General features: G+C 51.1%; 7 protein-coding genes and 1 long non-coding RNA gene across 15 annotated transcripts; 3 read left to right on the forward strand and 5 right to left on the reverse strand.

Moving 5' to 3' along the window:
- The first annotated feature begins 8273 nt into the window (after window positions 1-8273).
- On the forward strand, window positions 8274-104888 carry SPEN (spen family transcriptional repressor). 3 transcript variants are annotated; one of them, XM_032863505.1, is made up of 16 exons: window positions 8274-8679; window positions 37488-37808; window positions 40896-41372; window positions 60463-60564; window positions 73733-73893; window positions 75631-75831; window positions 79312-79463; window positions 83203-83328; window positions 84450-84563; window positions 85364-85477; window positions 86414-86514; window positions 93301-101497; window positions 101904-102413; window positions 102578-102772; window positions 103071-103229; window positions 103701-104888. In XM_032863505.1, the coding sequence occupies exons 1-16, from the start codon at window positions 8597-8599 to the stop codon at window positions 103830-103832; spliced, it is 11145 nt and encodes a 3714-aa protein (XP_032719396.1). In that variant the 5' UTR covers window positions 8274-8596; the 3' UTR covers window positions 103833-104888. The 3 variants fall into 3 exon arrangements, with proteins under 3 accessions (XP_032719396.1, XP_032719398.1, XP_032719397.1); XM_032863507.1 differs by lacking the exon at window positions 75631-75831; XM_032863506.1 differs by lacking the exon at window positions 60463-60564.
- Window positions 104889-106063: 1175 nt separating this feature from the next.
- Window positions 106064-136411, reverse strand: ZBTB17 (zinc finger and BTB domain containing 17). Of its 2 annotated transcripts, XM_032863509.1 has the most exons (16): window positions 136287-136411; window positions 134248-134334; window positions 112117-112323; window positions 110848-111036; window positions 110071-110211; window positions 109613-109738; window positions 109013-109245; window positions 108794-108936; window positions 108389-108689; window positions 108041-108128; window positions 107806-107922; window positions 107604-107724; window positions 107251-107381; window positions 106732-106941; window positions 106551-106640; window positions 106064-106450 (listed from the first exon to the last, which is right to left on the reverse strand). In XM_032863509.1, the coding sequence occupies exons 3-16, from the start codon at window positions 112319-112321 to the stop codon at window positions 106167-106169; spliced, it is 2379 nt and encodes a 792-aa protein (XP_032719400.1). In that variant the 5' UTR covers window positions 112322-112323; window positions 134248-134334; window positions 136287-136411; the 3' UTR covers window positions 106064-106166. The 2 variants fall into 2 exon arrangements, with proteins under 2 accessions (XP_032719400.1, XP_032719399.1); XM_032863508.1 differs by lacking the exon at window positions 134248-134334.
- Window positions 136412-141365: 4954 nt separating this feature from the next.
- On the reverse strand, window positions 141366-156661 carry LOC116871096. Its single transcript, XR_004383335.1, has 3 exons — window positions 154727-156661; window positions 151581-151582; window positions 141366-141378 (listed from the first exon to the last, which is right to left on the reverse strand). It is a non-coding gene; the product is annotated as an uncharacterized LOC116871096 (long non-coding RNA).
- Window positions 147058-149122, forward strand: SRARP (steroid receptor associated and regulated protein). The gene is given in 3 exon segments (XM_032863510.1): window positions 147058-147179; window positions 148309-148544; window positions 148546-149122. Coding segments are annotated over 3 exon segments (462 nt in total). The 5' UTR covers window positions 147058-147145; the 3' UTR covers window positions 148738-149122.
- Window positions 156662-157773: 1112 nt separating the features above from the next.
- HSPB7 (heat shock protein family B (small) member 7) lies at window positions 157774-160374 on the reverse strand. Its single transcript, XM_032863511.1, has 3 exons — window positions 160071-160374; window positions 159428-159561; window positions 157774-158220 (listed from the first exon to the last, which is right to left on the reverse strand). The coding sequence occupies exons 1-3, from the start codon at window positions 160276-160278 to the stop codon at window positions 158041-158043; spliced, it is 522 nt and encodes a 173-aa protein (XP_032719402.1). The 5' UTR covers window positions 160279-160374; the 3' UTR covers window positions 157774-158040.
- A 4425-nt stretch (window positions 160375-164799) lies between these two features.
- CLCNKA (chloride voltage-gated channel Ka) lies at window positions 164800-177040 on the forward strand. 3 transcript variants are annotated; one of them, XM_032863513.1, is made up of 20 exons: window positions 164800-164887; window positions 165473-165579; window positions 166300-166428; window positions 167215-167343; window positions 167944-168083; window positions 168354-168431; window positions 168521-168599; window positions 169035-169160; window positions 169473-169557; window positions 169669-169770; window positions 170406-170490; window positions 170754-170927; window positions 171385-171454; window positions 171624-171734; window positions 172015-172228; window positions 173117-173250; window positions 174955-175043; window positions 175196-175276; window positions 175988-176074; window positions 176619-177040. In XM_032863513.1, the coding sequence occupies exons 2-20, from the start codon at window positions 165480-165482 to the stop codon at window positions 176664-176666; spliced, it is 2061 nt and encodes a 686-aa protein (XP_032719404.1). In that variant the 5' UTR covers window positions 164800-164887; window positions 165473-165479; the 3' UTR covers window positions 176667-177040. The 3 variants fall into 3 exon arrangements, with proteins under 3 accessions (XP_032719404.1, XP_032719403.1, XP_032719405.1); XM_032863512.1 differs by having other exon boundaries at window positions 164828-164887; window positions 165427-165579; XM_032863514.1 differs by having other exon boundaries at window positions 164828-164887; window positions 165434-165579.
- Window positions 177041-177510: 470 nt separating this feature from the next.
- On the reverse strand, window positions 177511-194124 carry FAM131C (family with sequence similarity 131 member C). Its single transcript, XM_032863515.1, has 7 exons — window positions 194009-194124; window positions 183206-183321; window positions 182162-182197; window positions 181816-181909; window positions 179574-179756; window positions 179205-179315; window positions 177511-178397 (listed from the first exon to the last, which is right to left on the reverse strand). Exons 1-7 carry the CDS (start codon window positions 194028-194030, stop codon window positions 178114-178116), a joined length of 846 nt encoding a protein of 281 aa, XP_032719406.1. The 5' UTR covers window positions 194031-194124; the 3' UTR covers window positions 177511-178113.
- A 33193-nt stretch (window positions 194125-227317) lies between these two features.
- Window positions 227318-253842, reverse strand: EPHA2 (EPH receptor A2). Of its 3 annotated transcripts, XM_032863516.1 has the most exons (17): window positions 253700-253754; window positions 249155-249222; window positions 247139-247808; window positions 238895-239050; window positions 238444-238776; window positions 237854-237969; window positions 236839-236992; window positions 236276-236375; window positions 235705-235760; window positions 235320-235445; window positions 235033-235218; window positions 234763-234824; window positions 234447-234656; window positions 234125-234274; window positions 233256-233449; window positions 232502-232657; window positions 227318-228278 (listed from the first exon to the last, which is right to left on the reverse strand). In XM_032863516.1, the coding sequence occupies exons 3-17, from the start codon at window positions 247797-247799 to the stop codon at window positions 228173-228175; spliced, it is 2766 nt and encodes a 921-aa protein (XP_032719407.1). In that variant the 5' UTR covers window positions 247800-247808; window positions 249155-249222; window positions 253700-253754; the 3' UTR covers window positions 227318-228172. The 3 variants fall into 3 exon arrangements, with proteins under 3 accessions (XP_032719407.1, XP_032719409.1, XP_032719408.1); XM_032863518.1 differs by lacking the exon at window positions 249155-249222 and having other exon boundaries at window positions 228167-228278; window positions 253700-253842; XM_032863517.1 differs by lacking the exon at window positions 227318-228278 and having other exon boundaries at window positions 232498-232657; window positions 253700-253839.
- Window positions 253843-280710: the final 26868 nt, after the last annotated feature.

Here is a 280710-nt window from a genome sequence, read left to right on the forward strand (position 1 = left end):
CTTGACATTTTATGGTCGCGACCCGCGTTTTGGCTCTGAAGTTGTTGGACAGTGCTAACTTGCCCGCAGGTGCGAGTACACCTTTGACCACGCAGAGTCTGAGGTCAGGTCGGGTCAAGGCTCTGGGCGGAGCCACGCAGTGGGTCCTAAGGAAGGGAGATCTTTCTTCCTGGTGGGAATTTTGAGTTGGTGCCAGATTTATATTAGGAACTCTTAGTATATGAAAAGCTGTCTAGAGGCTGTTGAAGCACTAGCCAGCAATAGAATTCTCCTCCTGCTAACAAGACTGTAATTTGAAGCTTGGAAACGACCAAATCAACTGTCCCTTGAATTGCTAGAATTTTGGTTATAGATTCTGTTCTAAAAAATTATGGTTAATGAGTGTCTTCAGAGTCAAAATCCCTAACGTAAGGATAACACCACTAAATAAGAGGAAGAACATTTTGTGTTTGTTATGTTTTATAATTTAAAAAATTTTTTTTAAAGTAAATGCACCCGGAATGGGGCTTGAACTCACAACTCCCAACCAAGATCAAGGGTCGCAGGCTCTTACCCACTGAGCCAGCCGGGCACACCAGATTTTTTTTTTTAAGCTGTACATTTATTTGTATGTTTTAAAATTTTAAATAGGCATAAAAACAAAGTTCTTATGTGCAGTCTAATAATGAGAATCTCTGGAAACTGATGTTGAGGGGTACGATATATTTAAACCGAAAACTGTGAAAGACAACAGTTTCTCTGTTTGAAGTCACTTTTTTTTTTTTAAGATTTTATTTATTTATTTGTCAGAGAGAGCACAAGCAGGTAGAGAGGCAAGCAGAGGCAGAGAAAGAAGGAGGCTCCCGCCTGAGCAAGGAGCCCAATGCAGGACTGCATCCCAGGACCCTGGGATCATGACCTGAGCCGAAGGCAGATGCTTAACCAACTGAGCCACCCAGGCATCCCTGAAGACACTTTTCTGAGTGAATTTTTTTTTTTTTTAAGATTTATTTACTTATTTATTTATTTGACAGAGAGAGAGAGAGAGAGCACAAGTAGGCAGAGAGGCAGGCAGAGAGAGGGGGAAGCAGGCTCACCGCCGAGCAGAGAACCCGATGCAGGGCTCGATCCCAGGACCCTGAGATCATGACCCGAGCCGAAGGCAGAGGCTTAACCCACTGAGCCACCCAGGTGCCCCCTGAGTGAATTTTTTAAATGAAAGGTTTATGCTTGTGTGTGTGTGTGTTTAAATTATCTGGTATTGTGGGGGAAACACAGACCCCTTTTATTAGTTCATCTCACCATGCCCCTTCACCAGCTAACAGTATTCAGTGAAAACTTTAGTTATGACACTTAATGGTTCTGTTTTCTTAGAGAAATCATTTTAAGTTAATCTAGCACCCTCAAAGACAGTTATACTGAGGCATTGTTTTTGTGTTTTTTGTTTTAGCCAGAGTATCATCCAAATAAAAGCGTAAGCGATGGTTCTCATGACTTCTGTAGTATATGGCCTGAAAAAATTCAATGAGCTCCTCTATCAAAATACTGAAATGTAACTTTTTGAAGCTTTAAAAATAATTCCATCATTAATTTAGAAAGGCATCAGTCCTATGTAGTCTTTAAATAGTGTGGTTTTAATTTAAGTCAAAATGTTTCAAGTGTCTAATTATGGAATACTATAGAAAATTATCAATTATTACCATCCTGGAGATTATTGAGGCAGTGATGTGATTTAAAGAGCCATTTTTATTAGATAGCAATAATTGAGTTAAGATGGATACAGTTTTAAAAACATTTCAAAAGTACATAAATAATTTTTTTTTTTTAACTTTCTATTTCAAACTAGAGCCATGGAGCTTAAGACCCTAAGTCTGAAAATTTCAAGACCTATGTAACAAGTTACTAAACACATTTTATTTGGTATTAATGTTTTTGAGATTGTGTCAACTGTACTTTGACAGTGTCTCCGAATTAATCAATAGCTTTATTATATTCTGCTTACTTCCTGATGTTCAAAAGTTACAATCTACATGGGGTGTTCCGTTAATGTATATTGCTTCTAGTGAAGAGATTAAGTTTTTTCTTACATGAGGATTAACAATAGAGGTTTAAAAGGTTGAATGAAATATCCGAATTAACATAGCGAATAATACTTTGTTCACATGGGAATCTCTTTTTTTTTTTTAATCTGTGTTTTATTTTTATTTATTTTTTTTTAAGATTTTATTTATTTATTTGACAGAGATCACAGGTAGGCAGAGAGGCAGGCAGAGAGAGAGAGAGAGAGGAGGAAGCAGGCTCCCCGCTGAGCAGAGAGCCCGATGTGGGGCTCGATCCCAGGACCCTGGGATCACGACCTGAGCCGAAGGCAGAGGCCTTAACCCACTGAGCCACCCAGGCACCCCACACATGGGATCTCTTAACATAAATATATGTTGATTTAGTATAGTCCAGCACCAACATTTCAGAGAAACCTTGAAAGTAACCCAGATGCTGACTTCCAAAAGTCATTTTATTATAACTTTTTCTAATTATAAAAATGATATATGTTAACCAAAGAAAATATAGATGGAAATTTTTTAGAAAATATAGATGAATAAAAACTTGAAAAAAATTTTAAATTTCAGGGGAGGTGGGTAGGGGGTTAGGTGATGGGCACTCAATAATGTATAGAATTGTTGAATCGCTATATTGTACACCTGAAACTACCACTGTATGTTAACTTTACTAGAATTAAAATTTAAAAAAGAAAAAAATTAAATTCTACCACATAGGTACAGCTGTGATTAAGGTATTTGCAAATATCCTTCCAATCCATTTTTTCCCCATGCCCTAAACATTAATTTGTAATTCTGAATACTAGATACATTATCAGTATTTCCTCATAGAGGGGAAAAGTTAAGCAACTTTCCAAGGAAATGGTAAAAACATAAGAATTGATTTTAAAAAATGTATCAGCCATTACATTCATTTCTGGAATTCAAAAAACAATGTGGGGTAATTTAGCTTACATAGACTGTTGAATAGTAAAATAGATCATGAAATGTTAGCTTGCTGAAGTATGATTTAGAGGACTAGCTGGCTGATGTTCAATTGATATAAGTTATAATTTATGTAATTCCACCAGACTCTGCCTTCTATATCAAAATAGATCTGTTAATGGACTAGTCTTTCTTGCATCCTCAAAACTAACAACATGTCAAACACTCTTTGAGAATAATATAGCAGTGTTGTCTTTTATTTTCTACTGTTAAAAAAATAAACTGATTATAAAAATAGAATTTGTATTGTCAAATTGTCAAGTAGGCTTTGATCATTTTAGAGCTAGTTAATGTATTTTTATATGATGCCTTTAGGAACAGGTGCTTATATTTTAAGTATATGTTTTGTCATGAAATAGTTTAATTTTAATAGCTTGGGACTAGATTTGTAACCAAATTCTTGTTAAATATCTGGTAACGATTCTTTCTGTTTAAATGTTGATATTAATTTATCTACTCTATTGGCTAGGTTAGCATTCAAAGTCCGAATTTGAGGCTCAAATGCTTTTCCCATTGGGCTTCCGTAACGCATGACTGAACTCTTTGAGCACATCTAGCATGCTAAATACAGGAGCTCCTCACAGTGTGAAAGTAAGACCTGATTAAAAACACATCTATTTTAATTCCCCTTTGCAAATGGCTCTGCTTTTAATGTTACCTTTCTGAATTATCATTAAGACTCAAATGAGGAAATTCACTTCACCATCCATTTATCAGAAGAAAGGAGAGATCACACCCTACTTTTGATCTTTTTCAATGAGCATCAATTATTTATTGTTAAAATAAATTTAAAAATCAGAATAACAGAGTGGGTTGCCTTGCTATTGAAAACATACCAAGATAAATGCTGCTGAAGAAATTCTGTCTTTGTAAATATTTGTACCAAAGACAGAAATAGAGAAAAGCTTTCCCAGTGTTTTCTGATACATTGCCAATAAAAATGAAAGGCATTGAAAAAAATCAAATACTTGATTTGGGGCTATGCATAGGGCGTGTACTTGTCAGTTTTGCTGTTATTAAGAGTTTTGCAAAAACAAACGGAATGTTTGCATACTTAATATGCAATCACTGCATTTTGATTTGACTATAGGACCTATGTAGCCTATAAAACCCTGAAAATTGATAATGATATGTTCTTAATTTCAGCTGATGCTTACTTTTGATATTAATGAGAAATTAGTGGCCAACTTAATAGTATTCGTGATATTTATGGTATGTTACTTCCAAATCCTTTTACATATATCATCTTCTTTGATACTTCTAGGAAACTTTTTTGATAGAGAAAACATATTTCGTTTTGTAGATAATGATATTGAGACCTTGAGGATTTAATTGATTTGTCTAGGTCATATAGCCAGTGACAAAACTGGAACTGGAATTTCTAACTCTCAACCCAGTAACCCAGGGGTATTCCATTATACATACTGTCTATTGTTTGTATCATCAGTATTATTTTTGTTTTGTTTTTATTTTTTATTTTTTTAGTATAACACAGAGTTCATGCCAAGTAGTGTTTGTTATGCTAAAAGAATCAGTAAGGAACATGGACAGTATTTTTATTTTATTTTTTATTTTTTTTTAAAGATTTATTTATTTATTTATTTGAAACAGAGAGAGAGAGAGAGAGAGAGATCACAAGTATGCAGAGAGGCAGGCATAGAGAGAGAGGAGAAAGCAAGCTCCCCGCTGAGCAGAGAGCCCAATGCGGGCCTCGATCCCAGGACCCTGAGATCATGACCTGAGCTGAAGGCAGAGGCTTAACCCACTGAGCCACCCAGGCGCCCTGGACAGTATTTTTAACCTGCAACTATTAAGTTTAATAAAGATGGATAGAATTCCTACCTGAATTGCTCATTTGAACCCAGCATCTATATGTGAGCTATTTTTCCTTTAAATGAATCTGTTCAATTGAAGTTAGTGTCATATTTTTTTTCTTTTGGCATCAGAGGGGCACGTTAGATAATTGAAATTTGTTTTACTTTTTAAATTTATTTAGGCTGATGTCTGTTGACATTTTATAAACTGAGAATTCTCTTGAGAAATATATATCGGATTTTTAAGAAACCAAGAAACTAAAATGAATACTTTCGTTGCTATTTTTGGTGCCAAACAGGTAGTTTGACAATACTGCAAGTGAATCTGAGTATAAAGGTTAGTTTGATGAGATTTTGTTAGGCTTTATATTAAAGAGAGACTGTTTCTCAGTTGTTTGGTAGATCTCTGGCTCAATGAGATGATATTCTTAATTTGATATTTGCCTCTAATCTTTTTGACATTCTGTGATCTCTTTGGTCTTTGGGAGAACTTTAACTCAACTTTGCTTAATAATTTATGTGTTGGTAATCTTCTACCAGGTTTCTCCTCCACTACTTCCCAAAGATGGGGGACTTGAAGGTATTTGTGTAGTATTTGTAAATAACTTTGCCCATTTTAAATTAATTTACAAAAATTAAGTACTTATTCTGCTTTTTACATGGAAAAACAGCACTGCTGTAACAAGACTTTTAGGCTAACTGAAAAGAACTAGTTCAAAAATTTTTTAGTTGGTAAGGATGTTGCTTTAACTTTCACTTAATGTACCTTCATTCTTGTGCCATGGAGAAAGTATTAGAAAAAATATCTTAATTGCTTCTTATTTTGTTCTGGTTTATCCTTTTATTGTTCTGTGGGAGTCCTAGATGGATACCAAATACTGCATTCAATAATTACTCTAATTAGTGTTTTTTCTAATGATTTTGCTTCTAAAAGGCTACCCCCCCTTTTTTTTTTCAGTCCTTGAATTTTTTCCTCAGACTGATTTTAACTGAAGTCTGCATGCAAGGTGAGATATGCCCTTTACTTCTGTAACTGCAAGACACTATTTTGTGAATCCTCTTGTCAGTTCCCCTCTTAGTGCAATTGAGATGAATCTCTTCTGTTCTTCATGGTGACACTTTGGTCTTTCCAAGAGGTTTCAGCTAATACAGAGCCTATCAAGTTTTAAATGAGGAGTTTACATCCTATTTTAAAATGTGTTTCAAATTGTGGTTGCTTATATTGAAATTCATGCTTCATGGAAAAATGCATGTCAGTTCAATGTTAACTGCAGCCGTGCATGCAGAGCTATATAGTTCAGGGGCGCTTGGGTAGCTCAGTGGGTTAGGTGGCTGTCTTCAGCTCAGGTAATGATCCCAGGACCCTGGGACTGAGCCCGGGATCAGGCTCCCTGCTTAGCCGGGAGTCTGCTTCTCCCTCTCCCTCTGCCTGCAGCTCCCCCTGCTTGTGCTCTCTCTCCTTGTCAAATAAATAAATGAATAATCTTAAACAACAACAACTATATATATATAGTTCATGAGTTTAGGTTAATGTGTGCTGGCTTGACACTCCTTAAGTGATAGTGGCAGGACAAAGAAATGGCCACATGTAAATGGCTGGTCCTACATCTGTGGTTTGTTTGCTTTTACTGAGGAATCCATTTCATAATATTTTCAAGAACACAAATTTCCATTTCATTTAATGACTGATTTGCATGAAGACGAGGACAGCCTCTGGGGTGGCACTAAATACCTTAAGTAAATTATCAATGAATGCCACTATTGTAGTGGGGCTTTTCTGTTTCTAGCTTTTCTCTACCTCTTCTGACTCTTACTGAAGTTAAATCGGTTTAATTACCTGGCTCAGAATCTAGAATTTTTAGAAATAATTTGTCAAAATTCCAAAAATCATTTCAAATGGAGGGTAAGCTTAGCCCCTCAGCTAGCTCATCTTTTACTGAAATCGTTGCAACTGTGTTAGACTGGGGGGGCTTGCTTAGCCTTGTCAATGGAAGAAAGAGTATCTCAACTGGTCAGGTTTATTAAATATAGCATGGACTATTTCTCTTTTTAAGATTTTATTTATTTGGGATAGAGAGAGTACAAGCTAGGGGACAGAGGGAGAGGGAGAAGCAAGCTCCCCACTGAGCAGGGAGCCAGCTGCTGGGCTGGACCCAGCGATCATGACTTGAGTAGAAGGCAGATGCCTAATGGGCTGAGCCACCCAGGCGCCCCTATAGTATGGACTATTAGACCAAATACAAGAAAAGTTGATGTGACTCTCAGCCAGACACAATAATTGAGAAGCTTATGTCACATTATATGGTAAACAACAAAGAAAAAAACTCCTTGGAGCATTACTGTCTGTGGAACAAAAGAAACTACTGTGCACAGGTGACTCCAGGTATTAGTGACACTGATCATGGTGACCATATTTTCCAATTCATAATATAGTCTAGTGATAAATCGGCTGTATTTAAGGAGACCGTGAATAAGACCAAATATTTAAAACCTGGTACTTGAAGTACCGCACCTTTGATATTTTATTTCTGCAGATAAAAAATGGAAAATTGAGTTGCTGACTGTTCTAAACGATTCCATTTTTCTGGACTCAATACAGTTTGTCTTAATTTTGTCGGTTTTCTCTGGGGGTTCTGTAAACTGGCCTTTATATAAAAGTTCAGCTATGGTCTTTAAAAGGTCGCTAGGCCTGGAAAGGCCAGAGGTCTGATCCGTTCCTATGCTTAAATATTAAATTACAGTAAGTTCTCTATATAAATCCTTTTTACAATATTAGACACGTAGCCGTCTCCTTTCAGTTCTATTCCTGGTATACCATAACGTATCTTGCAAAACATTTCGCAAGATCCTATATAAAATAGTTGCTTAACGTTACGGCAAATTATTCTTGAGAGGGATGGGCTTCTGATCCCGTCACTGCTTCGCCTGGCGGTGAGAAGGGCGGCCTTGTTCTGACACTTTCCCAAGCAGGCGGGGATCCTGGTGCCCGGAAACGGCCAGCTCCTGGCCGAAGGGTGAGTAAGGTCAGGAGTCCTGGCTTCTCCGGGGAGAGGCACCGGCAGCCGCTCTGACACGCAGCGCTATCAAAACCAACTCCCTTTCTCTCTTTTGTTCCTCTAGGCCGGCGCCTGGGAGCCCTGCTTGAGGGGCTGGAGACCGTCCCCGTCTCTAGAAGCTCAGCGCCCCAGGTCTGACCGAGCGCCCGCCCCGCGGCCCACTCCCTGTGTGCCTGCGCGCCTGCGCATCAGGTTCGGGCGCGCGAGCGTTCCTTTCAAGCCCCGCGTTCCTCCCTCCCCCGCGCGCCTGCGCGCCGGCTGGGAGGAACTCGGCGTTTCGGCCTCGGCGGGCGGGCGGGCGGACGCGCGCGTGCCCGCGGCGAGGGAGGCGGGCCGCGCGCACCGGTGGGAAGCGTCCGGCTGCCACAGCGCCAGCTCCGTCGTAGTCGCTGCCGCCCGGGTCCCGCTCGCCCCTCCTCCCCGCTCCCCCGCCCGCCGCCGCCCGGGCGCATGCGCCGCCGGAGCGCGAGGGTCGGCTTCGGGTGTGTGGTGGCGGCAGAGCGGAGCTGCGAGGCCCGAGAGTCAGAACCTGGGGGAGAGGGATGGTCTCTGCACGGGGGGGAGCCGGAGGAGCCGCCGCCGCTGCCGACGCCACCGCCGCAGCCGCCGCCGCCGCCGCCTCGGCGCCCGCCTCCCGGCGCTGACGGGCTCGTACGAAGCCGGCGAGGGAGAACCCGCACCAGCGGTCGCCGGCACACCGCCCAGCATGGTCCGGGAAACGAGGCACCTCTGGGTGGGCAACTTACCGGAGAACGTGCGGGAAGAGAAGATCATCGAGCATTTCAAACGGTGAGTGACACGCGGCCCGGGGCCGCGCTCTCCCCTCGGGCGCTGCTGCCCGCCCGGCCCGTTGCCGGCCCCTCCCCGTGCGCGGAACTGCTGAGGGGACCCGGGCCAGACCCACGGACGGGTGCGGGGGGCGCGCGGTTGTCTGGCCGCCGCTCGGCCCGCGTCGCGGCGTTGGGCCTCGGGCCTCGGCGGAGCGGTCCGGCTGCCGCCCTCTCCCGCCCCAGCGAGGAGGAGGCTGTCGCTCGGCCTCCGCGGAACCGGCGCCGGGAGGGCGCCCGCAAGCCGGCGGGGCGGGAGTAGGGTCGCGTCCTTGCGCACCGCCGCCCCGGACCCCCGTCCCGGCGCGGCCAACTCCGGAGTCCCGCCGCAAGTCCCGCTCCTCGCCCTGCCGACGCTTGGAAATGTCTAGCGGGGAGAGGGGTTTGTGCGACATGAGAGGCTTCACCCAGACACACGGCTCGGTAGGTGGTGTGGGAGCAGCTCGGAACCCGGGCAACTACGAGGTTCTGGGCACCGCTCCCGAACGGCTTACAGACCTAGAAACTACAGGGAAATGGCAAGCTCACATTTCTCCTGTGTTTTTTTTTTTTTTTTTTTAATTATTTTTTTCGGGGTTGGCTAGCGAGTATGATGTCTGAAAATAAGTTGGTGCGCCTGTTTCGGCTCTTTTCGCCTTCCAGTCCGCCTCAGCCCTCTGGGGTCCCTGGGTGAGGACGGTGGTGAGGACCGAGGGCTTTCAGGGGAAGCCCCACGGCGGGTAGGACGGTGCCCAGCGGGCGCCGGAGCCTTAGAGCCTCGGGATCGCTACCTCCGCGGCCGCGCGGGGTTAGCGCTGAGGGGCCGCCTTGGAAAGAACGGCGATTCCCTCCCGCCCAGAGTTCTTGAACCGGTCGTTGGAAGAATGCGCGTCTTTTAAGATCAGGAGATGTAGTTTTTTTAAACTTTGAAGAATATTTTTTTTCGGTGAGATGTTGGGATCACTGTTTTGGTACCTCTGCTACGGTAGCATTCAAGCGCCTGCTTTCTTTGTGGAACGTTTGCGTACCCTGACGGGTAGAGTCCTCGGTGTAACATACTGAAAGTGACGATGTGCTTAAGCTTGGTGCAGAATGAGGCGGACTGTAGCAGATCCGTGCTCGTCCTCGAAAATTACCGTTCCTTGCGATATTCCAGACCCGGAACGATCTTCAGTTCGGTTTACTCCTAATTCCTCTTACTATCTAGTGAGTGGAGGAAATTATGGAGCGCCCTTATTAGTGAGTCACCATGGGAAAAACAGATTGCGTCGCTTGCTCCTGAGCAGCTTGGATAGGGAAATGGAAGCAGAGGCAGCAGAGCTGGATCCACTCCGTCTTTTTAAATGGAGGATCATTGATTCTGTTGGTGGTTGCTGTTACTGGGGTATTAAATCTTCACCGCTGGAGCGCGCGTCTGCGCGTGTCCGCGTGTGAAAAGGAGCCGGCAATAGTGAGGCCATTCATAACCTGCTCAGGCTGTCCTCGGCAGGGCTGGGGGAGGCGCGCTTCCAGGGACTCTCCCGGTGTTTACTACGTTGTGCTGAAAAACCAGGCAGGGGCAGGCAGGGAGCAAAAACTCACCTCTACCCCGCTGGTAAAGGGGAGCGAGACCCTGGGCTCAGTGGGGAAGCAGATGGGAACTTTTCCCTCCCTGGCGCGGCTCCACCCTTTACCTCCACCCACCGCCCCACTGTCTTCAGGGCTTTGGTGGGAAAGTCCTCTAGGTGCAGATTATCGGAGTGGAAAAGCCACTTTAGGTGTGCTCACTTTTAACTCCTGTGGACTTTCTCTGTAGGTCTCTGGGAAATTCGGCTGTACCGACGTGCAAACACGTGCATTGCAGCATTCACGTTGCTCCTCAGTGTTCTGTGGCCAGACGTGTCATTTCGCATTATGCACATTCCAGAGACATTGCATACCTCTTGCAGGGAGTTTGACTCCTCTCAAGATGAGGGGAGAGGGAATGCGGAGAGGAGATCGTCCGTGGGAGTTTTGGGAGATTTTTAAGTGGATGGTGCTGCGGTCCGGCTTGTGTGAATGACTTTCTAAAATGGCGGCCAGGACCCACTGTATGTGGGAATCAGCCGAGCAGCTCTCAGAATGCACAGAGGGAGGAGGGGGCGGAGGATGCGAGCTGCCTTCGAAAGCGGAGGTCTGGAGGAACGTTACTGTATTAAACAGGGCTTAGCGGGCACACTGCGTTTAAAGGGGTATCTCACCTATGGCAGAGCACAAGCAGATGCTACCAAAAGCAGATTCTGTTAGAACTAAGCAGACCGTGTGTCCATGACACTCCTTTATGTTAAAAGCGATTTTTTAAAAAATTAGGACAAACGTCCTTAGCTCTCTGAAAAGGCAGTGCATTCTTATGGGTTTAAAGAGTGTGAGGGGTTTACAGAGAAAAATCTCCCCTTCACCCCTGACCTCGGGATTCCCAGTTCCCATCCCCCACATCCCACCCAATCCACGGGACAGGTAATCTCTATTTATGGTTTCTTGTTTATTCTTACATATGTATAAGAAATGTTTTTGCTTTTCCAGCTGTGGAGTTAAATGGACCCTGTCTGGAGGAATTCAAAGCCTTTTATCCCTGTTGTAGAAAATGTTTTGTAAAATGTGTGATTGCTACAGGGGAAAACGAAATTTCAGTAATTTAAGTGAAAGGGATAAAAAGGTAGTTGTACCAGAATGATAGCTGTGTAAGAAAATATAAGGATATACACTTCTAGTGTTTTCTAGAACTCAAGATGAGAGAAACCCTCTAATACCTTTTACCAGCTTTCACCCTTTTCCCTTGCTAATTACAACATTAACTAATAACTGTTTTACAGGATTAAGAGGTGTAAATTGGGAATATGTTACATAAAACGTTTTCAGAATTATTCTTGTAACACTGATTAGGCTATTGTAGTAAGTGTTTGGGGTTTTGTTTTTGTTGTTTTTTTAAAGATTAAACCAGTTTTGGAAGCAGGGCAGCTTAGAGGGCACTTTTGTGTGTGTTTGGGGGAGGGGTCAGAACCAAATCTTTTATGTGTTATTTACAGTGTATTATTTTTATTATTTACAATGGTCAGTATTTTTGGTGGAAAATAGATTGAGGGAAGGATGCTGATAATGGCTTTTTTCCCGTTCGTACTAAAGAAAGACCCAGTCTTTAAAATACAATCAGAGCATTTTCAAAATTTGGCTTTATCTTCTTGCAATAGAATATATTTGTTGTGTTCATTTTCTTTACAGTTTTTTAATATGCCGCTGAAAAAAATTAAATGAGGACTATTTCTGAATCAGATTTTAGTTAACAAAGATCTGTTGCAGGGACTGAATTTGCACAATAGAGAAAGTCCTTTCCTTTGTATGTTAGCTGGGTTGAAGGGGGAAGGGAGGAGTTAAACAACAATTGGTTGCTGTCTTTTAGTTGTAAGAGAGAGAGGTGTGTGCAAAGATGATTCCCTGAATTAGAATGAGCGAACGAATAGAGCCCTTTAAAGAATATAAAATTCTCTATCTTATTTGCCTATTTTAAGTAAATCACATTTTCAGGTTCTTCCCGTCCATCCCCAGTTTTAGAGAAGACGTTAAAGATTGTGCAGAGGTAGAGCAAGGTAGCAGCTTATGTAAAAATTTTGTCAAAGAATGAGACCCATTTAAAAATGTATTTTTGGCTTTGCTAATTTTAAATATTACAATGGTTTTCTGAGTTAAAATAGCTGGAATACGTGTTACATGTATTTGGATATCTTTACTTTGGGGACACAGTAAAAATATAGTGGAAGAATTTCCTTGTCTTTAGTATTCTATAACTAGAGGTATTTTTAGACTTCAAACAAATTTGACTCACCCTAGCCTTACATCATTGCTACATCGTTTCTTTTTTAGAGCCCAGCCAGTTTCTATGTAGAAACAGCTCTGGTTTTGAATGTTAGAATTTTGATATTTTTGTGACGGGCTTTTGTACAGTTAAAAAATAAAATTCAGTTACCGTGATAAATAGCATTAAAAATTAATACAGAATGCTTGAAATGTTGTATTTTATTTCCTAAGGAGGATGCCTCTGGCAGATTGGGGGAAAATAGGGCTCAGTGCCAGGAAGATTGGTGATGTTTGACTTGTGGAGGGCACCCTTTTCAAACTGCCTTTCTTGTAGATTCTTGATTGCTCAGGCATTGTATTGTTTGGTAAGCTTATGAAGAGATTTCAGGCTTGATTTATGAGGCACTTCTAATCCTGTGAACATTCATGCTTGGGGAAGATTTATATAGAAGTTCTGAAGATAGTGGTAATGTAAAAGTTTTTCCAGATAGTCTTTTAAGTCTTACTTTCTCCTTACTTTGAAATTTTGCTTAAATTAAAAAAAAAAAAACAAAAACCAAAAACGTTTGAGGGGCGCCTGGGTGGCTCAGTCGTTAAGCGTTGGCCTTTGGCTCAGGTCATGATCCTGGGGTCCTGGGATCGAGCCCTATATCGGGCCCCCTGCTCAGCGGGAAACCTGCTTCTCCCTCTCCCACTCCCCCTGCCTGTGTTCCCTCTCTCTCTATGTCTCTGTCATATAAATAAATAAAATCTTTTTTTATTTTTAAAGATTTTATTTATTTATATGACAGAGATCACAAGAAGGCAGAGAGGCTGGCAGAGAGAGAGGGGGAAGCAGGCTCCCTACTGAGCAGAGAGCCCAATGCGGGGCTTGATTCCAGGACCCTGGGACCGTGACCTGAGCCGAAGGCAGAGGCTTTGAACCCACTGAGCCACCCAGGTGCCCCTAAATAAATAAAATCTTAAAATAAAAATAAAAAAATCTTTGAAATAGTTTCTGAGAACTAGCATATACAATTGGAGATGACATATTTCTGTTTTTACTTATAAGAATCTGTGGTGTTTGAGCTGTAGTTAACTAGTCCACATTATTTAGAGTAAGCATTGTGGTCTGCAGACACCTTTAGTATATATCGTTATTAAAATTGGGCTCCTGAATTTCCTTATTGGATGCTTTGTAATAAATGTTCAAGCCCTTGAAACACACCTATATTAGCCTGCTGTACAAGGAGACAAAATAAAGTAATACTTTTCTATAGTTAAATTTCTAAACTTTACTGCTATCTTTATTTATTATTTCTATTATTTGCCTTAGAGCTACTCATGTTTTGAGTGAAAATAGCATACTCTGGGGGTGCCCAGGTGGCTCAGTTTTTAAGAGTCTGCTTTCATCTCAGGTCATGATCCTGGGGTTCTGGTATCGAGCCCTGCATTGGGCTCTCTGCTCTGTGAGAAGCCTCCTTCTCCTTCCCACTCCCCCTGCTTGTGTTTCCTATCTTTCTGTGTCAAATAAAATCTTTAAAAAAGAAAAGAAAGGAAAATAGCATACTCTGTTGTGAAAACCAGTTAGGATGTTTAATTGTTTTATTAGAAACTATATAATTTTTGTATTCTACCTGTTTTCGCTGTGCGGAAATACGCTTTTCTGTGAAGAGATGTTCTCAGTACAATTGTACAGTATTACAATATTGAGGACACCCCCCCCCCCCACGTGCGTCTTTATCTGCCAGGTTGAAAATTGTAAACATCTGAAACCCACAAAGAAATGTCTCTGTAAAATGCTAACTAAATTTAGTGAATTCTTGGATTTAATTACTTAGGAGTTCATTTTGAATATAGAGATAAACTGAAATTTAACATAAAGGTTTTTATTATGTAAGGAACCACTCCAGTTCTTACAGTTAAGGAGTATTTGGGGGAAAATTCAAATGGGAAACACAGTTGTTTGTCCTATTACTTGTTTTGGTGTTAGATTTTTTAGTCCAGCATACCAAACTTCTAGAGTAATATATGTCTTTTTTTTTTTTTTTAAGATTTTATTTATATATTTGACAGGCAGAGATCACCAGCAGGCAGAGAGGCGGCAGAGAGAGAGAGGAGGAAGCAGCTCCCTGCTGAGCAGAGAGCAGGATGCGGGGTTTGATCCCAGGACCCTGGGATCATGACCTGAGCCGAAGGCAGAGGTTTTAACCCACTGAGCCACCCAGGCGCCCTGTAATATATGTCTTTGTTAAGTGCAGACTTTGGCTTACTTGAGAATTTTGACAAATGGAATGGCAGTTTTTTGAGTGTACCTTATATAGACTTTGATGGTTACGTTCCTATCATGTTTACACGCAGTATATGAACTTCTGTGTGTAATGCATTTGTAGTTTTATGTATATATAATATATATAACACATAATACATATATATATCCACACATTTATGGATTCTTAAAATTGATTTTTTTAAACCTTCACCTCATTTTATTCCTTTCATTCAAAAACTAGGACATTTGTGTTCCTCTTAAACATTTTGTATTTCAGGGGCACCTGGGTGGCTCAGACGGTTAGGCCTCAGACTCTTGGTTTCGGCTCAGGATTGTGAGATTGAGCCCCTACCTTCAGCTCTCTGCTCAGCGGAGTCTGCCTGAGATTCTTTCCCTCTGTCCCTATCCCTGAGCACACACAGCATGCACACGCTTTCGCTCTCTCTCAGATAAGTAAATCTTTTAAAAATTTTTTGTATTTTACAAAATGACATCTGGCATGCAGTGATTCGTGTCATCACTAAGTTGGTAGGTGGTAAATTTTTTTGTCTCAGGTGTTAATTTTTAAAAAATTACGCTGTTACACTGTAGTAAAGGCTCTCTTGTATTCAGGATTTCTTAAAAATCACCTTGGGTTTTTTTGCTTTGTTTTGTTTTTTAGTTTTTTAGGATTTTATTTATTTGAGAGAGTACATGCACATGAGGTTGGGGGGTGGAGGGCAGAGGGACAGGGTGAGGGACAAGCAGACTCCCCACTGAGCACAGAGCCTAAGGAGTGGCTCCTTGCAGGACTTGGTCCCAGGACCCCAAGATCATGACAGCAGAAGTCAGAGGCTTGGTGGACTGAGCCACCCAGGCACCCTGCAGAGGATTCTAACTTCCTCATTTCCATGTTTGTAAATAAAAATTGCTCATCACAACTTAGAAACTAAAGTAGCTATTAGACTTGCTGCTAGATACTTTAATGTATTAATAAAGATACATATGTATTACTGTTTTATAGTTTAAAAATTATACTTTGGAGAATTTTGGACACATATAAAAAGAGAAAAATAGTAAGTGAATCCTGTGTACCCAGCAGTTAGCCCAAACAACTATCAATTGTGGCCTGTCTTGATTTATGAAGAAAATTAAAGCAAAGGAGGGGATAGAGAGTCATGGGGGTGGGAGGAATGAGTAAGGCCTCTTTGAAAAGATGGTATTGTGGGGCACCTATGTAGCTCAGACAGTTAAAGCAGCTGCCTTTGGCTCAGGTCATGATTCCAGGGCTTTAGGATTGAGCCCCACATTGGGCTCCCTGCTCAGCGGAGGGCCCGGTTCTCCCTTTCTCTCTGCCTGCTGCTCTTCCTACTTGTTCTCTCTCTCTCTCTGTCAAATAAATAGATAAATAGAAAAAATTTTTTTAAAGATTTTATTTATTTATTTGACAGAGAGAAACAGTGAGAGAGGGAACACAAGCAGGGGGAGTGGGAGAGGGAGAAGCAGGCTTCCCACCGAGCTGGTAGCCCCATGTGGGACTCTATCCCAGGACCCTGGGATCATGACCCAAGCCGAAGGCAGATGCTTAAAGACTGAGCCACCCAAGCGCCCCAATAAATAAAATCTTAAAAAAAAAAAACAAAAACCCAAACACTAACTCTCCTTAGTTTAAAAAAATAAAAGGGAAGATAAAATGGCATTTGATATACCAGAATGAGTGTCTGACCATGTTTAGATCCACTTCTTTCTTACCAGTAATATTTTTCTCATTTAAAATTTATTTTGGAATATAGTTCATGAATGGTACAAAGAATTCCCACATTCCCTTCATCACATTCCTCAGTTGTTAGCACTTTGTGACATTTGCTCCGTTACTCTCTCTTGTCTTTTTGTGGCATGATACCCTGTTACCCTTAAAGTCTCTAGTATATACCTCCCAAAACAAGGACACTCTTGCATTGCACCTCATTGTTTTCCCAGCCAGGAAGTCAGTATTGGTGCCATACTACTGCCCAGTCCATAGACCCCATTCACCAGATACCAGCCATCCCCACAGTGTTCCATTTTCCGTCCAGGAGCTTAGCCATGTGTTGCTGTTGGTGGCTGTGTCTCATCGTTCTGAATACTTTCTCAGTCTTACCCTAATTCTCATGTGCCTGATAGTCTTAGAAAGCACAGGTCTTTTGGGGAACCTGGGTGGCTCAGTCAGTTAAGCATCTGCATTCAGCGTGGGTCATGATCCCAGGGTCCTGGGTTTGAGCCCAGTGTTGGGCTCCCTGCTCAGTGGGGAGTCTGCTTCTCCCTCTGCCCTTCCCCCTGCTCATGCTTGCTCCCTCGCGCGCACTCTCTCTCTCAACTGAATAAATAAAATCTTAAAAAGGATAGGCCTTTCCTTCTGCAGGATAAACCCTCCAGTTGAGTCTGTCCAGTATTACCTCATGACCAGATCAGAGCATGCATCTTGGCAAGAATACCACAGAAATGATTCTTTGCTCTTCTCAGAGTAGCATATAAGGAGGCAAACAGTATGGATCTGTGCCACCACTGGTGATACTAGTTTAACTGCTCACCTAGTCAAGTTAATATCTTTACTATTTTTCCCTTTGTATTTGATTAGCATTTTATGGGGAGATATCTTAATATTATAGTCTTTTCCTTTTATCAAGCCTACAGTCACCAGCCTTAACAGTGATAACTCTTGCCGGTAAATATAGTGCTGTGATTCCTTCTATACTTAGTTTCCTGTAGGTAGGAGCTTTCTGTGTATGTGTATAATACTTACGATTTCTACTTTTTTCAGTGAGTTTTGGTCCAGGGCTTATTCGATACCCAAATTGTTCTAGGTTTGGCCAGTTGGAGCGCTTTCAAACTGGGTGTTGTGTCCTTTTGATATCTCTCCATCACTATTGAAGCATTTCTTTATTTCAGGCATAACAAAGGCTTATCATGTACTTTTCTTGTCCTATAATCAGTCATTTCTCCAAGAAATTCTAGTTCCTTTTAGTGTAGGATGGTATTTAGAAACCAACACCTGGATGCTCAGTGTAGCTAAGTAAATGTGTGTCATGTGGGTACTTAACTATGATATATATATATATATTTACATATATATATATATATATATATATATATATACATACACACATTATCTGTATCTCTGTGTCCCATTTTTTAAAAAGTTCACTTATGTTCCAATACCTGAAGATTTTTTCTAACCTCTCCAGTTTTGAAAATATGTATATTTTTAAAGATTTTATTCATTTATTTGACAGAGAGAAAGACTACGAGATAGGGAACACAAGAGAGAGAGAAGCAGGCTTCCTGCTGAGCAGGGAGCCTGATGGGGGGGCTTGATCCTAGGACTCTGTGATCATGACCTGAGCTGAAGGCAGATGCTTAACGACTGAGCCACCCAGGTGCCCCATAATCTCTGCATATTTATATTCGTAAATTTTTTCTTAGTGAGAAACCTGACTGCTGCTATTCTCACTATATTTGCCCAGTCAGTTCTGTTTGCCCAGTCAGTTCTCTTCTTAGTGTAGCTAATGTCTAAACCACTCTACTTCCCCCACCTCTGTCACCCTGCTGCCTCTGTTTCTCATTCCCTTCCTCTCAACTACTTTCTTTGGAAACCAACATTTGAGGGTGAGGAACAGGAAAGGAAGATGGGACTGGAAGTGACTTGCATTTTTTGCCCTCAATATTTTCCTCTCCTAGGAGATAGTTTAATGGATGAGTACATTCACCTGTCTCTGGTTTAAAGCAGATACGGAGGGTGCCTGGGTGGCTCAGTTGGTTGAGTGTCTGGCTTCAGCTCAGGTCATGATCCTAGGATCTTGGATTGAGTCCCACGTCAGGCTCCCTGCTAAGCGGGGGGCCTGCTTCTCCCTCTGCCTGTGGCTCCCCCTACTTGTGCCCTCTCACTGTCAAAGAAATAAAAATGAAAACAAAACAAAATCAGACACAGAGCTACCTGACTCTTAATATCGTAGTTTTGGTTCTAAGCCACCACTGACTTGGTGACATGAGTATAATCACTGGATCTGTCTGAGCTTTATTATATGCTGAGTCACACAGAAGAGGAGATAGTGAGGAAGAAGTTTGTTTCTTAGGAATAGTATTAGGAATCATCATTCCTTCGTTTATTTGGTTGTTAGTCACTCACTTTGGTATCTCAGCAAAATTTTATCTTTGCCCTACCTTCCCCCAAACCTTACTGACCTTAACTTTAAAAAAAAAAAAAAAGAGTTATAATTGATGTATACTTGAAACTAATAATGTTATATAACATAATTTGATATTTGTATATATTTCATTATGGCCACCATGTAAGTCTAGTTAACACCTGTCACTATACATCGTTACAAAAATGTTTTTCTTGTTCTTTTATTATTTTATTTTATTTTTTAAAGATTTTATTTATTTATTTGACAGAGAGAGAGAGAGATCACAAGCAGGCAGAGGGAGAGGGGGAAGCAGGCTCCCCGCTGAGCAGAGAGCCCAACGCAGGCCTCTATCCCAGGACCCTGAGACCATGACCTGAGCTGAAGGCAGAGGCTTAACCTGCTGAGCCACGCGGGCGCCCTTATTATTTATTAAAAAAAAAAAAAAAAAAGATTTTATCTATTAGAGAGCATGAGTGGGGGGAGGTGCAGAGGGAGAGGGAGAAGCAGACTCCCCGCTGAAGAGGGAGCCTGACGTGGGGCTTGATCCTGGGATGCTGGGACCATGACCTGTGCTGAAGGTAGACATTTAACTGACTTAGCCACCTGGGTGCCCCCCATTTTTTTTTTTCTTGTGAGGACTTTTTTTTTTTTTTAAAGATTTAATTTATTTGAGAGAGAGCAGGAGCAGGGGGGAGAGGGAGAAGCAAACTCCCTGACGAGCAGGGAGGCTGACTCAGGGCTCGATCCCAGTGCCCTGGGATCATAACCTGAACCTAACCCCACTGTGCCAGTTGGACATCCCAAGATTTAATTTTTTAAGTAATCTCTACATGCAGTCTAGGGCTTGAACTTAGAACCCCAAGATCAAGAGTCTCATGTTCCACCTACTGAGCCAGCCAGATGCCCCTGTGTTGAGGACTTTTAAGACTTACTTTCTTAGCAACTTTCAAATAAGCAATATAGTATTGATAACTAGTCACTATGTGGCACATTACATACCTGTGACTGGTGTCTAACTAGAAGTTTGTACCTTTTGACCCCCTTTCTTTCACTCATTTCACCCTTCTAATCACTGCCCCCCCATCTTTTCTCTGTAGCTGTGAGCTTATGGTTTTTGTTGTTGTTTTTAAGATTTTACACAGAATGAGATCATATGATACTTGTCTTTCTCTGGCTTCATTTAGTATAATGCTCTCAAGGTCCATCCATGTTGTCTCAAATAGCAAGACTTCTTTTTTTATGGCTGTTTAGTACTCCATTGTGTATATAAACATCTTCTTCACCTGTTCTTCAGTCCCTGGACAGTTAGGTTGTTTCCATGTCTTGGCTGTTGGAAATTATACTGCAGTGAACATGGGATGCACATTATCTTCTCTTGTTAGTGTTTTCACTTTCTCTGGATAAATATCCAGAAGTGAATTGCTGGATCATATGGTAATTCTATTTTTAAAAGTTTTGAGGAATCTCCATACTGTTTTCCAAAGTGGCTGCACTCAAAACTTTCTTTTTCTCTTCCCTCTGTATACTCTTGGTCCCTATCCAACAGGTTCCTTAATGAGTTAAGACCCTTATTCTTGGGGCGCCTGGGTGGCTCAGTGGGTTAAAGCCTCTGCCTTCGGCTCAGGTCATGATCCCAGGGTGCTGGGATCGAGCCCCATGTCAGGCTCTCTGCTCAGCAGGGAGCCTGCTTCCCTTCCTCTCTCTCTGCCTGTGTCTCTGCCTACTTGTGATCTTTCTCTCTCTGTGTCAAATAAATAAATAAATAATCTTAAAAAAAAAAAAAAGACCCTTATTCTTTAGCACAAGCCCTGGAATGCTGGAGTTTGTACAGTTTGTATTATTTTGAAGTAGATTCCAGACATTTTATCCATAAATATTTCAGTATTTATGTCTAGAAGATATATTCCTATTTCATATATCCAGTCAGTATTCAAGTTTGTAATTGATTGTGTGTGTGTTTTTTAGGAATGTTTTTTTAAAAACTCGGGCTCTATTTAAGGTACACCAATTATAATTGGTGATATGTAATTCTTTAAAAATTTTATTGAAAAACTTAAAAAAAAAAAAGTTGGGGAGGACACCTGGCTGGCTTTGGTAGAGCATGAGACTGATACTGGGGTTGTGAGTTTAAGCCCTAGTAAATTAAAAAAAAAATTATTGAGGTTTAATTTGCATTCAATAAAATGTACTTATTTTAAGTGTGAAGTTCGTTGAATTTTGAGAAATGTAGGCATCTTGTAACCACCACCACCACCACCACCACCCTAGTCGAGATACTACAGTTTGTTTATTTACTTATTGATGAACATTTTGGCTATTGAAGTCTCTTAATCTGTAGGTTTTAATCTCCCTCTCTCCTTACAACTTAATTTGTTGCAAACCAGGTTGATTGTTCTATAGAGTTTCTCACTGTGTGAATTTTGCTGGTAACATTCTTGTCCGCGGGGCATTTGGGTAGCTCAGTCAGTCAGGTATCTGACTATTTGGCCTCAGGTCATGATCTTAGGGCCATGAGATAAGAGCCCCAAGTTGGGCTCCAGGCTGGGTATGGAGCCTGCTTGGCATTCTCTCTCTCCTTCTGCCCCTCCCTATGCTCTCTCTTAAAAAAAAAAAAAAAGAAAAAAGAAAAAATTCTTTTTCTCTATGATGTATGTTAATATCACCTTTTGTCCTCTGATTTTTTTTTTTTTTTCTTAAGATTTTATTTATTTATTTGGCAGGGCAAGAGAGCACAATCCGGGGCAACGGTAGAGGGAGATGGAGAAGCAGGCTCCCTGCTGAGCAGGGAGTCCCTACGACTAGGGGCTGATCTCAGGACTCTGGGATCATGACCCAAGCCAAAGGCAGATGCCTATCCATCTGAGCCACCCAGGCGCCCCTGAGTGGAACCATGTTAAAGTATTTTGGTAATTGTATTTCAGTATAATTGCTTTTCTTTGTAATCTTGTTCATTTTATTTTATTAATATTATTCTGAGGAAGGGTTTATCGGTTTCACTAGACTGTCAGTCCAGGGCACGAAAAAGTTAAGAACCATTGGTTTAAACAAACCATTAGGTTAAGAACAGAATAGTAGCAGCATATTTATGTACTAATTTTAGCTTTGACGTAGAAAGGTTGAGGTGAGGGGCACCTGGGTGGCTCAGTCAGTTAAGTGTCTGCCTTCTGCTCTGGTCATGATCCAGGGTCCTGGGATTGAGGACCCCATACAGGCTGCCTGCTTAGCAGGGAGCCTGCTTCTCCCTCTCCAGCTCCCCTGTGCTTGTGTTCCCTCTCTTGCTATCTCTTTGTCATAAATAAATAAAATCTTTAAAAAGAAAAAAAAAAAAACGTTGAGGTGAAAAAGTTAAACTCACCAAAAGACTTGGACTGGAAAATAAAACAAAGATAGTGGTAGGTGAATAGCTTGAGACCTGCCCCTCTTTTTTACTCATTGTACTCTTAGTGGTTAGAACTGCTTTTTTTTTTTCCCCCATGGGTTTTTTGTTGTTTTTAAGTTTTTGCATTTTCTTCCTCTTACTCCTAGTCTTATCCTAGAAATCGTGGAGTCTTTATATTTCTAATGTTGCTCCTTTTAGTCAGCTTGAATTCTTTCAATGACGGGAATTTCAGGCACATCCGTAATTAGAATTAAACTCCATAATAAGTACTGACTTCTGTTTTTTTTTAAAGTAGGCTCCACACCCAGTGCAGGGCTTCAGCTCATGAGCTGAGCTGAAATCAGTTGGACACTTAACCCACTGAGTCACCCAGGTGCCTCTGTAGGCTTTAATCAGAAGAAACAAGATTTGCGAAAATCTCGTTTATAGAGAGCTCTTAAAATTCAGTTAGTTATGTGATGCTATACGTCAAATAAGATGCTCTAACTCTACATAACACATTTATTACCTAAAGTGGGTACATGTAATTCCTCCCAGAAACCAAGTGGGTTGTGTTATAAGATTCCTAGGGTCTTTCCAGTTTAAGAAATCCTTGTTATAGCTGTCATTCGTAAGATGACCTAGAGGTCACTGGAATGCTATAAATTTTTTAAAAGTATGTATTAATGTTCATTTGGATTATAAGAGAATTTAGTATCTAGAAATACTGTTGTAGCCATCATACAAAACATAGTGTATCACTTTGAAATGAATCATTCTGCTAACCAGCTTTGTTCTTCAGTCAAAAGTAGCCTTTCTGGGTCAAGACTTAAGTGGTATTTGTAAAGTTTTAAATAATTTAACAGCATGTTGCAGTTAATTAAAAAAAAAAGATTTTATTTATTTGACAGAGATCACAAGTAGGCAGAGAGGCAGGCAGAGAGAGAGGGGGAAGCAGGCTCCCTGCTCAGCAGAGAGCCATGATGCGAGATCATGACCTGAGTGGAAGGCAGAGGCTTAACCCACTGAGCCACCCAGGCGCTCCATGTTGCAGTTAATTAAAAAAAAAAAAATGGTGTATATGTTTTGTTACATGTAAAGTGTGTAAGGCTGTACTCTAATTTTTCTTACACTGACTCCTCTATTTTTCTTGTGAAGTAACCCTTTCCACAGGGGTTTTTGACACAGATTATCCTTTTTAGCATATATTTGCTTTGTCATTCTAAAAGTAGATGTATAAAAGGAACTTTCATCACAGCTTTGGGTCTCACAGGGTTATGACATTTGATTTCCTTTGTGTTGATCTTACAGGAAATTTTGTTTTAAAAATGTTCTGTGTGTTTTTTTTGAATGTTTTATTTTTCCTAAAAAAAAGCTTTTTAGTTATAGAGATTATAACTAATATAATTAAAATGTTGACTGGGGAAGTTTGCATATTTAATAAAATGATTGGCTTAGAAACTAGCGACTTTTTTTTTTTTTTTTTTTTTTAAGATTTTATTCATTTGACAGGGAGATGGACACAAGCAGGGGAAGTGGCAGGCAGAGAAGGGAGAAGCAGGTTCCTGGCTGAGCGACCGGGTACCCCAATGACTTCTTTAAAAATTTTATTTATTTATTTATTTATTTTTAAAAGATTTTATTTATTTATTTGACAGAGATCACAAATAGGCAGAGAGACAGGCGGAGAGAGAGGAGCAAGCAGGCTGCCTGCCGAGCAGAGAGCTGGATGCGGGGCTTGATCCCAGGACCCTGAGATCATGACCTGAGCTGAAGGCAGAGGCTTAACCCAGTGAGCCACCCAGGAGCCCCGTGACTTTTTTTTTTTTTTTTTTTTTTTTTTTTAAAAGAGTTTGTACTTTTTAGAGCAAGTGAGCTTGAGCAGGGGGAGGGGCAGAGGGATAAGCAGACTCTTGTGCTGAGCACAGAGACCCCTACAGGGCTTGATCCCACAACCCTCATACCAGGACCTGAGCTGAAATCAAGAGTCTCACATTTAACTGACTGAACCACCCAGGTGCCCTGTAACTTATTTTTTAATTGGATGGGGTAAATTCCATGCCAAGGTTCTTTATGGGGAAGCACTTTTACTTAAAAGTTTATAAAACACTGGGGACGCCTGCCTGGCTCAGTTGGTTGAGCGGTTGCCTTCCGCTCTGGTCGTGATCCCAGCGTCATGGGATCGAGTCCCGCATCGGGCTCCTTGCTCCGCAGGGAGCCTGCTTCTCCCTCTGCCACTCTGTCTGCCTGTGCTCACTCTCTCTCTCTCTCTCTAACAAATAAATAAATAAAATCTTAAAAAAAAAAAAGTTTATAAAACACTGGAATTCAGTAAAAAAAAAAAAAAATCCAAAGACCTTTTAAGATTGAGGAGTGATAACTCATTTCCTAAATCTAGGAGTAGAGGTAGTCTTCAAAGATTTTACAAAAAAAACTCACAGTGGAATATGAAAAGAATATGTAATTTATGTACATTACAAAAAGATGGGATCATGTTTTTGTCTTCTATTTTAGCAACTATATGGTATGAAATAAGGATAAAAGTCAGTAGTCAAGGGAAGTATTAGAAGTATTTGTAAGTTTTCCAAAGTCGTTATTTAAATTATCATTTTACTAAGAAGTTAAAAGTTTAAAAATGAATTTCTTGGGGTGCCTGGTTAGCTCAGTCGGTTAAGGATCTGCCTTTGGCTCAGGTCATGATTTTAGGGTCCTGGGATGGGGGCGCCCGTCAGGCTCTCTGCACAGCTGGGAGTCTCCTCCTGCTTCTCACTCTGCCCTTCCCTTCCCTCTCTTTCGCTCATTCTTTCTCTCTCAGATAAATAAAATCTTAAAAATGAATTTCTTCTCAGTAGTTGTAAATAATAGTTCTGGTAAACCAGGTAGGAATCATGTTTTCAAAGAGCCCTTTGTATTCATACTAGGGACTCTTGATGTGGATTTTTGCTCTTACTTGTTCTCTAGGCTTCTGTTACTTCCACTTTGTTCTCTCCAGTCTTCCCTTTTTTTGATCAGCTTGCCTTGCTCCTCTTTTCTCCATCTGTTTTATTTATTGTCATTACTCTAAGAAATGGATAATCATCACTTGCATTCTACTGACAATTAATTTTACTTGAACTTCTCCCAGAAAAGTACTATGTAAATCAGACACATTTATGAAGTTAATGAATTATTGTGAGAACAAATGTCCAAGTGTTAACTTAGTAGTCCTCATATTCCTGTACTATATATTTGATTTTTCCAGTAGAGTCCTCTCTCCCGTTCTCTAGAGGAGTACTTTATGAATTATTTCTAAGATTGGCTAAAATACCCAGTCTTCCTATTTGATCTCACCAGTAGGATCTAAAGATTATAGAATCTTTGCCATTTTTTTTCCTCATAATTGAATAATCTTTCAGAGGTTTACATGTCAGCTGAGCACTATCCTTTTGTTAAAAAATAATGAAAAAAAGGGGCGCCTGGGTGGCTCAGTGGTTAAAGCCTCTGCCTTCGGCTCAGGTCATGATCTCAGGGTCCTGGGATTGAGTCCCGTATCGGGCTCTCTGCTCAGCAGGTAGCCTGCCTCCTCCTCCTGTCTCTCTCTGCCTGCCTCTCTGCCTACTTGTGATCTGTCAAATTTAAAAAAAAAAAAAAAAATGAAAAAAAAATTTTTTTTTTAAGATTTTATTTATTTTTTTGACAGATGGAGATCACAAGTAGACAGAGAGGCAGGCAGAGAGAGAGGAAGGGAAACAGGCTCTGCGCTGAGCAGAGAGCCCGATGCAGTGCTCGATCCCAGGACCCTGGGATCATGACCCGAGCCGAAGGCAGAGGCTCCAACCCACTGAGCCACCCAGGTGCCCCTGAAAAAAAATTTTTTTAAAGTAAATTCTATGCCCAACATGGCTTGAACTCACCACCCTGAAATCAAGAGTCACATGCTCTACTGACTGAGCCAGCCAGGCACCCCTCAAATTAATTTTACTTAGTAAATAGTTTCTCATTAGATTGGTATAAAATAATGGATATGTTTGTATATAATATATATATATATATATTTTTTTTCTTTCCACTGAGGTAATGATGCCTATAATAGTTTGAAGAATTTTCATTTGAGGCTTTACTGAAAACATTGCTTTTCTTAAGAATTAGTCATCAAGGGGCGCCTGGGTGTCTCAGTGGGTTAAGCCTCTGCCTTCGGCTCAGGTCATGGTCTCGGGGTCCTGGGATCAAGCCCCGCATCGGGCTCTCTGCTCAGCGGGGAGCCTGCTTCCCTTCCTCTCTCTCTCTGCCTGCCTGTCTGCGTACTTGTGATCTCTCTCTGTCAAATAAATAAATAAAATCTTTAAAAAAAATTAGTCATCAAATTTTCATGTACAGGATTCTAGGCATTCACCATAGATTCAGTAAACAGATGAATTTAGTTTTGTTGGTTGAATTAAGCTTGTCGTCAGTCTTCAAGTTTTCTTAAACCCTCTGAAGTAGAGCCAGAACCAGTAAGTAGCTTTTCATGTAAAAAAGTCATCTATTATGTTCATAGCAGCATTATTCACCATAGCCAAAAGATGGAAGCAGCCAGTATTGTGACCCGTGAGGGAATAAACAGAGTGTGCTAATTGGGTTTGTGGCAAACAGATTTCACGCGGCGGAATATTACTCAGCCTTAAAAAGGGGAGGAAATTCTGATTCCTGCTGCATCGTGGAGGAACCTTGAAGAAACTGTGCTCACTGAGGGAATTTGACATTTCTGTGGATTCTCTGTATGCATGCCTATTAAATTTGCTTTTTTCCTGTTTAAAAAAAATATGCTGGGGTTCCTGAGTGGCCTAGTCAATTACATATCCAACTCTCCATCTCAGCTTCGGTCTTGATCTCTGGGTCCTGGGTTCAAGCCCTGCACTGGGCTCCAGACTGAGTGGGGAGCCTACTCTAAAAGCCAAAACTAAACAAAGTTATGCTAAGTGAAATAAGTCAGGTCCCAAAAGGCTAAGTATTGTGTTATTCTACCTGTAGCAGGTACCTAGAGCAGTCAAATTCACATAGGCAGAAAGCGGAATGGTTATCCCGTTACACCGCACAAGCAGTGTTGCAGTAAGCAGTGTTTGTGTACTCTTTGCAGACGTCTGCAATTGCACATGTGTGATCAATCCCTGTGAGTGGAATTTCTAGGGATGTGTACTTAATTCTTAATCAGTACTATCAAATTGTCTTCCTAAAAGGTTTTTCTGATTTGTGTACTTCTTCAGAGAATTTATGAAAGTGTCTGTTATGTTAGACTAGTACCTAGGTATTATTAAAATTTTGGGTTTTGTGTTATCTTACCCTCTTTAAAATTTAGATTTCTTGGGGCACCTGGGTGGCTCAGTTGGTTAAGCGGCTGCCTTTGGCTCAGGTCATGATCCCAGCATTCTGGGATCAAGTCCCACATCCCACATTGGGCTTCTTGCTTGGCAGGGAACCTGCTTCTCCCTTTGCCTCTGCCTGCCTGTGCTCACTCTCTATATCTGACCAAAAAAAAAAAAAAAAAAAAGAATAAATAAAATTTAGATTTTAAAAAATTTTGAGTAAAATTGAACAGCGTTTTTGAGTGTATTTTTTTTGTTTACTATTTATGTGTATTTTATTCATTTTTAAGATTTTGTTTTTAAGTAATCTCTATGCCCAGTGTGGAGCACAAACCCACAACCCTGAGATCAAGAGTTACATGCTCCAATGACTGAGCCAACCAGGTACCCTCTGTGTGTATGTGCACATTTTAATTAATTAATTTTAAGAAAGATTTTATTTGAGAGAGAGAGAGAGAGCATGGGAGCAAGTGGGAGGAGGGGCAGAGGGAAAGGGAGAAGCAGACTCACCATTGACTGGGGCGCCTGATGGGGGGGCTCCATGCTAGAACCCTGGGATCCTGACCTGAGCCAGTCACCCACTTAACTGACTGAGCCACCCAGGCACCCCAGTATCTGCATATTTTAAAAGAATTTCAGATATTTTACCTGTTTTTGTTTGGACCTGTGTTTCCCTTGATTTGTCAGCATTGTTTGTATATTTTGGAAAACATTTATTTCTTGTGTGTTACAGCTATTTTTCCCCATTTATCTTTTGACTGTTTTGTTATTTAGGGGCTATAATTTTTCTGTGGTTTGTGTGGTCTCTTTCTTTTCTTTTTTTTTTTTTTTTGGAGATCACACAGTCGTTCAGATTACAATTATATTGAATTTGCAGAAGGATTCTACAGTAAAACATTTAAATAAATAACATAGTGGGTCACTAGGGTGTCTGAGTCGGTTAAGCGCAGGTCATGATCTCAGAGTCCTGGGATCAAGCCCCCACAATGGGCTGTCTGCTCAGCGGGGAGCCTGCTTCTGCCTCTCACTCTTCCTCTGCGTGCTCTAGCTCTCTAGCTCTCTCTCTCAAATAAACAAAATTAAAAAAAAAAAATCACATAGCACATAGTAGACTTAGTAGGATGCTTAGTAGGTATATATATACATGGACATTCCAGAAACAAATAACAAAAAATGGAATTCATGTGGTCCTTTTCTTTATGATTTAGAGGTTTTACCTCCTGTGTTGGGTCTTTCCTAGACCCAAGATTATATAACAAATGAATAATTTTTATTTATTTTTTTTGGCAGAGAGAGAACACAAATCGTGAGACTATTACAAATCATTCCTCCTTTCATCTTTTTCCACTCCTCCCCCTGTCCTTCGAAGTAGAGAAACATCTCTCAGAATATTAGCTTTTTCTCCAGTGAGGCTGGGGATTTGTGGTTGACTGCCTTTTGCTGGCTTTAGGGATCCTTAGTCTGTCTTTTGCCATCTTTAGTGATTATTTGTACTTAGGCAAAAAGATAATGTGATTAAAGGTGGAATATATTAATTATTTTAAAATGTTTATAAATCTACTTTATATATAGATTTATTTCATGGTAGATTTCCGGAAAGAATTCTGTATCATCATGAAATGGAAATGGCAGATTTTGGCTGGCACCAGTAATGGAATGGGGTACTTACCTTCCCAGTCAGGCCCACTTGACATAGAAAATGTCTTCCAGGTATGCCCAGTTACGGGAACCAGAGCATATGGTTGATTTATATTGAGATAACATAGATCTTTTTAAAAATTTAATTTCAGTTAGTTAACATATAGTGTATTATTAGCTTCAGAGGTAGAGTTCAGTGGTTCATCAGTTGCATGTAAGACCCAGAGCTCATTACATCAGTGCCCTCCTTACTACCTATCACCCAACTACCCCGTCCCCTACCCATGGCCCCTCCAGCAACTCTCAGTTGTGTTTCCTATACTTGAGAATCTCTTATGAAAAAAAAAAGTCTCTTATAGTTTGTCTCCCCCTCTGATTTTGTTTCATTTTATTTTTCCCTCCTTTTCCCTATGATCCTGTTTTGTTTCTTAAATTCCACATATGAGTGAAGTCGTATGATAATTATCTTTCTGCAGTTGACTTATTTCACTTAGCATAATACCTTCTTAGAGGTCACAGATCTTTGTGAGTAAAGGAGATAACAAAATCTTTTGTAGTAGAGGACAGTGACAGGCATTATCTTAGTCTTTGTTTTTTAAAAAAATATTTAACTAATCTCTACACCAAATGTGGGTCTCAAACTCATAATCCTGAGATCAAGTTTTATGTTTTAAAGACTGAGCCAGCCAGGCGCCCCTGTATCTTTTTTTTTTTTCTCTTTTCTCCTCCCCCCTCCCCTCTCCCCTCCCCACCCCTTCCTTCCCTCTCCCCTTTCCCTCCCCTCTTCCCTCTCCCCTTCCCTCCCCTTCCCTTCCCTCACCTCCCTTCCCTTCCCTTTCTTTTAAATAAAAATTTTATTTGTTTACTTGTCAGAGAAGAGAGTGCTAGCATAAGCAGGGGGAGAGGCAGGCAGAGGGAGAAGCAGGCTCCCCACTGAGAGGAGCCAGATGCCAAACTCCATCCCAGGACCCTGGGATTGTGACCTGAGCTGAAGGCAGACACATAACCGACTGAGCCATCCAGGTGTCCCATATCTTTTTCTTTTAATAAGTTTTATTGGGATTTAATCTACATGGCATAAAACTCATCCCTTTAAAGTGTACAGTCCAGTACAGCCACCTGGCTGGCTCATTTGGTAGAGCGTGTAACTCTTAATCTCAGGACCATGAGTTCGGGGGGTGTGTGTGTGTGTGTGTGTGTGTGTGTGTGTGTATCATTATTTATTTATTTATCCATTTATTTCTTTATTTAATTTATTTGAGAGAGTGAGAGGGGGTGGGGTAGAGGGAGAGGAAGAGAGAATCCCAAGCAGATTCTGCATCGAGTGTGGAGCCTGACACACGGCTTGATCTCATAACTCTGAGATGACGACCCAAGCAGAACTGGAGAGTCTGGCTCAACTGACTGTGTCACCTGGGCACCCCTGGGCAGCTCTAATTTAAACACTGTTATAACATATGAAGCTGCTAAGGATTCTGCCTTTTAGTCTGCCTGTAGTACTTCTAGTCGCTGGTGTAGGATGTAAAATAAAGGTCTGTCACAAGAGGGGAAACCAGCCTTTTCTTCTAAATATAAGATCAAATGGGTTGGGGCGCCTGGGTGGCTCAGTGGGTTAAAACCTCTGTGTCCGTCTCAGGTCATGATCCCAGGGTCCTGGGATCGAGCCCCACATCGGGCTCTCTGCTTTGTGGGGAGCCCGTTTCCTCCTCTCTCTCTGCCTACTTGTGATCTCTGTCAAATATATAATAAATAAGATCTTAAAAAAAAAAAGATCAAATGGATTGATTTATATATTAGTAATTCCCTCATGAAAAGTTACTACTATGAAAAGATAAGTGTTGATGTTACTGCATTATTTCAAGTAGTTTGGTAGTTGTAATGGATATACTTATGACTAACTGACTTTGAAAGAGGAGAGATTTTGAATCTTTTTATAATGTAAAGAACAAACACAAACATTTCTTGTCTTTAATATTTATCTCTTAGGCCTTTTTATCCCTTAAGACATGTTCATTTGCTCTTCACTTCTTTCTCTTCGTGCTTATTGGTTATTTACTTTTGAATAAGGGGCATCTTGGCCATTATGGGATGGAAGGGTGGGAGAGTGGGTGATAATTTGATAAAAAATGCAATTTTTGGAAGGTGATATATTGGGTTTTACAGAGTAGATGTGTAGGTTAATTGCATGCCCCTTCAAAAAGACTGATATTCTCCCTGTGTACAATCCTCTATTTCTTACCTAGAATAGTGGGACAACATTGAAGCTTTAGAAGGGATCTCTTTACTTGGAAATAGAGCAGCAGTAGTGTTAGTAATCATAAAAGACTCAGATGAGATATTTTGCCTCTAGAAGTTAACGGGGCATAGAAGGGGTTAGATGTAGAATTTGAGTGTATTGTCTAAGCAGAGTGGATCTATTGTTTCAAAAATGACTTGGGGGGTGCCTGGGTGGCTCAGTGGGTTGAGCCTCTGCCTTCAGCTCAGGTCATGATCTCAGGGTCCTGGGATCGAGTCCCACATCGGGCTCTCTGCTCATCGGAGAGCCTGCTTCCCTTCCTCTCTCTCTGCCTGCCTCTCTGACTACTTGTGATTTCTCTCTCTGTGTGTCAAATAAATAAATAAAATCTTAAAAAAAAAATGACTTGGGGATTGGCGCCTGGGTGACTCAGTAGGTTAAGCATCCGACTCTTGATTTTTTTTTTTTTTTTAAAGATTTTATTTATTTATTTGACAGAGATCACAAGTAGGCAGAGAGGCAGGCAGGGAGAGAGGAGGAAGCAGGCTCCCTGCAGAGCAGAGAGCCCGATGTGGGGCTCGATCCCAGGACCCTGGGATCATGACCTGAGCGGAAGGCAGAGGCTTTAACCCACTGAGCCACCCAGGTGCCCCCCCCCACTCTTGATTTTGCCTCAGGTCATGATCTCAGGGTTGAGAGGCTGAGCTCCATGCTGGGCATGGAGCCTGCTTAAGATTCTCTCCCTCCCCCCCCCCCCGCCCCGGCTCAGTGCCTCATCCCCCCTCCCTTCCTCTAAAAACATAATCCCAGGGTCCTGGGATCGAGCCCCACATCGGGCTCTCTGCTCTGCAGGGAGGGTGCTGCCTCCTCTCTCCCTGCCTGCCTCTCTCCCCCCCCCCCGCCCCATCCTCTCTCTCTCCCCCTCTCTTTAAAAAAAAAAATGACTTGGGGAGGATTGTTTTCTGTAGTAGGGGCCTTTTTGTGAAAAGCAAATATTGTATGTGGCTATTTTTTACTATTGCTTATTAGTAGGGTCAGTTGCAAAAACTAGGATTAAAAGTAATCTTTGCATTTTTATTGAAAACCCAGCCAATAATGGTTGAGTGTAGTGCCTTCTGGAAAGAAAGGTATTGAGAGGTACGTTTGTATTGAGGGGTATGTCTTTAGCTTTATGTAATGGTGTTGCTTTGGAAATTATAGAGTATGTTTCTTGTGGAGTTGATAAAAACAGTTTAGGTCTACTCTTCACCTATCAGGAATCTAAATTGTAATTAAATTCCCTGAGACTAGGGAATCTTTGCTTTGTTCCTTGATATGCATCAGGTGCCTAGAACAGTTCTTGTTAAAAACCATATAATTAATAATTCAATTAGGATCAGAACGCTAGTCCAGAACTCATGCATTTCCTCTACTATGTCAACATTGCTTTCCAATGGGAACTCTGAGGCCATTAATTCACCGAAATTATATTCTTCAGGGAACGGCTAACGACTGTCAGTACTTATTATATAAATTGTCCATTAGGGTTTTTTTTTTTTTTTTTTTAAGTAATCTTTACACCCAACATGGGGCTCAAACCCACAACCTCAAAGTCACAAGCTCCACCAAATGAACCAGCCAGGTGCCCCTAAATTGTCTATTGTTGAAAGGAGACCAAACATTTCACCAAACCTGGCATTATTTTGGGTAATTTTTTAAATAGTTTTTTTTAATAATAAAATTTTATTATAATAAATAATAAAATTTTTTAATAATAAAATAATACTTATTTTAAGTAGGCTCCACACCCAACATGAGGCTTGAACTCAGGACCCTGAGATTAAGAGTTGAATACAGCACTGACTGAACCAGCCAGGCACCCTTATCTTGGATAATTTTTAAAATGACTCTTCAAAACTTACCCCCCCCAAAAAAAAACTTACAATACAGTGTATGTTGATCAGTTTAGTATTTTTTAATGTTGAACATTTTGACCAAATAGAAACCAGTTTAGTATTGTTTTTTGACTGTTGTTTTTGAAGACAAACCTATTAAATAGTTACATACTGTAGTTTGTAGCAGTTGAACAGTTTCTTAGCTTATGTTCTCATTTATTTTAACTTGAGGCTCTCTTAATTCTTGAGAAATTATAAATGCAATAACTTAATCATATAACTAGTGACCATGTAATTTTAGAAACTGATGTTTTCTGTGTATTACTGGAAAATATTCCATAAGTTCTCTGAAAACCTGTATCTAAGGCTCGATATTGTTGAAAAGGAAATATTACCTAATTGTGGTTTGATTCTTTTTTAACTACTAAATTTCAGATAAATGTTTAATCTTGAATACTTGAAGGATACTTGAAAACTGTCGGAAATGTGTTGTTTTGGAAGGAGTAGACAAAATCAGGACATCACCTTTACCAACTGAGTTTTCATGGATATGAAGAGTTAGCCACTGCTTTTTTTTTTTTTTTTTCCTAAATTTATTTATTTTAGAGAGTGAGCACAAATGCATCCAGGCATGGGAAGGGGCAGGAGATGGAGAGACTTTCAAGCAGACTCCCCGCTGAGCGCTGAGGCTCACTCGGGGCTTGATTTCACGACCCTGAGATCATGACCTGAGCTGAAATCGAGAGCCAGGTGCTTAACTGACTGAGCCACCCAAGCGCCCTTCTTTTTTTTTTTTTTAATAGAAAAACCTTTGCAACCTTCCATTTAGTGAGAAACTTTGTAGGTGTAGGTGTGGTAAAATATGCATAATATAACATTTATTTTAACCGTTTTGGGGCATACAATTCAGTGGTGTTAAGTACGTTCGTGGTGTTACATATAATCACCACTATCTATTTCTAGAATTTTTTCATCCCATACAGAAATTCTGTACCCATTAAACAGTAACTCCCCATTTCCCTCTTGTCTCTGCTTCTCCTAACTTCTGTTCTACTTTGTCTCTATGAATTTGCCTATTCTAGATACCTCCTATAAGTGGAATCATAAACGAATTGTCCTTCTGTGTCTGGCTTATTTCATTTAGGGTGATGTTTTATTTTTTATTTTTTAAATTTTATATATGTATATATATGTTTTAAAGGATTTTATTTATTTATTTGACAGAGGTCACAAGTAGGCAGATGGGGAAGCAGGCTTCCTGCTGAGCAGAGAGCCCAGTGCGGGGCTCCATCCCAGGACCTTGGGATCATGACCTGAGCTGAAGGCAGAGGCCTTAACCCACTGAGCCACCCAGGTGCCCCCATTTTTAATTTTTTTAAAAGATTTTATTTATTTGGCAGAGAGAGACAGCGAGAAAGGGAACACAATCCAGGGGGAGTGGGAGAGAGAGAAGCAGGCTTCCCGCTGAGCAGGGCTTGATCCCAGGACTTTGGGATCATGACCTGAGCCTAAGGCAGACGCTTAATGACTGAGCCACCCAGGTGCCCCTAGGGTGATGTTTTAATTTTTATCCCTGTTGTGGCTTGTATCAGAACTTTGTTTCTTTTTATGTCTTTTTTTTTTTCCAAAGATTTTTTATTTATTAATTTGACAGAGATCACAAGTAGGCAGAGAGAGAGAGAGGAGGAAGCAGGCTTCCCGCCGAGCAGAGAGCCTGATGTGGGAGCTCCATCCCAGTACCCTGAGATCATGACCTGAGTCAAAGGCAGAGGCTTTAACCCACTGAGCCACCCAGGCGCCCCTCTTTTTATGTCTTAATGTACTATCCCATTATAAGTATATTTTGCATTTTGTTTATTCATTCATTGGTAGACACTTGGGTTGCTTCCATCTTTGGGCTGTTACAAATAATGCTGCAGTGAACGTTGGTGTACACATAGCTATTTGAACCCCAGTTAAGGAGTGGAATTGCTGGGTCATATGGTAATTGTATGCTTAACTTACTGAGAAAAATGCCAAACTTTTCCACAGTGGCTGCACGATTTTATAGTTCTATTAGATCTGCCCTAGATTTCAAATTTTTCTGTGTTCTTGTCAACACTTGTTTTATTCCTTTTTTTTTTCCTGCCTTAAATAGTCATCCTAATGGGTGTGAAGTGGTATCTCATTGTGGTTTTAATTCGCATTTCCCTAATGACTATTAATTTTGAGCGTATTTTTCTGGGTTTATCTGCCATCTGTATATCTTCTTTGTTGAAGTGTTTTGCCTTTTTAAAAAAATTGGTTGAATTATAAAAGTTTTTGTACTCTAGATACAAGTCCTTTGTCAGATACACTGGAAGGTATTTAATGTTTGTAGGGAAAGAAAAGAACTATTCCAATTTCTCACAATTTTTTTTTTCCAAATTAGCTCCTTTCATTAATTCAGTATCAACAAATAATTTTATTACTTCTAGTTCAGTTGCCTGATGAAACAATTTTAGGATTAGGTTTCCCTTGTGAGAGGTATAACTTAAATCATACTGGAGGATGTAAAGAGAAGAGTTCTGCTTTCTGATAATGTCAGCTCCAGGAGAAGTGTAAAATTATGATTTTGGATTGTCAGCAAATAAGAATGCTATATTTAAAATTGCTGTGCTTGCCTTTCTAAAATGCCAGATTATAAGTACATAAAGCATAGTTAACTCCTAATGAAATTCATAGAATTTTCATGACTTTTAAAATTCTGAATCATTATATTTCTTACACATATCTTCCAAATATAAAAGGTGCCCTAAAATTTTTCTTTACAGACATCTCAAGCATTTTTTTTTTTTTTGGGGGAATAAAAATGGGAACATATGGTCTATCAAAAGATTTTCTCAAATTCATTAATTTATATGAAGAACAGTTTTAAGTATACCAAAATTATAAGTTTTAGTAGTTTTAACCTCCTGAAAAAAATTAAATAGCAGAAAACTGCATTAAAAAATTAGAATGTTGGGACACCTGGGTGGCTCAGTTGGTAAAGTGTCAACCTTTGACTCAGGTCATGATATCTGTGTCTTGGGATCAAGTCCCACGTCAGGCTCCCTGCTTAGTGGGGAGCCTGAGTCTCCCTCTTTCTCTGCCTGCTGCTCCCCCTGCTTGTGTGCTTGCATTCTCTCTGTCAAATAAATAAATTAAATCTTAAAAAAAAAAATCTGACTCTCACTTGATGGGCACCTGGGTGGCTCAGTCAGTTAAGTGTCTGACTTCAGCTCGGGTCATGATCTCAGGGTCCTGGGATTCAGCCCTGTGGTGGGCTCCGTGCTCAGCAGGGAGTCTTTTCTCTGCCCCTCACCTTGTGCTTTCTCTCTCTTGGATAAATAAATAAAGTCTTTAAAAAAAATTAAGACTGTCACTTCAAATGGATTACTTTCAAGTAAAGATTGTGAAATCATCTCATTTTTTCAGAAAGCTCATTTTCCCTTAATGATTTAAAAATGAAATCTGTAAAGTAGCTGTTTTTAGTTTAGATGTTTCTTTACTTTTTAATTTTAATTTTTAAAAAAGATTTATTTATTTGACACAGAGACACAGCGAGAGAGGAAACAAGCAGGGGGAGTGGGAGAGGGAGAAGCCGGCTTCCTGCTGAGCAGGGAGCTGGATGCGGGGCTCAGTCCCCTTAGGACCCTGAGATCATGACCTTAGCTGAAGGCAGACACTTAAGGACTGAGCCACCAGGCCCTCCCGATGAACAAACATCTTGAAAGATTTCTAAGTAACATTAAACCATCTTAGGTTTAGTAACCTTTTTTAGAATGTAAAAATTCATAAAACAGAGATTCATTTCAGCTAAGTGTTCTTAAAAGGTGAAAAATAATTTAGTGAATATATTTAAGAAGTGAGAGTAATGGTTAAAACATTTGTAAGTTTTGGGGAACCTGGCTGACTCGGTTGGTAGAGCATGCGACTAGATCTCAGGCCTCATGAGTTCAAGCCCCACATTGGGTGTAGAGCTTGCTTTTAAAAAACCTTTGTAAATTTTTGCCCCAAGAAAAATGTGTAAAAGCCATCTTGTGTACTTTGCAACGCCTCCTACATACGCAGTTAATGTAAATTGTCTAAAAATAAGAATTTCACAGACTATTCTTGGAAAATTATTGTTATGCAACAATAATGTTTTGTTTTTTCCAGATATGGCCGCGTGGAAAGTGTCAAAATTCTCCCCAAGAGGGGATCTGAAGGAGGAGTGGCCGCCTTTGTGGATTTTGTGGACATTAAAAGTGCACAGAAGGCTCACAACTCAGTCAACAAAATGGGAGATAGAGACCTACGCACGGATTATAATGAACCAGGCACCATTCCGAGTGCTGCTCGGGGATTGGATGATACAGTTTCCATAGCATCTCGTAGTAGAGAGGTTTCTGGGTTCAGAGGAGGTGGTGGAGGGCCTGCTTATGGCCCTCCACCATCACTTCATGCACGAGAAGGACGTTATGAGCGGAGACTTGATGGGTAAGTTCCAAGGTTTCTGTAGGCAGGTATTTTGTATTTGATATGGTGAGAAACAGAAACTCATATTTAGGGGCCCCAGATGGATTTAAAGTTTTGGGCATTCTCAATGTTTCCTATTTTGGGTTGGAAACGGAAGTGATTTCTATCCCAGTGGCTGGTATCTTGTGGAATCGTAGAGGATATTTCCTGCAGCTGGTTGGATATCTACTCCTGAGATGTAAAATGGTGGAAGATTTTGTATGGCAGTATCATTTTTGGAGTTACCTATCTTCTAGAATTAACTATTCCTTCTGTTGGATAATCTGAAGGCCTTCCTTGGATATATCTCTGCTATCTGATGGAGCTATTTGGCTACAGATTTTGTGGTTGTACTATATGGAATATTTCTGGAATATTAGAGCCTACAGATTCTTTTAGAAGTTGATATCTGCTTCTCAATTTTCACTACACAAAGTGTACAAACAAATTGGATTGTCACAAAAAACCTAGCAGACCATAATGATTCAACCGCCTGGATTCTACAAACAATACTTTCTTTAATCTGGAAATCTGTACTTGGATGAAGAAGAGTGAAGGCAATGTTTGATTTTTTTCCATTTTGGATCTACACATTTTCCATGTTGGAATTATACTCCTTGATGGAATGGGGGAAATTTGAGATGATGAATGTTTCTAAATCCTGGAATATAGCCATTCTTTTCTAATTGCTGGAATGTATGGGATGTCATGCAGTCAAGATTCCATTAGCCCAGGGGAAGAGGATTACTATTTTGTTTCTTAAGCAAGTTGCTGTCCAATTAAAGGTACTTTAGCCTTGAACACATGGTGACGATCAGTTGTGGATACAGCAATCAAAATTGACTGTGTGGATGGCTACAAAGGTGAACTAATGGGGAGCAACTGTTCTTCCTCATTTGGTGGAATCGTAGAGGAGGTTTCCTCTTCTGTCAGCTGCCTGATTCCTACTTAGGGCTGGAAATTTTTTTGAATGTGGATGAATTTATAATTGTCTACTATCTCAAGAAAGAAGTCTGGGGGTTTGAGAGTTACAGTTTGTCTGGGACTACTTGCTTCCGGTGGAATTATTTTATCTGGTCACTAAGATTTTTTTTTTCCTTGTGGTTCATCTAAATATCATTTGACACCCTTGCCCATTAAGAAGGTGGATTACCCCCATAAGAGGGGCCAAAATTGGGGAAGTTATGTTCACAATTCTCTCCCTAGATTTAATTGGGATTATAGGTCGTGTTTCCACACTTGGAAAAGGTTGGTATGTCCTGACCTGTGTATATTAGCCCCTCTCCTAACCCAAGTCAAACTCTCTTCTTTTTTTCCCCCACTAACTCTAGAAGTGTTTAGTACTAATAGATGAATCAAAGAATAGCTATTAGATTTCAGCTCTGCTAGCTCTTGTGCCTGCCTTCTGTATCTTCCTAATAGATAAGAACTTTGCATATTTCTAAAATACCAGCTGTAGCAGTAATTCTCCTAGAACTATTGCCTATTGCTTATTATATCATTAATAACAGCTTTTACCAATTAACATTTGATAGGGTGCTAATTGAATTATTTGTGAAATTTTCTCTTAAGTCTCAAAGGAAACCCTCTTGTTTGTTAGACATTGAAATATCTGTCCAAATGCCAGAAATGTAGCACATTTAAAAAGGAAAAAGTTATTTAATACTTTAAATAGGAAAGATACTACTGAATTTTTTTGCCATGCAGTTGCTTCACATCATAGCAGCAAAAAGCAAGTATAGCCTAGGAAGGTATGGTTGCTACTAAGTGAAAGAAAGGGTGGGTGAAAATGAAGGTTAGTGGAGAGATTTTGGATTTATGAATCTACTGGGGACATAGTTGTAAGATTTTTGCCAGATATTCTTCACTGGAGAGATTCTAGTTCTGTGTCTTTGATGATTTCTTAATCTTTTGATAGAAGATCAGATCCAAGGATAATGTTGAGAAGAAACTCAGTCTCAACTTGAGATTGAAGCAATGAAGTGGTCTTTTAGGAACTCAGGAAATGAGTTCTGGTTTCCTACAAAAGTAGAAAATGTTAAGATTTCTGTGTAGGATTAGCATTGGTTTTCATTATCAACACATAAGTGCATGTGTAATTGAACATGCAGCAATCCTTTATAACGGTAGGTTGGCAAATAGTCATGTCCTATAGAAACATTTTTTTAGGTTAATCCATTGCTAATAGCAACCTTCAAATATCTTACAGTTTCCAAAGTTGGCTAATTTCATCAGAGGCAATTTGAGCTTAGCTATGACTAAGAACATATTTCCTATAAACATTAAGCACAGACATTAACAAGTGGGATCATGGAATAGTTGTTTTAAAAAATTATGTGGAATTTGATAGCACCAGTAGATGAAATAATCTTTATTCTTTAGTTAAATTTACCATAGAATAAATAGCATGTGTCAGTCCAGTATTTTGATAAGCTTTTCTTTTAAGATTCCATTTCTGTTATTAAATGTGATTGTTTGGGCACAGCAGTTTACATAATCTGATAGTTTTTATAATTACCCAAGAAGTCGAAAGTTAATGAGAAAAAATTAAAATTTTTTTCTGGACTTCTTTGAAAATGCCCTCTTACTGCTGGGACATACATTGCAATAGGGCTTTCATGTCTGTGTTAAAATGTATCATGGAAATTTTGCCTAAAATAAATTTGCCAAGTAAGTAAAAGTTTGGTATATATTTTAATCAGATGGAAGTATAGAAAACTTTTTTATTAAAATGACAGTCTCTTCTTGTTCCATTAAACTGCAAATGAAAAGGAGATATATTTCTGCATATAAGCCAGAAAATCCCTAATAAAAAGAGCATCTGATTTGCAGAACACTAGTCATGAAAGCCCAATATACACAATGATTGCTCAGCTGTGAAAATAATTTTTGGAGTCAAGTAAAATGTTAAGCTTGGTAGTGTTTGCTTACTAAGTAGGTTAATGCTGTTTAGAAAATGACAGTTGCAAAGACAGACAATGCTGAAATGAATGTTTGCATGACTTGCTTTTAGTTTTGCTTGCCCTTTTCTGATTGATTAAATATTTTTCCCCCCCCTCCTAAATGCAGGGCTTCAGATAACAGGGAGCGTGCTTATGAACATAGTGCCTATGGACACCATGAACGGGGGACGGGAGGATTTGATCGGACAAGACATTACGATCAGGATTACTATAGAGATCCTCGCGAGCGGACTTTACAACATGGGCTCTATTATACTTCTCGGAGTCGAAGTCCAAACCGTTTTGATGCTCATGACCCCCGATACGAACCTAGGGCTCGGGAGCAGTTTACACTGCCCAGTGTGGTACACAGGGATATCTACAGGGATGATATTACCCGGGAGGTACGAGGCAGAAGGCCAGAGCGGAATTACCAGCACAGCAGGAGTCGGTCACCACATTCATCCCAGTCTAGAAATCAGTCTCCTCAGAGGCTGGCTAGCCAAGCGTCTAGACCTACAAGGTCCCCTAGCGGCAGCGGCTCTAGGAGTAGATCCTCCAGTAGTGATTCAATCAGCAGCAGCAGTAGTACCAGCAGTGACAGGTAGGTTAACAGCCTTTTGTTATCACAGACGAGCTGTTGAATAAAATGTCACAAATTCTCAACAATCAGTGGTAATGATTTGTAGCATAGTAATATTTTTTAAAGTAAGTAATCTTGGATCGTGTATATGAGAAGCTGTGATTAGTGGGTGGCCATGGAATTCACCATTCTGTCAAGTACCTGAAATAGTGATTTGCAAATGCTCTTTTTTGCTCCAGATGCTCAATATTCGTATGGCCAAAAGAGGTAGAAAAACGGTAACCTTAGCTGAATGAAGTAAATCCTGTGCTGCTGAAAATATTTCTCTTTAAAGTTTTTAATTTCTTGGATGTATAATGCTAACTTCTATTATTTTGGTTGAAAATTCATAAAAGCCTTTTGTTTAAAGATGTATTGGTGAAATAGACTGTTGACACCTCTATTATCAATGACTAAATCAACTTTTGGGTACATTTTAACTAATTTTAATATCAAGGTGAAAGCCAATTTATAATCTCAAGTAGAAAAGCTTTCTTTAAATGCAGGTTGTAACTTAGCTGTTCATTAAGGTTGAGTGAGGTAATTTTATTAGTTGGAAATTTTTTTACAAAGGAATTTTATTCTAAAGGTAAAAATAATAATTTGAAGGTAATTTAACAGGAAACTGCTTAGAAGTTTATCACAGATCTATGTAGATAGTACAGCTTACTCCTTTTATAACCTTGGACAAGTTACTTAAGCTGCCTATGCCTCAGCTTTCTCATCTTCTGTGAGAATCAGGCTTTAAAATTATTGTGAAGATTAAACAAAAAAAATGTATTTAAGTGCTTAGCTCGATATCCATATATATTAAATGCTGCCTTTAGTAATTATTAGCTATTATTACTGCTTCAGTTGTTGAAGCATTTGAATGGTCTTGAACCATTCCTTGTTTCCATCTACTGTTACTGATCCTGTTTATGCCAAATATCCTAGTTTTCTATTTGAATGCTGTATATTTTAAATTTATAGGATACAAAATTTTTTGACTGACTAAAATGCCCAGATTAATTATTCTTCTTCCAGTATTGCCTGCTTCGAATTAATTTGAGACACGTAAATGATCATGTACTTGGGGAAAATCATGTACTGGCTCCAGTGTTGCAGCTCTGTGACACGGGTGAAAACTCAACCTCTCCTGATTTTATTTGCTACATTGTCAGGTTAAGCAATTGACAAGATTCATTTGAACTCTATAATAAGCTGATTATGAAGTCTTGTTATGTCCTACTTTCTCCTACATAGAATTAAGGTACTCAGGTTTTAGTCCTTTTTCTCTAAACCTACCTCATTAAAGGGATACAGTAGCATTCCACTGTGTCAAAACTTAATGAAAAGCCAGCCAATTGTGGAAGTGTTGAAGTTGGAGAAATATGATACAGGGCCTTCAGGAAGGCATTATACTTTGGTGGGAGTGATAGTGATTTGGGATCTGGCCCTTAGCATTGTAGGCTCACAAACTTGAACCCAGAGGCCATCTGATGAATTTGATGGAGCTAATCCCTGTTTATGCCATCTAAAGGAAGGGTTATACGCTTCTGAATATTTACAGTCAGAAAGATAACGCCACAAAGGCAGGATAAGCTTAGAAAATGTACACGGGGACTAAATTACAATTTTTTTAAAAAAGATTTTATTTATTTGTTTGACAGAGATCACAAGTAGGCAGAGAGGCAGGCAGAGAGAGAGGGAGAAGAAGCAGGCTCCCCGCTGAGCAGAAAGCCCGATGTGGGGCTCAGTCATGACCTGAGCTGAAGACAGAGGCTTTAACCCACTGAGCCACCCAGGCGCCCCTAAATTACAATTGTTAAAGATATTTCCTCTTCTGTCAGCTACCTGATTCATGTTTAGGGCTGGAAGCTTTTACGATTTAGGGCTATAAAGGCTGTTACGGAGCACCTCGTCGACAAGAAGAGCTGAGTTTTAGGCTAGGCAGGGAACACTGTAGGTTGAAGGAACAACCTGGAGGATACAGATGGAAGAATGTTCTGTGAACAGCACGTAATTTAGAATGACTTAACGATGATAATGATTTGGGGTTTAGTTCTTTATGCAAAGATGAGTGGTTGAAAGATTTTGGGAAGGGAGATAGTTTGTTGAGATCTGTGCTTTAGATTTAGAAAGGCATCTGGTGACTTAGAGTAGGAAAGACAGAGGTTGTGGTGAGGAGGCTATTTCAGTAGTTCGGAGAAGGAAGTCTTGGACTCTGAGAATGCCTAACTTGGGGCAAGTGGGAGAGACATTGTGTCAATAATGAGATTATGTTGATTGTGAGAAACAGTGAACTTTCTGGAAATGGGACTGAATGAGGCCTTTCAGTGCTATCCTTTAAGAACAAGACCAGGTCTTCCTTTGTGCACACCGTAGAGCTTAGCATACCGTCTTTCTCAAAGTACATGTTCAGTAAATAGTTGAAATACTTAGATACAGTTCTTAGTTAACATAGTGGATAAAGTAGAATTAATGTAAATAGCTGAAAGATTTGTCATTATGTATGATCCAAGCAAGTCTGAGAAAAAAAATCTTTTGATGTGCATAGAATACCCATTCAGCCTCCCTTTTATCAGATGTCCTTTTTAACTTTACTATTATGCTGACATCAGAGTGTAATATTTTGAGATGTTTTATAGATTCAGAATGTTGAATTTCCTTTTGGGGAAATAAGTTCTTTTTTGTAATCTTTAAAACCTTATGACTGTGAAACCAGACCTTCCAAGTTCTTTAAAAATGTTTCAAATTAACGTCTTATAGTAGATGAAATATAGCTTGGTTCTAGCGATAGAAACAAGCTTGTATTCTGTCTGCAGGACTGACTGACGGGGAAGTTAATCACCCTCCATCCCCCTTAATTGTTGGAGCTTTGGTGAACAGATTCCTAGCAGTGCGTTTCCAATGAGTAAACGTGGGATTCATAACAGTCTGGTTGTGAACTCTTTATAAATGACACACCTACAGTTTCTGCATAACTATTCTCAGTATTTAACTGGTGAGAACTGGAACTTAATGGTATAAGCTTTCCTCTGTGCAGCTCTGTGGTGCTGTCTGTCTCTTTCTCTGTTGTGGTTTAGGGAGTCACTTTGCCTTTCAACAGAAAATTTTAAATGTATGTATTCCACAAAAGTATTTCTTTTAAAAGTCCTGATTGAGGGGCTCCTGGGTGATTCGGTTGTTAAGCCTCTGCCTTAGGCTCAGGTCATGATCCCAGGCTTCTGGAAACGAGCCCCTCATTGGGTTCCCTGCTCTGCAGAGAGCCTGCTTCTCCCTCTCCCACTCCCCCTGCTTGTGTTCCCTCTTTCCCTGTCTCTCCCCCAGCTCCCGTGTCAAATAAATAAATAAATAAACAAATAAATCTTTAAAAAAAAAAAGCCAGATTGAAGTTGAACATACTTTATTTCTATAGTTTCCTATCATTGGGTTTCTTTTTCCTGTCATGTTAGTGAATTTTCAAGGAATTGAAGAATTTATTGAATTTAGTTCATAAACTTTCCTGGTATCTTTTTTTTTTTTTTTAAAGATTTTATTTATTTATTTGACAGAAATCACAAGTAGGCAGAGAGGCAGGCAAAGAGAAAGGGGGAAGCAGGCTGCCCACTAAGCAGAGAGCCCGATGCAGGGCTGGATCCCAGGACCCTGAGATCATGACCTGAGCCGAAGGCAGACACCCAACCCACTGAACCACCCAGGAAACCCCCCCCCCTTTTTAAAAGATTTTATTTATTTATCTGACAGCGAGAGAGGGGACACAAGCAGGGGAGTGGGAGAGTGAGAAGCAGGCTTCCCACTGAGCAGGGACCCCGTTGCGGGGCCCCAATCCCAGGACCCTGGGATCATGACCTGAGCCCAAGGTGGACACTCAACGACTGAGCCACCCAGGTGCCCCAACTTTCCTGATATCTTGAAATAGTTTTTGTGCTTTGTTGCCCAGTGTTTTACTTTGATCGAACCCAAAGATGATTGGGCTGGTTTAGGGTCCCTGAACTTGAATGGGGAAAATTACATCTTTTCACTAGTAATCTGTAACTGAAATTAAGTATCGCTTCGCATTATGAAAGTAGGCAACAAAAAAAACAGTGGTATTGACAGTATATGGGTTACTTTGTCACCAGTATAAATCCGTAGGTAATTTATTATAGTTGCAGATATCTTAAAATGCGGTGTGTAGTCATCATTACTGAGACTACTGGGAATTACGTAGTTACTAAACTCAGTGTTAAGTATTATAAGTTAATGTTAATGAAAACATTATAACACAACATTTTAAATATTTTAATAACGGTCAATATAATTGGTTTCCATTTTTATTCCTGTTTATTTTACTTGATGCATTTAGAAACCTTATTCTGAAAAGTGCAGAGTCTTCACCAGATTGCTGAAAAGATATCCTGGCAGTTAGTCCTTGATTCTGCATGCTTTAAGAGGTTTACTGAATGAATGGGGAAGAAAATGGATGAAAGGGTAAAGGGAGAGAGTTGAGATTTGGATAATCCTAAACCTGTTCCTATTCCTTTCCCTCTTATTCAGTAGATTACTTCTCTAAATCTCTTTTTAGTCTAAATTTAACTTTTGAATTTATATTCAGCTATCTGTTTAACAAATACTGTGTTTTTGTGTGCACGAAATTTATGGAGTAAGATAGGTTGTATGGAGCCCCAAGAATAGAACTAATTTATTTATTTTTAATATTTTTTTAAAGTTTATTATTATTTTTGTAATCTCTACATCCAGTGTGGGGCTTGAACTCTTGACCTTGAGATTAAGAGTCAAATGCTCTTCTGACTGAGCCATCCAGGCACCCCAAGAATAGATTAGTTTAGATTAAACATTTGCAATGGCTGAGCCAAAGCAGAAAACTACATATATGTCTAATTAAGAGCTAACATGTATTTATATTAATCTGGGTGTCTGTGGCTTGTGCATCTTTCCTGCTTTCCAGAAGCAGCCTCATCTGTCTTGAAAGCTTTTTGGGCTAGGGTCAGACTTTTCCTTTTTGTTCTTCTGAACCCTGCTGGTTTGTCTGTCTAAATATGGTAACTACAGAGTTTTATTCTCACAAAAATAGGTCTTTAGGTGGAAACAAAATGAATGTAGTAATAAGCAAAGATAATTACATGAGAATAACGTTAGTGAGTGATATTTCATTGTCTCATTGTGTCTCTTGGTAAACCATATGGCATTAAATCATGCTTAGTTACCTGTTTGAATAAATCAGAATTTTTTTTTTCTTTTTCTTTTTTTTTAGACCGAGAGCACATGTGAGCGTGGTGGTGGGGGCAGAGGGAGAAGGAGATAGAATCTCAAGCAGACTCCCCGCTAAGTATGGAGCCTAATGTGGCTCTCAATCTCACAACCCTAAAATTCTGACCTGAAATTAAGAGTTGGACACTTAACCAACTTGAGCCACCCAGGCGCCCTGAATCAGAATTTATTAGAACAAGCTTTCTACATACAAATTTTTTTAAATTGGAATAATTGATTTAGAAAATACTTGATGATGGGGCGCCTGGGTGGCTCAGTGGGTTAAAGCCTCTGCCTTTGGCTCAGGTCATGATCCCAGGCTTCTGGGATCAAGTCCCGCATGGGGCTCTCTGCTCAGCGGGGAGCCTGCTTCCTCCTCTCTCTCTGCCTGCTTCTCTGCCTACTTGTGATCTCTGTCAAATAAATAAATAAAATCTTAAGAAAAAAAAAAACTTGATGAAATTTCATTTTTTTTTTTTTAAGATTTTATTTATTTGACAGACAGAGATCACAAGTAGGCAGAGAGGCAGTCAGAAAGGAGGAAGCAGGCTCCCTGCAGAGCAGAGAGCCCGATGTGGGGCTCAATCCCAGGACCCTGGGATCTTGACCTGAGCCCAAGGCAGAGGCTTTAACCCACCGAGCCACCCAGGCGCCCCAAAGCACGTGGAACTTTGAGCAATCAGACTTTTCAACACTGATGCTCTGTTAAGATGTGGTGTGGTTTCTGCTAAAGCCCCTCTCTTGTTTAATGTCGCAGCTTTGCCGTTGGAATAATTTACTTTTTTTTTAAATTTACATCTTATTGAAGAGGAAATGAAAAATACTTTTTTTTTTTTTTTTTGAGCAAGAGACAGACAGACTGAGCAAGAGAGAAGATGAGTGGAGGAGGGAGGATCAGAGAGAAAGGGAGAAGCAGGCTCCCTGCTGAGCAGGGAGCCACATGTGGGGCTTGATCCCAGGATGCCAGGATCATGATCCCTGTGGAAGGCAGATGCTTAACTGACTGAGCCACCCAAGCGCCCTGAAAAACACTTCTTATTGCTTATATTATTTGTAGAACTTGTTTGTATGTTTCTTTTATACATTTTTAGTAAATTATATCAAAGTTGACCATAACCCTACTCATTTTTTAATGATAGACCATTTAAGATTATTTTATCTGAATTATATATATATATTTATTTATTTATTTATTTATTTAAAAGATTTTATTTATTTATTTGACAGAGATCACAAGTAGGCAGAGAGGCAGGCGGAGAGAGAGAGGAGGAAGCAGGCTCTCTGTGGAACAGAGAGCCTGATGTGGGGCTCAATCCCAGGACCCTGAGATCATGACCTGAGCTGAAGGCAGAGGCTTTAACCCCCTGAGCCACCCAGGCGCCCCTATCTGAATTATATTTAAACAGTAATTAGCAGTATAAAACAGATTCTGGATTTTTACAACAACATATAGTTAAAAGGAATGTAATGAGCATTTTTTTTTTTTTCTGTAAAGACCTGTTCTGCTAGTCATTTTGTGACCAATCAAGACATTATAGTTTCTGAGAGGGGGAATTTTTTTCAAATACCCTTTGTCTGTGATTTCAAGAGGAGGTTTGCAGTTACTTATTTAAGGAGAGAGAACTTTCAGGTTCATGTAGAAAATTTTCGATGCAACCCTCTCTGGTCCCCCCCTTCTTTGGGAGCTTTGTATTCATTAAATTTTGCTTTACTATCACTAAGTTTAAAAAAAAAAAATTTTCGAAAATTGTTGTCATCTTGCAGGTTTGTGAAAGATGGATGAGGCCGATCAGGTGAGAGGGAAGCCATTGGGATTGGTGGTGGTATGTGTATCAAAGTGACCGTGTACCTTCCATTTCTCTTATTTTACAAATATGCTTATATAGAATATTGATATGGAAAAGGAAGGAACACTCATTTTATTACCTGACTATACAGTTTGCTATGATATGTATAATGCTCAGAAACTGTCAGATTTGGAAGTAGTTTCAATACTATGTATGAAGTAAAAGTCCTTTTTTTTTTTTTTTAAGATTTTTTTTTTTTTTTTTTTTTAAGATTTGTTTGCAGAGTCAGAGAACATGATCAGAGGGAGAGGCAGATGGAGAAGCAGACTCCCCATTGAGCAGGGAGTCTAACCTGGGGCTCCATCCCTGGACTGTGGGATCATGACCTGAGCTGAAGGCAGACACTTAACCACTGGGCCACTCAGGCTCTCCTAAGGATTTTATTTTTTAGTAACCTCTGTGCCCAACATGGGGCTCTGACTCATGACCCTGACATCAAGAGTGGCATGCTCCACTGACTGAGCCAGCCTGGTGCCCCAAAAGTCAATTTTTTTGTGTTAAAGGAATTAATAATTAGCAGTTTTTTGGTGATTGTTAAAATGTTTAATTATAAAAACACATTTGAGTTTTTAATCCTCAAGTGATCTCTTATCTATAATAACATAGGCAAATAATTTTCAGTATTTAGTTGGAAATAAAATTTGTTTTTGTTGCTCTGTGATTCTTTTTTTTTTTTTTTTTCCTCTAATTTAGGATTTTGAGGTGCCTGTGTGGCTCAGGAGGTTGGGCCTCTGCCTTTGGCTCGGGGCATGATCCCAGGATCCTGGGATCCAGCCCCGCATCGGGCTCTATGCTCGGCGGGGAGCCTGCTTCCTCCTCTCCCTCTGCCTGCCTCTCTGCCTACTTGTGATGTCAGTCAAATAAATAAATAAATAAATCTTTTGGGGGGAAAAAAAAATTTAGGATTTTATTTATTTATTTGACAGAGAGAGACACAGCAAGAGAGGGAATACAAGCAGGCTCAGCAGGGAGGGCTCCATGACCTGAGCCTGAGGCAGTTGCTTAACGACTGAGTCGTGCACTATGAGTTCTTATTCTCAGATATATTTAGGGACGCAAAAATAGTTTGTATTCCTTTTTTTAACAGAAGGAAGTCACTACCACTAAAAGTAATGACTTTTAATCTCAGGAGAAAAATTGATACAACGAATCAAACAATATTTGGGAAATTGGTGTTTAGGAACCAAGACTTTTCTCCCAGATGTTGTTTGTAGTTGCGTAGGTTGAAGTGATTATAGAAATTAAGTTGGTTTTCTGCATAATACCAGCCTTTCTCCTGTTTGCTAGTGTTTATACCTGTCAGTTTGAGATGAATCATTTAAGTTGAGAAGAGATTTTTTTTGTTCTTGAGTGTGTAAAGAGAAGATACCTATGCACAGAAACCGTTGAAACAAATTATGCTAACTAACATGAAAAATAGACGATTAGATGTTTATTGATTTGGGGATAATGATGAAGTGTATGTTTTGGGAGCATCCAGAGGACTTTGAAGGAGAGCAGTAAAGGTTTATTTAAGCCTTTAAGAAGCCAAAGTCAAAGATAACAAATATTCTTAGGAAGGATGTTTGTTTATATTTTGTCCCTTTTGTATAAAATGAAAATATTTGCATGCTTATTTTAAGCCTAAGTAAAATAACCATTTTAATGCATTTTAAATAGCTGATTTATTTCTGGGTTTCACAACCATTCTTTGCCTGTTTTATTATTTTGTACTTCTGCCTCATTTTTACTTTTTTAGACAGCTCAAATTATCTTAGACTTAAAAAAAAAAGATTTATTTATTTGACTGGGAGAGAGAGAGTACAAGCAGGGGGAGAAACAGGCTCCCCGCTGAGCAGGGAGCCTGATGTGGGGCTCGATCCCAGGATCCTGAGATCACGACCTGAGCTGAAGGCAGAGGCTTTAACCCACTGAGCCACCCAAATGCCACTTAAATAAAGTTTTTATCTTGAGATTTGCAGCTCTTAATTTGTGAGGAAATTAAAACCATCTAATAGTTTTATTGACTTTATGACTCTTCTCCTTGAAATACTGGTATCTAAGTTCTCTTTTTTTTATAGAAAATTTATATTTTCTTTATTTTATGCAGTACAGTTGACAGGTATTGAAGTTCTTTAAAAAGCTACCTGCTTGGAGGGAGAAGGGGAAAAAACGAGAACAGCAAGCTTATTAGTGTGTCTGCAATCCTGGAGAAAACTGTTAGATTTAAAATAAAGTCTCCCCATATTTTTATTTTAAAGATTTTATTTATTATTAAATAAATAATATTTAATTTTATTTAAAATAGAGAGGGAGCACAGGCAGGCAGAGTGGTAGGCAGAGGCAGAGAGAGAAGCAGGCTCCCTGCTGAGCAAGGAACCGGACGACGTGGGACTCCGATCCCAGGAGCCCAGGATCCTGACCTGAGCCGAAGGCATCGGCTTAACCAACTGAGCCACCCAGGTGTCCCAAAGTCTCCCCATATTTTGAGTAGCTCCCTTAATTACCATTACTTTCCAGAAGAGTGAGCATTTGTTCATTCCCTCTTAAATCAGTTTGGGGGCTCTTGAGCAGCATGGAATAAATGTTCCGCAGTCTGTGCTTTGGAGAGTGCTCCCCAGTGAGAGAGAGAGAGAGAGAGAGTGTGTGTGTGTGTGTGTGTGTGTGGTTATGTATGTATATCTCTATATGTGTGTATTAGTAGTAGTATCGTTTTCCATTCCCACCATCAATTGAAGAGCCTACATTTTTGAAGTTTATTTTGGGGGCAATAAGCTATACACAATCTTCTGTCTTTGGGAGTCCTATTAGCTAGCCAAGCCTTTTTAATGCTAAGTATGGAAAATGGAGGTGTTTGCTTTGTGACTGCCCTGATGGGCTTAACTTCCATTGTGGAGCTCTATAAACAGATTGATTTCCTTTCTGGTTCTTTTCTTTTTGTGGGGTACCAGCATTTCAGTAAGGCTCTCGTAGGTAATAGGTGGTATCAGCATTAGAGTTCTGTATGGAATAGGAAGTTTTGGAAACAAGTGCTAGGCTGATCCGTATTTGCTCTGTACGGAGAATCCGGCTTTCACTTGAGATCCCCTGCTGCGAGGGAAAGGAGAACAAGGTAGACTTAACGCTGAGAGCAAATGAGGAGAGCTCATTGTGTGCCGCCGGGGCAGTCAGTGTGTCTGAATATTGCGGGGAAAGCTAAGAACTGCTTGTTTGTGAGTCAAACCAGCCTAAACTGGAATCATCCAGTTTGAGTTGGCCGCTTGCCACCTCCCAGAGGCTTCCTTATTTTGCCAGAGTTTCTGCCCAGCCCTCAGCCCCGGGGTGGGGTGGTGACCGGGCAGGCGTCTGTGCTGGGACCGGGCAGGCAGTGGGGAGGGGCAGGACGTGAAAGTGGCTGCTGGTTAACCCCGGTTCATTCCTAGGCGGAGGCATTTCAGATAGAGTAAGGAGTTTTAAAAGCTGGTGTGAACTCTGCGCAATTTCCAGTGCATTTTTACTCTGTTACTCCCTTGCTTTCCCTGTAACTTTGATTTTTATCCTTTAAAAGCCAAGGCTTAAAAAAACAGCGTCTGCCATACTGTTGCTCCGGTACATAATAACATGATTTGCACATGGTGAAAAAGAATTTATTACCAAAAATTTGGGGTGCCTTGATGGCTCTGTCACTTGAGTCTCAGATTCTTCATTTTGGCTCGTCGTGATCTCGGAGGGTGGTGAGATCAAGTCCCATGTCAGGCTCCACCCTCTGCCCAGAGTCCGCCAGAGATGCTCGCTCTCTGCTCCTGTTCTCCCTCCTTCCCTTCCCCACTCTCTTTCTCTCAAATAAGTTAAAATGTAACTAATTTACAGAGTTCCCAGGAATTACGCTTTTAGTTAAGTTCGTCTTTTTGAAATGACAAACTGTCCCTCCTTTACCCGTTTTCATTCTTTCCATTTGGGTTGTGCTGAGGTTTGTTTTGGTTTGATTGTTAGATGGAAGAAATGAAAATAGATTTGGGGATAAGCTTGTGACTCCGTGTCTTGTGAATTTTAATGTGAAGTAAATTTTTTTTGAAGTGAATTTTTTAAATGTTGCTTTCCAATTAACAAAAAGTAATTCAGATTAAAATCCTAAACAACAAATTTTAAAATTAAAAGAACTGTGCTGAATTTTAACTTGGAGGCAAACTCTAAAAAAAATATTACGCTTAAATTGCCAATTGTTAGTGTCATGGCTACTTTGTGCATATAAAAAACCTCTTAGCTTTCTTCTTTGAGAAATAAGGGAATTAAGTGATTAAACATGGCCTAATTCCTCTTCAGAGAACACCCAAAAGTCACTAAGCCACAAATTAAAGCCTCAAATAAAAGAGTACATTTATTTTTGTCTTTCTGGATGCCAGGGCTGTATAGAAAATGGAAATTTCCATAACCTTGCTTATGTTTCAGGTTTTTGGAATGAGATTGAAACCTCTTTTACTTATGGTAGAAGTTTATTCAGAGCAGTTCTGGTGTTCTTCTCTTTTATCTTGTGTGAGGTATTTAATTTGGAGGTCATTCTCAGAAACCCTGATATAATTTCAACCTGTCCTGAATGAGGGATCGTCCATCACAGATATAAAGGAAAATGTGGTAATCGTATTTTTAAGTTAAAATCTTATTTTAAACATTACCACTTTCTGAAATTCAGAATTAGCCGAGATTTTATTATAGGTACCTTCCCCTAATTTTTTTTTAATCTGTGTCTTAGAGTATAAACTAAATGATTGTCCTTACTTGAGAAGGATAGTTTTGTGATTGCTTCTCTTATGAAAATATAGAGCACTCTCTGGTGATTTGTTTACTTAAGTCATGTGGTCATTTATTAAATTATATGCTACTGGAGTTTACTGTTGCTAGAAGTTGTATGAAGTGACCTCTATAGAACATCTTCCTAAACACACTTTGTTGAATAGATGAATTTCCTCTTTCCGGGTAGACAGAATATTAAGTGAAATTTATCTGTATTTTAAAGAGTTATTTGAGGGAGTACACACATGTGAGCAGGGTAAGGGGCAGAGGAGGAGAGAGACTCTGAAGCAGACTGGGCACTGAACTCGGAGCCTTATGTGGGGCATGGTCCTATGACCCCGAGATCATGATCTGAGTCAAAACCGAGAGTTGGACACTCAACCGAATGGGCCACCTAAGTGCCCCTAAGTGAAATACATTTTAAGATTAACTTTGCTGAATAGAGTTAGTTTCTCCTAAGAAGCTGAGTCATACTCTAAAATTTTTTCTTGGTATAGATGAGGAGATTAGAAGAACTATATGCTACCATGTGGGTAGCAAAATATGTTCATAGAATCAGGTGGGAAGAATGTGTGTGTATATATATATATACATACACACACCTCAATAAAATAGGGTTGGACATTTTTAGAATTTGGCTTAGTTAATAACCATTGAGTTTTTCTTAATGTCACTAAATTAAAAACTTTTTAAAAAACACTTGTGTGAATTGTTGGTAAAATACTGAACAAGGGGTGGTGGGTATTTTTTTGTTTCAAATCATTAGCAAAGATAGTTTTTGAAGTGTAAAGTGGTAGGTACCATAGAGCTAAGGTCCACTTTTTCTGTTAATTCTGTACTTCCCTCCCTCCCTCCCTCTTTCTTTCTTTCTTTCTTTCTTTCTTTCTTTCTTTCTTCTTTCTCCCTCCCTCCCTCTCTCAAGATTTTAATTACTTTTTTGAGAGAGAGAGAGAAGCCAAGCAGGGGGAGAAGGAGAAGCAGACTCTGGCTCAGTTGGGTAAGTGTCTGAATTTGGTTTTGCCTCAGGTCATGATACCAAGGTGTGAGATCAGGCCCATCAGGGCTCTGAGCTCAGCAAGGCATCTGCTTGAGATTCCTTCTCTCTCTGCTCCTCCTACTTGTGCTCTCCCGCCCTCCCTCTCTCTCTCAAATAAGTCTTTAAAAGAAGAAACAACAAAAAACACAAACCCTCTGTAATCTGTCATAAATGACATTTCTTTTTAAGGATTCTCATGGCTTTAACATGGTCTCCCCCCCCCCCAAAGGTTTTTGTTTTTGTTAAAGATTTTATTTGAAATCGAGAGAATAAGTAGTGGGGAGGGCGGGGGAGACAGAGAGAAGCAGATTTCTGGCTGAGCAGGAATCCCAGTGTGGAACTTGATCCCAGAACCCTGGATCATGAGCTGAGCCGAAAGCAGAGGCTTAAATGACTGAGCCACCCAGGTGCCTCTTAATATAGTCTCTTACTTACCAGGTGATAATGTCTGTTCTTGAGGAGCTTTTTGGTTCCATAGCCAGGTTGCTCAGTACTGTCTACAGGCCACATGTGGCTATTGAGCACTTGAAATTTCGCTAGTCTTTACACCAGTACTAATCATTGCTATACAGTGGACAGACCTCAAAAACATGCTAAATGAAAGAAACCAGTACAGAAGGCCACATACTATATGATTCTATTTATATGAAATATTGCGATAAGGTGAATTTGTACAGACACAAAGTAGTTTGTTGATTGCCTAGGAATGGGGGTGGAAAAGAATGGGGAGTGATGGCTAATAGGTATGAGGTTTCTTTTTGGGGTGATGCAGATGTACTAAAGTTGTATTATGATGATTGTATAACTCCATAAGTATACTAAAAATCATTAATAGTATACTTTTAAATGAGTCATTTTCCTGGTGTGAAAAGTATATCTCAATAGAGCTATTAAAAATACACATTGAATTTTGAAGATGTAGCAGAAAAAGTATTAATAATTTTTATGTTGACTGCATGTTAATATTTTGGGTGTATTACATTAAATATATTATTAAAATTCGCCTGTTTCTTTTTACTTTTTAAAAGTGTGACTGCTTAAAGTTTCAAATTTCTGGTTTGTGTTAAACTTCTATTGGATAGCACTGTTCTAGAATCGAGCTCTATTAAGGTTCTAATGTCGTGAAGTCATTTGTGCATCTGTTTAATGCTTTTCATTTTTTTAAAGAGGAACAATATTCTTTTAATTTTAATTCCAAGACCCTTATATTCTCTTTGCAGTTATGGATTAATAGAAAAGTTTCTTGGGACTTGTGAGCCTAAGATACAGACTGAACTACTTTCAGATTCCATCTTCAGCAAATTTTGTTTTGGTTAGGCTGAAGTGCATATTTATTTCTAGGGTGGCCAAGGGAATATTTCAGCTTTTGAAAAACTTAAATACCTAAGCCTCCAATTAGTTTAATTCCCCAAGAAGAAAATTAAATCATTTTAACCAGAGTAATTTTTTAATGATTAAAAAAAATCCTTAAGTGAAAGTAAGTTTTAAGTGATGTTTAATACTTTTGGTAGAGGTTTGAAATGTGTGTGTATATGTACAGTGGAATTCTGATGTTGGAATTAGAATAAGACTAATGCACATAGTGTTGCTTCTAGACATGATTTATGTAACCAAAACTGTGTTTTTTTTTGTTTTTGTTTTTTAAATTTTAGTTAACATACAGTGTTGGTTTCTGGAGTAGAATTCTATGTTGAGTTTTGTGATTCTTTGAATGTCATTTTTGGTGGTAGAGGGAAGAGCAGACTAGCCTAGCCCTGTCCTGAATGTGCTTTGTCATGGTGGTGAGAGCCATTTGGACTGTAGCTTTGAGTTTGTTTCCACTGGAAGAGAGTGCAGTTGTTGTTTAAGCAGGACTTGAGGCTGGAGTTTGTCGTAGTGAGTAATTTGAAGTCATTTATAAATAAATAAACAAGTGTACCAAGTAATAGATGGCTTTAGGCTTCCTGCTGGGGGATTAGGTGCCCTTCTAACCTCTTGGGTCTGGAACTACCTTAACAGAGAGCTCAGAAGTTGGAAATAGCAGACTTCTTTTTTATTCTGGCTAGGAAGGAGATGTAATTAGCACCAAAGTTCAGTTGAAAGAAGGCAGAACTCAAAGTTCAAGTTTACTTGTGGGTTTGGTAAAGGTTTCAGCAGTTGTACATAACCACTTGGAGTAAAAAAGAACCATGGTTTCACTTGATTTGTAAGCTTTTTTGGTTTATGTGTTCTGAAACATTTTGGTTATTCAAACAGGAAGTACATCTGATTTTATAAACTGTGTGAGGTTAAGGGAATGAGAAAATCCCACTGTATTATAATTGACGGTTTAGGTTTCCTGTCAGTTTGTCCCTTGAATAAGACATCCCATGGATGTTCTAATGCTTTGCTGCCATACAGAATTTCTTGTTCCTTAGGCATACATGTTAAATCTGCTTACAACTTTCACGGATAATGTGTGTTTGATGCTTTTTGCTTTGAGTTACTTGAGCAGCAGTTTTTCTGACTCTTAAGGTTTTGCCAAGAATATAACAACTCCATGAACCCAGGCTCTTTGAAATTTTAGCCAAAAGTAATTCTAAGGCAAGGTGTTTCAGACACAGTGACAATACGTAGACAAGTTTTTTACTTTACCCATTATGAAATATTAACTAGGGAATTTCAGGGCCTTGTAACACACCTGATTCTTAGTAATAGTTTATTTGTTTATTCATTTGTTTTTAAAAGAAAATTTTTTGAATTTTTTTTTTTAGAACTTCTTTTTTTTTTTTTTAAAGATTTTATTTATTTATTTTGACAGACAGAGATCACAAGTAGGCAGAGAGGCAGAGAGAGAGAGAGGAGGAAGCAGGCTCCCTGCTGAGCAGAGAGCCCGATGCGGGGCTCGATCTATCATGACCCGAGCCGAAGGCAGAGGCTTTAACCCACTGAGCCACCCAGGCGGCCCTTTTTTTTTTAGAACTTTTTAAAAAGATTTATTTGTGGGCGAGAGAGAATGTGCACAAGCAGGGGGAGCAGCAGGTAGAGGGAGAAGCAGACTCCCCATTGAGCAAGCAGCCCAGTGCTGACTCAGAATGTGGGATCATGACCTGAGCTGAAGGCAGATGCCCAACCAAGCCACCCAGGCGTCCCTGAATGTTGTTGTTGTTGTTTTTAATTTCAAAGTAATTCCTACACCCAACTTGGGACTTGAACTTACAACCCTGAGGTCAAGAGTCACATGCTTCACTGACTGAGCCAGCTAGGTGCCCCCTTAGTAATAGTTTAATAAGAGCACAGCCTCTTTGAATTTTTGCTTTTATTAAAACAATAACTTTTGAAACCTTCAAATATATATTTAAAGATTTTATTTATTTATTTGAAAGAAAGAGCATGAGCCAGGGGAGGGACAAAGGAAGAGGGAGAAGACTCCCTACTGAGCAGAAGCCCCATAAGGGGCTTAGTCCCAGGACCGCAGGATCATGACCTGAGCCAAAGGCAGAAGCCTAACTGACTGAGCCACCCAGGATTCCCTCAAATTATATTTTTAATGCCAAATTTTTAAATTATGGCAAAATATACATAGCGTAAAAGTTGCCATTTTAACCTTTTTTTGGGGGGGGGGTAAAGATTTTATTATTTGAGAGAGAGCAAGAGAGAGCATGAGCAGGGGGAGGGGCAGATGGAGGAGAGGCAAACTTCCCGCTGAGCAGGGAATCCAGTGATGGGCTCGATCCCAGGACCCACCCAGGCGCCCCTGTTCTCACCATTTTTAAGTGTACAGTTCAGGGGCACTAAGTACATTTACTTTGTTGTACAGTCATCGCCACCAACCATCTCCAGAGCTTTTTCTTCTCAGACTGAAACTCTGTACTCATTAAAACATAGGGGTACCTGGGTGGCTTAGTGGGTTAATAAGCCTCTGCCTCTTGATCTCAATGCAGGTCTTGATCTCAGAGTGGTGAGTTTGAGCCCTGTGTGTACGCCCAGTGTGGAGCCTACTTAAAAACAGAACAAACAAAACAAGCAAAACTTCCCCCAGCCCCCTGGTAACTACTGTTTTATTGTCTCTACAGAATTTGACTATTCAAGGTACCACATATAAATGAAATCATGTAGTACCAGCCCTTTTGCATCTGGCTTAAACTTTATTTAACATGTTTTCAAAGGTTCGTCCATGTTGTAGCATATGACAGAATTTCCTTCCTTTATAAGACTGAATAATAGTTCTTTTTGGGGGGGGGGACTTTAATTATCCAGCACACATCCTATAGATGAACTGTTTCCATGTTCCTTTTACTTAACCCCATCCAAAGATAGTAAATAATAAACTTAAAGAAACATGAATTGAAGCTGTAATTGCATCCTAGAGAGTTACTAGTGTTTAATCTTTTGTGAGACAGCTAACCACATACAGCATGTTTAAGCTCAATGCAGTATTTTTTGCCAAACTCTTTTAAAGTAGTCTTTAATGATTTTGTTTTTCCCTCACTTTTGTAAACTCTTGAATTTCAGAAGAGGAAGATAGATAAAACCAATTATTTTAATTATTGTGGTTGAATTTGCTACCACTTTAGTGACCATGAACACTAAACCTAATTAGTATTAATCTTACCTACCTGTAAAGTGGACGTGGGGGAGGGGGCCTGGGTGGCTCCATTGGTTAAGTATCAACGCTTTTTTTTTTTTTTTTTTTAAGATTTTATTTATTTATGACAGATAGCAAGATTGGGAACACAGTGGGACGCCTGGGTGGCTCAGTTGGTTGGACGACAGCCTTCGGCTCAGGTCATGGTCCCGGAGTCCCGCATCAGGCACCCAGCTCCACGGGGAGTCTGCTTCTCCCTCTGAGCTCCTCGCTCATGCTCTCTCTCACTGTCTCTCTCTCTCTCAAATAAATAAATTAAAAAAAAAAAAAAGATTGGGAACACAAGCACGGGGGAGCTGAAGAGGGAGAAGCAAGCTCCCCACTGAACAGGTCATGATCTCAGGGTCATGGGATCCAGCCCTGCGTTGGGCTCCATGCTCAGTGCAGAGTTTGCTTGAAACTGTTTACCCCCTCCCCCCCATCCCACTTGCTCACGCACATGTGCACTCTTTCTCTCTAAAATAAATGAATAAATCTTTTAAAAAAGTGAACCCAGTAGTTGTCTAAGCTTTAGACATGCTTGATATTTATAAACATTCATAGTTAAAGACTAGATGGAAACTAGAACTCAGGAAAAGTTCACTTCTGAGCTGTATGCTTTCTACTAAACTTAGGAATCCTTGGGGAATAAATTATTAATTATGTCAGCAGTAAAAGCTGATTCCAGTGAAAAGCAAAATTACTCCTGGTGGAATACAGTTCTCTTTCCCCTCCATTTGTCTAATAAAATCTATTAACCAAAATAAAATTGAAGTTAAAATATTGGTTCCATAATAAAAAAATAAAATTCCACTCTTTAATGTATCAATTGTTTCTCTGAATAAGGATCCCAAATTTAAAGAATTTAGACAACTTTTCATTACCTTAGGCTCTAAAGAGCTTAATTTACCATTTATACACTAGAACTGTTAGTGTTTTCCCCATATCTTTTGCAATAGTTGCAGAATCACCAGTTAGAGCTAATTCCTTTCTCTGAAATAATTTCTGAGGAACTTTACCTGGATAAGCCCAGTTGTGAGACCCTTTGATTTACCAGAGCCTTATTGACAGAAAGCAGTAGGAATCCTGTTTCATTGACTGGTTGGGAATCTTTTTCTAAGGTGCAAAGAGAAGAACTATTCACTTTGTATTTTACTTTGTAAGTCCCGTGTGTGCGTGTGGCAAAATAACATAGAAATTACCATTTTAACCTTTAAAAAAAAAAAAAAAAAAGTAATCTCTCAGGGCACTTGGGTGGCTCAGTGGGTTAAGCCTCTGCCTGTGCCTCGGGTCATGATCCCAGGGTCCCTGGATTGAGCCCCACATCGGGCTCTCTGCTCCCCGGGGAGCCTGCTTCCTGCTCTCTCTCTCTGCCTGCTTGTGATCTGTGTCTGTCACATAAATAAAATCTTTTAAAAAAAGTAATCTCTCTCCAGCATGGATCCTGAACTTACCCCGAGTTCAAGACTCAGTTCCTCTACTGACTCAGCCAGCTAGATGCCCTCCCCCTTTTAACTATTTTTAAGTGTATATAGTTCAGTGGCTTTAAGTACATTTACATTGTTGTACAACCATTACCACCGTCCACCTCCATAACCTTTTTAATTTTTTCCAAACTAGAACTCAGTATCCATTCAAGGATTTCTCATTCTCCTTCCCCCAGCCCCTGGCCACCACCACTCTACTTTCTGTCTGTATGAATTTGACTGCTCAGTATCTTATGTAAGTGGAATCATAAAATATTTGTCCTTTTGTGACTGGCTTATTTCATTTAGCATAATGTCCTCAAGGTTCATTCAAGTTGTAATATCAGTTACCTTTTTTTTTTTTAAAGATTTTATTTATTTATTTGACAGACAGAGATTACAAATAGGCAGAGAGGCAGGCAGAGAGAGGGGAGGAAGCAGGCTCCCTGCTGAGCAGAGAGCCCGATGTGGGGCTCAATCCCAGGACCCTGAGATCATGACCTGAGCCGAAGGCAGAGGCTTAACCCACTGAGCCACCCAGGTGCCCCTCAGTTACCTTTTTTTAAAGGTTGAATAAGGCTCAATTTTATGTTGATCATACTTTTTTTATCCAGTTGTCTTATCCCTGGACTCTTGGGTTGCTTCCACCTTTTGGCTGTTAAGCATACTATAAATGTGGGTGTACAAATACCTATTGGAATCCCTGTTTTCAATTATCTTTTTTTTTTTTTTAAGATTTTTATTTGTTTATTTATTTGTCAGAAAGAGAGAGCGTGAGCGTGCAAGCAAACACAGGCAGAGTGGCAGGCAGAGGCAGAGAGAGAAGCATGCTCCCTGCTGAGCAAGGAGCTGGATGCGGGACTCGATCCCAGGACCCTGGTATCATAACCTGAGCTGAAGGCAGTGGGTTAAGTGACTGAGCCACCCAGACATCCCAATTCTCTTTAAGTCAATTAATTTTTAAGGAATTTTACATGTAATTCCTTCCACTGCCAATCATGTTAGTTCCTCCAAAGTCAAAAAATCATAATCTTCAAATTAGCCCCTCCCTTCTAAGTAACCTAAAGATTAAGCATCCTTAAAGATTTTATTTTATTTTTTTAAATATTTTATTTATTTATTTGACAGACATAGATCACAAGTAGGCAGAGAGGCTGGCAGAGAGAGAGAGAGAGAGAGAGAGAGAGAGAGAGGAGGAAGCAGGCTCCCGGCTGAGCAGAGAGCCCAATGCGGGGCTTGATCCCAGGACCCTGGAATCATGACCTGAGTCGAAGGCAGAGGCTTTAACCCACTGAGCCACCCAGGCGCCCCCAAAGATTTTATTTTTAAGTAATCTTTATATCCCACATGGGGCTTGAACTCACCCCAAAATCAGATTTGCATGTTCCACTGACTGAGGCAGCCAGGTGCCCCCAGAATAGTCCTTTTAAAAAGAACTTTTATTTGGTCCACAGTTGTCACTGTCACTCCACAATTCTTTTGGTTGGGTTTCTTTGATCTCCACTTGAATATAGACAACTTCAAAAATTCCCCGCCGTAATCTTTGGGATCCAATTCCTTTACGTTAGGGCGCTAGAAGTCAAATTGTAGGGAGTACATTGATTGCTATTTTGGCAAATGATATAAAATTATTATTGCTTAATTGTTTCTAATATTGAAAGGTCTTGTTACTTCCATTCTCCTCCCTGAGTCTGGCAGAAAATTTTATAGGTCCTTTGGTCAGCACTGCAATAAACTTGGCTGCCTGTTTTCAGTTCTTTTGGTTATAAACCCAGAAGTAGAATTGCTGAATAATATGGTAATTCAGGTTTTTTTGTGGAACTGCCATACTGTTTTTTATAATGTCTACCATTTTATTTTGCTAGCAGCGGTGCATAAGGGTTCTGATTTCTTTTCATACTTGTCAATGTTCTTTATATTGTTTCTCTATAATAGCCATTATGATGAGTGTGAAATAGATCTCATAGTGGTTTTGATTTGAATTTCCCTAATGAGTAGTCATGTTGAGCATCATTTCATGTGCTCTTTGGCCATTTGTAATCTTCCTTGGAGAAATGTCTGTTCAAGTTCATAGGTGCCCATTTTTGCATCTGGTTTAAATTTGTTTTTTGTTTTTTGTTTTTTGGGGTGTTTTTTTTTGCTGTTATTATGTTGTCATTTTTTTTTTAAAGATTATTTATTTATTTATTTATTTGACAGAGAGAGAGAGAGAGATCACAAGTAGGCAGAGAGGCAGGCAGAGGGAGAAGGAGAAGCAGGCTCCCCGCTGAGCAGAGAGCCCGATGCAGGGCTCGATCCCAGGACCCTGAGATCATGACCAGAGCCGAAGGCAGAGGCTCAACCCACTGAGCCACCCAGGCGCCCCTTTATTTATTTTTTTTTAAGATTTTATTTTTTGAGAGAACAAGAGAGAGTATGAGTAAGGGTAGGGGCAGAGGGAGAAGCAGACTTCCCACTAAGCAGGGAGCCTGACGTGGAGCTCAATCTTGAGACTTCGGGATTATGACTTGACCTGAAGGCAGACACTTAAGCAACTGAGCCACCCAGGCACCTCTGTATTGTCATTTTTCTTTCTTTCTTTCTTTCTTTTTTTTTTTTTTAAGATTCTGTTTATTTATTTGACACAGATCACAAGCAGGCAGAGAAGCAGGCAGAGAGAGAGGAGGAAGCAGGCTCCCTGCTGAGCGGAGAGCCCGATGCGGGGGCTTGATCCAAGGACCCTGGGATCCATGACCTGAGCCGAAGGCAGATCCTTTAACCCACTGAGTCACCCAGGCGCCCCATCATTTTTCTTTTCTTTTTTTCTTTTAATTATTTATTTGACAGACAGAGATCACAAGTAGGTAGAGAGGCAGGCAGAGAGAGAGAGGAGGAAGCAGGCTCCCCGCTGAGCAGACAGCCCGATGCGGGGCTCAATCCCAGGACCCTGGGACCATGACCCGAGCCAAAGGCAGAGGCTTTAACTCACTGAGCCACCCAGGTGCCCCCATTTTTCTTTTTTAAAGATTATTTGAGAGAGAGTGTGAGAGAGAGTGAGCCCACAAAAGGAGGGAGGGTCAGAAGAAGAAATAGACTCCTGGCTGTGCAAGGAGCCCAGTGCAGGGCTCGGACCCAGGAAGGACCCTGGGATTGTGACCTGAGCCGAAGGCAGATGCTTAACCACCTGAGCCACCCAGGCATCCAATATAAAGTAATATATTAATATGAAGGAAGAGCTGTCGCTTTAAAGGATCCCACATTTGAATTGGATCTTAAAATTAGCAAATTGCTTTTGAAAAAGAAGGGAAAGCAGTCAGATAATGTAGGCAGGGTTTTTCAACCTTGGCACTGTTCACAGATAATCCTTTTTCCTGGGGCTCTCCTGTGCTCTGTAGGATGTCTAACAGCATCCCTGGCCTCTCTTCACTAGGTGGAAGTAAGTCACCCCCACCCACAGTTACGACAACCGGAAGTGTCCCGTGGTGGAGGGCAAATATAATAGGATGCATGAAATGCAAGACGTGTTTTTGTTTTTACAGATACCCATGATTTTTCATTCAGGTTATTAGTGTAAAGTTCTGAAACCTTAGAACAGCCACTAGTGTTCTTGCATAATTAATGAAACATTAAAGAAGAAAGAAATAAGCTTGCAGTTTGCACCAAAGTAATATTTTATCAGAAATTTTCATTTTATTCTTAGATACTGAGTTTAGTTAATACCTTCATTTTACTGAACTTGGTGTACTTTCCTAAGTATTAATTTCAATAATTTTCACTATTCAAGTCTGTAATTTCTTATAGGCACATCATATCGGTTCTCTGTTTGCAGAGGTGAATTCATTATTGGCTTTTCAGGATGGTGGTAAATGAGTAGTGACAGTACATAGTGAAGGGATAGGAGATAGACATTGTAATAGAAGTGAGAAGTCAGAGAATGTTGTGAGGTGGGGTGGGGATGTCCAGCTACAGGGAAAGTTAACATTGGAGCTAATTCTCAGAGACAGGGCAGGCAAGGAGGGACAGAAAGGTGTCTTCTATAGAAATGGGTATGGGCAAGAGCTCTTTACCTGCGTGCTATATGCTAGGCAAAGTGCTTTAGCATTTTATAATCACTAACCTATTAAATCTTTGCCACATCCCTCCCAAGTATTATCACCATTTACATTACAAGAAAATTAAGGAATAGGAAGTAATTTAACCCAGGACTTATATCTAAAAAAGATGTCCATGATTAGAAACTGATCTATTGCTCTTTAAAAAAAAGTTATTTTTAAGTAATCTCTACATCCAACATGGGTCTCAGACTCACAGCCCTGAGATCAGGAGTCCGAGGTTTTACTGCTAGCCAGGCACCCCCTGATATATTGCTATTATATGGATAGATCGTTAGTGGGTGGTGGGTGGAGTAAGAAGGTCAAGACAAAGGAATGAGAAGGAGTAGGTAGAAAATTAGTTTGGGGCCAAGTTGTTAAGGGTCTTCTCTCTCTTGTGGAAGAGTGTGGACTTTTACCCTGCATGCATTTGAGCTGTCAGAAATGAGTGGTTAGAGGTAGGTAGTGGCTCATAGACCCCTAGTGTTGGCGGGACCTTTAAACGTCATGAGATCTGGTAATTCACTAGAGAAATTAAAGTTGAGAGAGACAAAATTAGGTTTCTTATTCTAGACCACACAACTGAGTATTTCCTTCCTCATTTTCTTATAAAAAACAGTTATAGTACAGAGGTTAATTCATAGGTTACATTAGAAGTGGTATAGAATTGAAAATGGAAGTGGGATCTTACCAGATTGTCTATTTAACTAATGGGGTTTTTTGCTTTCTGGGCTTAGGATCCCTTTATCTTATTAAATTATAAGCTTTAGTTTATTGTAAGTAATACCTGTAGACACTTGCCATATTAGAAGTTAAGACTTTTAATTTGAGATATTTGTTTATTCTTCTGATACGACTCAGTAATTTGTGTTTTGTGTTTTCTTTTTAAGATTTATTTATTAGTAAAAAAAAATTTAAAGATTTTATTTATTTATCAGAGAACATGCGTGAGCTTGAGCAGGGGAGGACGGGGATGGGGGTTGGAGAGCAGACTCCCCACTGAGCAGGTAGCCCAATGTAGGAGTCAATCCCAGGACTCTGGGATCATGACCTGAGCCAAAGGCAGATGCTTAATTGACTGAGCTGCCCAGGATCCCCGTCCTTCAGCAATTTGAGTTAAAATTATTTTATTTTTTTTAGATTATTTATTTGAGAGGGAGAGGGTGCACCAGGGGCAGAGGGAGAGACTCTCAAGCGGACTCTGCTGAGCGTGGAGCCAGATGTGGGACTTGATCTCACAGCCCTGAAATGATGACCTTAGTGGGGACCAAAAGTCAGACACTTAACTGACTGAGCTACCCAGGTGCCCTGAGTAGAAAATCAATTAAAAAAAGATTTGGGACACCTGGATGGCTCAGTCTGTTAGGTGTCCAGCTCTCTATCTCAGCTCAGGTCTTGATCTCAGGGCTATTAGTTCAGGCCTTGCTTTGGAGCCTATTCAAAAAAAAAAAAATTAGGGCGCCTGGGTGGCTCAATTGGTTAAGCAACTGCCTTCAGCTCAGGTCTTGATCCTGGAGTCCTGGGATTGACTTCTGCATCAGGCACTCAGCTCCGTGGGGAGTCTGCTTTTTCCTCTCACCTTCTCCCCTCTCATGCTCTTTCTCTCAAATAAATAAACGAAATCTTTTTTAAAAAAATCAGCTTTTTAAATTGGGCAGTGCCAAACCAGAAATTTTTAGGAGTGCTCTTGAGAGAGAGAGAGAGAGCAAGAGCGTGCCAGGGGAGGTGCACAGAGAGGGAGAATTGCAAGCAGACTCTATGCTGCTAAGTGCGGAATTGCGCACAGGACTCGATTCCACGACCCTAAGATCACAGCCTGAGCCAAAATCAAGAGTCAGACTCTCAACTGACTGAGCCACCCAGGTGCCTCCAGGTTTCCTTTCTTAACTTGAGGCATGTATAGGCTTGATTTTTGGTTTGCTTACATAGCCTTCTCAGGTATTAGAACCACCTCAGTCTAATGGCCTCCTTGTTTAATTTAACAGCTCTCCTCCCCTGCCCCCCTACCTTTGGTCATCCTCATACAAAAGAGAGTAACCAGAAATTTGGTATTAGTGCCACTCTCACTAAAACTCATGGGTTGTGATGTCAAGTCTGTGAAAGAATTGTTTTTGCTGTTCATTTTGTTCATCTTCTTTCTGTTCCTCCAAGCACAGCAGGACCATCTGATGTGCTGCTGATGGCTACAAACACCAATTTAAGACCCTTGAAACGAGGTAGCCCACTAGGGAGACGATAGTAATGACTGTCAGTTGCATAATGCCGAGACCGCAGTATGCTCCTTAGGACCCCCTGTGAACCAAGCCAGTTGAAGTCAAGTAAATAAAGGACGTACCTGAAGGGGCGTCAGCCTGTTTTAGTGAGGTGGCCTGTTTGTTAATTTCTTACATGTGCTGTGCTACCAGAGCTGTTGATCCAGGTACAGCAGGAAGTATTTGCAGTGATAACACTGTTCAGCCAGTAAGTAATCTAAAGCAGTTCTGGGGGCGTCTGGGGGGCTCAGTTGGTTAAGCTTCTGCCTTTGGCTCAGGTCATGATCCCAGGGTGCCAGGATCAAGCCCTGTGTCCGGCTCCCTGCTCAGCAGGGAGTCTGCTTCTCCCTCTGCTTCTCTGCCCACTCAGGCGCTTGTATATATGTGCTCTCTTGCTCTCAAATAGATAAATAAAATCTTTTTTAAAAAAGGGGGGTGGGGGAAGCAATTCTCTTATCTAAAACTACCCTAGCAAGAAATTGTAGGGAATTCTGTTGTGCAGCTGAGGCCTTAGCAATAGATTAAGTGACAGTTGTCAGAGTTAAGGAACATTGTTTTCCTGTGCATTAACAGAGAGAAAAGCAAAAGGCAAGAAAAGGCAAAAGGAATAAAGGTTTCATATTGGAGGTGAAGATCTTCATCCCTGATTTTGGGGGAGCTGTTTACCTCAACATGATGTCTGCTTCTGGGGAGGAACCAATTTTAGATTTTCAGCTGGTATGATACAACTTTTTTAAAACCAAAAATAGATGAGTGGCATTGTGTTATGTATGTATTTTTGCTAATCTCTTTAAAGTCTGGTTTAATTAGATAGCTAGATTCTCATAACTGCTCCTATATTCAGACTGTCACTGTAATGTGTGTGTGTGTGTGTGTTACGTGTGTGAAGAACCGGCCTCACACAGATACATAACTGAAATGAGGACCTCACAGACCCCCTGAAAGGACTTTGGGAGCACCCAGGTCCCTGAAGCCACATTTAGAGAACTCCTGCACAAAAAAGAGGGTTATCTTGAAAATTGGGACCTGTAAGAAATTGGATAGAGAGGAATTAATACCTGGTGTGGTGATAAATTCCATTTAAGAAATTACATGATTTTCCCCCGATTTAATGGAAATATGAAGACAGTGGGGCATGTTTTGAGTTGCCAAAGCCTGATGGAAAAATCTGCATTTTGCATCTTTTTTCTCTCTTCACTCAAGCTTATATAAGATGTAGAGAGAAAATTATTAGCTACCTGAAGAGAGGTGGTTGGAAAATTGTCGCTTGAGATTGTATCTGCTTTTTTTAAGATAATTTTAAATAATAAGCCTCTAATATTTTAAGGAAAACATACTTCTATCAGTTTCTGTGGCTGACAAACCCAGTTTTCAATGAGATCAGTTGTGCAAAGCTTTATGAAGAGATTATATCTGCTTTTAACAAATGGGCCCTCTTAACTTTTAATTGCAAGTTTCCTAGTTGGTCTAATTGTTCCTTTATCCTTTTATGTCATATTTTTTGTTTCTCAACTTGGTTGAGATGCTTTTCAGTCTTTCAGCTTTAAAAAACAAATATTCATCATAATCAAATGTTTACAGGGATACAGGTGTTAATGTCTATTATTGGATGCTACTCTTGTGTGAACAAATTTAGCCCTGAGTCATCTTATAAATAGTATGCCCGGTGCCTTGACATTTTCAGTGTGAGGAGTCAAATGCTCACTGTAGTTCTGTGTATAAAATGGCTGTAGGAACAGGGGTAGTTGATTATTTGACACTATAATTTGGGATGAGAGAATCCTGGCATCCTAATTTCTGTTCTCTTATTCAAAATTATTATGTAGAATTTCCTGAGCTACCACCCTTGGCGGGAGGGCCTTGTTCCTTGACCTGGCGGCCTGGGCTCTTGTAGACCATGGCAACGGTAGACCTGGAGGTGGGGAGTCTAGAGCTGTAGGTGCCTTTCCCTGTGGCCAGAGGAATGGTTCACTGATTCAGACACTTGCACTGGGAGGGGAGCTGGTCCAGTTGTGGGGTCCAGGGCATTAGGGTCCCAGCGGGGCTCAGGGAGGTGGGCTTCCCCCCAGGCTGTGGCTGCCGTGCAGAAGACAGGGAGCCCCTGCCACAGGTTCTCACCGGGCACTGACCAGTATCCTCCATGTAGTTCTGTTGGGAGGCCACCTGGTCTCCTGTACTCCTCATTGCTCAGACAATTGCATGGCAAGCTCAGGTGCCCTTTCGTACAGCTGTATGTGTATTCCTTTTTTAAATTTTTTAAAAGATTTATTAGAGAAAGAGAGTGTGAGTGGGAGGAGGGACAGAGAGAATCTTCAAGCAGACTGCCCATGGAGCCCGATGTAGGGCTTGATCTCATGACCATGAGATCATGACCTGAGCCAAAATCAAGAGTTGGATGCTTAACGGACTGAGCCACCCAGGCACGCCTATGTTTATTCCTTTTTATCTGCTTGCTAATAAATTGCCTTTTGTAACTTCTGCACTTTATTTTCCCTTTTATTAGTAAAATGTGGTTCCTATAAAATAAAGCTATTTACCATAAAAAAAGAATTGTTAAGTAACTAGTTGCTTATTATATTTTTCCATTATGGGAATTTCTATAAGATCTGCCTCTTAGGGGCGCCTGGGTGGCTCAGTGGGTTAAGCCTCTGCCTTTGGCTTGGGTCATGGTCTCAGGGTCCTGGGATTGAGCCCCACATAGGACTCTTTTCTCAGCAGGAGCCTGCTTCCCCTCTCCCTCTACCTGCCTCTCTGCCTGCTTGTGATCTCTTTCTGTCGAATAAATAAAATCTTCAAAAAAAAAAAAAAAAGATCTGCCTCTTAGTTTTCTTAGTAATCTTTTTTTAAAAATATTTATTTTTTTAAAAGATTTTATTTATTTATTTGACAGACAGAGATCACAAGTAGGCAGAGAGGCAGGCAGAGAGAGAGGAGGAAGCAGGCTCCTTGCTGAGCAGAGAGCCGGACGTGGGGCTCGATCCCAGGACCCTGGGATCATGACCTGAGCTGAAGGCAGAGGCTTTAACCCACTGAGCCACCCAGGTGCCCCTAATCTTTTTTTTTTTTTTTTAAAGATTGTATTTATTTCAGAGAGAGAGCATGAATGGGGGGAACCCAGCTCAGGGCTTGATCCTAGGACCCTTTGTTGCGTGCTTGCTCTCTCTGAAATAAATAAAATCTTGAAAAAACGTATTTTTTTCCCAAGATTTTATTTATTTGACAGAGAGAGAGATCACAAGTACGCAAAGTGGCAGGCAGATGGCGGGGGGAGAAGCAGGCTCCCGGCTGAGCAAAGAGCCCAATGCAGAGCTCAATCCCAGGACCCTGAGACCATCACCTGAGCTGAAGGCAGAGGCTTAACCCACTGAGCCACCCAAGCGCCCCTTAAAAACATTTTTAAAAATGTGGTTTTTTTCCGCAAGTTCTTTACCATTTATAACTTTTTTTTTTTTTAAAGACTTTATTTATTTATTTGACAGAGAGAGATCACAAGTAGGCAGAGAGGCAGGCAGAGAGAGAGAGAGGAAGGGGAAGCAGGCTCCCCGCTGAGCAGACAGCCTGATGCGGGGCTCGATCCCAGGACCCTGAGACCATGACCTGAGCCGATGGCAGAGGCTTAACCCACTGAGCCACCCAGGCGCCCCAACCATTTATAACTTTTAATTCATGTTAAAAATGCAATATTGATGAGACCAGGTAAATTTAAAGTTCACCTTCTTGAAACTGTTATTCGATAGACCATCATTACTACTACTTTAAGAGAATTTAGATTGGAATAGATTCTGATTAATTACTTTTGGCTTTCAGGAAACAACTATATACTGTATATCTTATCCCCCCCCCGCCCAAGAATTTATTTTCAGGGAGAGAACACGCACAAGAGAGGGGAGAGAGAGAGAATCTTATTAAGCAGGCTCTACTCCCAGTGGGGAGCCCGATGCTGTGGGGCTTGATCCCACGACCCCAAGATCATGACCTGAGCCACAATCAGCAGCTGGACTCTTAACCGACGAGGCCACCCGGGCACCCCCGTATCATATGCTTTGATGAACTGTTGTGATTCTTCAGTTTCAACCAAATTTTGAAAAAAGGAATTTTTTTTTTTTTAAAGATTTTATTTACTTATTTGACAGAGATCACAAGTAGGCAGAGAGGCAGACAGAGAGAGAGGAGGAAGCAGGCTCCCTGTGGAACAGAGAGCCCGATGTGGGGCTCGATCCCAGTACCCTGAGATCATGACCTGAGCCAAAGGCAGAGGCTTTAACCCACTGAGCCACTCAGGTGCCCCGAAAAAAGGAATTTTTAAAAATTAAAAGTCACATGGCTCTTCTGGGCACTTGGGCTTTCTGTTAGTTTAATAGGACTGAAAAGTATTTGGGGATCTGGATTTAGGCCCCCATTTTGATTTATGATCTTTAAATCTAGTATATCTGATATACTGTACTGGGAAATGCACATTGCAGTTAGGTTAGCATATGGAAATGTGAACTCAGAAGTTGAGTTATTTTATCATTTTGTAATTCATTTTTAAAACCTTTCCCCCTTTGGGGTGCCTGGGTGGCTCAGTTAAACTTTGGACTCTTGATTTTGGCTTGGGTCATGATCTCAGGGTAGTAAATCGAGCCTCATGTGGGGCTGTGTGTGTGCTCAGTGTAGAGTGTGCTTGTCCCTCTCCCTTCCCTCTCTGCCCCCCAACCCCGCAATATAAATAAATAAAAAAATAAAAAATCTTATTATTGTGGTAGTAGGGAATTCACCAAGAGTGCAGTACCATTTATAACAAATTTAATTTGTTAACTTTTTTTTTTTTTTAAGATTTTATTTATTAGAGGGAGAGTGAGCGCACAAGCTGGGGGATGTACAGAGGGAGAAGCAGACTCACTGCTGAGTGGGAACCTGACTCAAGGCTTGATTCTAGGACCCTGAGGTCTCGACCTGAACCCAAGTCAGAGGCTTAACAAATGGAGCCATCCAGGCACCACAAAATCACTGTTACTATTGATTGGTCTCCATCTCCGTGTTTTGTTTTGTTTTGTTTCTTAAGATTATTTACTTGAGAAAGAGTGGGGTGTGGGGGGGGGTGTGAGCACATGAGAGGGAGGAGAGAAGCAACTCTTCGCTGAGCAGGGAGCCCAATGGAGTGCTCATTCCCGGGACTTCCAGGATCATGACCTGAGCCAAAGGCCGTTGCTTAGCCACCCAGGTGCCCCTCACCTTTTTCACTTTCATGACACACACTTGATATGGAACTTGGTGTTAGTTGCCTCACTGATTCTTTCAGTAGCAGAAATTGTGCTCTTGCCCATATTTACTTTACCCATTGCTGCTAAGGAAGTTTGGTATTTATAATATTGGCAGTATTAGAGTAGTTTCCTTAATGGTTTTTTTGTGAGTCATTGGAATTAAGTTGATAGTCCTATAACATATTCTATACTGTAATCATATGGTGGCTTTGCCAGTAATCTTGTATTACTTGGAGGACTTAATACATATAACAAGCATTTTCCCCCTTCTGTGCTAAACATAGTTAATTTTATTAAACCCTTAATTCGAATGAACATAGTATCCTGTTCACCTAGTGCTGGTAACACTCCCTTTACTTGAGTGATATAGAAAAAAAAAATATTAAAGAGAAAACCAATGCCTAAGCATGTGTGTAGGATGCCTTGCAGTGACAATCTGTCGTCCTATCTGAAGGCTTCTATCCCAAGTTGTATTTTGTAACTCACATATGACCTTTTGGATCTTACTAGCATAGGTTTATTTCTCTATGTTTCAAGCTTCAGAGAACTCTGATAACCTTGTGACATTTTCATCTTTTGCCCTAGCATGTGAGAGCTCAATAAAAATGCTGTGTAAATTCTTAGTTACAATACCCTGTTTTCTTACAGTATTTTTTAAAAAGCAGTGGCAAATTTGCCTTAATTTGTTGAGTTGGATTTATTTATCTGGCTGTCTTAGAGATTATCTTGGCTATGAGAGCTGTTGTTTTAGCTCAAATGACAAAAACTGTCAGGTCTTCCCTCTATAATGTATCCTTAAAGTGGATTAAACCTCCTCCTCTCACAGCAGGGAGGGGACAGTGTGAAGCAAAATTTCAGAAACCTGTAAATAAATGACAGACCCTGTAAATAGCTTTTTATTAATATATTTGAGAATGGATAACAGAACAAAACCATGGCAGTCCTTGCACATCTGGTACTAAAAAGAGACTTTCCTATTATTCATGTAGTTCTTAGGCATAATAAACTTGTTTAAATATATCTCTCTCTTATGTGAACAGGTATAATAATTTCTTGTCTTTCAACCGTCTCCCCCTTCAAGGATTCTATCAAACTGAAGAGTAATAAATTCTCAATTTCATTGACTCATTTCCCACACTGCTCACAGAGAAAAGAGCCTAAATCAGCAACACTTGAGTCACTTACATAATATTTCTTCATTAGTCCTCAAATACTTAAAAGTTAAAATTACGTAGGAAATTATTTTGGATATTTTTGTTTTCCTCAAAATTGACACATCCCTGAGATGATTGTGGCAGTGGCAGCAGCAGTTGTAGTAAGAGTAACAGAGCAATGCCACTTCATTTCCTGATGGCTGTCATACTCCAAACTCCTCAAACCTGTGGGTTATTTTATTTAGTTCATGACCCTGCAAGATAGGTGCTTTTATTATTTCCATTTAATAGCTGTGGAAATTGAGGCTTAGCAAGAGGCTTAAGTCACTTGTCCGAGGATACGTGCTGTACATCTAAGTCAAAATTGGAATTGAGGTCTCTGAATCCAAAACCATTATTACCATTATTCTTTTATTATTACTGTTCAGTGACTTGCATTTATTAGTCCTACTTGATTTGGAAAAAGTTGTTCCCATTTTGCAAAGAATGAAACATTTTCTTTAGGGGGCGTGTAGTGCACTTTTGCTCCCTTAGGCTGATGTTTTCTCTGTTGGAGGGCGGGAGTGTGAAGCAGATGTGGAGAGGGGAGGGCAGCCAGAAATCCCAGAAATGTAGATGATTGCTTTTAATTTTTTCTACTTGTTGATTTTAAGAAGTTTTACATGCTGCTCATCCTCTGTTTTGTCCTCGTTTGTGCTTCTGCAGCACTGATTCCAGCAGCAGTTCAAGTGGTGACTCTCCTGCCCGATCGGTTCAGTCAACAGCCGTCCCGGCACCCACTTCCCAGCTGCTTTCATCCCTGGAAAAAGAGGAGCCCCGTAAAAGTTTCGGGATCAAAGTTCAGAATCTTCCAGTACGCTCTACAGGTAACAATTTGTACCGCTGTAGTTTGCTGTCTGCTACAACTGGGGGGAATGTGAGACTGAGCACCTTAAGTTCTATGCTGGGGTAAGCTTCCTTCTTGTGGCTCATTAATATCTAATGCCATGTGAGAAAAAGCAAGCAATGATGGTAACTTTATGACGGTGGCATGTTACTTGTACTTACTGTGTACACACATATATATGCATATATATTATTATACACATTGTACATACATATACAAAGACTGTATGGTGCATGTTCTGTAAAGAAAGCATGGTTATTTTTTTAAATATACACTGTCTAGGTTAAATATTTTGATATTAGGGGAAATTTTGATACGATGAAATTGTAGAAATACTATTTTCAATTACATTTATTATATTGTCCTGGAGTCCTATGTTCTGTGAGAAAACTTTGAACATTAAACTATGATAGGAAACCTGCTTCGAAATACTAACATTTTAAATGAGGAAAATCATGAATAATGGAAAAGTCTGGTTAAAAGCTCTACTGAAGTCTTTTTTACTCTTAATATTTTTAATTGACAATTATATGTCTACATACTGTACTGTCATTTTTTACATTAGGCATATTGAGTATGTAAACAACTGTTAGTAGATGGTCAGACCAGCAGAGACCAAACTTAGTACTTTTTAGCTAAGTGCATTTTAGTGACAACTTAAATTATTCATTAAAGCAGCCTCTAAAACCTATATAACCAGGTTTGTGAATAGAGTTGTTGAGGCACAAATGTTGGTGAACTTTTGATTTAGAATACTTAGTTGCTTAGGAGTGGATGGAAGTAAAATTTGCTTGTCTTTCTGTACAATTTTAATTTTTATAATGAAAGAAATTAACAGAAGACCCCTCTAGATGGTATGATTCATCTATAGAAAACCTTAGAGTTGTTAGCATGTTAAATGCTGCTTGCCACACAATTTTATCATTGATACGATGCTTGGAAAGCTAGAAATACAGCTTTCTTTCTCATGTCTTTAAAGTTTTATGTGTGTATGTATGTATGTATACGTGTATATAAAATTTTTATTTTGGAAGTTTTTGTTTTTGTTTTTTAAAGATTTTATTTATTTGTCAGAGAGAGAGAGGGAGAGAGCGCAAGCACAGGCAGACAGAATGGCAGGCAGAGGCAGAGGGAGAAACAGGCAGGCTCCCTGACAAGCAAGGAGCCCGATGTGGGACTCGATCCCAGGACGCTGGGATCATGACCTGAGCTGAAGGCAGCTGCTTAACCAACTGAGCCACCCAGGCGTCCTTATTTTGGAAGTTTTAAACCTAGCCAAAAGTAGTAATAGCAAAGTGAATGCCCCTTACTCCATACCCCAGATTTTAAAATAGTCACTGTCTTCCACACTTGGCTTTATCTAATGTTTCTACTTTTCTTCCTTCCTGTTTTTGTTGTGTGTGTTTTTTAAAAAGTGAATTACATTGTTTCATATCAAGTTCTTCGTTGTCTGTAGTAGGAGGGTGGTTTTTCCGCATAGCCACAATGTCATTCTTACCTAACAAATAACCAGTGATGTTTTCTGATACTCAGTTTATTTTCGCAATTGTACAGGAGGCTCTAAAATGTGATTTTAGGGTTATTTTATTTGAAAGAGAAATGTTTTAATGCTAACAAAATTTAGGTCAAAAATCAAGCTAAAGATGTCATAGCTTGCTTACTGAGTTGTAACTAAATTAGAAAAATAAGCACCTTGTTTTTTTGGGGGGGGATTTAGATACAAGCCTTAAAGATGGCCTTTTCCATGAATTTAAGAAATTTGGAAAGGTGACTTCAGTGCAGATCCATGGAGCTTCAGAAGAGAGGTATGGTCTGGTATTCTTTCGGCAGCAAGAGGACCAAGAAAAAGCACTGACTGCATCAAAAGGAAAACTTTTCTTTGGCATGCAGATTGAAGTAACAGCATGGATAGGGCCAGGTAAGAGAAAGGAGGCTAATTTTTAGTGTAATTTGTATTTCATCTTGTGAAAAGGCAGCATCTTATCCTGAATCTGGATGCTTTATTTACTGACACATTTCCAGTGACTTCTGTCTTAAAGACTGGGTACATTTGTTCAAGTTAATAAAATTATGTTTTGGTTAGGGAGGGTGAAGATCGTTCTGTTCCTGTGATGGAGAAATGCTGACTTTGAAGAGTCTGAAAGACAGTTTTAGCCCTTTGTTGAGTCCTGCCTTCCCAAAAGGATTGAGTTGATTGAGATAAGGATATTGTTCTTAGGAGAATGACATCAGAATTACCTTGAATTAGAAAACAGACGACTTGTTACACGGATTTGAGGAGCTAGTTAGACCAGTTTTATTTCTGTTATGCCCAGCACAAATTGGATCTGTTGTTCTAGTTTCCATGACCTTCCATGACCTTGAGAGATGGTGACAAAGAAAATCAGGGCTAGGTCTTAGGAGTGTGACCCATTGAGAGTTTCAAGGGGACATTTTTATTAGTTTGAACCTACCTATAAGACCTGTTGTAAGGTAGGGAAGTCTTCTGAGGCATGGCCTGGGTCAGTGTTTCTCCTGTTTGAGAACCACCTGTGGTGCTTGTTTAAAACTCACGCTCTTTCCCCCATCCCTGCTCAATGGTTCAGAATTCACATACTCAAGTCTGGGAACCCTTGACTTAAGGCAACATTGTGAGTAAATTTGTGGAGGAGTAAACAGAAATGTTTAAGTTATGTAGTCACATTATGTAACTGAGACCAATTTTTAAGACTAAGTGTTTGAGGGGCACTTGGCTGGCTCAGTCCATGGAGCGTGTGGCCCTTGATCTCAGGGATGTGAGTTCAAGCCACATGTTGGGTGTAGAACTACTTTTAAAAAGAAAGATTTTGAGTGGAATTTATAAGGTAAACATAGCTCATTCTCTTGGAATATTCATTTATTTGGCAATTAAGAGGGAAAAAATAGAATTTCCCTGAAAAGAATGTGTAAATGTTATTTGTATATATTAAAATAAGCACAGAGTTGTTAGAGGGAAGACTGCAAAATGTGCATCATTTTATAATAAACACAGGAATTCAAAGGGATTATAGGTTATGCCCTCACATTCTCTCCTTTGCCAAGTTTGAGATGTACTAACCTAAGTTATACTGAGCTGAGCACGACTCAGGAATTCTTAACACATTTAGGACAGGTCACAGTTGGCCTGAGGAATATTATTTAGAATGTCATATAATCTCTGTAGAAAGTTTTTAGAGCCATATATAATTATTAAGTAACGGGGCCCTAATTCAGGAGCATTATAATAGACTGCCCTCAGATCTCCAAGTCATGGGGCTAGCTTGACGTTTTTATTGTAAAAATGCATTTTACCTAATTAGCACCCAGGATGTAAATTGGGCTTTTAGCTTGTGCCATTGAAGATTTTGAGAAGTTTGGTTGGGTCAGGCATAGGAAAAATCAAAGGTACTTTTCCCAGATGGGAAAGCATGAAACACTTGTTGAGTGGGATATTTGAAAGCAGTTGAATAGAGTATGGAGACATGGGTGGAATTATGTTGTTGGATGGTTAAGAGAAATATTTTGTATTGAAGCATATGGAGCTGATTACTTCCTGAGGCCAAGGACCTCTTAGAGTTAAAAAGATCTAAATCCAAGAAGCCAACTTTGCAGATAGACCCTTGGTGTCTTCCTAAGGTTGTGCTCTCTCGGTCCTCTGCAGAGCATTACAGTCCTATAAACATGAAAAGAATTTTTTAAATGATATGTAGGCATTAAGACTTAAACTGATTATGATTACATATGGAAAGTGCACTTTTAAAAGAATCTTTGCTAAAATAAAATAAAAGAATCTTTGCTAAACTGAATTTCTGGTTTTGAAATGTTTACTGAGCTATTTGATAGAAATATGGATATAAATGATTGCAAATTATGCTTTATCCTTCTTATTCTGCCTTTTGGAATGTAAATCTCCAGATGTGTCTGAATTATTTTGTCTTTTCATTATTTTTCCTCCCCTGTTGAATGAAATATTCCTAAATATGTGCCCTTTGTTAGATAGTTTCAAGAAAAGCTAATTAATCTTGAAATGAGATCTCTCCCTAGGGGATATGATGGGATAAAGACAGGTACATGCGCTTTTGCAGTTTCCGGTCCACCGGACTTAGTGAAAGTACATAGTCCTTGATGAGGCCAGAAGGGTTAAGCTGAGCTATCATTAGAGCCGTGAAACTGGAATCAGGAGTGAGGTGTGTTCTGAGTTCACTCAGCAGCTCAGATCTTGAATCTTTTTAATGTCAGTGTTGTAGTTGACATCAGTAATATTCAGTACATGACCCTAAACACTTCCAGGCAGGCTGATTAGCTTTTTTGGATGGCTTTGTTTTACATTAAAAAAAGAGAGAACACGTGTTCTGTGGGCTGTATGAATGTTCTGCCCTGGGTGAAGTTTAGAAATGGAGCTTCAGAGAAAGGCTATGCTTGAATAAGACATTGAACCAGGGCTTTTGATCATAAGAAATAGAAACCTTAAGAGTCACTGAGTCTCTTCTTGTTTGTCATTGGGAACCTTGCGGTGGCAGGTTTCTAAGTGCTGCTTCAGTCCGTTTTCATACAGTTACTATTCTTGTACCTAACAATTGCTACATTTAGGCACTTGGGCTGTGTTAATTAATTAGTATGACAAATGTAAAATGCTAAATATTTTCTAAAATGTTGAAAAGTAATGAAGCTGGGCTGTTTTCAGTTGAGGTTTGTTTTTTTTTTTAAGATTTATTTTATTTATTCAGAGGGAGAGAGACAGAGACTTAGGCTCCCCGCTTAGCCTGTGGGACTCGATGTGGGGACTCAATCCCAGGACTCTGGGATCGTGACTTGAGCGGAAGGCAGACGCCCAATCATCTGAGCCACCCAGGCGTCCTTCAGTTGAGTTTTATGTGTGTTTCAGATTGTAGTTTTATACTTCCCATTGACAGCCTGCTGCATAATTTTTGGAACCTAAGATTAGGCTTAAGTAATTACTATTTTTGCTGGAATTTAAAATCTATTTCTGTGTCAGTGATTATTTTTAAAACAAATCAACTTGCAGACTGAAATTCAGTCTACTTTTCTGTTTTAAAGATCAAAGAAAGTGTTACGTCTCCCTAAGTTTTGTTGACAAGTTTCTTTAGCCTTCGGAGTTAGCAAAAGGCAGCTCTTTCTGAAGGTATATAATTTTTCAGATTGTATGGTAGTCAAGCCCAGTATTTCAGAGACGTAGCTTCTTAAGTGTAGATTTTCCCATGATATATAAATACTCATTAAAACACTTTGTCTTGGGGCACCTGGCTGGCTCAGTCAGTAGGGCATGCAACTCTTGATCTTCTGATTGTGCGTTTGAGCCTTACATTGGGTGTAGAGATTACTTGAAAAACAAACAAACAAAACTCTTCTCTTTTTACTCTGCCGCCATCCCACTTAACAGAAACGGAAAGTGAAAATGAATTTCGTCCTTTGGATGAAAGGATAGATGAATTTCACCCCAAAGCAACAAGAACCCTCTTCATTGGCAACCTTGAAAAAACCACTACTTACCATGACCTTCGCAACATCTTCCAGCGCTTTGGAGAAATTGTGGTATGTTGCTTTTTACACTAAAAACAGTTTTAGATCTTTGTCATAAAACATAAAGCAGAGTACAGAGTGTATTTGGAAAGATGATATTTAGATGGTGTAGTGAATATGTTTCTCATTTGCTCTATGTGTTTTTTACTCCTGCTAAAAGATGACCCAGCAAAACTATTTTGTGTGTGTATGTAAAACTGTGTAATAGATATTTGTCTTTATTTTGTTTACATGCATATTTTTCTGTCCATTTTTCTTATTTTTCTTTGTCCATGGGGTGCTGTTCAGTGCCATCTCTAGTCCTGTGGGTTGGAAGGAAAATAAGAGAAAATGTGTTTGTAAGAAAAAAACAGAAGCTTAGTGTGTGAGTATTGTGTTCTCACAGTGCACATCAGACTACCTTGGGGATTACTGGAACGTGGATGTCATGCCGGAAGCTCAGTTCTATTTTGAAATTTTAATTAGAATCACTTTTTATATTATGCAAGTCATTGTTAAAATTAGGAATTTGGAGGGTTTTTCTGTTCCTCATGACTCAAATCCTCGTGACTCAAGTTTTGAGTCACTTTCTAATGAAGATAGTTTGGTTACAGCTTTGTACCCTTGGGATACATATACTATTTTGTTTTGTGTTTGAAAAAGTAGGAAAATTATTTCTGTCTCCCCTAGACTTTTTCTGTATTAATAACAGCAAAGAAATTGCTGTGTAATTTTGGACTTTGGAGAGTAAAAAATGTTCTGGGTAGAGAAAACATTTGTTAATCTTTCAGGGGTGTGTGCGCGCGTGCGCATGTGTGCTGCCCGCATTCATCCTATCCACCCAGCTATCCGGCCTTATTTACACACTGATGTTGTAAGCAAAAATCTTACTTTTGTTTAGTGGTATAATCTGGAGAATAAAACACTTGTGCTTGTAGCTGATGTAAACCTCATCTTAGGGGGAGAGTAGGGGCGAGAGAGAAGTGGTTGGTAGAAAGTCAAAAAACAGAATTCTGTAAATATTCTGTACAGAATTCTGTAAATATATATTTAGAGAAACAGCAAAACATACATTTTCCTTTCTTTTTCAGTTTAAGTTCTTTTATCATATACTCTAATTCGAGCTATACTGCCTGCTGAGATGAGTGACCTGGAGTTCACCTGCCTGTGTGGGCTCCAGCTTTTTCTGTCTTTAGACAGTGATCTAGTATTTAATTTGCTGATTGGGGGGCGCCTGGGTGGCTCAGTCATTAAGCGGCTGCCTTCGACTGAGGTCATGATCCTCAGGGTCCTGGGATCAAGCCCTGCTTTGGGCTCCCTGCTCTGCGGGAAGTCTGCTTCTCCCTCTCCCACTCCCCCTGCTTCTGTTCTCTCTGTCGCTCTCTCTCTGTCAAATAAATAAATAAAATCTTAAAAAAAAATTTTCCTGATTGGCATTTATGAGTCAGTTCATAATTGGGTTTTGGTTTTGGTTTTGTTTTTTTTTTTAAGATTTTATTTATTTATTTGACAGAGATCACAAGTAGGCAGGGAGGCAGGCAGAAAGAGAGAGGAAGGGAAGCAAGCTCCCTCCTGAGCAGGGAGCCCGATGCAGGTCTCCATCCAAGGACCCTGGGATCATGATCTTAGCTGAAGGCAGAGGCTTTAACCCACTGCTGAGCCACCCAGGCGCCCTGAGTCAGTTCATAATTGATAAAAACTTTCAGACCTGCTTTGGAGTGTGGCTGCTACTTTGTATTTTGGGGCAGTATAAGAAGTTGTATTTGGACACAGATAAATTTTCATTGACAGGGTTGCTGAAAATGGAGTGATTATTGTGTTTTAAGAGCCATGCTTCTCAATAAGGTGGCCACGTCAGCATTCTGTTTGAAAACCACATCTCGTCATGTTTGCAGTTGCTCACGAGAGTAGCTATTTTAATGACACACAGACTTTGGGGAAATGGTCTGCTGCTTATCGATAACAGATTATGCTACAGCTAGAAGAACCTATGTGGTGATTCAACCCACCAGTATTCGTTGGAGACCATTTCTCTTAAATGGAGTTAATCCTGGGTTTTTATTTTCTACATTATGGTGAAAATCAGCTTCTGCTTACCATTACTTAAGTAGAACTATTTTGAATATAAATTACTGCTTTAAAAAAAAAAAGATTTTATTTGTTTATTTGACAGAGAGAGAGAGACAGCAAGAGAGGGAACACAAGCAGGGGGAGTGGGAGAGGGAGAAACCAGTTCCCCGCTGAGCAGGGAGCCCCATGTGGGGTTTGATCCCAGGACTCTGGGATCATGACCTGAGCCGAAGGCAGATGCTTTAACACCTGAGCCACTCAGGTGCCCCTAAATTACTGATTTTTTTTTTTTTTTTAAAGACTCCTCTAACAGCTCTTTAAATGCATTATTCATTTTGTTCTATTTCAGCTTTTGATTATTGGCTTATGACCCCTAAAAGGCTTAGATCATCGCAATACTTTAGATTGTGATTTACGGAATACTTTAGATAGTCACCATATGGGTCATTATTGTTCTTAAGTATAAGTTTTGCCTCTCTGGACCACTTTCATGTTGTAAGTAAGCCAAATTTTTATACCACCTTGTCTGTGTAGGCAGGACCAGAGCCATCAGATGTCAGTACAGGTTTCAAGCATTCTAAAGAGATGGGGCTAGGGGCACCTGGCTGGCTCATTGAAAAAGCATGGGGCTCTTGATCTTAGGGTTGTGAGTTTGAGCCCCATGTTGAGAATAGAGATCACTTAAAAATAAACAAACTTAAATAAAGAGATGGGGTTATGCCTTTATAGAGTGCTTCTTTAATCTAGGGATGGTGTTCAGTAACATCTTCACAAAATAGTTCAGGTATTTATGTATTGATTGATTTTGGATGTGAGAGGTCCTTGCCATACATATCAGTCACCAGGCTTGGGATGCTTAGATACACTGGTGGGATGAGTCTTCTAATTTAGGATTGCGAATTTTAATCACTTTTTGAAAACTTGATTTCTTTACCATTCTTACTCTTCTCAGGTATTATATTTTAAATGGCCTGCCCCTAGTAAGTATTTTAGATTATTGCAGAAGGGAATTACAGTTGACCCTTGAATAGCATGGGTTTTAACTGCTTGGATCCACTTATATGTGGACTTTTTTCCTTATGATTTTCTTAATAACGTTCTCTTCAGCTTACTTTAAGAGTACAGTAATCATATATACAAAATATGTGTTAATTGTGTTATCTGCAAGGCATCTGGTCAACAGTAGGCCGCGAGTAGTTAAGTTTTGGGGGAGTCAGTAGTTGTAGGTGGATTTTCAGCTGCCTTGGGGGTTGGCACCTAGGTATCCCCCACAACACCCCACTACCCCATTGTTGTTTAAGGGTCAACTTATATTTCTTAGGTTTTTATTAAATAGGCTGCCTTTTCTTTATTACTCTTCTCTGTGTTTTCCAGTTTTAGTATATGTACTGGTAAGTCAAGCACAAATTTTTCTTTATTCATAAATGTCTCCTGACACAGGTACTGTGGATTTTAAATTTAGAGTTTGCAGTTTCTCTTCTGCAAAGAGCTTCACATAGGAAGGTTTTCATGTTGTGACTAAAGAATGCTATGCGTGTAGTCTTGGCTATTCACAGTTGCTTTACGATGTATAGTTTTAACTAAGAAAATGATTTTGGGGAATATGACTGTTTGGAGAAATATGCACTTCATCTGGGTTTGGGTTATTCTGATTTTTTTCTGTTGGCATGTCACTAAGAGTGGTGCTTATTGGCTTTTTCAGGATATTGATATTAAGAAAGTAAATGGAGTTCCTCAGTATGCGTTCTTGCAATACTGTGATATTGCCAGCGTTTGTAAGGCTATTAAGAAGATGGATGGGGAGTACCTTGGAAATAATCGCCTCAAGGTAAAGGACTTTGCATAAGTTATTATGCTGTTAGGATTTATGATTTAGAGGTTTTTTGTTTGTATGATTATTTAAAATTGCAGTATAGCTAGATAACCATAAAGGTGATACATTGCTTTGCATCCTCATCATCTTATACTGTAAACTGAATTAGGCGCATCTGGGTGGCTCAGTGGTTGGGCATCTACCTTTGGCTCGGGTCGTGATCTTGGTGTCCTGGCATTGAGCCCCACATTGGGGCTCCCTGCTCAGTGGGGAACCTGCTTCTCCCTCTGCCACTCCCCCTGCTTGTGTTCCCCTCTCTCGCTGTGTCTCTTTCTGTCAAATAAATGAAATCTTTAAAAAATAAAAATAAACTGAAAATTAATACTTGCTGGGGTGCCTGCCTGGCTCAGTCTATAGAGCATGTGACTCTTGTTTGATTTCAGGATTGTAAATTCAGGTCCCATGATGGGTGTTAGAGATTACTTAAAAAATAGAATCTTGGGGCACCTGAGTGGCACAGTAGGTTTTGAGTGTCTGACTCCTGGTTTCTGCTCAGGTCATGATCTCACGGTTGTGAGATCCAGCCCCAAGTAGGGCTCTGTTAGCATGGAGTCTGCTTGAGACTCCCTCTCCTCCTGCCCCCTGGCCCCAAAGAAATAAATAAATCTTTTTTTAAAAAAATTATTTATTTATTTGAGAGAGAGAGAGAGAGCGAGCACAAGCTGGGGGCACGGAGAGGGAGAAGCAGGCTCCCCGCTGAGCAGGAATCCAGATAGGAGGCTCCATTCCTGGACCCTGGGATCATGACGTGAGCTGAAGGCAGATGCTTAACTGACTGAGCCACCCAGGTGCCCCATAAATAAATAAATCTTTAAAAAAAAAAAATAAATAAAATTGGGGGTGGGTGGGCAGAAAGCCAAGTGCCTGGAGTCCATAAATTAAAATCTGGTGAATTAATGCTTGCTCAGCCTGGCAGAATTAGTTTTATATAAATTTCTATTTTGATTTTAACCAGATGGTTGCCCTTTGGGATGATCGTCTATAAGATTCCTACAGAAGGCAGGTTTTTTTTCTTAGAGTTCTGTAGTTGAATAATTGGTGATTTTACTAATAGAAATTTCACTTCTCCTATCCAGCTGGGTTTTGGAAAAAGCATGCCTACAAACTGTGTGTGGTTAGACGGGCTTTCTTCAAACGTGTCGGATCAGTATTTAACACGACATTTCTGCCGATATGGGCCTGTGGTAAAGGTAGGTGGGAGGTTTTGGTATTGGTGTCTGACTCCCTGTTCTCGGTATTCTGTCAGCCCAAAGTTTTAGTGTTGACATTTTCTTTTCTTTAGTAACTCATAACTTGTCATAGAAGGACAACTGTATCTATTAGCTTAACATGAGGAAGGATTTTGGAAAACTATTTTTAACTGGCCAAGATGATTAATTTTTGATACTAATTTGCATAATACTGGTAAATAGAATGTTTCTTAGGGGTTTTTATAATTTTATCCCATTAAAATTAGTCTAATTCACACTAATAAGTAATTAGACTTCATTTGAAAAAAAAACGAAGATGACTTTAAAGGGGCAGTCATACAACAGAATACACACATCTAACTGCTGTTGGTAATGTACGTACCTGCGCCCAGCAGGAGGGTCTCTGGACCCCATTCCAGTACGTGAAAGGAGAGCTTTGAACTCCTTGGGAGCAGATTCACACTGTGGTGGGCATGGCTCATAATGTCATCATGTCATAATTTCTTTCGGTGTAGCTTTCGTTGTTCAGAGAAACGCACCGTAAAGACGGCTAGCGTAAATAAAACATCCAGCTTTAAGTTAAGAATTCTACTTATAACCAGAAATCACTGAAATTTATTATTTATTTTATTTTATAAATGTATTATTATAATTTATTCTTCTAGAATAAACAATATATAAATATGTTTTTTCTTGGCAGTGTCCTTGAGACTTAAGATTTTCTTGGGATTGACACTGAGTCTAGTGGATGAGGCTCTTACTTGCTTTTTGTTTTGCCTTTTTTTTTTTGTTTTTTATAGGTGGTGTTTGACCGCTTAAAAGGCATGGCTCTGGTTCTCTACAATGAAATTGAATATGCACAAGCAGCTGTAAAAGAGACCAAGGGGCGGAAGATTGGTGGGAATAAAATTAAGGTGTGCAGAGTGACTTTCAGCAGCATCACACTGAGATCCCACCCTCTTACTAATGCATTGTGTAGTTGCCCGGCAGGGCCAGGGGTTTACAGGATATGCACTGTATGTCCTATTTTTAAAGGGACTATTACTATTTGTATACTTGGCTCCTTGAGGGCACAGGGTCATTAGCCACAGCATTTTCCCTGAAAATCATGTCATTCAAGCACATGTGCTTCTTTACACCTCAGGTTCTTGGTGCAGGCTGGCCCACATTCACCCGTGGGTATCTGCACACCCGGGAGCTCGAAGTGTCACTCATTCCAGCTTCTTGAATGATCCTTTCTTCCTCTCCTCTTCTCCTCTCCTAAAGAGTGGGTAACCACTGAGCAGTCGATCTTTTGTCTGCTGTTTTGTTTAAAAACCTCTGTTCACGATAACTGGAAGGAGTTTATGCACTTAATACCTATAATGGTTAAATTGGAACGAGTCTTTTGAAATGAGGTCTTCATAGAGGATGGGTACTGTGGGCTTAAGTGACTAAGGCCCAGCTATGAGGGAAGTTTAAATGTTCCTCCGTATTTCACTTTATGTTCTAACCATGGTTCCAGCAAATTTGCAACACAGATTCCTGGGTTTAGTCAATCTCGGTATTTGGCAACCTAGAATCCCCACACGTATTGTTTCAGTTTTCCATTTTGCCTTTTCCAGTCCTTCAGTATGGGTTCTGGAGGTTAAAATTATAATTCTTTATCGAGAATTCTGTTGAATTTGAGAGAGATTTCACATTAACAAAATACGGTTTCAGTTAGAACTCTTTCACTTGGTTGAGACAGATTGTTCTTACTTGAAGTTTATCCACAGGGCTATGTTGGGAAGGATTTTCACATCCAATAATGCTTTCCATCTTGAAAACCTGAAACTTGAATCAAACACCTGCTGTTCTTTCTTTTTAAGGTGGATTTTGCAAATCGAGAAAGTCAGCTGGCATTTTATCACTGTATGGAAAAATCTGGTCAAGATATCAGAGACTTTTATGAAATGTTAGCAGAAAGAAGGTATGTATTTTTTTTTCCAAGTAAGAAGGTATGTGTTTTAAACCTATCATCATAGCTTGAATTTTAAAATTTCAAATACATCAAATTTAGATGGGATTAACTTTTATTTTTCACCCCCCCCTTTTTAAAGATTTTATTTATTTATTTGACAGAGACACAGCTAGAGAGGCAACACAAGCAGGGGAAGTGAGAGAGACAGAAGCAGGCTTCCACTGAGCAGGGAACCCGATGTGGGGCTCAATCCCAGGACTCTGGGATCATGACCTAAGTTGAAAGCAGACGCTAAACGACTGAGCCACCCAGGCACCCCTCACCCCTTTTATCTACACTTACCCCCCAAATCTTTCCTTTTATCCCCTCATACAGAAACACAGGTTTATTTTTATGAATCCAGTTTTCATGTGGCTCGTGGGATTTAGGTTAAGCTAAATACATTTCTCACTCAATGCTGCTAGAATTTGAAAGAGTTACTGTTTTGCTAGATTCTAACTTTATGTACAAATCATCCTGCTTAACAGTTTTAAATTAAATATGATAACATGTTGAAGGGCACTGCAAACTGTTAAGTGCCTTATATATTTAGTAATGACAGCATTCAGATTATAACTGCATGTACTCAGACTGTTAGTCAGAAAATAATTGAGGGGCCTCTGGGTGGCTCATTCGGTTGAGTGCCTGACTCTTGATCTTTGTTTGGGTCTTGATCTCAGTTAGGGTTGTGACTTCGGGCCCCGCATTAGGCTCCACACTAGGCATGGACCCTTCCTTAAAAAAAATTTTTTTTTTTTAATTAAAAAAATTTTTAATTTTGAAAAGATTATCGGGAGCTTTCTTTGTTTTAAATTTGAATCTTCTGTGGGGGGTGCCTGGGTAGCTCAGCTGCTTTCGGCTCAGGTCATGATCCCAGTGTCCTGGGATCGAGCCCCACGGCAGGCTCCTTGCTCAGCAGAGAGCCTGCTTCTCTCTCTCCCACTCCCCTTGCTTGTGTTCCCTCTCTCGCTATCTCTCTGTCAAATAAATAAATAAAATCTTAAAAAAAATTTTTAAATCTTCTAAATAATTTATGAATAAGTAAGCCAGGGCATATATAAATTGGTAACTTTAGCCATGTAAAAAATAAACCTTATTTCCTCTTGTTAATTTTTTTTGGGGGTCATGGTAATATTTGATTTTTTCTTTTCCTGCTTGTAGGAAACATTGCAGTTCTGAATCATGTTAGATCTTATAGTTTGAACCAGGCTATCTCTATTAGCTTAAAACTGTCCCCAAACTGGTAGTTGACTCTTTTCTGGACTGAATATGTTAAAACACCCTAACTGTGTGTCATCAAGTGCTTCAATAGCCAATCACATTTGAAAATGGAAGCTATAATCCACATGGTCAAGCTGTTTGTCTAGGCATGCCTCTGTGATTAAGTCTTCTGGAATGTCACCACTGGGTCTCCACCACTGTACATGTGTGTTAAAAGACTGTGTGTGAAAAATGCCTTTAGACACTCTAGTTTAAGTATGAAAGGGGGGTCTACAGGAAGTATTTGTCAGATCCTGATCAGTTGCCAGAAACCTGTAGAATTACTGCCTGTTCTTTGCACTTTATTTCTGTTTTAGTCATATATATATATATATATTTTTTTTTTGAGTCCTTTCCTTGTGGAATATTGTACGACAGGCATTGAATACTGGGAAAGTTTTTTTTTTTTAATTTATTTTTAAAGATTTTATTTTTAACTAATTTCTATACCCGAATGTGGAAGTGAGCTTAGAACCCCCCAGACCAGGAATTGCATGCTCTACCAACTGAGCCAGTCAGGTGGCCCTGAGGAGGGTTTTTTTGTGTTGTTTTTTTTTTTAATTGTTTTTGCTTTGTTTGGTCTTTTATGATTTTGTTTAGTTATCTGACAGAGAGAGAAAGCACTAGCAGCAGAAGTGGTGGGCAGAGGGAGAGGGAGAAGTGGGTTCTCTGCCGATCAGAGAGTCGGATGTGGGGCTCAATCCCAGGACCCTGGCATCATGACCTGAGCTGAAGGCAGATACTTAACTGAGCCACACAGGCGCCCTCCCATATACTTACTATGTTCAGAAAGTTTCCTTTTATTCCTCCTTTGATGAGGGTTTTTTCTCTTTTTTTTAAATCATGAAAGGGTCCTGGATTATCAGTTAAAATTACGTTTTTTCTTTATTAATATGGTGGATAATGTTGATTGAATTTTGTATTTGAACCACTCTTGCATTCTTCTTTTAAAAAATATTTAATATATATATTATGTATATAATATATATATTTTAAAAATATTTAATAATGCAATAATTTAATGAAAGTTTTTAAGTGGGTTATGAAGCAGTAGGTATAGTATGAGCCAATTTTATAAAACAAAAGCACATGTAGGCACATACATGCAAAGAAAAAAGACTGAAAAGATTTGTATACACGTACACACACAGAATACATACATGTTTATACACACAGAAATTTATGTATAGCAGCATTTGTATCTGTTTCAGGGTGTTTAGATTATTAGTGATTTTTTTTTTAAAGATTTTATTTATTTATTTGAGAGAGACAGAGAGTGAGAGCATGAGAGGGGAGAAGGTCAGAGGGAGAAGCAGACTCCCATGGACCTGGGAGCCCGATGCAGGACTCATCCCAGAACTCTGGGATCATGACCCAAGCCAAAGGCTTAACCAGCTGAGCCACCCAGGTACATTAGTGATTTTTTTTTTTTTAATTCTTATTAACATGTATTATTTGTTTCAGGGGTACAGGTCTGTGACTCATCAGTCTTACACAATACACAGTGCTCACCACAACACATACCCTGGAGAGGTTTTTAATTTTTTTAATTTTAATTTTTATTAAAGATTTTATTTATCCACTTGAGAGAGAGAGATAGTGAGAGAGAGCACAGGCAGGGAGGAGAGGGAGAAGCAGGCTCCCCACCAAGCAGGGAGCCCGATATGGGGCTCGATCCTTGGACCCTGGGACCACAACTGGAGCTGAGCTGAAGGCAGACGCCCAACCGACTGAGCCACCCAGGCACCCCTGGGGAGGTTTTTTAAAATGAAAAATGTACCCCACAGTCAAATTCCCAAAAGCTTGAACTACTAAGGATTTGATAGTTTTTTGCTAGTAGAGAAATCCACAGCCCTCTAGCCAGAAAGTCAGTTTTGACAGAAGGCTTTCCTGTGCCAGCTTATGTATGTGTGTGTGAGAGGGGGCGCATGTGCGTATGTTGGAGAATATGTGGGTCTGTAGACAGAGGAAAACATTTTCCATCCTGGCTCCCCAAGTAGCAGTTTGAAGTCATTGTTAACATTTTAAGTGCTGGGGCACCTGGGTGGCTCAGTCATTAAGCGGCTGCCTTTAGCTCAGGTCATGATCCCAGGGTCCTGGGATCGAGCCCCGCATCAGGCTCCCTGCTCAGAGGGAAGCCTGCTTCTCCCTCTGCCCACTCCCCCTGCTTATGTTCCCTATCTCATTGTCTCTCTGTCTGTCAAATAAATAAATAAAATCTTTAAAAAAAAAACAAAAAAAACAAAAACCTTCCATTTAAAACAAAACAAAACATTTTAAGTGCTTATAGGAATCCTTTCCCTTAAGCTAGTGGAAAGTTTGTTGGTGTTCTAGTGGCACCTAAGACATAAAACATCCATTAGAATCTTCTGTGCATACATTAAGTATTTTCCAAAGACTAGTGTCTTGGAAGGGTTGGATAATGCTGTGTGGGTGTTCATTTTTTTATATTAACACTTAAATTCACTCATTTTACTGATGATCTGCCTCTGGCTTTGTTCTTTGGTTCTTACCTGTGGTTACTTATCCCTGTTGAGTGGAGTTTATCTCCTAATGTAGGAAGCAGGCAGATGTGGGACTTAACTCTCAGTTTTGCCCCATTTCATTTCAGATGGCAGTGCTCACAGAATGCATTCCTTGCAGTAGAACTTGAGGAACTTTGCCCTTTCTGTAGAGTGGAAGGAAGTCATCCCACTGAATAGTTAATGCAGGAATGAAAAAAATGCTTCCCCTCTAATGATAGCTTAGCTCAAGAATACAGGACCAGGGACGCCTGGGTGGCTCAGTTGGTTAAGCAGCTGCCTTCGGCTCAGGTCATGATCCCAGCGTCCTGGGATCGAGTCCCACATCGGGCTCCTTGCTCATCAGGGAGCCTGCTTCTCCCTCTGCCTCTGCCTGCCATTCTGTCTGCCTGTGCTCGCTCTCTCTCCCTCTCTCTCTCTCTGACAAATAAATAAATAAAATCTTTAAAAAAAAAAAAAAAGAAAAAAGAAAAAAAAAAAAGAATACAGGACCAGTTTACATAGGGCACTGCAGTTTAAAAGCATCTTTTCATTTATTCCCTCAAATACTTTGTCAGAGAGGTAGGGCGGTGACTCTTCTCCTGCGTTACTTTTGGTGGGAACTGAAGATCGAGGACTTCCCTGATAAGGTCACAGGCTAAGACATTGGGCTGGAGATAAGCCCAGTGCTCCTACCTGCTAGTGCATTGAGCTTTACACCCTACCAAAATGATTCTCAAGATGAATTTACAGGATCCGATCCTATTATGCTTTAGGTGAATTTTCCACCTACTTAGGGGAGTTGGGATATCGTCATGTGAACAGAGTTCTCTCAAAACCTGGCTTTTCCAGGTTCTTTGGAGACCCTTTTTGTCCACGGTACAAGTGTGCAGTTGTACTCTCCTGCTTGACTTGCATTCTTTGCCTCATTTCTTTAGGTGGTCGGGGGCCCAGCAAAATATGTCAAAATCAATTGTTTACATGTATGCCTTTGATTTATGTAACTTCGTATTTTTGGACATAGTTTTATTTAGTTTGATTAATCTAAAACATACTTGAGATTGTTTTTATAGTATGATTTGAAGCCTACTGTTAACGTGGGCAGTGAGCCAGTGACTGTTCTAGGTGTCTCAGTCACTTTATAGCATACAGTGTGTTTACCTTTATGTATGAAAAGGTGCTTCCTTGGAGTTTGAATTTACGTTGGTGATGAATTAAATTAGCTGAATTCCATGCCTTATAACATTTGTTTTAAGGTAGCTGGTCATTATTTAGGCAAAGAATCTGATTCCTCTGAAACTTCAGAAAGATCATCTTGAATCCAGTTAAACAAAATGATATAGATACACCCTAATATGTTCTCTTTGGACTGAGAAATTCTGTGTAAGTTCATGGAATAATGTATTATTGGTGCTCCCAGTGTGTGAATGTTCTCTTAGATGCTTCATCTAAGAGAACATTCTTGGAGAGTGGGCTAGCACACCACCCAGGAGTAGTAGCTTTGACATATTTTTCTAAGGTTCATTTTTTCAACAGATACTTCAGTGCCTCCTATGAGCCAAACACTGTTACAGGAAGACCCCCAAAAAGCTAATACCTTTAGGGGCTTAAATTCTAGATTTTTTTATGTTTCAGTAAGCCACTAGTGGCAGTACTGCATAGAATGTATGACTTGCTTGAGGGAACAGAAATGGAGGGTGAGGGCGCCTGGATGGCTCAGTGGGTTAAGCCTTTGCCTTTGGCTCCGGTCGTGATCTCAGGGTCCTTAGATCGAGTCCCGCATTAGGCTCTCTGCCAGCTTATGATCTCTGTCTGTCAAATAAATACATAAAATCTTAAAAAAAAAAAAAAAAAAAAGAAATGGAGGGTGAACAAGAGTGAAAGAATTGATCTCTGTTATGGGTGAATTTTATTTTATCTGTCATACATGTTCTTGTGTGTACATTTAATCCTATCTTGAATGCCCCCAGAAAGGTCACTGTAAAAGAAAACTATGGTGAATTCCTTTATAGTTGAGGAATCCTCTCACAAAGCTTGTGTTCAGTTGGTGGCTTGGGGAAAAGTAACATTCCTGAAGGTCAAGTATGTGCCTCACGTTATGTCAGGAAAGTTCTTAAAACTGGTATCTTATTTAATCCTCTTAAGAGCCTTAGGAGGAAAGGTTACCACTGTTCTATAAGTGAGGAGACTGGCCTGCCCCGTTTTGTTTTGTTTTGTTTTTTAATTGCGAATTGAGAGAATGCGTTCTTATCAGCATCCTGTGGGTCACGTAGGTAGGATTTCAGTTAAATCATCCTCTTTACTTCCCAGTAATGCATTTGTTTTCCCAAGTTGTGGTAAGAATATCTTTTGATAGAAAAGTAGTTATGAAAGACGTAGAAATGTGGGGATGTGGTATTGTTTACTAGTGCTCAGTAGGAGTCATCACACCTCAACCAAAGGAATGAAAAGGGCTGAAGTGCTGTCCAGTAGAAACATAATGCAGACTAAATTTGTGGTTTTAAATTTCCTAGTCGACACAGTAAAAAAATGAAAAAAGAAAAGGTAAAATTAATTTTATTCAACTCAGTATTTCTAAAGTAATAATATTTCAACATATATTCAATCTAAATAAATTACTGGAGTCTTTGTCTGTCTTTCTTTCTTTCTTTTTAACTAAATCTACCAAGTCCAGTGTGTATTCTGTATTCACATCTCATATTTCAAGTTCTCAATAGCCATGCGTGGATTTTGGCTACAGATGGTATTGGATGGTCCATGTCTAACTAATGAGTAAACAATGGCAAAGATTTTTCTTTTTTTTTTAAGATTTTATTTATTTGAGAGAGTGAGGGGGCTGGGAGAGTGGCAGAGGGAGAGTTGGGGAAGCAGACTCTCTGCTGAGCAGGGAGCCCCATGTGCTCGATCCCAGGACTCTATAATCTCGTGTGTGTGATTTAATGTGTCAGTGACAAGAAAACAAAAGAACTAATACATTCTTTTTCATATTTGGTAGAGAGGAACGAAGGGGATCTTACGACTATAGCCAAGATCGTACATATTATGAGAATGTTCGTACTCCAGGCGCATATCCTGAGGATTCCAGACGGGACTATCCAGCCCGAGGGCGAGAATTTTATTCAGAATGGGAAACTTACCAAGGAGACTACTATGAATCACGATACTATGACGATCCCCGCGAGTACAGGGATTACAGAAGTGATCCTTACGAACAAGATATTCGGGAGTACAGTTACCGGCAAAGGGAACGAGAGCGAGAACGCGAAAGGTTTGAGTCTGACCGGGACAGAGACCACGAGAGGAGGCCGATTGAGCGCAGCCAGAGCCCAGTGCACTTGCGGCGCCCACAGAGTCCTGGGGCGTCCCCCTCGCAGTCGGAGCGGTTGCCAAGTGATTCCGAAAGGAGGATTTACAGCCGATCCTCCGACCGGAGTGGGAGCTGTAGCTCACTTTCTCCTCCAAGATACGATAAACTTGACAAATCTCGCTTGGAACGCTATAGTAAAAATGAGAAGACAGATAAAGAAAGGACTTTTGATCCTGAGAGAGTGGAAAGAGAGAGGCGCTTAATAAGGAAGGAAAAAGTGGAAAAGGACAAAACCGAAAAGCAGAAACGAAAAGGTAAAATTCATTCCCCTAGTTCTCAGTCTTCAGAGACAGACCAAGAAAATGAGAGAGAACAGAGTCCTGAAAAATCAAGGAGTTCTAATAAACTGAGCAGAGAGAAAGCTGACAAAGAAGGAATAGCAAAAAACCGCCTGGAGCTCATGCCCTGTGTGGTTTTGACTCGAGTGAAAGAGAAAGAGGGGAAAGTCATTGACCATGCTCCTTTGGAAAAGCTGAAGGCCAAGCTTGATAATGACACTGCTAAGTCTTCTGCCCTAGATCAGAAACTCCAGGTCTGTCAGACGGAGCCTGCTAAGTCTGACGTGTCCAAACTGGAATCTGTTCGAATGAAAGTGCCAAAGGAAAAGGGACTGTCAAGCCACATAGAGGTGGTAGATAAGGAAGGTAGGCTTAAGCCCAGGAAGCACCTAAAACCAGAGCAGACTGCCGACGGGGTCAGCGCTGCAGATTTGGAAAAACTGGAAGCAAGGAAGAGGCGTTTCGCAGATTCCAATCTGAAAGCAGAAAGGCAAAAACCAGAAGTCAAGAAAAGTAGTCCAGAGGCGGAAGACGCTCGGGTACTTTTAAAAAAGCAGCCTGACCTACCATCTAGAGATGTCATTCTGCTGAGGGAAGGAGAATCAGAAAGAAAGCCTGTGAGGAAAGAAATTCTTAAACGAGAATCTAAAAAAATCAAACTAGACAGACTTACTGCTGTTCCCAGCCCCAAAGACTGTCAGGAGCTTGCCAGTGTTTCTGCTGGGACTGGCTCGAGGCCCACCTCAGACCTGCAAGCGAGGCTGGGAGAACTGGTATGCGAATCTGTGGAAAATCAAGAAATCCAGTCAAAAAAACCCATTTCCTCAAAACCACAACTCAAACAGCTGCAGTTACTAGATGATCAGGGACCAGAGAGAGAAGATATTAGGAAAAACTATTGCAGTCTTCGCGACGAGACACATGAGTGCAAATCAGGCCAAGAGAAACCACAGTCAGTAAATACTGAAGAAAAAATTGGCATTGATATTGATCACACGCAGAGTTACCGAAAACAAATGGAGCAGAGTCGTAGAAAACAGCAGATGGAAATGGAAATTGCCAAGTCTGAGAAGTTCGGCAGTCCTAAAAAAGATGTAGATGAATATGAAAGACGGAGTCTGGTTCACGAGGTGGGCAAACCCCCCCAAGATGTCACGGATGACTCTCCTCCCAGCAAAAAGAAAAGGATGGACCACGTTGATTTTGATATCTGCACCAAGAGAGAGAGGAATTACAGGAGTTCACGCCAAATCAGTGAAGACTCCGAAAGGACTGGCGGCTCTCCCAGTATCCGGCATGGTTCCTTCCATGAGGAGGATGACCCTGTGGGCTCCCCGAGGCTCATGTCAGTAAAAGGGTCTCCTAAAGTAGATGAAAAAGGTCTCCCCTATTCTAACATAACAGTCAGAGAAGAGTCCTTAAAGTTTAATCCTTACGATTCTAGCAGGAGAGAACAGATGGCAGACATGGCCAAAATAAAGTTCTCTGTCTTGAGTTCTGAAGATGAACTAAATCGGTGGGATTCTCAAATGAAACAGGATGCCAGCAGATTGGACGTGAGTTTCCCAAACAGCATAATTAAGAGAGACAGCCTTCGGAAGAGGAGTGTACGTGACTTGGAACCTGGTGAGGTGCCTTCTGATTCCGATGACGATGGCGAGCACAAGCCCCACTCCCCCAGAGCCTCTGCTTTATATGAGAGCTCTCGGCTGTCTTTTTTATTGAGGGACAGAGAAGATAAACTGCGTGAGCGAGATGAAAGACTCTCCAGCTCTTTAGAAAGGAACAAATTTTACTCTTTTGCGCTGGATAAGACCATCACACCAGACACCAAGGCTTTGCTCGAGAGAGCTAAATCACTGTCTTCATCTCGAGAAGAAAATTGGTCTTTTCTTGATTGGGACTCCCGTTTTGCTAATTTTCGAAACAACAAAGATAAAGAAAAGGTTGACTCTGCCCCGAGACCTATTCCGTCCTGGTACATGAAAAAGAAAAAAATTCGGACTGATTCGGAAGGAAAAATGGATGACAAAAAAGATGATCATAAAGAAGAAGAACAGGAAAGACAAGAATTATTTGCATCTCGTTTTTTACACAGCTCTATCTTCGAACAAGATTCTAAGCGACTGCAGCATCTAGAGAGAAAAGATGAAGACTCAGACTTCATTTCTGGTAGGTTGTATGGGCGGCAGACATCCGATGGCGCAAACAGCACAGCCGATTTGATTCAAGAGCCCGTAGTTCTTTTCCATAGCAGATTTATGGAACTCACACGAATGCAACAGAAAGAAAAGGAAAAGGACCAAAAACCCAAAGAGGTTGAGAAACAGGAAGATACCGAGGATCATCCTGAGACCCCAGAGTCGGCTTCTGAGAGTAAAGAGTCAGAACTGAAGACTCCCCCTCCAACTGGGCCTCCTGCCGTCACAGCTGCAGCTCCAGAGTCAGCCTCGTCCTCACTGGAGAAGACGACAGCCAGTGAAAAAGCGGGGGAGGTGCCGCTGGCGACAGACGAGAAACCCAGGGAGCTGGCCTCCACCTCAGAAGAAGCAAAGCCCGTGTCTGAGCAGGCGGCCACCGCTGTGCAGCAAACTGAACAGGCCGACCCGCCCTCAGGAGTGGACACCAGGAAAGACGCTGCTGGGCCTCCCTCGGCTGCGGAAGAGGGCTCATCCGCCGACCCGCTGCCTTACCTGGACACCAAGCCTCCGACTCCCGGGGCCTCGTTTTCCCCGGCGGAGGTCACCGCAGATCCGCAACCTGACAGTGCCCAGCCGCCTTCGAAACCGACCCAGAAGCCTGAGGACGCCGATGAGCCAAAAGTGGAAAAGCCAAACTCCGCTGCTGACGTTGAGCCTAACGCAAATCAGAAAGCTGAAGTCGTCCCTGAGGTTCAGCCTCAAGCTTCTGAAGACATTGAGGTTGAGCCTCCGGTGGCTACAAAAGATAAAAAGCCAAACAAAAGCAAGCGTTCCAAGACCCCCGTCCAGGCCGCCGCAGCAAGTACCGTGGAGAAGCCGGTCACCCGGAAGAGCGAGCGCATAGACCGGGAGAAACTTAAGCGGTCCAGTTCTCCTCGGGGAGAAGCCCAGAAGCTTCTAGAGTTGAAGATGGAGGCAGAGAAGATTACCAGGACTGCCTCTAAAAACTCAGCCGCAGATGCGGAACACCCTGAGCCGAGTCTGCCCCTCAGCCGGACAAGGCGCCGGAACGTGAGGAGTGTCTATGCGACCATGGCTGACCACGAGAGCCGCTCTCCTGTCAAGGAGCCTGCGGAGCAGCCACGCGTGACCAGGAAGAGACTGGAGCGAGAGCTGCAGGAGGCCGCGGCGGTCCCCACCACCCCGAGGAGGGGGAGGCCTCCCAAAACACGCCGCCGTGCTGAAGAAGAAGAGGAGACTGAGGTGAAAGAACCAGTTGAGACCGTCAGACCAGCCGAGGGATGGAGGTCCCCACGAGCCCAAAAGGCAGGAGCTTCTGGCGGCCCCCAAGGCAAAAGGGGGAAAAATGAGCCAAAAGTAGATGCTGAACGTCTGGAAGCCGCAGCTGAGGTGAGTCCCCAAGTAAACGTGAAAGAAAACACAAAAGCCAAAGCTGATAAAGAAGAAGCAGGAAGTGAACAAAAACGTGACAAAAAGGAACTTAGCACAGACAAAAATGCACCAGAAGCCCCTTCAGTTGAAGTGGTGGAGAAAAAAACAGCGCCTGAAAAAAACTCCAAGTCCAAGAGAGGAAGATCTCGAAACTCCAGGTCGGCAGCGGACAAGGCTGCAAATCTGAAAAACGTGGACGCCAGCGTGCGTCCGAGTGCGGCGGCAGGCCCCGGGGGGCTGGCGGTGGACAAGGAAGCGGAGGTGGCGGCCGGCCCCGCCGAGAAGAGCGAGAGTCCGCAGAAGGAAGGGAGCTCGTCATCCCCGCTGAGCAGTGGTCCAGCCCCTCCGGACACGGCAGCGGAGGAGAAGGAAGGGGTGTCGGCCTCCGCGCCTTCCCCGGAAGCCAACCAGTTAGCCAAGCAGATGGAGCTGGAGCAGGCTGTGGAGAACATCGCGAAGCTCACCGAAAGCGCCACCGCGGCCTTCAAGGCGGCGGCCGCGGATGCGCCAGAGGGCCTCTCCACCGAGGACGGGGACAAGCCGGCACACCAGGCGAGTGAGACGGAACTGGCTGCAGCCATTGGCTCCATCATCAATGACATCTCTGGGGAGGCAGAGAGCTTCCCAACAGCTGCACCTTACCCTGCAGAATCCCAGACAGATCTGCAGCCCCGCTCGCAGGCGCCACAGCCCCCTGGCGAAGGAATGGAGCCCGAGACCAATGAGGCCGTGTCTGGCCTCTTGGAGACCGAAGCTGCTACAGAATCTTCTGGGCCACCAGCCAGTGCCCCTGACCCCTCAGCAGGCCCAGCAGATACCAAGGAAGCTGGGGGGAATAGTGGCGAAACCTCCCAGCCAGTGCCAGAAGCCAGAGGACCAAAAGAAGCAGAAGTCCCTCTTGCTCGGAAAGAGAAAGGGCGCCAGAAGACAAGTCGATCACGTCGCAAACGGAATACAAATAAGAAAACGGGGGGCACCGCAGAGACCCAGGTCGCCCAACCTGACCAAGTACAAAGCAAGAGTCCTGCTACAGCTGAGGGGACGGCGGCGCCAGCCCCAGAAACTCCACAGGAAGAGCAGCAGAGAGAAAAGCCCCAGTCTGCCCCGCCCGAGTCCTGTGCTTCCGACCCAAGCAAGACTCCGTCCATCGAGAATCTGTCCCAAGAGAGCAGCGCTGAAGCGGAGACGCCCACCAGAGCGCCCGCGCCTCCCGCCCTTCCCCCTCCCTCCCAGCCCGCACCAGTGGAGGAGGAGCCGCAAGCCAGATTCAAGGTGCATTCCATCATTGAAAGTGACCCCGTGACCCCACCCAGTGACTCAAGCACACCCACCCCCACGGTCCCTTTGGTAACTGCAGCAAAGCTCCCACCTCCTGTTGCCTCTGGGGGCGTGCCACACCCGAGTCCCCCTCCTAAGGTCACGGAGTGGATCACCAGGCAGGAGGAGCCTCGGGCTCAGTCCACCTCATCTCCAGCTCTTCCCCCAGACACAAAAGCTTCTGACATTGACACCAGCTCCAGTACGCTGAGGAAGATCCTCATGGACCCCAAATATGTCTCCGCCACTGGCATCACTTCCACGAGTGTCACAACTGCCATTGCGGAGCCTGTCAGCGCTGCCCCTTGCCTGCACGAGGTGCCACCCCCGCCTCCAGTTGAGCCTAAAAAGCCACTTGTAGAAGAAAAACCAGCAGCTCCAGTACCCAACACCTCTGACACGCAGGCCCCAGAGGTTCCAGTAGCGGCTGAAAAGGAAAAGGTGACTCCAGTCATCGCTCCCAAAATCACTTCTGTGATTAGCCGGATGCCTGTGAGCATTGATCTGGAGAACTCGCAAAAGATAACTCTGGCAAAACCAGCTCCGCAAACCCTGACCGGCCTGGTGAGTGCTCTGACGGGCCTGGTGAACGTCTCCTTGGTCCCAGTGAACGCCCTGACCGGCCCCGTGAATGCCCTGAAGGGCCCCGTGAAGGGCTCGGTGGCCACGCTGAAGGGTTTGGTGAACACTCCTGCGGGTCCCGTGAACGTCCTCAAGGGGCCAGTGAATGTTCTGACGGGGCCGGTGAACGTTCTCACCGCTCCGGTGAACGCCGCTGTGGGCGCGGTGAATGCAGCCGCGGGCACGGTCAGTGCCACTGTGGGCCCCGTGAACGCCACCGCCGGTGCCATGAATGCAGGCGCCGTGACCGTCACAGCGGGGGCAGTGACCGCTGCATCTGGCAGTGCGACCGCCACTACAACAGGCACAGTGACGGTGGCAGGTGCAGTGATCACGCCGTCGGCAAAGTGCAAACCCAGAGCCAGCACTAATGAGAACAGTCGGTTTCACCCGGGGTCTATGTCCGTGATCGACGACCGCCCGGCAGACACGGGCTCTGGTGCCGGGCTGCGTGTGAACACGTCTGAAGGGGTCGTGCTCCTGAGCTACTCGGGGCAGAAGACTGAAGGCCCTCAGCGGATAAGCGCCAAGATCAGCCAGATCCCCCCAGCCAGTGCCATGGACATCGAATTCCAGCAGTCCGTGTCCAAGTCCCAGGTCAAGCCTGATTCTGTCACCCCATCGCAGCCTTCGCCCAAAGGCCCCCAGGCTCCTTCGGGCTATGCCAATGTGGCCACTCACTCTACTCTGGTACTGACGGCCCAGACGTATAACGCATCTCCTGTGATTTCATCCGTGAAGGCGGACCGTCCGTCCTTGGAGAAGCCCGAGCCCATTCACCTCTCTGTGTCCACACCTGTCACCCAGGGTGGCACAGTGAAGGTTCTCACCCAGGGCATAAACACGCCCCCAGTGCTGGTTCACAACCAGCTGGTCCTCACCCCAAGCATAGTCACCACTAATAAAAAGCTTGCTGACCCTGTCACCCTCAAAATAGAGACCAAGGTCCTCCAGCCGGCGAATCTGGGGTCCGCCCTCAATCCCCACCACCCTCCTGCTCTGCCCAGCAAACTGCCTGCAGAAGTGAACCACGTCGCCTCGGGGCCCAGTACCCCGACGGATCGAACGGTCACCCACTTGGCAGCCACAAAGCCAGATGCGCACTCTCCTCGGCCCAGCGGGCCGGCGCCGGCCCCGTTCCCGAGAACGTGCCACCCCAGCAGCACCGCGTCTGCTGCGCTCTCCACGAACGCCACGGTCATGCTGGCTGCGGGCATTCCCGTGCCTCAGTTCATCTCCAGCATACACCCGGAGCAGTCTGTCATCATGCCGCCCCACAGCATCACCCAGACTGTGTCCCTGAGCCACCTGTCCCAGGGCGAGGTGAGAATGAACACTCCCGCGCTCCCCAGCATCACGTACAGCATCCGGCCGGAGACCCTTCACTCTCCGCGGGCCCCTCTGCAGCCCCAGCAGATAGAGGTCAGGGCCCCGCAGCGCGCGGGCACACCCCAGCCGGCCGCAGCCGGTGTGCCGGCCCTGGCCCCCCAGCACCCTCCCGAGGAGGAAGTGCATTACCACCTCCCTGTCGCTCGAGCTGCGGCCCCCGTGCAGTCCGAGGTGCTGGTCATGCAGTCTGAGTACCGCCTGCACCCCTACACCGTGCCCCGGGACGTGAGGATCATGGTGCATCCGCACGTGACGGCGGTCAGCGAGCAGCCTCGGGCGGCCGACGGGGCGGTGAAGGTGCCACCGGCCAGCAAGGTCCCACAGCAGCCCGGGAAGGACGCCGCCAAGACGGCGGAAGCCAAGGCGGCCCCGGCCCCGGCCCCCGCCCCCCACGGGGAGGCCCGCATCCTCACGGTCACCCCCAGCAACCAGCTGCAGGGGCTGCCTCTGACCCCGCCTGTGGTGGTGACCCACGGCGTGCAGATCGTGCACTCCAGTGGGGAGCTGTTCCAGGAGTACAGATACGGAGACATCCGCACCTACCACGGCCCTGCTCAGCTCACGCACACTCAGTTTCCTGCCGCCGCCTCCATCGGTCTGCCTCCTCGGACCAAGGCTCCCGCTCAGGTAAGTGCCACACAGCAGCCGTCCTCCCTGTGGCGGTTGAGTTGCCGGCACCATCCCAGACACGTGTTGCCCTTTCTGTGAGTTTAAAGAGGCGCTTCTGAAACTGCAGGGTTCGGGAATCCGATCACCGTGCAGAGGACGGAGGCCCGGGAAGGCGCTCTCTGAGGGATCTCGTGGTGCTCGTGGTGGTGGGGGGGTTGCCTCTTGTGTGCAGGGATGTGGGGGGGAGAGGGTGGGTGACTTCTTCCTGGAACCCTCAATACTGAGTGCCCGAGAGGATCACTGCGTGGGCCTGACTTCGGGGATGCCTTCAGCTGACCCTGCCCAAGAGCCCACGGCTGGGGGCCGGGGGGCCGGAGTGTAACACGCTCTCCACTCCGTTCCCTTCTCCCCTGCCGAACTCCAGGGCCCAGCTCCTGAAGGTGAGCCCTTGCAGCCCACTCCGCCTGCACAGTCCGCACAGCCTGCCCAGCCCGTGCAGTCCACACAGCCTGCCCAGCCCACGCAGCCTTGCCAGCCCACCCCGCTCAGCCAGCCGGGCCAGCCACCAAGCGGCAAGATGCCTCCGGTCTCCCAGGAGGCGAAGGGGACCCAGACAGGGGTAGACCAGCCTCGCCTCCCAACCGTACCCGCGAGCAGGCCAGCCGAGCCGCATGTGCAGGTTCAGAGGGCGCAGGCAGAAACGAGCCAGACCTCCTACCCCTCCCCCGTGTCCGTCTCCATGAAGCCTGACCTCCCGGCCCCTCTCCCTGCTCAGGCTGCCCCAAAGCAGCCGTTGTTTGTCCCCACAACCTCAAGCCCCAGCACCCCTCCAGGACTGGCTCTGCCACACACCGAAGCCCAGCCCGCTCCCAAACCGGATTCTGCTCCACACCTGACTTCCCAGAGGCCTGTGGATATGGTCCAGCTTCTGAAGGTAAGTCCGGGCAGGGGGCCTCCCGCTCCCCTCCCAGCTTTGTGCCGTGTTGAGTGTTGTCCTGAGGACCCCACTTAGACTAGTCGGCTGCCGCCTGGGGCCATGTCCAGCATGGCTCTGCTCTGTAGCCATGAGCTTACTTCTGCGTGTCTCCCCGAGAGCAGAAGTACCCCATCGTGTGGCAGGGCCTCCTGGCCCTCAAGAACGACACGGCTGCCGTGCAGCTGCACTTCGTCTCTGGCAACAACGTGCTGGCCCATCGGTCTCTGCCCCTCTCTGAAGGCGGCCCCCCGCTGAGGATCGCCCAGAGGATGCGGCTGGAGGCCTCGCAGCTGGAAGGGGTTGCCCGAAGGATGACGGTGAGCTTCGGGGCCCAGGCGAGCACCGGCCGTGCCCTGGAGGGAGGATGTGGCTCGCCCCCACCTGCCCGTCTCCCTGGCTTGCCCACCCAGCATGTTCTGTCTCCCGCCGGCATGTCAAATGCCTCTAGGCTCAGAAACTTTTCTCAGGCAACAAATAGGGAGACTTTAAGGTCACCCCAGTGGGGTGGGGGCTTTTGTGGACTCCGCAGCTGAACCCCGAGGTTGGACAGGCCTCTGCATGGGGCTGCTGTCTTGAGGGGAGGCCGCTGACGACTGACGACTGCTGATGCCACAGGTGGAGACGGATTACTGTCTGCTGCTGGCTCTGCCCTGTGGCCGTGACCAAGAGGATGTCGTGAGCCAGACCGAGTCCCTCAAGGCGGCCTTCATCACCTATCTGCAGGCCAAGCAGGCGGCAGGGATCATCAACGTCCCCAACCCTGGCTCCAATCAGGTCAGCCGAGTGTCCTCCCCTGCGGCGCACACGTGGGGGCCGGTCTCGGCTAGTCAGGCCGTCTAATCGGGTGGGCTGGGCTACTGGTGCCAACTCAGAGGCTGCCAGAGGTTTCTTAGAGGTGGGCAGGAGGGCATTTTGGAGAGCGAACTCGAGTGTAGAGGTGGGGCCTCTGTGGCCCATCCCGGATCTAACCCCGGGACAGCGGAGACACAGCTGAGACCGCAGCGGTGTTTAGCTCTGTACTGAGGAGCCAGGTTCCCAGGAGAGTTGGGACAGTAGTTTGCGGACAGCTAGGCTCCTCTGGGTGGACAGAGTCCTGCGGGCACGAGCTGAGAGGGAAGCCGACTCACCCAGGCTCTGTGTGTTGCGCCCCTTCAGGGCCCCCAGTTGGAAATGCTGAAGAATGGTAATGGGGTGGCTGAGGTGGAGACAGGGGATCCCACTCTTCTCTCTCGTCCCCCTCTCCAGCCTGCCTACGTGCTGCAGATCTTCCCACCCTGCGAGTTCTCGGAGAGCCACCTGTCCCGTCTGGCCCCCGACCTCCTTGCCAGCATCTCCAACATTTCTCCCCATCTTATGATTGTCATCGCCTCCGTGTGAGCCACTGAATGGCCGCCACTTGGTGTATTTCCCTGAGGCTCTGCAGCAAAAAGTAAACCCAGGACCCCCCAGTCGCGTGGAGGAAGCAGCTGCCGAAGGGGACACCCTCCACTGCCAGCCGCCAGCCTCGCCCTCGAGCCCGCTCCCCCCCAGGCTCCGGGGGACAAACCCCTCTGGGCAGTGGTGCTGCTACCTGTGTGTTTACATGACATTAGCCCGAGGACAGACCACCAACCGATGGACTCTGCAGACACCTTGGGGCTGGGTTTCTCTCTCCTCTTTTGGGAGAAAAGGAACTGGGCAGTGGAATTAATTTTTTGTTGTTTTTGTTTTTAAGAAACAAAACAGAACTGCCTTTGCACTAAATTAGTGACTTGGACTTTTGCACAGTGAAGACAGGCTGTGACACTCTGGATGTCTTGGTGTACCTGAAACACACATCGAGGACTCGAGCGCAGGACGTCAGGCTTCTGCTGAAACACTGGGGTCAAGGAACATTTCATTGGGTTGTTTTGTCCCCACCCTGCCCTTCCCCGTGCTCATTTGGATGTGTCACCTTTCTTAATTCTCCTGCCACCATCTTTGATTCACCCGGATGTACAGTTTACAATCGCAAAAGAGCAAACAGAAGGATTTTCTTTCCTGGTGGGATATGCAGAACTTGGGATGTGTGTATATATAAATATATAATATATATAAATATATATAATACTGACTTAAAAAATCAAATTCCCCTGACATACATTTTTTTTAATCTGTGCCAAAAATGTGTTTTCAGAGAAAAATCTTATTTTCATACTCAGACTTTGTATTGTCACTCATTTGTATAAGTGCGCTTCGTTACAGCACGGGCCCTGCCCCCGCGATTTGGAAGTGTCACACACACAAAAAAGACTGTACAAAAAAGACTGGCTTCCCCTCTTCCTGTTACCTTGACCTCTTCTCTCCCCCCCCCCCAACTTCCTAACACTTATTAATTTATGAAACTGGTTTTCTCAGCGCAGTTTTGTTTTGTGTGTCCATTGGATTACAAACTTTATTAAAAAATACAAAACACGTTGTGTGGATGTGATTGTCACTTGACTGGGACGACCAAGGGTCCTTTGCTTACAGGAACAGCTGGCCCTCATCCCACTTCTCTTTCCCTCCCCAAGTCTGTCCATGGGACCTGCTCCCTTCCTGCCACTTAATCCTCCCCAAGCGTCGTGTTCTCTCGTACAAGAGGTTTCTGCCACAGACTGAACTTACTTATTCTCGGGTAACGTGGAAGGCACTTCAGAGTTGGGGTGGGGGAGGAACCACCTGCCAGGCAGACTCCGAAACCTCACAGGCAAACTTTGGTGTCTTGCCTCTTTGCCCCTTCCTCGTGCGGGTCTGGAGCGGGGCTGGCCTGGGCAGCAGCAGAGGCACAGCTAGGCCCAGTGCTGGGGGGTGGAGGGGGGTAGGGGGGGCAGGGACCACAGAGTTGATGGTCTCACTTGAGATAATCACGGGGCTCTCTGAGGGATTACAGCTGCTCAGAGCAAACCGGAGGGGCAGAGACCGCATCCGCTCTCCCTGCCGAGGGTTAAGGATGAGCTGTTCCACGGCCCCTGCTGGCTGTGCCCCCACCTCCCCCATCAAAGCTCCTGGCCATGCGTTTCTGACCCTCAGCCTGGTCGTAGACTCCCATCGATTGAGGGCAAATCAATGTTCCCAGGAGAGTGGGGCACGGGCTTGGCCTTGATCCTGTGAAGTGAGTGTGAAGCCCTCCTGCTTCCCCAAGCCCAACAGAACTGGGCCCGTGGCCTGGCGGGCCTGGCTCTCTGCCTACCTTGCTCTGGCTGAACGGGCTTCTGAGCTGGGCTCTCTGGGGTGCCTGGATCCCGGTAAGCCAACCCCACTGGGTCACAGCAGGGTCACAGCTGTGCTCCGTGGCGGAGAGGGGAGCTCAGGTCCTGAAGCTGAACAGGTGAGAAGCCCAAGGAGGAGACCGGATGAGGGGACGGGGTGCGTGGAGCCACAGTCTCTCCGGCCCCAGCGTGCTGCCCAGACCCCGACTCAGGACAACGAAGCCAGTTCTTTTTCCAGACGGGTCCAGAGTCACCAGTCCCGTTCTGTGGGAGGTACAGCCTGGCTTGGCCGGGAAACAGGTCGGTGCCGGCCAGTCCCTGGGTGGAGCAGCCCTTCCGTGGCATTGGCCACAGCTCTGCCAGCTTCCCCCACACCCCCACAGGGAGCTCTAGGCGGCATTAGAAAATAATCAAATTTATTCTCTCTAGGGAACGGGGCCACCCCTCTCAGATCCAGGGTGCCATCCATCCTTAAATAACAGTCACAAGGAGGGACGCCTGCTCACTCAGCAGGTGGCGGACATTCAGGGGCTGTGGGGGGCGTCTCTGCCAGAGCGGGCTGGCCATCGGCCCCATCCCGAGGGCGGAAGACCAGCTCCCCAGCCTGCAGCACCTGCCCGGCCGGCCACGCGCTGCCCGGCCCGTACTGCTGGTAGAAGTCCGCGTCCGTCTGGAACATGACCAGTGCCTGGGCCGTGTGGATCCGCACGTGCTGGGCCAGGCTGTTTGCATCCAGGAACTTGTCCCCACAAGAGTCACAGGCATAAAGGATGTGAGTGTTGGGGTCTGTGGGAGGTAGAGGCCATGGTCAGGCTGGGGAGAGACCTCGGGGTGGCGGGCGGGGGGGGGGGGCACCAGTTTTCAGGCCCCAGGCGGCCCCTCTCACCTTCCTCCTGTACTTGCTTCACAGCTTTGCTAATCTCGGCCTTAAGGACTTCCGTCTCATCGGCGGTCACCGCAGCCCCCACTGGTACCACTGCGGGCAAAGTCCATGGGGCCTCAGGCACCTGCCCCATCATGGGAGGCACGCTGCTCGGGACCACCCCCCAGCGGCCCGCGGCCCGCACCTGTGAGCTGAGTGACGGCCGTTGCCGCCAGTGCCTCAGTGGCCAGCGTGACCATGTCATCCACGGTGACCACACTGACCTCACCCCCCTCCTCGGGCTCCAGGATTTTGATGCCCGCCTTGCCCTGGTGCACGGTCTTCACGTGGGAACGCAGGTTGTCCACTCGGTTGAAGCCACGCCCACACTTGTCACACAGGTAAGGCTTCTCTCCTGGGGGGGAAGGCAAGGTTCTCGCCTGCCGTTGGGGGGGGGGGAGGACCTCAGTGGCCTCCAGCTCCCCCAGAGCCCTGTCTCTTCCAGCAGCAAGTGCTCTGGGGCGGCCACCGGGACTGCCCAGGAGCCTCCAGTGGCCACCGCGCCTTCTGGAAACCAGGAAAATGGGGTCCTCATTGAAACTGAACCTCCCAGGCCCCCTGCAGCAAGGACTGACACCCAAGGCTGGGCCCTGGAGGGACCTCCCTTCCCCCCAGACCGCCCCCAAGAACAAGGACCAGGTAAGGCGGGCGGCCGCGAGCTCACCGGTGTGGATGATGATGTGCTTAGACAGGTCCCCCACGTTCACGAAGGCCTTGCTGCACACGCTGCACTTGTGAGGGCGAATGTTGTCGTGATGGCGAATGTGATTGGCCAACTGGCTGGACTGGACAAATCTGCGGGGCGGCAGAGGGAGGGGCTGGCACCAAACTGCCGGAGTCTGGCAGGGAGGGTTGGGGCTGGGGGCCGGGGAGCTGGGCTGGGGCCTCCCGCCTCCTCTTCTAGATCGGGGCGAACCCAGGGAGCTAGGCCTGGGCCGGGGCAGCACTTGGCCCCCGGTCCCATCCAAGCTCTGCGGGGGGGAACCCGGCGGGGCCTGGGGCGGGGCAGGACGGGACCTCTTGCCGCAGCGCTCGCAGACGTAGGGCTTCTCCCCGGTGTGCTGGCGCACGTGCGCGATCAGGGAGCTGGCCTGGGTGAAGGCCTTGCCGCACATCACGCACTGGCACGGCTTCTCGCCTGGGGACGGGCGGCAGGAGAGGCCGTCGGCACCCACGCCTCCCCGCGCGCCCTGCCCCCGCCCCGGGGCCGCTCACCCACCCGTGTGGATGCGGACGTGCCGCTGCAGGGCGCCGGGGTCGGCGAACTGCCGCTGGCAGTGGACGCACACGTATGGCTTCTCCCCGCTGTGGATCCGCAGGTGCCGCTTCAGGTTCCCTGTGGGAGACGCGGGTAGGGCCCGCCTGAGGCACTGCGGAGGGGCGGGAGGGGGCGGGAGGGGGCGGGAGGGGCGGGGCGGGGCGCGGGGGGGCGGGGCGCGGGGGGCCGGCCCTACCTGAGGTGGTGAACTGCTTCCCACACTCCCGGCACTTGAGGGGCCCGTCGGCGATGTGGATCTTCAGGTGAGCCTTCAGATTCCCCACCTGCGCCCAGGCGGGGGTCAGAGGGGCCGCCCCGCGGCGTGGAGCGTGGAGACCTCCATCGCCCCCCACCCCACGCCAGCGGCGAAGCGGCGAGACCGGCCCATACTCCAGGGCCCTCGCCCCGCCTCCACCCGGGCGTCCCTGGCACTGCAGCCCTGGGACTCGACCCTCCCACCCCCCCGCCCCCCTCCCCCTCCCCCTCCGCCCCCACCCCCACGTCTCCCCCACCGGCGCCGCCCCGCCCCCGAGGGCGCGCACACCTGGTTGAACTTCTTGTCGCAGTGCGGGCACTTGTGCTCCTTGTCGGTGTCGTGCGTCTCCAGGTGGCGCATCTTGGACGTGGGGTCGGAGAAGGAGCGGCCGCAGTAGTCGCACTGGTAGGGCTTCTCGCCGCTGTGCACCAGCTGGTGGCGCTTCAGGTTGCCCGACGTGGTGAAGAGCTTGCCGCAGTCCTCGCAGCGGTAGCGCGCCTCGCCCGAGTGCCGCTTCTTGTGCAGGTTCAGCAGGCTGATGAGCCGGTAGCTCTTGCCGCACTCCTCGCAGCCGTACGGCTTCAGCGGGCTGCGGGGCACAGGGCCACAGGGAGGGGAGCGTCGCGGGGCTTGGGGGGCCGGGGCGGGGGGAGGGGGGAGGGGGCGGGGGGGGGGGGGGGGGGCGCGGCGCACCTGTGGGTCTTCTCGTGGGCCTTGCAGGCGGCCGGGTCCGAGAAGGCCTTGCTGCACTCCCGGCACGAGAAGGGCTTCTCGCCCGTGTGGATGCGGATGTGCCGCTTGAAGTTGCCGGTGTGCGTGAACTCCTTCCCGCAGTCCTGCGGGGGGCGGGGGCGTCAGGGACCCGCAGTGGGCGGCGGAGGAGGGGGGCCGCGGGCGCAGGGGGGGCCGCACCTCACACTTGTGGATGACGGAGCCGTAGGCCTTGGACTCCGTGCGGTCGCCGTAGGTGCCGGAGCGCAGGCCCCGGGCTTCGGGGCCCAGCTCGTGGCCCGAGTCCGTGCTGGCCGACTCCTCGCTCTCCTCGGGTGCCTCCCCCTTCTCCAGCGGCGGCCCCTCTTCCTTGACCTCGGCCGCACCCTCCTCCTCCCGCTCTTCTCCTTTCCTGGCCGGCTCCACCTCCATTTCTGCCTCGAGAAGGGCAGACACTGAGGCCTTGGGAGGGCGAGAGCCGGCCTCCACAGGTGGTGCCCTCAGAGCCAGCAAGAGGCAGGGGTCTGGTCTCTGCAGCCCTCTGACCGTGGGCGGCTGCTGGGTCCCATCTGCAGACAAGCCTGCTGGGCACTGGCCTGGGAGAGGGCTGTGGGCTGCTCAGAGGGGGCCTGTGTCCCCAGGGCTAGCAGAAGCACGGCCGGGTACATCCCTGAGAACCAGAGGCCAGACTTGGGCCCAAAGCTAAAGCGGGACTCACCGTGGGATCCGCTAGAGGGGTCTGGGGGGGGACCCAGGGGGACAGGTGAGTGCCAGCTACTGGGCCGGCCGGGGGCAGGGTACCTTGCTCAGAGCTCTCTGACAACACAGCCTCCGCCTCTGCAGCTGCCATGCTACTCGTCGGGTCGGGCTTGGGCTCCACGGGGGGCGGCTCCCGGGGGGCGTCAGCCTTCTCCGTCTGCTCGGCCCCTGGGTGTGGCATGGGAACACCGGAGGCGGGATTAGGGCCCGCCATCCAGGGGCTGGAAGGCTATCCTGGACCAGGTCCCCAGCAGTGGCTGAGGCCTGGGATGGGGGCCCAGCACACCCCAACTCGGGCTGCTTATGCCTCTGCTCTGGCTGGAGCAGGCACCCCGGTGCGAACAGGTCACTCTGGGTGACGAGAGCTCAAAGGGAACAGTGGTCAGTGCCACCTGCCTCCCGACCCCAGGAGCCCCCCGAGCAAGCTGCTCGCTGCACCAGGGCCCGGGCTGCAGGGAGGGGATGGGACGGATGGCCGGTCCCTAGGTGCCACAGCTCACCACTGGCCGTGGTCTCGGCCTGGCCACCACGCTCCTCCTTGGGCTCCCTGCCCAGGCCCGTGGGGGGACCGCTGCCGGCGGGGTCCAGCTCGCTCAGCATGGGGGCAGCTGCCTTCTCCTCTTTGGTTCTCTTGTCTCCTCCTAGAGATGGAACAGGACAGACCTGCCGTTTCCCATCACATGCCCACCACCTGGAGGGGTGAGGTGGCCCCACACTTGCTCGCTCTTCCAGATCCTCCCTGGGGATGCTGCTATAGAGTGGTTTGCCCGTCTGTTCCCGGAGCACCTGCTCCACACACCAGGCTGCCAGCCAGGCCCAGGATCACCAGGCCTAGCTGCCACTCCCGTGGGGCTCCCACGCTGGTCAGGGGCATACCTCACATGCAAAACAATGCCACTCATCAGAGTCAACACTTAGGAGGGGAGCGGGGTCCTCTGCAAAGGGTGCCATGAGAATCTGGCCATACCCAGTGTCAGGAGGAAGGGCAGGAGAGGGGAGCGGCTGCTGGAGGGGTGAACCCCGTGTGCAGAGGCCTGGGCCAGGCACACCCCCCAGCTCTGCGGGGCAGCAGAGCACAAAGCAAGCAAGCAGGTAAAAGGTGGGGAAGGGAGAGGCAGACGGGCCCCTCTGAAGGCCTTCCCGAGACTCTTACTAGCAGCCCACGGGGCAAGCAAGGCCAGGTAAGGAAACTGAAGCCCAGAGAGAGGAAACGGAGAGTCAGAGGCAACAGCCCACCCAAAGCCGCCTGCTCAGGAACAGCCTGCCAATCCTCTTACCTTCCGTGGCCGAGGCCACCGCGCTCTCCCCGGGGCTGGCATCTGGCTCCGCAAGGGACTTGAGGGCATGGCAGGCTGTGATGATGTCCTGCATCTGCAGGAAGCTGGCCACGGCCAGCACATCGTCCACGTTCTCGGCGCTCAGGCTCAGCTTGGCCGTGTACATGAACTCCAGCACCTGACCCAGGCCTGCCAAGGACACAGACGGCCATCACGGACCTGCCTCAAGACCTGGCACTGGCAGCCGGCCCAGCCACCCCAGACGGGGATCTGTGGAAAGCAGAGTGGCAGGCCAGCAGCGCCCCCGCCAATCTGGGGCCCAGACCACAGGCTCTGAAGTACCCCCACAGAGGGCAGAGGGGGTGACAGCCACCCTGCATGGAGGACAGCAGGTGTGAATGCTCACTTAACAGAGGACGGGTATGAACGCCCACTCTCCACAGAGACAGTGTGAATGCCCGCCCTGCACAGAGACAGACAGTGTGAACGCCCGCTGTGCACAGAGACAGTGTGAACGGAGGACTGAGAGTATAAACACCCTCCCCGCAGAGGACAGTGGTGTGAACGCATCGCCCCTTCCCTGAGGATACTCTCTACCGCTCAGCCACCACACCCCCCACCGGAGGACACTCCAACAAGAGGGTGTCAGCACTGGCTCTCACGAGGGCTGTCACAACTATCTGACCTCCAAGCTAGTCACGGACCCCTCTGGGTCTCAGTTTCCGTATCTGTAAACTGGGGGAACACCACCTCGCCCTAACCTTCTCATGGCAGGTCCTGCCATGCCGGGTGAGGAGCCAAATCCAAGACCAGTTCTCCCTCTCAATCCCCAGGTCTTCCTGACACCCCTCCGAGCTACAGCCATGGCCATCCCCATCATGGTCAGCACGGGGGTAGGGGTGCAGGACGGACTCGACCATGGGAAGGGGTCAGGGGCTGGGAAGAGCACACCTGTTCTCTGTCCCTCCTAATGAGCCTATCCTGGGTACACTCCAGCCCAGAGCTTACCGAGAGTCCTTCCTGTCAGTTCTCCTCTTACCACCCAGGTCCCCGTCAAAACAGGCCCCTCGAAGGTGGAAGGAACTCTGTGCCCACACTCTCATGGCCTGGGTCCCCTATGGGAGGCCTGGTGCAGCCCACAGCTCGAAGATGCCCTCCCGCACAGGAGGGCAGGGGCCGCATCGGGAATGTCAGGAGGGCCGTGCATGGCACAGACCCGGCCACAGCCTCCGAGCCTCCGCAAGCGTGGCCCTGGACCCCACGGGGTACCTGCCGCGTTACTGATGTCCAGGTGTACCACGTCCTTCTGGTCCACGAAGAGCATCTTGAAGTACTCGCTGCAGGCCGCCAGAACTGCCTTATGGGCTTTGAAGTCAACACCGTCCACCACAAAAGTGCAGTCACACAACAGTCCCAGCTGCCGCTGCTGGTTCAGCTGCTCCAAGACGTGCTGGCTGTGCTGGGGAAAATCCATGGCTGCGGAAAGCCGGAGGGCCTTCGTGTTAGCACAGAGAGAGGACGCCAGCCCGCCCCGTGGGCAACCCCCGAACTCCCGGGTGAGAAACGCAACGGAGAATGGGAGAAGGAAAACCATGGAAGGTTGATCACGCCAGACTCCCTCTGCAAGCCAAGGCTGATCAGCGGCTCCAAGATCCCTGGGTTTACTGGCCAGCAAAGTTCCAAAAACCAAAAGCACTGAGGGACCAACACAAAACAGCTGACTTTGTGTCTTGCCACGTTAACAACATTAGAAAGCCGAAAAACACACACAAAACCCTCATGACAGCGAGTGTTAAAAAAGAAAAGACAAGGGGCGCCTGGGTGGCTCAGTGTGCTGGAGCCTCTGCCTTCGGCTCAGGTCATGATCCCAGCGTCCTGGGATTGAGCCCTGCATGGGTCTCTCTGCTCAGCGGGAAACCTGCTTCCCCCTCTCTCTCTGCCTGCCTCTCTGCCTACTTGTGATCTCTATCTGATGGATAAATAAAATCTTTAAAAAAAAAAAAAGAAAGAAAAGAAAAGACGTGGTCAGTTTAACATCGTTTACAAAAAGAATGCATGACATAATCTTAGGAGGACAGATCTTTCAACTTGATACGTTTGGTTTGATGTAAACCTTTCTATTTTGGTTTTTTCCTCATTCTGTCAAGCACAGGTGAGATGTGTGTCTGGGAAGACAGAGGTTCCCTCTCCCAGCATTTCAGGAATTGGCCCTCTCCTGCGGCACCCACAGGGCTCTGGCTCCTGCCCTTGGGGGCAGAGATCTCTCTCTCTCTCTCTCACTCATAGGTTCAGGGAACTGCATGACGCTGGGGCGTCCTGTGCCTCCAGCAACCTCTCCAGGCTGTCCCGGGAGGAAGAGTGAACTCTGGCCCCTGACCCTGAGAGCCATCGGGCTGGCTGGTTTCGCTGTCAAAGGCCTCACATAATGCCTGGAAATCCTACAACTGTCTCAAGTGAAAATGCTCAGAAAAATTCCATGGCCCGGTGCCAAATAATCACGAACCACCACAAGCCATGACTAAATAAGTATCTAAAACAGTTCTCTCCTCCCCAGCACCACACCAGAGTACGGCTCGGACCAGCATTTTACAGGGAAAACAGCAGGCCCTCGGTTCAAGAAAGACCCAGTTTCAAAGTCAAAGCCAACCCCCACTCCCGGGATGGCGCTGCACAGACCCCCGCCCGGGGCTGGGAGGCCTGGGTCTGCTCAGAGCTGCCCCAGGCTGCTTCTGGGCATGTGGGAATGACACTCTGGGGTTCCCGGGCCCCAGGTTTCTGCAGCCCCTCACGGGCTCCCGCTGTTCTGTGACATCAGCCTCCTTGCAGGAGCCGCGACCACGCACGGCGGTCTGGCTGTGATGAGCCGCGAGGAAAGCGACGCCTGCCTCCCCTGCCAGGGGGGCTTCGGTGGCACGGATCGCCGCAAAGCCCACCTACCCCGTGGTGTCTGGAAACTTTTCAAGCAGGACTAGGTATTTGCTGAGTCAGGGGAGGTCACCGGGCAGGCAGGCAGGCAAAGCTCTAGGCAGGGAGTGGGGCGGAGGGGTGACAACGGGCTGTGTGCCACATGCCGGCCTCTGTCTGAGCCATGAGTTCAGAGCAGCCGTTGCTGGAGACCCAGAAACGGCCATTCCCTCCCTCCAGCAGCCCCACGCTCAGCCTTCAATCCCACCCTGCACACACAGGCTCCCAAGGCTTCTTGGTTCTCCGCTCCATCCCTGCTCCTCTGGGGGAGCCGAGAGGAGGAGCAGCAGGGACCAGACCCGGAGCAGCCAGCGTCTGCTGAGCTGCCCGCCCTGGAGTCAGGCCGGCCGGAGCCAAGGCCGCCACCGACACACGACCCCCCAGGAAGGCATCCTTCTGGGTCTTCAGTCCCTGGAACAAGCAAGTTCCTGTTGTGACCTGAAGGAACGAACGTGAGAATTCTGGCTGCTCTATGCCCAAGCCAGTAAAAACAAAAACAGAGATGTTTCTGGAGAACATGGAAAAAAACCAATGTCCAGTCCCTGGGTTCAAACCCCCAGGCCGGGTCACTCAGGCCTGGGTTCCAAAGGCAGTACACACTGGGCAAGGGGTACACGGAATGACAGTAGGGGGCAAAGAGAGGCCAGGCCAGCTCACCCCCAGATCTGCCTTCTCACCAGGGCTGCGGGGGAAGATGTGAGCGCGTGTACACCCGGGCAGCCCCCGAGTCCCTGTCACTGGCCACTCCCTATGTCCCCGAAAGCCCAGGTGCAGAAACCCCTTCCAAATGCAAGAAGGGGAGAACCACCAGCACCGGAGGGCCAGATGCTCCCTCAGCTTCGGAGCAAGCCCCCTCGGCTCTTGGCAGTGCCCCGGCTCCTTCACCTTCCCCAGCAGCCAACCCGAAAAGAAGGGGGAGGAAGCGTCACCCAGGTGGAGAAACAATCAGGGAGCGTCGCCCCAACAACCGCACCCCTCCCCCTCCAAGGTAAAGTTGGTCCAGGCCCTCGGGCGGGGAAGGCAGAGCCCTCCAGCTGGAAGGCGATCTGACTTGCTGTGAAGGGAATCCTGAGACGAGACAAGACCCCAGAGTGGACGGGGGCTGCCAGGAGCCCTCGAGCTGCCACGGGAAGGGCACAGAGCCGGCTCTCCTGCGGCTGGATGCGGAGGGGAGCTCTCGTTTCAGAGACCTTGGAGGGGCCAGGAAAGGTCCTGGGAGAGTGTGGCTGGTGGCCGGGTACCCCTATACCCCACCCCAGGACAGCAGCACGTACCCGCAGGGAATGTTTTCCACCCAACGCTAACCACGTTCTTGTGATGTGAGCTGTGGCCTGGACGTGGGTGTGGGGAGCGGGGCCCCCCCAAGGCTGCCTCCAAAGCTGTTCCAATGGAGAAACACTTCTAAGGTGCATCTGGTCTGACAAAATCAAAGAAAGAAAAGGAAGCAAGGGGTGCCTGGGTGGCTCAGTGGGTTAAGCATCTGCCTTTGGCTCAGGTCATGGTCCCAGGGTCCTGGGATCAAGCCCCGCACTGAGCTCCCCGCTCAGAAGCAAGTCTGCTTCTCCCTCTGCCTCCGTGATCTCTCTTGCTTTCACTCTCTCTCAAATAAATAAATAAAATCTTTTAGAAAATAAAAATAAAAAAGAAAAGGAAGGGAGAAAACGGGAGAGAGGGGGAGACAGGAAGCAGCGGAAGACCGGGAAAGAGAGGGAACAGAACGACGAGGAAGGAAGGAAGGAAGGAAGGAAGGAGGGAAGGAAAAGGCTGCAAACGCAGAGGAGCCTTAAACACAGGCCCCGGGCCCCGTCCCGGCCGTGGAGGCTCCCCGAGTGTTCACAGGGTCCCCCCCCCACAGGCGGTCAGCAGCACTGGGGATGTCATAACCCCCTAATTGGCAGATGGAGCTCAGAGGCCCCCCCAGCTGCCTCCTGCGCTCACCTCCGCCAGCTGGCCGCCCACTAGAAAGCTCCAGCAGCTCTTTTCTCCCTAAGGCAAAGGAGTGAGCAGGTGAGGGGCCCCCTGGCATGGTCCTCCTGTCAGAGGGGCCGCGCTAGAACCGGGCAGTGCCCCACCGCCAGAGCTAGGTGAAACACTAGAAGATCTAGAAGATCTAGAAGATCACAGCAATCCTCCCACCGTCTCCTGTTTCCTTCTCCACTCCACAGTCAAAGGAACCTCTGGCGATCTGGCCAAGCTCAGAGGCGCTCGGGAGGAGGCGAAGGCACCTGCCTGGACCACACAGCTAGATGTGGGGGCCCGCGGGTGCCGGGAGCTGCCCACCCGTCAGTGCACTCACCCAGGGGCCGCTGGAGCACAGTAGGATGGACAGCCCCGCCACCTAACGTCTGATCAAGCGCGGCTCTCCCAGCCCCGCCCCTGCTGCGCAGGGCCTTCACTCGAGTGAAACTGGGGGGGGTCCCCTCTGCCTTACTTTGTCCTGCTTTAAGGGTGATCAATGTGGCCTTAAAGCTACTCTAAGATGGACCCTAACTACAGAAAATGCAAACAGAACGAGACCACGGAGCCCACCAAGCCCAAAGCCCTCAGGTTAGATGCAGAAAACTAAGCCCCAAACTGGCACATGACTTGTCCATTCCGGAAACGGCCCCACCTTCCGGAAACTCTCCACTGCACTCCTCACTCCTGCCCTGTGACACTTCCCGTGACGCCGCCGGCTGCTCAGTGCTGATCCCTGACGAAGGGGGCAGACATCCGGCGTCAGAGCTGTCCGGCCGGACACACAGCCCTGGCCTGCCTCACAAGGAATCCGTCTAGGAACGGAAAGGCGAGGGACCTGGGGAAGCCTGCAGTGTGAACTAAGCAACGCGGACACGGACGGCCGCCGCCGCCAAGTCCCCCCATCCCGCACACCTGCTCGGAGATCCCGGCTGGAGCTGGGCGGCTCTGACCGACCAGAGCCAAGGACTCAGTGCCAGCTCCAGGCCTGGCCCTTAAGAGGGCTGCAGACTCTGTGCGGCTCTCCTGCAACCCAGCCACCCCACTGCAGGGATGCCCAGGCTCTCCTGTCGGGGCCCCGGAGGAGACGCCACAGGCACGGGCCACATGATGAACTCAGAGGCCCTACTGGACAGTGGCGTGCGAGGCGCTTTCCTGGACCTTCCAGCCCAGCTACTAGCTGAATGCTGTCATACGAGTGACCCCAACACCTCGTGGGACAAAAGAAACTGCCCAGTCAACCCACAAAATTGGGAGAATAAACTGCTGGTGGTTTAAGTCACGGAGTTTTGAGAAGGTTGCTCACAGTGAGAGAATGAATACGGATGGTAAAGTTGTAAAGGAAAGGCGATGAGTAACAAAACGTCCAGGACGATGGTTCTGTATAGATGCGAGACAGGGAGGCGGGGGAGGGGGGTGAAGGAGAGGAGGGGGGAGGAGGGGTCCTCCGAGACATTGGGAGTGCTCTATTTCTTGTCTTGGATACACCTAGATTTATTATTTATAATTTACTTATTATTTAAATTAAATTTTAAAATAATAAATATTCATAATAAATTAATAATAAATATTTATTATTTAAATTAAATTTAAATTAAACATATACATTTCATATACTTTTGTAGGGCAACATGCTTCAAAAGCTGACGAAAGCTGACAAAATTTTGAATAAGAAAAAGTGAGGAACAGGTGCCAACCTCAACCTTGCCGAGACAGGGCTGTGCACAAGCACGCTCGCCACCGCTCGCATTGGGGCTGCGCTGGGGCCCAGGCCTCACGTTTCAGGGTCACTGAGTCGGGGGCAGGGGCGCTGGCCTGGGGAAACACACCCCGTCTCATTCATGCTTCAGTTCCAGAACATCTGCAAGCACACGATGACATGAGGAAGGGCTCCCTTTAGGTGGTGAAATCCCAGACCCCACGGCCCCGCTCCCAGTAACGATGAAATGGCATTTACTGGAGTCTCTTCAACACGGGGCACGCACAGCACCACGGATCACCTAAAATCTAAGAACAGGGGTACTCTGCTGTCAGGTTCTGCTCTGAGCGCAGAGGCGGCAGAGCCCCTGGGGTCAGGCTGGGGAGGACCCGGGCCGCAGCTGGGCCGCCCTCCCACATCAGCAGTGGATCGCCAGCAAAGCCCCTCCTCCAGCAAAATGGGGCCAGTAGGACCGCCTCCCAGGTGTGGCGCAGGCTTCGGTTAGCTACTGTAAGCACAGAGCCTGTACTGAGCCTGACGCGTTAAACGTTCCTCAAACTACTGTTACCAGGAAGCAGAGATGCAAATTATAGTTTTATTTTTAGGCCGCAGACCGTATCAGATGGTTTCTACATATCCTTTCCTGCTGGGTACCTTGGGTAACTATTTAGTGACTTGACCTTGTTAAGACGTTGTAATCATAACCCATTATTCTTTCTAAAAGCAATCTGGAAAAATCCCAGAGCCCAATTAACGTTAAGAGAGGGAGGGAGGGAAAGCAGGGGTGCTGGGCAAGAACCATTCGGAGCAATTTTCTCTGTCGGGGAAGCACTTTATATCGAACAACTGTTCTGTTAAACCCCAAGGGCGCTCCCGGGGGAAGGCCGGAGCGCCTGCCCAGAGCACTCAGTGGGTCCGCAGAGCATGGCTCCATCTCAGAGTCAAAGGGGCATCTGTCGAACATGAAAGATTATCCAGGTTATTAGCAAGCACTACATGGCATTTAGGGTTTCCAAACTGCCACACAGAGGGAAGCCATTAAGCCAGAAAACAACCAGCCTAGCACAAGGAGCTGCTGATTTGACAAACACAGGAAGTCCCTGGCTCCCCGAACACCGCTGCACCCAGCTGCAGGCCTGGGCATGACACTGCCGCCTCATGTCCAGGGGCAGGGGACCGGGATCACCACTCTGCTTCCAGATACCTGGCATTCCAGATTTTCTGGAAACACAGGTGGTTCCCATCTCCAGCTTAGCACACACAAACTCAGGCCAAGCAAATGGAAGTGTGGTTAAGCCTGGCAACCGTGACACCTACCAGCCCAACCCACCATCCACCCAGTGTGACACCCTCTCCCTTGTCAGGGCAACACCGCAGAGGCAAGTACCAACAACCAGCCCTTCTGGCACTGTTCTTGTTGCCCAGCAAATACAGCTTTTATATTAAGCTCGTGGTTCTCAAACTTTTTTTTTTTTTTAAGATTTTATTTATTTATTTGACAGAGGGAGCACAAGCAGAAGGAGTGGGAGAGGGAGAAGCAGGCTTCCCGCCAAGCGGGGAGCCCAATGCAGGGCTCGATCTCAGGTTCCTGGGACCATGACCTGAGCTGAAGGCAGACGCTTAATGACTACGCCACCCAGGAGCCCCTGTTTCTCAAACTTCTAACATCACTTTCCCCTTTAGGGTAAATACACAAACTCACTCAGCCCTTCCCAACAGCCCCAGATTCTGATACTTGATCCTCTACTGGGTAATGGCTCCACTCTGAAAATCACTGCTACCTTCCACATAACCCCACCAGCCAAGATTCAGCTGTATTTTCTGTGAAGCTTGTATTACCAAAAAAATACGGATTTTTAAACACCTAAAAATGTACCTAAATATAAAACTAGGGATGCTTGGGTGGCTCAGTTGGCTGAGTGACTGCCTTTGGCTCAGGTCAGACCCCAAGGTCCTGAGATAGAGTCCAGCATCAGACTCTACTGATTGGGGAGCCTTCTTCTTCCTCTGCCTGCTGCTCCCCCTGCCAGTGTGTGCTCTCTAACAAAAAAATAAAATCTTTAAAACTAATAATAAATAAGTATAAAATTAAATTGTTTTTTTAAAAGATTTTATTTATTTGACACAGACAGACATAGCGAGAGAGGGAACACAAGCAGAGGGAGTGGGAGAGGGAGAAGCAGGCTCCCCACCGAGCAGGGAGCCCGATGCAGGGCCATCCCAGGACCCTGGGATCAAGACCTGAGCCAAAGACAGACGCCCAATGACTGAGCCACACAGGAGCCCCTGAAATTAAATTGTAATACTGCCTTTGCTTTTCAAATTATACAACTACCATGACCTCTAACAGGTAACCACACTTCTGAAGAAGGAATGGCCATCCCCTTCCCTGACACCCGATGAACCCCCACTGCTCCAGGAATGGGGCTGAGTGGGAAGGCTGGCCGGTCCTGAGGAAAGGGCGGCCCCCTCTCCCCGCGCCAGTTCAGAACCCATTATGCCAGGACTTGCTATGGGGACGCTTAATGCTTAACAGAGGGTAGATTAAGGGCCTTGCTTCCACAAAGACAAACTCAGAATATGTGGGACTTGGTGGCATCTGCTCCGTCTCCCAGCATCCCGCCCTCCACCCCAGTGCTCCCTGACCTGGCCTGAAAGGAGGCTCATATGTTGCCCCGCCTCCCCTATCAGGTTCAATAAACTCACTGCTGGGGCGGGACTGGACTGCTTACTAACTGGCTCCTCACGGTCCCTGACAGCACCTACCCCAGAACCTTGCTCTCACAGGGCTGTAAATCAAGTCCAGGAACAGGCCTGGCCTTTCTGAGTGCAACTAATTCAAGGTCAAATATTCTGCGGATCTTCATGAAATAATCATTGTACTTTGAGTGCTTGTTAACTGAGAAACTAATGGGCAAGACCACCATGAAAGAAAGCATTTCCATTCCACTAATCACAACGGCATCTATCCGTAACTTGAGAAGTAACGAGAATGAGAAATGTCCTCCAATATACAGAAGGTCTGTGGGGTCAGACAGCTGGGCAGGGACTCCTAATCACCACCGTCCCCTCTCAGGGTCGGTGGGCCCTAAATCAGGAAAAAGACATACGGAAAAGGCAAAAGCACTTCACAAACGCTGAATGAGCGTCTCCCCTGTGCTGGTTGCAGGTCTAACTAGAGCTACAAGCGTCATGGGGAAGACAGGTCATAAGTATAATACATAAGCTCACAGACTAGGCGCTGTGAAGAACGTGAAACAAAGTGTGGAGACAAGAGGCAGAGGCTATTTAATATTTCAGAAAACAGTCAAGGAAGGCCTCTCAGAGCAGGTGACACTGAAGCAAGGACCTGAGTGAAGAGCAAGCCATACCACCGTAAGCCCAGGGGCCACTGCAGGCACAGAGAAGAGCAAATACAAAGGCCCTGGGGCAGGTGTGACCTTGACAAAGGGGCTGGCCTGCCTGGAGAGGAGGAAGCCAGCAGGAGAATGAGAAAAGTCAGCACCAGAGGCTGAGATCTGCCCAGGTCTTAGAGGCAAGGCAGGCTCTGGAGTTTTCCAAGTATGCTGCGGTGCCCCGGCAGACTGGGTGCAGAGGAGCGATGACAAGCAGGCAGGAGGGGGCAGAGGGACACTGGGGGAGGGGCAGAAGATGGAGGCCCCGTGCTGGGGTGGCAGTGGTCAGACCGGGAAGCTGCTCGGGAGAACCAACAGTCAGCTGATCAAGCGGAGGCCTGCCATGAGAAAAGGAGTCAAGGACAACACTAAATCGTTCGCCTGAGAAACCGGCTGAGCACAGGTGCCAGTCGCTCAAGTGAGGAATGATGGCGGGCGAAGGGAGGGCAGGGCACGCAAGAGTCCTGTGGGGCCAACCCAGCTGGTGGGTAGGGCTGGTGGATAAGGTCACAGGATGGACCAGGGTCCCCACGGGAGCAAACACTGGACACAGAAGAGGAAACAAGGGCACCCAGGGGCTCGGTCGGTGATTTCGGCTCAGGTCATGAGACTGAGCCCCACGTCGGGCTCCGCAATGAGCGTGGAGCCTGTTTAAGATTCTCTCTCTCCATCTTCCCTAACTCCTCCCCGGCCTCTAAAAAAAAGAAAAAAGAAAGAAAGAAAACAAAGAAGAGGAGGAAACACCAAAAGACTCAGATCCAAGGACACGCATGTGAATCGGGGCTCCAGTCTTAGCCGAGCGGCCTCAGGCAAGCTTCTCCGAGTTCGACAGGAAACCACCACACACACCGGAACCGGGAGGACTGAAACAGCAGGAAGTACTGCACGAATCCTGCAGAAGTGGAATCACACACTACTTCTCTACCAGAAGTCCGACTGACACACAGGCAATCAAAAAGGGAAAAAAATGAACTAAAACAAACCAGGTTATCCTAAGTGCACCCCCTTTACTCGTGAATCCATGGCCCCTCTTCACAGCAGGTGGAGAAAAAAGGAGGAAGCCACAGTCTGGTCCAAAGCGACCACAGCCCTCGGACTTTGTTCCCATCTGGCTTCAAACGTCTGCTGTGAGGCCTTTGTTACTGTGTCACTCAGGGCAGAAAGCCTGGGGAGAGTCGCCCACTCAAGTTAAATATGGCTAGATTCGGGGGGCGCAGCTGCACATCTGGTGGGCTACAAGACGGAGTAGCGGACACAGACTCCCAATCCACTGCGGAGCGCTGCCTGGGGCTGGTGCCCTGCTGGGAGCCCCAGCTCCCCCAGGAACAAGGCCAGCCCTGCCTAAGTGTCCCCCCCAGGACCTGCCACTGGGGAGCAAGTCCCAGATGCTGTCAGCACCTTCTGATGACTTCTGAAGGGGTGCCACTCCCAGGAAGATAGGGCACCTAGCCGCATCTAACAAGACGCATGAACAAAGGTGAGAAGGATGTTCAGATGGAGGATAGCATAAGCCTCGGGGGTGCCTGAGAGAAAATGGTGTGTGAGCGTGGAGACCAGGCGGAGGGAGGACAGCACACCTCAGCATGGAGAAAGAGTGGAACACGCGGGGAGACACGGGGCGGAGCCAGGCACGCAGGGCCACGCCCACAACGCCAGGACCCAGGGCTCACCTCCCCCCATTACCCCACCCCACACACCGCACGCATTCTGGGAGCCTGGCCAGGGACTTGGGCAGGAGAGGGCCATGGTTAGGCTCACATTTCAGGAAAGTCACTCTGGCTACATCAGTATGGAGAACAGACTGGAAGGGGAAGGATCAGAAGCAGAAAAAGTAAGTTAGAAAGTCCCACGGTGCTGGACCCTTGGGATGTGAAAATGGGACAATGTCACCACCAGCCGGCACCGGGAAGGTTTAGCTGGTGGCTCCGGATATGCCACACGCTCACACGACCCGTTGAGAGCAGCTACGCTAACGGCCCAACAACTAAATATGATAATATCCTTTGAAAATTCTAAGTACCTCTTCTTGGAGTGGCTCAAAGTCCCTTAACAACGTAGAGTACCCGACTGTTCCTAGGGGAAGCTGGGCCATGCGGTTTGTCCGAAACCATAAATCCAAGCCATGAAATCCTAGCTCATAAACAAACAAAAAGTCCATATCTCTGGACATACAAGAGATGGGGGGGCTGGAGGGGGGCTCAGAGAAGCAGGGCAAGCATAGGACGGAGCTCTACTTTTCACGCATATCATTTCTGCATTTTATTTTACCACTTATAAATGTTAGCTATTCAAGAAACCAAGTGAAAAAAAAGGAAGGGAAGAAAGAGAGAAAGAAACTGTCCCCAAAGTCAGAGCTTCTTCATTTCTATTTATTATAAAACCTTGAAGACATTTTCTACAAGACCTGATGACTCAAAACTTCTCAACAGGAAAAAATTTCTCAGAAGGGAAATGGAAAATTATGGTAATTTGCACAAAGAATGTGTCACCAGAGAAATGTTCATGAGCAGAAATTCCTTACGGGGACAAAACTGAAAATCCCCTAGACGAGCAGCTGGCAGCCTCCGCCAGCCCCAGCCGAGCCGCTCGGATACTGTGAGCGATGAGGCACGTGTGTGAGCGTGAGCACATGCGCGCACGTGCGCGCGCGCACACACACGTACAGTTCTGCATGCAGCCCCAGGGAGCTGGCAAGATCCTGGACCCAGTTACCTCTCCTGCCTTGGCATCAAACCAAAGCCAGTCGAGCACCTTGCACAAGAGGATGTAACCCTCTGCACCTCACTTTCTCCGCTGTAAAATGGGGGTGATGACACCCGTTCCCACTGCATAAAGCAGCCATGGCCACCATCACTCCTGCTTGTCGCACATGAAGCCACACTAGGGATACCGGTGAGCCGCAGACAATAGGGGAACCGAACAATAGGGGAACCGAACGCTGGAACCCCTGCCCTTTTAAAAATGGGCGGTGAAATCTTATCAGGCCCCCAGGACAAATGAAGTTTTAGCCTAAAAGCAGACTAGGCAAAGGCCTGCCGATGGCAATGCTGACTCCACTCACTGGTAACCGAAACACAAGACAGAGGCACTCAGCCTGGAGGGCAAAAGCCTCCTGCTTCCTACAAGGTTGAGGACCCGCTGTTTGGAGGTGAATGTATCTGGACTTCAAGGCAGCACATGCGTTTCACGTGGCTGACTTTGACTGGCCTTGCTTCCTTCCCAGGATGGGTGACTGCTAAGTTCCCTCCCTTCCAGGGAAGATATAGTAAGTGTTAAATAAATGATTTCATTAACAAGATCGCCAGATTGCAAATGCGCGCATCTGAAGTAAAACAGATACCATGTGCCTGACGATAAAAAATGAGACATTCACCCAGCACAGATTTTCTTTGAAAACTTTCCCTGTACTGGAAACCTTGAAAAGGAACGACACAGGACGTGTATCTATACGGACGGAGGATGTACACAGCAGAAGCCAACATGAAATTGTATACGGACTACCCCGATAGGATTAAACTGAAAAATATTTAGTGAGACTTGACTGGGGAAAACTAAATGAGTGCAAGGGTATTTTGGAGGAGTGTTTGGGGGTATCGCACCAACTCACGTTAGGTCTGGGTAAAGAGCAGTCAGGGACTCAATATCTCAACTTCCCAGCATCTTTAAAAACTGCTGGGCTCCTCAACTCCAGCGGCGGCAGTGCGGCTCTAGAACTCTGGACAGGAGCCCTGGGAGTTAAGATTAAGGAAGCTCAGGGCCCCGGCTTGTCCTTGCCCTTGAGTGAACAGTGCTGGCCGGCCTCCAGCCCCTCACATCCCCTCCACCTGCAACAGCGGTGAATCAGCAAAGAAGCCGGAAGCCTCTGAACGGACCACTTGCCTCCCAGGCGGGTTTTCAGCGAGTGACTTTGAAGTGAGAGCTTCTGAGGGAAACTTGAAACGCACCCCCAACTACTGCCTGGTTCCCGGTTCCCAGTCCGAACGCAGGGAGCCTGAGAGAGAGACAGAAACAGAGACAGAGACAGAAAGAGGGACAGATGGATACACAGAGGTATAGTGGGCTAGATACAGAAAGAGTGCGTGCATGGCATGACTGTAAGGCATGCAGACCAGCCCCCAGGGGCAGCTTGGTGGGGCCTCAGGGAGAAAGGTGCGGAACCTGAGCTTAATTCTTAGTATGAAATGCTGGTCAGAAATCTAAATGGGGCGCCTGGGTGGCTCAGTGGGTTAAAGCCTCTGCCTTCCGCTCAGGTCATGATCCCAGGGTCCTGGGATCCAGCCCGCATCGGGCTCTCTGCTCAGCGGGGAACCTGCTTCCCCCTCTCTCTCTGCCTGCCTCTCTGCCTACTTGTGATCTCTCTCTGTGTGTCAAATAAATAAAAAAAAATCTTAAAAAAAAAAAAAAGAAATCTAAATGTTCTTCCTCTCTTCCCCCTTCCCTCCCTCCCTCCCTTCCTTCCTTTCCTTAAGTAATTTCTACACCCAACACTGGGCTCACCCAACCCCGCGATCAGGAATCACTCACTCCCCCCGACTGAGCCAGCCAGGTGCCCCTCCTTGCTCTGTTTCATTCATATTACCCTCATCGTCCCACCTTCCCAAAAGTAAATACAAATTTGGCGTGAATATTTATAGCCTATGTTGTAAATAAGGGCTAGTGGTCTGGCTATACAAAAGGCTCCTCGCACAAACAACAATGAAAAGAGATGTCCCCAGAAGAGCTTGTACTGGGAGGCACCTGGCTGGCTCAGTCAGTGGAGCACGTGACTCCTGATCTTGGGGTTGTGCGTTTGAGCCCCATGTTGTGGGTAGGGAACACTTAAAAAAAAAAAAACCAAAAAAAAAAAAAAAAAGAAGAAGCTTGTACACAAAAGTTCGTGACAGCGTTACTCGTAATAAGCAAAGGTGGAAAGAACCCAAACGTCCATGTACTGACGAATGGGTAAATAAAATGTGATCTGTCCGTGCAAGGGGATTCTGGGCCATAAAAAAGTAATGACACACGCTACAACACTAATGAGCCTTGAAAACACTGTGCTAAATGAAGCCAGCCAAAAGACCACATGTTACATGATCCCATTTACATGAAATGCTCAGAACACACAAATCCGTAAGGACAGAAAGCAACTGTCGAGGGCTGACAGAGACAGAGGAGTGGGGAGTGAAGGCAGATGGGTGGTGGGTTTCTTTTTGAGATAATGACAATGTCTTGAAAATAGTGGTGAGAACTGCACAACTCTGGGAATATGCCGCAAGCCATTTAACTGTACACTTTAAATGGGTGACTTGTGCACAACATGAATATCTCTACAAAGCTGTTACAAACAATTAGTAAGAAAAAAAATCTCCCAACAGCAAAATGAGTCAAAGAAATGAAGAGGCAGTTCATAAAAGAAATACCAGTGGTCAATATATTCTGTATGGGAAAAACATGTTCAGCCTGACTAATAAAGAAATATAAAGTGGGGCCTGGGTGGCTCAGTGGGTTAAGCCTCTGCCTTTGGCTCAGGTCATGATCTCAGGGTCCTGGATTCGAGGCCCGCATCGGGCTCTCTGCTCAGCAGGGAGCCTGCTCCCCACCCCACCCCCGCCTTTCTGCCTACTCGTGATCTCTTTCTCTCTGTCGAATAAATAAAATCTTAAAAAAAAGAAAAAAAAAAAAAAAAGAAGTACAAGATACCACTTCCAGGATCAAACTGGCAAAAATCTAAAAGATAGTTTCCACCCCGGGCCAGTGCGTGTTCATGAAATGGTACCTCTGTCTCGATGGCAGCCTGCCCACATGATGCAAAGTTTGAATTCATTCGTTCACTGGGTAAAAGCTAATGCTTGGGTGTTGGTAACTGATCCGAGAGCCCACAGTGCAGATGCTATGGTTTCCCAATCTGATGGGGATTTCACCTGGCTGGAAGGAAACTGTGAGTCCTGGGAAAGGACTGTGGGTAGGGCTGTGGGGCTGTGTGGCTGCGCCCAAAGAAAACACAGCCTTGCTAATACATAAGTGCCACCCTGTGAAGCAGCTGGGAGGTTACAGAAATCATAGGCTCTTTGTTTCCAAAGGGGTAACTGGAATGGCTGCAGGGGCTGCTTGCAAAGGGTTCCAGGCTACAGGCTACTTCATCGATCCCAGCAGTGATCCTGTGGAAAGGCTCCCCAACAGCCCCCACCAGGCAGATAAGCCAATCAAGCTTAGAGGGGTTGTCAGCCGACCTAGGTAGCACTGACACACCCAGATTCAAGGCCATGTCCAGATACTCTAAAAGATAAGAACTTTCCACTTCAAAAAAAGACAAAAATTTCCATAGAAAAATAGAGGGACATGGAATACTAGGCTCTATAGATCCTTAGCTTGTCCCAAAAGGGCAAATTCTCTGTCATTAATTGGCACTTACCCACACCCTCTCCTTATACTAATAAGGTTACAACACATCTTATAAAAGCCCTAAGTGGACATCACTAAGTCTTCATTCAAATCTGTTGCCAGATGAAACACAAAATTAAGACTCAGAAACATCTTGATTTTCTGGAGGCAGGGCACATCAGGTACCCAAGCCAAGTCTCAGAGCACACATCTGCAAATGCTGAAGAGGACTTGTGAGACAGCTTTTAAAATGCACCAAAGAACTGGCAAGTCAGTAAGGAACACTGAGGGGTCAAACAAAGGCAAGCAAGGCTGGAGTATGGAGAGCAAGTGGAGCTTTGAGGGTGGGCGTCAAAGCCATCTGCAGAACGGAGCAAGCAGGGGTTCCCTCTCCCTCCCAAGGGCAGAGGTCTCATGGGAGCGCCCTCCAGAATAAAGCTGGGGCCACAGAGAGTTACAAGTCAGCGGAAAAAAAAAAAAAAAAAAACTGCGCAGAAAACTGCCTATATCAAATCTTGGCATCAAGTGGGAGGAGGGTAAAATCCCTAGATGGCCCCCAAACAGATGAGAGCCCAAACTCACACATCATAAAAGATACGCTTCAGGCAGATAAAAAGTGATGTCAGAATGAAAGTATTAAATGCAAAAAGGAATGAGATCTAGTCAGTAAAAAATGAGTAAATCTAAACAATACTGAACTAATGATGTCTTCTAAAATTTTAAAAGGAACTAAAATACCCACCTACAGAATAAAAGGAAGGAGTGATGGGAATTAAAGTGTGCTAAGATCCTTAACTGTTTGAGAGGAGGGTGTGAGAGACTAAAGTTAGACTTTGGTAAGTTATATAAACTCAGAGATATACCATGCTCATGGAAGGTTCAATATCATAAAAATGTCAATTCTATCCAAATTGATGTGGAATAAGTTCAAAGCAATGCTAATAAAAGACTGCAACAATTTTTTATGGAATTTGACAAGCACAATCTAAAGTGAAGATGGGGTGCCCAGGTGGCTCAGTCCTTAAGCTTCCGCCTTCGGCTCATGTCATGATCCCAGGGTCCTGAGATCGAGCCCCACATCAGACTCCCTGCTCGGCAGGAGGTCTGCTTCTCCCTCTCCCACTCCCCCTGCTTGTGTTCCCCCTCTTGCTGTGTCTCTCTCTGTCAAATAAATAAAATCTTAAAAAAAAATAAAATAAAATAAAGATGGAAGAGCAATGGGACAAGACCTTACCAGATGCCAAGAAACTGTTACATAAAAATTTAATGATTAAGTCAGTGTGATATCAGGACAGAGATAGAGAACAAATGGTAAAGAGCTCAGGAAAAGATCCACACATTTGTGGACACTCACTATATTATAATGGTTACTGGGGACATACACAGATCTACAAGAAAGGGATGCATTTTTTTCAATAAATAGTACTAGGACAATTTGGTACACTTACTAAAAAAAAAGAATCAGCTCCTTACCTCATAATACACACAAAAATAATCTTAAATGGGCTGAAAACCTTAATGTAAAACACAAAATCATAAAATGTTTGGAAGACAATACTTAGGGGATTATCTTTATAAACTTGAAGTAGAGAGGAAGTTCTTTAAAAGGAATGTAAAGCGCTAACCATAAAAGAAAAACAGCGATGAACCTTAAAATTAAGAATTTGTTAAAAAACAAACAAACAAACAAAAACCTCCAGTGAAAAGACTAGCCATAAACTGGAAGCAGGGAGTTAAAGCACATATAACTAATGAAGGACTCGTATACAAAATAAAAACCAAAAACAAACGAGAAGTCTATATACAAGAAAAAGACAACCGGAAAGGAAACTGAGCAAAAGATTTAAGCAGCTGTTTCACAGAAGCTGAAACCTGAGTGACCAATAAGTATATGAAAAGATGCTTAGCCCACTAATAATCATGAAAATGCAAATCAAAACCACATGAGATATCACTCCCAACAGATTGCTAAAAATTTTCAAGTCAAGTAAAACCAGAGTTGGGAGGATGTGAAACAAGCAGAATTGTCAGTTGAACTGTGAACTGGGGAAAGCACTCTGGAAACAGTCAGGCATTATCTGGGTTAGCTGAAGCTCCCATGCGCTGCGATGCAGCCCCACTCCTGGGTCCACACCCTGCAGACGTGGCACATGCGTTCCAGAAACGTCCACAACACCACTGTCTCAGCAAATACTGAAAACAATCTAAACGTCCGTCAGCAAGAGAAAGGACAAATAAATTCTCTTGCAATGGAACATATCCATCTGAGAAAGCCAAGTGCAACTATGGGCACCATGGATTACCCTCCAGAACACACGCTAAGCCAACAACATAAGACACCAAAAAACAATGCCATGATGTTAAGTTCAACGGTGCACACAATGAGACAACACATTGTTTGGGAATACAAACACACACAGTCAAACTTTACAGAAAGGCAAGTCAGTGATAAAAGCAAAACTCCGATGACCTGGGGGTGAGACCGACCAGGATCAGGGAGGGGGCATCCAAAGCTAATGGTAACATTCTTATTTGTAAACTGACTGCTGGGCACATGGGTTTCCTTGTATCTTTATTCTTTATACTGTGCATGTTCCTTTGTATCTACTCAATATTTAACAACTTACAAAACTAAACAATGTTCTTTCTGACTTGAAACAATGTTTGGAAGCATGAACTTGGGCAGCGGAGTTACAGTGAACCAAGGAAGTCCGTGACTGGGCCCCCGGCCGCCCTGGGACTACCAGAACGAGAAGGGCTTCACCCACCAGGCTTCGGAGCCGGTGGAGACACAGCTTCCCGCTGGGCGGCAGCGCCTCCCCTTCGGGACAGGAAGGTGGCCTCTTGGTTGAACAGTTCCAGCATGGGAAGTGGTGTGGGTGGGGTGGGGGGAACGGGCGCCACTGCCAGGGCTCTTAGGATAAAAAGCTCGGTGCTTTTCTTTCGTTTTTGGTTTTGTTTTTTTCCAGTTTTACTGAGAAATAATTGACACACATCACTGTGTCCGCTGAAGGTGAACTTGGATGGTTTAAATTCCCATTTGCTGTGAAATGACGACCGCGACAGGTTCAGGCCACTTCTCATAGGGACACAAGAAAGGAAAAGAAAACATATTTTTTGTGATGAGGGCTCGCAGCATTTACTCTCTCGACAACCCTCCTAGATGTCCCGCAGTGTCAGCTATCCTCACCAAGTCCTCTGGCAGATTTCTGATGCTACAACAAAACCCACCACATCTGCTTTCTAGCCAGTTCCACCCTCAGCTGGAACTCCACCTCCGAGCTCTGCCTGCAGCCGGCTGTGTAGACAGGAGTGAGCAACTCTCCACTCTAACCAGACCTTTGGCTTTCTTCCTTTGAAGCTCAAGGCTTCAGTCTCCAGTTCCCCACAAGTAGGCTTGACTCCCGGAGCCCAAGCCCCAGTTTCCTGTAGAAGCTGTGGTGATGACATGAGGGAGGTCTACTGTAACTAGCCCTTGGACTTGAGGTCAAGCTGCTGCTGGCCCCAGCACCTCTGAGAGGGCCAGGCCCCCGAGCTGACGCTCAACACACACGCCTGCAGACAACCCAGAAACCCCTCAGTGCTGAAAGGCTTCCTCTTTGACCTTTATTATTTTAGTCATCTAGAAACTGTGACCGGCAAAAGGAGATAATGGTCTCCAAGACAACATGCTTTGGGCACACAATATATTTGGAGTTTTTCATTTTCTCTGGGGTTGGATCCCTCCCTTTCGTGGTGCCACCCTGCCGAGACACGGTGTCTGGGAGTCTGGGTCCCTTCTTGCCACCACCCGGGCACCACCCTTTGAGGAATTCCGGGAAAGACTGAGCCTCCTAGTCTTTTACGCAGCAAACTGGCCGCACCCCGAAGCCCCGCCCACAGCCGCTGCCCTCGGCTCCGCCCATGCAACCTAATCAAACCATGTGACTCCTTAAAAATGGTCTTCCCAGGACAACACAGGGACAGACGGATGGACAGAAGAGCTCTGGGAGGACCCGCGGATACTACTAACAGCTATCTGGGAGGGGAACTGCGTCACGCACAGAAGCCATGCGTTGTTTTTTTTTAAAGATTCATTTATTTACACTAGAGAGAGAGAGAGGATGAGTTGGGGGGCGGGGAGGGGGGCAAAGGAACAGGGAGAGAGAATCTCAAGCAGACTCTGCACTGAGCGCTGGGCCTGACGGGCTTGAATCCACGACCCTGAGATCATGACTTGAGTGGAAACCAAGAGTCAGACATTTAACCAGTGGTGCCACCCGGATGCCCCTCCACGCTGCATTCTTCAGAACCTCCTGATTTGTGCACCTTGCACATATCCCTCTACCAAACATTCTTTTTCTTCCTCTGCACACTTTGTTGCTTGACCCTCTCAAGGGTCCTTTTCTCCTAACACATAATACCAGTCACCAATGATGGTGTCAAGGGCTCCAATAAGCACTTTTTTAAAAAGATTTTATTTATTTATTTGACAGACAGAGATCACAAGTAGGCAGAGAGGCAGGCGGAGAGAGAGGAAGGGAAGCAGGCTCCCCGCCGAGCAGAGAGCCCGATGTGGGGCTCAATCCCAGGACCCTGGGATCATGAACTGAGCCAAAGGCAGAGGCTTTAACCCACTGAGCCACCCAGGCGCCCCTCCAATAAGCATTTTACATCCATCACCTCTTCCATAATTCCGGCCAGTAAAGTTATGGGTGAGGTCATCCATATCCCCACTTTGCAGCTGGGAAAACTGAGGCTTGGAGGCCGAGTATTTTCCCCAAAGGAACACATCTGGTAAGTGTAAGAACTAGTCCGAGCCCAGGGATGCCTGACTTAGAAGTACTGCAGGGTTCCAGCTGGGGGCGATCTGATCCCAGGCGATGTATGGCAGTGTCTGGAGATATGTTCCACTGCCTGAGTGGTGGGTGGGTGGGTATTACGGGCATCTCTGGGTGGAGGCGAGGGATGCCACAGCCATCCTGGAGTGCACAGGACGGCCCATAACAAAGATTTATGCCGCCCCAAAGATCAATAATGTCAAGGCTAAGAAACCATGCTCTACTGGAAAAACACAGAAAAACCATCTCCCGACGTAAACGCTCATCATCAGGTCACACAGCTTACCAAGTTTATGTCCACACTCCCACCAGGTACGAGATCCACCATCAGACACCAGATCACCCATCCTCTCTTCTGGCGATAGCACGCCAACCGCACATCACACCGGAGCTCTGGTCAGCCCAACTGCCAGTCCCCCTTCAGCCTAGCAAGGCTGAGCACCCGCCCTCTGACAACATTTACTGAGCACCAGCTACGTCCCGGGAAATGAGGTACACAGTGGGGCTACCAGAAGAAATGATCCCCTGTCTCTGCCTGCGAGATGCTGGTGGGCCAACAGGGAGACAAAGGAACCCATGATTATAATGCGAGATCCGAATGCACTGGGAGATGAGGGCAGGGTGCTAAGAAATCAACAGAGGAGGAGCTCCGAACTTAGCAGTGGCGGGTGGCCAGGCAGCACCCAGAGAAGGCTTTCCAGAAGCATTCGAGCTTGGGAATTAAACAGGCAGAGGCAATCCTTCCCTTCCCAAAGGGCCCTTCACCAGACCTTTCAGAGCACGCTCTCTGAGAGTCCACAGATGGACACCTTTCATTGGAGAGCTTGGTAGAACTCACAGAGCAGTCGCTGATCCCCTCTGCGCCATCTGGATAATTCCTGCCTTCAGGGAGGCCACAACCCGGTTTCCCTATGGGTGCGGGCCTTCGTGGACTGCAGCCCTCACTGGCCTCCCTGGCTTCGAACCACCCCGCAACCTGCAGCAGGAGGTAACTCCCCTTTACATGGCAAACCCTGTGAAGTACACTCTTCATCTCTCATGATCCTCTATACAGTCCTGTGAGCTAAATGCTGTTGGCCCTATCAGACAGATGAGGAAATGGAGGCACAACAGTAAAGTAACTGGCCCTCAGAGAGTCATGACACGGGCAGGGAGGGATTTGCACCCGACACCAGAGTCCTCCCTGTCTCTGAGGAGACCCATATGGGTGTCAGTCCGAACATGCTGTTCACTCTTAATCTTCCGGGCTTCGGCAGGGCCTTCCAGCATCAGTCATGCTTCTCCTTTGTGTCTCCCCCGCGGTGCTCCTTGCACTAGACTGTGATCATCCACACGGCTAAGAGCTCCCTGCTCCCAGCATCAAGTCTTACATCCCTAGCACTTACCACAGAAAACACTGAATGCATACACAAGTCTGGACTCCCTGGGCCCAAGCAACACCAACCCACCCGAAACCAGAGCAGCATGCCTCTTCCACCAATGCAGTAGACCTTCCCCTGAGGCTGGGCCCAAGCCTCAGAGACAGCAATTTAGTCACACAGGGGACCCAGCAGGCTCTCTCAGCCAGCTTTCCCTCCAGCATTGCAACAGTCATGATTCGTTCTTTGGTTGTACACCAGATGCTTACGTTTGGGGACATGCTGTACAGAAATATGTATCTTTAAACATTAGAACCTTAAAAGGAATGAACACGTGCTCCCCACTCTGTCTTTCCCTTTCTGCCAGAGGGGGTACATACACAATGGCAGGAGCTACAGCAGCCAACTTTGACCATGAGATGCAAGCCTGGGTTTGGGCAAAGAGAGCCACATGATCACTAGAACCCTGTTCCTGGATACTTCACAGAACAGAGCAGGGTGCCCTACCAGCTCTGGACTGCCCTCCAGACGTTCGATGAGAAGAGAGGAATACACTTCGAGTTTGCTTCAGCCACTGTATTTCAGAATTGCTTTGCTGGAGCCGTTAGGTTAGGTTGTATGTGATGAAAACAAGGTGTGAGCATTTGCCCTCGTCTGGTCTTTATTGGTAAACCAAGCATAAATGATGTAGCCACAATTTCCCAACCAAACTCAGATGTTGTCATTACTATATAACTTGAAAGAAAAAGCTATCTTGAAAGGGTGATTTGAGTCATGCTGAGCCTAGAGAAGAAGGACAAACAAACTGACCTCCTGGTTTGTTTCATCCTTGAGCATTACAGACATACCTCAGATTTCCAAGTAGCCCAGGCTACTCTTTTCTGACAGTGTGTCTGCGTAAACTCCAGCTTGGCTCTCCTCCTCCAGCTCATTACCTGAATCAAAGACACCCAAGTAGAAAATCTGATGAGAACCCGAAAGGCACCTGCTCCCTAAGAGCTGCCCTTTCATGCATCCAAGAAACACAGGCAAACCCGGAGCCCCGAGCCAAGAACCTGGCACAATGTAAGTGTTCAGTACAAGTTTGTCTGGATCGTTACTGGCCTGCTGCATGCCAGACCTGGGGCTGGACACCTGGGACATAAAAATGAGTAAACCGCTCCCAGTCCCTACACTCAGGATACCTGCTCACCAAGAGACATAACGAAACATTAAAAAGCAAGAGCAAGAAGACTGTGCCCGGGTTCCCGAGTTGCTACAGCATTAGCATCTCCCCCGGGATGTCTCAGATGCCCTCGCTTCTCATTTCATACCCTCACCCTCAGTGAGTACACCCCCCCCCAACTTTAGGGATTTTTGATGAATGAGAACTGCTACCTCACCACCGGACGTTCCCCTGGAATGTCTTACAGGCACCCACTTTCCACATGTTCAAAACTAAATGTATCTTCCCTTCTCACACCTGCTCCCCATACTGTTCCCTATCACACTGAGTGGCATCACCACCTGCTGGTCAAGAAGAGGAGGTCAATCCTGACACCTCTCTGCCTCTAACTTCCTTATCTAAGTAATCACCAAGTTTTGTCAGTTCTCCAAAACCTCTCTCCCCACCCTCTGCTTCTAACCTGACTGGAGACCACCCTCATTTCTCGCCTGGATTACTCCAGGCTGGCTCCCTTCACCACATCCTTCACACAGCCAGGTGACTGTTCTAATCCCCAAGTCTGATTCTTAAATGGCTTCCCATTAACCTAAAACTTCAAGTCCTTAACTAGGTTTACAAGGTCACCTAGGACCAGACCACTGGCCAGCTTCTTTAGTCTTACCTCTTAGCTCTGTCTCTAGGCAAAAAACTTAATTATTACACTGGCCCCTAAGCTTTCTCACAAACCCCATCTTCAACTGGGAACACTCCCCCCGTTTCTTGCCTCCACTCTCCTAAGCATCCTTTTGGTCTCCGCTTCTTGGGGAGCAGACGACTCTCTGGATTCGCCTAGACTGAGTGAGGTGCCTCTACTCTTACAACTTTTCTGCTTTCCTTCCATCCGGCCGGATCGTGAAATGAATAATCACAGCAATGAACACAGAGAGCATTTACTTTGTGCCAGAAAATGTTCTCGGCACTTTATACCTACGGCCTTTTAGAACAACTTTAGGAGGCAGGTTTTATTGCTATGTCTGCTTTAAGTTTGAGGAAACTGAGGCAGAGAGCGAGAACCCAAGGTGCTTCAGAACACCGCTGGGAAGCAGAGTCGGGACTCAAACCCTGGCTGCCAGGCTCCACAGTTCACCCTTTAAACCACTAGACCAGGAGGAAGTCGGTCCGGTTCACTAGCTCTATCCTCACAACCTATCAGGTGCCGGGCCACCGTCTGCGGAAGGAAGGAATGAATGAAATAATCTCATACAGGGGTTAGTGTGGACCTCCCGCTCTGCCAGGACCTCCTGGTTGTGGCAGGCCCGTGCCCTCCGGCCCCGACCCGCCGAAGTGAGCTGCCCCGGCACCCCGGCACCTTGCGGCCACAGAACGACCACCCGCCGCGGCGCGCGCGGGGGGGCGGGTGACAAGAGACGGTGACAGCCAGGCGGCGGGGGCGGAGATGCTACCAGCTGGGGTGTCACCCAACCCGGGAAGCGACCCGCGCTCCCTCGCAGGAACTGCGGGTCCGCTCGCCCCTTCCGCGCCCGCTCGCCTGGCGGCGCCCCCCACCCCAGCTGCCTCGCACCCTCCTGCCCCGCGGGGTCCCCCCAGTCCGGGTTCCCTTCCCATTCCACTTCCCTCCCCTCCCCCACACAACCGTCCCCGGCTTCCCGCCGCGCCCCATCCTTCGCCGCTTCCGCCCAGCTCCTGGGACTCGACCAGCCCCGGGCGCTTGTTGACCCTCACCTGCCATGTCCCGGACCCCACTGTAGAGGGAGGTGCATCACGGCCGCGAGAAGGCCGGGGACGGCACTTCACAGCAGACAAAGGGCGCCGCCATGTCAGAGTCGGGCGGAACCGACCTCGCTGGCTTCCCGGCTGCAACTTCCGGCGCATGCGCAAAGCTTGCGCTACCCCGAGGTCCGCGGACAGGCGCATGCGCTCATGTATCCAGAAGTTCTGTATGACTCTACTTCTGCACTTAGAACTGTCCTCATTGTAACCTCTCCTTGGTTTTCTATTCCAAACATAACAGTAACAGCTTTCTCGCGTTCAGCGATTACTGTGTGCCAGGCACTGTGTTAAGCACTTTACGTGCATGATCTCATTAAGTCTTCTCGCTAACCATAGGATAGTCTTTTTCTCCCCCTTTTTGAAGGGAAAACGGAGCCTCAGGAAGAGTAAATGAATTGCCCATTGTCACGCGTCTTAGAAGTGGAGGAGCACAGACGTGAACCTAGTTGTGGCTCCCAAGTTGCAGATCCCCGCTTATGTTTTTCTGCTTCCTGAGCCAACCATTGCCCCATTTCCTATTTAGGGCAGATCCAGGATTAGCCTGCCTGAAAAGGAGGGTGCTGGAAACAAAAGTGTCTGCAGACTCAAACAGTCCCTGTGTGGCCTCTTTCCAGCTTTGCAGCACCTCTACACCATTGACTTCTCTACTTCCTCACAGTTCGTGGCCTCTTTGCTTTACTCCCGATCCTGTTTATTTCCCAGGAGAGTTTGTTTTGTTTTGTTTAGATTTTATTTATCTATTTGAGAAAGAGCGTGAGCTGGCGGGGCGGGGGGCGGGGGTTCGCAGGTGGGGGAGAGGGTATGTGTGCGGGGAGCAGAGGGCCAGGGAGAAGCAGGCTCAATCCCAGGACCCTGAGATCATGACCTGAGTTCCTTTTTTTTCTTTTTTTTTTTTTTTTAAGATTTTATTCATTTATTTGAAACAGAGAGAGAGAGATCACAAGTATGCAGAGAGGCAGGCATAGAGAGAGAGAGGAGAAAGCAGGCTCCCCGCTGAGCAGAGAGCCCGATGCGGGCCTCGATCCCAGGACCCTGAGATCATGACCTGAGCCGAAGGCAGAGGCTTTAACCCACTGAGCCACCCAGGCGCCCATGACCTGAGTTTCATCCCAGGACCTTGGGATCATGACCCTGAGATCATGATCTGAGCCAAAGGCAGAGGCTTCACGGACTGAGCAACCCAGGCACCTTCCCATGGGTTTTAATAACACTCTTGCCAATACCATGAACTTCTTTGGTCCCTTGTCTTTCTGTCACATGGATTTGGTAAGCTTTCCAACCCTCACTAAATCCAACCGTGCCTTTTCTCTTTGCTGGCACCCAAACAGCCATGCACAGTTGGACAAAGTACCCTAAGGGACAGATTGTTCCCTACAAATTCATGATCACTAGCCTGGAGAGGAACTTCAACAAATGTCAGTCTGGCCAAGTCACTCCTCTTCCCTTCACAGTCAGTAGGGACACTAAAAAGCTCAGCAGCAGTTGACTTCACCCTTTTCTTTTACAGGAAAATCATAGCAAATCTGATAGGACCCCTCTTGTCCTCCCAACACAAAGGACACAAATACACCTCTGTGTCCATCTGTGTTGGATGTAGTCAGCTCAGACTTAACGTCTGTTCCTCCAGAGTCTAAAAAGTTAAAATTCCATTTCCCAGACTCAGGTGCAGTTAGAATTCCAGATACAGATGGATTCTGCCAGTTTGTAAGACTGGATGGAAGGAAGAAAGGAGGCAATAGCTATTTGTCCTACCGACGTTAGTTGGTTGCTGCTGGCAAGCAAGGTCACGCAGATGTGAGGGTTTGCAGCAGTGCATGGCGGCTAGTCTCCAGCTTCACGAGTGTTCAGACGCACCTGTGAGATGGTGACAGCCAAACGCAGCATTCTAGTGCGGGGGAACCAGCTTCTAGTCCCAAATTTAGACCCATGGTGATCTTGCTGGTAATATGTTGAATGCAGTAATCTCGGTGATGACTTCTTGATTCCTTATCTTCCTGATTGTGGCAGAAGTAATAGCCTCTGGTTGGTGAGTTCTATGGTGTTCTGGGAGCCATATTACTAGACCCTCTAGAGACCTTTCTTTCAACCCCTGTGATAATGTTATAAACACTTAATTTTCTGTATTAAATCCCTTTCTGCTTAAAAAGAAGTCTGAAGGAGCGCCTGGGTGGCTCAGTGGGTTAAAGCCTCTGCCTTCGGCTCAGGTCATGATCCCAGGGTCCTGGGATTGAGCCCCGCATCAGGCTCTCTGCTCGGCAGGGAGCCTGCTTCCCCCTCTCTCTCTGCCGGCCTCTGCCTACTTGTGATCTCTGCCTGTCAAATAAATAATAAATAAAATCTTTAAAAAAAAAAAAAAAAGAAGTCTGAAGACAACATGAGGAATCCTTGTAGAATGGAAATGTTCTGTACCTTGACTGTATATCACTGTCAGTATCCTGGTTGTGATATGATGGTACTATAGCTGTACAACATGAGAGCATGGAAGAAAGTGGGTGAAGGGTGGTGGGATTGCTCTATATTGTTTCTTACAATGGCTGTGAACTGGGGTGCATGGGTGGTCAGTCGGTTGAGCGTTCGACTCTTTATGACTCTTGATTTTGGCACAGGTCGTGATCTCAGGGTTGTGGGCTCTGCGGTCAGCACACGCTCTCTCTCTTTCTCAAAACAAAAACATGGGCACCTGGGTGGCTCAGTTGATGAAGAGTCTCCCTTCAGCTTAGTTCATGATCCCAGGGTCCTGGGATAGAGCCCTGCATGGGGCTTCTTGCTCTGCAGAGGACCTGCTTCTCCCTCTCCCTCTGCCTGCCGCTCCTGCTGCTTGTGCTCTCTCTCTCTCTGTTGAATAAATAAATAAAATCTTAAAAAAAAAATCCACAAGAACAATTGCATGTGAACCTACATTTTTTTTTCAAAATAAAAAGTTTAAAGAGAATGCCCAGCAAGGTTTCTATTTCTGCAGGAAACTGACCTCCAAGGGGGTCAAGGCTTTAGAGTTGAACGTGATGCAGATCTAGCCTACTTTGCCTTGGGAAAAAGGAGTTACAGAAATTATCACTTATCACAGTTAAGTATTGTTGCCTGGGGGAACGTGCCTAATAAAGATAGGCTTTAGTAGATGGAGTAGCTGCCACAACTGACCATTAGAGGAGAAGGAGGACTGTAAGGACTGTCACGTAGGCTGCCTATTTATAATTGCACTGACAACTTTCAAAAAGGAAATATTTAGGGTTTAAATTCTCAGCTCAAGACAGGACCAGAGAAGCGAGGGCCATTCCTGACAACTCTAAAAAAGTTATCTCCTCTCTTGTAGCTACAGGGCTTATGTAGCCAAAAATTGGACAGAGCTGATCCTGTGGGCTGCTGAATTGTAATACAATTACAATAGAAGTTGTATTCACAGGCTGGCTAGGTGCATTGAATGGGAACGAGTGGCACTTAGCAATTAAGATGGGGGGTGTTTGGGTGGAGGCAAAAGACTAAGTTCCCTGACCTCTCCAAATCCAAAATTCAGTGAAACTCTTACCTTGGATGCGGCACTCTCTTCCCCATTCAATGAGACTGACCCTGCTTTCCCTGGAAAGCACGTAGGTCCTTATCTGAGGAAGTTACTTTGCAAAAAGATTCTGATTCCGCTCAGAGATCATTATCCTTTATTGGTCTCCAGATCTGTCCCAGTCCAAAGTGCCCCAGGGAACAAGCACGTGGTCTGACCTAGAGGTAAATTACTGATTTAGGAAAGCAAGCAAGCAAGGAGGGGTGAAAAAAAAAAAAAAAAAAAAAAAGAAGCAAGCCCCAGCTAAACCGTGTGCTGAAACGTAGAGAATATACCTGTAACTTAGACATGTTAAGTCAGGAGGAAGGAACATAAGATTAAACTTGGCTGAATTTATAAATATAAGTGAACCCCAAGAGACCCTGGGGTTTTAACGTCCCAGATCCAACAGCTGAGAATGGTTCTAATAGCACAGTTGGTTGATTGATAGTTGAGACCCAATAGTAGTCGTCATTAAATGAAGGTGAGATGCCAGAAATTCCTTAGAACAATCCAGAAGGAGGAAATCTACAAATTCAGGCTAGGTGGCCAAGAGCAGGAGCTCAGTACACCCTGCTGCTGAAATGAGTGAAGGATGCTGATTGCCTGATTTCTCACCGGTTGGGGCGGCGGTGGCGGGGTGGGGGGGTTGCTGCAGTCTATTACTTCAGACCACCCCCTCCCACGTCTCCCCTCCCCTCCAACCCCCCCTCCCCTTAGCTGTCCGAGGGACACACAGGGCCCCTCACCGTCTCTGGAGTCTCTGGCCAAAACCTCACCCACCCCCTACCCTAATGTCCCAAAGCTCAGTTATCATTTACACGTGGGTCTTTTCCCAACGAGGAGAACTTCAGTGGTTGGCTAACATGTGGCTATAAACTTGAAAGGCTGTAGATAAACTGACAAATGTCTATTTATGCAATTTAGCTTATCAATTTGATCACACACAGGTTGAAAATCATGAACTATGTAACAATATATTAATTTATAAATGCAACGATGTTTTCTTTGCCTGTTTATCATGAAATGGTTTTCTTCACTCTTCACAGTCATCCTTGACATACACTTTTTAAATTCACGTCCATTCTGAAAATGTTATAAAGTACTAGATAGAATAGGGCCTACTGGCTGGCTCAGGTGGTGGAGTGTGTGACTCTTGATCGCGGGGTCATGAGTTTGAGCCCCATGTTGGGCACAGAGTTTACTTTAAAAAAGAAAAAAAAAAAAAAAAAGGAAAGAAGGGGTGCCTGGGTGGCTCAGTCAGTTCGGTGTCGGACTCTTGATTTTGGCTCAGGTCATGATCTCAGGCTTGTGAGATCAAGCCCCACAGGGGGCTCTGGGCTGGGTGTGGAGCCTACTTAAGATTTTCTCTATCCCTCTCCCCCAATACTCTCTCTCTCTCTTTCTCTCTAAAATAGATAAATAAATCTTAAAAAAAAAAAAATAAAGGGGCACCTGGGTGGCTCAGGGGGTTAAGTGTCTGCCTTTGGCTCAGGTCATGATCTCAGGGTCCTGGGAGGGAACCCCACATTGGGCTCCCTGCTCAGTGGGGAGCCTGCTTCCCCCTCTCTCTCTGCCTGCCTCTCTGCCTACTTGTGATCTCTCTGTCAAGTAAATAAATGAAATCTTAAAAAAAAAATAGAGGACTATATAAAATAATATAATAAAATATTAAACTAGATACAAATAAGAAAATATTTTCTATTTGCCCACCATCCAGATTCAACAGTTGTTTGGCTACAGATACTTAATACATCATCCTTTCTTTTTTCTTTCTTATTTTTTTGAGTAGGCTCCATGCCCAGTGTGGAGCCCAATGTGGGACTTGAACTCATGATCCCAAGATCTAGACCTGCACTGAGATCAAGAGTCAGATGCCCAACCAACTGAGCCACCCAGGTGCCCCTGGGTGAATAAAAATAAAAATACTGAAGTATTTTATCTATCTACTTACTATTTTTTAAGAGATTTATTTCTTTATTTTAGGGAGAGAGCCATGAGGCAGGGAGGGGCAGAGGCAGAGGGAGAGGGAGAAAGAGAGAGAAACTTCAGCAGACTCTGCCCTGTGCATGAGCCCTGAACGGGGCTCCATCTCACGACGCTGAGATCATGACCTGACCTGAAACGAGACTCAGATGGCCAACCAAGTGCACCATCCAGGCACCCCCTTCCATGCCCCGAAGTATTTTAAAGCAAACCCCAGGTATGTCATTCAACCCTCCTATCGCTCAGCGCGTGACTCTTACGTATCCATGATATAAGATTTTAAAAACAAAATCTTTTTTAATAAACTTTTTTTTTTTTTAAAGAATGTTCCTTGGAATCACATCCTCTAGACCATCCCACGTTCTGGATTTCTCTGTTTGCTTCCTCGTGCGTCATCTGAATAACTCTTCTCTCCTTCCATTTCCTGCAAATTCAAGGGAGAGAGGTAAGTAGATTCAGGTCCAACATTTTTGGTAAGAGCATGTTCTAGATGCTGCTGAGTCACATCAGGGCCCCCCCTCAGTGGTGCTAAGATCAATAGCGGGTTTGGGTGGGAGCAGCCCGATTCCTTTTTTGGAAAGTTCCTATCAACTTCCCATGTAACGGTTCCTTCCTTTGAAGATCCTTGCCTGAATCAATGATTTCATTAGAGGTTGTAAAATGATGCATTTCCTTTTTTTTTTTAAATATTTTATTTATTTATTTGACAGACACAGATCACAAGTTGGCAGAGAGGCAGGCCGAGAGAGTGGGGAGGAAGCAGGCTCCCCACTGAGCAGAGAGCCTGATGTGGGTTCGATCCCAGGACCCTGGGATCATGACCTGAGCCAAAGGCAGAGGCTTTAACCCACTGAGCCACCCAGGCGCCCCAAACGATGCATTTCGGATGCTATTACTCTTTCCACACTTATTAGCTGGAATTCCTTTTTTTTTTTTTTAAGTTTTCACTTATTTATTTAAATAACCTCTACTCCCAATGTGAGGCTCGAACTCAGGACCCCGAGATCAAGAGTTACATGCTCTTCCAACTGAGCCAGTCAGACATACAGCTGGAATTCTTTTTTTTTTTTTTTTAGATTTTATTTATTTGAGAGAGAGAGACAGACAGTGAGAGCATGAGCAGGGGGTTGGGGGGAGAGGCAGAGGGAGAGGGAGAAGCGGGCCCCGTCCCGCTAAACAGGGGGTCCTACTCGGGGTTCGATCCCAGGACCCGGGGATCATGACCTGAGCTGAAGGCAGAGGCTTCACCGACTGAGCCACCCAGGCGCCCCACTAACATCCCTTCGTGATTCCAGGATCCAATCCAGGATCCCACAAAGCGTTTCATTGCCTTGTCCTCTTAGTCTCCTTCCTTCTGTGATGGTTTCTCCGTCTTATTTTTTCATGATCTTGACTGCTTGAGGAGCACCAGGCAGGTATTTGACAGAATGTCCTTTGGTTTGGTTTTCCCTATATTTTTCTCGTGGTTAGACCTGGGTGATGGCGTTGGTGGGAAGCTGGGGCATCCCCTTCTCATCACAGGATCGCAGGAGAACAGGTGTCCACAGGTGTCCGGTCAGTTTTAAGTCAAATCACACAAGCAACAATATCCACCTAGAATTTAATTGTATTTTCTTTGGCTTTTGTGGGGACTATCAGTTTTCTGTCGCTGCTATAGCAAAGTACCACAATCTAGTGGCTTGAGGCAACATGTGTTTATTTTCGGTTGGTCAGGAGGCTGACATGGGTTTCACTGTGCTGAAATTAAGAGGTTGTCAGGGAGGTTCCTCCATGAAGGTCCTGGGGGAAAAAAATCCCTTTCCTTGCCTTTTCCAGTTTACAGAGGCCGCCCAAATTCTTGGGCTCATGGCCCCTTTACACCTTCTTCAAAGCCAGCAATGACAGGTGAGTCTCACGTCCTGTCTCTGGCCTTTTTTTCATCAACACATCTCTTTCTAACCCAGTAAGGAAATGCGTTCCAATTTTAAAGACTAGTGTGATTGAATTGTGCTCACTCAAATAATTCAGGATAATCTCTTCCTCTCAAAGTGCACACCTGTGACAATGTGATTTATCATAAGAAATATATGTTATCTGCTCTTTGTCCAATTCCTGGCACAGAGCTCCTCTCACCCTTTCAAACTGCCCAGGTGCTGAGAGCAAGAAAGGCGTCTTTTGGGGGTGCCTGGGTGGCTCAGTCGGTTAAGCCTCTGCCTTTAGCTCAGGTCATGATCCCAGGGTCCTGGGATCGAGCCCCGCATTGGGGGGGGGCGGTCCCTGCTCAGTGGGAAGCCTGCCTCTCCCTCTTCCTCTGCCTGCCACTCCCTTTGCTTATGCTCTATCAAATGAATAAATGAAATCTTTTTTTTTTTTTTAAGGCATCTTTGGGGCGCCTGGGTGGCTCAGTGTAGCTTAAAGCCTCTGCCTTCGGCTCAGGTCATGATCCCAGGGTCCTGGGATCGAGCTCCGCATCAGGCTCTCTGCTCAGTGGGGAGCCTGCTTCCTCCTCTCTCTCTCTCTGCCTGCCTCTCTGCCTGCTTGTGATCTCTGTCTGTCAAACAAATAAATAAAATCTTTAAAAAAAAAAAAAAAGTAGCGATGATGCCTTAAGTAAAATCTGTGTTTTAAAAAATAAATAAATAAATAAAACATGATTTACTTTCCTTCAAAAAAAAAAGGCACCTTTTGTTATGTATTAACAAGGTAACTTTTATTTTAAAATTTTTTTAAAGATTTTTATTTTTATTTGTTAATTTGAGAGAGAGAAAGAGAGGCGTGAGCAGGAGGAGGAACTCTGCGCTGAGCACGGAGCCCCACACCGGCCCGATCCCAGGGCTCCAAGATCAGGACCTGAGCAGAAATCAAGGGCTAGACGCTGCACCGACCAAGCCACCGGGATGCCCCATGAGCTGGCTTTTATTTCTTTTTTTAAGATTTTATTTATTTATTTGACAGACAGAGATCACAAGTAGGCAGAGGCAGGCAGAGAGAGAGAGAGGGAGGCAGGCTCCCTGTTGAGCAGAGAGCCCGATGTGATTCGGGGCTCGCATCAGGCTCTCTGCTCAGTGGGGAGCCCGCTTCTCCCTCTCCCTCTGCCTACTGCTCTGCAGGCTTGTGCTTTCTCTCAGTGTCAAATAAATAAATAAAATCGTAAAAAAAAAAATCAAATGAAAACAAACAAACCTGGTAATCTAGTAAGTAAAATGTTTTACTGACTTCTGTGTGCCACTCTAGCATATAAGGAGGGGGTCATGGGAAGCTCTGATCTAGAAATCAGAATCACAGAGGACAGTGTGGAATTACAATAAGCATGAGCAGTGGGGGGATTGACAGTCATGTGGGAATGAGCCCTTCATCTGTAGAATCTCTCTGACTCTAGGTAGACAGTGTCAGAATAGAGTTAATCGCTTGCTGGTGTGGGGAGAAATCAAACACACACATCAGAATTGATGTTAGAAGTGGAATGCCCTTAATCACTTTTTGAAGTCATTTTTGCTGTGTCAGGAAACATGTTCACAGGTTCTGGGGCCTAGGACGTGGCTATCTTTGGGGAAGCACTATTCTTATGCCATGCAGAGTTACTGGTAATGTACAGAGGTGATACTGTTACATTCAATGAAACAATACTGATTTTCATTTCAAAGTATATTTCCAACAAATGAGCAAACAAACTGAAACAGACTCACCAATACAGAGAACAAACTGGCAAAATAGGTGAAGGGCATTAAGAGGTACAAACTTCCAGTTAAAACACTGGGGGGCCTGGCTGACTCAGTTGCTAGAGCATGTATCCCTCTTGATCTCAGGGTTGTGAGTTTTGGTATTGGGGTTCTGACTTTGAGCCCCACCTTCGGTGTAGAAATCACTTAAAAATAAAATATTTAATTAAAAATAAGGAGGTACAAACTTTCAGTTTTAAAATGAATAAGTCAGGGTGTCTGGGTGGCTGGGTCTTGATTTCAGAGGTTAAGCAGCTGACTCTTGATTTCGGCTCAGGGCGTGCTCTCAGGGTGGTGAGATTGAGCCCTGCATCAGGCTCTGTGCTCTGTATGGAGTCTGCTTATCCTCTCCCTCTGCTCCTCCCCCCACTCGCATGCTCTCTCTCTCTCAAATAAATAAATAAAATCTTAAAGCAACAATAATAATAATTTAAAAATAAAATGAAGAAGTCACAAAGATGAAAAGTGCAGTGTGGGAATGGGGACTGTAGCTGATAATATTGTAATAATTTTTTTTTTTCGTGACAGATGGTAACTACACTTCCCGTGGTGAGCATTTCCTACTATGTGTAAATGTCAAATCATTATGTCTCTGTCAGGCACCTGAAACTGACACAATATTGCACTCCCCTGTCAACTACACTCCCTTTAAAAAATGGTGATAATAAAGTAAATACTTTTTTTCCAATAAAAACGGTTGATTTAAAAGAGGCTGTCGATAAACGTGTCCTCCTCAAATTCATATAGTGAAATGGAATCTCGAGTGTGGTGGGGTTTGGAGGTGGCGCTTTTGGAAGACGATTGGATCATGAGCATGGAGACCTCGTGAAGAGGTTGGTGCCCAGATACAAGGGACTCCAGATAGTGTCCCTGCCCATTTTGCCCCATGAAGACCCCGCCGTTTCCGATTCCTGATGAGTCTTCACCAAACACAGATTCCGTGAACATCTTGATCAGGCCCCAGCATCTAGGGTTGTGAAAAATCCATTTTCTTTCTTTTTTGTTGTTTTTTTAAAAGATTTTATTTATTTATTTATCCGACAGAGAGAGAGAGAGATCACAAGTAGGGATAGAGGCAGGCAGAGAGAGAGGAGGAAGCAGGCTCCTTGCTGAGCAGAGAGCCCGATGCGGGGCTTGATCCCAGGACCCTGAGATCATGACCTGAGCCGAAGGCAGAGGCTTAACCCACTGAGTCACCCAGGCGCCCTGAGAAATCCATTTTCTTGTTGAAGTCTGGGCAGACTGAGGCACAGAATGGGTGGGAAGTGGCTGGAGTGGAGAGAAATGGTGTCTGTTCGGTAAAACAGCCTCCCAGTGGTGACCTGACAACAATTCTGTTGACATAACCCTGAGCATCAAAGCGATCCGCTAGCTGCCCCCGGCCAGTTACTGCGGCTCCTGGTGGAATTCACTCAGCAGATCCGGATCCGGTCCGGTAAATATAAAAGGTCTGATCCTTGGGTGGGGAACCACATCCTGGAAAAAGCTGCTGAGAAGTTCTCTCCTTCCAGAGCTAGAAGTTCTCCCACTGTGGCTGCAGCAGTGACCCCCCACTCTCGAAAGCCCCCAGCGACCAACAAGCCAGCGCCAGAATCATGGGCCTTGAGACGGATCTGGAGACCTGCTCAGGTAAGAGGTCGTGGGCGGGGGTCCTTGGCACCGCAGAAGGACCAGCTGAGGTGGGGCTTGGGACGGCAGACACCCTCCCTGGAGCTGCCAGGTTTCTCAAGCCATGGCTGGTGGGCTTTGTGGATCCCCTGTGTTAACGAACCTACCAGAACATGAGCTTCCTTCCAAGACTGTGTCATGAGGAAGAGCACATAGTGAAGAGAATTTATTTAGGTAACTCAGGGAGTTCACTGTTGGAGAGTCCAAGCTCTGGATTCGCACGGAGCTGCTCTGGCCCTCGCTTCATTGATAAGGGGGATGGACTGGCTCATGGCTTCTCCCTGAGCTGGGTCAGGAGGGTACAAAAGTAAGACTACAGGAATGCCAGCACGTCTAGATCCCCAGACGGCCCCAGGCACTACCAGTGGCCTCCAGGGCTAGGGACGAAATTGTGTCGGGGAGGGGAGGGCAGCCCGGTGCTCCCTGAGGACCACCATTTGCACAAGCCGAGCCTCAGTTTCCTCATCTGTAAAAGACGGCAGGACCTTCCTCTTGTTCGAGGACCTCATTACTTCAACAGTGTGGTCTGTGGACCAGCAGCACGGGCATTCCCTGGGGGATTGCTAAAAATGCAGAGCCTCGGGGCGCCTGGGTGGCTCAGTCATTAAGCGTCTGCCTCCGGCTCAGAGCATGATGCCAGGGTCGTGGGATCGAGTCCCACATTAGGTTCCCTGCTCAGCGGAAAGCCTGCTTCTCCCTCTCCCACTCCCCTTGCTTGTGTTCCCTCTCTCTGCTGTCTCTCTCTCTGTCAAATAGATAAATAAAATCTTAAAAAAAAAAAATGCAGAGCCTCAGCACAACGCCCCCCCCCCACCACCACCCAGCATACCAGAGTCCACTTGGGAAATTCCTACACACAGAAGCTCTGATCCCCGGGGCTCTGTTCCGGAAGGCAGACAGCTAAGTAGGGGAAAGCCAGGATTTCAACTCAGGTCTCCCTCGTGCTGAAATCCATGCTCTTAGACCCCACTCTCTTCCCATCTTTGTGTGTCAGCCAGTTGGGGAGTGAAACCCTCGAGGAAGGAACAGATGAATGAAGGAAACCACACCGGACTATGCTGACGCAAGCCTTCGGTCTCCTTCCTTCCAGGTGGGAAGCCTGCCTGCCATCCGAAGGCCATCCCTGCCGCTCACCTCACTTTTGTTATCGACTGTGCTCGTGGCAAACAGCTCTCCCTGGTGGAACCCCCGGTGCCCCCCCGAGCCTCCGGTCCTCATCTAGGACCTATCACTCCTCCAATGAAGACCTATATCTTGTTCTGTGGCGGAAACCCGCCCCACCTGACTAAGGAGGCCCCTGTGGGTGGGGGACTCCTGGCCCACCCTGGGGGGGGCCCTGCCAGCCCGCAGAGGGACAGTGGCCCCAGCTTCCTCCCCAGTCAGTCCACAGGTCCCCCAGGAGGCTCCTGAAGCCAAGGGGAATCCCTTGAAGGCTGTGACCTCGAGGTCTTCAGCTTGGGGCACGGTCATCGGCTCGCTCAAAGCCCTCTCCTCCTGTGTCTGTGGGCAGGCAGAGTAACTAGAAGAGCCTGGCCCTGGAGGAGAGGTTGGCACAGCGGGCTGGAGAGCTCCGAACTGAGGTTCCCAAAACCCAGCCCCCCCTTCCCCAGCCAAGCAGAAGTCTTTGTACCTGAGCCAAGGAACAGCATTAGAACGGTCAAGGACATCTGAAGCAGCCATCAAGTACACGCTCAAAGGTCTCCTCCTTCCTCCTACTTATCTTTGTTCGCCTTAAGGCACCTGCGCAGGGAAAGAGACTAGTTCATCCTACAGCAAATCCTAATGTCGCATATTCCGCACACCAGGCTCAGCAGAGTACTAGGAAAGACAGCACAGCATTCTTGGAGCTTATCCTCGGGGCGGTGGGTGTGGGTGAAGGCAAGGGTTAAATAAATAAATGAATCAATAAAGATGATTTTGAACAGTGATGGAACGAGTGCTATGTAGGACTCGACATGGGGTGCGGGGATGGGAGGTGATAGGAGGCACGGAGCTTTTCTGATACGGTGGGTGGGAAAGACCTCTGAGCGGGTCACAAAGTATGATCTAAGAGACGAGAAGGAGCCGGCACCGTGAAAATACGCCCTCCCCTCCGCCACCTGGCTGGCGTCCTGTCCCGGGGCGACCTGCGTGGCATCAGGCTGCCCCAGTGTGATGGGCAGGCCCAGCGAGTTGTCTGCCGCCATCCTGGCTCTTGGGCCAGTGTGTGGGTCCCTGGGAGACCCGGACACCAGGTGGGGAAATTCGGGGCCCCAGGCAGGGCCCCGTGACCCAAAGTGGGAGATAAGGGGAGCTGTCGGTCGAGAGGGCATGGGAGGGGCTCGGCAAGGTAATGGGGTTTCGTGTTTGATCAGATACATAAGAGCCTTATTTCCTGAGCAGCTACTGCATACCAGGCCCATAGGGATACAAGGGGTGAGTGGGGGTCCCTGCCTCATGGGGGCAGTCACGTTACCCAGCGGGAAGCGGGGTCACTGGCGTGTGTGTGAGGTTGTGTGTAGGTCTAAGATGGATGGCGGTGTGCGGAATGCTTAATCAACTCAACTTAATCCTGGAAGCATGTCTCCAGGATTTCTTGTTAAAATTGCTGAACGTCCCTGGGGGGCTCCATTAGTGAAGCATCTGATTTTTGATTTCAGCTCAGGTCATGATCTCAGGGTCGTGATATCAAGCCCCACATCAGCTCTGTGCTGGACATGGAGCCTGCTTAAGTTTCTTTCTCTCCCTCTCCCTCTGCCCCTACCCCCTCCCTCTCTGAAAAACAAAACCGCTATATGTTCATGTACTTATTTAACAACTATTTTGCTAGTTTCCTACAAACCCTAGTAGCCAAGTTGTACTGGCTGTTTGCTCTGTACCAGGGAAGTGACATCCTTGGGGGTTCCTGTGTGAGGAAGCTCAGGTTAGGGAGCTGAGGTGCACAGAGCTGAGGGATCCACTCCCCGGAATCCCTCTGAGGCAGAGGGGATCCAGAGGGAGTAGCCGTAACTCCGTCCTCCAGGAGCTCCCAGCCTGGTGGGGGAGGCAAGAAAGGAAGACGACTGTTACTATACCTTCTGATAAGTGCAACAGTAAGGCATACAGAATAATGCTGGGGCTGAAGGAGGGCGTCCAGCCCACTCTGGGGAGAAGAGATCCGGGAGGGCTTCCTGCAGGAAGTGGTATCTAAGATGTGACCAGAGAGTGAGCCACACAAAGGCAAGGGAACAGGGCTAGGGAGTGTTCCAGAATAAGGAACAGAGTCCTTCAGTCTGGCTGGAGTGTTCATTCACTCACCAGGTGTTTACTGGGCATCTACTGTGTGCTCTGGGCGAGACCCTCAGTTGGAGCCATGATAAGACAGACAAGGGCCCACCCTGAAGGAGCTCGTTCTCCGGTTGGGGGAAGACAATGTGTGCATGTGCACACGAAACAGTGGCCGGAGACGTGGCAGGGACCTCATCATGTGAGGCCTGGCAGGCCGTGATGAGGTCTTCAGATTTTATACTAAGATAGGTTCTGTTGGAAATTGTGAGCAGAGAGCGACATGCCGAGACCTACCTTTAAGAAAATAGTTCCTGTAGGGGCGCCTGGCTGGATCCGTGGGTAGAGCATGTGACTCTTATTTTGAAGTTTGTTTATTTACTTATTTATTTATTTACGTAACTGCTACACCCATTGTGGGGCTTGAACTCAAGAGCCCTGATCAAGAGTTGCATGTTCTGGGCGCCTGGGTGGCTCAGTGGTTAAGCCTCTGCCTTCGGCTCAGGTCATGATCTCGGGGTCCTGGGATCGAGTCCCGCATCGGGCTCTCTGCTCAGCGGGGAGCCTGCTTCCTCCTCTCTCTCTGCCTGCCTCTCTGCCTACTTGTGATCTCTGTCTGTCAAATAAATAAATAAAATCTTAAAAAAAAAAAAAAAGAGTTGCATGTTCTTCCTACTGGGCCAGCTAGGCGCCCTGAGCTTGTGACTCTTGATCTTGGGATCGTGAGTTCAGGCCCCGGGTCGGGCGTAGAGCTTACTGAAAAACAAAACAAAACTTTCCCTTGCACTTGTGCTGGGACCAGAAGGCAAGGGTGAGGGCGCAGGAGGGGGTTGGGAAGCTTCAGAGCCTGCCTCTAATCCAGATGAACGGGGGTGAGGGGGTGGCTTGGTCTAAATGGGTAGTGACAGAGTCATCTGGATGACGTTTGCCCCACCTCCCTCCTCCCGGGTGGACAAGCACGGGCTGGAAGAGTGGGAAGGCAATGCTGCAAAGGAAGCGTGAGGCCCTCAAGGAAGAGGGTGGGCCTGTGACTGCAGGTCCAGCTTTGTAACAGCAGGTGCCGCCCTATCATCAGACTGGAGGGCACCGTGTCCTGGCCGGGCGTGTAGGGTAGGGAACTGCTGGGCAAGGGGCCAGAGTCCTGGGCAGGCCACCCAATGGGGTCCATGCTTCCAGAAGCCCAACTGGCTTCTAACCAACACCCCCTTCATCCCGACAGTGACTATACGTATACATATACACATATACAATATATTATATTATATATACTATAAAATATAAAATATATTATATATATTTTAAGTGTATTTATTTTTTAGTGCTCTATACCTAGCATGGGGCTCGAACTCACCATCCTGAGATCAAGGGTCATCTGCTCCCTGACAGAGCCAGCCAGGTGCCCCATGACTATGTATTTTTTCACATGCACCACACACCACCTCTGTTCCTCTAGTATCAGACCAGAGTGGTGGGTATGACTTGTATGGGCATTTTGCAGATGAGGAAAGAGGCAGAGCCCAAATCCAAACTGCAGGCAGTGTGTCTCTGCAGCTGTAAGCCACCATGACCCTGAGCCAGGCGGCCGGCACTGTGTTCACATTTGTTCAATGAGCAGAGGCCCCAGCCTGGGCCGGGACTGTGTGCACAGAGTGTGTGGGGCTGAACGGGTGAGCAGGGACCTCACTGAGAAGGAACTCACGGGTGGAGGAGAGAGCTCAGTTAGTTTCTCCACCCACAATCCTGTGAGGCACTGTCCCATTTTACAGATGTGGAAACTGAGGCTCAGGTAGGGAAAGCCGCTGGCCCAATGTCACACAGCTAGCAAGTGGCAGAACAAGGGTTGAAATTAAGGGCATTTGGGGGGGCACCTGGGTGGCTCAGACGTTAAGCCTCTGCCTTCAGCTTAGGTCAAGATCCCAGGGTCCTGGGATCGAGCCCTGCATCGGGTTCCCTGCTCGGCGGGAAGTCTGATTCTCCCTTTCCCTTTCCCCATGCTTGTGGTCCCTCTCTTGCTATCTCTCTCTGTGTCAAATAAATAAATAAAGTCTTATAAGAAAAAAAGGAAATTAAGGTTGTTGGGCTTCAGAACTTTGCCTACCACCCATATTGCAAGAACTCAGAACAATTCTGTTGCAGGAATGAATCAATAAATAGAAGAAAGTGAACCAGTGAGTTCAAGTGTGAATGAGTGACTGTATTTCCAGCCTGGCAGCTGTGGTTCACCAGGGCTGTCTCCAGTGCCTTAAAGTGTTTATGCATGACAGGCGGTGGTCGAGAATGGTGTGAGAAGGAGGGGATATGGGCGCCTAGGCGGCTCAGTTGGTTGAGCATCTGGTTCTTGGTTTTGGCTCAGGTCATGATCTTAGGGTCACGAGACCAAGCCCCGGATCAGGCTCTGCATTCAGCACGGAGTCTGCCTGGGATTCTCTCTCTGCCTCTTTGCCTGCCTCTCCCTGTCTCGTTCTCTCTCTCCCCTGCAAAATAAATAAAGAAGTCTATTTTTTTTAAGATTTTATTTATTTATTTGATAGACAGAGATCACAAGTAGGCAGAGAGGCAGGTGGAGGTGGGGGGGAAGCAGGCTCCCTGCTGAGCAGAGAGCCCAATGCGGGGTTCGAGCCACCCAGGCGCCCCTAAAGAAGTCTATTTTTTAAAAGATATTTTAATTTGAGAGAGTGCGCATGAGTGGGTAGATGGGTAGAGAGAGAGAGAGAAGCAGACTCCTTGCTGAACCGGGAGCCGGATGAGGGACTCGATCCAAGGACCCCGAGATCAGGACCCAAGCTGAAGGCAGATGCCTCCCCAACTGAGCCACCTGGGTGCTTCTAAATAAATCTTTTAAAAAATTATATATATATATATTTTTTTTTTTTAAAGGAGGGGAGGGAGGGAAGGACTCGGAAGGATGGAAGGTAGGAACAGATTTGCTGTCTTGTCTTCTCCTCTGGGGCTCCGAGGGCCCGCAGCCCTGCTTTGTGCCCAGAGGGCCCACACCCAATCTAGTAGTCCCCAGACTCCCATGAAAAGTTGTCCCTGAGTCTTGAGACCTTGGAGGGCTTCAGAGCTGGGGACTGGTCCAGCTGGCTTGTCATGGTGAGCCCCAGGCCAGGGGTGGGTTGCCCAGCTGTGCTGACTGTAAATAACACTCCCTCCCCTGCCCAGAGGCTCCCTCCTGGGACACCTGCAGACTCCGGTCACCTGGGGCCCTCTGCAGCCTGAGGGCAGTGCCCGGTGAGTGGAAGCTTGGCTTCCCTTGCTCAGAAAACAAGCACAATTCTAACAAGGCTTTAGCATTTATTGAGCTTATAGTAAAATACCGTCTCTCTCCGGTTCCTTCTAGCAGCCCTGGGAGGATGGTACCTGATCTTTGTTTGTGGGATGAGGAAACTAAAGCTTCCAGAGGCTTCTTTCCCCCCCACCTCCACTTCCAGGGCCCAGACAAGATCTTCTGAGATGGCCAGGGGATCTTTTCGCTCTGCCCTTACCGGCTTTTCATAGACAGGAGACGGCTACCCAGGCAGCTCCCCTGCCCCTCTGGCCTGAGTCTTGGCCTCGAGAGAGCCCCAGACAGTGTGGCTGATACTGGGGATTCCAGGTGCATTTGAATTAGATGAAGTCACGGTAGCTGAGCCCTACTGGGCATTTCCAGAGCATGGCATACGTGAGCTCCAGTCGGCTACCCGGTGCCAAGCCCTTTCCACGCATCAAAAAACAAGCCTCGCCATGGAGTTAATTAGCACCACGCACAAGTGGGACGACTGAGGCACAGGAGGATTGTGTTACTTACTCAGGATCACATGGCTCAGAAGCAGCAGAGCCAAGATTTGAACCTAGGGGCTGCAGCTCCAGAGTCTGCACGGACCCTCCACTGTTTACTGAGCTCACTAGCTTTTCAAAACATCCTACAAACACCCACTTAGCTCCCTTCCCGGGCCAGGCTTGGAGCAAGAAGGCAGAAAAAGGCATCTTCTGCTACTGCAGAACTGGGATCCAAGGAAACTGAGGAGAAGGGAGATGGGCTGGGGGGGCACACTGTGGAGGTGGGGGTTACCTCTAGGACACGGAAAGGTGGCCATGGGCATGATGGGGGTTGGTCTGAAAGACATGCCCCCGCCTGAGGTTCCGGAGGCCCAAGTCTTCATCTCACCTCTGCCACTAACATCCGTGTGACCCTGGGGAAGGCTCTAGCCCTCCCTGGGCCTCAGTTTTCCCACCACACCAGGAGGAGTTTGGAGTGACTCCCTAAGGGGACAAGGCCGGCCAACCCCTTACCCTCAGTCAAGCACCCCCTGTCATCTGAGTTTCACTTTCTTTTGAACACCAAGTCTGGGCCTAGGGTTCTTTGGGCTTGTCTGTGCCCCTGAGTTGGTAGCTGTAGAAGGCTTTCTGGAGGAGGCAGCTTTGGACCTGAACGAGATGGAACTTTCTAGGTCCTTGGCACCCTTCTGGGTCTCTGGCACTGCGGGACCTGGACCTTCTCTCAGGTCTCCAGCCCTGGAAGGCTGCATCTTTTCAACTTCCCCTGCCCTCCTGCCCAGGCCTGCTTCAAAAACTATATAAGATGTACAAGTTTGCATTCCCTGTACAGGATGCCAGGTTGGGGCAGGGGAGCTGACTTAATCCTCAGGTGGTGTTGTGTTGAGGGGAGCGGGGAGGAGGGGCTGATTTGGACTTTCTAGACTCAGCAGAGAACTTTCTAGAGCCATATGACAAGGATTCAAATCCCAACCATGCCATTTCCAAGCTGGGTGACCTTGGGATGGTTGCTTGACCTCTCTGAACCTCTCTGGTACCTACCTTGCAGAACTATTGTGGGGATGAGCAGTATGCTTGGCACACACTAAGCGCTCAATGAATGGGGCTGCTAAAATTATTCTTCACGGGGTGGGGGTGGGGTGGGACGCAGGGCCTGTAGCCAGACCTATATTTAGCCAGGAAAGGGTGGGGGCCCCCCCGGGGAGACAAAGCGCCAGGGCCAGCCCGGGAGCCCACGGGGGCGGGGCCGATGAAAAAGGGCCTGCCGTCCCCACCTCCCCGCCGTCCTCCTCCGCAGGGTCACCTTGGTGGGAGGGCTCTCTCGGACACAGCTTCTGCTTTGTGCCCTGCTAAATCGTCATCTCCCCAAACCTCGGTCTGGGGAGAGGGCTGCTGGGGCTTGGGGGGTGGGGCGTATTCGGGCCCCACCGCCCACGTAGGGGGAGCTGCCCCTTTTCCCAGTCCCGGCTGCCCGCCTCCCAGCCCCCGCCCCCTTCGCGACCCAGGGAGGGACATCGCTGGGGTCTCGAAGCCAAGGTGAGCCTGTCCGTGGGTGGGGGGTCGAAGGAGACGGGGAAGCTAGCCCGGCTCCACGCCCAACCCCCGCGCCCGTGAGTTTCGGGGCTGCAAATAGCCCAGTGGAATCAGTGAGTCACGGAGGCTGGAAATACCGCGCCCCCTCTCCCTTCTCCTCCCGTCTCCTCCCGTCTCCTCCCCTCCTCCCGCCTGCAGCGGGAGCTGCTCTGGGGAGCGCCTGGCGCTCGGGTTTCAGTGGCGTCTCCTGGTGTTGGGGGGGGTCCCTCCAGAGCGCCCCCAGACTCCCTGAACCAGCCAGCCCCCCAACCAGGGTCCAGCCTGGCCTGCCGCTGGGTCTGTGCGACCCTGAGCCGCTCACTCAGCCAGTCTGGTCCTCACACAAGATGGGCTTCCAGCGGGTAGGCGGCACAGGACAGCTGGCCCGCCTTCCGGGTCCCTATGCCTGGGACGGTGCCTGGCAGTTGAAAGAGAAGTCTCGGCAAGGTTTTTCAGGGAAATAATTCTGGGATTCCTGCTCAGATGGGTCTGGGAGCCCAGGGAGGAGGCCAGAGCAAACTCACGGGTACTTGAGCTGCCAGGCCTGGCCCCAGGTCTCGGGAAGGCATGTCGGCTTGTTCTGGGGTTTCTCCCCCTGGCTGCTTCCAGCCCCATCCCAAGTTTGAGAACTTCAGGCAGGTGATCTCCAGAAGTCTGTGTTTCTCTTGTTTATTGTGTGTGCAGGGTACAATGCTAGGGCCCTCCCATGCCCCCTACCACCACCCTCCCAGACATCCCCTAAGGGCCCCAGAATGGCAGGGGTGGGAGGCCACCCCATAGGACACTGACCTAAGAGCTGCAGAAGTGAGAAGCTGGCCCCTCCTCCTGCCCCAGGAGGCCTCACCTATGGCAAACCACCCTTTCCTCGCCCCCCACACTCCTGCTTCTGTATGTTGGAGACCAAGCCAGTGCCACTGGGGATGCCTGGGACTCCCCAGGATGAAAGCTGCCTGGAGGTCCCCTGCCCTGGACTGAAGACGAGGGGAACTGGGTTGGGGGCTCTTCCTATGACGGGGCTCTCTCCAGCAGAAAGCTGTGGGGCAGGGTGCAGAGGCCATGAGAGGCACAATGAGGGGAAGCACCCCCTGGCACTCAGAGGCGGGTGGGGCGCAGTTTCAGAGTAGCCTTCACAGCCTGGGTTCAAATCCAGCCTTTAATGAGTGAGCCGGGCTTTCAACCGTTCAGAGACTCAGTTTCCCCCTTGATAAAAGTAGAGATGGCAAAATCTGATTTCTGAATGTGCTGAATTCAGCCTCAGATAACAGTATCGCTCAGTATTTGAAGGACAGGACTGTGGGTCCGTGTGGGGTGTATACACAAACCAAGCCTATAGATTCATTGATTAAAGAGAGGGAAGGGTGGGGGAGGTGACTGGCCACAGGGGAATGGTGACAAGAAGCTGGGGCCCAACCTTGAAGACCCAAGGCCCTGTCCATGCTGTCTCCCGCCTCAGCTGGGTGACCCGTCTGCGGGGGCGGGGGGGCGGTCTCTGGGCGGGAGGAAGGACCAGCCCCTCCCCACAGCGAGGCCTTGCTCGAGGGCACAAACAGGTAAGGGGGCGGGGCTGTTGTACAGTTTATCACCAACCAGGTGTATTGGAAAAACCCCAGCTATATACAGACATTGTGTGCCCCCTGCCCCCCTCCCCGGGCACAGCTGGCCAGTGGGGGAAACAGGCAGGCAGCCCCGCAGCATGCTTGGGGCTTGGGGCATAGGGCATGGCAGAGAGGAGGGTCCCCGCCATGGCTGTCCCCTCCGGCTTCCCTGTGCAGTTTGGCTCGGATCAGCAGCTTTGCCTAATATCTATCTGCCTTTGCCTCCCCTGCTCCCCTTGGTCAAGGGGGTCCCAGATCCCTGTCCCCTCCACTCCTGCCCTGCAACTCCAGAGATCAAAGGATTTGTCTGTCTGTCCTGCAGATTTTTTGCCTGGGGATCGTGCCTGTCCCTGTCCCCCTTCCCCAAAGTGGGTTCTCTGGGAGCTTCCTTTTCCATCTAAATCCCTTTATTCCGGATTCAGTGAAAGAGGCCACATCTGGAATCTGGGGGCCATTGGTAAGGCAAAAGGTTCCCTGGCCTGCCCTGGAGAGCAGAAGGCCTCAGTTTAGCGGGCAGGGGGTAGGTGACCCACCTCAGGGCCTGGAACTTGAGCTGAGATGTTCTGCAAGCTGTCATGAGGGGTGAGGAAAACGTCTCTGGCAGGCCAGTGGGGGCAGAAGAGGGGAAACGGGAGGGGACGGGGAGGGGGAGGCCCTCAGATTTTGATCTCCGTCCGGAAGGTCTGCTGGACGTGCTCCGTGTGCGGGTGGCGCCGGGCCCGGATGGTGAGGCTGCCGTCCTCCCTCAGGGCCGAGGTCACTGAAGTGGGGTCCACGTCCTCAGGCAACTGGCACTTGTGAGCGAAGGTGTTCATGACTGTGCCATCAGCTGCCAGCTGGGGAAGGGGTGATGGGTCAGGGCTGGGTGCCCCTACCCCTGTCCTGTGCAGGTCAAGCCACAGCCCTTTTTCCTCCTCTCGCACCAGCCAGGCCCCCGCGCACACACATTGAGGGCTCTAGTCTCAGGTGCAGAGGGGCTGGCCTGGGTGGCTGTGGCCGGGACTGCGCGCAACAGGGTGCTCAGAGGAGCCCTGGCGCTCCCCAGGGGGGAGGTAAGGGGCTGGGGGGGGCTAGCTCAGGGAGGAAGCAGCTGAGTGGCGGAGTCTGGAGCTCCTGAGCAGAGAAGAGAAGACAGCACGGAGATGGGCCATGCCCCCTGGGATGCCCAGACACGTCCCTGGCTGGACGGGCCGCCCCTCCCCCCGTGGCTTGGCCGGCACACAGTGTCCAGAGGAGCCTGGGGTGGCTGAGTCACTGGCGAGGGTTGCCGGCTGGCACGTGCCGCCCGCTGGTCCTGGTGCCCACAGTCCTCGGCTTCTCTGGCCGGGGTGCTGGGGCGGCCTGCCCTCTGTGCTCAGCAGAGGAAGTCAGGTCACAGAGGATCTGCAGGAAGCCTTGGACAGACCCTGTGTGCGGGGCCGCTGTGGCTGTGGCCCTCCGGGAGCAAGCCGGGCCACACCCTCCTTCCCAGTAGAGGCCTCCTGGGAGCTGGGACTCTGAGACCCTAGTGACCCAGTGACCCTGAGACCCTTGGGTGCAGGAGTTGTGAGGTCTGGAGTGCCTCTGAGCCTGAATGGCAAGGTCTCAGCCCAGCCTTGGGCCCCGTTGGAGGATCCCAGGGTAGGGGCTGAGCCTCCGGGTGGGGGAGGAAAGAGGGACTTGAAGGTGTCACGTGGGTGGGCTCTTCTCCCCACCTACCCACATGCCTGCCAGAAAAGCTGTCCCCACTCAGCTACCATCTCCATCCTCTCGGCTGCCTCCTCTCCTCACCTCCTCTGGTGCCCCCTGCCTGCATCCCTGCACGCCTCTCCCGTTCCCCCATGGCTCCCTCAGCTGCCCTTGGCTCCTAAAGGAGGGGTCTCCACGCCTTGGGGCAGGGAGGGGCAGCAGCGGTGGGTGGGGAGGGGTAGCCCTCGGCCTTCCAAGTGACAGGAGCAAGGGCTGCAGTCCGGGTCTGGGGTCCCAGCAGGGGCAAAGGGGTTGGGGGGACACTGCACGGAGGGTATGGTGGAATGAGGGTCCGGGCAGGGCGGGCAGGCTCACCTTCTCAGCCCGCACCTCGATTTGGTTGTTGGAGGTGGTGACGATGATGTCTTCAGGTGAGAAGTCACTCACGTCCACCGCAAACTCATAGGCGTCCCTGAGAGTCTTGATGTTGCCCTGTCCCCCGGGCCGGGCTGTGGGGAAGGCTGGTGAGAGCTGAGCCCCAGGCAGGCCTGCCTCTAGAACCTGGGTTCCCGGCTCCTCCCCGCAAGCCTGGCCTCCCCCTTGGCTATTGTTGCTAACCAACCCGCCCCCCCCGCCCACCTCTCCTCGCCTCCTGCAGCCCACCTTTTTCATGGGCAGCTGAGTGACCCTGTGGGCGGCAGCCCGCCCGGGACTGGAGGCTGGAGGGTGCCTCCCACCCCTCAACCCCGTTCAGTCCTCCAGGGCTCCAGGGAGGACCTGGCCCTGGGCCCTGTGTGGCCACTGGTGTCAGAGCGAACCCCTGGGCCTACAGCTGTTCCTTGAAGGCCAGTCTGTTCTTGGGGCCACATCTGTCTCTGTGGCCACGTCTGTCATGGTGGCCACACATGGCTACGGTCGGGCAGCACCTGCTCTGGGCAGCTCAGCAGCAGCATTCACAGGTGCCCTGGAGCAGGTGTCCCCTCCCTGAGCATCTTCCCTCTGAGCCCTGACGACTTGCCTGGGAAGGCCAGGGGCTCCGAGCGGGGCCGCATGAAGCTGCCAAAATCCTCGGAAAACATGCTCAGGGCTTTCTCCATGGGTGGGTCCTGGGCCGGGAGGGCACGGGAGGCTGAGGAGGATGAGGACGAGGATGAGGACGAGGATGAGGACGAGGAGGAGTGGAAGCTTCTCTCCGCTCTGAAGGTGGAGGAGGTCCTGTGGCTCATCCACGGGCCGGCGGCCGGGCGCTGGCCAGGCGGACAGAGGGACAGGAGAGGGTGTGGGCGGCAGGCTCTGGGGGAGCGTGCCCGGCCCTGGCTGCCGGCGCTTTATAAGGCCCGACCGGCCCTGGGCTTGGGGCCAGCCCCTTGTCTCCGAGCTAAATTTAGGCCTCGCCTCGGCCCAGAGGGGGCTGGAAATCTTCTCCGGTGAGGCGGCCCTGCTGACAGTCCGACACACGCAGACCCAGGCTGAGCTCATGGCCCGGCATTCCAGGCCGATAAGTCCAGCCTGGGGCCTCCGCAGCGACGGGCCGGGGGCAACCTGTCCCCTCACCACTCGGACCCCTGTGCCTGCCACAGGACCTTGTGTGTGTGGTGTCTCTGTGTTCCTGCCTCCCCCATCAGCCTGGGGTGGGGGGTGCTCTCTAGGGACTGTGCCTCCCCCATCAGACTGCAAGCTTCTTGAGGATAGGGTTTTCTGCTTCCTGTGCCCTCTCCCTCAAACTTCCAATCCTTGGGAAGAGGGGATCTGGGTGGTGGGCAGTCAGGTCAGCAGGGTCCCAAGGTCCTGGCTCTGGGGAGAGCAGGAGATGTGAGGTCAGAAGGTGGGGCAGGTGGAAACCTTCCACCTGTTGGACCCCGTGTGAGAGACTCCTCCCTCAGGACAGATAATGTTTATAGCCATGTCTTAGGGAGGCCTGAGACAGCCCTTGGGGGGCGGGCGGGGTGGCTAGAATGTGCAGCTGTCCCCCCGCCCGCTCCCACGGGGACCCAGATTCTTGCCCTCTCCCCACTCTCAGAACATTATGGGGCCCCAAGAGGAGGAAGCTGGTGGCCCTTGGCCGGGGTGGGGGTTGGACCAGGACTGCGGGGGGCAGATAATTTGATAAGTGTCCTTAAAAGTCTAGAAGGTTATGTCACTGGGAACTGTCTGTTTGAGCTCCAGCTCCATGTAGATGCTCTGGGTCGTGGGGGGCAGGATTTCAGGGAGAGGTAAAGGAGAATTCCACAAGATGCTATTCTAGTTCTGATTTCTGGAGTGCCTCCTGCCTGTGAACTTTCCAGCGAGGCCCCACTTGATCCCCACTCGGCTGGGCTTGGGGAAAGAGCTGTTGTTCCCATTTTACAGGTGGGAAAGTGGAGCCTCACAGAGAGGGCGGGGTTTGCATGTGGGTAAGTGGCAGAGCTGGGATTCAGACCCAGGGGCCTCTGATTCAGAGCCCTCCAGGAAGGGCTCCTAGATGGCTCAGTTCAGGTCAACATCCCAGGGTCCTGGGAAGCAGCCCCACATCGGGCTCCCTATTCAGACTTGGGGAGGGTAGTCTGCTTCTCCCTCTGCCCCTCCCCTGCTCCCTGCTTATGCCTTCTCTTTCTAATAAACAAATAAAATTAAACGGACAAACAAAAAAACAATCCAGGATGCCTGGGTGACTCAGTTGGTTAAGTGCTGCCATCAGCTCAGGTCATGATCCCAGGGTCCTGGGATTGAGTCTCTGCTCAGTCCTGCTGAGCGGGGAGCCTGCTTCTCCCTCTGCCTCTGCCTGCCACTCTGCCTGTTGTGCTCTCTCTCTCTGTTTGACAAATAAATAAATAAAAATTAAAAAAAAAATAAAACAACACAACCCTCCAGGAGGCTGGGGTGACCTGACCATACACGTATGGAGACAGACTGGCCCAGAAGGCCCTCTCTGGCCACCCACGGCTCAACAGAGCCAGGACTGACATCAGGTGGGGGTGTGGGCAAGGGGTGAAGCAGGGGAGGCTATTCTGGGCTGTGGGCGCTGCCCAGGCTACTGTGTGGGGTTTCTGCTCTTCTCTCCAAATCCTGCCCTTCCTGCCCAGACCTGCTCTGATTCCTCCTCCTCCAGGAAGGCCTCTGTGATTGCTGCAGCCACACAGAGGTCAGATTGGCGGTTCACCTGGTGCAGAGGTCCCCCCTTTCCCCATTAGACTGGGGGTTCCTGAAGGTGGGGGCTGTTCTTTTCTTGGGTTCCCACAGAGCACCATCCTTGGGGGGCTCCTTCTAGGGATAATCACTGGTGCTTGTGGTCTGTGGGTGGGGGCAGTGTGGAGCTGGAAACTGGGGGGAGTGGCTAGAGCAAGAGGGGGTCTGCATCCTAGTGAATGTTCCTGTTGGGCCCGTGTCGCCCATCCTGGCCAAGGGGTTCCAGTGGGGCTGCCAGGAAGTGACCAGCACGAGGCAAGATGGAAAGAGGGTAGGGGCGGGGGTGGGGGGCCCAGAGGCCTCCCGGCCGCCAGGGAAACAGGAGCCAGTGGCTAAATGCAGACACACTGTCATGGTGCTGAGGGCCTGAGTCACTGCTCCTGGACGTCAGATCCCGTTACCCACCCCCGCCCACCGTTCCTCCTCCCCTTCCCCCTGTCCCTGAGACATGGCCCATAAATGTCCTGGATCGTCTGGCTTCTGTGGCCAGGAGGGACCTCAGAAGGTCATCGAGGCCATGCCCCTGTCTCTGGGCGTGCTCACCCTCCAGATCACAGGGATAGAAGGAACATCTGAGATGATCCAATGCTTTGAATCCTAAACCTGCCAGGGCGGCCTGGTCACCTGGAGGAAACTTAAACGCACACAGACTCTTCCTCTGCGCACCAAGATTATGACTTGGGCTCTTGGGAAGGGACAGGGTATCTGTTCCCATCAGCTCCGCACACGGCTGCACAGCTGGCCCATAGGCCAGAGTTTGGAAACTGCTCATCGCTCAGCAGATGTTTGCTGAACACCTGCTATATGGGGGGCGGGGGCTGTTCTAGGCTCTGGGGGAGTCATGATGAATGAGGAATGCATCCATGACACTCCGGCTCTCCTCATGGGACAGAAGAGGACACCAAGGCTCTGAGCCGTGGAGGACCCTGTGGTGACAGAGTGGCAGGGTGACAGAGCCGTTCTAGCATCAAGGTTGCTCTTACCCTCCACGGCACTGGGGCTGGATGCAGGAAAATGGCTTTGGGAGGGACTCTGCTACTCTCTCCCCAGCTTCCTGGTGTTCCCAGGGCGGGAAGGTGAGGGTGTGGACGGGCAGCACCTGCCAGGCGGCTGAGGCCGGCTGTGGGATCATAGCCTAAGGCTGCCCGGAGCCAGAGGCTGGGGTTTGGGATGTCAGCAGGGCAGGCAGTTATCCTGTTACTGTAGCAGTCGCCAGGCTGGGGCCCCGCAAGGCAACAGTGGGCCCAGCCCCTGCGGAGCAGCAAGCCCCACCCACCTCCCCCCTTGCAGGCACATGGGCTCCTGTTTGGGATGGACTTGGCCAGGCATCCAGGAGCAGAGGGTGGCTCAGGGTCCCAGGATTTTGGCAAGTCACCGAAGGGTCATCAAGATTTTCAGAAAGGAGCTTTGTCTGGGGGAGGGAGAGAGGGCAGTTATCCCAAATCTTTCCAAAAGGGACGTCAGACTCAAATCCTCTGCTTTGTGCCCAAACCCCTGTCCTGACTGATGAAAGCCACAGGGGCTGGAGGAGCCCGAGGGAGGGGAGAAGCAAGACAGTCTAGATCTGGGTTCAGCCTCTGCTGTGTGACTTCAGAGAAGTCACTACACCTCCCTGATCCTCTGTCATCTGCCAAATGGTGATGCTGCCCTTGACTCACAAGGATGCGGGAGGATAACTGTGTTGCAGACCTAGAGGGCCTGGCGTGTGGCTGGCACATAATCTGTGCTTGCTCCCTCCCCCTCATGCCCTCACCCCTACCCTCTGCTGGGGCAGGACCGTCTGGTGCATCTACTGAGAAGCATGGTGGTTTGAGAGGTCCTTCCCTGAGGCTAGAGGGGCTGGACCTGGGGATCAAGTTCAAGTTCCTCCCCAGGCCTCAGAGGCCTGCAGCACCCCACATCACCGCACTGCTCCCATTTGTCAGTCTCCTCCCGCCCCCCACCCCCCAGCAAGGTGGGCGGCGGAGCCGGGTGCAGGCTTTGGAGTCTTACAAACCTGGCTGAGAATTCCGGCTCTGCCCCTTGGTCTCTGTGACCTTGGACAAGCAGCATCACCCCTCAGAGACTCCAATGTCTTTAACACGGGATCTAGTTCCTGCCACCTCGCTGGGTTTCGGTGAGCACGCACCGATTTGGGGGAGGGCTGAGCACAGAGGCTGGCACACAGCAAGGGTGCGGTAGTAAGGGGGCCCTCGCCTTTACCCAAGGTCTTCCTCCAGCTCTATCGGCTTTCTTCCCTCTCCTTTCCCTGCTTCCTCAAACCCTTTCCGTGTCCAGCTCTGAGGATCCAGCCCCCGCAGAGGACCCCCCACTGTGCTGCTGGGTACAGGAGCTTCTCCACCTCCTCCATGTCCCCCAGCCAGCCGCGGGGAGCCCCCAGCGTGGTCGAGTGCCACCCTCCGCGTGGCTCTCCTGGGCTCTAGGGAGCTCCAGCTCCTGGTCCCCCGTGGCTCTTCTGGCTTGCACGGCTCAACCGGCCTGGGCAGTTCTGGGTGGTTTGTCAAGGACATTCTTAATGGCCAGGGTCAAGCCCGGCAGGGCGGGCGGGGGGGGGCACCCAGGGTGTGGATTGGTGGAGCACAGACCTGTCCAGGCGCACCTGGGCTGCAGGCAAAGGAGTCTCTGTTAGAGGAGGGCCAGCTGGGGCCACAGCAGGGCCGACGGACAGAGGTGAGGGGCTGCCGGGTGTCGAGTGGGGGCCCGGACTGGGGTGGAACCTGCCGGGGCCAGGGCAGGCCAGACAGGAGCAGGAGGCTTGGTGGGAGGGAGCCAGCACCTCTTTACAACCATCATGGATCTGCTGTTTCCCTGCCTCTGTGGCCTGAGCAGGAGAGAGGGGGCTCAGGAACGGGCATGGGGAGTCAGAGCCGTCCATGGGGACCTCACGGTGCCAGCGACTCTGCTGGGCAAGGAGATCTCTCTGCACAAGGGAGGCAGCTGTGCTTGGAGGCAGGATAGGAGCAATGTCAACAGCAGGGGGAAGGGAGTTCTGAGGCTTGGGCTCCTGCCATGACCAATCTGCTCCTGGACACGGAGGACACTGGAACCCCGGCCCCCACCCCTGTACCTTCACACACATATGTGCACCCTCGGCACCCTCCCTCAGTGATGAGGACACATCAGACCTATGTCCCCTCCTGATAGCTTCACACACACGTGCAAGCGAACGTGTGCATTGGAAAACACCTCTGTTCCTTTTTATCTGGGAGGTGCCAGGTGGCCGGGTACCAACAGTCTGTCTGTCCGTCTGCTCCAGGACCCAATGGAAGAGCTGGTGGGGCTGCGTGAGGGCTCCTCGGGGAGCCCTGTGAGCCTTCGGGAGCTGTGGGGCCCGTGTCCCCGTGTCCGCCGAGGCATTCGAGGTGAGAGCGAGGTCCCCTTCCTCTGCCTATCGAAGACCCCTCAGGGCGTCACCGCTTCCTGGACCCCCCTTCCCCACCCACCTTGAAACCCAAGAGCTGCCCTGCCTTCACCTCCCCACAGTCTCCGGGTGGCAGGGAGGGAAGGGACCTGTCTGCCTGTCCCTCTGTCTGTGGGTCTTGATGTCTGTTCTCTGCCTTTGGGGAAAGCAGCCCCAAAGCCTGATGGCCATGCTAGGGGCTTCGCTCTGCGCCCAGTGGGTGCTGCCTGGCCTGACCCTAGCATGGCCTGTAGGACAGGCCCACAGGTCTGGAGACAAGGAGGACTTCTGCTAGATTCTTGCGTTCTCTGAGCTGTTCCCTGTGGAGACCCTGGTGAAAGCTGTAGCTCTCAGCACACCCTTCCCCGTCCCCAGCCAGCTCCGGCAATCTTCCACAAGCATCCAGCGTGGGGTGGGGTGGGGGAGGGTGCACAGGTCAACGGTCCCCTAGTGGGGCCCATAGGCCTGGTACCCACCGTGCTGCTGCCTTCCCTTGCCTTAATTCTTGCTTGCTTTGCCCCTCATGCGCAGAGCCCCTTCTGAGCCACCCTGGACTTGACCTGATGACCCAGCCCCATGCTGCCCCTGCACTCCCTGCCCTGGGCTCCAGCAGGCCTCCAGGGAAGGGGCTATCCATACCCCACCTCAGGCCCTGGGCTATGACCTAGTGCCCCTACCCCAGGTGGCCTGGAGTGGCTGAAGCAGAAGGTGTTCCGCGTGGGGGAGGACTGGTATTTCCTGATGACCCTCGGGGTGCTCATGGCCCTGATCAGCTACACCATGAACTTCGCTATCGGGCGCGTGGTGCGAGGTAACCCCTCCCGGGCACACACACCTGCTCTGGACACAGGCTTCCACACAGGCTCAGGATGCCAGATGGGCTGTCAGGTGCATCGCGGGTGGAGGAGGGCTTGGGGTAGGGAGGAGGCCTGGGTCTGGTCCAAGCTTTGCTCTTGACTTGATGTGTGACCCTGGGTAGGTTCCTGCCCCTCTCTGGGTCTCCTTGCACAATGAGCAAGAAAGACCTGAATGTTTCCAAGAGCCCTTCTTCCCCTGAGCTCTATGCCCACCTCTTCCCGCTGTCCGTGCTCCTTCTCCTCCTCCCTCCCTCCTTGCTCTCACCTCAGTAATGCCTAGGGAGGGCACTTGCTTGGATCACCAGACATAGAACTTTCTTTCCCTGTGCTGCAGTGGGCTCTCTGCACCCTGAGCTCTCCCAGGAACCGGGGGGCATAGGCAGGAAGGTTCTAACACCCCCTGGTAGACTTGGTCAGGTGCCATCCTGAGAACCTGCTACGCTTCAAACATTGAACCTCATCTGAGTGCTTTCTCGCAATGACCCCATAACAGAGCTCCCATCGCTAGCCCATTTGACAGATGGGGAAACGGAGGCTCACCGAGGCCAAATCACTTGCCCAAGGTCCTTTAGTGGGTAGTGGCAACACTGGGGTGTGGATCCAGGGTCTTAGTCCTGCCTCCGTTTGGGCATCTGCCACTCACTGGGGGGCCTCCCCTCTTTGAGCCTCCCTTTCCTGGTTAGTGGACACCTGAGGGCTGCAGAGCCTGCGATGGCTTCCTGACTCCTGGGTGTCCCCAGCACACAAGTGGTTATACCGGGAAATTGGGGACAGCCACCTGCTCCGGTACCTCTCCTGGACCGTGTACCCTGTGGCCCTGGTCTCCTTCTCCTCCGGCTTCTCCCAGAGCATCACACCCTTCTCTGGAGGTGAGCCATGTGCCTGTGTGCCTGGGACCAGAGTCTGTTCGTACCCCTCTGGGCATCTGATGGGGGGAGGCAGGAAGCAGTGACCCCATTTCACAGCCAGCGAAGCCAGGCTCAGAATCTTCGTGTCACTTGCATCAAAGCAACACTGCGAGAAGGTCAGATCTTGACTCTGGGGCCACTGCTGGCTCTGCTTCCTTTCTAAGGGCCCTTCTGGCCGGTGATGGGGAGTTCTGGTGGCAGGCTCCCCAGGGAGGGGCTGAGGGAGATACACAGCCTCCGCAGGCCTCTCAGCTCTGCCTCCAGCTCCAGACCAGCACTGGGGACCTCTGGGGGTGCATCCAGGGGTGGCCTGAGATTCTATCCTGGGTGCTCCCTGTTTTTGCCATAGCTGTCTGTCAGGCTTTGCTGGAATGACACAGACAGCTCCCGGCCCCTCTCTGACCCTCAGCTTCGTCCTCTGCAAATGAGTTCACAGATCTTAACTCAGGGTTTTGGAGGACCTGACCAGATCATGATGTGAAACATTTTGGGCCGGGTGAGGTGTTCAGAGTGTAATCTAGAGACCGCCCCTGTCTTGCCCCGTGTCCATCCCCTGCCAAGGTTCTGGAATCCCGGAGCTGAAGACTATCCTGTCCGGCGTGGTGCTAGAGGACTACCTGGACATCAAGAACTTTGGGGCCAAGGTAGCAGGCCTCACCTGCACCCTGGCCGCCGGCAGCACCATCTTCCTGGGCAAAGTGGTACGGGCAGGCGTGAGAGCACCCCCCCACCTTTCCCCCTTTACCCCATAGAGGCAGGGTCAGTGGGGACTCAGGCCAATGCCTGCTTTTAGGGGTTCTGGCCTGGGGAGGAGGCAGGCCAGGTCCCCAGAGTGTGACCAAATAGACAGGACGAGGGTGTGGCAGGGCAGCTGCGCGGTTCTGGATGAGGCTTTCGGCCCCCCCAGCCCTGGGCCCCAGTGGGGAGGAATAAGGTGAGCCCTGTGCCCGGTGCCCATACCTCCCCCGCAGGGCCCCTTTGTGCACCTGTCTGTGATGATCGCTGCCTACCTGGGCCGGGTGCACACCAAGGCCATTGGGGAGTCTGAGGTAAGGGGGTCAGGGATGGCCCCCCCTTGGAGGAATGAGAGGGAGGGAAGGGGGGCCTGACTCTGAGCCCGGACTTGGGATCCCCCCAGAACAAGAACAAGCAGAATGAGATGCTGGTGGTGGCAGCAGCGGTGGGCGTGGCCACAGTGTTCGCAGCGCCCTTCAGTGGTGAGACTGTGCCCTCCCTCGCACCCTGGGGACCCCCCCACACCCCTCTTGTGGACCACCCTGCTCACTCCTGTCCGGCTGAGGGCCTTGGAAGAGGTGTGGGCTGACGCAGGTCTCGGTTCTCACTGCAGTCCTTTGAGGGCACAGCCGCCCCAGGATGGGGTGGAGGGGGCTGTCGAGACGCCTCAGGGTCACATCAGACGGACTTGGGCTGGAGATCCAGCTCCCCTGTGTGACCTGGGCTAGTGGGTTCAGCTCTCTGAGCCTTGGGGATGCTCGCGCCTTGCCACAGGGCCGTTGTAGGGATGGAGATGCCCTCCGTGGGCTCCTGCCTGGCCTCTCTCACTTCAGCTGCAGGGAGAGCAGGATGGGAGGGGTCAGGGCCCTGGGGTGGACGGAGGCGGGGCTCTGCCCTTAGCTCAGCACCACCTTCAGGGGTCCTGTTCAGCATCGAGGTCATGTCTTCCCACTTCTCTGTCTGGGATTACTGGAGGGGTTTCTTTGCGGCCACCTGCGGAGCCCTCATGTTTCGCCTCCTGTCCGTCTTCAACAGCGAGCAGGGTGAGTCCCCGTGAGACCGTTGGACCCCAGCCCTGGCTCCCCACTCCGTCCCTCCTCCTCCCATCTTTTCTCCCTCTCTCCTTTCCTTGCTGACCTGTATTGGGCGTGAGGGATGGGAGCCCCCCCCCCCCCTGAGAGTACAGGGGGGCAAGGCTGAGCAAGGAGGCAAGGGCTGGTTTTGGGGGCCTTGAATGCCAGGAAAGGGTATTCAGGGGCTGGACTGAGCACCACCTCCAGTGCTGTTTGTCAAGTCTGGAACTTGGGTTTGGCTGGGGCCGGAGTGTGGTCCCTGATCTTTCCCTCCTGCCCCAGAGACCATCACCTCCCTCTACAAGACCAGTTTCAGGGTGGATGTCCCGTTTGACCTGCCGGAGATCTTCTTTTTTGTGGCGCTGGGGTGAGAAAGCACCTCGGGTCCCTCGAGAGCCCCATGGGGGGGGCCTCACCCAGGCCTGAGCCGCTGCCCTTGTTTCTGGGGCGGAGCTCTGGCCTCCCCTTCCTTCCGCAGGGCCATCTGTGGCATCGTGAGCTGCGCGTACCTCTTCTGTCAGCGAACATTCCTTGGTTTTGTCAAGACCAACCAGGTTATCTCCAAACTGCTGGCCACCAGGTAGGCTCTGGACAGGAACTGGGGAGGACTTTCAGGGAGGACAGCCCTGCCCCCTTCCTCAGCTTCCTGAGCACACAGCTCCCTTTTATAGAGAACCCCACTCTCTGACGGCACTGTTGTCCTCCTACTAAGCACCCCCAAACCTCCCTAGCCCACACTCCACTTACGGAGCCTTTATTCCCTCCTAGCACCCCTCTCCAGGTCCCCACAGTCACCGCTCCACACCTGCACCCCCAGGTTGCTGGGCTTTCAACCTTCCATGTGCTCCCCTCTCCTCCTGAGTCCTCACCCTATCAATGGGCTTGGCCCCCCACAAGCCCTCCTTTCCCACAGAGCCAGAAGTCCTGAGCCCCTCTCCTGCCCAGACCTTGTTTGCCCCCTGGCATTGGCATCTGCCCCAGGCTGACCATGCATAGCCTGCCCTGGCCTGGCAGAGCTCTGTCCCTAACTCCCATAGCAGCCCTGGTTTCCTCCCCTGGAGGGGGTTTGGCCTGTGTCCCCCATTCCTCCGGTTTCTGCCTCAGTCCTGGCCCTTGGGGGGGGTGGGCCCTGCTCTTGCCCAGCTCCCCCTCCGTGGGGTGGGGGGAAGAGGAGGACCAGCACCTGAGCTCACCCCCCCACCCCACGCCCCACAGCAAGCCTCTGTATTCCGCTCTGGCGGCCTTGGTTCTCGCCTCCATCACTTACCCCCCTGGCGTGGGCCGCTTCCTGGCTTCTCGGGTAAGGGGCGCTGAGCTTGGGGGGTGGGAGTGGGGAATCCCCATCCCTCACCCACACTGTGCCTGTCATTTCACTTAATCCCCATAACACCTGTAAGGGGAAGCCTGTGGGTCATCCTCGAGTTCTAGCTGAGGACACTGCCGTTCTGGGAGGTCAGAGCCCATCCCAAGGTGGGAGGATCTAAGGCAGGGTCACGGGGAGGCGGAGGCAGGAACCGCTGCCCAGTACCCCCCTGCAGAGTTCTGACCTGTCCCCTGCGCCAGCTGTCCATGAAGCAGCATCTGGACTCACTGTTTGACAACCACTCGTGGGCGCTGATGACCCGGAACTCATCCCCACCCTGGCCCAAAGAGCTCGATCCCCAGAACCTGTGGTTTGAATGGTACCACCCACAGTTCACCATCTTTGGGACCCTCACCTTCTTTCTGGTTATGAAGGTGGGTGCCGTGGGCCCCCCCACCGGGGTCATGCACAGAGTGGAGACTGGCCTTGGGTGGGATGCGGAGCGAGTCCTCCCACTGGGTGTAGCACAGCGCCCGGGCCTTCCACCCAGACCGCCTGATCTCTCTCTCGCCCGCTGTGTGACCCCAGTCCACATGGTTTCAGTTCTGAGCCTCAGTTTCCTCATCTTTAAAATGGGGTAGTAGTTGTGTGTTTATCTCCAAGGGAAGGTTGAGCAGGAAGAAAGGAAAGCCCTTGGCACGATGCCAGGCACATAGTAGGCTCTTCGTCAGGGTGGGTGTCCTTCCCTTGGTCGGTGCTCTCCTAACACCAGACGCCGGTGATGGCCGTGTGCCTGGGCCGCCTCCTGCTGTCTGGGAAGTGCCCAATTCCCCTGCCCATTCTTGTCCCCTTGCCTCTAACCTCCGCTCCTCCGGGTCCCCCCACCCACAGTTCTGGATGCTGATTCTGGCCACCACCATCCCCATCCCTGCTGGGTACTTCATGCCCATATTCATCTTCGGTGAGTCTGGGGTTCCCAGGCTCCGAGAGTTTCCTGGTTATTGCGGCAGGGCCACGGCTCCCGGCTCTCTCCCTCCCTCCTCAGATGGCACTGAGGTCGGTCCCCAGGAATGGAAGGCTGTGGGGGCCGTGTCAGCCTGCCTCCCCCGCCTCCCCCTCTCTGTGGCCAGGAGCTGGCATCGGGCGCCTCATAGGGGAGGCCCTCGCTCTTGCCTTCCCTGAGGGCATCGTGGCTGGAGGGGTCACCAACCCCATCATGCCTGGGGGGTACGCCCTGGCAGGTGAGTGGGCTGGGTCCCCACGGGGTGGGAAGACCTTGGAGGTGCTGGGCTGGACCCGGAGGGTCAGGGCATGGAGAGCCCCTCCCTGAGCCCCATCCCTGGAGCCCCTGTTATTCTCTCTAGTTCCTGTCTTGTCCCTGATACCCCATCCTGTTCCTTACATGCACCTGCTCCTCGAGCCCAGGCACCGGGGTGCTTCCAGCAGTGGCCAGCGTGTGGCCTCTGTGTGATGATGGCCCCTGTGGCCTGAACCACCCCACCCTGGCTCTGCCCCCTGCAGGGGCTGCAGCCTTCTCGGGGGCCGTGACCCACACCATCTCCACGGCGCTGCTGGCCTTCGAGCTGACTGGCCAGATAGTGCACGCACTGCCCGTGTTGATGGCCGTGCTGGCGGCCAACGCCATCGCCCAGAGCTGCCAACCCTCCTTCTATGACGGCACGATCATTGTCAAGAAGCTGCCATACCTTCCATGGATCCGAGGCCGAAAAATCAGGTGAGAGGTACCCAGGGTGATCAGCCTGGGTGGGCTGGGGTAAAGCTCTCCCCATATAAAACCCTCCCTGTGGCTGACCTTGGATGTGGGTGGTGTGGAAGGGGCTGATACACAGCCATCTCATCTCCACTCTCTTCCACTCCCTGAATGACCTTGGGCAAGTGCTTGGCCTCCAGGGCTTCCGTGTCTTCTTAGTCATCAGTCTGTCTGCACGACAGGACTGATGCTGCCCATTTGCTGGAAACGGGGGCTCAGAGAGGCGCTGTGCCTTGCTCCCTATCACACAGAGAGTCAGCACCAGATCTGGGACGTCCCCTCCTCCCTCCCACTCCTGCCCTGCTATCCTCGCTGTGACGCTGGGACTGGAATCAGGTTTTGGAATCTCCCCTGGCCAGACAGGACCAGAGCAGCTTCTGTTCCCAGAGAAGCAGGACTAAGAGGCTCTAAGAGTCTTGGGTCCAAGACCCAGAACCAAACATGTGCAAACTGTCACCTTGGTCCAGACCTCTGTTTCTCCATCTGTAAAATGGGGGAAACCACTCCAGTGATTTTCAAACTGTAAACCTTTTTTTTTTTTTTCCTTTCTGCCATAAAACTTTTCTTCAGATGAAATTCTCCAGGGAAGACTTCTGAGTAAAAGACACTAAAATGGAGTCAGTCTGGGGGGCGGGGGATAGGGGTTCAGGGGCTGGGAATCCAGAGTCAGGCCATAGGTAAACTGTCCCCAAGTTCCTCCCCACCTTGGGGTTCTAGGAGCTGCTCATCCTAGAAATCTCTCAGCGCCTGCCCACACCCCAGAGCCAGTTCCCCGCAGGTGCCCCTACCTCGTCCTGGGGTCTGGAGATCCCCTCACTCCAGGACCTGAGGGGAACACCCTTCTGCTTCCAGCTCTCACCGTGTGATCGTGGAACACTTCATGAACTGTGCCATCACCACGCTGGCCAAGGACGCACTGCTGGAGGAAGTGGCCAGGGTCGTGACCTCCACAGACCTGGCCAAGTATTTCCTGGTGGAGAGCACAGGTGCCCAGCAGGAAGGGGGGAGCATGGGTGCGGAGGGGACATTCCCTCTACCTTTATCTTTACCTTTACCTTTACCTTTACCTTTACCTCTACTTCGGCTTTGGAGGGCTGGGCCCAGGAAAGGGGAAGCAGGGCATTGGACCTGTCGGTCACCTGACTCTGAATCTTGTCTCTGCAACCGTGTGACCTTCGGCAGGTCACTTCACTTCTCTGAGGCTCAGTTTCCTCACTGGTAAAGTGGAGACAATGACCTCCCTAACTTGGGGTGGTTAACATGTTTAAATGAGAGGAGGCTTGTAAGGCACTCCATGGGTAGTTTTAGAAATTCTAGAAGCCAGGCCTGGTGTGCTTGGGAGTGGGGGTAAATGATGGCAACACTACAAGGTGTCAGAAGACTCCTTATCTCAGTCTCCCCTTCAAGCATTCCCAGCTAACTCACCTCTCCTGAAACCCTGTTGCCACGAGAAAAGTATCTTTTTAAAGAAAAATGAAAAGGAGAACTTATGAAAAGACACACAAGCTGAATCTTGGGGAATGATCTAGCTACAGCATCATTTCCCACTGGAACATAAGTACAATAAAAGTAGGAAAGACTTGGGGGTAGGGGGGAGCGGGAGGCAGCCCTGTCCACTCAGGGGCACCCATCAGCACACATTAGCAAATGAGACAAGGTACACACTTGGCAAGCATAGCACAGCTGGATTTTGATTCCTACTGAACCTTTGGGCAGGTATCTTGTTCAGTTATCAACGTGCACAACCTTATGGTTACCACCATATCCACCCCCAAGAGGCCATAAAGCTATTTGTGAACAGCAGAACCATGGGCAAACCCCCTAGGAACTGCAGTTTCCCCACCTGGAAAATAGAGACCAACATGGAGTTGTCAGAGGTTCTCAACCTTAATGCCAGGCCTTCTCCCCACTCAGATTGGGATATCTCTAATATGATCCCACAGAATACACCAAATATGTCATTTAGAAATATTTGCAGATGGATGACTCCTCCAAAAGGCTCCACCTCCTGGAACAAAGACAAAATTGGCCTCCAAGACAAAGACCACTTCTACCCTCAGAGTCACGGGAAGCAAAGAGCTCCCAACCAGTCCAGGCCCAGGCTGTTGGACCCTGCTGCTCACCTAAGAAATATCTTTAATTGTTGTTGTCTAAAGGGAGAGCATTTATGTATCTAGTTGTAAAGTTTTGATTTTACTTGACAAGAAGGAAAAATGCCAGGCTCCCCTCTCAAAACCCAACACCTGCCAATTCCAGTGGCAGCTTGGAGGCAGGCATGCCAAGCCCTCAGCCCACAGCAGAACCTCCCAACATGGTGGTCTTCTGGGTTCACACTTGCACTGGGCTGAGCCAGATGTGGAACTTGCTGAGGGAAATGAGGGGCAAAGCCCAGCTCTGACCCATAGACATCTTCATGCCCATGTCCCAGAGCTGCTCCTGCCTCGAGAGACCCCGACACAGGGGGAATCAGGGTGGGCAGCCTTCCCCAGCTGCCTTCCGTTACCAACCTCCACACCAGCAGTCAGTGACCTTGGGCAAGATAAATAAGCTCTCTATGCCTCCTAGCCTCAGTTTCCTCTTGTATAAAATCGGTGGTCATAGCTCCCAACCCACTGGCTGCCGTAGTTTCCTGAGAGACGTGAGAACACCCAGTAAGTGCCATGTGGCTCACTCCCTCTCCACTCGTGCAGAGTCGCAGATACTGGTGGGCACTGTGGGAAGGGAGGACTTGGTGCAGGCACTCCGGGCTGAGCCTCCTTCCTGGACTCTGGGGCACCCAGTAAGTACTCCTGGGCGGGGGGCATGTCAGGATGGAGAGTGGTCAGCAGGGAAGTGAGGGGGGCGCCTTGGAGAAAGGGGGTTTGAGAGGGACAGCCTGGAGATGGCAGAGGCTGGCCCAGCCCCCCATGAGCCTTCCCCCATCGCTGGCAGTGTCTTCGGGACCTCCTGGCTGGGGGCTGTCCCATAGAGCCCGTGACCCTGCAGCTGTCTCCAGAGACCTCCCTGCACCAGGTAATGCGGGGGCGGGGGGGAGTTTGGGCATGCAGGCAGACAAGGGCCATGGGATAGAGGGGAAGCTCCAGCTTTCTTGGCACCTTGTGGCCAAGGCTCTCTGCTCCTCCTGGGTTGGCTTCCTCACCTGTAGATTGAGTATAGTAGTCCTTGTTCTCTCTGTTCCTCATTTCTAGGGTTCTTGGGATGATGCATGGACCAGGGAAGAGGGAGAGCTTGGGGGAGCAGAAGGCTCTGGGTGGAGAGAGACTGTAGTTAAAAATATGTCTTGCATCAAGGCACACATGGGTCTCAATTGCAGGTCCACCACATTCTCCCTGTGTTATCTTGGGCAAATTAATCTCTCTGAATCCTGATCCCTTCCCACCCTGCAAAACAGAGGCTTTGGTACATGGGGTCAGAGAGGGGCAGAAGCAGGTTGGGACGTGGAGGTGGCCTCAGCCCCTCTGTCCTGCGTTGGTCCCTTGTGTGGACTCTGGAGACCCCTGGTGGTCATAGTGGACATTGCAGGCCCTAATGTCCCACCCACTGTTACTGCGCCCCACCTCTTTCCCAGGCTCTGAGATAGATGGGTGGGCACCCCTGGGACAGAGCTCTGGCCAGAACCTCCACCTCAGCTCACAGCCCCCGGGCTAGGGAGAGACTGAAGCCAGAGCGATGGACTGAGTACCATCTATCTTCCAATGTTTACTAACAACCCCTCTCCTCTAGGCACACAACCTCTTTCAGCTGTTGAAACTTCAGTCCCTGCCTGTGACATCTCTGGGCAGAGCTGTGGGCTCTGTGTCTTGGGTGGAGGTATGAGGGTCCCAGGGGCAGAGCAAGGCAGAGGGGCCATGCTCGAGCAGGCTGGGGTTGGGGGGGCACCAGTGTCTTCCCATCGGAATTTAGAGGGACCTCACTGGATTCTTTTTTTTTTTTTTTAACTTATTTGACAGACAGAGATCACAAGTAGGCAGAGAGGCAGGCAGAGAGAGAGGGGGAAGCAGGCTCCCCGCTGAGCAGAGAGCCTGATGCGGGGCTCGATCCCAGGACCCTGGGATCATGACCTGAGCCGAAGGCAGAGGCTTTAACCCACTGAGCCACCCAGGCGCCCCCCTCACTGGATTCTGATGAGCCCCACTTTTTGGCCCAGAGAGCCTGGCCACTATTTTGCGGCCAGGAGCCAGACCTGCCATTCTCTGGGCCTAAATGATCCCATCTGTATAATGGGGGAGGAACTGGCTTTAACATTTACCCCCTCCCCTGAATCAACCCTTAGGGCAGCCAGCCAATCCCGGAATCCCCACTCTCAGCCTCCTCTACACCCTCCTTCCCCCAAACCCCTCTTTCTCTGTTCTAGTTGAAGAAAGCGATTTCCAGCCTGACAAACCCACCAGCTCCAAAGTGAGCCAGCCTGGCAAGACCCTGGGCCGAGACCCTCCTTTCTTCCCCCGTCACAACACAGTCCTCCAGCCCAGTTCATCTCCTCGGTGAAGCAGGCAGCTCTAACTTAGCACTGAGCAGGGCCCCACGCTCACCGTGTTCCATCCTGGGCGACACAAGCACTGCATACAGTAAAAGGACAAATCCCACCCTGGACCCAGCAGGATTCGAGACCACAGAAAACCAGTGGACAGTGGGTGCTCATTGAAAATTCACCAAATTCACAGTCAAGACATTGGTGTAGGGCTATCAGCAAGGGCAGGCACAGATGCCCTCTGGGAGTTGTATGACTCCCAAACCAGAGGCTCCTGAGAAAAATAAAGCTGGTTGCTAGAGCTACAGACCCTCTCTCAGCTCCAAGGGTGAGGACAGCTCAGTGCTGGCCCTGAGTGGGGTCTTGGCGCCCCCTGGTGGCCATGTGGGTATTGTAAGCCTGGGTCCCTGGCCTCCCACTGCTCCTCCTGCACCCCCTTCTTGGCAAGGAGATAGGGTAAGTGAGCAGGTCCCCCATCAGGTCTTATGATGCTTGTTCTCAGGTATAAGGAGGACCCTGTGGCCCAGTTACCCTCACCCCACCCCCAGCTTCCTTGTTGGCTGAGCCAGGGCTGATAAAGCAGGTCCCTAGGTATGGCTCCTGGGGGATCCACAGAACCTCGGGCATCTTCCATGGGGACTCTCCTGGCTGGGTGGCATAGGCTGACCACCTGCATGTGTGTTGGGTGGTTAGGACCCTCCCCTAAATCCCTCTATAACCCCCTTACCCCAGGGGCTCAAGGACACACCTTCCCCCAGAGACCAGGCCAAGTTCATCCAGGGTGAATCCACCACTTTAATGTCTGTAGAGAACCTTCTGGAAGGTGGGAGAAGGGTGCAAGGAAGGGAGCAGGGGCACCAGGGACAGGCGATCCTCGTGGAGGGAGCCGAGGAGCTTAGCTACCAGAGAGGCTGGTCCCACCGCTGATGGGGACACAAACACAGAGGGAGGGGGGAGGACTGAGCCCCAGGGTCAAGGCAGGGTCCCCAGGCCCCACTCCAAGTGGGTCTCCCGAGTCCTTCTGAGAGCGTCTGCCCAGGGGCCCAGCAGCTGGCTCCTCCTGGCAGCTTGCCCTGGTGCCTGCTGAGAGTCCTTGAGCTCACTGCTGGCGGAAACCCCACGGGGGAAGGTGCCCTCCTGAGCCAAGTAAAGAAAGGAGAAGGGGGATTATGGCTCCCACTCCTGGGGCAGGTCCACGGAGGCACAGATTGGTCCACAGGGAGGACTGGCCCCCTGTCCTTGCTGTACCCACCCCTGCCTGCCCTGAGGAGTCCAGAAATGCCCAGCCCAGACCCCAACATCCTGATACGCCTGGGCTGCCCACCGGGCAAGGTCACAGTATGAGGAGGCTCAGAGGCACACAGCCGCCGCCCCCCCCTCAGTTATAGAACACCTCGTCCTCCTCCTCTGAGAGGGAGATACTGTCCACCGAGGGGAGGGAACCCTGCAAATGGGCCCCACCCTCAGGCCCCAGACCCCGAGGCAGCCGCCGCTGATGCTCCTCTTCCAGGCTGGGGGGCTGGGGGCCGACAGCTGTGATGGGGGGCTCGTCGGGTGAGGGCCAGCCCTCGGGGGAGAGGCCAGAGGAGGAGAAGGCCAGAAGACTGTCATCCTGTGAGGGGCCACTCAGAAGACTGTCCTGCAGGTAGACGCTCTCCAGGTCTGGAAAACCAACAGGAGGGGTAGGGAGCATGAGGAACAGAGGCCCAGCCCTGCTCCTCACCCTCTCCTGGTGCGTGAGGGAAGGTCAGGGACAGAAGACTGGTCTCCAAGTCCTTTGTCGCTGCCGAGCTGTGTGACCTTGGGCCAGTCACCGAGCCTCTCTGAGCCCCAGTTTCTCCCTGAGCATTACAGGGTGGTGGAGAAAGCTGGAGTAGTTAACAGCAAGCAGGCTACACTGCCCTGCCTCGAATCGGGCGCTGGGACAGCTGGGACAACCCCTGTTCCTCTTGGGCCTCCGCTCCCTTCCCTCCCCTCACTCAGGGGGAGGATTAAGTAAGATGATGGGCCTGTGGGTGTCACCGAGGCCCCGGGGCCACTGAAGCCCCTGCAGTAACCTGGGCTGTGCTTGGTATTAAGGATCAGATCCTGGCTCTGACACCTCTAGCTGTAACCTAGGGCAAGGTTCCCGGTGCCTCACTTTCCCTTATCTGTAAAAGGAATAATAACAGGGCCCCCTTCTTAGAGGCGTGGTGAGGAGGAAGTGAAATGGTACAGGGCAACACCGAACGGGGTAAGCACGTCATCCCCTAACCCGTTACAGCGCTCATTCTCGCCTCTACGCTTACGGCGCATGCGCTCGGTGGGCAGTGGGCGGGGCAAGGACCCCCTGCTCCGGCCCACAGATGCAGAAACCCAGGCTGAGACAGGGAGGTGCTCGTCCGAGGTCACCGTGGTTTGGTGGCAGGCACCCAGCCCCTGCTCTGCTCCACCCACCCCGCCCCGCCCCGGCGCCAGCCGGGGTCATACCCTGGAGCCGGACCATGTCCTGAGGGCTGTTCTCGAGGTGAAGCTCCTCGTCGTCCAGCGAGGACCAGGCGCTCAGCGTGGCCTCTGTGATCGCGAACTGCTCGGCAACCCCTGCGGGTTTGGGGGAACAGCGAGACCCAGCTCAGCAGGGACACGGCGGGGGGCGGGGGCGTTCAGCACCAGGACGGGCTGGCACCCCACAGCCCAGCAGTTAGCTGGACTGTCCATCTGGGCCCTGGTGACCAGACGGCTGCCCCGAATGCCTGTCCACCCATGGCCATGTCTCAACAATGCCCATGTGGCGACCCTCGGTCCCCTAAGGACCAGAGCCCCGACCAGTCCCCGTCCCCAGGCTCCCCAACCACTGACCTGCAGCAAAACGGGCCTCCCGCAGCTCATCAGGAAGGCGGCAGTAATGCTCGTCCTCAGCGGGGGACAGCTCCCAGCCTGACCGCTGGGCGCGCCAGCCCTTCCACTCAATCAGGTGGGCCACGCGGCCACGTGCCATGGCGGTGGGCTTTGTGATGTGGTCCTTGATGCTCTGCACCACCCCTGGGAGCATTGAGGGCAGCCGGGTGACTGCTCTGACATAAAACCCTGCCCAGGGGTCTGCCCCCCGCTACCCCAGGCTCCCCGCCGCCCCCACCTCAGGCCCATCTAATGGCCTGTACCCCACAAGCATTCGAGGCTCTGTACTCACCCCATGCCCTGTGTCCTCCCAGCCCCGTGTCCTCCCAGCCCCATACTCACAATGCCCTGAATCTATCCCAGCAGGTCCTCCTGCCCAACCAGAGCCCACGCCCACTCAGCACCCCACACCCTCCCTGAGCCCCAAGGCCCCACCTCACTTAGGTCCCCACCCATGCAGAGGCCCCAAGCCCTCCCAATATCCTACTCCCAGCAACGTCCCCCTCCACCTGGTGCTTCTTCCCCAGACCTGCCACGCCCCTCATTCCCTTTGACCAGATTTAGACACTTCTGTCCCAGAAGATCCACTCAAGGTCCACCCAGCCCTCTCCCTTTATCTATTAATTAACCAGTTCCAAGAGAGCACCCCCTGTGCCAAGGTCAGTGCCAGCTCTGCTGAGCGGGAGACCTATGTGGGATGCAGCAGGCCAGGAAGGCTTCCTGGAAGAGGTGGATCGGAGTTGAGCTTTACAGGTAGGCTGGTGGTTTGTAGGTGCATTGGACAGATGGACAGATGGAGGCAGAGATGAGACGAGGAGGAAGCCATGGCAGAATCTGGCATGATTCTGGGACTGCCGGGGATGAGATATGGGGGCCATACTAAGGCTGGGATGGCAGAAAAGGCTGGGGAGCTCATCAGGGGTGAGACTTAGGACTGAGAGAGCCAAGCTAAGGCTCCAGAGTTTTCCTTCTAGCAATGGGGAGGCACAGCAGGGTAGTAAGCAAAAGAGTGGCAGGTTAGATCCGTTGTTTAGAGCACCCCAATTAGGGGATGGGGCCAAGGGTGGAGATGGGGCACCATCAGGAGGGATGATTGAAGGGATGCAGCGAGAGACAGGACAGGGGCTGGGAAGTGGGGAGGAGGACCTGAAGAGCTCTTAGGAGTAGACTACCTCGATGTGGAAGCTGACAGAGAAGACTGTCAGAAATGATTCAGCATCTCTCTGAACCAAGGCCGAGCATACCATCACTGGGGTCTCAGAGCCGTGATGTGAGGACCGGCAATGTTTAAGCAAGGAAGCTAGAGACATACTGAGAAAATGGGAAAGATGGGAATGAGGAAGAAGGGGGAGAACCCGCCACACATACCCCCAAGCTAGCAGCACAGGCAACCAGAGAAAGCTCTGGAGGAGGAAGTTCGAGTGGCCCCTGCAGGGCAGGTGAGGCAGAGGGAACGGGTAGCGAGTGGGAGAGAGTCAAGGCAGCACGGGAATGGCCTGGAAGGTGTGCGTGGATGACCTGGGCCAGATGCTGTGGCAGCCCCTGGAGACCCCTCTGCTGGCCTGCCTGCCCATCTCCCAGCTGCTGCCACCTCCCACCGGCAGCCCTCTCCGGAGCCTTGCCCTTAGCTCACGGGAGTGGCCTCACCCAGAGATGCCTGGGAGGCGGGAGAGCCTTCCAGGGGTCACCGCCGACCAACACGGTAGTGATACCCAACCGGAAGTTCTGAGGTTCGATTCGTGCTCCTGAGCTCCCAGGGATCGGGCGGAGACAGAGTCCTCCTGTAGCCCCATCTCTGCTGAGCTCCTTCCCCTGCCTGGTCCTGCTGCCCTCACTCCTACGATCCGCCCTTGAGAACGATCCCTCCATAAATCACTCGCACAATTCGAGTCTGGGCTCTGCTTCCAGGGAACCCAACCCACGGCAGGGTGACGGCAGACTGCACCTGCCGCGGAGGCCGGGAGGCCACGCCAGGCAGACATCGGAAAGACTGAGGCCCTTCCCTCACGGCTTCAAGGGGCCGCAGCAATTTAACAGCAGCGGTGGGGGGCAGGAACCCTAAGTTCCATGTCCCTGCAGAACCTGGCATGGAGCGTGGCTCCAGGAAATGTTGGCTCCCGCAGGCTGCATGCCCTCCAGACACAGCAAGGGCAAGGGACAGGCTGTGCTAACCCTGGGGCAGAGGAGGGACCCTGGCACCTACCCACAAGGGACGAGGTGGCCAGAGCTGCCACGTTGTAGTTGTTGGAGCAGGACCTGGAGTCGGCCAGGTAGCCATTGGTGGTCTGGAAGCACCTCTGCAGAAAGGAGGGGAGGAGGGAGTAGGGCAGGGCAGACCTGCCAGAGGACATCTCCCGGCCACTACCGTCCCATGAAGCCCCCTCCCCAGGTGACCCTGCCCACTCCCACAGAACTGTCCCACTCACTGCTGTCATCAGGCCCCCTCCCCCAAGGTGGCAGGACTGTGTGCCCGGGCTGGGGTCGCAGAGCAAGGGGCCACGGTGTCCGTGGCAGCTGTCTGGACTGAGGAATGGGCAAAGCACACTGACCTGCCAAGGATCCCAACAGAAATCCATCTGTTTGTCCTAAAATGAGAGGAGGAAGAGGGTCAGGCAGGGCCTGGCAGACGGTGCCAGCAGATGGCACGAGTCCTTGAGCCTCAGGTGGTGGTGGGGGTCAGCCTTCTGCTATTGTCTGAGGTCCGGGCTCTGTCTACTCCTGGTCATGCCCCCCTGGCCTTCCCTCGCTGTGCAGAGAAAGACGTTGTGGGGCAGAGGGGTGGGCAGTGGTGGCTCCGCCAGGAAGGCAGTGGGCGTGGGGGGTAGATTGGACCTGGGTTCGAGCTTCGACTCTGCCCTTTCTACCTGGGTACCCTTAGACTAGTTCCTTAATGGCTCAGGACGTCAGTTTCTTACTCTGTACGATGGTGATAAGTGCCATTTATCTCAGGGGTTGTGGTGATGCAAGTGACATGATATAGGCAAAGTATCCATCATAAAGCTTAGCATGTGGTGTGTGTTTAAAAAAAAAAGTGATTATGTCAACCGGTAGGTCCAAGCCACAACTTCTGGGGGTGGGGTGGAAATTATGCACCAGGATCTGAGGCCCCTGGCAAGCTCTTCCTAATGCATCTGGACTAAGAATCCCACTCTTGGGGCGCCTGGCTGGCTCAGTCAGCAGAGCACACGGCTCTTGGTCTCAGGGTTGTAAGTTCGAGCCCCATGTTGGTGTAGAGATCACTTAAATAAATAAACTTAAAAAAAAAAAAAAGTGCCACTCCTTTACCTTCCAGAAGGCAGGGCAGTCTGCTAAGAAGGAAGGTGGTGGGCTGGTCAGGGAACTTGTTATCTGCAAGGCTGGGGTACTTTGCATGGAAAGACCTCCAGAGCAGGACTCTCTTTTCTGGTCCTGGTCCAAGTCCCTGGATGCCCAGCCCGATTCAGACTTTCACCCAAATGCATACCAAACCTTAGGGGCTCTGATCCAAGGAGGGAAGATTGGAACAGTTGCGGCTCCCTGGGGAGCGCTGTAGGGGGCATCCCAGGAACCAGGGTCGAGGCAGGTGAAGGTAAGGATCAAGTGGGACCAGTTACCTTGCCAGTGACATGGTCTGGAGCAACAGTGGGGGGGTGGCTGGAGGGCAAGTCCGGGTTCAGGGGGTCCGTGCCCTGGGGCATGGGGCAGTCCTTGTGGGCACTTGTGAACAGATCTGGAAATATGACAACAGGAGGAACTTAGAAACGCCCCCCAACAGCCCCGCACTCCCTACTTACGAGGCTTGTTCAAGCCAGCCCTGCCCAGCCCAGTACTGCCCAGCCCAGTAGCGCTGGGCACTACTTTATGGCCACCGATGTCATTTTGTAGAAAACAAAGACCGAAGCAAGCCCGCGGCAGGGGGGGATTCCTGCCAGACCACCTGCCTGGTGCCCTCAGTGGGAATTCTCGTCCATCTGCCTGTCCCTCCACTTTCGTTGGTTAGCTAGCACCCACTCCCTGGCACAGCCTATGAGCTCGCCTTCACAGAGGCCCTCAACTCCCAGCCCTGTCCAGTCTCACCCTCCACCTGTTCCACACCTGGACCCGCAGGGCTGCACGTTGCTGGAAAAGGTCCCCAGCCTCACACAGGACACGGACCAGGGAACCGTCTACAGGTCTCCAGTCCCCGCAAAGTTTGCTTCCAACCAGGCTAACTACCTCACGCAGCTTTACTTCTCAAACCTGCCACCTGGGCACCGCCCTCCCCACAGCCTGCTGCTGGCTGCTCCCCCATCCCTCACGGAGGTCCAGAAGCTTGCAGCAGGCATCACCCCATTTTTCTACCTGAAATCATTGCCCTGCCCCCATTTTGCTCACACCATCTGCTTTCCTTCCTGTGACAAAGGAAGAGCTGTCCCTGCTCCATCCAAGATCAGACCCCCCACCCTAGAGACCACCCCCAAGCCTGACCCGCCCCCCACCAGGGGCCCTGCCTCCTGTCTTCTCTCTTCTGGTCGTCTGCCCTTGTCTCCCTCTTGGCCACCAACACGGCAGGTGCTGCTGTGTCTCTCCCCTCAGGACTCTCACCTGCATCCCTGCTCTCCCCACCCATCCAGTGCCCCCCACCCCCACCCCCCGTCAGACCCTCACCTCCGAGCAGCCCCAGCATCTCCCATCCTTTAAAGACCTTAACCCGGCTTCCCCTCAGCTCCCTGCCTGCTCCTCTGCCCCCTTCCAGACCACACTTAGAGTTGTGTCCGACCTCTACTTCCCCCCTCTCCATCTCCATCTCCTGTCTCCTCCCCTCTGGGGCCCCCTCCCCCCCCCCCCCCCCCCCCCACCCCGCCCCCTCCCCCCCCCCCCCCCGGGTCTCTCACAGGACACCTCCTCCTTGTGCGGCTGACCCCCGAATTTACACCTGTGCCCGTGACTCTGCTTGAGCCCCCAAATGAAGAGCCAGCTCCCCTCACGGATGCCCAACAGGCGACAGCTGTCTCAAGGAGACCCAGGTCCATCTTCCTCCACTTCCCCGATTTTAGCAAATGATGTAACAGCCCACCCAGCTGTACCAACCAAAAAATCCAGTTTTCTCTGAACGCTGCCTTCGCCCAACCCCCCCGCCGACAAGCAAGTCCTACTGGCTCTCTCCAACCTCCATTCCAGACCCAGCCCTCTCTGTCCCCACTGCCGCTCCCCACCTGGGGGCACCACCCTCTCTCACCGGGAGGCCACTGGCCACAGGCTTCCCCCACTCTCCACCCACCTGCACCGGGAGACTACTGGTCAGACTGTCTTTGCTGAAAACCAGCCACTGGCTTCCTTCCACTGCCCTGGAGGAGGACAGCCAGCCTCCCACCAAGGCCTTCAGGGGCCCGCTCGCCAGCCTCCCTGCTGCTCCTCAAATGGTCCCCTTGTTCTTTGTCCTTGTTCTCCTCTCCACCTGGAACATATCCTCAGATCTTCCTGAACCGAGTCATTCAGGTCTCAGCTCAAGGTCACCTCCTCAGAGAAGCCCTTCCCGTCCCCACACTGGGCACCAGTCACTCCCCAACACGGTCAAGCTTTTGTGAAGTGTCCGGTCCCTTCCCGCGCAGTGAGTGTGAGGCCGAGGGAATGGAGACCATAGCACAGGGAGTAAGCATCTATTTCTGATGCATTCAAAAGTATTTGCTGAGCACCTACTATGTGCCAGGTGCTGTTCTGCACACGAGGAACACTGGCAAATGAGACAGAGACGCTAGAATGTCAGCTGCCCTCACACCGCTGACATTCTAGTGAGAGTGACATTCTAGGTCATTCATTCACCGAAACAACCTTTCATTCCTTCACCTGAGGAGCACCCATCTCCTGTCTATACCATGCAAGCGTGTGAGGACAGAGGTGGGATTAAGACTCCACCCCGGCCCTCCTAGAGCTCCCAGTCTGATGGAAACCAGCCTCAAAGCCCCTCATGCAAACACAAGGCTGACCCCAGAGGACAGCAGCACCCCGTCTCCTGGTGTGACCAGGCACCGACTCCTCATACCGATGGACCTAAATAGGAAGGATCCTTGGCTCAGCTTTCTAGAGGAGGAAGCTGAGGCCCAGGCGGGCATCAACTACCCAGAGGCACCCAGCCCGTGGCAGGCAGTCAGGGTCTACGCCCTGTTACTCTGATGCTCAGGCTTACTCTCTTCCAAAGCACAAAAGGAGTTTTGATGAGTTCTGTGGGGGTCAGGGACCGCACAGAAGCACTGATGGGGGAGCTAGCCGGGGGTGGGGTGCGTGCCAGGAGAAGGGGGGTGAGGGCAGGGGAGGGTGGGGTGTGCAGCTTGCATGGAACTGTGAGTTCCGGGAGACACGAGGAGTGGGGGTGTCTGCGCCATGGCAGGGAGGCGAGGCTGCTACAGGGCACTGGTCCCAGCCAGCAGCCTGTCCTGCCCTGGACGCGGGCTCCCAGCACCCTTCCCCAGCTTCGACAACCCGCGGGCAGAGCTGCAGGAACTGAGCATAGAAGCAGGCAGGGCATCCTGTGAAGGAGAGGCCAGCGTCCTACCCCCCCCCACCCCGCCTTGGGTCGGATTCTGCACAGCTGGGGAGAGATGGCTGGGACGCAAAGGGGCAGTGGAGCGGCCTGTCTTCCCTCCCCCTGCACAGCAAGGGCTGTGACTTTCTCAAGGGACACTAAGGAAGGGGCCATGTTTGAGTTTTGTGGGCGCCCCCTAGGAGGGTTGCTTGCAGGGCAAGGGGACCCTAGTTCCCAGAGGGTGGGCAACGTCAGCAGGCAAAGGAGTTGGGCAGGGAAGGGAAGAGGTCAAACCAGGTCAGAGCTCCCATGACAGGGGTCCTGCTGCAGGCAGGCCCCCCAAACAGCCTCTGAGAGAACTCACACATGCTAACCTGGGGCCCGTGGCCCCCCTTCCCGCTCATCTTCCACTACTCTCCCTCTTGCACTCCAGCCACATTGGCCACTCAGACATGCCAAGCATACTCCTGCCTCAAGGCCTTTGCACTGGCTGTGCCTTTCCTCCAGCAGGAACTCCCTCCTCCCATATAGATGCAGGTTCATTCCCTCACCATGTTCAGGTCTCTACTCAATCTTTAGAACCTCAGGGAGGCCTCCAGCCACCTTGTTTAATGGTACCCGTCCTTTCCTATCTCCTAATTTTCCGTCATTCCTTCTCTAAGGTGACATTCCTTCTTTACGTTATTATGTGTCCGTTTCCTTGTTCACCATCTCTCACTAAACCATGAGCTCTCTGAGGGCTGGTCCTCGTCAGCTTTAGTCGCCACCATAGCCCTAGCACCTCCTGCCACAGGGCCTGGCACATTGCTCATTTTTTTTTTAAATAGTCTTTATTTTTTTTTAAGATTTTATTTATTTATTTGACAGACAGAGATCACAAGTAGTAGGCAGAGAGGCAGACAGAGAGAGGAGGAAGCAGGCTCCCCATGGAGTAGAGAGCCCAATGTGGGGCTTGATCCCAGGACCCTGGGATCATGACCTGAGCCGCAGGCAGAGGCTTTAACCCACTGAGCCACCCAGGCGCCCCTCACATTGCTCATTTTTGTTGAAACTTTGCTTCAACAGTGAGCCAGTCATGGCTAACAGAGACCACCAGAGCTCCAGATAAATAAATATATTTTGGCCACTTTTTCTCAAGTTCCTCAGGCCAGACCCCAAGATGTCAGAGGAGAACAGGACCTGGAGAGGAGGGAAGCCAGCAGTCCTGGCTGGAGGGCCGAAGCGAACACTGAACAATGAGGTGGAAGTCTCTGTTCACACTGGACTGAGCTTAGGATCCCTAAGGGACCAGAGAGTTCTGAGAGGGGCCGGGAGACTGTTACCGGCAGGGAGGTGAAGGAGTCTGAATGAGCCTGTCTGAAACAGGGCGAGAAAAGGCAGGCAGAGCCCCCATCCCCCATCCCCTGAACTCGGAGCTCTGTCACCCAGGAACCGAGAGCAGTGTGGGCTGAGCTGTGTGCTTACATACTGGGGCATTCAGCTCATCTGGTTCCTCCCCCCAAGTCCAGGGGCGCACCCCGCATGAGGCCTGCCCCTCCCCGAGCTTCAGGGTCTCCAGGTGTACAAATACCAGGTTCCGGGGCGGCGGGGGGATGTCCTTCTGCGGGTCACGTAAGCCACTATACTAGGTTATGTGTTTAAAAAATAAAATAGAGGATGCCTGGGTGGCTCTGTGGGTTAAAGCCTCTGCCTTAGGCTCAGGTCATGATGCAAGGGTCCCGGGATCGAGCCCCACATCAGGCTCTCTGCTTGTCAGGGAGGCTGCTTCCCTCTCTCTCTTCCTGCCTCTCTGCCTACTTGTGATCTCTGTCTGTCAAATAAGTAAATAAAATCTTTAAAAATAAATAAATTAGAATTGAACAGAAAATACCAGAACCGGGGCGCCTGGGTGGTTCAGTCGTTAAGTGTCTGCCTTCGGCTCAGGTCGTGATCCCAGAGTCCTGGGATCAAGCCCCGTGTCGGGCTCCCTGCTCAGTGGGGAGCCTGCTTCTCCCTCTCCCACTGCTGCTCTGCCTGCTTGTGCTCTCTTGCTTTCTCTGTCAAATAAATAAATAAAATCTTTAAAAAAAAAAAAAAGAAAGAAAAGAAAATACCAGAACCTATCAAGGAGTCAGGTTAAGTATTGTTTCGTGAAACTTCTGTTTAAACCACACAGGCCCACATGCACCCACACATGTGTGGCGAGAACGTTCTAAGCGTGTGCTGGGTCATGACGCAAAATATATGTATTCCTACAGGTTCTAGTCAAAAACGTTTGAAAGTCACCACTCCTAAGATTCCAGTGTAGAAGCCGGGGCCCGCCGGGGTGCAGGCAGACGGGTGCTAGAATATTTCTAGGGCCCCTGGCCATCCCTAAAGCTCTGTGGACTTCGGGCCAGGGAGTGAGGGGAGCTGAGGCCCAAGAAGGCCGGTAGGCAGCGTCAAGGGCCTGGAGCACACAGGACTTGAACAAGGTCATTGCTCATGGGGGACTTGGAGGACTCCTGGCTCTGAGCCCCTCTCCAGCTTTCCTGCCCCCCCCACCTCAGCTGGGGTGCAGGAGCCTCGCCAAAGCCGCCTTCTCCCCCGAGCACTTGGGCCCCGTGATGTCACGGGCTGGTTGCCATGGAGACGTCAGGTAATGGAGCAGCCCGGGGTGAAATCACAGGCTGCTCTTTGCCCAGCTGGGACCGGCGGCCACGTCACCAGCAGCAACTGGAAAAACACAGTGTTTCGTGTGGGCTGGGGGCTGGGGGTCCCCTGAGGGGACCCCTGGCCACTTTTCCTAGGGGCGCCTCCTTCCTCCTCAGTCCACACCCTGCTCCTCTGACCTCAAGGTCTGAGGCCCCTTCTCAGACCTGTCCCCTCCCCCACCTCCCCCAGCCACGGCAGTGACAAGCCTCTGGTTGCCCTGGCAACTTGGAGGCCTTCTCGGTCCTTCAAGGAGAGGAATGTCATCCGGACATCTCCTGCATCCCTCTGCCTTCAAGCAGAGCGCTCTTCTGCCGACCAAGGATGCCTGCTGCCTTCTCACACCAGCTCCCTATCTGCTGTAGAGCCCAACCACCCAGACAGCTCCTCCTTATGTCTCACCTAAAGCCGTCTGGCTGCAAAGCACCCACCCTGTTCCTCGGGTCAGTCCACAGCCCGGTCCCCTCTCCCCTGCCTCCGAGCCATCTAGTCCCTTTAGCTGTCTTTGGTGTTGGAGTCCCAGCCCGTTAGACACTGCGGTTGCCATCTGTCCCCAGAGTGTCTCCCAGGGCTCTGCACCCCAGGAGAGGCAGGGAGGGCCCCAGGTTAACCCTGTTTTTTCCCAGCAGCCCAGACAGGGTAAACTTCTCCTTGAAAGCACATAGTAAGAGCAGCAGCCTGGGTCTGAAGGCCCTCGCCCAGCCCTGTGTGTGCTGGTTGCCCACCGAGGTCCAGGCCCTGTCCCTGCCTCCAAGGAGAACACAGCGGGCCCAGTGTTCCTTTCACAGTCCCTGCCCTGGGTCTAATCCCGGCTTTCTGCTGCCAGCCCGGGCTGCGGGCGTGCGGCCCAGCCCCTGTGAGCCGAGGGCTCTCACCTGTGCAATGAACCTGCCCGGCTCCTCGGGAAGGAGCCCCTGACCCAGCAGGTGCTCTGGAAACCGAAGCTGCTCCGTCCCTCTCCGCTCCCAGATCTGGTCCCCTTTCTAGACCACAGGACAGATCTCAGTCCCTCTGGGAGCCCTGCAGAGGGAGGCCACCAAGAGTGAGCCCTTGGCCTCTCTGCCTGGTGAGTCACTGACGTGACAGCAGGCCGTCCCGCTGAGCTTGGCGGAGGCTTGGCCTCGAGTGGACAAAGTGCCTTCCTGCTCCCTGGGGCATGTGTTTATAGGTCACCAGGCCCACAGCGGTAACTTCATCAGGGGCCTGATGGGGGTCAGTTTCTATCCCCAACCAAGGATAGAGGGAGACAACAGGCTCTTCTCCAGGACCTTCCACATACCTCAGCTCCTCTCTCCTTCCTCTTCCATCTTGGGGCTCAGTCTCTTTGACGAGCTATCCTAGAGCCCATCCTGCTCTAGTCTCACCTCCTCCAGGCAGCCTGCCTAGACTGGCCTCCGCTGTATTAGGCCACCAGCAGCCTTAATGAGCAAACTCCGGCCTGCAATGATTTGCTGCCACCATTTGTTGAACACCTACTGTGTGTTGGGTACTGTCCTAGGCCTTTTCATCCATTATCTCTTGTTTAACCCTTACTAAACCCCTGCGAAGTAGTATCATTATGCCCATTCTTACAGATGGGGAAACTGAGGCTCAGAGAAGTTAAATCACTTCTCCAAAGTCACCAGCTAATAAGCAGCAGAGATGAGGTTCAAACCTGATCCAGTCTGAAATTCCAAAGCTTGCGCTCAAACCACTAGCCAGTGCTGATCTCTTCTTCAGGCTGCTTTTCCGTGTGTGTGTGTGTGTGTGTGTGTGTGTGTGTGTCCATGTCCGTGTCCTGCCTCCCCCACTAGACCACTCCCCCGGGCAAGGTTGTGTCTGTCCTCTCAGACAGTGAGCTCCCCAAGGTCAAGGCCCCATCTACTCCTTCCTCAGTCTCCCCCAGTACCCAGTGTCAGACTGCTCACTGGTTCTGCAGGGGTGAAGGGGAGACAGTGCGAGGCGGCTGGGAAGACAGCATAGTCGGTGGGCCCTGTGTTCTGTGGGGCGCTCTGCCCGGCTCCTTCAGATCTGGAGCCTTCTCCCAGACATAAGAGATGTCTGACCTTCCAAAAGAAAGACTTCAGTCCCCCATTTCTGCCCTCACAAACCCCAGGGCCCAGGGCACTGAGACCCCCACAGTGAGGCCGGGAGGCTGATAGGTTGGTTGGAGGACAAACCTGGGCGGGTGGAGAGGTTCTCAGGGCCAGGGGCATGGGGCGGGCCCTGAGAGACTCTGGAGCTGGAGAGAGGGGGCTAGATATTAATTTCCCTGCTCTGTGCACATTGTCACCTGCGGTGGCAGCAAAGCCCCAAGCAAATACCAACCCTGAGAGTGACTGCAGAGCGCAGCAATTCTGAGCACTGGCCATGCACTCCGTGCCTCTCTCTTGGGGGTCGCATCTGAAAGCAAAGGGCAGGGGCTCCCTGCTCAGGCGCTGGGCTAACACAGACCTGAATCCAAATCCTGCCTCTCTGTGTCCTGGCTGTGTGACCTCAGGTAAGACCCTTCCTGTCTCTGAGCCCCACGTCTCCCCTCCCAGGGTTGAATGAGGATGAACTACATCAGAAGAGTAAAAAGGCTCAGCCTGGCTTAGGATAAGCCCCCGAAAAGTGGTAACTTAAAAGTAGATAATGAATGGGGTGCCTGGTCGGTTAAGCATCTGACTCTTGATGTCGGCTCAGGTCATGATCTCAGGGTCGTGAAATCAAGCCCTGCATCAGGCTCCATGCTCAGCACAGAGTCTGCTTAGCCCTCTCTCTCCCCCCTCTGCCCCTCCCCCTGACCTCTCTCTCTCTCAAATAAATAGAATCTTTAAAAAAAAAAAAAAAGTAGACAACAACACAAAATAGCTCCTGGAAACGACATGTGTCGCCTTACTCTGGTCCCCGTCACTTTCCCCAAGTCCTCAGCACCTCGAGTGCCTGCCATGAGGCATCCATGAGACAGGATGGGGCTAGAAGCCTCCGTGTCCTCCCCTTTCCCAGCCAAAAGGGGCTGGCTTAGCTGTCTGCACAGAAGGGTAATAACAACAAATTTAAAATTAAAGAAATAGCTAAACGTGCCAGGTACTGGTCTGAATGCTCTACATGAATTAAGTCCTGTAATCCCTGCCCAGCAATCCTACGACATCGATACTGGTATTGGTCCCATTTTAGAGATGAGAATACCGAGATACCCATTCAATATTAAGTAACTTGCTGAGGTCACAGAGCTAGGGAATGGCAGATGGGAACTTAGGCTGGCCGGCTCCCGAGTCTGCACCCCTAACCTCTCAGGCCGGGCACAGAGAACTGACACCCCATGCTCGCGTGGAGAGGTTTTCCAAGTGTGGCCTGTACCTGGGGCCTGGCGTCTGGCTAGGGCGGCCCCAGTCGGGTGCAGACTTGGGGCTCAGCATTAGCAGGAGGCTCCCAATCCCTGGCCTGGCTTCAGGGCTGCGCACCAGGCACAGGGAAGCGCTTAGAGAAAGGGGTGGTTATTAGCACCAGGCCCAGAAGCTCCTGGAAGCCTGCAGCTGGAAAGGAGCAGGTCAGGTGCCCGGCTGTGGGCTGGGGGTGCAGTGCAGAGGCTTGGGGCACAGGCCTGGCTTTTTACAGGCCACTCAGCTCCCCCCACCGCCCCCGCTCTGTTTCCCCATTTGTAAAACGAGGACTAGGACAGCACCTACCCCAACTGAGCTGGTTGTGCCTAAAACACTCCAACCAGTACCTGGCAAGCCAGAAGCAGTATTGGTGACAATTGCTCTGACAGTATTGGTGACAATCGGGGGGGGTGTGCCCTCCACGTAGTGGTCCAGTTGCTGAGATCATGGTTGTCCTCTGCTCCAGTGTCCTGTCCCTTCTTTACCTTTATCCAGCTCGCCTGCTGCATGTTGGGACCGTAAATGCCACCCCCTCAGGAAGGAGACAAGGTTCGAATACACAACGAGATCTGGAGGTGGAGCCCAAGCCACAGAAGGAAGGACGAAGGAAGTCCCCCTTCTTAGTCTGTGTGACCTCAAGCAGGCACAGCAGAGGGTGCTGACCCTGGTGGGGGGGGAGGGGTGGTCCAAAGACCCAAGCACCAGCCTGACCTTGGCAGGCATCTCTTCCTCCCTGGCCTCGTACTGTTCAGTGGGTCTGTGGCTCACAGGTTGGGCCCCCGGTATGGGATGACCAAGTGACAGGGAAGGGACACAGTCACCAAGGAAATACCCGATCCCAGATGCTCAACACCCAGAGCCTGTCCAGAGCCTTTGGGTTTTTGGAGACATGCTAAGAGCCTGTCAGTCCTAAAGAACCCTAAATACTCTTCCCTCTTAAAACTGTCTTCCCCCCTGGCAAGCTGTGGGTCTCACAAAGGCCGGGGCTGTGCTACACTCGTCCCCTCTAGATGCCCAGCAGGTACACAGCACCTGGCACACAGTAGGTATCATGCTAATATCAGCCTGATGAATGAGTAAGTGAACGAACCTCACACAACCTAACTCCCACCCACGATTCCAGCCCGGACACCCTCCTGAGACATCCTAAGCCACTTACCCAAATGTCCCACCACAGGGACTGGTGGGCCCCTGAGAGGCCGGGGTGTGTGGGGGGGAAGCATCGTGCTCCTTGCTCAGTGTCCCTCAGCACAAGCCCCCCCACCCAGGGCCTGTTCATCCCTCTACAACTAAGTTTTGGGGGTGATGGGTGGGGTGGCAGCCCCCAAGGTTGGGGGTCAGTGGGTTTGCCAAGTTGGAGTCAAGGACTCAGTCACCTCTACCCCAGTCCCCCTGCTCTGTGTAGGACTCCACTGCCATTCCCACGGGACAGCCAATCCCAACTCCTGGGGTGCCACCCTGGGTAGCGGTCGGGGTAAGGGGACAGAAGTGGGGGCGTTGAGCAAGTCAGGCCTGTGTGTTGGGGGCATAGGGGAAGGACAGTCGCCTGCTTCTCCCGGGGCCGCCACCTGCCCTCCAGAGAAGCCAGGAGCGGCCAGAAGCCTTCCTCCCCTCCAGAGCACGCGACAGGGGGCGTGTGGCTGCTGGGCTGGAAGCGACCCCGCTTCCTGCCCCCTGCCTGGGTGTGGCTCCAAGCCCGGCTGGAGATGCGGCGACCTCCCTCCGCTCTCTCGCTGCGCTGCCACCCCCGTCCCCTGTCCTCCCGGGGGCACCGTGTCCCCTGGGTCTCGGTGGGGGCGGGGGGGGGCGTGCTGCCGGTCGGGGAAGGCCGGGTCGCCCCCCAGCCGCAACCCCCAGTCTCCTCCGGGGCCCGACCCCCACCCGGCCGGCGGCCCCCTCACCTCGCGACACGCAGGAGCCCATCACGGGGCCGCGGGGCCGCGCCGCTGCGCCTCGGGTGCGTCGGGCCGCCGGGCGCTCATGTCTCCGCGGGCGCGGGGCTCACGCGCGGCGCCGCGGGCGGTCGGGCCGGGACAGGGGCTGGGGCTTGGGCTGCGGCTCCCTCCGCTCGGCTCCACGCCGCTCCCGCCGGGTAGTCCCCGCCGCCGCCGCCGCCTCCCGCGCCGCGCCCGCTCCTACCAACCGCGGGCAGCACGGCGGGCGGGGGGACCCGGGGGAGCGCTCGCCCGGAGCCCCGGAGCCCGAGCCGCGCGCAGGCCACCCCGCCCCTTCCCCGGCCCCCGGCACCGCCCGCCGTGCGCACCTGTGGCCGCAGCCCCGGCTGGGGGGCGGGATCAGTGGGCGGGGGGTCGGGAGGGGTGAGGGGTCGGAGGGGTGAGGGGCGGGGGGGCGGGGCCCTGGGGCAGGTTGAGGAGGGCTGGGAGGAGGGACCGAAGGGGTAGGGCCGGGAGCAGGATGACGGGGGAGAGGGGAGGGATCCTCTGGCCCTCACTTCTCGCCACCCGGTGACCCTGGCTGAAGGTCGAGGAAGGGGGCGGAGGGGAGAGGCGCGGAGATTCCAGAATTTGGGGCACAGAGTACACAACCTTAATTTAACAACCAGAGCTCAATAACACTAATTCCGTTACGCCCATTTTGCAGGGGAAGAAACCGAGGCTCACAGAAGCCAGATGCCTTGCCTGATGTCCCTTGGCTGTGAGGGACAGTGATTTCTCACCGCCAGCTCCTACTTTGGGGCCCGCTGGCTTAGGGTGGAGGTCCAGAGGGGCCCCAGTGTACCAGAGGCCTCACTGGCAGACAAGAGTCAAGCACCCCTTAGCAGGGTCCCCTGCTTCTCTGGGCTTACCCAGGGTGGAGAGAACTGAAGCACAGCGCCTTTTCTCAGCTGGGGCCTCCTGTCTCCTGCGGTAACAGTGGCTCCATCAGGGACTCACCTGCAAGCCCACTCACATGTGTCCCCGCAGACTCACACACACTCGCAGACGCTAGTGCACACACAGCCATCTGCATTCACACTGACACACAGTCACACACACGTGCACACAGCCAGCTCCTGAGCAAACCTTCCCGTGCACAAACTCATCTATCTCCGTGTGCCTTGCCCTACCCGTGTGCCTTTTACAGGCCAGGAAGCCAGGTTCGCTGGCTCCCCTCAAACACCCGCTGATCGCCTGGGTGGGTTTCCAGGGATGAATGAGGTTTGGGGCAGGAGCGTGAAGTGGAGCTGGAGGCCTCCAGCAGGACAGAGCCAGGCCTGGTGGCAGTGCCAGGGGGTGGGGGCACGTGCTGACCTGGTTCTCTTCCCCCAGACCTGGGGCCCTCTCTGGAGTGGGGGTCAGGTGGGGAGTGGCTCTAGGCAGACCAGGTGTGAGTGCCCGCTCTGTTCACACAAAGCTGTGTGACCTTGGGCAAGTTGCCTCACCTCTCTGAGCCTCAGTGTTTTCATCTGTTAACTGGGGGTAAAAGGAAATCTCACCTCACCGGATTGCTGTACACATTAATGAGAAATATATGCAAAAATGACTGGCACATAGTAGGTACCTAACTCAGGGTTGAAAATAGATAACAGTGACAGTTAACACAGATATGTTGCCTTGTTACATCACCAAGCTTCCCTACACCCACGGGAAGCCTGAAGAGTCTCTATTCGATGACTGTGTGTGAAGCACCTACTATGTGCCCGTATGAGCAAGAGAGATGGGGCAGCCCAGTGTCCTTTCTCTTCTTCCTGTGGTGGGGAGACTGGACTTGGCTCTGAGGGATGGCTCTGACTCACCATGACGCAGAACGTTTGTCACAGCTGCTGATGTTCCCAGCTGGCAGCCTAGCAGCTCTGGGGGCAGGGGGGACTGGGAGGGGGACCCCAGCAGACAACAGGGCAGTTGACAGAGGAGAGGACGCCTGGGGAGCCCACTATGTCCCCTTCAGCCTAAGACAGGGACAGGTGGGTGAGGCTGGGCAGTGGCCCCACCCTCAGTCCCCCACCATCCCAGAGAAGGGACCAGGGTGGGGTGAGGTGGCTCTGGCTCTCCCTGCCTCCGGCATTCATGGTGAGCAGCTCCACACTGACTCAATCTTCTTGTACTGACTGGTGCTCAGAGAGGGGCAAGGGCTTGCCCAAGGTCACACAGCAAATGGCTAAAGGAGTCAAATCCAGGTGTCCTGCCTATCAGCCCAACTTGGCATTAACTAAAGACTGGGCCTTGCAGGGGTGGGCAGCTCCCCCTTGCAGGCCCACATTCACCTTCCCAGTCCTTGGAATTCTGCTGAAGCTGATGATTCCCAGATTCCCAGATAGCTCTAAGATGTGTGGTTGTCCTTCCCGGGGGGCAGGCTGTCCTTTCCCAGATCAGCCCACAGTCCATCTGTCCTGTGACCTTCCATGACCCTCCCCCAGAGCCCTCTATGGGGGAAGAGAAGGAGCCCCTTGTGGATGAGGGGACCAGAAGAGTACCCCAGGGAGTGCCCTGAATCCCATTCTCCCATCCTGACTTTGGGGATCCAGCCAGAGCCCCCGCTCCTGTGGCCTGCCCCCACTCTTCCTAGTCAGCAGCAAACATTCACAGCTGGCCCCGAGTGCCTGGTCCTGGGCTGGGCACTGGAGCATGGAGAGCAGATGCTGCGGGGCCTGATGGGAGAAAGATCAATCAAGCGAAGCCTTACGGGGATGAATCAGACTCAGTCCAAGCCCAGATGCTCCTGGGGGGGGGGCGGGCGGCAGACATGGCATGGGGGGAGCCATGCACATAAGTAGTTTGGGTCAGTGAGGATCGTGGTATGTCCCCGTGCCAGCTGAGCATTGTAAGAGCAAAGTCCCTTCTTTCAAGGGTCGTGGGGATGGCTGCAAGGTGTTGGTGACCCTGCAATGGGAATGTGAGGGTTGAGTGGGACATTGGCAGGGAGACAAGGACGAGCGCTCTGTGTGCTCAAGGCCATGGAGGCAGGGATGCTGGAGGGTGTACAGGGGACCAGAGCATCTGAGGTCTGGGGGGCCAGCAGGAGAGGACAAGGCTTCCGGCTGGGGTTGCCCAGCTCCAGGCCTCGAACAGCATCTCAGGGAAAGTTTCTCGGGAAAGGCAGAGCTGGATAAGCAGAAGGAACAGAACTGGAAGACCAGCAGACCTGGGTTTGACTCCGGTGCCCAGAACAGTACGTGGCAAATGCTCAGTCAGGGTTTGTTGATTGCATCCCAGAAAGTGAGACCTGTCCAAGGTCACGTATCTAGAAGCTGATTATGGCCAAGACTGACTGACGCAACCTTTCCTTCATCCAACCAATGTTCATTGAGCCCCTGCTGTGTGCCCAGCTCTGTGCGGCTCTGGTTAACCATAGATGAGACACACCGGGTTCCTGTTTCCTGGGGGAGGGCAGCGAGCTGGCGGGAGGCGGGCATTGATCCAGTGACGACCCAGGTGAGTTGAGAATCACAACCCCCAAAAAGCACTAGGAGAGAGCTGTTGACAGTGTGCAAAAGAAGCCCCTTATCCTGCCTAGGGCCCGGAAGGAGTGTCCAGTAGAAGTGACAGTGACTAAATCCACAGCTAAAAAGGGGGAGCGGGACTTGGTCCGGCAGCCAGACGGGCACGGGCAGCGGTCTGAACAGTCTGGAGACAGGACGAGGGACAGACTCCCAGGAGGGAGAGAGGGCCTTAGTGGCTGGAGCCCAGAGCAGGAGGAGGGGGCAGGAGCCGCTTCCCTTGGGGCCTCACACGGGATCTGGCCTTTATCCAAAGAGCAATGGGAAGCCCCATCCTCTGCTTCTTTCCTTCCAGTCGCCCTCAGGGGCTTTCGAGGCCTGCACCAGCCTCCCAGTCCAGTTCCCTGTTTCTCTAGAGGCCCAGCCCTGCCTGGGGGTCCTGAGCCCCAGGGCTAGGCCCTTCCAGGGAAGCCTGAGAAAGAAGGCTGTGGGCTGACCTCAGACTGTGCCCATTCTCAGCTCTACGCTCAGGACTGGGGGTTTCTAGCTGGAGTGGGGTGATAGGCCAGAGTCCTGCCCACCATGTCCCCTGCCCCCAGGAAACAAGATGAAGTAGGTGGGATTGGGAGAGAGAGAAAGGAGCATGAGCCCCCTGTCTGATAGGGGAGGCAAAGTCCTCAGGGAGCTCTAAGTTGACAGAGGAGACCCAGCCACTGTGCCAGACGCTGGGGACATCGGGAAGAGACCAGCCTCTACCGTGGGGAAGCTTCCAGCCTTGTGAGTAAACAGGTGCACTAAATTCATCACTTAAGTGCCTGTGCCAGGCTTGGTGCACAGCGGCTGCTTCATGACGGGATCCCTTTCTCAGGGTTCGGAGGGTGATACTCTGCCTCCTCGGTGTTGGCTCTCTGCAGGCAGGTAGGAGGCCCCCCTGCTGGGACCAAGGCAGACAGGTAAGACCCCTGCGGTGCCTTTCCTGAGCTGTGCGTGTCATACAGGAGGTGGCCACGAGGGGGCAGCCTGAGACAGCGTCATTCTTTACTTTCATCTTCCTTTCCCCCCTCCCTTGGCCGACTGACCCAGAAAGTACTACGCTGGCAACTCGGACCCAGCCACATCTCATGACCTGCACAAAGGTGCCCAGCTGAGGGGAAAGGCACTAAAATCCTGCTGGTGCTCTGCTCAGCAAGCCCTGGGCTGTGTCTGCCCCCATATGGGGTGCCTTTTTCTTAACCCAAAGGTGTCATCTCCTCGCTAAGCTGAATTCCACAAGGCAGTGTCCACACAGATCTGTACAAAGTCTCCCTATAGGCCAGCAACACTGCTGAGCTCAGACGTCACCTGGTCCTAGCCCCCCACTGTGCAGATGCAGCGACTGAGACCCAGGAAAGGAACCCGGGCTCGTTAGGAGCAGAGCGGGGACTGGACCCCCATAGCCAGTGGGGCTCCCTGCTCCACCTGGAAGGTTCAGGTGCTAGGTGCTACCTCTGGAGACCAGACTGTGCCTAAGAAAGAAGGCCACAGGGGCACCTGGGTGGCTCAGTGGGGTAAGCCTCTGCCTTCGGCTCAGGTCATGATCCCAGGGTCCTGGGATTGAGCCCCGCATCAGACTCTACTCAGTGGGGAGCCTGCTTCTCCCCTCTCTCTCTGCCTGCTGCTCTACTTGTGATCAGGCAGTTAAGTGATGAATTTAGTGCACCTGTTTACTCACCAGGCTGGAAGCTTCCCCACGGTAGAGGCTGGTCTCTTCCCGATGTCCCCAGCGTCTGGCACAGTGGCTGGGTCTCCTCTGTCAACTTAGAGCTCCCTGAGGACTTTGCCTCCCCTATCAGACAGGGGGCTCATGCTCCTTTCTCTCTCTTCCAATCCCACCTACTTCATCTCTCTGCCTGCTGCTCTACTTGTGATCTCTGCTCTGTCTACTTGTGATCTCTCTCTCTCTTTTTTCTTAAAGAAAAAAAGAAAGAAATCCAGCCACAGGCCAACCTCAGAATATGTCCATTCTGGAGTGCAGTGATAGGTCAGTCACCCCCACTGCTCCATGTGCCCCAAGGCAGCAAGCTGGACTAGGTGGGGTCAGGAGAGAGTCAGGTGAACCTCCAGTCTGATGGAGGAGACACAGCCCCCGTGCTAGGCATGGGGAAGACCGGGGGAAAGACCGAACCCTGCCCTAGAGAAGCTTCCAGCCTGGGAGTAAACAGGCAGTGGGGTGTCCTTAGTACTTGGACAGAGATCCCCCCGTTCCTCCATGGACAGGCTTCCTTGTGGTCATCACAGACCCATCCTCGGTGGGGAAGAGCCCCGCTGACCCAGGTAAGGCCATTGGTGAGGGCTCGGAGGCAGTTTCAGGTGTTTGAGTTAATAACAGCAAAACATAATCCTGTGCGATCAGCTTTGCTGAGACCCGTACAGGTCCTGTACTGCCAGTCCTCCCAGCAACCCTAGGGTGGGGCCAAGTTGTAGCCACACTGCCCCCTCTTTCTTGACCTCTGGGGTGATTCCGAGCTTCCGAGTGACTCCTGGGGATGGACAACATCCCCTGCATTTCTGCTTCATGATGTTTGCACAAGCTCTGCACCCACTTTGAACAGTCCCCACCACACACGTCCCTCAAGTCTCACCACGTAGGTCTTTCCTGTTTCACTCCTCGTTCATCAAATACTGATCAAATCTGTGCCTGCAATGCGTTGTCTGCCCAAACAACGGGATACAGTTGAGAGTAATCAGGCAAGTCTCAGCTGTCTTGGAGATTAGAGCAGTTCTCAGCAAACTATGATCCTTGGGCCAAATCCAGCCCTTGGCCTCTTTTTGTAAATAAAGTTTTATTGAAACATATCCATGCTCATTGGTTAACCTGTTGTCTATGGCTGCTTCACCTTTTTTTAAGATTTTATTTAGTTAGTTATTTGAGAGAGAGAGAGAGTACAAGCAGGGAGGTGGGCGGGGAGGTGGTGGAGAGAATACGAGACTCCTTGCCGAGCTGGGAGCCTGAGATCATGACCTGAGCTGAAGGCAGACACTTAAGTGATTGAGCCACCCAGGCGCCCCTAAAGATTTTTTTTTTAAGTAATCTCTACACCCAGTGTGGGACTCAAACTCACAACCCTGAGATCAAGAGTTGCAGGTTCCACTGACTGAGCCAGCCAGGCGCCCCTATGGCTGCATCACCTTACAACAGCAGAGTCTTTTTTTTTTTTTTAACATTTTTTTATTTATTTGACAGACAGAAATCACACGTAGGCAGAGGGGCAGGCAGAGAAAGGGGGAAGCAGGCTCCCCACTGAGCAGAGAGGCTGATGCGGGGTTCGACCCCAGGACCCTTGCATCATGACCTGAGCCAAAGGCAGAGGCTTTAACCCACTGAGCCATCCAATCGCCCCACAACAGCAGAGTCTTGTAGTTGCAACTGAAATGGTACAGTCCTCAAAGCCAGAAATACTTGCTCTCTGGTCCTTTGCAGAAAAAGCTTGCCAACACTGACTTAGTTTGGCGGAGAGAGAGATAGTAGCAAGTCACTGAAATGAATGCATGTATTGACAAATTGTGAGAAGAGCCAGGAGGGGCATAACGGGGCAGGGACTGAGATATAAGGTTAGACTGGCCACCACTTCTCACCTTCCACTCCTGGTACCCTGACCAGATCATCCAGGGCAGGACATGCCAGCCCACTGGAAGGTCAAATTTTGGATGGGAGTGACCCCCAGGGTTGTGTTTATGCCAGACAGAGGTGAGGGTCCTGTTGGTGTCTGTGGCTTGGACCACTGCCCTCATTCTCCCGTTATCTGACCTCGCCTGGCCTCAAGGCCTCCATGTCCTCCCTCTCTTAGTCCCCCGGGGAGGCAGACAGAGCAGGAAGTACTGTTCCTTCTACAAATGGGACAACAGAGGCTCCTTCTGTTTAATGACTTGGCCGACCCTGGCTGAGCCATAGGCAGAGATCTCGGTGTCGTGGGAGAGCCGCAAACAGTATTTAGGACAGCGGGTTCTGGCCCAGGACTCGTGTCAACAAGTCTGTGCCCCTCTGGGCCTCAGTCTGTTCATCTGTAACCGAGAGGGTTGGAGAAGCAAACTTACACTCTTTTCTGGATCTGCCGGTGGCACGCCAGGGCTCGCCCCATCCCTCTCCAGGCCTCGGTTTGCTTCTGTAAAGTGAGGAGAGAAATGCTTCAGCTGGTTCCAGGCCAGGGAGATCACAGATGGGAAGTGCTTTGAGCTCAGAGGAAGAAAGGTGCTCTATAAACCCAGGGGGTTATTAGGGTGATGGGGATCAGGTATGGTTGAAGGCGGGGGAAGGCCCCAGGGCAGCATTTGGTCTGAGCAGCAGAGGGCACTGTGGGGAAGCTGTGGGGAAGCTAAGGCAGGATCCTGAGCTGGAATGCCTTTGTTCCTTCTAGAACAGGGACCCGGGCCCTCCTGTGTACCAAACCTGCCGAGCTGAGTGTGGGGACATGACCGTAAATGAATGGAACCCAAGATGCGGTCTGGGGGTAGGAGGGGGAGGAATGGAACAAACAGGTCTTTTTTTTTTTTTTTTTAAGGATTTATTTATTTATTTGAGAGAGAGAGAAAGAGTGCAAAGCAGGGCAGACAGAGAAAGAGGGAGAAGCAGACCCCCCCCACCCTGCTGAGCAGGGAGCCTGACATGGGTCTGGATTCCAGGAACTTGGGATCACCATCTGAGCTGAAGGCAGAGGCTTAACCGACTGAGCCCCCCAGGGCTCCAGAACCAACGGGTCTTGACACAGAAATGGGAGCTATGGTGGTTGGGGGCCAGACAGGGATGGTGACCCCCTTGCAGGGGGCTCAGGGGAAGCTGGGAGGGGTCGTTCAGCCTGAAGCCCAGGTCAAGGGTCTGGGCTAGACAGCCAGAGGGATACCATGGAGAAGGAAAGCATAGGAGAGGCCTGGGTTCAAACCCTGTCTCTGCCCCCATGGGGAACTTACTTCACCTCTCTGGGCCTGGTGTTCCTCACCTGTAAAATGGGAATTGTAACAGTGCCCACCCCACAGAGCTGTCATGAGGATTAAATGAGGTAGATGTCACCTCTGGAACGCCTCTAGAGCAGGGCCCGACCCATGAAACTTCCTTAAATGTTGCTAGGGTGACCTCAGGCTGATGGCTTGGCTGTTGGCGACTGAAGCCATGAGGGGCTTGTGTTCACTTTGTGATGAGGACAGGTCTGAGGATGGGGCCACCTAGAGAAGAGGAGAGGCGGGACAGCCTGAAAGATTGGGGGAGGGGGTACGGAGTTGGGGGAGGGTAGAGTGCAGCAAAGGAAGGGAGTTTGGAAGAAGAAAGAGTCTCCAAGCTCTCCATTCAGCCCCAACCTCCTACCCTGTTGAGTGGCCCCTCCAGCCCCCTCCTCACCTGTATGCCCTTGGGCATATCCCTGGGTCCCCACTGAGCCTCAGTTTCCTCATCTGTAAAATGGGGGAATAACTCCTGCATTGGGGGGCTTCAAAGATTCTCCAAACCCCTCGTCATCTCCTATTGAACCCGCCCCCCTCCCTGGCCCCGTGAGGGTCTGTGTCTGGATCTGCCCCTATAGTCACCCAGGCGTTCTGTTTAAAAACCAGCGGCAGAGGAAAACCCCTAAAACAAACCCAGCACAGCTGGTCTCCCCTGCGGGGACCCTGCCCAACCCTGCCCAGCCCGCTCCTGCCTTCCGGGCCCTAGAAGCGGCTGGGGGTGAAATCACACTTTGGGAAAGAGTTTTTTCCCAGTGGGTGGGGGCGGCAATCAGGTCAGGCCGGAGCTGACAGAAGGGCCCCCAGGATTCCCCAAGGAATCAGATGTTCCTGTCCCGGCAGGTAGGACAGTGGGCCTCAGAATCCCTTGGGAAGATTCCAGAGCCCAACTGCTGCCCCCACACCCTCAGGTCTTGGTTCCCTCCTCTGCTGAGGAGCTAGGGTGGGGGTGTGGCTGGTGGACAGGGTCCAGTCCTGGGGCTTTGAGACCTGCTGGGAGGGCGGGGAAGCCAGTTTGGGGAAGGGGCTGGGGTGGGCTGGGAGGAAGTGGGCTTCTGGGCTCTGTGTGAGGATGGGGGACACTTGCAGCAGGCTTGGAGGCCCAGAAGGTAGCAAGAAAGATATAAAGGGATCAGAAGCACAGGAGGAAAAAAGCGGGGGAGGCTCCCGACTGGCTCAGTAGGAGCGTGTGACTCTGAATTTTGGGGTTGTGAGTTCAAGTCCCACATTGGGTGAAGAGATCACTTAAAAATAAAATCTTTAAAAAAAAAAAAGGAAGCGCAAGAGAGAACATGGGACAAAGACACAGATACACACAGGGATAGCAAGCAAATCCACATGAAAATACAAATTTTTAGGATTTCCCTAGGATGACGGTCCTTATGCACATTGTCCCTTTTTGTCTTCACCACTAGCCTAGGAAGTGGGGACTCTTTGCGGGGACGGTGTATGGGGCTGGTTCCTTTGGGGACTCTGAACTTCAGAACTGAGTCACTGGAGCAGCTCCATGGCCTGGGGTGGGGGGAGGGTGCTTAGGATGGAGGTCATGTCTGAGCAGGAGCAAGGTCAGGCCTGATCCTGGAGGTCAGGGGGCAGGGTTGGTCAGCAGCAGCATGAGCCAGGCCTTGGAGGAGGCTTGGCCTCGGGGACAGGAGACACTTCTCCACCCCACTAGGGGGGCCAGGGTGTCTTGCTGGAAGCCCAGGCCCCGCCATCTCCCTGGTTCTCACTCGGGAGCCCATCGGGTGCCCTGACGCTAGGCAGAGTGAGCCGGGGAGGTTTTGGCTGCTCATCTCTGTGTCCCGTGAGGAAGCACGTGGCCACTGCCACACACTCACCCACCCCCCGCCCCCCCAACACCCAGAGGATCGGGTTCATGGTCTGGGATGGAGAGCCTGGTCCAAATTTGGAGATGAGGAAGAGATGATCCGGGCAGAGGGTGACGGAGGCCGGGTGGAACTCTGGAGGGCCTCAGGGGAAACCCTCTTCTGGCGGGCTTGTCAGGTGATTCTTTTTTTTTTTTTTTTTAAGATTTTATTTATTTGACAGAGATAGAGACACAGTGAGAGAGGGGACACAAGCAGGGGGAGTGGGAGAGGGAGAAGCAGGCTTCCGGCCAAGCAGGGAGCCCGATGCGGGGCTCGATCTCAGGACCCTGGGATCATGACCTGAGCCAAAGGCAGACACTTAACGACTGAGTCCCCCAGGCACCCCAAGTCTGCTGGTTCTTGCTCCCAAACCGGGTTCTTGCTCTCCTTCCCAGGCCAGCCTGCAGTTCATTCCTGGCTTCTAGGTTCTCTCTCTGCTACCTCTTCTGCCCTATCATCAGCCCTTTCCCCATAGCGCCCGAAGCCTCCCCTCACTGTCCGCGGGGGCAGCAGGTCTGGACCACTTGGATGCAGAGGGAGAAAGAAGACACGGGGCCTGCAGGGGGAGGCGGGGATGGGGAGGACAGATCACTGAGCTGCAGATGGGATGAAGCTCTGGGAGGTTGGACAGACAAGGGAGATTCCACCTGTAGCCAAGTGCGTTCAGCGTGCTCTGAGCCGACCTTGTTTATGGGTAGCTGTGAGGATGTGGGGTTCTGCGCCTGGCATGTCCTTGTGCTCAAGGAGAGTTCACTCCTATCAGTATCGGAGGTGGCCTCTCATGACCTTGTCTCACCCCCTTCCTTCTCACCAGAGAAACCAAGACTCCGAGAGGGTGTGGGTTCTGTCTCGGGTCACACAGCGCTCAGAGCCAGCTGGGCGGGCACCTCCCCAGGGTGGGTCCCTTGGGACGGCTCCATTGTGCTCTCCCCAGCAGGAAATCGCTGTGCTCAGCAGCCTGGGCCATGGGAGAGGAGGAACAAGTTTGGCTACGTGACTGGCAGGCCCCGAAGGCTGAGCCAGGCCCAGCACCGGGAAAACAACCTGCTGGGGGACACCTGGGAGCGGCCAGTGGGGTGGGCATGGGGTGGAGACCTCGCTGCCCGGAGAGGGAGCATGAGCGGAGCTGCCGTCTCACTCAGGGATGGTCTGGGACAAGGTCGCAGGGCCCTATGCCCTCGACCTACCTGCAGGGAGGCAGAGGGGTGAACAAGAGGCTGCTGGGGGGTTGTGGGGGAGCAGGCATGTGGGCCGCGGGGCCAGTGGGTGCACAGAGTACCTGGGGGTGATTTGCACGGGCTGACCACCTGCTCATCAGCTCTAGCCTACAGGAATCAGGGTGGCCATCCAGGGGGGAGGAAGGTTCAGCCCTGCCCACTGGCAGCTGGCACCCAAGGGGCCCAGTGCGCACGGAAGCAAGGCCCAAGGGAGAAGAGTTGGGCTTCTGCCAGAATGCCTGGCCAGAAGACTTGGAACAAGGTGGAGTCTCCCTTCTGGGCCTCAGTTCCCCTTGGGGACTCATGGAACCATTGTGTCCCTCACTGCTAGAAGAGGCTCAGAGCAGACTCAGGGCCAGGAAGTCAGCAGGGAGAAGGCTCCTGGGGCCCAGGTGGTCCACGGCACCGCTGGTTGCCGCAGGGAGAGCCCTGAATGCCAGACCCAGTGGTCAGAATTTATCAGGAAGCCAAGTGGGGCCACTGAAGGTTTCAGCACAGGAGAAGGGAGGGGTCAGCTGAGCCTGCCAGGAGGGAGGAGACTGGAGGCCCCAGCTTGGGTGGCTGCAGGGGCCTGCAAGGAGCAGGGGCGGGGGGCAGGATTCAGGGAAGAGTAGAGGAATTACAAGTGCAATCTCCCTGGGGTCATTCCTGGTTGCCCCTCCCCGCCAGAGGAAGTACCCACAGGCTGCTGGTGTGTTAAACCTCTTGTATCTTCTTTGAACATAGAACAAAGCCAGCTTGGAAGTGGGTCAGCACAGAATGCCTCCCTGCTTCTCCCTGGACACCCCAGCACCAAAAGCCCCGGGCAGGGGGTGCCCAGAGCCAGGCAGCGGTGCACAAAGTAGCAGGAACAGGCACAGCGTAGGGAGGCAGAGCCCTCACCTGGACAGCAGGAGGGCGGGTGAGGAAGCAGGTGTCCCTCGGGGGGCCAACATTCACCCTGTGAGCTGGAGGTGGCGGGTGGGGGAACAGAGCCTCAGTGGGGGGGCAGGGAGAACCTGGACACCAATCAGCATCATTAGGGGAGCCGTCCCCATAGCCCTGACCTGTTGCTTAAGGGAAGGCAATGGAAGACAAGAGTCTGCCTGCATGAGAAGTCCTCTGTGATTGGGGTGAGCCGGGACCTTAAACTTGGCCACCGTCTCTCCCGCCAGCTCCCACATACCCAGGCTGCGGTATTGCCTAGTTCTGCTCTCTGAGAGAGGAAATGGGGAGTAGAAGGGGGGAACACAGGGTAAAGACATCTTAGCTCACCACCAGTCTCCCTCGAACTCCCAATAAGTCCCAGTTTCCTCATCTGTCAAATGGGGTTATTGTGGTGCTTGCCTCGGAGGGCCGGCAGGAGGGAAAAATGAAACCATGTGCAAGGAGGAGTAGCATATTCAAGGTGCCCCACATAGACACCATCTGCCCATCGTGCTGAAGAGGAAACTGGGGCTCCAAGAGGTTAAAGGGCTCTACCCGTGATCGTCCTGCAAATCTAACCGTACAACTCCCCAGCTTGACTTCTCTGCAGGGGGAGGGCTGCTGGTGTGTGAGGGAAAGGGTGGGGGTATAGGCTGGGCAAGGGTCTTCATGCCCTTCACTTGGTATGAAGGAGAGGTGATGGGATCCAGCCCGCGCCGCCCCCCGCAGCCCTCTCCTCCATCTCTCCTGGCCTGACTCCCCAGCCCTGCAAAGACAGACCCTGAGACGGATCAGACCACCAGCCCCATAAGCATCCCCTTCTGATTCCAGCATCGGTCCTTGGGCTGAAATGACTCTCTCGGCTCTAACCCCAGAATCTTCCCACTTTAGCATCCGTCTGCTTCTGCCCCACCTGCCTTCTGGGCTGGTAAACGCAGCCACGCCTACTGAGATGCACCACAGCCCACTGATGTGGAAGAGAGGTCACCAACCCCTTCTCCAGGGCATCATGCTTTCTAGCCCAGGGGTGCCTGAGGCCCTACCCGCCATCCCCTGCAAGAGGAGCTGCTGTCCCCCAGAATCAGAGAAGTTGCTTTTGCCCAAATCCAGCAAGGCCAGAGCATTGAATGCCGACTAGAGCCAGGCAGAGGTGGCCGGCGTCTCCTGGCACACCTGGCCAGGTGAGAAGGCAGGGAAGCCAAGAACCAGCTCATCGCTTGGGTGTAAACAGCAGCCAGTGGGGAGTTGGCAGCCACCCCCTCTGCCCTTTCCCCAGCCCCCTCCCCGTCAGCCCCGCCCAGGGGAATGAGGGTGTCCCAACTTGTTGGAGGAGTTTCCATCCCACACCTGTGCCCATACTGGGTGGGTGTGTGCGGTTGGTTGACTGAAGGGGGCCCACAGAGGATCTTTGTCCTCCAGACCCGCCCCCCCAACGTCTCTTCCCTGGTGCTGGGAAGGCGCCAAGGTTCTTGGAATGCCAAGGCCTCCCCCTCGTCCGACCCATCTCAGATGCCTTGGCCACTCTTTCCCAGGGCCCACGCCGGCAGAGCAGAGCAGCCTGGAAACTGGATCATGCCCCGAAGGAGGGCCCCCTTGGTTGCCGTTCCCACCAGCTGAGAGCTGTGTCCTTTGGGAGAAGGGGTGCAGATCCACGGTTTCCAGAAGCCTGAGGACAACAGGTGTCCCACCGAGCACTTAGACCCTATGCCCCATACTCTACAGATGTGATCTGGGACATGGGAGTTGTCGCCTCCGCTTTAAAGACGGAGCAAGTAAGGCTGGTTGCATGGGAGCCTGGGCTCTGCCTTGGGTGCCCCTCTCTCCCCAGGGCCTGGCACCCATCGAGAGCTCAAGGTGTATGGGTGGGATAAATAATGAGGCTCAGAGCACGTAAGTGCCCGGGCCAAATTCACACGGCCAGAACTTCACTCAGCTGGGAATGGACCCAGGCTAGTTTGAATCCTAAATTCAGGCTGTTTTCAGGACCCATCATGGCGGGGGCATCACACACACACACACACACATGAGTGTGCATGCGGCCTTACCCACGCACGTGTACACACCTGCCCACACAGCGCCCAACTGGGAGGCCCCTCCTGCCATGCCACTCAGACCCATGTAAGGGGCCCTCCGCCTGCCACCTCCCGTGGGTACAGAAACTTCCTTCTGCCATGGCCTCTCACACCCTCCTGTCACCACCCCTTCCTCCACGCCTGGAGAAGACAGGACAGTGCCTGCCCTCGTCCACCCCCGCAGCCTTGGCACCCTCTCTGCCTCCCCAGGCCCTAGTCCCCGTGTTGGCACCACGGCTCTGGGGAAAGCCCGGGAGCTAGAGATCACCCCCTTTGGGAGGGAACCCCCAACAGACCTGCTTGGGGACCAGTGGGGCCTTGGGTCCCTGGGCAAGGGGGCCGGGGACTCACTCTCCAAAGCAGGTTGTACGCAGAGCATGGCCCTCCTGCTTCCCTGCTCAAGAAGGCGCCACAAGGCAGGGCTGGTCAGGGAGGCAGGGACCCTGGAAAGTACAGGTGACACACGCCGAACTCTGCTCGAGACCCCCCACGCAGTTTTGCACTGAACCTGACAGCAGCCCTGGGAGACAGGCACTAGTCTATCTTAGGTACCAAGATCATACCCATTCTCTGGAGGGGTAGACTGAATCCCAGAGAGTTAAGGCACTTGCCCAAGGCCCCCGGTCCCTGGCAGACAGCATGTGTTGGTTACATATCTGTGCAGGGCACAAAGTTGCAGGAGGGGAAGTGGCTTGTCCAAGAGCATGAACGAGGTCAGGATTCGCACCCCGGCCAGACTCCGAAGCCTCCTGGCTTCCCCGCAGAGCTTCCTCTGTAGACTTAGGACAGACAGACAAAGCGTGGCTGACATGTACCCCTCATGGGCACCTTGCGCGACGTGGCTTGCTTTGCAGGGCTCCGTGCTGGCTCCCCCTCACACGGAGAAAGAGAAAACCAGCCCTGGACGGCCTGGCCCTCCCCGTTAGGCCATGGCGTGCTCCCTTGAACACAAGCAATTTCGCAGATCGCCAGCATCCGGTGAGGCCGCCCAATGACCTTGATGGATAAGACAAAGACAAGACCACTCCGTAATCGTGTCTACACACAGACAAAAATGCACACGGTCCAAACCACAGAAATGACCAGACGTCCCTCTCTCTGGCTGCAGGAGTGACAGCTGCTTCTTTGCCAAACACAGCTTTGGCTTCAATTCGTTCCTCTTCCTTTCTAGATTAAAATGATTGAGATACCCAATCCCAGAATTACTGCTGCTCCCTGACTGCGGCCAATTGAGAGCAGGGCTCCACCTCCCCCGAGTCCTCCCCAGGAGCACCCATCAGCCACCCAGACCCCTTCCTTTTTTAAACACTTTTTTAAAAGATTTTATTTATTTATTTGACAGAGAGAGAGATCACAAGCAGGCAGAGAGAGTGGGGGGAAGCAGGCTCCCTGCTGAGCAGAGAGCCCAATGTGGGGCTCGGTCCCAGGACTCTGGGATCATGATCTGAGCCAAAGGCAGAGGCTTTAACCCACTGAGCCACCCAGGCAACCCCACCCAGACCCCTTCCCACGCCCGGCCAGCTCCTGCTGCCTGGTGCCCTGCGCCCTCCTGAGGGCTGCTTTCCCCCTCCTCACTGGGAGCAGTCAGCCCAGCTTTGCTCAGGTGTGTTTCTGGGGGTACCTGGCTGGAAAGCATCGACAGAGTCTTAGGACAACTGAGCAAGACGTGTTTGTTCAGTCCATTTTGTTGACGCCTCCGCAGTCTTGGGCCAGGAAAGTGTCGGCCTCCGATGGAGCATGACAGGAAGGGAGAGGAGCCTGCAATCTCCCTCTGTTCCCAGGAGGCCATATTTCAGGCTCTCGGGGCTGGGGGATGGTTACCTCCTACGGCACCTGCCGGCTCCATCCACCACAGCCCAGACGAGAGCCTTGAAACCACCCCAAACACCCCCACCAGAGCTGGGCATCTGACATCTGTGTGGGAGGACCAGAGGAGGGAGTGAGCACTGGGCCAGGAGTCAGGAGACCTGGGTTCAGGTCTTGCCTCTGCTTCTCATTTGTCGGGTGACCTGAGCCTCAGTTTCTCTATCTGGATCATAGGGTGGGGTGGGGCCGAGAGGACTAAGTGAAGGGGGGGATCCCCTCCCCGGCTCGGATCACTCCCCCAGCTCTGTGCTATAAACCTTTCAGTGGTCAGGAGGGACACCTAGTCTGTCCTCGACTCCTGGCCCCCTGGGGTTAACCAGCTTTCCCCTGCCAGGCTTGCTGTTGGAGTGACCCGGTGAGCAGGTGACGGACTGGGGTCCTATCTGTCCCCAGTCCCTAGAATCCTGGCTGGGTAGAGAACAGTATTAGTTGGAATCATTCCTGAGGGCTCAGGGCTCAGGGCCCCCACACCCTGTCCCTCCTCTCTGTCAGGGCCGCCGTCCAAGTCAAACAAGATGGAGACAGAAGTGCCACAGGAAGGGCCCCAGGGCCTGTACAGAGGACAGTCTGGCAGGGGCCACTGAGGGAAACAGTCTCTGTGGCTTCATTCAGCTCCACATCCTGCTTCTCCTGTGGCAAGGGGATGTGGCCTCCCTCCATTCTGCCCCAGGCAGGAGGACAGGAAAGGGGCCAAAGCTGAGGGATTGGAAGGTGCCAAGGACTGGGACCTTTCCTGAAAGGAACTGCTTAGTACAGAAGGTCAAGGAAGTTTGTTTTCCCTCAAGTGTAGCCCCATCTCTGTCCAGAAAGCCAGACAGGGGTGCCAAACCTACCTCCCGCTCTCACGTCTTGGCCCCCTACTTCTCCCTCCTGATTCACCTCTTGGTGGAGACATCTCTTCACCTCTGTGAAGACAGATCTTCGTTCTGCCTGGAACGCCCTGCCCTCCCCCACCCCTGTGCTGCAATTGCTATACATCCTTCAAGCCTCAGTTTAAATATCATTTCCTTGGGTGCCTGGGTGGCTCAGTGTGTTAAGCCGCTGCCTTCAGCTCAGGTCATGATCTCAGGGTCCTGGGATCGAGTCTCGCATCGGGCTCTCTGCTCAGCGGGGAAACTACTTCCCTCTCTCTCTCTGCCTGCTTCTCTGTCTACTTGTGATCTCTCTCTGTCAAATAAATAAATAAAATCTTTAAATAAATAAATAAATATTATTTCCTCTTCAAAGCTTCTCCTGGTTGGATCTCCTTGCAATGTACTCTGTTTCCCTCTCCCAGCCTCAATACGACTCAGCAGCAACCAGCTGTCTATCACTCTCCTCAAGGGTAAGGGACATTATGGTCAACTGATTTTTTTTTAAAGAAGTTTGTTTGTTTGTTTGTTTGTTTCCCTCTCTCTCTCTCTGCCTGCCTCTCTGCCTACTTGTGATCTCTGTCTGTCAAATAAATAAATAATATCTTTAAAAATAATAATAATCTCTATGCCCAATGTGGGGCTCAGACTCACAAACCAGAGACCCAGGTGCCCCTGATCAATTGATTTTTGACAAAGGTGCCGGGAAAATTCAATGGGAAAAGAATCTTTTCAACAAATAATGCTGGGACGACTAGATTTTCACGTGCAGAAGAGTGAAGCTGGAACTCTGCCTCACGCCCTGTCCACCATGTACGTCCATCGTTAACTCAAAATGAACCAAAATCCGAAATCTAAGCTCTAAAATGATAAAACTGTTAGGAGAAAACAGGTGTGACCTTGGATTAGGCAACTGTTTCTTCCATACAACATCTAAGCAGAAGCAAAGAAAAAAATAGATACATTGATCAAAATTAAAAAGTTTTATGCTTCCAAGGAAACTATTAAGAAGTGAAAAGGGGCTCCTGGGTGACTCAGTGGGTTCAGCGTCTGCCTTCGGCTCAGGTCATGATCTTTGGGCCTAGGATCGAGCTCCATGTCGGGCTCCCAGCTCTTTGGGGAGCCTGCTTCTCCCTCTGCCTGCCTCTCCCCCTGCTTGTGCTCTTTCTCTGTCAAATAAATACAATCTTCAAAGAAAAAAAAAAACTTAGAAGCTTTTATTTTATTCTAAAAAACTTAGAAGCAAATATTTCCTCCACAGATTGGAGGAAATATTTGCAACCCAGATGTCTAATAAGGGCCCAGTATCTAGAATATATAAAGAACACAACAATAAAGTGAGAAATAACCCAACTTAGAAATGGGCAAGGGATTTTTTTTTTAAGATTATTTATTTATTTATTTATTTGACGGATAGAGATCACAAGCAGGCAGAGAGGCAGGCGGGGGGGTGGGGGGACGGGAGCAGGCTCCCTGCTGAGCAGAGAGCCTGATGTGGGGCTCGATCCCAGGACCCTGGGACCATGACCTGAGCCGAAGGCAGAGGCTTTAAACCACTGAGCCACCCAGGCACCCCTGGGCAGGGGATTTGAATGGACATTTCTCCAAAGAAGATATGTGAATGACCAATAAGCACACGTAAAGACACTTACATCATTAGTCATTGGGAAAATGTAAATCAAAACCACAGCGAGATACCACTTCACACCCACTACGATGGTTACAATACAAAAGAAGACATTAGCCATGGCTGGCAAGGGTGTGGAGGAATTGGAAACTCACACACCGACAGTGGGAATGTAAAATGGTGCAGAAGGGGCACCCAGCTGGCTCAGCCAGAACAGCGTGTGACTCCTGATACTGGTGTCATAAGTTTGAGCCCCCTACGGGGTGTAGAGATTACTGGAAAAAAAAAAAAAACTTTAAAAATAACTAAAATGATGCAGTCACTTTGGAAAACCATTTGGCAGCAACTCAAAAAGCTAACCGCGGGGTTACCCTATGACCCAGCAATTCCACTCCAGGGAAGATAACTGAAGAGAGTGAAAAACATGTTTAGAAAAAGCTTGCACCAGGGTTCCTGGCTGGCTTATTCAGTAGACTGAGCCGTGAGCAGCTCCTTTTTTTTTTTTTTTTTTTAAGATTTTATTTTTTGCGGGGCGCCAGGGTGGCTCAGCTGGTTAAGCCTCTGCCTTCAGCTCAGGTCAGGATCCCAGGGTCCTGGGATCGAGTCCCGCGTCGGGCTCTCTGCTCAGCGGGAAGCCTGCTTCCCCTTCTCTATCTGCCTGCCTCTCTGCCTACTTGTGATCTCTCTCTCTCTCTCTCTCTCTCTCTGTGTTAAATAAATAAATAAAATCTTTAAAAAATATATTTTATTTTTTGGTTGAGAGAGAACACAAACAGGGGGAGCAGCAGAGGGAGAGAGAGAAGCAGGCTTCCCACCAAGCAGGGAGCCCAATGCAGGGCTCGATCCCAGGACCCTAGGATCATGACCTGAGCCGAAGGCAGCTGCTTAGCCGACTGAGCCACTCAGGCACCCCAGGAACAAATCTTGAAAACATTTGCCCTAAGTGAAAGAAGCCAGACCTGAGGCTGCCTATTGCATTTATATGAAATGTCCAGAATGGGCAAAGCCACAGAGACAGAAAGTAGATTCGAGGTTGCGGGGGTGGTGGTAGTGGTATGGAGATGGGAGTGACTAATAGGTATAGGGTTTCATCTCGGGGTGATGAAAAGATTCTGGAATCAGTGTTAACAGCCGCACAACCTTGTGAGTCTACTAAAAACGGCTCAAGGGTAGGATTTCAAAAGGTGATCTTATGGTACGTCAATCATATCTCAATTGGAAAAAAAGATCCTTACAGATAATGTTAGCTAAGAGTAATGGCCAGCATCTGTGGAGCACTAACCGTGTACCAGACTTCTTGTAAGCACTTGTCATGTATTAACTCACTTAATTCTGTAGGTAGATGCTATTATTGTTCCCCCTTTAGAGTGGAACACGGAGGCAGAGAGAGGTCACTTGCCAAGGTCACAGTCAATGTCAGAGTCAGGATTCAAACCCGGGGGTTGGGGGGGGGACGGTCCTCACAGGACCTATTCTCCGTGATCATTCAAGCCAGCTGGTCGTTGTTCAGACCCAGAGCTTGAGGCCCAGAGAGGGATGGCGACTTGCTCAGATCACACAGCAACCCAATGGCAAAGCCAGGATGAAAATCTGGAGTGCCTGCCTGGGAGGCCCTCAGAATCAAGCCATATATGGGCTGGGGGTTGCTCTCAGGCAGTCTGTGTGTTCTAGGGGCCTCAGGAAATTCTTCTCAGAGAAAAAAGAGCAAGAACATCTCCTGCAGTCAAACACTTATCACAGGCTGAGCACTGTGCTCAGCACTCTAGGGCTCATCCAGCAGAGCCTCCCAAAGCCCTATTTACCTTCCCTGTGTGGGAAAACTGGGCGCTCAGAGAGACCATGACACTTGCCCGAGATCACACAGCAGGTGAGTGGCGAAGCAAAATGTGAACTCAGTCGTGGAGCTCAGGGTCTGCTCTCTGACCACGTGGGAGGAGGCAAAGCTAGTCGATTGAAGGGGAATTAAAGCACTTCCTGGAAGGTCCCAGGTCCAGTCTGTCCCTGGTCCGGTCCACGGAGGTTGGGAGAGGGGCCAGGGTGAGGGAAAGAGGTTTGGGGGCCACTGGGCTGGCTGCTGGATTAATCAAAGAGCCCGGCAGAGAGGGCCCCGGGATGTGGACAGAGAGACAGGCAGTTGGTTATGAGAGAGCGCGGCCTCCTAGCTGGGAACTGGGCAGCAAAGGGCTCCAGGCAGCCTTCCAAGTTCCTGTCCCATCCCCAGCCGGCCAGGGCATCCACAGGCTCCTACTGTCCCTTCGGAGACCGTCCCTCCTCATTGTAGGTCTTCATTAGGGCCTGCCAGCTGGGCTAGAAAGGGCCCCTTGCAGGGCTCAGCCCAGCCCTCAGACTCACTCCGATGCCAGCACTGCCCTCCCACTAGGGAGGCACAAGGAAGGCCACACGCCTGCTCCCCAGCTCCCGGGGTGCCTGAGAGACTCAGCAGTGACTCAGGGCAGCTGTGGCTGTGGTGGGGGAGCCTTGTGGTGAGGAGCCCCCACATCCGGGTCCCCGAGTCTCCCCTGTCAGAGTCTGCCAACAAGGACCTCATCTTTCCGTGCTGGCTTGGAGCAGAGACAGGGAGCACCCCGGCCTCCTCCTTTTCAGAAGCCCCACTTCTGACAATAGCAACACCCCAGATCTGGGGCAGAGGGGAGAGGTGAGAGAGCGAGGGTACAGCAGGGGGGATAGTCCTTCTCAGGAGTGGGAGACACGGGGGTCTGGGTTACTGAGACGCTGTCATATTTGCAGAGAGGCTGTATCAAGTTAGGGCATGAAACTCCAAAGCCAGCTGCCCTGGATTCAAATCTCAGCTCATGCACTGACTAGCTGTGTCACTTTGGGCCAGTTACTTAACATCTCTGACCCTCTGCTTCCCCGTCTGTGAAATGGGCATACCAATGGTGCCTACTTCACAGGACTGAAATAAATTAATATATGCAAAGTGTTCTAAGCAAAGTGCTTAAAATAGCCTCTGGCTGTTCTAAGTGAGCTCTCAATTTTCACACCCAGTACTCAGCGTCTGGGTATTGCTGAAAGCCAAATCCCCAGCCTTTATGGATCTCACAGCCAATTGGAGGGTAGACAAACTATAATAAGGTTTTGAATAAATAAACAAGAGCGTCACGATTTGGGCATAAGTGCTGGGAGGGAAATAAACGGAGGTTTATTTAGTGTGGAAGGAGGTGGCAGTGTGGGGAAAAACTGCTCTAAGGGGGAAATGGTCGAGCAGATTCTGGAAGAATGAGAAGACAAGCTGTGTGATGCTGTGGGGAGAGCGCATTCTGGTCAGGGCTAACAGCAAGTGCAAAGGCCCTGAGGCAGGGACTGATTTGGCATGCTCAGGGAACAGAGGAGTGGGGAGTATGTCGGATGATTCTTTGTTGTAGGGGCTGGTCTATATGTTATAGAACGTTCAGCAGCATCCCTGGCCTCTACCCACCAGATACCGTTAGCAGCACACTCCTCCAACTGGGACAAACAAAAATGTCTCCAGACATTGCCAGATGTCCTTGGCGGGAGGGGGGAGGGGGAGGCAGGCAAGGTTGCAGGGCCCATGGGGTCTTGGAAGCCACTTAGAAGCCACTGAGGGCAGTTGGATGATGGGAGGGTCACAGGGGCTGGGATGTGGCTGGGAGAAGTGGACCTGCCCCCTGGACAGGCCTGACCCTGCTCTGCCCTAGCCTCCTCCATCTCTGTCACCTCCATGCCGCCCCTCCATCCAAAGTCACCCTTCTGGCCTCCCCCCTCCTCCCCTCCTGGCCCCCCTGCTCTCAGGGCACACCCCAGGGACCACTCCCTGGGCTCTCCAGTCTCTGAGCTCTGGCTCCTTCAGGTGGACACCACCCCTGGGATCCATGAGTAAGAGGTCCTCAAAAAATTCTCTTTAGAGATGGGTGATCTCAGACGCACTGATCAGGACAAAAAGCAGACATGAGCGCTCCTCCCTCCGCCTCCCACTCAGGGGTGGCAGAGTGGGAAGCCCCCCCTTAACTGAGCCCCCTTCTCCAAGGCAGCTCCGCCCCTGTGCTCTGCTCTCTGGGTTTCCCTTTGTCAAACTTCCATCCTGTCCCGGAGTGTCTCTTGGGCCTCCCCTGGTCTCCCTACCACTGCCCTGACATCCTCCGTCATCCTACCTGTCTGTCTGTCTGTCTGCCTCCCATCCCACCTCATCCCTCTGTCTCTGTCTTGGTCTCTGTCCTTCACTGTCTCCTCTCTGCCTTGGTCCCTTTCCCTCCCTCAGGCCTTCCCCCCCCCCCCCCTTCCCCCCCCCCCCCCCCCAAGTCTGTCTCTCTCTCCCCCCGTGGCTCCAGTGGTTTGGACAAGCTCAGCTCCCTTCTGCCCAGATGACCTCACTTCCCCACCACACGCACGCACACATGCCCTCCATGTCACACACGAGTACCCACAGATGCAAACTGCACACACACACACACCCAAGCATGCACACACACATACGCACACACACACACACACACACACACACACACACACCAACACACTCTGCTCTCTGGCTGGGCCTCACTGTCCATCAGAGGGCCCCAGCACAGCCCCGATCTACCTGGCCAGGTCCTGGGAAAGGGTGAGGCCCCAGCCAAGCTTGCGGAAGGCAGACTCTGCTCGGAATCCAGCGGCCTACACCCTGCCTGGTCTCTGCCAAGCAGCCCCTCAGCCCCCTCCCCTCAACCACCTCCCATCTCCCCCTGGGGCGCCCGGCCTCTAGGATGTCACTAGGATGGCTAGGATGGCCAGGATGGACTAGCCATCTCCGCTGCTCCCCACCCTCCCCTCTGCCTTCCGTGAAGGCTGCCAACCCGGGCCTGGGAGCCAGAGACCTGGGTCCAGCTGGCTCAGCCACCAAGGCCCCGGGTGACCCTGGCCTCGTGCCTCAGTTTCCTCCTCTGTAACAAAGAGTCTTGACGTCAGTCTTGCGATGGGAGGATCAAAGGGCTAGTTTAGCCCCGTGCCTGGCATGCAGCAGGCCCTCGGCAGTGACCGGCTGAGGATTCTGTGGACAACCACCAGCCCCCTGGCCTCGCAGACTCCCCCAGCCTGGGCCCTGGGTACCTCTGTAGTTGGCCCCCCACCGGAGGCCTGTCTCCAGGAGAACTTCCCGGCAGACTTGGGGGGTCGAAGGGAAGGGGGAGCCGGCCTCCTGCCTTCTAATTTAGATTCCTGGGTTTATGGCAGGAAGCGCAGGGAAGCTGACGCTGTAATTAAGGCGATTCCTGAGGCTGAGTGAGGAGGCTGGGAGAGGAGCCCACCGCAGGGTTGGCCCCCCACTTCTCTCTACTCTCTGCCAGGATTCCCAACCTCAGGCCTTCGGCAGGCTCCTCTGCCTCCCATCCCCTCATCCTGCAGTCAATTCTGCAGCCCGGGAAACCAGAGAAGGGCAGCAGCATACCCAGGGACACACAGCACAAAGGGGCCTGAGCCACCCTCAGCAGCTCCCCCCCCCCCCACATGTGGTGCAGCCCCCTGGGGTGCAGGGAGAGTCCCAGACACGTGGCTTCTTTGTTCTGTCCACCCCTGGACCCCCAGGCCCCCTCTTTCCCGAGTCACCCTCCCCCCACATTCCTGAGGTGTCTGGGCAGAGTCTGGCCAGGGCTGAGGCAGGAGGGGCAGATCCTGCTCAGGGGTCAAGACCAGGGCAACAGCGGGGGCCTGAGCACCAGCCTCCAGGTTGGGCCTGCCCTAGCTGAGGCCCGGGGCTGGGTGCAGGCAGCAGTGGCTGGGAGGGGATCTGGGGGCTCAGCGCCTCTGACCATCCCTTCCACCCACGGAGGGGGGGAGGGGGCGGGGCCTCAGGGCTGGAGCTCAGCTCCTCCCTCCGCTCCTCACTGGGTAACGTTGGGCTCCTCCCCTCGGAGTCTTGCTGTTCTCATCTGCGCAAGGGGTACCCCCTTCACCACGGAGACCTGTTCTTCCCCGGCCCTGGCCAGGGTGAGAGTCTGCAGCGCACACATGCGGCCCTCCCCGCACCCCTCCTAACACCCCCGCACCAGCCCCGGCCTGACCGGGCTCTGCAGCCTCTGCAGCCTCCTTGGTAAACATAGGGGGTAGGAACAGAGTCAGGGGCTCAGAGGCTGGGACGATTCAAAAATTGGGGCAGGTGTGGGTGGAGGAGCTGTGACTTTTTGCTTTGCCAAGTGAGGGTATTTTTAAAAACAACAACAAGCACAAAGACATCAGGAACAGCCAAGGCGAGGCGGGGTCCTCGGCTTGGGCCCTTTCTCCAGCCTGGCCAGCTGTGGAACCCGTTTGCTCCAAGCCGCCTGGGATTCTGGACTGACCTGGGGTTCTGATCTGAGGGCTGGGCTGTTTGGGGGATGCATGTGGGTACGTGTGTGCGGGGGGGAGAGGGCCTGCAGCCGAGCGGCGCGGGTCGGGGGTGGGGGGCAGGGGTAAAGGGTGGTGGGGGGAGGGCGGGGTAAAGGGCCTGGGCGGCCTCGCAGGCTCAGGGTAGGGCCAGTGCCCAGCCTGGGCCCCACCGAGTGAACCCTGGGGTCTGCGTCCCCACATAGATGGAGGCGGAGGGGAGAGGGGTGCCAGGCATTCCTCAGGCTGGATAGAAAGGGGGCTTTGTTGCCTGAAATGGAGGCTCCCCCACAGCCTCCTTGCATGCCCAAGGACTCTGCCAAAGATGGCGAGGCTGCTGGGGGGTGTGGGGGCTGAGACTCTCCTGAAGCTTCTGCCCTACCCCACCAAGGCGCCTCCAGTCGGCTGCACCCTCCTCCCAGACACGGGCCAGACATGTCCTTCAGGGGGTCTGGAGACCACCTGGGAGGGGGCTTGGCTAAGGGCAGATGTCCCAGGATGGGGGTTGAGGTGTTGGTGCCAGCCCTGAGGCACCCTGCCCCCCACCCCCGGTAGGGCGCTCACATGATTTCATCCAGTTCTTACCACCACTGTGGGACAAGGGTCTGATTTGTCCCATTTTACAGACGGGTACACAGAGGCTCAGTGAGGGGAGGCCATGCAAGTTCACTGCAGAAGAGGAACTGGAAATCAGGCCCTCCGACCCGTGAGCTTGAGCCTCAGGGAGTCCTGGCCCCTCCTCCCTCAGAGACACCTGGGAGAAGGAGGAAGAACGCAGCTGTCCCCAAGCTGGGCCTCCCTCCCAGAATGCCTGTTCAGAGTAGCCAGGTCTGTGGGGTTGGTCCTGGCTGCCACCTTCCAGAGTTCCAGGGATCAGACGACCCACAGCGTAGACCAGCGTGGCTCTCAGTATAAGTGCTCATTGATGCTGCTAGGGGAGGAGGCCTGCTCCTCTCTAGGCTTTGGTTCCCCTCTATGCCCTGAAGCTACCTTCTCTGGCTCCAGCTGACTCTGCCTCCTTCTCCCAGCCCAGGGTTCCTGGCAGGGCCTCCCTCATCTCATGGGCTGAAGGTGGCCATATCACCATTTAGGGGACACAAGAGGAGGTCCTGCCTGTAGCCTCCCATCACAGGCTCTGCCCCAGATCTGAGAGAGGTACAAGGCCTGGCAAGGGACTCTGACTGGTGGTGAGAGCAGGGGCCAACGGCCTGACCTGCAGGCCCAGCTGGGGGAGGTGACAGGCTCTGGAATGGACAACCTCTTGCCATCCCCTCCCTCTGCCGCCTGTGACTCACTTCAGACAGGGTTAAAACACAAAGCGCCTTCCTTTGTCCCTAGCCCATGCTTAATAGGATTGGGCGGGAGTGGGAAGGGGGCCTCCGGTGGGGGCCACCTCGCCTTCCCCAGCCACAAAGGAGCCCTGTGACATCACGCTGCCCCCTGCCGTGATGTCAGAGGCCACCACAATGGACCTTCGCAGACAGATGGCTGGGGATGGGGTGGTGGGGGATGGGACTGGGGACACCTGCAGCCTCCATGGCTCCATCCTGGGAGCCGTTCTGAAGAGCCCGCTCTGAGGGCCAGGCAGGAGGGACTCTGGTCCCACAGGGGCGCGCAAATAAATCGGCTTTTCCTTTTGTAAGTCAACACACACACAAACACATTTTTTTTTTTTACAAAAGAACAACACAATTTTAAAAAACATGCAAGTTGAGATTTTTCTTGCCCACCTTCCCTTCCCCCAGTTGAAAACCACTGAGCCGCTCCCTGCTGCCCACCCTTAGGATAAAAATCAAATCCTCAGCAGGGCAACAAGGTCGTCTTCGTTCAGACCCCTGCCCACCCTGCGGCCCGCCCCGCACTCACAGCTTCAGCTCCTGCCTCAGCTCCTGAGCCCAACACACTCCATTCTCCCCCTACTACCCCGCCCTTCCAGTCAGCTCGGACACCACCTCCTCCAGGAAGCCTTCCCTGACCTGCTCTAGACTGAGCCCGTGGCCTTCCTCTGGGTCCCCCAGTTCCCATGCCCGGCAAGCCACAGAATTTACCTTTCAGGCACTCTGGATGTTTCCCTTGGGCCTTTCTCCCCAGCAGGCCGGGGAGTCTGTGAGGGCACCACCTGGGTTCTCCCACCCCTGATCTTCTCCCTGGTGCCAATTACCATTGGTTGGTTCCTTCATCAGATGGGTGGGGGCACCCTGGTGGGGATCCAGGGAGCCACAAAACAGACTTGTCCTCGCCCTCCTGGAACTGGCCACTGGCAGGAGGTGGGCATCGATGACAGAGAGTTATCACGTCATGGGAGCCCATAGTTGCAACGGATCAAAAGTGTAAGAAAGAAATATGGTAGAGGGTCCAGGTCACCTATAAGAAGGGGAATGGGGGTGGACACATGAGCCCAAAGGTCAGAGGAAGTCGGTGTGTCAGACCAGGGGTGTGGGGAAGAGCTCCAGGCAATGGATGGCACATGGTAGGCCCTGGAGAATGTTCTAGGCTCGTTCATGCCCAAACCCATCATGGAGGAGCAGGGCTCTGGGGTGAGGTGCCGGGTTCAAAGCCTGACTCTGCCACTTGCTAGCTCTAGAGCTTTGGGAAAGCCCCTCCCTTCTCCGTGTCTCGTGGTGGGGTGACCGAATAAATTATCATCCCAATGGGGACAGAGAGCAAAGAAGAACACTACTGCTAATTATAGAGGACAATCCATTTAAGTCGGGTCCTGGACAAATGGGGTACACAGTGCCCCCACCCCTGGAGTAGATAGTAACAGTTCCACTGCATAGTTCTTAAAGAAAGGAAGTTGAGCTGCTCAGAGGATGAATTGGGGGCAGACGGACACACGTCTGAGGCCCATTGCATCTCCACTCATCCATGGGCTGAAGGTGGCCAGGGGAGAGCTGGGGTGGTTTTTTCCCAATTTAGGGAGCAGGAGTGGTTCTGGGGGGTCTCTCAGAGGATGGGGAACCCCAACTGGGTCTGGGAGGCTGAGGACGGTTTTCACAGGCAGAGATAGGGAGGGGCTCTGGGGGTGGGGAGAGCTCAGATGGGGAAGCTGGGTAGGTTTGGGGAGCCAGAGTGTGCTGGCCTGTGCAGAGTCTGGGGGAGGTGGGCATAGCCGATGCGTCCTGGGGCTGGGGGGGAGGGGGGCGTGCATCTGTCTGTGCCCAGATGCTGGGGTTGATCTAACTGACCCTGAGGCCTGGTCCTTGGAGGGGCAGAGGCCCCCTCCACCCAGCAGGAGACCTGGTCATGCAGCCGCCTGGCTCTGCCAGACCAGTGTGGAAACTGCATCCGTCCATCCAGGCTGCGGAGGCCACTGGGGAATGTGATGAGGCTGCTGAAATGGGGCCCAGGCCCAGGGGGAGAGAGGGGCCCCCATCCCTGTCAGGGCGGGATGCGGCCACAGCTTCCCAGAAACCGGGGTCTGGTTCTGCCGACAGAAACTGGCTGACAAGGGTCGGATTGGGAAGCCAGACCCCGAGGGGCTGGAAGGGGGCCTGCTGCTGGGGAATGCCTGGGAAGAGAGCTGGGGCAGATTATGGGGGGCGGGCAGGAGCCCCTCATCCCAGCTGGGACGGATTTCCAGCCCTCCACATTACAAATGGACAAACTGAGACCCAGAGACACTGCGGGACATGCCCCGGTTCTCCCAGGAAATTCAATAGGTGCCCAATAGAGCCCCTGACTTCCTCTTCCCACCCTGCTTCCCAAGAACCCCTAAGACCCCCAAATGTCACTCAGCAGCAGGCGGTGGGACAAGAGGACCCTTGTCTCATAATTCTGCTTTGTCACCTTCTGGCTGAGGGATCACGGTGCCAAGCCTCTGTGTTCCCCATCTGTAAAGTGGGTGTAAATCCATGCTTTGCAGGGTCATTGTGATCCTTCAGTAAGACAACGTGGGTCTCAGGCTTGGCACGATGTTCAGCACATAGTAGGTGTTCAGAAATGCTGATCCCTTCTCCTTTACTGCCTGTGTGGTTCCAGCCGGCCCACGGTAACCGTGACTTTGTCACACACGCCCCCCCCAACACCACCCCCCAACACAACCTCTTTTGGGGATATTGAATAATCTGGCTCCAAATGGCTCCCCACTGGGTCCTAAGGCCCCTGTTCCCCTCATTCATTTGTTTATTGAGCATGTATTTATTGAGGGCCTGCTAGATGCCTGACTCGGCTCTGGGGAGCCAGAGATCCGGGCATAAAGCTCGGTGTGTGTGAAGGCATGGAGCCCCAGAGCCGAGAACCCCAGCGCTCATTTCCTCAACCTCTGTTCTGGCAGCATCTGCTCTGCCGCAGGCCCTGTCCTGGGCCCTGGGCCCCAGCTGGAGGTGGGGTTGGTAGGAGGGCGGAGAACCTGCCCAGTCCTCCAGGGTTTGCTAATTAATTAGGAAATCTGAGCCCCGTGCCCGGTGATACTGTTTGAACTTGCCATCTAGACTGGGAGCAGCTGAGAGGGAGGGCAACCCCCATCAGCACCCTCCTAATTGCTGCTTTACCTCCTTCGGGGCTTCGCTGGTGTATCAAAGGTCTGCCAGGGCCCCTGCAGCTCAGGGCTGGGGGAAGGCAGCGGGCTGAGAGCCCACTTCCCAGCTGCGACAACTGAGGTCGGAGATCAAGGCTCTGGTTGGGGCGGGGATGAGAGCGGGGCTGGCATCATAGGGCTGCTCATGCCATGACAGCCAGGGGCTAGGGTGTTGTTGGAACCAGAGTGTGGCTTGTCCTGGTCCAGTGTGGGAGACTCAGGCCCTATCCTCAGAAGTCTGGAGTGCGGAGGCCAGGGACAGGCTCTTCTGGGGGCCCCTTCTCTCCACCTCATCTGGCAGACTCCAACTTGACCTGTGTTTCAGCTTGGGTGGCTTCTCCTCTTCCAGGAAGCCCACCTGAACCTTTCAGGCTAGATCAGGTGTCCCCTTCTGGTTCCCATACCCCCAACTCCCCTCCCTCTTAGCCTCCCTTAACCCTCTTAGCTCCTGCTGTAGGCCTGCTCCTGTCTGTGGCTGAGAACTCTCTGAGGGAAGAGAGGGGCCGGATTCATCTTTGTGGCTCCAGTGCCCAGCGCCCACCAAGGGAAAGGGGGAAGCAGCAAACCTATCTCCATCCTCTCCTCCCTCTGCCCCAGTCTGAGTGCCTGGGGCATAGGGCACTGAGGTATTTGGAGACCCTGGGCAGGTTATGTGGCCTCAGTTTCCCCAGAACCAGTGCTTTCAGATTGTATCTAGGGAGGTGCCCAATGTGGCAGAGATAGCAACAATGTCCTGTCTTGGCAGTTGAGAGTGACAAACAGAAAAGCATTTTTTTTTTTTTTAAGTCATCTCTACACCCAACGTGGGGCTCGAACTCACAACCCTGAAATCAAGAGTGGCAGGCTTCACTGACTGCACCAGCCAGGCGCCCCCCAGCAAAGCATTTTATTAGGGGCTCTGCAGCATGGGCTTGATTCCTGCAACAGCCATGCATGTGCCGGGTGACTCTGGCAAGTTACATGACTTCCCTGTGCCTCGATATTCAAATCTATAAAATGGGATAACAGTGGAACCCACACCTCAAAGGGTCGTTGTGACTATTAAAACAAGTAGACACGAGCAAAGCACTGAGATTAGCAGTTGGTACCAGTAAATCCCATGTAAGTGTTTGCTGATACCTGATCTGGAATTCAAGCAACATATCCCTTCTTCCCGGACTCTGTTTTCACTGATGATGTCAGCTTGGGTTACGGTAGTGTTTGCTGGGTTTCTGCACTGTAAAATTTGTTCCCCCCTCTTTTTTTTTTTTTAACCCTTTCTGCAGTTCCTCTCTTTGGAAGGGTGTCCCCAGGTCCAGTTCACATTCCAAGCCTGGATCTGGAGGTGAGAATCTGCATGAATTATGTGGAGCTCTTCTCCCAGGAAAGTGTGTCCGGTGTCCCCTATTTGTTTATTTCTTCCACCACTACTTCTATCAGTTTGGACTCATGGGTATGTATCTGGGCTACAGTTTATTTCTGTGTTATTTGTCCTGCTCACCCTGCTCCAGGTTTGACCATGGGGAACTTCTTTGAGGCCAGCTCCTGGGTCTGACATCCCATTTATTTATTTGTTTTGAGCATTTCCTTACCTTCTATCCCTACAGGATGCTCCAGATCCATCCTGTACGTTCCCTGCCTCAGCCCTGGAATCAGCCACTACTCTAAGGAGTCCCGGGTTCTTTCATTAGAGAGTGGTGCTTAGGAGCCAAGATCTGGGAGCCAGATGTGTTTATTGCTATGGGGGTGTCGCTGCCTCTAGGCCCTCTAGAGGGCAGAGCTGGGTTTATTTTAATTAAAAAAAAAAAAAAGAAATTGTCCCCTCTAGCCCATCATGGGGTCTGTTGGAGGCTCCAGACAGCTGTCCACTGGCCTTTGAGCACAGATCCCAGTCTGCAGCTCAGAGGTCAGCGTCCTCGGAGGGCTTCATATCCATCAGGGCAATGAGGGAGGGAGCCCATGAGACCATCTCCTTTCCAGGCTCAGCCACTTCCCTGTGTCCACCTCTGCTCACCAGTGGGGACATCGGTAGCTGAGTTGCTTTGGGAATGGGGCTTTGGGCCCCTCGGGTGCCCTCAGTGCAACAATGTCCTGTCTTGGCAGTTGAGAGTGACAAACAGAAAAGCATTTTTTTTTTGCTGTGGGATTGCAGGCTTGCTCCCTGTCGGTGGTGATGGGCAAGAGCCACAGCCCAGTAACAGAGCCAGGGTGGCCAACCAGGCAGGCCCAGCAAGGGTCAGGTCCCAGGAAAGCCTGACTCAGCCACTGTGCCTACCACACCTAGGCGGCCCAGCGCTAACGGAGGAAAGCCTGGCAAGCTGGTCCCCTGCTCTCTCTCCCTTCCCAACCCCAGCCCCACCCAATGCTGCATGGCTCCCTGATGCTCAGTGGGTCAGACCCAGACCTGGCTCCCCATGGAGGCCGCTTTCCTGAAGTGGCAGGGAGTCAGGCTTAAGATCCCAAGGCAAACCTACGATTCTCACAACTTTGCCGCCCCACAGCTCCAGGCTGAGTCGGGAAGCGGGGGTTGTGGGCCTGCCCCTACCAGTGCCTTCTGTTTGGGTTACAGTCATCATGCCTTGCCCTGCTGAAAAACCTTCAGTGGCTCCCCACTGCCCTCAACTTAAAATCGCCACTCCTGGACCTGCCTGACAAGGCCCTGGAGAGCATTTCGGCCCCCCACATCACACTCTAACAACAGCGAAGTGTTTGGGGTTCCCCCTTACACAACCGCCTGGCTTCAACACTCCAGTTTCCTCTGCCTGCACTGTCCTCTCCTGCTGCTTCCCTGGTTAATTCCCACTTGTCCCTATAATCCCTACTTGGCTCAGCTCAGGGGCCACCTCCATCAGGAAGCCTTCCTTCTCTGCCCCAGATTGTCTCTGCTCACCTGGTCCATGTCCCTGGTCACCTGTGGATGACACCATCCTAACGTCACTGTGAATGACCTCTGGCACGTGGGGCTGCAGCATGGGATCACGGAGAAGGCTCAGGGTTTGAAATAAGTACTCTATTTTCTCTCAAGCCCTCCACTCCTTCCTGCTATGTGACTTAGGCAAGTCACTGCCCATCTCTGAGCCTCAAACTTCTCATCTGTGAGAAAGCATCTAACTGGGATTCCTGGCCCTGCTTTCAATTCTGGCCTCTACCTCTAACTTGCTGTGTGGCCTTAGGCAAGCCCTGTCCCAGGGCCCAGTCTCAGTTTTCCTTTTCTGTGAAATGGGGCTGCTCACAAAAACTCAAGAGTACTGAGGTTCCAACAAGCCAAAACTTGTGAGAAGCCTTTATAAACCTCAGAGCCCTACACGGATGGTCTAAGAATCTATTTCAACAAGCCCCACAGAGATGTGTGGGAGGGAGCTGGTGGCTGTTCTCACCGTTCTCCTGCCTCCCAGCCCTCCTGAAGTCTAGAGATCAAAGGTGACAGAGGCCTGTTGGCATGGAGGCCAGGCTCCGCAGGGCCTGCTCCCTGGCCCCCTGCCCCCCCCCCCCCCCCCCCCCCCCCCCCCAGGGTCCAAGATTTGGTATGCCTTGGCCGAGAAGGTCCATTTAAGGGCTCAGGGTGCACTCCCCACCCCCCACTTCCAACCCACAGGGCCTCTCTCCGGGCCCATTGCTCCCCCAGAGACTCAAAACCAAGTTGAGTTTGAATCATCTTGCAACTTTATTCCAGAGCAGAAATAAGTCATTTCCTAGCAATAAATATAAAAAAAATAATAATAAATTAAGTTTCGAAAAAAATACCAAACAAAAACAAAATCAGTAACACTGACAGACTAGTGAATGTCTAAAGGGGAGGGAGACCGGATGGACCCGCCCCCAGCCTGGGAATGTGTTGACAACAGGCCACCGTCTGCCCCCCAGCCCTGGCTGGGCCCCCTGACACACACACACATACTTCTCACAAAGTACAAAATAGATATTTAAAAAAAAAACTCAACACAACCAAGCATCCTGCGAGGGCCCCGGGGGAGCAAGATTTGGCCTGCTCGGGCTGAGGACAGGGCCTGGGGGGCTGAGGAAGGCACCAGAGAGACCGGGGAGCCACTTTGGGTCTTGCCCAGCTGAGTTTGCTGGCTGTCCTCTTCTCCTTTGGTGGTGGGGCCGGAGGTACCCTGTTCACACAGCCACAGGCCAACCCCTCCACTCCCGAGACAGCGAAAGGGAGGTCCATTTGGAAATGTCCTGTGTTGTTTGTCCAAATGCTTTGGTGGGGCTCCTGCCCCAGGGGATGCCGGGAACACGGCAGTGCCTGCTAAGTGCTTGGCAGTCTGTCCTTTGTAGACGAAGCAGCCCCCAGCTTGGGGTCCCTGAGCATCTCCCCAGTTTAGGCCTAACTGTTGTCCAAGACCTCCCCCCCCAGCAGAGGCCTCAGGGTGCCATCAATAAGAAATAGCTAGAAATAAATAAGGTCCCTGGTGGCCCAGCGCAGAGCTGGCAGGAAGGCCACTCCGTTTCTTCAAGTATTCTTGGCCAAGGGGGTTTGTGGTCTGCCGGGGCTCAGATGGGGATCCCCACTGTGTTCACCTGGTCCTTGAGTCCCAGCAGGCTGTAGGCGATGCGTTTCTGGTGGCCGGGCAGCCGCACCCCAATCTTCTTGATGTCGCTGTCAGGGAGGGAGAGAGGGAGTTAGGAGCTGGCTGGGGAGAGGTGGGGGGGTGGTTGGGAGAGTGGGCAGAGGCTCGACGCCAGGATCCACACCCTGAAGGCTTGCTAACATCGACAAAGTTCAGAAAGTGACAAAAGCACCCACTCTCTGAGAAGTTCTCCCCCCACCCCATGCAATCTGCACCACTATCTGTGAAGCAGGTGCTCTTTTCACACCATTTTCGCAGAGCTGAACACTGGAGGCCGGAGAGGCAAAGCGACTTGTCCAAAGTCACACAGCCAGGAGGTGGAGGAGCTAGAAATCGAAGGAGCTGTGAACAGATGCCTTCTCTCCCCCAGCCTGGGTCTGTCCTCACTGTCCCCAGCTAAGGCCTCCTCCCCAGGGCAGCACGGACGCCATCACCCGGTGCAGGGGAGCGGAGGCAGGGACCCTCTAGGGCTGCTGCTCACAGCTCTTCCCAGCCCCCGCTTTAGTCCACTCCTGTTCCCTCCGAGTGCCCACTGCTGACAACCGAAGAAGAACTCAGGAAACACTCTGCATAGGGACCTCAAGGGTTAAAGTTCTGTTTGCAGGCTGCTAAGGACAGGAGCTTGCAGCCCCCAATCAGGTGACCAGGTGTTCTCTCTTTAGGATCCTCAATTTCCTCACCTGTGAAATGGGATGAGGACCTAACTGGAGGGCGGGAGACCTCCCAGAAACGGGTGGCAGAGGGGGACGGCGGACTCGGTGCCGGATGGGGAGATGTGCCCAGGAGCCCACAGCCCTCTCCTGCGCCCCCCTCCGTGCCCCGCCCCGTCCCCTTGTAAAACCACTTATGCTCCCAGGAGCCCTGGAGCAGGACGGTTACTGCTCGCTCTGGGACTTTTCTCCTCCGCCACCCTCACCCACCAGCCCAAACCCATGAAAACACCCAGGTTTTTATGGGCCGTCTCTTGGCTATAAATGAGACTAATTATACGGCAGGAGCTCCTGTTTGCAATTCCGGAGACATGACTTTCCCACAGGCTCTGGGAGCCCTCAGAGAGGTGCTGGGCAGGGAAGGGCAGCCCCGGGTGCGTGGGGAGGGTGGCTGAGGGACCCCCAGGAGGGGCTGGCTGCCCCCGCCGCAGCAGGAAGGCCAGACGTCAGACACCGGGAGAACTTCCTAACCCAGCCCTGTGAGCCATTCTAACTGAGACAGCTGGGCCTGCTGAAAAAGCAGCGCTGTTTCCCCCACACCTGCACGTCTCCAAGTGTGGCTCCCAGGGAAACACTCAGACCCCTGGGGAAGGAGGCACTTCCCGAAAAGGCTGGATCCTGGACCCTGGACCCAAGTCCGGACTCACTGACCTTGAAGTTCTGAAGGTGGGGCAGGGAGTCTGCATCTTATTGGGTCGCAAAGACCCTGATGTCTGATTTAAGAACCAATGGGTTAAGTGAATGTCAGGAGGGTAACAGCAGAGACCTAGTCCCCTGGGCTCCAGGATAGGCCTGGCACACAGTAGGTCCTCAGGATGTATCTGCTGAATGACTGATGGCTGCTTTAGTGAACGTGGGGCCACCGCCCAGGCTGCCTTGGGCTCCTCCTCCATACTGGTGTAGTCAATCCCATGGGGGTGGGAGCCAAGACTGCTCCTGAGGCCCATCAAGGAAGCAAAACCCCTGGGCTGGGAGGCAAGAAGCCCATTCTAGTCCTGGACTTCATTAAAGCCTGGGCAGGTCCTGTCCTGTTACTCGGCCTCAGTTTCTGCATATCTAAAATGGGAAGCTTTGCTCAGATGCTCCTGGGCCACGTACCCCAGCTCCAGTCTTTTCACACACGAAAGACCCTGACACCTTCCATGCCACATCTGCTTACCACAGAGGCACACAAGATGAGTCACGGACTGTCCCAAGACTGTTCCTGCCCCAGCCCCAGTTTCCCTCTTACCACTCCCACCGAGGCTACGTTTTTCCTGAGCATTCTCAATGCCCGCCCTGGTTCTGGGAAATTCAAAGGAGCACCTGCTGTGTACTGGCCCTGGGCACAAGCAGTGAGAGAGGGCCCCGAGAGCCTCCCACATCAATGATTCATTCCCTTGGCAAACAGGGCATGAGGACCAAGTCTATGCTGAGGGCACTCGGCGACCATAAGCCCCATTGGCCTGGGCTCCCCTCCCAGGAAGCTGTGTTGCATCCCCCCAGACACTGGACGGGGCCTCTTGCTGGACCGGGCATTTTTCTGGGCTACAATATCTACCGTTTCCTTAGCTCCCCCAAAGACACGCAGAACCACCAGTCTAGCTGGAAACTGTAGCAACTCCAAAATAACATGGTGAATGCTCAATCCGAGAAAAGGTAGCAAGCAACCGGCCCCTGGGGAGGGACGGGAGCGGGGGATGGGGGAGAGCACTGAAGCCTAAACCTTGACCTGACCCCATCGGCGAAAGTGCCAAGTTCTGAGACCAACTCCTTGCCTCCCACTGGGACTCACGGCATGTGTAGACACAGCCTTCGGGGTTAAAAAAAAAAAAAAAAAAAAAGTGCTCTAAGATTCCCCATTCATTTCACTTATTTGAAATAAAGAAGGAGGCAGTGGTGGTGAGTCACGCAGGCCCCAGCTCCGAGCGCCACTGAGCTCCGAGCTGGTAGGAGGTGGAGGGAGTGTGGAATGACTTCCTGCCTTTATTCAGGACTTTCAAAACACAGTGCACATGCACACACACACAGCCTCCATCCATCCAAGACAGCCCTGTCCCTGCTCGTGGGAAAGGAATTGGCCGAGGAGCACCCCAGGCTATTTCGGGAAGCTTCTAAGAACATGTGTTTCCTGTAAGCCCTTCTCTTTGCCCTCCGCTCTGCTCACCCACAAGAGTAGCTGTGCTGTCCCCAGTGGGAGTCCCTGGGGGGGGCCAAGGGGCTGTTCCAGGTTCCCAGGCAAAAGGATTGGGGTGCAGGAACCCTGCACCCACAGGCTGCGGGCTGAGAGCAAGGGGGTCGAGGAGAGAAGGAGAGTGACATGGGTTAAGCCCCTACTGTGTACCAGGTATGTTCCCTGCACTCACCTATCCACTCTGCACAGCAGGGAACCAGGGACCAAGGCCCAAAGATGGAACCTAATCTGATCATGGTCTCCTGCTAGGACATGGCAGATGTGGGGCTTGAAGCTAAGCACAATTGCAGAGCTCGAGCCTGGGACCCTGCTGCTGGCTGGAGACAGAAGATATCCTGGGATCCATCTCCCTCTGGCTCACTCTGTCCCTGTCTGACTCCCCGTCCCCTGGGAGGAGACACAGCCCAGTCTAAGAAGCTCTGACCGGCAATCACCAGCCAGCTGAGGGGTCTTGAGAGGCCCTGGAGAATGTTCCTGCTCTCAGGCCCAGATCCCAGAACTTCTGTAACCCAGAACTGTGGGAGGCCCGGGTGGACCCTTCCATGTGATTCCCAAAACCTCCCAGCCCAGGGCCCATTCCGGCCCTGACCTTGGACCCTAAATAAGCTGGGCTTTTGGGACTTGACACTATTTTTAGAGGCACAAAAGGCTAAGGGGATTGTGTCTTCTCCCACCAGGGATGGGAAGAGGTGTCCTTGCCAAGGCCATGCTGGGAAAGGTCCCTGACGTTGGAGGGGATAGCAGGGCTCCCACAGGGCAGCCTGACAACCATGTGGGGAGAGGTCCCCGGGAGGGGAGGGGCTATGGCACTCTCTCCTAGGCAACAGCCAGGAAGTCCAAGGGCTCTGCCCACTTCTCTTCAGCATCCTGGAGAGGCATGCAGCCCCTAAACGGCTGTGTGACTTTAGGCAGGTAACATACTCTCTGGGCCTCAGTTTCTCCACTAATGACCTCTGTGGTCCCTGATCTCTGGGCCCTCACTGACCAGCGCTGGAACCCTACTGGGCCCCTAGTGACCGTGGGACCCTGAGCAAGTCACTGCATTTCTCCATCCCATCCCCAGGTGGGGAGATGGACGAGCCCCAACGGCCAAATTACCCCGAGGCCTGATTCACAGTGCTGGCGCACACAGCTGGCACACAGTCAGCCCACGATCAACACTGCTCTGATTGTGACAGTGACTATATTTTCCCATTCTGGAAAAAAGATGCAGGAACAGCAGGGAGCCAGGCTGGAGTGCCCAGAATTCCTGGCAGCTGGTCTAGCTCTGCCCTTCCTGGGAAACCCGTCTGCCCCTCAACGGGAAAGGAGAGCGAAGGGGGAAGAGGGGCGTGGTGGGCAGGTGGGGAGAAGGCGGGGCCGGACTCACTCATTGGTCATCTGCACCACCTTCTCGATGGCCGTGTAGCCTGCCGCCAGGAAGTGCTCTGTGTACTGCTGCATCTTGATGGACTCGAGCCACTCGGACACCGTGCGGAAGGGCACCCCCTCGGAACCGCTGGTGCTGGGAAGCCGGATGGACACCCTGCAACGGGGGTCATCACTTGCAGGTAAGCGGTGGCGGCATGGGGCCCCCCACGCCGCTCCCTAACCTGGGGAATTCTCCCAACTGCCCTGGGCCTCAGTTTCCTTATCTGGACAACAGAGAAGCCCAGTCGGGTAGGGTTCAGGGCACCGGGCTGGCATGTTGTAAGCACTGGGTGTTTACAGCTCCTGCAGGGCCCCTCCCCAACCCCCTGCCAACACCAGCACCAATAACCACAAAATAACAAAATGTTCAGATTCAGGTTCCTGGAGGCATCCCAGCCTGGCCAGCTGCCAGCACATAAAATACTTAATCGTCCCGTCTCAGCTTCCTCATCAACAAAAGGCAGGTAATTATAGGACCCATCTCATCGGTCGTCCGAATGAGTTAAAACACGTTTGGCGCTGAGTGCAGGGCCCGACGCATTTCTCACATATGTCAACTGTGTCTCAGTCTCATCCGAGACCCCATACAGGGTAAGAGCCCACGCGGAAGTCCCGAGCCCCCGGCCCCCAGCCCTGGCCGGCCACTACACAGAAGCAGCTCAGGGGTAGAGCTGGGCGGGGCGGGGGCCAAGCCCGGGGGCTATGGCACTAACCGGGGGTCAAAGTCAGCCAGGGTCTTGAGGGAGTCGGGAGCCCGGATGAGCTTGTCGAGGATGCTGACGATGTCGGCGAACTTGGGGCGGCGGGTGCGTTCCTGCTGCCAGCACTGCATCATGAGCTGGTAGATGGCGGAGGGGCAGTCCATGGGCGTGGGCAGCCGGAAGCCGTCGTTGATGGCTTTCATCACCTGGGGAGGCCAGAGGGTCAGCAGCGCCCCGCGTGGCCACCAAAGCCCCGCCGGCTCCCTGGGGAGGCCCGCACCAGCAGCTGGACACAGGAGGGAAGGGGAGCCCCAGACACAAAGGGGACGAGCACTCTTTCTTGAGCCCAACAAACAAGCGTCAGAGACACTGAAGGCAGATGCTGAGGAGGCTGTCTCCAGAGTTCCACAGAGGCAGGGGCTCCTGACCCTGTTCCCTCCGGGGCACCCCAGCCACACTGCATGCCCTCCAGCCAGCCTCCCTCCAGCCTCGGGACATCTACACTGCCGCTCCCTCCAGCAAGCACCCTCTTCCCATTCCATGTCTTCCCCTGCTCCCACGAGGCTCCTTAGTCTCCGGCCCGGTGAGCACACTCACACCCCCCACGCACGCACACAGGCACACACAGGTGTGTGCACACAGGAAGGCACCTGCCCTCCCCACTAGCCGTTTCTGTGTCCCCCCACCGACCGGAAGCAGGGAGCGGCTCTGCAGCCCCGAACAAGGCCTGGCTCACAGCAGACCCTCGATAAACATGGACCGGATGTACCAGAGGAAAGTGAGCCCCCAAAACTCTTCTCCGCCCGGATGCCGGGATGCGGAAAGGAGTCGAGGGCTCCAGTTCAGGGCAGGGCAGGGCAGGGCAGGGCACGGGGACCTACCTCATGGTTCGACAGCTCCCAGTAGGGCCGCTCGCCGTAGGTCATCACCTCCCACATGACGATGCCGTAGCTCCACACGTCGCTGGCGGAAGTGAACTTGCGGTAGGAAATGGCCTCTGGGGCCGTCCAGCGGATCGGAATCTTGCCACCCTGCAGGAGACCCCAGCCCTGTCACCGCTAGCCCCAGCCGGCCCCCCCTTGTCCGTGCGGCCTTGGGGTGTTCCCGCCCGCGGAGCCCATGCCCGGAGGGCACAGGTGAGGGGCCTTGGGGCAGCGTGGAGGCCACTTCACCCCTGGCGGCCACAGCCACCCGAGTGCTTACACTGGTGGTGTAGGTGGCCTCAGGGTCGTCCTCCAGCACGCGGGACAGGCCGAAGTCGGACACCTTGCAGACCAGGTTGCTGTTGACCAGGATGTTACGGGCGGCCAGGTCGCGGTGGACGTAGTTCATGTTGGCCAGGTACTTCATGCCGGCCGCGATCCCCCGCAGCATGCCCACCAGCTGCAGCACGCTGAACTCGCCGTCCTTCTCCTGCGGAGCACAGGCCCTCAGCCAGCGCCCCCCGCCGCCGGCCCCAAACCCCCCAGTGCACCCCGGGCAGCTCCAGGACCCCACCAGCCCCGACCCACAGCCTCACCCGAAGGAACTTGTCCAAGGCCCCGTTCTCCATGTACTCAGTGATGATCATCATGGGCTTGTCTGCAGAGGGCGGCACAGGTGTGAGGGGAGTGGGCAGCCAGAGGTGTAGACGGGGTGGTGGGGGCACAGCTATGGATGGAGCCCTTGTCTGGTGGCCCAAGTGTGCAGCCCTCTTCACCCCCACTGTGGGTGAGCATGAATGGGGGGAACGGGGTTCTCCTGCCTCCCCCACTCCAGTCCCCTCCCCAACCCTGGGGCCAGTGCTCACATTTGGAGACGACGCCCTCCAGACGGATGATGTTGTGGTGGCTAAACTGGCCCATGATGCTGGCCTCACTGAGGAAGTCCACCCGCTGCTTCTCTGTGTAGCCGGCTTTCAGCGTCTTGATGGCCACGGGCACCTCCTTCTTCCCCGAAGCCTTCAGCGTCCCCTTATACACCTCCCCAAACTCTCCTGTGGGAACACAAGAAGGGAGGAGCGCCCCGTCAGCCTGGCCATCGGCCATCGGGAGCTCCCAACTAGTCCCAGGCCCCTCTGTGGGGCGCCACGCTCACCTGCTCCAATGACCTTCTGCCTCGTGACACAGGAGGGATGGATCTCGGTGGTGAACTTGAGCACTGCCTGGTTGGGGTCCTCGTACGTGTGGGGGTCCACGTAGGTCTTTAAGGGCTTCAGTTGTTCTGCAGTGGGAAAAAGAGAGGCAGGGGCACAGTTTGGTGAGGGGTCTGTGGGAGGGGTCCCCCAAGAGGAAGAGGAGATGATCACTGAGCTTCCAGCTCGGCCCCTCTGAGCTGCTCAAGGAAGCCCCAGGGCCCCCCACCCGCCACCGACCCGAGGGCCCCCTCAGCTGGCCCATCTCCACCACAGAGCTGGGTGGGGGCGGGCTGTGGGACCAGCAGGGCAGGGTGCGGACGGGCACAGGAGGCCACTGCATCTCACCTGACTTGGAGAAGTAAACATCCTCTGAGGACTGGCGGGTCCGCAGGCTCCTCCTCCTAAGAGAACCCCACAGGGAAACAAACACAGGGGAGGTCAGTGACTTGCTCTGGCCACAAGCCTCCTGATGCTCCCACCCCCCAGTTCTAAGCGGGGGCTTGGTGCGCTGGGCACTCCGCTCAGCAGGCAGAGGGTGCAGGGAAGGCAGTGGGAGAGGCAGGGAGGAAATGAGCAAGCAGGACTCCCTCCTTGGGATCAACGCCCTGTAATGGCCCTGTAAGTGGCCATAATGAGGGCTTTCCTCATTAGAGCTCCCAGAGCTTCCTGCCTGCGTGACCAGAGGAAGTGTGGACACACCGTTACTAACAAAAGCAAAGACGATGACTGCCATGTCCCGAGCCCCCACGGTGTGCCAGGCGCTGGGCTGGGCACCTGACAGCTCACCGCATCTTCCCAGGTCCCCGGGAGGCAGGGATTAGATTTGCCATCAGCCCCATTTTCCAGACAAGAAACCGAGATTCCTGCCCCTCTGAGTCCCACCTCAGCCCTTGGGGAACCCGGCGTGGGCTCTGACCTGCGATGGATGAAGAAGCCAATTCCCGCCAGCACCAGAAGCAAGACCACGCCAACGGCCACACCGCCAATCACCGCCATGTTGCCAGATCCTTCCGTGGCTGTCGGGGGAGAACAGCTCATCAGCTGGGAGACCCCCGCACTCCAAATCATGGCAATGCCCCTTCTATACCCAAGGGCTACTTTAGGGACATGTGCTGGATGTCTTCACTCGTGATAGTTCGTGAGAATATTTATTCCCATTTCATAGATGATAAATGACAAGTCTTCCCCAGGGAATACGGCAGAAACCGCCGGGTGTGTGGGACTCTTTCCACGACACAGGATTTGAACTGGGTCTGCCAATGCTGGACCCCATGTCCTTCCTTCTCAACACTGCCCTTTAGGCATGTCCCTGGGTCCCCCTCCCCAGACTCGGAGCTGATCCCTGCCAGGCTCTCCTAGGCCCTGGCTGACCAGGACGGGGGGCATTTCTAAGTTCTCTGACTCACTTCCTCCTCCCACACGTCCCAGCTGTCCTGTTCCAGGGCCCCGACCCGACTCACGCCCAGCTGCCCAACTCACACAACGTCTGGAACTCATGAACCTTGCTGCCGGCTCCCTGCCCCTCCTGCGTCAGCGCCTGCACCTGGACCAGGTAGACGGTGTCCGGAGCCAGGTCATCCAGGGTCACGGAGAAGCCCTCGGTGCGGCGCACATTGTAGCTGTTAGAGTCCCCCTGTGGGTGAGGGTGGCGGGGGGGAATCAGCTCGGCCCACCAGAGACCACCCCCAGCTCAGCCTAGCAAAGCAGGTCACTAATGTTAGCACACCCCGATGCTCTTTTACTTTTAAAATTTTATTTACTTATATATATATATTTTAAAGATTTTATTTATAGTGGCGCCTGGTTGGCTCCGTCATTAAGCTTCTGCCTTCGGCTCTGATCAAGATCCCAGGGTCCTGGGATCAAGCCCCTCATCGGGCTCCCTGCGCCATGGGAAGCCTGCTTCTCTCTCTCCCACTTCCCCTGCCTGTGTTCCCTCTCTCGCTGTCTCTGTCAAAAAAATAAGTAACATCTTTTAAAAATGTATTTGTTTATTTGAGAGAGGGCCTGAGCACAAGCACAGGGAGGGACAGAGAGAGAAAAAGACTCCCTGCTGAGCGTGAGCCCAATGCAACATGGGCTCGATCCCACAATCCTGAGACCGTGACCTGAGCTGAAACCGAGAGTCGGACGCTCCACCGACTGAGCCACCAGGACGCCCCTTGACGCTCTTCTTACCGTGGAGGAAACAGAGGCTCAGAGAAATGAAGTGAGTCGCTCAAGGTTCCAGCCAGCAAAGGCATGACCCAAGGCGCAAACCCAGGTGTGTTTGATCGCCTGACTCGTCCCCCCAACCCCGACTATCTCTTCTGGGGACTCCAGAACACTCCGTCTTCTCTGCCACCACTCTCTGCTGTGCTGGCCTAGGAGAGGGGACTCTCGGAAGACCCCAGACCTCGGTGTCCTCATCAGCAGAATGAGGTAAGCTATCTACGTGACCAGTCTGGTCCCCTGCTTCCAGCCTGGCCAGGGTCTGCCCTGACCCCGGAGTTACCTTCTTGCGGTAGGTGACCTCATACTTCCACACGCGGCTCTGCTGCGGCGGGGGGATGCTCCAGGACACGCTCAGCGAGGTGGTGCTGCGGTCCTCCAGCTTCACCTTGGGGGGCTCTGGGCAGGACAGTGGATGGGGGAGGGGCGTGAGGAGCCACTGCTGGGGCAGCTGCGGGGCGTGTGGGTGAGCGCCCCTAGACCCGGCCCCACCCACAGCCCGGGCTCTCCAGATCCCAAGCCGGGATTCTTCCGGCTCCGGCACATAGAGCTGCAGATCCGGGACCCCACGGGCTGGCCCATCGGGGGCGCCCTCTGAGTATTTGTGAGTGCGGACATAATAAAACCCAAGCAACAGCTGACTCTTGGTATATCCTGTCTGGGACCGGTACTGTCCTAGGAGGCTTCTACACGGTAATTCACTGCATCCTCTCGAGAGCCCTATCACGACTCCCATTTGACAGGTGAGGAAATTAAGAGAGGCCGCAGAGCTCCGAGGTAACCCCACAGCCCGTGGCCTTTAACCCCGGCTGTCGCCTCCCTCTGGACACAGCCAAGCCCTGGCTGGCCGTCCCGCTGACACCCGGCCCTCACCTGTCTGGTTGATGCTGACGCTGGCGGTGCGGAAGCTGCGGCTGGCCACCAGGCCCGAGACCCCATTGCGGGCCTCCACCGCGAAGGTATAGTTCATGTGCGGCTCGAGGTCACTGACGGTCACGCTGGTGCGGGTCAGCGCGTGCGGCGGCTCCGAGTACCGCACGCTGGCCTCGCAGGGCCCGCATTCGCCCGACTCGGGCCAGCACTGCTCGCAGGTGACACTGTAGATGAGGTCGTCCCGGCCCCCGCTGTCCTGGGGGGGTGTCCAGCGCAGCTCCACTTTGGCGCCCATGCCTATGGCTGTGAGGTAGTGCGGGGCAGAGGGCGGGCCTGCGTGGAGGGCAGAGGCCAGAGTTCAGAGCCCGGTAGCCTGCGTATATCGAGCAGCACGCCACGATCCCTCCACACCTCCTCCCGGACGCCCTCCCTGACCCACGGCGAGACTCACGAGTGCAGGGCATGGACGGCAGGTCCTGCGGGGCCCGGAAGTAGCCTTCCTCACACTCACAGAAGGTGGCGCCCTCAGGGGCCAGCACCGTGTGCACGGGGCACTCCAAACAGGGGCTCTCGGACGCCTCGGACTTGAAGAATCCCAGCGAGCAGGCTGGCGGACATAGGGATGGACATCAGTTCAAGCACGTCCCACCCAAAGCGACTGTTCTGGTGGGACCTCGTCGTGGGACCCCACGCAGGCTGCTAAACCTCTCGGGGCCTGTTTTTTCATTGGTCAACCAGGTTGTGATGACAAAGTGCATGGCAAGCACCCAGAGCTGGGCACCCAGAAGTGCCTCACCCTGAGTTCCAAACCTCTGCACACGCGCCACTGGCCCCCACCAGGGTCATGCCTGAGCCTGGCGCTCCAGGCTCCATCTCACCCCATGACCCCACCTCACACCTGCCTCGTCCCCTTTAATCCCTGCAGAGCAGCCCGAGGGGTCCTCACCTCGGCTTCCAGCCACCCAGGGCAGGAACTGCACCTTCACCGCGGGCCTTTGTTGACCGATGGTCACCACAGCCTCAGCTCAGTGGCCAGGCACGCCCACTTAGGATGCCACCCCTGTAGGTGTCCCCTTCACCCCAGGACCCGGCTGCCTTCCTGTTCCGGGGCTGGGCCACCAGGAAGCAGGCCAGGCCAGGCCCCCAGCATCTTCTGTGGAGCTGCTCCCAGGACCGAGTCATTTCCGCCACTCACAAGGGCAGCCAGGAAGCGGCTTTTCCTCCCCCGGTAGAAGGTCCTGTCCTGGCCTGGCCCGGCAGGCTAGGGGCTCAGGCACCTGACTCCAGAGGCTTCTTCCTCCCACCACCCTATCCTGCCCCTGCCCCAAGCCCCTTCCTGGCTTCTCAGGCAGGAAGCTGCCCAGACACAGGGCCCACGGTGCAGGGCTGCTCAGGGCTTGGGCAGCAGCCGAATGGCCAGAGTGGGGGGCGTGGGATCACCCTAGGGGACCTCTTCCATAACCCCATCACCACTGTACCCGCCTCCATCTTATTCTTGGACAGAGTCCTGAGACGGCTCAGGATATCACTCTGAGATAAGCCAAAGCCCCTGAGCTCAGGGAGTGGGAGCGCATGACTATGTCTGCCATAAAGGGGTAGGTGAGAGCTAAGGAGGGCTGAGGAAACACGGTGGGGTATTTCAGCTGGGGCTTATAGGTGGAGTAGGAGTTCGGCAGGGCAGAAATGTTGGAAGTAATGTTGGAGGTAAGAAACAGCAGGACTCACACAGAAAGTTATGAGTGGCCTTCTGGCCATAAACGGGGGGAGCAGGAGTCAAGAAGGCCGAGAGGCTTCCAGGGACCAGACTGTATGAGTCCTTTAATGCCAGGCCAGGGAGCCAGGACTTTACCCAGGGGTGATGAGAGCCACTGGAGGACTGAAGGTTTGAGGCAGAGCCAAATGGCACAGTTAGATCCACGCTGTTGAGAAAATTCTTGGACAAAGTCTCCCTCCTTGTCCAGTCTCTGTGTGAGCGGAGATGGGGAGCAGGACTGGGAGTCAGGGGACAGGACTCCAAGGACACCTCGACAGCCGCTCTCACCCACCGTGAGTGAGAAGCCTGTCCCACCACGTGCCGCCGCCAGCTCAGAACCGCAGCAGAGGCCCTGAGGGCGCTCGCCCAGGACAGAGGGGGCCTGGGACCCACTCCTGCTCTGTGCAGCGACACAGTGACCGCTGCTGATGAGGGACCTACGATGTGCACCTCCCGGACCACACACCTGACGTTCCTTCAGTCCTCACAGCAAGCTCGTCAGACGAGGACACGGTATCATTCATTCCACTTCGGAGGGGAGGAACCCGAGGCCCAGAGAGGCAAGGCCACTTACCCAAGGTCAACAAGCTCCCAGGACACGAAACCAAAACCTAAACCCAGGACGCCTGACTCTGAGCCCCTCTCCTCCCACACGCACCTCGCTTTGGAGCAGAGAGAAACCAACATTCTGATACAAGCCTGGAGACCAGAGAGGAGTCTTGCCCCACTTTAACAGCCCAAAAATCCCAAGACTAATTTCAGAGCAGCCGGGGGTTGAGGGGCTGCACCTCCTGACATAGGTCTTTCTAACACGGCACGTACACGGGCTATGTGAAGAAACGGTAGAATCAACCCCACAGCACTGGCTGAGGAACCAAGTCTCCTGCTGTCCTGCAGCAACCCACGTGTATTTTTTTTAAGATTTTAATTTTAAGTAACCTCTGTCCCAACGTGGGGCTCGAACTCACAACCCCGAGATCTAGAGTCACGTGCTCCACCGACTGAGCCAGCCAGGCGCCCCTCCCATGTAGTCTGCATTCCTCTTTATGTATCTGTCACGTTACAAAAATAGCTCCCCCCAACCCAGATCTTCAAGTAACAATGAGACTCCAGAGAGCCAGGCCATTTTACCTTGGGATTTCAACTCCCCCGAGTGCCCTGACTTGGCCCTAGAGGGGCCTGTGTATACCCCAGGTAAGGACTGACTCCAGCTGTCCAGGCCCAGTGGAGTCGGGGTGCTTGGGGGGAACCCCCAGAATCACCTTCCAGCCCAGACTGGGGAGGGGACCTCAAGCCCCCACAGCTCGGGCTTTGTTCTAAAGGAAGGCATTAGCCGGGGGCACCTGGGTGGCTCAGTCATTGAGGGTCTGCCTTCGGCTCAGGTTAGGATCACGGGGTCCTGGGATCAAGCCCCACATGGAGATCCCTGCTTAGCAGAGAGCCTGCTTCTCCTTCGCGCTCTCCCTCTGTGCTCTCTCTCAAATAAATAAAAATCTTAAAAAAAAAAAAATGCGTTAGCCACCTGCAACCCCCCACAAAGCCGTGCCCCCCACGTGGCCAGTCCCCCAGTCCTACACCCAGAGGAGGAAGGTGGGGTGGGGGAAGAGTCAGGTTCCATGCTTTGGACCCAGAGCCCGGGGGTGGCCTGCCGGCTGCCGGCAGGAAAGAGGGAATTTGGAGAGATTTCCGCTGCGGATATGCCAGATAATACAGCGGATAGGCCCCGTCAACAGGCATGTGCTTGCCTGATGAGAAGGCACTGCCTCCTCCTCCAGAGGCACAACCACGAGGGGCTGTCCCCGGGGCCCTGCCACAGCGGGCCAGTGGTCGGGGGCCCCGGAGTTCACAGTGAAGACCCCAGCAAGCCCCTGCGTCTTTCTGACCTTGCCTGGCTGGATCTGCTGGCATTCTGGGCACCCGTCGGGTGCTCGCACACACCCAGACCCACCCACGTGCACAAAATACCCACGGTCCCCTAGCCGACCGGGGGACTCCTATGCAGCCTTCAATGCCCTGCTCAAGCTCCTCTCCACAGTGCTCCCGGACTGCCCAATTTCTGGCCCTCTTCTGCCCCTGGGGGGGCATCTGTTACTCAACCTTATGTTTACCAAATAGAAACAGCACTTCCTACGTGTCTGGCACCATCTGGGATATGACGGTGAGGCAGATAACACCCATTTCTGCGTCGGGGAAGTTCACAGCCCAGCTTTCGGGCCCCCTCTGAAAGGACTGCTGCTCCTCGAGAGCCTTCTGCGAGACCGGCAGCAGGCACGGGGCTCCGTCTCTCTGGGGCCCATGGCTCAGCACAGGGTCGGGCACGCAGTTGGGGTGCAGCTACCATCTGTCGGCTTGGTGGAGGGACGGGTGAGCGAGTGAATGAGTGAATGAAGGTGTGAGTCAAAGGCTAAACCTAGGACCTGCAGATTAAATGTTCACCCCAGGAGCGAGTAGTGTCACAGCGTCCTGGGAGACCCTGCGAGGACAGCACCCCAGGACGTCCCCCGCCCCGCACCAGAGCCTGGCCTCCGCGCACCTGTGGACGGCTTCTCTGGCTCCAGGTTGCCTGGCGGGCCTGGGCTACACTGAGCAGGGGAACTGGGCCACAGCGGCTGCACCCAGAGCGGCACCCCGGTTTTTCCAGTTCCCGATGCCCGCCTCTCAGGTGGCAGCGTGGAGTGACTTAGGGACATACGCCCTTCGGAGTGACGCAAATCTCGCCCCTGGCGGAGCCCCTCCCCCCAGGTCCAGCCACCTCCCCAACTGGTAGTGGCGAGGTCACAGGGTCAAGAGGTCACAGTGGCCATTCACCTGGGGCCAGTCACCTCCCCAGGCCATGGAGGCAGAGCGTGGACTTTGTCTTGTGCCCTGACAGGCAGCCAATGGTGACCCAGAAGTCACGGACCCTGCCCACGAAGGGAACTACTCACTTCTGACCCTGCGGCTTCTCCCCTTTCCCCACCGTGGGCCCCAGCAGCCCCATGTGGGGATGTCCCCATGGCCCAACCGCCCCCTTCACACACACCCCAGAGAACTATCTTCAGGCACATTCCTCCCCTGAGCCCGAGATAAGCGCAGCCCCACCACCACCCCCACCAGCCTCCACCTCCTGCTGTCTCCCCACCACCAGCCTTTTATCTTCTGTTTGCTTTCCCTGCCTCCTTCCTTCCGTTCTGGGGACCCATTTACCTCCGGAGAGGGAGAGGGCAGGAGGGGCCACCCCATGGAGCTGCCAGCCCGGTGCGGGCTGAGGGTGGGGCAGCTAGGGCGCAGAGGTAGGGGAGCTGCCATCCAGGACTCCCACCCCAGCAGGCCAGAGGAAACCACAGAAATGAGGCCCGGAAAGGGACGTGCCCAAGAGTCAACAGCTCACAGAGCCCCCAGCCTGGGGCTCAGTCACGTCCTGATGGAGTGGGGCTTCTGGTGATAGCTCCCCACAAAGCCTGCCCCGAGACCACCTTGACCTGAGCTGTCCCCTGCCCAGGGAGAGCCTCCCCTTCAGCTATGGGTCCCGGGCTGGGCCTGGGCCACTCAGGATGCCAGTACGAGGACCCTGCTCCTCGCCCCATGTGGCGAGGTCACCCAGTCAGCTGCTTACCAGGGCAATCCAGGTTTTCAGGCTTTGGGTAAAAGTCACAGGAGGCAGATTCTGATCACGAGGTCGGCCAGGGTCCAACATCCCCCCCCCACACACACTTTGACAGGCGGGCTGAATGAGACCCAGAGGGGACTTGCCAAGGGCACACAACTTATGAGGAGGACACATGCCAGGGGCAGTGAGCTGGGGACCGTATGCCCCCCTCTTCTTGGTCACTGGTCACCGTTTCCTCTCTCTGGGCCTCAGATTCCTCATCCATAAAATAGAGCAAACGTCCTCAGCCTTTCTGGGTTTATGAAGACGGAAGGAAACCGAATGAAATGCTCAGCCTGGTGCCTGGACTGGGTGGGGTGTCCCTATGAACCGGGGGACAGAAATTAGAGAGGAGACATCCCCAGGGGGCTGGGCCCCTTGAAGGAGCAGGAGCCTCCGAAGATGGAATTCCCCACGGTGCCCACCTCCAGCTCCGGCCTCCCAGCTGCTGGGCTGAGCCTCTGGCCTGAGCTGCTGGCCACCTGCTCACCTGGCCGCAGTGCCCACGGCTGAGACACCAGGCAGGGCCCCAGCAGCTCAGGGGCCGATGCCAACACAGGAAGCAGAGACAAAGCCACCCCAGGGAAGAGGACAGTCAGCCTGAGCGACTCCACTGTCCCCCAGGCAGGGCTGGGGGCAGGGCGGGGGCCCAGAGTGAAGGTGGCTCATTCCTGACATAGCTCCAAGAGCTCTCCGGGCAGGGTGCCCACCTGTCCGATCACAGCACCTGGGAGGTGCCTCTCTTGTGTTGTCCATTTAACTCTTTCCTGAATGCCAAGGTTCCTGGGGAAAGAAGCCTGAAAAGCAGTGAGCTCTGAAGATGACCTGGACCAGGTGCTCGGTGACCTCAGGGAATCCACACCCCTCTCTGGGCATGATTTGTCATCAGTAAAAGCCCCAGTGGGAGAATCTGGCTCCATGCCCCTGTGCAGGGTCAGGCGGGGAGGGCCAGCCTGCACCTGCCTCCACTTCTCCCACCGTGTGCTCGTAACGGCACCCGACCATCCACCCTCCCACACCAGGACCCGCCATCCGGGGGCTGCACAGCGAGCTCGTGCTCTGTCCGCTGGCCAGGAGCTGAGTCAGGGATTCCAAAGGAACTGGTCATTTCCCGCCCCATTTCCTGACCCATCCTCTGGCCTGGGCGCCGCTGCATCGCTCGGATTCAAATCCTGCTGCGACCACACATCGCTGTGTGACTCCAGGCAAGTCTCTCCACCTCTCTGAGCCTCTGTCTCCTGTCTATGAAGCGCCACGAAGACAGGTGGGCCCGATTCAGCAAGCGTGCCAAGAAAGTGCTCACCTGGCTCCCATCAGCCTGTGGAGGGCACCTGTCTGCAGGAGCTCCTGTTATCATCCACTGGCCCCATGGTCGGGGGGCACTACTGCAAATGCCTGTAGGGATCGGAGCAGCCCGGCTAGGGCTTCCCAGCCATACCAACGGCCCCTAAGAACCACGCTGAGGGATCTCAAGGAGGAAAAAGTAGGGCAACAGGTGGCTGGGTCCACCAGCCAAGTCAAAGATTTTGCTCTTGGAAACCAGTCCTCCCAAACCGGGGCCTACACAGCTCTTCACCAGCAAAGCGTGCCAGAACCCTGACCCTCCTCCACCTCCAGGGGAAGGAAGCTTGCCCCCTCTTACTGGAGAGAGTCTCCCCCCTCCAACTCTCCCAACCCCAACGTCCACTTATCTCTGCAGGGCCTGAATCACCAGCCTGTGGAAAGTTTTCAGCTGCCCCTCACCCGCCACCCCTGCATTCTTGTGTGAGGATGTCATGTGGGAGGAGCCTGATCGACCCACTGGGCTGCCTTGCCCCCCCCCCACCCCACAGTCATTGTCTGAAACTGGGAGTGTGCACCGGAGGTCACCTAAAGCAGGGGCCGCCTCGGGAAGAGAGACTCGGAATAGGGGAGCTGGAAGGACAATGGGGTAGTAGGAAGGGCCGCGGCAGGGACTACACCGCAGGCCTACCAGGGAACTTCTCATCCAGGGGTTCACAGACTGTGTTAAGCAAGGTTCTGAGGATTTGTTTGAGGAGGCAAATGGAGCCTAACAGAAAAGGCTTTGGGCTCCTCCAACATTTGAACCTACTTCGTCTGTCACACGATCTATAGCTAAAAAACAAGCAGAAAGCCTCTTATTTTAGGCCAGAGATTGAAGAGAGATTCAACCAAGATCACCCAGTAGGTACAGGCAACTGCAAAGACTGAACCCCAGTTTCTCAACACCCCGCTGATCTCAGCAAAGAAATTCCCAGAGAGCGCGGATGAGCTGGCCTTCCAACGGCTGGCCTGCATTCCACAAATGCCCTGCCCCACAGCCATTTCTAGAAAAAGCCACCCATTGAAAAAATCCACATTGCTGTAGAGATTTCCGCTGTCACTGGCCCTGGCCGTGCCAAGCCACAGCCTCCCTATGCGAGCTCCCTAATGCCCGGGCCCTGTTTCCAGACACAGTCCCAGACAATCAGAGCCCCCTCTGGCTTCTATCTGTCATCCACGGAAGATTCATCAGGAGAACCTGGGTCACGGCCCTGGGGAAGGTCAGGCCCGGAGGGCAGACTCTGCACCTGCCTTCCACTTTGACCTCAATGCAGACACTTTTCCAAAGTTTGCCAGGTGAGTCGTGTGCAGCTGGGGGGGGCGTGTGAATCCTGGGTCCAGTTCCCTCACCACCACGCACCAAAGAGCAGCCTGAGACCCAGAGAAGTTAAGTGACTTGCTTTAGGTCACGCGGTGAGCTAACAGAAATGGAACGAGCTCTGGGGACGGGACCATGCAACCACGGTGTTGGTATATAGCCGATACTGAAGTTATATTTGTGGAATGAATCAAAAATAACAAGCACACTTAAAAGCACTTACGTGTCAAGCACTGAGCTAAGCACTCCATGGGCATTAGGTCATTTGATTATCATAACAACCCTACGAGATGGGCCCTGTGTTCCTCTCCATTTTACAGAGGTGGCAACCAGGCACAGAGAGGTTAAGAAACTGGCCGAAAGTCACACAGCTGAATACAGAGCTGAGATCTGAACCTAGGCATGTTTGCCCTAGAATCCTTGCTCATAACCTCCACCGCACATGGTTTTTCTGCTTATTCCTTCTCAGTGAATGACTGAGCCCACCCATAAATAAGGAAACCGAAATCCGGGATGGTTCTGGAAGTCCCACTCACAGAACCACCGCGCATCAGAGCAGGGGCGACCTTCCCAGGGTCCCCACACAGCCAGAGCCAACACTAGAACCCAGAAGCCCAGCCTCTGCTCCTCCTCCAGCACTCCCATCCCCCGCCAGCCCCACACGGCCACTCACCCTGGCAGGCGTCCTCCACTTTCTCATAGCCGGCCTCGCACAGGCACTGACCGATGGGCACCAGCCACTCGCCGTCCACCGCACAGTGCATGCGGGGCTCGTCGCCCCCCGGTGGCACCACCGCGTGCTCCACGCACGTGCCAGCCACCGTGGCCAGGGAGGGTGCATCGGAGCCCGCGATGGTCTCGGGAAAGCGGGCCAGGCCCTGCAGCAGCTCGGGGCACTTCTTGTAGTACACGCGGACGGAGAGCAGGGCCACGCAGGCGCCGATGTCCTGGAAGGCCAGGTAGAAGCCCTTGCGGGTGAGCGGCCCCACGGAGCGCTCTTCCACGTTCAGCTTCACGTGGCGTGCCTCGAAGTCGCTGCTGACCGTGATCTCGTCGGGCGCAATTGTGTCGATCTTGGTGAACTGGCGCTTCTGAAAGTTGGTGCCGTAGTCCACGTCCGACTCAGCATAGTAGAGGTTGAAGGTCTCCTTGCAGGAGCTGGCGCCCCCGGGGAAGCTGTTGCAGTCCCGCACCGTGAACTTGAGCTCGATGAAGATCCGCTCGGCCTCGCCACGGTACACCCAGTTGGTGCGGAGCCAGTTGTCCTGGTCACCGGCCACCACGTTGCACACGGAGTACATGTAGATGGGCATGTCGTCCATGATGTTCTGCATCAGGTCCCACTGTGCGCGGGGAGCGGGGGGGCGGTGGACACAGGTGAGTGTGGGCGAGTGCCCAGGGAGAAACTGAGGCCCAGAGGCAATGCCCAGGTAGCAAGTGGGCATCAGGACGACACTTAACAGTTTTTAAATCCTAGCTTTGGAACAGGTCATCCTCAGAACATGAGCTCCGCCTCCTCTGGGAAGACTTGAGCCAAGTGCCCCCCTCTGGCTCCCAGAATCTCCACATTCCCTTGATCACAGCACTTGGCACCTCTGTGCTGATACCTACATCTGTCCCCCCACTAGATTCTGAGCTCACTGGGGCAAGGGCTGCATCAGACTCATTTATTGTATCCCCAGGGCCTGCACGGAACAAAGTTGGAGCTCAGGAAAGCACCTGTTGAATGAACAAGGGAATGACTGAATGAATGAATCAAAGCAGAGGAGTTGGGAAAGAAGCCTGGGCTACACCACAGGACATTGGCCAAGGCCTCACTCCAACGTCCTTGGGCCTCAGTTTTAGTCTCCCACCCTGTAAAATGAGTGCTGGATTAGGTGATCTGTGTTCCCTCCCAGCGGGACATTCTAGGGTCCTGGAATCTACAGAGCTGTATCTCAGGCCTGCAGGGGGCTAAGGTGACCAGGGACAAGCACGTGACTCACACAGATCTGGCCAGCAATGGAAACTGCCCCAAGTAGTCCCCTGGAAACGTACTTCTCCCTGGCTCAGGGCCCCAGGACAAACTCAGCAAGGGCCCATTATACAGAGAGAAAAACTGAGACCCAGAGAGCATCAGTATCTTCCCCAAGGTCACGCAAAGCCAGGAAAAGGATCTCAGGGTCTTGCCCACCAGTCCTGGTGACAGTTGGGCAGGGAAGGGGGGCAGGTCTTGGGTGGGGATGAGGCAAAACAAATTCAGCCCCTAGCAGGAAGGGGAAGTACCAGCTGGGGAAGAAGGGAGAGGGGCCCAGCAGGAAGGAACTGGATCCGGTTTCCTGGGGCTAGAGCTACTGTTCCCTGTCTCTCCCTTACCCCTCACCTTCTGGGCTGGGACTTTGAAGACAGAAAGCCTTTAACCCCTTCCTCCCAAGAGGTAGACAGAGGAAACTAGAGGAGGTTCCTCTGAGCATTGGCCCGCTGGACATCCAAGGGGCTCTGCTCAGCCGGGGCTTCCAGCTGTCTCCCCAGCCCTTTCTGCCTCTCCGTTCCCTACCTTCCAACCCCAGGCTCCCTGCCCCCGACTCTGAGCCTGGTGTGGGAAGCAGGAGCTTGATCTAGGACTGAGCTATTGGATTTAGGCTGGCCCCACCTTCCCTGGGCTTCAGTTTACCTATCCCCATGCCCCCACTTGACCTTGAAGGCTTACCCCTTTGCCGTATGGGTGCGTGAGCCAGCCGAGTTCCCCTTTAGCTGCGGCGAAGTCCAACAGTACAACTGGAAGAGATGGGAGGGAGGGCCTGTGAGCTTGGGGGGTGTGTGTGTCCCTGACCCAAGTGCAGTGGGAAAGGTGAGAGTCCCCCAGGAGCCCCAAGAGGCCTTGATGGCTTCCTCAGCTGTCATAGAGAGAGCACACTATATGGGGTCACTATATCCCAGAGACCAGGGACCCAGGCAAGGGAGGGGACCCAATCAAAGCCATGTGACAGGCTGGGGGAGGACTAGGGCCCCCATCTCCCAGGCCACAGCTCCAGCCACGCCAGCCCCTCTCGGGGTCAGCCCCCAGCTGGGTAGTGCAAGACAGAGCTCAGCCCAGCAGGGGACAGCAGCTGGGCAGAGAGCTGGGGCGGGCAGGGCTGGTAAGTGACACCACGCCTGCCCCGGCTGCTTCCGGAAACAAAGCCCCTCAACAGCACTTCACACGCATGTGGGGCTCGGGAGCTCTCGTGTCTGCCCCTGCCACATCCCCGCCCCCAGCATGAGACACCCCCACCCCACCCAAGAAGCACACGTATGTACATACATGTCTCGTGGCATTCCGAGAGGGCTGTTAACAGGTGGGAACAGCTCCAGGGGAGGAGCGGGGGGTTTCTGGAAACTGATCTCCCCACCACAAAAGCCACAGAGCAGGCAGGATGAAGCTCTGACCCACAGGGCCTCCAGGAGGGGCCCAAAGATACACACAGCTGGCAAGGTCCCGTCCCTGGGAAAGTCGCTCCCACTGCCCTGTCCTTCACACCCTGGCTACGGCCCCACCGGCGGTGCCTGGGGGACCAGAGATGGAAACCTTCAGAGAGGACTTCCAGGTCCAGAGGGAGGAGAGATGCATCTGGAGCCTGATGGAGGGACACACTACCAGCGGCCTCCCAAAATCCAGCCCTGCCCTTGGGCAGCTCCCATCCGTCCATCCCTGGCTCTTTGCCAGGCTCGGTGGCTACAGCCAAGACCCAAGACCCTGGGTAAGTCAAGTCCAGGTTGCAGCCAATAGGCGCCACCCTCCCTAGAGAGAGAGGACACTGGGGGAGCTCAGGCAGGGAACCTAGACAATGTCCCGTCCCCACCCCCCTATCAAGAGGGTAAAACCCTGGTGGAGGGGGACCAAGCACTCACTTTCTTGGACCCTGGAGCATGAGGAATAAGGCCTCAAGAAGTGGCATTCCTCAGGCCTAGGATTTGGAAGAGTAACTCTAAGGGTGGAACCTGGACAGGCAGGGGGCAGAGATGGGCCCGATTTAGGGGTGAGGCTGGAGTGAGGGGCTAGAGAGAGGAGTCTTAGAGATCCCTCCTGGGGTCAGGATGGCCTCCTCCCCTGGGCTGAAGGCCCCCAGGCCTGATGTGAGGCATTGCCAGCTGCTGCTGACCTGGGCCGATATCTCTCTAGGAAGGGCCCTGCAGCCCAGACCGGAAGGAGGAAATCCGATGTGGCACCTGTCCCAAGGCTACGGGGATAGGGGAGGGTGGCTGGAGCGGGTGGGGTAGGGGCACAGATTTGTTCGGGCATGCCCGGGGCCCAGGCTTGGAAAACTCACTCACCCCACTAGCAAATGGAATGTTCTGGCTACAAAGGAAGGAATCTGGGGGTTCCTGGCTCTGGCTGGGTGGGTGGAAGGAAAATGGTGAGTGCCCCCCAAAAATTCTCTGTATCTCCTCCTCCCAGACTAGTGGAAGCCGCAGACTGTGCCCCTGAGGGAAGTGGCCCAGGGCTCCCAGCTTCTGAAGGGTTAACCTGGCCCAGAGGGACCCCACCACCCCTGCCAGAGCACATTCCACTTCCAGCCCTTGGCCTGGCTCTAGAAGTATCACGGGGCTCAATCTGAGAAGAAAAGAAGCCTTCACACAGGAAGGAGGCTCCCCAGGGGGCTTCCAGCCACAGCCCCCTCCCTGTAAATTCCCTAGAACTGATCACCAGGAACGGAGCCCAGCCTGGTCCCTGATCCAGGGCCCTCTCCCCAGCTCTTCAGGGACAGAGGGCTCCAGTTCCCTGGAAAGGGGGGGGGGGCCTGGGAGCCCCTTGGCTCACCAATAAGCCCTGGTTAGGCAGGCTCATCCAGGAGCCCTCGATCCCTCTCACCACCCCCAGGAAACCTCCCTCCCAGACTCTCTGCCTTCGGTTCCATCACGAACGTCAAATGGCTTTCTTCACTCAAACACAGCACTACCTGGGGTCACCTCCCTTCTCCCCACATCCCACGTAACCGAAACCAACTAATTCCTAAAGAAAAGCGGGGGACTATAGGGGCTCTGTGGGGGAAAAGGGAACAGAGGGTAAACGGGGCTCTTACAGAACCACCCAGCCAAGGACTTTCCGGGGCCCCGGAGCACTCTCCCGCCCCCTTGCCACCTCATCGGCACCTCAGCACCCCCGCCCAGCTACTCTGTTTCCCAGGAAAATCACCCTGAAACCACAATGCCAGGGGACCTGGGCTCCAGCAGCTCTAGACGCCATCCTCTCAGATCTGACCCTCTGTGCAGAGGGCCCTGGCTGGCAAGGGCTTAGCTTGGGTGTCCCTCAGTTTCCCCATCTGCAAAAAGAGGACAGATTCAGTGGCTGCTGAGAATCCATCTGGGTCCATCTGGGTCTCCAAATACATTCTCGCTCCTCTACTCACAGGGAGGAAGCGAGAAAGAAGGAAAGTGAGCAGCGGGTTATATTAAGGGTGGAAGGGGCCTGTGTGTCCTGCTCTCTGCCCACACATACACACCTCCCATCTACCCCCAGGCAGATCCACCACACTGGGCCCGAAAAGCAAAGAACAGAATCCACCAGCAGCTGCCAGCTGGGCCAAACCCCCCACCCTACCACCACCACCACTGCAGGCATATCTAGGGAGTTGTTCACGAGGACTCTTGGAGCCGAAGCAAAAATGTTCCCCCACCCCAGGACTCTCCAATACACATCCTTTTCCTCCCTAATCCCATGGGGCGGGGGCTAGTGGGCTAGGATGGGGAGGGCACAATGGGGGCACAAGGACCGGGCAGCTACAGGCTTCCAGGCTGGTGACCAGGGCTGCGCAAGGCCGCTCAGCAGCTCAGTAGTGTGGGTCCTGCCTAATCCCCTCACCCCCAGGACAGCCTCCCAGAAAAGCCTGTAGTGATTCCAGCTGTCTCTCCCCTTCTCTCCAGGCACAGTCCCCCAGGAAGGGGGAGGACCAAAAGCTGTGGGGTAGGGAAGGGGTTGAGTATTGGGGATGGCAGCAATCCCTGCCTCCCACTCCTGCAAGTTGGGACCAAGAGCCCTGACCCATCCAGAACTGGGACAGGATGCGCCCCCCACCTCCACCTCCACCTCCAGGAGTTCCAACTCTGCCCTCTTTTGCTCCCAACCTGGAAAAGCAAAACCTCCCACCCCTTTTTGGGAGGCAGATAAAGAAAGCAAGGCTCAGGGAAACTTCTCACTCGCCGGTTTCCTCTGCACTTCCCCCTGCTGGAGCCTGCGGAAGCCGCCCTCTGCCCAGTCGGACGGGGAAAACTTGCTCTCACTGTCGGAAACCGAAGCCGGCTTCGGCCGGTGCAGGACAGGAAGGCCCTCCGCCAAGGGCAGGAGCCCCCACCCGCTCTGCGACCCTAGCCGAGGGGCAACGCCCCCTGTCACACACCTGCCCCACCCAGGGCAAAGTCTGCCGGCCCCTCACCCCGCGTCGCTCCGGGAGCGCTGGGGCGGGGGTGGGTGATTCAGTCCCCCACCCCCGGATGCCCGGACTCCCCGGTGGCCCTGGGGTGACGGCTCCACACCTTGAGAGACCGCGCCCCCACCTGCCGCATTTCCTCGTTCTGAGTCACCCCTAGCTCAGAACGCTTGACTTTGGGACTTCCTGTCCGCACTCGCGGCCCCGAACCTGACCCCCGAGCCTGGGAATGCGGGTTGGGAAGACAGGGAGGCTCTGCGTGGGCAGGTTGGCCCGAAACTCCCCCCATACTCTCCTGCCCGACTGGAGGCAAAGGGAGGCGTGGAGAAAATCTCAGGGAGCAGGGGCTTCCGCTGGGGGCTCTCTGCCGGCCGAAGATACCCCTCCCCAAAAACAAGGGGCCTCCACAAGGATGCTTCTCCGCAAAATCGGGGCAGGCGGGTTAGGGAAGACAAGTCACCGAGACGCTGAGTTCGCGGAAAGCTCCTCAGACACCCCGTTCTCCAAGGGACCCCCGCGCCCCCATCGGGACGCGTTCCTGAAGCCGACAGCGGGACTGCGACCGCGTGGCCGGCGCCGCCGCCCGTTCCCGACGGCTTCCGAGCCCCGCGCGCCCGGCCGCCACCCCTTGGTCCCCCGAGGCCCCCTAACTCTGGGGCAGGGGGTCCCAGATTCGTCGCGAAGGCGGCGCGCGCGCGCCCTCCCGACCCCAGCACGACGGGGCTGGCGGCACCAGGTCGGTTTCCAAAGTTGCGCGCGTCGCCCCGCCGGGCTCCGAGAGGCTCGGGGTGCCGGGGTCGGGCCGCTCGGGCTGCGGCGGGCCGGGGCGGCCCCGCGCGCACACTCACCTTCCTTGCCCTGCGCCGCAGCGGCCGCGGCCAGCAAGCAGCCCCACAGCAGGGCCAGGCAGGCGCGAGGCTCCACACGCTCCATGCCGCCTCCTCGCTCCCGTCCGGGTCCTTGGCGCCCTGGTCCCACACGCCCGCACGCCCGCCTCGCTGCCCGCTCCCGCCCGCGGCCCGCGCGCAACTTCTCGCCTCCTGCCCCAGTCCTTAATGGAAGTTGGGTGAGAACCCGCTCGTGTTCATTCATGCCCCGCGCTGACGTCACCGAAGCCACGCCCTCAGGAATGTCTTTAAAGGGGCAGGGCTGGCACCGGGCTGGAAAGGAGGGGAGTCCCTAGGGGGTTGGGGAGGACCCTGGAGCCCTCTGGACATCCTGGCGCCCCCCAGGCCCTCCCAAGTTTCAGCTCTGAGCCAGGATCCTCGGCCCAGATGTGGGGATGGTTGGCCCTGAGCCATCCGCACTCTCACCCTTTGCCCTCAGGATGGGGCTCAACGTTGGCCTGCAGGCCTGGGCTGACATGGTGTAGGGGGCAAGGAGCCGTTGCCTCCTTGGCAGCAGGCCTATAAGGGGAGCTGTGAAACAGACTGGGATGCCCCTCTTTCTGGGACCTCTGAAGGGTGCACCAGACCGGTGGAGGTGGAAGAGAGAATCAAGGCTTGGGAGCCTTTAAGAATATGGTAATGTGGGGCACCTGGGTGGCTCAGTTAAGCATCTGCCTTCCACTCAGGACATGGTCTCAGGGTCCTGGGATCCAGAGCCTCTCATCAAGCTCCCCGCTCAGCGGGAAGCCTGCTTCTCCCTCTCCCACTTCCCCTGATTGTGTTCCCTCTCTCACTCCCTCTCTGTCAAATAAATAAATAAATAAATAAAATCTTTTTAAAAAAGAAAAAAAAAATGAATACATGAATACCGTAATCTAAATGCAACCAACTCTAGGAATGAGTCAGACATGGATTATTTCCTGTAACTCTCCTCTGGGAACCAGGTGTCCTTATCCCCATTTTACAGAAGAGAACACTGAGGCTCCAAGCCCTTACACACATGCCCAAAGTTTGCACAGCTCAAGGGAAGTAGAGCCAGGATTTGAATCTAGGTAGTCTCTGCTTCAATCGCTGTCCCATGCCGGGGAAGGGCAGGCAGGAGGCTGCTGTTGGAGCACCCCACACCCCACCCCGGCATGGCTGAATCAGTCAGTCTGTCTCAACACTTTGGAGAGCACCTGCCTCCCACCTGCCCCTTCAAGGGGCCTCTTCCCAAAGGTTTCTCAGACGTGAGCTCATCTCCCCTCTTGTCGGAAGCTGCTGGACTTAGTGAAACAAATGGGAAATGTCCTCTCACCCCCCTGCCGGCCACCCACGGCTGCCAATTGCCCAATCACCATTTGGCCAGTCCGGGAGGAGCAGCTGTAGCAGGCCTGATTCCTTGAGAGGCTCCAGGTCCCTCTGCCCACCTCCCTTCTCTTTGACCCCATCCTGGACTATCCTGACTCCCCCGGATCTGTTTGCCAAAGGCCCAACTGTGCTGCTCCAGTCCCCGCGTCCTCCCTGCCAGCTGTGGACATCTTGGCCTCTCGGCCTTGGCGCCTGCCCTTGGGAAGCGGGTCCAGACACCTCCTCTGGAGAAGGAGGAGGGCTAATTACAGGTGTTGGGGTAGCGTAATTAAAGCCTTTGACCAAGATGATAGGAGAGTCTTGGTGTTCTGAGAGTCTGTGAGCGTGCAAGTGTCCATGAGAGTGCGTGTTGGTGTGCAGGAGCTCATGTGGGCATGTCGGGGTGTGTGTGCACATGCCTGCGCACATGTGAGTGTATGTGCGTGAGTGTGTGCAGGTATGTGGGTGTACGTGTGTGAGCGTGCATGTAAGCCTATATGGGTGTAAGAGGATGTGTGTGTGTGTGTGTGTGAGTGTGCCCTCGTGGCAAGGGCTGTGGAGTCAACCCACGGGTTTTTGGACGTTTCCCTTCTCTGAGGCTCCATCTGCTCATCAGGAAGATGGATTAACCTCCGTCAGAGGTTTATGGTGACGACGGAGGAAGGTCGTGCATGTCCACCGCACAGGCCGGGGCTGTGGGACGTCCTGGTTAAACCCCGGCTGTGACTACAGTCACAAGCGACTCAGGGGGAAGAAGTGGCGTCTGAGCTGGGCAGGGCTTATGGGCCCTGGTCTCCCCCATGGCACGTGCATGGTGTGTGTGTGTGTGTGTGTGTGTGTGTGTGTAAATGTGTGGATGAGTGTTTTGCGTGTTATGCTGGACACTCCAGGCTAAGGTGAATGGAAGATTTCACGTGTCGTATGTACGACCCCGCCCGTACATGTGTGTGACCTGCCACGCAGGCCTGAATGTTGGACGTCACGTGGGGACATACGCTCCAAGAGCGCAGGAAGGGGTCGGTAAGCTCTGTGTTGCCTGAGAGTCGCCATCCGCTGTGTTGGTCGGTCCTCTGCGTGGGAAGTGTAGTTGCGTGGGTTTCCCCTGGGGACCCCACCAGGTGGGCCCCACGTGCCAGGGGTGCAGGCAGGCCCTGCTGTTGCCCGCCATGTGCTCAGAGGTGTGTGCCCAGCTGGGGACCCAGAGCCCAGAGACAGATGTCGCTCGTCTTTGAAGTGGGAGCGGAGGCCTGTGGGAAGGGGCGGTGTGTGCACTGGTGGGAGGTGGGGGGCAGGGACAGCTCCTCCATCTTTAGTCACTCACCTGGTGACACACCCTTCCCGTCCAACCCAACCCAGCAGAGTCCTTCCTGCTCAGGGTGACTGGATGCTGACAAGGAAAGTTCTTTGGTGAGTCTTAGGAAGCGGCGGCACCGAAAAGTGGTATTTATTGTGACACAATAAAACCCTAATGGAGATAGAATTACCCCATAAAGGCCCCAAAAAGCCTGCGGGGCCTGAGTGCCACTGAGGCTTCGGGTAAGGGCAGGGTGAGGTTGAGCGTGTTCGTGTGTGGCTGCACCAGCCTCCTCGCCCACTGTCCCCACCTCCAGCCCACCAGCCTGCTGGGGACAAGCAGATGACAAAGATCGGCATCAATAGCTTCACCCACCCCACCTCTCATCTGTGCCTTCCTCTGGCCAAGAGCAGCAGGAGGAAAAAAAACAACACATTGCACCCAACACTTATAAAGGGCTTACAAGCCAGGCCCTGCCCAGTTGGCTCTAGGCACTTGACCTATACTGACCCCCTTAGTTCTCATAATAGCCCCACAAGGTGGGCACTGTGACTGTCCCCATTTTGCAAAGGAGCAAAGCTAAAAGTTACAGCTGACATTCCCGCCCAGGCAACCAGGATCTGCAGTGCACACCCTCATGGGTACCTGTCTCATCCCCTGTTTCTGGAAGCTGAAATCCACAGACCCCACCCCTTCCCCCTCTCTCAGCCCGAGTGAGGTACCAGCTAGAATAGTGCCCTGCACCCAGGAGTCACTCAGTAGATGCTCACATGTGATGGTGATATTCTATTTTTTTTTTTTACAGTTTTATTTTTAGCTAAACTCTTCACCCCACTTAGGGCTCAAACCCACAACCCTGAGATCTAGAATCTCCTGCTGTCTGAGCCAGCCAGGTGCCCCAGTGGTGACATTCGAAATCAGTTCCCTCCGTTTGTTTCAATTTCCATCTCTTGAAGACCTTCTATGGGCCAAGCCGCCTTCACATAGAACTCATTCACCCTCCCAGCAGCTGTGGAAGGAAAAGCTAATTTGTGGCCATTTTTGTGGATGAAGATTGAGGCCCAGAGAGAACAGAGTTGTCTGAAGTTACAGCTAGGGATGCCTGGGTGGCTCAGTCGGTTAAGCATCTGTCTCCGACTCAGGTCCTAATCCCAGAGTCCCAGGATCAAGTCCTTCATCTGGCTCACAGGGAGCCTGCTTCTCCCTCTCCCTCTGCCCCTTTTAAAAAAATGAATAAAGTTACAGCAAGGCCTTGGCAGAGGTAGAACTAGGAAGGTTAAGTGTGTCTCATCCCAGAGCCCAGTCTCCCTACTCTTTCCTGAACACACCACGTGTTTTCGTCCACCTCGGCCACCCCCACTCATTCTTTCACACTTACCTCCGATGAGCCCCGGAGAAGGAACACGGGAGCCCCACCTGTAGGGGAGCACCTGCTCCATAGTGTACACCCACCGAGGAGGACTCAGTGGGCAAGCGAATGAATGGACGCTGGGTCCAGCGGACCTGGATCACGCTCCTTAACTGGCTGTGTGGCTTTGGCCGAGCCTTACAACCTCAGCTGCCTTATCTGCGAAATGGGCACCATAATAATGGTTTCAGCCCTCCAGCGCTGCTGCTGGATTAAATGAGAGACATCAGGAGGGCTCTGGGCAGGGAGCCTGGCGCGCAGGGAGTGTGCACTAAATCTCGGTCATTGGTTACCTTCCCCATCAGAAGTCGCTTCTGAATAGCGGCTGGGCTTCTGCGGGCCAGATAGGTTCACCCTGGAACAAACTTCAGCTCTCAGGTTATAACTACGCCCTCACCTGCCGCCGCCCCCCCACCTTTAGGCAGGGAGCTCCTGGAGGGACTGGAGCCCGGGATGCAGTAGGCGCTCAGTAAATGCTTGTGGGCTGCACACACATACGACCACCCGGAATCTTTTTTTTTTTTTTCCCCCCCAAATAACACGTGCCTCAATTGCAGCCGCAGTTGGACTCAGGTGAGGTTTTCCGGGTGAACGTGCCTGAGCAGAAGTTTTGCTGAGCTCCCCTCCCCCGATGGAACGGTTTGAGATTGGGGGAGGGGGTACTTAAATGTGTGCTCCGCATTTGGAGTGGAGGCGGACAGCGTGGGAGGAAGCGCCCCCCCCCCATAATTGCGGGGCTTCCCCCAATCCCAGCGCTGGGTTAGAGGCTGTGCCGCTTCCTCTGGGGCTTGCTCAAGCTTCCTGGGACCCTTTGAAGTGGGTTCCCAGCAAATCCTGCCCTGGGGCCTGGATGCGGGGCGGAGTCTCGGGGACGGGGCGGGGCCTCAGCCTGGGCCCGCCGCCGCTGGGGGCTCGGGCGCCGGTGTTGCTGGGGGCCCCCTTCCTCCCGACTCTGGCTCCCAGTTGTCACCCCTCTTTTCTCTGGGCCTTCCCTTCCTACTCTGGCCACATCCTCCTCCTCTCCTTCCAAACTCAGCTTAGACCTTCCACTCCCGGAAGACTTCCCTGGCCATCCTGGGCCACCAGCCTTTCTCCCTTCTCTGAGGGCCAGTCTTTAACCAGGTGTCTTAAGCACCAGAGGAAAAGCAGTGCCCACTCATCGAGTACCAGTGATGAACCAGACCCTGGCTAAGAGCTCTGCAAAACCTCATCCCAAACACACAAGCACTTGAAGTGGGGACTCCATTCCCACTTCACAGATGAGAAGTTTGAGGTTCAGGAAGGTCTGAGTCACTTGCTCAATCAAGATCAAGAGCCCTAATGGCAGAAGGATCTTCGAAGTCCTTGCTCTCCCAGCCCCTACACACATACCCACAGACGCCCTTGACCATGCATGGAAAACTAGTCACAGCACATCCTGCAGAAGGGAACCTCAGGAGATAAACCCCAACCTCTGTTATTTTACAAAATTAAGGCCCATAGAGGGGAAAGATCTTACTGGAGTTCACAGAAACAGCATGAAGACTGCCATCCCCGCCTTCTGACTCTGTCAGGGGCCTTGAAGGTACCTCATTAACCTTTGGATTGAGAATTTCAAAGACAAACTGGTAGCCCTGCCTCAGGGCCTTTGCGCTTACCTTCCCTCTGCCAGGATCACTCCCTCCCACACTTCCTTCCTCACCTCCTTCAGGTCCCCTTGGGCAGTTATCTAGCTCACTGTGGTACTTTACCTGACCATCCTATGTAAAAGGGCAGCAGGCTACCCCACACGGGACTCCCCATCTCCCTTCCTTGCTGTGTTTTTCTCCATGGCGCTTACCACCAGCCCCACACTCTACATATTATTGTTAATCGTCTGATCTCCCCCTCTCTCTGTGTGTCAAAAAAATAAAGTCTTTTTTTAAAAAGGGGGGGCTGCCTAGGTGGCTCAATTAGTTAAGCATTTGCCTTCAGCTCAAGTCATGATCCCAGGGTCCTGGGATGGAGTGGGAAGCCTGCTTCTCCCTCTGCCCCATTAGTGCGTAAGCACCAGGAGTGCTGGCGCTGCCCTTTTTGTTCATGGCATTGGGCTTTGTTAAATGAATAGGCACTTGTTGAACATCAAAAACAAAAAAAAAACAGCCAGTTACTTTACCCTTAAAATGGGTTTATTCAAGAATAGCAAAGGATTACAATTTAGAAAAAGCAAGCCATAGGAGAGTCCAACAAGCAAAGGAGAGGAATGTTACTTTGTGGAGAAAAAAGAGGAAGTTGTGGGGGTTGTTCTGAACAAAAGTCCCCTGGAGGGTTCAGGTGGTGAAGGTTTCTCACTGGCCGAGTTGCTGCTGAGCAGGGGAGGAAATGTTGCTTCCCGCTGGAGTACTAAGAGTGGTAGTGCAGGAAGTCTCCCCCTTTGGGCCTCCCAACTCTATTTTAATCAATCAATCAATCAATCAATCAATCAAGTTTAGTGGGGGAAGGGCAGAAGGAGAGAATCTTAAGCTGCATGCCCAGCGTGGGGGCTGATCTCATGAACCTGTAACTGGGCCCTGAGCCGAAATTAAGAGTTGGAGGCCTTTTTTATTTTTTTTTTTAAGATTTTATTTATCTATTTAGCAGAGAGAGACTTGTCAAGAGTGGGAACACAAGCAGGGGGAGTAGGAGAGGGAGAACCAGGCTTCCGGCTGAGCAGGGAGCCCAATGCAGGATGCGGAGCTGGATCCCAGGACCCTGGGATCACGACCTGAGCCAAAGGCAGCTGCTTAACGACTGAGCCACCCAGGTGCCCCCTCCCAACTCCATTTTTAGATGGGGTCCCCTTTTATTAATTTTCACACTTCCCGCTGCACTGCTAAGAGAACTCACTCAGTGTGATCTGGGCTAGTTCCTTCTCTCTTTTCCCAACTGTTACACAGGCTGGTGGTGGTGGGGGGGGGTCTTCCTCTTAGAGAGATGGAAGGATGGCCCAAGCACAGTGCTCAGCCACACCGAGAGGCCCAGGACGAATTAGTGAGTCAAGGGCTGATGGGACTCGTGGGGGATTCCCGCTGCTGCGGAAGGTGAGGGATCTTCCCTGAGTTCCAGGGTCCCCACCCCACCCCGCTGTGGCCCTGGGGTGCTCTGACCTGCCAAGTGCTTTTCCTGCATTATCTTATTTCATCCTCACGGCAGCCCCTGGTGAGCAGCACATCCCCCATTTCACAGACAAGGAAATTGAGGCTTAGCCAGTACAGTGACCTGCCCAAAGCCACACAATAAGTGCAAAGTCAGGATCCGAATCCAAGTCCATGGGCTCTATGGTCCCAGAGCTACTCAGCTAAGCTAGGCTAAGCTGAGTTTTGGAGATGACTTTTTGTCTTCTTTCCACCCTGGTCCCTTCCCTGTTGTGAGCTGTGATGGTCCCGCCCGACAGCTAGGGTCCCCTGTGCCATGGGTGGTGAGAGGCCGAGGGCACACTTCCGCCTTCCCACAGCCACCACTTACAGTTAGCCCTGGATGAAGAGCTTTTGTTTTCTCCTTGGTCAAGTGGGGATAAAAATATTATAATACTATTACACCTTGTGGGGGGAGCCATGAAAGTGTGGAAAACTCTTGGCACAATGCCTGCACATGGCAAGTCCCCCGTAAACGTCAGCTGCGATTATTTTTATCACTGACACCATAGTTGGGGGCTGGGGCTGGCACAGCACCTGCCAGGTGCCAGCCTGCTTCCTGCATCCTGACGGTTTGGCTGCTGGCCGGTGGAGGCTCTGATGAGGAAGGGAGGAAAGGCAGGGCGGCCGCTCTGCTGGGTCTGAGAACCTTCAAGTCTGACCCCAGCCCGTTCCTGAAGGCACGGGTGAACACACAAGGCCCCATTCCCTGGGAGCCCTGCCCCAGGTCCCCTTCTGACCATGCTCTCTGGGTAAACTTCTCAGGACCCCATCAGGCCCCTTAAGGGAAAGGGAGGGACCCCACCCTCCAGACCCTTATTCCCTTGCCCAGCAACAGGCCTGTGCCCTTACGAGTCTACACACATATTAGGAAGTGCTGTGAACCCAGTCACAGCCCCAGCAGCACACGTATCTGTGCACACACACATACGCACACGCACCATTGTCCAGGCACACAGATGTCTGTAGGAACCACTGCAAGATAGACAGAAGCTCCTAGCTCACCTCACCCCTGCCCCTCCTCCGTATCCTGTCCCCCTCCATCTGTCTATCCGTCTCCATCAACCAGTCTTAGTGGGGCCCTGGTCACTCCTTGCTGACTCCTCTCCCATCTACCCACCCACCCATCCATGAGTCCATCTGTCTGTCCTGCTGTCTGCAGCCAGCCCAGCAGTAAGCAATCCATCCTCACCCAGTCCCATACATCATCTCTGCCACAACCTCCCCAGCAAGTCCCTGTCCCCTCACTCAGCAGGGTCTCTCATCACTCACCGCCCCCCTCCCCCAGCCTTCCTCCACACCCTCATCTGTCTCCCTCATCTGTCAGTCTGTCCATCTATCCATCCTTCCTTCCTTCCTTCCCCCATGGGCCCAGCCCCATCCATCACTTCCCAGACAGTCCTGCCTAGCCAGGTAGTCACCTCTCCGCAGCGGCTGTCTGTCTGTCTGTCCACCAGCTCATCCATCCATCCATCCCTCTGCCATCTTATCCATCATCCCACAGCCACTTGTCTACACTTGTCGCCGTTCACATAGTCCCTGGTTGGGCCCCCCCGAGGAGCCCCTCAGCCAGCCCTGGGTAGGGGTATGCACTTGCACACGGCTCACACCCGCAGAGCCTCTGTGACTTGGGACAGGAATCCTGCTGAACCCTGTGCTGAGCAGGAGGGCACCCGAGACCTGGACACAGCCCCGCCTTGAAGAGCATGTGCTTGTGTGAGTGGGGAAGGGTGGGGGGAGAGTAGAGAAACTCGGAACCTTGGTGGGGCCTTGGGGGGGGACAAGGGGTGACTCGGGCTGTGTGTCCGTCCTGGGTACTGCTCCTGGGTACTGCCTATTTTGCACCTTAGGCATCAAAGAGCCCTACAAAAATAAGTACACAACTTGCAAAAAGTATCCAGCCTCTAATCCTACCTCCTGCTCGCTGAGGAGGGGCCTGACCAGGGCCCCACGGCTGGGGACCCAGCCCCCCACCACCCCGCGCCGACCCAGCCCCCGGCCAAGCCCGGCTAGTCCCTCTCCATCCCCGGCCCCAGATGGGCACCGCCACCGCTGCCCCTCCAGGTGTTCAGGCGGCGGAGGGACAAACCCGGAGCCAAGGCGCGCCGAGTCGACGAAGAGCCGGCGGGAGAGCCCAGAAAAGGCCCGGAGAGGCCGGCCACGTGGACGGGGAGAGGCGATGGGGGCCGCAGCGGCCGGGCGGGGGTGCTCGGGTCCCTGATGCGCGGGCGCCCCACCTGCCGGGGGCCAGGCTGCCGAAGCGAGGGCCCGAGACCGGGGACGGGGGAGGGGTGGGGGCGGAGGAGCGGCTGCAGGGGCGGCGGCCCCCTCCCCGCGCCGTCTAGCGCCCCGCCCCCCGCTTCCGCCCCCGCTTCCGCCCCGCAGGTGCCGCCCGGGAGGGTCTCGGCTCGCGCTCTGAGGCCGGCGGAGTCCCCTTCCCCGCTGCGAGGAACTGCCTCGGCGCCTCCTTAAAGGGGTCAGAGCTCGGGGAGCGGCGGCCCCCATCGGCATGGAAACAGGGGCGATGCTGCGGACGACGATGGGGGACCCGAGCGTCTGGGGGTTCAAGGTGGGCGACAGCCGCTCCCCCGTGCACTTTGCAAACAGCTGGTTCTTCTCCTTGGGTCCCAGCCGTCTCTCTCACCCCACTTTTAAAGGCCACCTCCTCCAGAAAGCCCTCAGCTACCACCTCACCCGGCGGCCTCATAACAGTAATGATTAACAATGATCACCGTGGGCGTTAGCCGGCTCTACCTCCGCGCCAGGCACCAGGCTACCGCTTCTCATTCATCACCTTTTGCCCTCATACCAACCCTGTAGGGAAAGCAGGTGAGGAAGCTAAGGCTGGCTCACAGCTAGAAAACTCCGTCCTCATTCTGGTCTCAGTTTCCCCATCTGTAGAAGGGAAATGTTGCCCCTGGGACTTGCCAGCTGACCAGCCAAGGGCAGGAGGGAGACCACAGGCTTGTCTGGGTTTGGGCTGAGTAACATCCCACCTTTAGAGGTCCTTAGATGGGTTTGCACTCCCCAGTTTGCCCCAGCGCTGTGCACCACGCCCAGGCACCCCCCTGGCTCCCGCCGCCCCCCCCTCCCATTTGAGTCCCACCCTTGTGACCCTGAGTGGGTGTCTCCAGGCCAAACCCCCGGTGACTCAAGAGACATCTCCAAGGGGCCTCTCAGCTCCCACATTATGAAGAGTGACCCGCTCTAATTGGATGCTAGTGTGGGGGGACCCTCTCCCATTAGACTGGGGTGTTCCTAAGGGTCAGTACATCTCTGCCACTTCTCCAGGCTGTGGTCACCAGAAGCACATAGACCCAGGTGGTTGAAGGTGGTTGACCACATCTGTCCATGGACAAGCACATCCTGGGAGTCTGCCCCCGCCCCTCGCCCTGCCCGGAAATGTGGCTTACAGGACTGGGGACTGGGTTCCTGGTGAGGAAATGCAGGCTGTGCTATGGAAACAGACTGGTCCCAGACCCCCAGACCCTTCCTCCATGCAGACTCAGAACAGGAGAAAGAGGTGCAGGGACCACTTTCTGGGCAGCAGACACACCAGGGTCATTAACCCTTCTGCTTAGGGAGCTAAGGGTCCAGCACCTCTTAAACACGAACCAGCCCAGTGAGCTGGTTATTTTCTTGCCCATTTTATGGATGGGGAAAGTGAGTCTCAAAGAAGGAAAGTCACTTGACTAAGATCACCCCCAATGAATGGCAACCCCATTCTTTCCCCCAACACCCCGCTGCCTCTCTGCTCAAATCTGGCATAACTGACTGGAAACTGGCTATTGACACAAGTCTGCAATATTGGGTGTGAGCAGGAACAGGGTTTTGTTTTGCTTTGTCTTAAAGCTGAGGCCCCAGTGCCCAGCTCAAGGCCTGGAACATAACGGGTTTGTCGAATACACCTGATAATATCTGTCATCTTCCACATTCCGGGTAGTTTCTGCCTCCCTAAGTCAACCCAGCCTGCATTCGCTGAGTATCTACTGTATCTCCCCACTCTATCCATGTCACACTTGATACAGACCATGCCATGGATTCCATCCCTGGCCCTGTGCTCTCTCAGTGACTATACATATCCCCATTTTACAGATGGGGAAACTGAGGCTTAGGGCAGAGTTGGCATTAGAAGCCGGAGCTACGGGTCTTTCGTGTGCTACCTCTTCTGAGCCCGTGGACCTTGCCTGGGGCCTGGCTGACTCGGGAGTCCACTCCAGAGACAAAATGTAGCTGGTGGGGTTGGTAAGGGCTCTCTTTGGGGGATCCTGGGAACCCTGCCATGGCCCCCAAGTTCATATCCACGTATGTGTGCAGCTGTATGAAGGTCTTTGAGCAAGGATGCGTGGGCGCATCGCATGAGAGGACGTGGGGACACTGAGCAGAGCTGCAGGGGCGTAAGTGACCACCCAGGTAAGTGCATAGGAAAGGGTGAGTGCCTGTGTCCGTTTGCCCTGTCCTAGTGCAAGGGCGTGGGTTGGGGGAGGAAGGCGCCTGCCTCCGCAGATCCTGTATCCCCAGACACATGGGCTGTTCTGAACCTCATCCTAGCCCTGGAACCCAGGCTTAGGGAGGCTGAGCGGCTTGCTTGTACAACTAGCGTGTCTGTCCGCATGTGTGTGCAGGCATGTGTGTCTGTGCCTGGGTGCATGTGGGGGGTGGGCAGGGCGTCGTGATAGTGGGGGGGGCTTCCTGCAGTTCCTACCCTGTAATAGAGCCTTCCTGTCTCGCCAGGCCTGGAGGAGTAGGCAGTAATAATTGTTTTGCCCAGGGCCTCCTCCTCATGTCACAGCCTGAAAATGTGCCCTGGGGCCTGTCTCAGAGACCAACCCCCTCCCCAGCCAGGGCCTGACCCCAGGCTGATCCCTGTGGGCATGGAGGTGGGTCTCTGGGCCCTGCTCTGCATTCTTCACCTTCAGACTGGCCTGACCAGGTCTAGCAGGTACAGGGCGCGGACTCTGCAGGGTCCTGCTTCATTAGCAGGCCTCCCTGTCTGCCTCTGCCTTCATACTGTGAACCCCACCAAGCGAAAGGGGAGGGACTCCTCCAGCAGATTGGGAGCCTTTTCCAGGTATGGTATCTATGCCCTCTGATCAGAGTAGAGACATTCCCAGGGCAGAAGCCAGGCCTTGTCCCATCATCCTGGGCCGCCTACCCCAGCACCCCACCCCAAGCCTCACAGACACTGCCCCTGTTCAGCCCTGACCCCCCAAATCATTGTCTTCACTTCCATTCGCCTCCCATGAGCCTGAGAGGGGAGCCAGGACAGTGGGACAAGACTGCCTGGGATGGGACTTACTTCCCCCCACCCCTGCCTACCCTTCCCCAGCCCTGTCACCTCTGCTTCCTTCTCTTATCAGAAACCACCAAAGCCATTCAATCAGTTGAGTATCTGACTCCTGGTTTCAGCTCAGGTCTTGATCTCACAGTCAGGAGATTGAGCTCCGTGTCTCGCCATCTGTCTCCCCTCTGGGCATGGAGCCTGCTTCAGATTCTCTCTCTCTAGGGGCGCCTGGGTGGCTCAGTCTGCTAAGTGTCTGCTTTTGGCTGAGGTCATGATCCTGGGGTTCTGGGATCGAGCCCCACATCGGGCTCCCTGCTCCGTGGGGAGTCTGCTTCTCCCTCTACCTGCCACTCCCCCTGCTTGTGCTCTCTCCCTCTGTCAAATAAATAAATAAAACTTAAAAAAAAAAAAAAAAGATTCTCTCCCTCTACCCACACTTGTTCTCAAATAATAATAATAAATAAATAAATAAATAAATAAATAAATAAATAAAATTTAAAAAAAGCACAACACATGGAAACTCCTGGCTTTCTGACCCCCACACCTCACCCTGCCTCACCCTGTCTCCACATTCTGGTGCCCAGTGTCCATGACCTGCCACTTCTGTTCAAGGAAGACCCAGAAGGGAGCAGAACTAGCACCGTGAGGCCAGCATCTGAAGTCCCCTAAGTCCTAGGTCCCTCTTGGTGCCTGGTGCACCTGCCCCTTTCTGCCCAGGACACCCAAGTAGGGTGGGGGTGGGTGAGGGTGATACGCTGGGGCGTGGCCCGTAAAGATAAGGAGATCTGAAGGCAGACACCGCCAGATCAAAGTCTGGGGCGGGAGGGGGTTGGGGGGGTGGTGAAACCTGCCAGGGAAAGTGACTTGTCCCTGATCAAGGAGGAAGTTGTGGGGCCTCCCATTTTCCCTTCCTCATGAGGGCTTGGAGAGACACCAGGCTGACCCCAGCAGAGGAGGGAAACTGAGGCCCAGGGAGAAAGGCTAGTTCAGGCTTCTAGAGCCAGGCCTGGCGGGCTCCTCCCCACTCCTGGCATGCTGAGCACAGGTCTGGGTCAGAGGCCCATCTGTACCCTTTACTCACTGAGGACCTGGCTGCACCTCAGTTTCCCCATGGAGTTTATCAACAGTGAATTCGTTTTATTATATGAGATAAGGACAGAGAGGCACAGCCAGTCCGGAGCCTGGAGTGTAGAAGGCGCTTAGTAGAACCACTGCCTCCCTTCCATCCTGAAGTCCTCCCCCTGGGGTGGGGGTGGGGGACACCCTGGGCCCCGCTGTCCGCTGTCCCAGCATCTTTGCCCAGAGAGCCTTACCTCCCCTCTGCAGACCTCAGAGGTCCACCCTCACTATCCCCACCGTGTCCCCAGATGTGAGCCCTGGGGCACCCCCGCCCCCACCTCCGAGGGAAGTAGAACTTCCTCCTCCCTGCCTGTTGCCACTTTCTTGGAGCTCTGCTGGGAGGAACGGGGCTGCTGACTCAGCGCCCTGAGCTGGAGCCCGGAGCCCCGGGCTTGCTTAGCAACACGCACCGGCCCTGGGCAAACACAGCCACAGGCAGCCACACCCCCACCACAGGAATGCGGCGGCATTCCTCGGGGCTGCTGTGGCACAGGGCCCGCAACTGGAGGGGGGACGTGGGCACCTTCCTCTGCCACCTAGACACCAGGAGAGGGGGCCTCGCACCGGGGGTGACACAGCCACTCAGGCTGGTGGGGAGAGGTCGGCCTGCGGGGTCCCAGCACACAGCCAGGGGCCTAGCCCACAGCCCGGGGCCCGGCACTCAGAGGAAGAGAAGGCAGGACTAAGGTCTGGAGGCTCTGACATCTTTCCAAGCTGTGCGACCTGGGCCAGGCCTCCCTGAGCCTTAGTTTCCTCCTCTGTCACATGGGGAGGAAAGACTAGGTGGGAGGCTCCTGGCGGGACTGCCATGAGGACTGATGGAAAGAATGCAGGTCCCGAGCTTAGCACCGGCCTGCCCCACTGCAGGGACCAGGGAAGGGGACCCTCAGTTACCAAACCCTCATCCACACCACAGAGTGAGAGAGGTCTTCTGACTCTGGGAGCCTAGAGGGAGATAGAAACCCAGAGAGGGATTTGTACCTCCTTGGAGCCACACAGCAGGGCCCCATCCCAGGGCCCAAACCGCCCAATGTGCTGTGTCCCCAATCGTCTCCGCCCACCCATGCTCCATTCTCTCCTGGGAAGGTCTGAGTCCCCAGACCCCACGGCTCACAAGGGCCCAGGGGCCCAAGCAGAGGAGGGCCAAGGGGAAGGGACTTCCCAGGGGGTCCCTCTCTCCCCTGGGTCTGTCCCTGCCAGCTGGTGTCTCAATCTCCTGCCTTTGTGTTTTTCTGTCTCTGGAAGAGGCCACAGAACAGGGGTGTCTTGAACACACAGGAGTCTTGTTGCATGGAAAACGCCCCGAGTGGGAGCTGCGTTACCTGGATTCACTCCTGGTTCTGCCTCTGACTTGCTCTGTGACCTTGGACCAGTCCCTTACCTTCGCTAGTCTTTACTTTTCACACGGTCACCTACATGGCCAGGGACTGTGAGGACAACCCAAGATCAGGAAGAGCCTAGCAAATAGTAGGGAGCCCCGTGGGAGCACCTCCATCCAGCATCCCCAGCCTCCCACAGCCTCCTGTAATCCCGCTAGATCTGCTGGCCTTTGATACTCCTGTCGGGCCTGAGCCCGGGTTCTGAATAGGAAGCTGAGGGCTCAGGGGCTGTGGGGAAGCAGGCAGGAGCAGAGCCTGCCAGGCCGGCCTGCGGGAGGGGGCTGAGGGCCCCTCGCCATTCACCACTAAGCCTGGATCCGGACTCCTTTGTGCCAAGAACAAAACCCAGGGGATCAGCTGTTCTCAGACCTGCCTCTCTCAGCTCCGGAAGGGATGGGAGTCTGGGCCTGAGGGTGGACTATGTCCCCTCCATGGGCCCTGGGATGCAGGGGGGTGGCCCCACACGCCAGAAGCTCCCCACTATCTCAGGGTGTGAGGCTGCAGTGGGTGAACACACCTGGGTTCAAATCCTGCTTCTTACCTGTGACACTTTGGGTAAGGGCGTGAGCGCCTCTGAGCGTCAGTTTCATGATCCGTAAAGTGGGCATTATACTGGCTCCAGCCTTGTGGGGCCTGAGGATTCACTGAGATGATGCATTTGGGGCTTGGCCAGGCTCAGGACCCAACAGGTGCTTTAGAAATGGACGATACTATTAAAGTACTTTTCTTCTTGCGCAGGTACGTGGGGCATAAGCCAGATCGAATCTTGGCTCTGAGAGCAAAATAAACAAGTGGGGAGAATGATGGGGGCCTCTGGTCAGGTGCGCTGGGAGAGAAGGCCCTAGATCCATGCACCTGCCTCCTCGGCCTCCCAGAACGTCCCCCCATAATGTCCAAGGCAAAGGGCTTACCCCTAACCAAGTGCCCCGGGTGTGGGGCTGCAGACACTGAGCGTGGTCCCCAGAGAGGAGGCATGGAGGGACTCTGAGCGTCTGGGGGATGGTGGGCCTCTGCTAACTGGCCCCAAGCTAAAGCCGAACCTGAGCCTGTCCCTTTTCAGGCTTCCTTCTGGCCTTTAGTCCTCATGGTGGCCAGTGGCTCCCAACCTGGAATGGTCGAAATGCTCTGGCAGGAGCAGCCCCCTGAAGCATAGCTGAGGGAGGCCTTGGGGGCTCTTCCTGCTCCGGGGGTCTCTCCCGGGACTCAGGCCTGAACCACTGTCAGCGGACAAGGCTCAGTTGGGGGGCGCCTGCGTGGCTCAGTGGGTTAAAGCCTCTGCCTTCAGCTCAGGTCATGATCCCAGGGTCCTGGGGTCGAGCCCCCCATCAGGCTCTCTGCTCCGCAGGGAGCCTGCTTCCCCCCACCCTCTCTCTGCCTGCCTCTCTGCCTACTTGTGATCTCTGTCTGTCAAATAAATAAATAAAATCTTAAAAAAAAAAAAAAAGGCTCAGTCGGAGGAGGTGGCTGAGAGCAGGCCCCGGGCAGTCATTACTTGAGTTCCCCAGGCAGGGGGCCAGGAGGCCCGCGGTCACACTGGGCCTGGGGCCTGGGCTCCGGCCAGCCATCAGCGGCTGAGATTGTTGGTTCGGTTTTATTTCAAATGAGAACTTTGAGTGGAAACATGTGTCTCTCCTTCTCCCCCTCTCTCCCTCTCTTGCTCCCCCCGTTTTGTTCTCAAATATTTCTCTTTTCGTGTGCCTCCTCTTCTCTGTTTTCTGTCTTGCCCTGTCTCGGTCTTCTGTCTCTATCTCTCTTTGTCTTTCTTTTTTTTAAGATTTTATTTATTTGACAGACAGACAGAGAGAGAGATCACATCGGGCTGAGCAGAGAGCCCGATGCGGGGCTCGATCCAGAACCCTGGGATCACGACCTGAGCCAAAGGCAGAGGCTTAACCCACTGAGCCACCCACGTGCTCCTATCTTTGTCTTTCTATCTCCTGACTTCTCTCTCTCTCTTGCTTTCTCTGTCTTTCTCTCCAGCTATTGGGGGTCTGGAGGGGTACCTGACTTCCTCCCCTGGGGTATGGCCCAGGCCCCTGACATCCCAGGCTCCCCGCAGAAGGAATCCCCAAGGGCCTCTGGGGCCCCATTTGGGCATTCTGCCCCCGGGGAGGGCTAAGAGTGCCCTCCAGGGGAGGGGGATTTGAGCAGCTGAGCATCTGGAACCCACATCCTCCACCCTCCTCCCCTCTTTCCTAAGCCCCAGTGCCTCCCAAATCTGCCCCTCTTGTAACCATTTTCTGAACCAGGCATCTAGGAAATAATTCTGCAGCTAAAACAAGATTTCAACTACTGATCTGGCCCAAACCTCCCATTTTGCAGCCAGAGAGGCTGGTGCCAAGAGGGACAGTGACTTGCCCAAGGCAACATGGAGAAACAGGAGCAAAGCTGGACAGAACTAGTTCCCTACCTATAGGCAACATCGTCTACACATCAGGAAGAGGAGTGCCCTACCCCGTGCCGCTTCCAGTTGGTGACAGGAGAAGAATTAGGCACAAACAAGTCAGCTGCAAGAGATTGGGAGCAGGGGACAACAGTCCAAAAGGACTGCTGCCCCGAGCAACTCCACAGTCTCACTTCAATTAGATAGAAACAATAGCCAACAGAAGGACCGATGAAGGTCAAACCTTAGTCACGTCTTGGGGACAAGCAAGGAGGAGGACAAAGTTTATAGTTTTTTTTTTTTCCCTTTTTTTTTTATTAATAATTTTATTTTTTATAAACATATATATATATTTTTTTTCCCCCCAGGGGTACAGGTCTGTGAATCTCCACGTTTACAAACTTCACAGCACTCACCATAGCACATACCCTACCCAATGTCCATAACCCCCCCCAACCCCCCTCTGCCCAGCAACCCTCAGTTTGTTTTGTGAGATTAAGAGTCACTTATGGTTTGTCTCCCTCCCAATCCCAACTTGTTTCATTTACTCTTCTCCTACCACATTAACCCCCCATGTTGCATCTCCTCTCCCTCATATCAGGGAGATCATATGATAGTTGTCTTTCTCCGATTGACTTATTTCGCTAAGCATGATACCCTCTAGTTCCATCCACGTTGTCGCAAATGGCAAGATTTCATTTCTTTTGATGGCTGCATAGTATTCCATTGTGTATATATACCACATCTTCTTTATCCATTCGTCTGTTGATGGACATCTAGGTTCTTTCCATAGTTTGGCTATTGTAGACATTGCTGCTATAAACATTCGGGTGCACGTGCCCCTTCGGATCACTGACAAAGTTTATAGTTAACCAAGCACAAAGGACTCATCTAACTAACACCGGGGGCTTCTGGGAAGAGAAAGGCGAGATCACGGAAAAGGGAAGCAGGCGGTTTTCGTGCCACCCTGAGCTGACCGGGTGTTCCCGGCTGCCCGGCTTCTGTGAAGGGGCCGTGTTCCGCCCTGAGCGAGCCGGGCATTCCCCAGCTGCCCAGCTTCACGGTCGTATATGGTCCTTCTCCCCAAAGACCTGTTGCCACTATATGTATTTCTTAAGGCCATATTTCTTAAGGCCATATCTAAATGTGCTTGGAAACTAGTAAAATCCTCCAGGGCTTACAGTTTAAGTAACAAATTGTTCCAAGGGGCAGCAGCACCCCCGGACTCACAGTCAGCGCTTCTCAGGCCCCAGGCCTGCCAGAAGGGTGGTCTGCTTCCTTGGGGGTGACAGACCTCCCTTGAGTGGTCACCTGCCCACGAGATCCCTTGGGAAATGGCAGGCCTTGGCTGGTCACTCTTTCCCTCCGGGACAGTTCCTGGGCCCCCACCTTCCAGCCCCTTCTGCCACTCACCAGGTAGCAAAGAAGAGCAATGAACATCCCGACACTGGGCCCAGGTCCTAGCTCAACCTGAGTCCTTGTGGCGACCATGAACATGACCTTTCCCCTCGCTGGCCTCAGTTTCCCCATTTTTGTAGCAGAAGGCTTGTTTTTGTCACGAGGCACCATTTCGCCCTAATATTTTATTGTGTCCTCATCTCCTTTCATGGAAAGAAACTTCTGGAACACCAGCTCAGGTATGCAGTCTTCCCTCCCAAAGTAGGAAGGACGTTTCCCAACATGACCAGCTCTCCTTAACCTCCAGGCTCACTGTTTCCTGGATGCAAATGTCTTAGATGCCACGAGCAGAGTGGGGACTGTTACCGCAGTGGGGACTGCGTGGGGACTGTTACCGCGCCGGGCATCCCTTGTCAAAAGTGTGCCCCTTTGGGTCCCCAGGGTCCTGCCAGAGCTCAGGTAGGAATAGGAGTTGCTGCCTGGGTGGCAGAGGGGAATTTCTCTCTTCTCCCGTGGTGCGAGGAGGTCAGCTGGGAGGAAACAAGGGGGGTTAGCCAGACGGGGGCAGGTGAGCCTGTCTTTCCAGATTTGGGCAAAGTGTCATCACCACTGGGCAAGTCAGGGGTCCCTGCCCGGGAGCTCTGGGTGGGAAAGGGACACGGTGCTGCTGCCCCACAGCGATGATCCTTTCTGCCCCCTGGGTCCCCCACCCACAGGCCCCAGCGAGGCGCTGAAAGACACGACCTTCCACAGTCCCCACTGGGACCTTCCACAGTCCCCACCAGTCTTGCGGATCTCCTCAGCTCCGGGTGGGAACGTGGAAGAGAACTGAGGCCCGGAGCAGGGAAGGGGCTTGCCTCGGTCGCACAGACCTAGTGGTGTGCCTCAGGAAGAGCGGGGTGTTCCGTTCTCGGGAATTTTGCAAGCCCCACTTCATCGGCCCCTTGGAATCAGCTGTGGCGGGGAGAGTTGATACCACAGCAATCGGCAAGTGACACCAACCAAGATTTTGTGGTTTTGTTTGTTTGTTTGTTTGCCTGTTTGTTTTGTATTTTCCTTCCAGACAGTGCGAGGTTAAACATTTCCCAGAGTACGACTGACTGAAGGCCACAGCTTTTATAATGTCTCTAGAAGGCGGGGTGGGGGGGAGAGCCTGGGTGGCTCAGTCAGTTAAGCATCTGCCTTCAGTTCGGGTCATGATCCCAGGGTCCTGGGATCGAGCCCCACATCGGGCTCCCTGCTCAGCGGGAAGCCTGCTTCCCCCCTCTCCCACGCCCAGTGCTTGTGTTCCCTCCCTTACTGTCTCTCTCTCTGTCAAATAAACAAATAAAATCTTAAAAAAAAAAAGTCTCTAGGAGGGTCCTGAGCTTACGTTGAAGGGCTTAGCGAGACTATGCCCTTGTCTCCACATCTGTCACAGATCCGAGGCTAACTCCAAAGCCAAGGAAATACGTCCCTTCCCTCAGAATGCCAAGAGTTAGCTTCTTTCTCCTCCACCGTAATAACATCCCATCCAGGGCAGCGGACTGTCCTAGCTGTCCCTTGGGGCAGAGATTAGAGCCATTGCAGGCTTTAGAGTGCCTGGCCAGCTCACCCTGCCCTCGGACACCACGCGATCAATTCCATAAATATTTACCAAGCTTCTCACTTAACCTCCCAGAGCCTGTTTCTTCAGCTGGAAAAAAAAAAAAGTTTCATCAGCCTAACAGTGTCCGTCCAGTCATTCGGTCATTCAGCCCGGGTCTCCCATGTGCCAGTCAGGTGGCATCTTGGAAAGATTTCTGCTCAGAGTTCTGGCTCTGCTACGGGCTTCTGGTGTTGCCCCAGGTCCCGGCCTTCCCATCTCTACCGTGACATCGTCTGTAAGGGCTCCTTCTAATCTCTCCCCACCTCACGGCTGTTGCAAGATCCCAGGGGAGGCCCTCGGTGAGAGAGAACTCTGGGAAATGCAAACATGGCCATCGGGGGACTGGCCGGGCTGGGGACACAAAGGGCCGGCAGTGGCTCACACCCCGGAGACAAAACACACCCATGTGATTCACGCCAACAGTGGTCCCCGTTTCTGTTTACTTGACTGTGGAGCTCGGAAGGCAGGGAGGTGTGGGACACTCAGACAGGACTTCCTGATGGGGTAACACAACAGTAACAGCTAATGTTTGATGAGTATTTACTGTATGTGCTGAGCACACGCAGGATCTCATTTGATCCTTTCAAAAAACTCCTGAGGTAGGGACTCGGACGTACCTGTTCTGTAGATAACAAAACTAGAGCCCAGAGCAGGGGAAGTGACTTGACCAAGGTCACTCGTGCCTTCAAAAATATTCATGGATGTCAGGGCGCCTGGGTGGCTCAGTCAGTTAAGAATCTGCTTTCGGCTCAAATCATGGTCTTGGGATCCTGGGATGGAGCCCTGCATCAGGCTTCCTGGTCAGTGGGGAGTCTGCTTCTCTCTCTCCCTCCCCTCCTTCCTACTCTCTCAAATAAATAAATAAAATATTTAAACAATATGTATTCATGGATGGGGAGTTACTGTTTCATGGGGACAGAGCTTCAGTTTGGGAGGATGAAAAAGTTCTGCCTAAAGATGGTGGTGACAGTTGCCAACACAATGTGAGTAAAAATGGTTATAATGGTCAATTTTATGTTACGTATATTTTATCACGATAAAAAATTAGTTGAAAAAGCTGTTACTGATCCCCATTATGTTCTAGGCACTGTGTTGGAGCCCGGGGACAGCAGTGAATAAAGCAATTATCTCTGCCTTCATGGAGCTGACATTCTAGAACCTTCCGTGGCTGGAAGGATGGATGGAAAGCAGTGTTCCATATCTGCTCTGTGCCATGTGATGGCCACCAGCCACAAGTGGTTACTGAGCCCTTGAAATGTGGCTAATGCCCCTGAGGAACTGGCTTTAATTTTATTTCATTTAAATTAATTTAAATTTAAATAGGCACCTGTGGCTGGTACAGGACTTAACCCCGCAGTTCTAGAAGGTCAGTCACATGATGGGGGGCGGGGAGGCTAACCTAGCTGCCTTATTCAAGCTTCCAGCGCTGGAATTCCAGCGGTGTGGGCCTCCTGTGTCAGACTGGCCGGGGAAGCTCGCTACAAATTGGATCCTCAGGCTCCACATCAAACCCATCCAATCGGAAGCTCAGCAGACGGGGCCCAGGAGTCTGTATTTCTGTCAGAGTCCAGACAATTCCAAGACACAGTAGTTCCAGTTTGAGACCCACCGCCCTTCTTCTTCTTTTTTTTTTTTTTTAAAGATTTTATTTATTTATTTGTCTGAGAGAGCGAGAGAGAGCGCACAAGCGGGCAGAGGCAGAGAGAGAAGCAGGCTCCCCGCTGAGCAAGGAACCCCATGTGGGACTCGATCCCAGGACCCTGGTATCATGACCCGAGCCGAAGGCAGTCGCTTAGCCAGCGGAGCCACCCAGGTGTCCCCCACCGCCCTTCTTGTTCAAGACTCCCCGCCGCGGCGAGTTTGACTTAGGTCTGACCTGTGCTGGGCCTCCCGGGCAGGGACCAGGCCTGATTAGGGGGTGTGCCCAGCTCAGGGCTTCCCCAACCCAGCTAACCCAGCCAGGAAGATAACTAGTCCTGGCTACCAGCTCAGCTTCCCTACCATTGTTCCCCCCGAAGAAAAGAGGGGGCCTTTCTACACTGCGAGCAGAGAGGCTGGGGCGGGCTCCTGGGCTCCTTGTCTCGTGTCCCACCGTCAGTCAGCTCACGGCTCTGCCCTAGCTGTGGGCAGCAGGAAAAAGAGCCGTGGCCTGGCACCCCACCCTGCAGACCAGCCTAGCCCAGCAAGGGGAGGAAGGAAGCCATGGCAAGCCAGGCCAGAGACCAGCGGGGACAGAGGTGGGGGTGACGCAGGCCTCAGGAATTTGAAAACAAACATTTAGCCAACGAAGGAAGAGGTTTCTGTGGGTCGGGGAGCCAGGGCAGGCCCAATTCCCTCCTCCTCAGAGCAAAGGGGCGAGTCCCAGTCCGGCTGACAGTGACCGCTGGCTGAAACCAGTGCCTGGAGGGTTTCCACTCCAGGGGGAAGGGAAGGCCTTTTGGGGAGGGGGGTGATATAGGGACCCTGTGGGCTCTGCCCAGACCCTGGAGCATCATGGCTGGAGTGAGGAGAGGAGGCAGCAGAGCGCAGGGAGCACTGGGAATACTCAGGAGGAGGCTTGGTGGCAACATTTTGTCCACTAAGCATTTATTGAGTGCCCACGGCATACCAAGAATTCAGAGACAAAGGCACAGCCCGGCTAGGGAAAGAGCCAGATACAAGGGATGATAATACTGACAGAAGGGGCACCTGGGTGGCACAGTCATTGAGCCTCTGACTTTGGCTCAGGTGGTGATCCCAGGGGCTTCCCGCTCGGCAGGAAGCCTGCCTCTCCCTCTCCCACTCCCCCTGCTTCTGTTCCCTCTCTCGCTGTCTTTCTCTCTCTCTCTCTCTCTCGAATAAATAAAAAAAAATAAAAATAAAAATAAAAAATAAATAAAAATAAAAATAAATAAAAATAAATAAATAAATAAAAATCTTTTAAAAAATAATAATAATACCGACAGAAGACCAGGAGCTTGTGAGCCCTCGGCAGAGGAAGTCAGAGAAGGCTTCCTGGAGGAGGTAGCACCTACGCTGAACCCTGAAGGACAAATTCTGCCGGGGCAGAACAGAATCTTAGTAATCTCATCCCTCCCTGTCCTAGGCCCAGCATTCAGTGAGTGGACGAGTGAGCAAGGGACCAGCAGACACGTGGAAGGAAAGGAAGGAATGAACGATGTGAAGTCTGACGTCTCAGGGTCCAGACGGCAAAATCGATCTTCCCACTCCTCAGCCAGTAACTCTCTTCATAGCCCTGGGGCTCTGCTCCCACTTAAACCCGGAGACTCGAGCCAGCCTGCGTGGGTTCAAGCCCCAACTCAGTCACTTACCAGCTCTGTGACTTTGGGCACGTTACTTAACTTCTCTGTGCCTGGGGATCCATGCTCCATAAAATGGCAGTAACAACACGACCGCATGGGCTTCTGTGAAGACCGCGTGCGTTCGGACAAGTAAAGTGCTTCGAACAAGGTTGGGCGTGAAGCGAGAGCTGCGTCCGTGTTTGCTGATACACCGTGGACACCGGCTTACTCATTCACTAACTCACTCACTCACTCATTCTCGGATGCATTCCCCTCTTCGAGCCACCACTCACTCTCACACTCTTCCCCCTACCAGTCCTTTGCTGAGCCCTCCCCAGGCCAGGTCCTCTCCTGCTCGCCTTCCCATCCCACTCTGCCGGTCCCGGGTGCTGCCCGCCACCCTGCTAATTACTGGAACCCTTGCATGAATTCCCCTCAAACTCAAAACAAACCAGAAGAAGCTGTCTGCAGCGGGGGGTTACCACCAGAACCGGGGTATGGTATGGGCACAAAGCCTCTGGCATGGGCTTCTTGGGCCGGGGGCCCTCCCCAGCACCTGCCCCAGTGACGGCCGGATTCTTCCAAATCCCAGCCTTGCCCAGCCTGGGGGCTCTGGCACGGCCCACTCCGCACCCACATCGCAGGCCCCGTGAATGCCAGGAGCCCCGGACCCGGTCCTCAAGCCAGCTCTGCCAGAGCCGGGAGCCCAGAGCTGGCTGAGGGGAGAGCTCTGCAGCCAGAGCCCATCTCACACGGGAACAATGAGCTGCGTGCTGAGCACGATGACGGCACGCTGATTAATGTTAGGTGGGTACGCAGAAGATGCCACAGCTTCCTCCTTCCCCACGGGCCACAGGAGAACAGGTCACGCTGGGGAAGAGGAGCCTGTACAGAACATTTCCAGATCACCTCCAGCATTCCGGCTACCCTGCTCACCACTTTCTATATTTTGATGGCACGGTGTAGTGGGCGTGAGCTCTGGCGGGCGTCACCGAGGGAAGTGAGGCCTGCTCAGAGAGGGAAGGGGACTTGCCCAAGGCCACCCAGCCCAAAACTCGGGTCCTGGAAATCAAAACCTCTACCAAGACCAGGGCTCCTGTCCTTGATGAAGCCTGAGGTGTGGGTGGGGTTAGGGCCCCTGCTGGCCCCAGGGATGAGCAAGGTTGGCATCTGCGGGCCTGGGGAGGGGCTGGGGCTGGGCATGAGATGCTGTTTGGGCCAGAGGGAGGGGTGGGAGAGAAGGGGAGTGAGAGGGGCAGGGCCGGGTGCCCAGCAGGAACAACAGTACGGGGCGGGTAACGGGAGCCTGGCCAGGTCTGGGCTCTCGGGCAGGCCCTCCTGGGCCCTGGAAGCAGCAGGCTCAGCCTGTGGAGCTGCCAGGCCGATACCAGCCTCGATCAGCCAACTCAGCGATTGTATCGGCCTTTTCCTGGAAGACTGCAGACGCGGTGGGGGAGTCTGGAAGGGAGGCACCTGTTTGGGAAAAGGGGGTGTGGCCACCCTGTCCAGCACGGCTGCTGCACCACCGGCCAGCCCCTATGATTTCTCTTGGCGCTCTGGCCAGCCTCCCCCTGCAGGCCGGGACCCCAGAGCCACGGGATCCAGCTGTCAGAGCAGGCTGTGGGGGCTGCGTCCAGGGTGCCACCCGGGCCTCATGTGACCTGTGCTGTTGGCCACTACCTCAGCCAAGCCGTACAGCCGCCCGGGGCCCGGTCCACACCCGCCTTCTATGGCGCCTTGTTTTGCCCCACCTTGGAAGGGGCAGACACAGACGGGTGTCACGGCAAGACTGAAGTGACACCATTTGGTGTCTTCCCTCTTTGGAGAATGTCAGTGCCACTCTGCCATGGGTCACAGATTTAGGGACACCAAAGCCCTCCTTGGGATGAGGTCTGAGGCATCCCACTGCCTAGCTGGGCAGAATACTTCACCTGGAATCCAGAAGAAGGACTGGGTCAGGAGCACACCCCCCCCTTTCTGGGGGGGCACAGAGCCCAGCAGGGCCAGTCACACACGTGTCACGCCTCATAGGGGATAACAGGATCAGAGGCTGTGGCAATCTGTATTGTCCCCACCCCCAAGCAGGGCGTGAGCAAACAGAGGGAGGACAGAGGCACCAGGAGGGGAAGGCAGAGGGGCTGAAGCCTGGTTGGGAAGCAGAGTGAGCCTGTGGGCATCTCAGCATCATCTCTGCCCCGCCAGCCAGCCTCCCAGAGATGCCGTGAGGACTTTGCCTGGTGGACAGGCATGGGCTCGGGAGCCAGGAGTGGCTGCAGAGCTGGGAGGGGGCGGGTTTTGTTTTTTTATGTGTGTGTGGTTTTTTTTTCCTTAAGATTTTATTCATTTGACAGAGAGAGAGAGCACACATAGGCGAGCAGCAGACTGGGTGAGGGGTAGCAGGCTCCCCACTAAGCAGAGATCCCGATGTGGGGCTCGATCCCAGGACCCCAGGATCCCAGAATCATGACCTGAGCTGAAGGCAGACACCTAACCAACTGAGCCACCCAGGCGCCCCAGGAGGTGGTTGTTGCAGCAAATGTCTTCAGGGAGGAGGCTCTGGGTCAGGTGGGCTTGGGTTCAAAGAAGCTCTGCCTCTTATTTGCTGTGTGACCTCAGGCAAATCACATCCTCTCTCTGAGCCCTGGTTTCCTCCTTTGTAAAATGTGGACGCTACAAACAGAACCTGCTCAGAGGGCTGTGACGGTGGTTAAAGGAAGTGATCAATGCTGACCAAGTGGCAAACAACATTCAGTACCTGGCGGTGGTGATTTTTATTGTCCTTGTCCATCGTGTAGTCAAGAACTTGGCATAAAGCCTGGGAAGTCACAGGCCAGAGAGGGTGGTCTCTAGAGCCTCTGGGGATAAGCATCTTTCAGTCTTAAGAATCTTCCCTTGCCCTTCACCTCACCTTCCTGGCAGTCTCAAAGGGAAGGGGCTCTGGACTCCCGGGACACACGCCCACACATGTATTCAAGACACCTTCTGCAGCCCTGAGTGCCCGGTGGGTGCTGGGATCCCTGAAGTGCTCAGAGAGCATTGACTGTCCGGTGGGAGCAAGGAGCTGGCCACACTCCCGGTGATGCTGATGCTGGGGAGGAGCTGTGAGGAAAGGAGGGGGCTCCTCACCCCACCCTGGAGTCAGCCTGGAGGCTTCGTGGAGGAGGGGGCCAAGATCAGCCACCATCTTGCTTGTCAAACCCCTTCCTCTCAGAGTTGAGACCAGGACTGGGCAGGAGCGAGCTCCTGTTTTCTGGAGGCTGTGCCCTTCCTTGCCCCCTGCCCGGCCCACTGCCCCGTACCCCTACCCACCCGCACCGCTAAGGTTCTAGAGGGCTCATC

Source organism: Lontra canadensis, unplaced genomic scaffold (genome assembly GCF_010015895.1).
Source record: "Lontra canadensis isolate GAN:19392208 unplaced genomic scaffold, GSC_riverotter_1.0 scaffold25, whole genome shotgun sequence".
Taxonomy (NCBI): Eukaryota; Metazoa; Chordata; class Mammalia; order Carnivora; family Mustelidae; genus Lontra; species Lontra canadensis.

What these genes read in the sequence shown, in the direction of transcription:
- FAM131C (XM_032863515.1), bottom strand. Translation starts at nt 194,030, where the DNA reads ATGGGCTCCTGCGTGTCGCGAG. An exon ending in GGCCACCTCGTCCCTTGTGG is followed by an intron (nt 179,757 to 181,815) that starts GTAGGTGCCAGG and finishes CAATGCTCCCAG; the next exon opens with GGGTGGTGCAGAGCATCAAG. An exon ending in GGACATGGTCCGGCTCCAGG is followed by an intron (nt 178,398 to 179,204) that starts GTATGACCCCGG and finishes TTGGTTTTCCAG; the next exon opens with ACCTGGAGAGCGTCTACCTG.
- SPEN (XM_032863505.1), top strand. Translation starts at nt 8,597, where the DNA reads ATGGTCCGGGAAACGAGGCACCTCTGGGTGGGCAACTTACCGGAGAAC. An exon ending in ATCATCGAGCATTTCAAACG is followed by an intron (nt 8,680 to 37,487) that starts GTGAGTGACACG and finishes TGTTTTTTCCAG; the next exon opens with ATATGGCCGCGTGGAAAGTG. An exon ending in TTGGAAATAATCGCCTCAAG is followed by an intron (nt 83,329 to 84,449) that starts GTAAAGGACTTT and finishes TCTCCTATCCAG; the next exon opens with CTGGGTTTTGGAAAAAGCAT.
- EPHA2 (XM_032863517.1), bottom strand. Translation starts at nt 253,784, where the DNA reads ATGGAGCGTGTGGAGCCTCGCGCCTGCCTGGCCCTGCTGTGGGGCTGC. An exon ending in TCATGAGTTCCAGACGTTGT is followed by an intron (nt 236,376 to 236,838) that starts GTGAGTTGGGCA and finishes CTCCCCCGACAG; the next exon opens with CCACGGAAGGATCTGGCAAC. An exon ending in TGTTTACTTCTCCAAGTCAG is followed by an intron (nt 235,446 to 235,704) that starts GTGAGATGCAGT and finishes TTCCCACTGCAG; the next exon opens with AACAACTGAAGCCCTTAAAG.
- CLCNKA (XM_032863513.1), top strand. Translation starts at nt 165,480, where the DNA reads ATGGAAGAGCTGGTGGGGCTGCGTGAGGGCTCCTCGGGGAGCCCTGTG. An exon ending in GTTCGCAGCGCCCTTCAGTG is followed by an intron (nt 168,600 to 169,034) that starts GTGAGACTGTGC and finishes CACCACCTTCAG; the next exon opens with GGGTCCTGTTCAGCATCGAG. An exon ending in TCCAAACTGCTGGCCACCAG is followed by an intron (nt 169,771 to 170,405) that starts GTAGGCTCTGGA and finishes CACGCCCCACAG; the next exon opens with CAAGCCTCTGTATTCCGCTC.
- HSPB7 (XM_032863511.1), bottom strand. Translation starts at nt 160,278, where the DNA reads ATGAGCCACAGGACCTCCTCCACCTTCAGAGCGGAGAGAAGCTTCCAC. An exon ending in GGAGCCCCTGGCCTTCCCAG is followed by an intron (nt 159,562 to 160,070) that starts GCAAGTCGTCAG and finishes CCTTCCCCACAG; the next exon opens with CCCGGCCCGGGGGACAGGGC. An exon ending in TCGAGGTGCGGGCTGAGAAG is followed by an intron (nt 158,221 to 159,427) that starts GTGAGCCTGCCC and finishes CCCCTTCCCCAG; the next exon opens with CTGGCAGCTGATGGCACAGT.
- ZBTB17 (XM_032863508.1), bottom strand. An exon ending in GTCAGAGAGCTCTGAGCAAG is followed by an intron (nt 109,246 to 109,612) that starts GTACCCTGCCCC and finishes TTCTCGAGGCAG; the next exon opens with AAATGGAGGTGGAGCCGGCC. An exon ending in GCACATCATCATCCACACCG is followed by an intron (nt 106,942 to 107,250) that starts GTGAGCTCGCGG and finishes CTTCCCCCCCAG; the next exon opens with GAGAGAAGCCTTACCTGTGT.